Below are 246,318 nucleotides of genomic sequence, written 5' to 3'. Positions count from 1 at the left end.
GTTGCTGGTGTGATTGCTTTCACTGTCTCTTGCTCTTTAGTCTCTCTGTGCCCTAGTCGCCCATCCGAGGTGAGTCCGATGAACCCCGTGGAGGCAGAGAATTAGACGTAAGCAGATGCTGTTCAGTCAACCATGTCCATGCCTCTTTTGGTGACTTAAAAAATAAAGTAATGGATTGGTGGATCACTCTCAGTTTAGCATCGTACAGAGTTTAGCTTTGATCTGGGTGAAGGATTTACGCTGGGTCTGTATCATGTGAGTGTAGTCTGGAAAAAATCATTATACGCCCTGATTGAAATAGTAGTTCTTTGGCTAAACGTGCACTCCGTAGAGCTGAGTCCTGGTCTTTGTAGCTCTTGAAAATGGGCTATTAATGGCCTAGGAGGAGGCCGCTGAGGCCAGAGAACAATGCGCCTGCTCAAAAACTAAACAGGAGGGAAGGCTTGTGAGCTCCATCCAGGACTGGATCCACTGCTCCGGGAAGTCTTCAGGGGTCTGGCCTTCCGAGCCTTCGGGAAAGCCAATTAAGCATAGGTTATTGAATCAGGCCCAATTTTCGGCATCCTCTGTATATTCCTGAAGGAGCTTCATATTGCAGGATATTTGGGTCACCTCGGAGGAGAGATGTTTAATAGTATCCTCCAGAGTAGAAATCCTTGCTTCTGTCTGCAAGACTCTTTCGGCTGTCTGGCGTAAGTCCTGATGAAGTAGGGACACATCCGCACCCACCTCTCCAATATTTGTCTCCAGCAGTGTCTTAGAAATGTGGATAGCTTGGAGGATGATGGATGTATTGTTTTCAGGTGTAGGTGCCTCCTGACCCCCGCCCACAATGCCCCTTTTGCTCCTCTGATGGGGACCGTGCACTTGTCAATTTTTGCCTGGCTCGGTTGGTCCTTGATGCGCCCCATTATGCAATAAAGGTAATACTTTGGATATAGTGATAATATCAGCTGATTTGTAACAGAAAGGCAGCTCAGAAAGAAACTGAGAAAGTCCGTACAGGCACCCCATAGTGGGACGAGAGCAGGCAAAAGCTGATCTGCTTGCACCAGGTATACAGGTCCTAGGCAGCACAGCTACAGTCCCTTGAGCCAATGAGTGACATCACCCATCGAAGTCTAGGAAGGTGGAAGATTAGTCTTGTATCCTCGTAGATGTAAGCAGGATTACACAGACTGCCAACACTCACAAAGTGAGTAGGGGCCCAGGTAGGTGTTCAGTTACTTGGGGCCATTCAAGGCAGTAAGCAGGCCCCACAGCCAAGCATGGTGTTGTGGGGGACCCTGGAGGGAGGTGCAACAGGCATCCAGCACTCTCTCCCCCAATAATTGGGCACTGGTACTTCCCAGGCAGGCAGTGCCTGGACTGTCTGTCGCCAGTCTCAGTGAGACACGACGCTCACCTGCATGCACTGGGAGCCCACTCCAGCCCCTCAGGAGACAAAAGCTGAAGTTGGCAGGGCTTCACGCCTGCAGAGTTCAAGGTTGGCAGCCCAGCCTTGAACACACCACCACCTGGGCTGGAAGAACAGCGTGGTCCTGATCCTGGCCCCAAGTCCGCCATAGGCTCAAGTCACCTTCACAGTCAGCACACAGCGGCTCCAGCAGCTGCCCTGAGGCTGTATTACCTCAGGCGGGGCACAACTTGCAGCGGAGCGCAGGCTGGGGAAACGGCAATCAGCCCGATCTGCCATCTTAGAGGCAATGCACCTCAGATGATCCCCTGCCTTCCCAGACCCCAAAATCACTCCTCAAGCATGTCAGTGGGCCACTGCCCAGTAGGGAGCGTGATGGCCACTCCCGCAAATATGGGCATACTCTGACACTGCCTTCGAAAGGCAGTGTCAGAGTAGCCTTGGTGGGAGCTCAAGAACTTGCACCTGCCATGTTGGCTGCCCAGGCCACCCCCTCTCTCCCCTCCCTCCCTACCAAAGATCTGTTTTGAGGAATCTGCTGGTGTAAAAATCACATTTCTCATTTCCTTTGTTGGCGAAGAGGTCTAGATTTGGAGTATCCCATCTTGAAAGGATGGTTTTCAGTTGGTGATCACTTAATTCCTATACATGACATTCCTCAAGAATCTGCTGAGGACGTTGGCCCCTGACCCCTTCAAACATGCTCCACCTTCAGCGTGATGTTGTGATTGATTACCTGTTTTCAAATCCTTTGAGCTTCTCTGGACAATTGTTTGATTTGGCTCCTTGCTTTTGTTAATGTAATACACATTAGTTATGTTGTTCAAGCGTTCCTCTGACAAAAAGCTTGAAAACCTAAAGCTTTAGCTCGTAATTCCAAGAGATTGGTGTGTCTTGAAGGCTCTTGAATAGACCACTTTCCTTTGAACTTGAAGTCCATAAGATGAGCTCCCCAACATTCTTGGGAGGCATCTGGGGTCATTGTGTAAGCTGGGGGTGAATGAAGGAAGGGTAAACCTCCTGTCACCTTTTCCTTCTTTGTCAACCAGAGTATCAACTCCTTCACCTTCTTCGTGATCCTGACAGTGTAGTTGAAGGATCCCTTATCTAGAGTCCATTGTTTGTCTAGAATGGTCACATTCGCAGCTGTCAATATGGGAACAACAGGATACAGGATGACATAATCCCTAGAAAACACTAGTGTATATGGACCAAAGTAGTCTCTCTTTTCAGAACCTTGTAAGCAAGAGTTGAAATCTTTAGTTCTCCCGGAAAGGTAATTGTCTTTTTTTGAGTTAGGGAAGATTTTATTCTGTTGGGTGTTAATCCTAGCAAACTGAAGAGCTGAGAGATTCTTGTAGACTTCTCATGCACACTGAAGGGATTGGGCCTTTATCAGCCAATCGTCCAGGTAGGGAAAAATCTGATGGCCCGTTCTTCTGAGATAAGCGGCTATTAAAGCCATACATTTGGTGAAGATGCCTGGGACAGAATTTAAGCTGAATGGTAGGACTCTGAACTGATAATGGCAACCAGCCACTTTTAATCTTATGTATTTTCTTTGGGCTGGATGTACTGTATAGGTATGTGAAAATAGGCATACTGAAAGTCTAGGGATGTCATGTTCAACAGTTGGAGTATTTCCTAAGGAGTTAACATTCAAAATGATTTTTCCTTCAGGAACTTGTAAATTTGTCTTGCATCTAGTATAGGTCTCCAGTAGCCTCACATGTTTCATTTAAGGAACAAATTTTAATAGAAACCTATATTTCATTGGGGTAAAGGTCGAATTCTATTGCTTCCTTTTGGTGTCATTTGATCTCCAGTCGTAACTGAAGGAGGTGTTGGACTGATAGTCTTTGAGGCAGATTTGTAGGTGGGATGGTGAGTTATTCTATCATGTGCCTCTTCGGAATTCATTCAAGGACCCATTAGTCTATTGCGATAGACTTCTAATTTCTGTAGAGGTTGGATATTCTAACTCCTTCGAGTAGGGAAGTACTAGTGAATGGCGCCAGAGGAATGTCACTAACATCTGGAAGAGGCTTAAGACTGTTATTCTGTTATCTTTCTCTGTGGTGCTTGTCTGAAATAGGCAGATGATGGAGCCTGTATATATCGATGAGAGTGGCATAGTTAACCTTAGCCCTCTTGAAGTGGCTGGTAAGGCTGATAGTGATAGGGCTGATATCCCCCTCTATATGAGAATTAACACTCCATACAGCCCCAGAAAGGGCTAAGATCTTCCTTGCTGCATGATACCTAAAGACTGTGCTGTCTCTGTATCCATCTGATGGACTGTAAGTGCACTTGCTTACCAAATAACATCTCTCTATTGTAAGACATGGCTATAATCTTCATCGTGACCTCTGGCCAAAAGAATGTTGCCTTGAGCCATCCCTGGTGTCTGACAACAGCTGCTCCTGCTAGTTGGCAGAAGCCTGTGCCAGATGTATCCCTAACTGTGTCTTTTATTTCAGAAGATGCAATTTCCCCTTCTTATTATGATTATGGAGTTTGCTTCACCACTTTTTTCAACTGGCAGATGTTCTAGGATAGCATTTTAAGACTGACCAAATATGGTGATCATATTGTTCCATTATGGTGAGAGAATCTGAGGCTCTGATAATTGTAGCAGCCATCACTGAGAAGCATTTTCAAATATTATCTAGTTTCCATCCTTCCTTCCTTATCGGGAGGTGTGGACCAAGCAGATGGATTTTTGGATCTTCTTTGTGATGCCTGCATGACTACTGAGTCAAGGTTCAGGTAGCTTCTGAGACATGCCAGAAATAATTATTTGGGGACGTGTATTTTTTGTCAGTTCAAGGAATGAACACAGCATCTTTAGCAGGATTTTCCTAGCCTTTATTCCTTCCGACCATATGTAATCAATAACAAATTGATTTGACAAACTTTCTTGATGTATCCTTAAAGTTATGCAAGAAACATTCTGTAGGTTTGACAGGCAAGGGAAGGTCAAATCTTTTTCATGCATTTTGAAGCAATGTGTGGAATCCACCTAATTTGGAGGGAGGAGTTTGCCAGAAGCGGTGTAGTTGTCCCATTGGTTTGCTTTACCCATTGGAGGTTTGTTTGTTATTGCTTCTTCTTCATTACCATCATCATCATCATCATTCAAGTATAGGTCCTTATGTGTTGGTAGTACCATAGGTCTTGTGGGCTTCTTAATTGGAACTAGTTGTCTTGGACAGGTGGTCAGTGGAGGGGTCCTAGGAGCGTGAGGTGTTGAAGGGTGAGGTAGAGCTTGTGTCCTCAGGGAACTGCTTCTAATAATACGCTAACATTAGTCTGTAACATGTGCTCTTGGTACTTGCATCATTTCTTTGCCCTGATATTGATTTTCTTCTTCTATTGGATCGAATCCATATTGTTCTTGAAAAGATTCTACATCCCTGTTTGAGCTAATGGATGGTTGACCAGTAAATGAGTAGGAATTCTCCTTATACCAGTCCTCATCCTCCTCATCACCTTGAAATTTGATGAATAGCTGAGAATGGTTCAGTGTCATCTGATTCCTCAGTCTAGTAAGTGCCTAGGTGGAAATGGGGACACCTTATTAGGTGATGTTTGATTTGGTAAAAGTGGTACCGGAATGCCTTTTTCGGAAATAGAGGCAGCCTTTGAAAGTGCTGTTGACGGTGATCTTGTTGTTGCCGATCTGGTCCATCGATGGTCTGCCTGTCGTTGGTTTTGTTGTTGCCTCTGTCAGTATTGATATTGTTGCCATCATCAACAGTATGACTGTTGCTTTAATAATTTTTGAAGTCGACAACAAGTTTGTCTTTGATGTTTCCTTATGGTTTACATTGAAGTATGGTGTTGAAGGTTCTGAAGGAGTCTTGTGGTGACTGGACTCTTGGCTGATGTCACTTTAAACCTTCAGAAGTTAAAGATTGCAGTCTGGGAGATGACATTTCAGAACCTCTGACTTTTTCTCAACTCATCTTCAGAAGAGTCACCCTCTGAATGTCTTTTGTGAGCTTTTTTAGACTTCTTTGAAGTATCCTGCTCCTCTCATGAAGAAGGAATGTCCTTGGCTTTGGACTTCTGAATTCAAAGTCTAGATATCTTGTTCTTGAGGGTCTTGGTAGAGAAAATATGAAAGATCTTACACTCTTTGGGTTCATGGCCTGAATGTAGGCAGTAGATACACTCCTTGAGGGGATCTGTTGAGTATCGATCTATCCTCCCACCATGCTTACCCTTTTCTTTAAATATCTTGTACTGAAGTCTCCAAGTTGCGATGATTGGTCTTGACAGTGAACGGTTCGGGAAGCTTCAGTATTAGTCCCACTTGTAAGGGTACCTCCGGTCCTTGCTCATGCTGTATCTTCACCATAGTGAGAGGGTATTTCTTTTTGTCTCCATGGATGCACTGAATTTTAACAATACCCTCTACTTCTTGTATCCCTCCAGGAATGACTAGACGTTTTTTGACACTTTGATGACATCCAGTATCTAGTAGAGCTGCTACTGGGTTCCATTGACCTTCATGGTACAATGGTACTTAGGCCTGTTTCCTGTTTGGGTGTAACATGAAGAGTGAACCAACTGGACCTTCCATAGATTCCTATTTTTGGTGGCATACCCAAGATATATGACCAAATTCACTACAATGGAAACATTGTGGACCTGGTGGTCTAGGATTGTGTCGTACCATCACAAGGGTGATGTGTAGTTTCTCGATTCCTTTGGGTTTTGTGGATAGTACTCACCCGGACGTATTGCCTCTCCATCCACCCTCTTCCTTTCCTTTGATACAGTCCTGAGCGTGCCTGTAAGCACTGGCGATTTCTACGGCTGTCTCAAGGGTAACATTACTATGTTGCTGTACCCATTTCTGAATGAGAGGCTGTAACAACATGAGGAATTGCTCCAAGTATATTTGTTCCATAATCTCCTCTTTAGTGGCCATTTCCGGACTAAGCCATCTATCCGCTAAATCCCTTACTCAATAATACAAGGCTCAGTGGGTCATGAGGTCCCTCTTTAAGCTGCCTTACGCAAACTCTGTAAGTCTCACAATCAAGCCCAAGGATTCAAGGATACTTCTTTTTATGTCTCCGCAGGGAGTCATACCTCTTGGATTTACGGCTTGGTATGCCATCGGCAGTTCTGTCAGAAGAGGGCCTAAATACCGTCCCCATTTATCTGCTATCTGGGTGATTCTCTCGAAGCTGTTGGAAAAAAAATCAGGATCCCCCCTCTCCATGTTTTTTTGTAATACTACCAAGGGAAGTGTGGTGTGTCCCTGCTGTTGGCCAGGTACATCAGCCAATCTGCCAATTACCTCATCTTGAGACTGTGACACCTCGTCCATTTTTTCAACATGGCCTGTCAAGGCCGTCTGGAAGGTTTTGTGGTCCTCCTCAGCCACTGGTCAAAACCGTTCCATGATTTTCTCAAGTCTTTGATGTCCCTCTGCCATTTTAGACATCCAAGCCTCCCTTTCCTCTGATCCCACTTGTGATACTACTTGTTGGAGACCTGGATTGAAATATCACTTTGGAGGCTTATTAGATTGATAAAGGGTGTCTTTATTTATTTATTTTTCTTTGTAAGATAGATAAATATTATGCTTCTCAAGATGAGACAGGAATATTCAGAAACTTAGTTGTATGGTCTGCTTTGTTTCTGTCTGGTTTGCGTGTATGATGAGCTTATTCTAATCTGTTTCTTTCTCTCTCCTTTTTCCTGGTTCTCTAGTGCAGGATTGCAGCAAAAGCCCCCCCCCCCCCACCTAGGAACGGATGAAAAACAATGAATACTGTGGTGAGTATGCTAATTATTTTCTTTGTATATTTCCCATCACCAGATCCACCAAGTGCAGTGTGTTAGGGGTTTTGGCTTTCTTCTCCTTTACTTATTCTTTGTGCTTAATGGGGGTGGGGGTCAGTTTGTATGTTTTCGGATTGTCTGACATGATACCCATCAGAAAATAAACTCACCCAGAGGTAAAACAGAAGCTGTTGTAGAGTGGCACATGCAAATGCAGACCACAAATAGGCACACAATTTCTTTCTTGAGGAAAAAAAACTGAGCAGAGCTCAGAGAGAGTCCTTTCATACAGCATGCGGTAAGAAATGTAAAGTATGGTGGCCCTTTAGGGGAGAGGTGTTTTCTAAGGCTGTGAATAGGCTTCCAATGTGTCCTCTCCCAATTGCTTAAGCTTATCATCATACTGCTTCTCATTATAATACAATGAGGCTCCCACCTCAATTACGGCAATGATTCAAGCATGTGAATCTATAAAAGATCCAATAATGGAGAAATGTAATTTCAAGCCACTTCTCCACACTGTCCCTCTATCTTTCTTCTGATTGTCTGTAGGACCATATTTGATTGGATGATGCAAGATTATGCTGTCTGTCCCAGAGCTACACTAGTAAGCGAGCATCTTGGCTGACATTCGATCATGCCCCCGAAATGATGTCTATTTTGATCTTTTCTAGAAGGACATTAATCAAAGTTAATGGATAATGATCATCTTGCTTTACTGCTGATAGTCGACAGTGTCTAGCTCTATTACATTCTTTATTAAGATAAAAAAACAAAGGTACAATACATATATTTTTTGAAACCTGTATTTTTCCCACGACAACAATGGCCAGTAAGCAATGGAGGCCTCTTAAATGAAGTCTAGAAGATAACCTTACTGCTGTATGACCAATGGGGTGGCATGGAATCCGCTGAAAATGGTAGGTTTGATGAGTATAGGACAAAAGAACATAGGTTAAAAGGCTACAGAAGCGTGTTTTTTTTTTTTTTTTGCTTCTCGTGTACCAGATACCTTAAAACACAGAACACCAAGAGCAGTACTGGAGCAATAACACACAGTTGTGGCATTCCAGTCAATAGTGGGGTTGATTTTGAAGCCAAAGCATTTCCAGTATGACAGTGAAATGAAAAGCAGCGATACCATCAACGCAGATGCCACTACTTATGAGAGTAGGGCTCCCTCTATCAACCAAAAGATGGCCAGTAGCAATGCAGGATTACTACCATGCCCAAAGCAATCCCGCAGTGTTCAGAGAAGCGTGAGGAAGAGCCGAACCACAGTAAAGGATGCCATATTTCCTTTGATACTGGCTCCTCTGTGCCTTGAATGTGCCAATGGGGGCACTTGGCTCATAACTGCTTACCAAGGATGGTCACACATTTGTGGAGGTCACCTAAGGAAGAAAGCAATGGCAGTTCTGGCTGGTTTAGTCCATTTCAGCCTGGGAGCAGGATCACAGGAAGCTTGGGGATAGTCAGAGAAACCTAACTGGTTGGAGTGGCTGGGCACCAACAGCACAAGACAAAATGCCGGGTAATAAAAGTCAGGATTAGGTAAGAGTCCATAGAAGAGTGTCTTTTGACTAGAACTCTGCTGCAGCTTCTCCCTTGTTCTTTTGTTATAAGCTATCAACCTTTGCTGCCTGACAGTCTGGGGGGAGAGAAACAATGGGCAGAAGATGGCCCCCACCAATGATCGGGAGCCCCACGCTACAAAAGGGTGAACGGGTGACTAATATTCATTCTTCTCCTGCCTGCCTCCTAGAAGCGATAATAGTGGCTTAACTGAATGTGAAAGCCCATAAAGGACCCCAGCAGGATGCACAAACGCAGCCCCAGTGGAAGTGTCAGAAGCAAGAAAACCCAATCATTAATGTCAATTGACTGCACTTTTCTGAATAAACCAACTTCACCATGAAGAAACCACCTTATTATTTTCTCTTCTAGGCGCACACCTGTCATATCCACATACAATGGCATTCCATTAATATTTCCTGTTTTCACAGTCATTTTGCTAAGATATGCCTAGAAACATCGCTGCCTGAAATATTTCTTCCATACTAAATGTTTAAAATGTAATAACATTCGTGCAACTCTACTACATTTTCACAAATAGACAAGTTATATGTTGCTTACTGGAAAGAAATATTTATTAGCTTAAAAAAATAAAAACAAAATCTCAAAACAAATATGGCACATACATGACAAATGCTAAAAGGCTGAACTCATATGTAGATGTAACAAACAGCATCTTTATCTGTGCATATATTATTTAATCGTAATGTATATACAACGAGTTGCTTAGCTGGATTTATACTTTTACTTATAAATACATACATACACCATATCTCTTGGAACATACATATTGACACACAGACTTTCATGGCTAGTCCTTCGCGCACAGCTAACCTGATTGGTGCAAACCAACCTGGGGTAATTTGCTGACATTCTCTTACAAAAAACAGACAGTGTTCTGAGGGTCTGGGCAGTGAGGTCGAAATTTGTTGCTTAGTCGCGTGAAAGTTTTGGAAATAAAAACTATAACAATTTTGAGCCCACTGAGTAGCCTGTCCTTTCATGTGAGAACACCACCTACATTATCAAAGGCTGGTTCCCGCGCACCTTGCACCAGTAAGATTATCATATATACATATGCCGTTCAAACAAATGTAGCATATCTCTGCAGGTGCCACATTTAATACACGTTTATTTCCAGTGTTGAACGGGGAAACGGGGTAAAACTCAGGAGAGGCGAGTGCTCAAGTGGGTCAGGATGTCCATCGACAGCGGGAGTAAATACAGTAACTGCTTGGATCTGCATGCGTGGTTACTGACAAGCTGTTTATCATATGTACCAGGTGTAAGCAAAGGTTCAGTCAGGGCAGTGAGACAAATCTCAATAACTAGGTCTCAGTGGCAAAGGTGTGGAACAGTAAGCAATGCTTTTACTAATTAGTTGTAATGTACAGGGGAATAACTACGAGGAAGTTGATCTTTGCCCTGTAGTAAGAAATGTGGGGTTATTGAATAGTGTAATTGATTCCAAATCATGTTTACAGGGACACATTTATTTTCACTGGCAGACGTGGGAGACAGAAAGAGAAAAGACAGACTACCACAAATACAAGAATTGGTTCTTAGTGACATGTTCAATAGTTGGGAGACAACCTGTTCATATTTCTGGCATGATCATAGATGGAGTATTTTGGCAGGTGCCAGCGTACAGCTGGCATTACAGGCACACGATTCTGAAGATGCCAGCTGTGCATGCATGCCGGCTGCTGATAGGCTAGTCACACCTACAGAACGTAACTGATCTCATACAGTCAGCCAGGATATCCCGAGAGGGGGACAGCTTTGCAATGACAGGTCTTTCCCCGTACACCATCAGTCAGCTTTCCCTTGTGAAAGGACATACTGCTTCTGTTTTTCCAATCTGTGTGCTAAGCAAGTAAGTGACCTACACAAAAGCTAACCATGCTATTTGGAAAAATTATGCTTTAAAAAGCCAACCATGCTCAGTTGGGTGTTGGAATTTTGGTGACGTCTGCTGAGTAGCTGAACTCCTTTAAACCAGCAGCACAGTGCTGCTGAAAATGGTTCACACTTATACAGCTTCCATTTTCAGGGCCTTTGCTATTGAGAGTGCTCCGAGGTTTTCACTCTAGAGATTATCAAGCTGAGCCAGTGTATTATGTGTGCAATTTGAAAACACCGTTTTCGTGTGTATACTTCACTTCTGTAAGCGACAGAGAATGGCAAGTTGGTGTAGGCACCCACTGGTCCTTATGCACAAATATACCCCGAATATTGGGAACGGAATACAGACCCAGGCGTCATTAAATGAAGACTAGATGGACACAACAGTTTTGTTCCACGATCAAAGATAATCCTCGAACCTGGAAGTGTCATTACACAGGCGTCAGCAGCTCCGACAGTGTGCACAATCCTGTCTTTCTCATCAAAACCTATGACTGGTTGTGGCATTCCATAAGAAGTATTAGCAGCTGTGATAGGATGTGACATTGGGCAAGCGGCACCAACAGTTGTGAGCGGATGTGACATCCGACAGGAATCATTTGCAGCTGTGACAGGATGTGACACTGAGCAAGCGACATCAGCAGCTGTGGTCGCGACCCACAGAAACCCAAAAGCCGCTGTGACATACCACTGGAGACTGACTGAGAGAGACTTTCAGCGACACTACTTATAAAAAATATTCACAAAATGTAAACTAATTCTTACTCACATGGTCCCGAAAATTAATTTTAATTTACCACCATTAGTACATTAAAGCGAGGTGCACATTAAATCCACAGCTGGGACAGTATTCCTTCATAGGTTAGTTGCTGCTGAAATCTCACTTCTCTGATAAAGTTCCTAATGGTAAATTGTTATGAGCAGAGTTCGATGCAAATATAATAATTCATGGAGAACCTTTGCTGTCCTGGACCTATGGATGCAAGTGCTTGATGTAAACTCTGAAGGGACAGGAGTCACAATTCGCGAGGGAAAACAGAGATCCATTCTCCTTTTTCTGACGAAGTTTGAAAAGTTTTCTTTTTTTTTTTAACCAAGATCACCAAAACACCTCCATGCTTGTGTAAGAGTCGAACACCTCAAGGGGGCGTTTAACATCACAAAGCACACGTTTTTCTGAATTAGCGGTGGTTGCCAGGAGAGAGTCTTTGTTATCCTACATCAAAGAGGAAGCTTTATTATTTTTTAACAAATTTCCATTTTCCTGATTTATCAAACTCCAGACAATGTCAGAAGGCCACGGCCGATTAAGTTGCAGACAGTAGCCTGTTTTTGGCGATTAAGGTCTGACATGCAGTCAAGTCCACTCGAATACTGCTTTTTTCCAGAGGGTTTTTTGGTTACACTCTAAAGCACGATGGTTGGAACGTATATTTTAGAGAGATAGACATTTTTTTTTCTCCAGCACTTAGGTAAGCATTAATTTTTGTCAGAACTACAAACCGGCGTACTGTTTAACAAACACGCATAGACAATTTGCCCCTCAGGCTACAGAAGGCCTTGCAAGCAAGACAAAAGACTTGCTAGAGGTTACTTTGCATTGCATCGTTCTCGTGAGCAGGCTGTGCAAGTCTTTCCTCTGGTCAGGCAGGCGATGAACGTGATCAAAGCACATAATACAGGTCACTTGCGCGAGCGCCACAAGACGCGGCGTGTGGCGACCTCTGGAACGTGACTGGGAAAGACGAGACAAATAACAACATCACGACATTACACATTATACAGATTGACATTCTGCCCTCCCCTACAGCAACCTCCGGTCTCATGAAGGCGTGGGGGGTAGTGCTCTTTTCAATGTACAGACAGGAGTGGTTGCACGGCCACTATAGAAATACACTTGTTGAACAATTGTGTTTCCTCTGCTTGGGAATACAGCATGCTTGTGTCAAAGCTCAACGTATTCGAGTCGTCTGAGCCCTTTACTAAATGCCACCAGCAACAAAGGACTCCCTACGAACTGTGTGGGGCGTCTGTAGTGTAGGTTGTATAAGGTACTGTGCTGACTGCATTGCGCAAGAGATATCAGTTGGGTCCAATGATGCAGGGCGACCACCATAAGTCTAGGTAGTGCACCAGGGGGATTTGTCTATGTCCAAAGGGAACTTCTGTGATCTCAATGGGATTTTCAAACACCACCTACGAGGCGCACTCTACGCATGTCCCCATTTGGCAACTGTGGGTTGCTTATCCCAGATGAAGATGTAGAGCAAACTCTTCAACCGAGTTCATTTGTTAGAAGTGTGGATCGAACACACTGTTGTGTGGCATCCTAAAACATTTTAACAGCAAATGCTCTATTTTCTTAACTTAATGGCACACTTTTTTTTATATATTTAAAGGCTAAAAAAGAATGCCTTTAAAATGACACATAAGTGGAAGCATCTTTTGTAATTCTTTAAAATGAAACAAGAGAAAGAAAGTGGGCAGCACATGTTTACAGGGGAGAACTGTTCTGTGCTTTTAGGTCAGTTAAGCTGGTGCTTCAACTCCAAAGGACAGCAGTTCAAAGGCGGGGCCCTCTCATGGCTTCCCAGGCAGGCTGACAGGGTGTCATAAACGCAGGGAAGATTCCCATGATAAACGACTGGGGTAGCAAATAATTACTTCTTTCTTTTCCATCTCGGGATATTGACTCATTAATTCGCAGAACTACAAGACCCTCCCTACTGTCTCAAGCGGAAAAAACAAGGAAAGTGAGCAAGAGGTGGACAAGAGAAAAAACTTGATAACTAACCAAACAGGTTCTGTTTTCTCAGGGATGTGGCCTGAGCCAGTCTAGACATGTGTAAACCCATCGCCACCCAGAACCATTGAAAATATCAGCAATAATTCATACAGTCTTCTTTTAAAATTCTGGTTAGAACATGAACTTCTTCGTACTCCTGGTTGGCGGACTCCTGGGCTGGAAAAACTGCAAGCAATGAACCAATACCAGAATGAGCTTCTTTCTAGAGGGCCCTCAATTCTATTTCCCACTTTTTTCGCCAGCTATGTCCTGGCTGTCTTACCGTCCATTTGAATTAACTCATAGATGGCTTTCAGTGCTGGCCAAAAGGATTGCAAGGCAAGGTGAATCACTTTCAGCTCCAGTGTGTTCATGGGATACAAGGGCAGCTTTAAGGCGAACGTCCCTTGAATCTGACATTTTCAAAAGTGGGTTCCCCATCCTAGCAGGAAGCATCTTTTAATGAAGAGCGATTAGGGACTTTGATGTTCTATGCATCATAATCTCTTCTCTCTACTTTTGCTTTAAACTTTCGTGGGAAGGGCTCAGGAGGAATAACGAGCTCTCTTAGGCATTGGATAGAATAACAACCAGGTATGTGACATGTGTAGTGTTCTAAGATAGCGCAATGAGATCACAGAACACCTTCAACACTCGTGAATATTAATAAAGGTCCATGGTGGAGCAGTTACACCTTTTTAAAGGAGTTGGCTTATAATAGAGAGCTACAGCTATTCAAGGAAAGAACAGTTGTGCAATTCTGGGTTTGCTAAATCTCTCTAGAAAGAGAAAGAGAAAGAGACAAGACATTATCCTGATAGCCTAAAAGACACGAAAGGCACTATAATTGCAGATGCCTGTTCCAAGGAGAGGGCAAAACAAAGGCACCTTTGTTTAACTTCTCCGTTCTCATAAAATACCTAGAAAATAGCTACAATGTTTATCAGTGCTGGAACCTAGCTATCTGATTGCTAGGAGGTGGCTTTCTTAATGTTTGATGCCTATTGTCTCACACGGTGAACTGATCAACTCACCAGATGCATTTGTCCATCTCAAAGTTAGAAGCTGGCCATTTCAACAGTAGATGCTGGCATCTCAATTCTGGGGACTGGCCACTTCAACATTTGGGAGCTGTCCAGCTCAACAGGGGGAACTTGCCACTCCTGTACAAAGAGGTGACTAATGTTTGTTTCTAGCTGGCTCCAAATATCTCAGTTATTCTAAATGTATTAGTCTCTTTGGTCACAGATGTCTATATGCTTCATTGATAAAAGTATATTCCATGATTCAAGCTATAATTGCACACTATGGTCCATAAGTGTCACTATCAACTTAGCAGATTCCAGTAACTGGATGTCACCTATCTTCTGCTTTTGGCCTCCATACTGTTGGTAATACTCAAAAGAAACCCAGGTCCTGAAAGAGATCCTGTAGGTTAGATATCATCTGATCTGTGCAGTACCATGCCATCTATTCTTGAGCCACTGGAGCAGGCTCTTGCGTCTGCTTTCTTAAGTTTAGTCGAGCACACTTTGGACATGCAGTAGAATTGTCATAGTAGCAGTCTCTGCAAGATAAAATACGAGAAGAGAGAGAAAGGAATTGCTGTTGTTATAGAAAGTGATAAACTGCTGCAACTCAAAGTCATTGTTTGAAATGCACATTTAAACATCCACACCTTGTGCAATGCATTTACACAAATAATTTATTCTGCATGGAAGAAAACATTTTTTTTAAAGTTAAAAGAAAAGCATTTAGTAATACATCAAAATCCATATCAAAAGAAGATGAGTTGTTCACACAGCAGGTGTGTATCCATATTCAAACTATATGAAAATATCTTGAAAATCAAGAAAGGATAGCAACTGTAATCGACATAGAGCCTGATTTAGATATTGCCGGACGGGTTACTCCGTCACAACAGTGACGCATATCCTTTCTACTGAAATCTAAATCCCATAGGAAATAATGGGATTTAGATTTCGGCAGACGGGATAGCCATCACTGTTGTGACGGCATGCAATGTCCATTATAGTATCATATTACCCGAAGAACTGAACCCAATTGCTTAAAATTTCATATTATCAGTGCCTTCCATTGTAATATTTCAACACATATACTGTAGCTCTTAAAGAATGTGCATTTGACAAGAGTAGAATTAAATACTTTCCTCTCCCCAAAAATTAAAGTACTTGCAACATCTTCAACAAAAAGACAAAAGCAAATCCAGGATATTTGTGATCCTGTAGACCTACTGCTTATTTGAAAGTTTGATGTACATTTGTCTGTGCTGTGGAAGGTTGCAGATCCTAGTTTTTGGCATCTACATAATCTCTGGGTACAGCTAAGAACAATGAAAGGCTAAGTATAGCACAAAACATGCTGATTACACACTGCATGGATGGCCATATTTCAAACCCTGATGATAATGTAACTGACAATATATGAACTGAGTTACAACAGGTGTAAGGTACTATGAAATGCTACATCACCGAGGCGCAGAAAGCATATATGGGTACATTTATAAATGACTGGCTTTAAACTGGCGTTTGATTTGAAGATTGCACTTAATCCTTATTACTTTTTCAGAAGTAAGAGTACCGAACCGGAGTGGTTGACTAGACTCAGAAAGGGGTGCACTTTTTCTGCTGATGTCCTGAATGCAAGGCCAGCAAAGATCCTTTCCTTTTAATGACACATGAACTGCTGGCACATGGCCACATAAGCAAAATGGATCCATGAGAGAAGCCTTGTGTCTTCTTTCTGGTCTCTGCAGACAAGATCTTGTGAATACCTGCAAAAAAGGCTCCAACTATCCTGCTACTAAAGAAGTGTTATCATTTAGAGCAGCTACAGGATCAGAGGTGGTGTATTCTTAGCCCGCTTTTGAGTTTTAGAGTGTTCTTTTATAATTCAAGTAAGAACGGGTTACCCTGTCATTTTGGAAGAAAGAGAAAATGAAATGTATGTTAGGCTCTGACAGCTATTATGAATAGATGCGGTCTGTGGTAGATAGAGGGGGATTTTAAAATACCACCTGGACACAATCGGAAAAACACCTGTAGATCTTACAGCAAAGAGGATTTCTAATGTCTCTCTCTTCAACATTCTGGGGACTTTGGGGTAAGACTGAACACCTATCTAATACGGCTTGCTGTAGGCCAGGTCACTCACTCAACAGGCCAACACTGATGGAAAAGTACTGGAAAATGGTTCTGCCTAGAAAAAATAATAATCATGTTAAGGTGAGAGAGCGGAAGGATCCCTTCTATTTGTTCAGGATAAAAAACGTAGCCTCTGTGGAAAGGTACTGTGGGAAAACGTTCGACTGCTCTAAAGATTCAAATGCCACAGCTGTGTGCCCACAAAGGATAAACACAATAAGTGACAAATGTGTAACTTAACAATTTCTACTTGTAGTTTGTATTAGGGTTCATGAATGAAAAATGCACTAACAATTTCCAAAAGATAAATAGCCTATTCAAAGAGTTCTTCAATTTGGGAGAAATGGCTAATGCATAAATACAAAAAAGAGTATTACTGTTTTTGTACGTATCAGCAGGGTAGTGACCGGGCTATTTTGGTAGACTGTCAATTAACTACATATGCTTTTTAGTGACACATAGTTGAACATTCATACTCATTTCCCCGCAGGAGAAGGCTAATATTCACGCGCAGGATTTTTTAAATATAGTGCAATTTATGAAAGCAGGCTCTATTTTTATCACTGTAATGTTAAAAACTGTTGCTGACTTGGAGCTAAGCCCAATAACTCCTAGAACATCACCACTGAATGAAACATCCTCACATCACAAGAGTACTGTGGAGTACGCAAAATCCTGCACGAAATCCTGCAAAGTGAGAGCATGAATCCCCAGTGATCAAACAGTTCCTTTGCCTGAGTAAAACTGATCTACAGGCTAGGTGACATGAGGCAGTGTGGGGCGGGCTTATTCTTGGAGCCCTTAAATGACCCGTGTTTGAAGTCTTTCACATGAACTTACTTTAGCATTCCACAAATCAAACAAGATGGGAACAGAAAAAGTAGAAGTGTGACAATTACAGTAACCCTGTAAAAAACTAAGGGTCCCCTTTCAAGGCAGTTGTTTGCCTTTCTTTTTATATGTCCCTGATAGCATGTCCGTCTCTTTAAGCAGTTGCTAAAGTGCTGCCTTTTTAATAAAATAAATATTTTATAGTGATTTGCGGAGTGTCTGGTATGTTTTTCGCAAAACATTTTCAAATCATTTAATGTGTGAAACTTTCTTATAACAAAATACATTATTTTAATAGAACAGAAAATCAAAAACAGAAAATGAAAATCTTTATTAGCTTCAGTTAAGCTTTTTCTGTTGGATACCCTGTCTAACCACAGATTTCTCACCTAGTAACTCTCCCAATGTGTTACGCTGGATCTGGATTTTACCAAGTAATTGCTCCCATGTGCCAGTAATTTGCACCATACGACTTTATGGCATCCTTGCGCTGTAACCAGAAGCACAGCCACATAGAAGCACTGCCCCTGAACACTGACGTCAGTTTATCAGCAACTCTTCTATGGATTTGAGATGACAGTATGCCAAATCTTAATTCAATCCTTTTATAATCACAGGAATCCACTCCATAAAACAGAGAGGGAGGAAGGTGGTGGGGAATCTGCAGTTGAAGTATCCCCCAGAAGGAAAATGTTACTTACCTTGTAAGCATCTCTTCATGTCACATAGTGCTGTAGGTTCCCATGCTGTGCATTCTCCTGCCATCTAGTGTTGGGCCCAGATGTGTGCAAGTTTTTTTTCTTCGAAGAAGTTTTTTGAGCCATGAGGTAGAGTGACTCCTCCTCTTGGTAATAATGTGCATGAGCATCGACTCCATTCAGATTGTTTTTCTGCACGGCAGGCGAGGATGGAGTGTGAAACAAAGTGATAAATAAAGAGATATCCATGCAAAAGAGGAAAAAAAGAAAGCAGAAGATACTGCAATGGTCACAGTTGTCCGGGGAGGAGGGTGGGCTCATGTGAATCTACAAAACCTCATGCCACAAATAGATGCTTACAGTGTAAGTCACATTTGCAGTTCGAGGCACGTATGGCTGTAGATACACATGCTGTGCACAGACTGTAAAGCAGTCCTCCCTAAAAGCGGTGGCTAGCCTGTGGATGTTGTAGTGGTCTGGAAAAGTGTACGGAGAACTGCCAGACCAATATTAGCTTGTTGACATACTAGAACATCCATACAGTAATGTTTAGTGCAAGTGTGTGATGTGGACCAGGTAGCTGCCTTGCAAATGTCAACTATTGGGATGTTCCCCAGCAAGGCCACAGACGGTTCTTTCTTTTGAGTAGAGTGTACTCTAGGAGGAGCGCCTAGAACTCGTTTGGCTTTAGCATAACATGTAAATGCATTAACCCATCCATCTTGCAATGCCCGATTTGGATATAGCCTTTCCTTTACGAGGTTGGGAGAAAGTAACAAAAAGTTTTTGAGCCTTTTTAATTTTTTTTGTCCAATCAATGTAGTACATAAGGGCTCTCTTGACATCTAACATATGGACAGCCTGTTCTGCAACAGAGTCTGGTTGTGGGAAAAAGACAGGTAGGTTGACAGATTGATTGAGATGGAAATGAGACACTACCGTAGGGAGGGATCTGGGGTTGGTGCAGAGGAAAGCCCTGTCCCTAGAAATTTGAAAGAATGGTTCTTCCAGGGTTAATGCTTGAAGCTCACTGATACGCCGGAGTGAGGTAATAGCCACTAGACATTCCACCTTCCAAAAAGGAATTGAAGGGGGCAAGTTGAAGGGGCTCAAAAGGAGGACCCATAAGTTGTGTGAGTACAATGTTAAGATTCCACGAGTGTGCTGGTGGGACCCTGGTGGAATCACTCTTTTTAGACCTTCCATGAAAACTTTCATAACATTTATTTTGAAGAGAGAGATGTGTTGCCTGTTTTGAAGATAGGCAGCTACTGCGGCTACATGTAATCATATGGCAGTAAAGGCTAGCTCATAAGTTTGTAAGTGGAGCAAGTAACAAACAATGTTTTGTACTGTAGCACTAAGGGGTTCAATTAGTTTGGAATGACAGTACCAGACAAACCTCTTTCATTTGGCCGCATTGCAGACACAAGTGATACGTCTGCGGGCTTATCTGAGAATGCTCATGCACTCAGGGGGAAGATTAAGGTATCCAAATTCTGTGGCCCCAGAAGCCAGATTGCCCTGTTGAGTGAACTGGGATCCAGGTGCCCGATTTCTCCATGGTTCTGTGTGAGAAGGCCTGGCCTGTTGCAAAGCCTCTCATGCAGGACCATAGAGAGTTTGAATTAGGTCATGAACCATGGCAAGCGAGCCCAAGTAGGACCTACCAGGATGAGCATTAGAGATGTTTACCAAAGCCTCCAAACCAAAAATGGAAGGAGAGGGATAGGAGGAAGAGCGTAGGCAAAGATCCCTGACCAATTCATCCATTGTGCATTGCCACTTGACTGTGGGTGTGGGAACCTGGAGGTGAAGTTTGGTTATCTGGAGTTGTCTTCACTTGTGAACAGATCTAATTGAGGGAAACTCCATTTGCAAAAGTGAATGAGTAAGACTTACAGCTGGAATTCCCACTTGTGGACTTGTTGCCACATCCTGTCAACGAGGTCGGCAAAATCGTTGTCAATCCCCCAGAAAGTACTCCACTTTCAAGTGAATGTTGTGACAGAGACTCCAATGTCAAATGGTCTGGGAAAACACAGAGCTGTGGAGAGCATCTCCCCCTTGTTTTTGAAGGTAGTACATGGCTGGTATATTGTCTGCTCCTACAAGGGCACTCTTGCATATCAAGTGAGGCAGGAAGGCCTTCAGTGTTAGGTGAGCAGCTAAAAGATCCAGGTTTTTGATGTGGAGACTCTGGTTTTTGGTCTTCCACTGACCCTGTACAGTCATATTCTAAAAGTGTGTGCCCCAAGAAATGAGGGAGGCATCCGTTGTAACAACCGTCTGTGAAACAGGGTCAAGGAAAGGCCGCCCTTGCAAAAGGTTGTTGGTATTCTACCACTGCAGAGAATGATGAGTGCAGCAGCTGATCAACATGAGACCATCCCACTGACCCTCTGAAACATCTGTTGCACTAGACATTTCGACAACGGACGCATGTGAAACCTCGCATGAGGCACTATGGCTATGCAGGAGGCCATCATGCCTAAAAGACACAAGACCGTCCTGACTGTGAGTTGCTGATCTGGTTGGAAAAGGGTAATCAGTGCTTGAAAGGACTGTCTCCTTGTAAAATCGGGATAGGCTAAGCCTACTTCTGTGTTGAGAATAGCACTTTGGTAAATGCTGGAGATGTAGGGATTGGAGGTGGGATCTGGTGACGATGGTGAAACCTAAGCAATGAAGCAACTCCATTTCGAGTTGTGTGCGGTTTAGGCTCTGTTGACAGGTGGTAGCTTTGATAAGCCAATCATTAAGCTATGGGAACACAATGGTGCCCTGTCTGCAGAGGTGAGCGGATACCACCGCAATGGACTTGATGAATACCCAAGGTGCAGTAGTGGCTCCAGAGAGGAGGACTTTGAACTGATACAGGTTTGAACTGGTAGTGCCTTATGTGCCTACCAAACCAGAGATATCAGCAATGTGTCGGTGTGCAGGAATGTGGAAATAAGTGTCCTTTAGGCTAGCGGAGCCCTAAAGTCGCCTTGCTGGAGTAGCGGGATGGCATCCTGAAGGGTTACCGTAGGGAAGTTGTTAGATATACTTGTTTAGGGGTCTGATGTCCAGAATTAGCTTGAGAGATCTGTTTGTTTTTCAGTATGAGATATAGTGAGTACAATCCTGTACTTTGCTGATGGATGGGGGTGGGTTCTATAGCCCCTTTGAGGAGGAGGGCTTTGACCTCTTCTTTGGGTAATGTTTGATGTTCCACTGATAGTCTGTTTGCGAGGTGGAATAGTGAGAAGAGTGGAAGTGAGCTTCAGACAATAACCATGTTAGATAATATCCAACACCCTCTGGTCTAAAGGGACAGTTTGCCGCGTGGGACGAAGAGCAAGTCAGGGTTTGGTGGTGGGTGTAGTTCCTTTAGGGTAATTACTCTTGCCTCTGAGTTGTTGCCCCTGTAGGACCCTCTAAAATAACCCCTGGGAGAGGATTGCTGGCACTGGGTGCGCTGGTAAGAGGTGGGGGATCAGAGGAGGTGGTCTTTGAATCTTCACAGGTGGGAAGAGCAGCAAAAGGAGCTATAGGGAGCTGGTGTTTGCTGCACCTCCACTGCTTTTGTTGTCTCTGTGTCCTTCTTTATCTTTTCTAAAGTTTGATCCCCCTGGGGGACAAAAAGGTGGTCGCCATCAAAAGGCATGTTCAGCAGAATTTATTGAACCTCTGGCTTAAAGCCAAAGATATGGAGCCACGCATGTCTTCGGAGGAGAATGGCAGAGTTTACTACTCCTAGCAGCAGTGTCAGCTGAGTTTGAATTGAGCTTGCCGTTTGACACAATTTCCTTGCCCCGTTTTCTGTGCTCCTCAGGGAGGTAGAGGAGAAGGTAGTCCTTGAAGGTCCTCCTTTTTGACCCAGTGGCTACAGTCATTGCTTGCAAGGAGGCCCAGGGAATTTGCAATACGCCAATGGGTTTGCTCCCTTTATCTAATGGTGCAGCATCTCTGCTGGCCTGGGAGGTAGCTTGCTTATGGGCAGTGGTGATAACTAGTGAGCCTGATGGAAGCTGACCACAAATATAGATAGGGTCAGATGGAGAGGCCTTATATTTCTTATCCATCCTGGGTGTAACAACATAGCTCTGACAAGATTTTTAAAATGTCTAGGTGTGCCAAATCATGCCCTTTAGCATTCGGAGATATTGGGTGGAGTGGTGGGTAGAAGAAAGGGTTTCAAAAAGAAAGTCCTCCTCTAAGGGCTCCTTGTGAGGTCCCACCTGATGGAAGGAGGCAGCCTTACTGATCAGCTTTTGAAAATAATTAGAATCATGGGGGGGTGGGGGACAAGCAAGGTAAAGCAGAGGGTCTGTGTCCCCTGGTGGTTCTAAACCCTATGAGTCCCATGAACCACTCTGGAGGAATATCAAATGTGTTGTCCTCCCCAACGTGCCCACTGTGTCAGAATGTGGAGACCCCTGGGGTTTAACGTTGAGAGGGTCCCCAGAGAATGAGATGGGAGGGGAGAAGGCAAAAGTGGGGGGATGCGTGGTGGTGATGGTGGTGCAAGGGGTAAGGGGCTGGTAGCCCTATCTGTTTTCTAGCATATTTTTGCAGAGCCTTGAGTGCCCTAGGCTACCTGAATAACTGCCATTTGGAGGATGAAGCAGCAAAGGCCGAAGGGCTGGCAAGAATGCAACATTTCTGTGTCACAACTCACGTGCTGCTGGCGCCTGGAAACCGCAGATCTAGTGGCGTAGGTCTAGAGGGTTCGGCTTTGGCCCAGAAAAGGGCGACTCTTTCTAGTAGCCACGGTGCTGCAGGCAGTGGAAACGCCAAGAACAGACCGTGCCCTTTAGAATTAGTGCCAGAGGGAAAAAACCCCAATAAAGGGGAAAAAACCTCCAAAAAATGGATTCCTGAAACGAAAACAAAACCAGGAATCAAACAGGAACAAAATGCAGGTAAGTGCAAAATTGAAAAGATTCAGAACCGAAGGCTAAGAATCAGGAGCGAAGACACAATCTGAGCAGAAAGTGATGCAGCGCAAGGAAAGGGAGAAAACAGAGCCCTTATATACCAAGAAACAGGAAGTGACCAACAGGAAGTAAAAAGACACCATTTTAGATAGGGAAAAAGTACATAGGATAGAATAGAACAGGAACCATAGAAAATAGGGACCAAGGAATGCTGGGAAGAAAAAGGTAACATGGGAAGGGGGAAAGACATAAAGAAAGGACAGAAAAATGCCTCGAAAAAGTAAAGAAGAAAAAGAAGAAGAAGAAGAAAGAAAAAGAAACAGGTAAGGAGGGGTCAGGGGAGAACAGGGACACAACAGAAGGCAGAGCGAGGCCCAAAATAATATCTGGGGCCTCGCGCTGTACAAAGAAGACTCGGGGCGCGCCGCGTCTTGAGAACGCGCTGCGCGGCGCGAGCCGAATGCTCGGCTCGCGCCGCACCACGCGGCGCAACATTCTGAGGGTGGATGATCAGTTGTTTTTGCCTCAAATTGAGTTGTTCCTGGGGCTTATGGAGGATGGGTTCAACTGTTGTGCCGGTGTCAAACTTGGAGGTCAACGCCAAAATCTTCGGATCCAAAAAAGTCTTTTGTTTCAGTGCCAACGTGGTTAAAGTTGATGTCGAAGGTCAGCTTGACGTAGAGGGTTGGGTTGGTGCCGGTATGGAAGCAGCCAAATCTTTTGGCTTGGAAGGCTTGGAAGGCTTCTTCGGTCCTGAGCCGGAGGTGGGCGGAGCATCAGAAGCAGTTGTTCGGTGCAGACAATGGCCAGACGGCAGTGGTGGTCGGAAAGCCGCTCTTTGGTGTTCCAGAGGGGCTACATGCTTTTTAGAAGAAGGCTGTTCGGGATGTTGTCGAGAGGGAAAGAATGCCATACTCGTGGACTGTTCATTAGGTGGGAGGTTCTTGATCTCCAGGTCTATCTCAAGGTGAGAGTTAAAGCTGCCTTCAACGGAGAAAGCCTCTCCATCTGCAGCCGATGGCTGTGGGTGCTGTAACCCCTCGACGTCACCTTGACCGAAAAAGGTCTGGTGTTTATTCCATGTTCTTGTACAACACCTTGAACTGATAAGAATGATGGTCGCAAAGGGTTGTCTTGGAGTAGAAAGAGAGGCAGGCTTCCTAGTCAGCCTTGTTGTATTCTGGTGACAGACACAAATTACAGAACTGATGTAAAATCAGTCCGAGGGTATTTCACATGGTAGCAAGGACAACAGCAAAAGTGTGTCCGTTCCATCACGATCGAGGCATTGTGGAAAGACGCATTGTAGACGAAAGTAGACCGCAATAGGAGAGCCCAAGACAGGCTGTGGTCAAAGATTTAATGTCAATCTGCAAGGAAAGTAGAGTAACACGGACAAAGTATAATACAGATGGAAAGAAGGTACTGTGTGAACTAAAGGAAAGCACCACAATGGTGTTGAACCAGAGCACAGAAGCATACATCCGAACCAGAAGCCAAAAGGTAAACAATGGAGTAATGCCCATGCGCAATATCACCAAGAGGATGAGACACTCCTCCTTGTGACTCAAAAGACTTATTCGAAGAAAAACAACTTGCACATATTCGGGCCCAACACTAGATGGCGGGAGTGTATACAGCATATGTATCTACAGCCACAGATGTCTCAAACAAATGGTTTCTGATGGTAACTACCTTGCTCGTTGATGGGATACTTCTAACTGCAGGTTTCTCAACTTTTAAACAGATTCCCAAGCAGTGCATTTCAAAAGGCAAAGGGTCTGAGAAGTAGACTCAAAGAAAAGTGCTGTGGCCATCTCCGCAGATTTGACTGTTGAAGCATTAGAACAAGGTGAACAAATGCAAAAATTCCATGTAGGAGCAGGGAAGCTATCCAGTATTGGAATACTGCTCGCCAATGCCATTGAAGCAGTCTGGTGGAATGAGCTCCTATACCTTTCTTCTTCTTGGCCAGGGGATAGCATGTCTTTAGGGACATGACTATCCACGAGGATAGGATTAGTGTCTGCACCACCTTGCCCTTGCACCAGCAAACCCAACAAAAAGCTGAAAATCATCTCAGTACACTTGCAGAAGAAACAGAGCTCTAAATGGGTCTACCTATTAATCTCTCTTCCTTCTTAAATGAATTTGGCAGCGAGAGAAAGGGTAGGTAGGGAAATGGACTGATCCACATGAAAGGCCTATACAATCTTTAGCAGAAAACAAGCTGAACTCCACAGCACCAGTTTGTCAAGAAAGATGGTGGTGTATGGGGGATAAGTAGGCACCTGCAGTTCCTTGTCTGCACACAAAAATCTTTGCAGTAAGAAACAGTGTCGACGGTGAGCAATAACACAGAACAGCTGTGCATGGGCTTGAAGGCATGTATATTAGAAATGTAATGACAAACGTTAAGGTCCTATTGAAGCATAATGCAAGGCCTCAGTGTGAACATGTAATCAGTGCTTTCAGAAATCTCATCACAACTGGATACTTGAATAACAAAGTTTGATCTGGGAGATGTAAAAAGGGCAAAAGGGCCAACACATAACCTCTACCTGTGCCCACTTGCAAAGCCTTACTAGGACAAAGATAGGGTGACCAACAGAACATCAGATAACATGGTCCTTAGACGATCAAATGGACAGTCCTCACACCTGGCCACAAATTTCACTCAATGACCAGAATAGATGATTTGATAGAAGAACACCAAGCTGCAAGAATCATGTCCACTTCAGCATATAAAACAAAACTGATTAGCTGCTGCTGCTCATTCTCCATGCATGTAGGTGTAGGCTGTGGAGATTTGGGTGCAGGATCCTGCCCTGTAGCTGAGTTAGGATTACCTCCCAGATGCATCAGGAGACAAATGCTCAGGCTCAACAGATCAGGGTACCACACTCTCCTTGTCAAATCCGGAGCTATCAAGATCATCTGAGCCTTGTATGTCCTGATATTTTTCAAAGCTCTAGTCAGAATAGGAGAGATAGTAGTAAAATGGCAAATAGGATAACTGCACCTCACTACAGATACAATCCTCCATGTGGAAACTAGTGCACTGCAATTGTGACAAAGTGTGTTCTATGCAGTTGTGAAAAAATCAAATCATGACACATCACTGGCCTGATAGCCCTGACCTACCTCCAGAAGAAGTTGATATTCTGCCCAGCATTGGGCGGTTCTAGCAAATGGATGGGCACTAGGGAAATCCCCTGCCAATTCAGCCATGTCAAAAGGCATCGTGCATCCTAGTACAAGGTCCAAGAACTCACAACTCCCTGCTTGTTGCAATAACACATGGCTATAGTGTTGTCTGTTAGAACATAAACTGGCCTTACCTTCATGGATGGGATGAAGGCATTCAGAGCCAATCAAATGACACCAAGCTACTGAAGATTCAGGTGGAGTTTTCACTCCAATGGCAATCACAGTCCCCTGATTTCCACTTCTCCCAGATGACCACCTCAACCCAGAGACTATGCATCTGCCACTACTATAAGCACTGGTTGGGATAAAGAAAATGGCAGGGGTGTGGAATTCCTATATCCTGATGACCAGGACATATTGTTTGGGGTCAAGGGCAACACATTTTCATATTTAATATGACCTTGGCACAAGTAGGCCCAACCCCCTGCAGCACAAACCCTTTGGCTGCCAGTTCACTGTACCACATAATGGACCAGAGAAGGGCTCTGTCCCCAGTAAAGGTAACATTTGTGTCCTTATGTTAATACATAAATACTTGTACTTGTGTGCTAAGGATATTTAGTAAGGGCAGAGCACTGCTAATGACAGTTCCAGTATACAAATGTGTACATGCATTTGCAAAGTTGAACAATAATAGGCTACAGATAATGCTCCCAGAATTCTCTCTGATTAGATGCAAATATTTGCAGAAGCTTGAAAGCATAATTGATGATTCTTTGATTTCAAAATCAAAACGTTCATTAAGAAATGCAAAGAGGAAAAAAATGCTTTGCTAAGCTGCTGTGAAATTTTAGGTACCATTTGTTTGAAGCATCATTTAGTAACATGTGTTGATGCATGCTAGTATTTCTAAAAAATATATCCATAATGGAAATAAAATCAGTGTAACCAGTTTCAATAAGATAATGGGAAACATGAAAATAAACAAGCATTGTCCAAGTCAGTAGGTTCAACACTGGTCGTCAGCCTTTTGGTTTTGTCAATGCACACCTTCTTTTGACATTTGTTTTGTAAAACTTTATTGTTGTGAGAGCTGCCTGGCCCTCACAAAAATATTTTTTTGGTCTCAAAACGCACACACTGCCACAAAAGTTCCTGGTATTGAATAAATCTTCTCTGTGTGCCGACATGCTCCTTGTAAAAGAGCACAGTGCTGTCACTCAAAGTGAAGCCAGTCAATAGAGAGAGAGACAGAACTGTAATAAAAACAAAGGGTTTCGGTAAATACCACACCTAAATAGGAGCCCAATTCTTGAAGGAAGTCACAAAAGTACGCCCATGGTATATGTCCTTGCATCAGTGCAGATTTATAACTTGTGAATTATGAAGAATTTACAGAAGTAGGTCAGGAGGTAGAATTCCTAGAAAATATTTGCGAACTACATTTTAGCTTAAGCAAATATGTACGCCTAGAACTGCTCATGTGCAAATCTGTTGAGCATTTACAAGTTCACCTTCCCTCCAATTACTTTTTCCCCCCAACTGTCAGGAATAAATGTCCAGGCTTTCTCAGTATGGTAAATGATTAGAGAAGAGCTGGTAAAAACCCCTAAAACATGCAACTTCGTAGGTTTGCATAGACTCCAAACCTGGAACTATTACTTACTGCTACCTACCGCCTCAGTATATACATCAGTGGATAGGTGGCAAAATAAGGGATTTGCTTGTATTCAAACCCTACTATAGTTTGAGCCCTGGCATATAAAGAGGGGCTATTAGCAGAGCCCTTATATAATGAGATTGCCTCCATGATTTGTCACCACACTACATGTCGCTAAAGGGACAAGTGGAATTTGTTACAGGACAAGTAGATTTATGAAGCAACCTGTCCATGGACAAGTAGATATATTATTAAATTCCACACACCTGAAATAGCCTTCCACATGGCAGGGTGGTGTCCACCGACCACCAGTGAAGGTCCCAGTCTGGCTTTTTCATGATACGGATGCTATCTGGCAGGCAGTCCTGGTTTTGTGCCCAATGAAAGCAGAGGTTTCACTGCAAAGTCACATGAGTCCAAGGGCACAAGAAGGAAGTAATTCAAGAAGCTTCAGAATCGTTCACGCTGGAACCCAGGATTATTCTCTGACTTTTGTTCTGCTTGTGGAAGTGATGGTCAAGTGAGAGTAAGACTAAGGATCAGGCTGTAACGTGGCTGTAACCTGGCAGTCTATGAAACGCCCCACAGCAGAGCTGGCCTTTTCCAAAGGAGTCTGGGGCTACCACAGGGCATGTCTATATGAGTTGCCTTAATGTCACTGTAGAAGCCTTTTGCACACATCCAGGCATGCAGTCTGATTTGACACTCAAGCCTATGACACATTACTTTGTGTCAAGGCTGGCCTTCACCAAATATTTTTGTCTTGGATTGTTTGTGCAAAGAAGTTTCTGAATTTCTCAGGCATGGCCTTCAAGATTTCACTTGCCATGTTTAAAAGGGTGTTTGTGTATAGGCCCAGGAGACAGTCCACATTCCGGGATTTAAGGCCCAAGCTGGCCTAAAATGTATGCTTTTGCCAAAAGTGTCAATGCTTTTTCCCTCCCCCTAGCAACAGAGAAGGGAATTCAGTAGGGTTGACTTTATCTGTGGAAACTTGGACCAGCAAGCTCTCATGTATTGGCGGTGGAGTTAGAAAGGCTGGGTCTCCAGAGGCTGGCCTATGCCATCTAGCTACAAGGTGACTAACTACTGGAGCCTAGCAAAGCGTGGCCGTGAAGTCATAAGGGTGTCTGCCTCATTAAATGGTACCACGGACGTATCATACCTTAGCTGCAATCGCTCTGTTAAAAGGTAGTTTTACGTTTCTATGGTTGTACATATAGTAATACTGCTCTGTTGATAACAACTGCCAAAGGGGCACTTTCCTCAGAGGGGGTCCTTCTGGAGATTCTAATTCTGTTTCAGGCAAAGTAGCTAGCCCACTAGCATTTAGGGTAGTCTAGCATCAATATATTGAGAAGGGAGCAAGTAATCCCTCTCTTCATTGTCATCCTTATCGTGCAGAACATTTTGGAGCTCTTGAACAGTGTCTGAATCAGTGCAGAAAAGGTCCTTCAGCTTCCAGTAGTACTGATGTTGAGGAAAAGGCTGGGGATTATCCAAGGGTGGGAGCTGATCCTTGGTTATCTCAATGCGAGACAACAGCCTGAGTCGGCCCAACGTTGGCCCTGAATCGGAAATGAGTGTCAGAATTAGAGCAGGAGCGGGCCCTGCTGTGGATAGGGGTTGATGCTGGAGCAGCTGGTTATAGTTGAGGTATGAGTTGGTGCCAGCAGGGAACCGGAACAATGGTATCAGTTGGCACCGCGGAGGGGTCTACTGGTAAAGTGTGACTGGATGGTCCCCATGGCTCCATTTGGCCTGAAGGTGCCCAATAAAGCACTGCTCTGAAAAATGTCAGCATAGGCTCTTTGGAGGTCTCAGTCTGCTAACAGTTCAGTAAACTTAGTGCACAGCTGGACATGCCTCAGAATTTGGAGTTAGACAATGCCTGCTGAGTTTGATCTTTAAAGGTTTGACTGCACACCTTTTTCTCTGCGCAGGAGTGATGAGACAGAGAAAGCTCCTGCTTGGCCTTTTTGGGATTGGTGCAGCAGCAGCCCTGTGATTTTGAGCTGGAGCAGATCCATTTTTTAGCGTATGATCATTGCTCTTTATATGTACCACTCCCTGACCACCTTCAGAAGCAGGCTGCATTCGTCTCACAACTTCAAGTTAAAACCTCAACCTACACACCAGAAGTAAACGTTGTGTGGATCTGTGAATGACATCTACTTCTTTCAGTCTTGGCACAGCTTAAAGCCTGTGGTCCTTGGGGAGTAAGTTCCCTAGCACACTGTTATATTTCCGGAAATTACAGGATCAGTAAAAAGTGACAGAAGTTGAGAGCAGAGTTCTGGATCTATATTGACGGTCATGCAGAAAAAGAGACTAATGTCACTACGCAGGAGCGATGCCTTTACTGGCTCTGCACCATCACTTATGAAGGCAGCGTGATGTTGCTGCTGAGTCCAGTGGCACCACCTACCAGCATTCAGTGGCAATTGTTTGAAAGAATCCAGATATAGGTTGGTGCTTCATGACATTTAAACAGTTAAGTATCAGAAAAAATATACTACACCAAAGAGAAGTGGCTTTAAACTTTCCCCTTGTGGTGAGCTAAGGCACAGCAGAGGATAGCAGGTCTACACTCATCATTCCCATCTAGCCCAACCCGTGCAAAAAAAGTCTGGTTTTGAAATTGCTCCAAATGTTCTTTACGCCTTACCAATCTCAGGTTCTTGCCCGCAAACAATTCTTGTCCCTGGATCTAGAGCTCCATCTCTCGTGAGATATTAAAAGGAGAGTTACACAAGACTTTTCTTGTATTGAGTGATCCATAATACACAGTCCAATATTATTTTCCAAATCTCTCACTTTTTTCCCCATCTTTAAAGTGTGAATGTTAATGGAGGTAACCACCATCACTCTCCTTCCGTCATTGCTATTCTCTGACTGATTTCTAGTCAGTGGCATGGGTATTCTCAAAGTAACAAAGTATCATGTGCCTCTTTCAAAACCCAAATACTGCATTTGGAAGAACCTTTTCTTTAAGCAACCCTACACTGCTGATAGTCCAAGTAATCCTCCAAAAGCTAATAGAGGATGAATGGGTCCACATTCTATGTGCATACCCAAGCAAGGGCTTATAGAACAAAATGGCAATTTGAGGGTTCATTAGAAGTATCAAAATTGGCTGTACTTTACTGGATAGTCACAGCAGACTAAAAACTGGACTACAGAAAGAGTATTTACTCTTCTAAATAGAATGGGGCCTATTCATAAACTGCATTTTGTAGTACGTTTAGTAGTGCTATTCAGAAACCTACGTACGGAGGTCTTTGCCTTTCCTATCTTATGTGCAGAGATCTGTGTGTATATTTTCTTGTAGTAAATGTGGGGAGTGGCTGTAAAATGGGTACAATTTTGGATTAAATCGGTCAGGTTCAGGGAGAAGTAAGGTGGGGGTTTGGGAGGGCTAAGGAGGGGTTCAGGGATGGAAATGCACCACACACAAAAGAGTAGCCCCATTCCTATTCACAAACTGCAAGTCTAAAATTATTACAGCCAAAAATGCCCCAAAACAGTAGCAAATGTACTTTAGCTCAGACCTGAAGTAAATCCAGCATCGCATATGGCCAACCACTGCTACCGCAACAGCCTGCTGTAGAAAATAATGGAGACAGGGACTTAAGGAGTACCCCATCGAAAGTAATGTTAAAATGAATTAATTTATTTGGACTTTTCAAAAATATATATAAATGTAATGCTAAAAAAAAAAATATTAATACAAAATACATATTTTATTATAAAATACTTTTTAATTAAAAAAATATATATAACTAATCTGTTAAAAGTTATGAAATTTACTAAATTCTGTACGTAACTTTTATTAATTTTTACTACATAAAAAATAAATATAAACATTTTTCTTTGGGTTGGGGGTGTGGTCGGGCAGCCCACTATCTGAGACGCAGAACCTCAGAGCTCGGGGAACCGGCCCTCACACCCAAACCATCCAGCCGCAGTGCTGCCCTCCATGGGGAAAAATCAAGACGAAGCGGGCCACTGTGGGGTCCAGCAAGGCGGCAGGCAGTGGAGTCTGGATGTTGCGAGGGCCTACTAAATGGCAGCTGCCGTGGCCCGGCGGTGTCCGGAAGCAGCAGGGGGCTTGTAGAGCACACCAGTGGAGCTGGGGTCTGGAACCTGGACCAGAGGAGGGCGTGCCGTGCCGAGGACTCTGACCCCCGTGAGGAGGTGAGGAGCAGGCACTGCCATGGGGGTGGGGCCACGACGAAGGGGGTCAGAGAGCGGGCGCGAGGCAACTGAAAAGCGTGCCATTCCCCTCCAACCCCCCTCCCCTTGATTGCTAAGCACTGTCTTTGGGGGGCTACCTGCCCCCCCACGCGAGAACCACAGAGCCTGGAGGGGCGGCCTGGATGTGAAAGGAGCTGGGGGCCCTGCAGACGGAAGTGACATAGCAGGGGACTCCGCAGATCGGAGGGGGGATACCCAATGCTGCATGGGGAGTAGCCCTTCCTCTCCCTCCCACCACATACCCTCACTAGAAACGAAGCCTCAGACCCCACTGGGGGAGTGGAGTGACAGAAAAGGGACAAGGGGGCCCGGCCACCTGTTGGGCCCCGAAGATAGCTGAGGGCACGTACCACCACTGATGCCTTGCCTGGAGGTCACCCGGGAACCACCCTAAAGGCATAGGGGTACAACACGGCATAGGTGATGTGTCTGGCTGACGACGACCAGCACACGCTGGATCAAAGGTTGTCGGAAAAGGCAAGAACAGAAATGCATGAGTGGTTCACGACGACAGGGGAAAAAAACACTCAGCAAGTGAGGAGTGTTGGCCGCACAATAGCAGCAGGTTAATTGGGATCACCAGCTGGGTGCACCTGGTAAAAACAGTTGAGTACCACATTTTTCGCTCACCGGGCTTCACTGAACTATATGGGGAAGGCTAATAAAACACAGGACATGATTTGGATTGCTCAAGAGCTAGTCCCAGAAGGGCTTTCTCCATTTTTTGCCTTTGAAAGAGCACATCGGGTGCCGGCCAGCGCTCCCCTTCCGGGAGCACCGCCACGTAGAGTTGGGGCAAAACTGCTACACTTTCGAGATCGTGACCTTATACTGCGACGAGCTCCCCAAAACGACAACTTGGTGATTGAAAACCATGAAGTGTTAATATTCCCTGACTTTTCTAAGGAAGTACAGCGACAACGGGCAGCCGTCAGCACGGTGAAAAAGAAGTTACATGACTTAGCTGTGGAATATTCTATGCAGTTCCCAGCCCGGCTCAGAGTGATCACCCCAGTAGGAGTACAGTTCTTCCTCACTTCCCAGGAGGCTTGGTTATGGGTGGAATGCCAGCCTGGACCGGGCCCTAGAGGGGAACAGCAGGCTGGAAAGAGGTGGCGCCGTGCACGGTCCCGGAGGAGGGGAGGGCCGGTGAAGCGTGGCTCCTCACAGTGGAAGAGGTACAGCAAGGAAAACTGAGGGTGGTTGAAGAAGTGGCCTCTATAAGCAGGAAGGCACCTGGAGGACGTACACAGCCACCGCCAACACAAGCTCAGACTCAGACAAGGACTCGAACATATCGCTTCCCTCTAGCGAGGGCCTACCGTTAGTGGCCCCAGCTCAGCTGATGATCTGATCTGGCATGAAATATATTGACTATGAGAGCGCACTTGCAATACCTGATAGGGAGACATACAATCGGTGGGCGGTCGAGCACAGCTTTTTCTACTGTCTTACATATGTCCCCGTGATGGAGGGCTACAAGATGTTTTACGCAAGAAATGTTTGAAGCTGGGTGGGGGCTGGATTTCCTGGAGGTCCACGGCTTGCCTGGATACCCCCTGTAAAGTTTTATACTGAGACTGAACTGTTGTTGCATCTATCGTTTGGGTGGAGGGGGGAGAGGGGACTGTTTCTTCCTGTCCTGGGAGAGGGAGTTGGATTGTTACCTACTTAGATTTAGTTGGGGATTGTAGGGATTTACCGCTGGTGAGGAATCAGGCAACCACGCATGTTGGGCTGGGGGAAATGTCCACTTCCCAAACTTTCAAGCAAAGTGGGAAACATTCAAGGTGGTGACTAGAGGTCATTGTATTTCAGAGAGGGTTGGGGTTCGCTCCACCTTGCTAAAGGACATCAAAGATGCAGAAACTCAACTGCGCTCTTTAGATTCGGATAGACCGGGCCACACAGACCTAGAGTCACGACCTTAGGAGGTCAGAGCGCAAGTAGCGGAAAACACAGAGCGGCTCTGCTCGTTTGACTATAAGGCTTACATTGCACGACAACATAACGAAGGGGATCGGGGGTGGGAGGGGAGACTTTGGGCTTGGCTTGCGAACCCACCAATGAGGGGCTTTCCAACAGTGCAAATAAACTTGAACACCAGGACCCCGCTGGAAACACAAGAAGAAATAAATGCCTACTTTCCTGCCTTTTAACGCACCTTGTATAGTAGTAGACCCTTAGCTGACCTCACTCAACAAATTAGTTTTCTGCAAGACATCACAGTCCCACACCTGAGCCAGGACCGGGCAGTATCCCTAAGGGAGGAAATAACTGTGCCCAAAGTACTGGTGGCCATTAAAAGAATGGCCTGAGGTAAACTTCCAGGATCGGATGGCCTACCGATAAAATTTTATAGTACTTACTCAGTTGGCCCAGAGACTCGTGCTAATGTTTAACGAGGCATATGCACTAGGTCACCTGCCACCAATAACTAGAGAAGCAGTAATTATCCCGTTACTTAAACCAGGGAAAGTGCCATCAGAAGTGGGAGCGTATAGGCTGCTAGTCATGTTGAGTGTAGATTATAAGATCCTGAGTGGCATTTTAGCCTCCCGACTTCTCCCATGTATGCCCAAACTAATTCACCCCGATCAATCTAGGTTTATTGCCAAACGCAACGAGGCAGCTAATATCAGACATCTTATGGCCATATTAGGGGATACCTCATATGACTAAACCAGTGCTGCTATATTATCTGTAGATAGTGAAAAGACATTCGATAGACGAGGGGGCATACCTCTACGAAGCCATGACCCATATGAGACTTGGACAGAGATCTGTGGCTTGGACGAAGCGCCTATATACTAGCCCCACAGCCAGAGTGAAGACGGCGCAGACTATTTAAGAGGGCTTTGGGGTAGAGTGAGGAACGAGGCAGGGATGCCCATTATCCCCCTTGCTTTTTGCCATCTCCATGGAGCCCGGATGATAGCTCACTTTGAGGGACTCCTAGCAGCGGAAGACGTACAGCATACTGCATTGTACGCTTACGATCTGTTATTATTTTTACGAGATACTGGAAGCGATCAGCAGGGGGCGCAATCCCTGTTGAACCGCTTTCCAGCAGTTTCAGGACTTAAAGTGAATTGGTCCAAAACAAAATTGTTCCTTATTGAGGAAAATGAGACCCCAGTTAACTTGTCCAGGGATCTGGAGATGGAGTTCCGCTGCTTCGCACACCAGGGGGGGGGGGGGGTGGTCAAAGTGTACCGATCTCTCCAGGACACGTTTGAGGGTAACTACGGGCTAGGCATTCGCAACCTGAAGGCATCTATTGCCTTCTGGCAGACACTGCCCATATCAGTGATGGGCAGAACTGCCCTCCTGAAAATGGTGGCACTACCACAGTTATTGTACCTCTTCGGAACGCTCCCTCTGTGGGTGCCCCAATCCTTTTTCAAAGAACTAACCTCGCTTAGTACCGCATTTCTATGGGGTAGGGGGTGACAGCGAGTGGCATGGGCTACACTTCGACATCTGGTACGGCAGGGAGGTCTAGCAGCCCGGACTTCGAATTTTACTATTTGGCAGCGCAGCTGCAATGGTTCGTCAGATGGTTGACACACAGGCAGCAGCACAAGGGACAAATAGGTGGGTTTACACCCACATACCAGGCGCTGCTTGGAATGGTCCTGAGAGTTGAGACCCCTGCTGGAATGAGCGTGCAGTCCCTTACAACCACGCAGAAACGCTGGAGAGCAGCCATGAAAAAAAACGGATAATAAATGGCCATATTCCCCAGAACTCCCCCTTTTGGTCTTGCCGTTATTGAAGGAGGGACGGAACTGGTATGGCCTGGGGACATGGACTGCAGCAGGCGTAACTAAACTGGGTGACCTGTTCCGGGATGGAATCCTAACCCCCTTAGAGATGTTTAACGTTGAATTTAAACTACTGGGAGGACAATTCCTGAACCACAGGGCAGCACTGACAATCATACGAAGGCACTGGGGAATGGGAGATGCAGAACCGCAAACTCATGTGTGCTGTTCTTACATCCCCTCAGGCAGCCGGGACGGTGAAGGCAGTTACTTGTCTATATCGACATTTACAAACAGAGAACCTCAGGCCCATCGATGAACTACGGAACAAGTCAGAGGCAGACTTGGGCACCACTATATCAGAGGCAGAATGGGAGGGCATACTGGATAGAATGCCCAGAACCTCCAGAAATGCCAGGTTTTGGCTCAATAACTTCTATATCCTACACAGAGCATATTTACTTCCAGAAAGGATTCATAGATACTTCAACACACATGAAGCGGCTTGTTACCGCTGTAGAAAGGTGGGGGCATCCTTCATGCACATGCTGTGAACATGCCTGTTCTTAATTAATACTGGATAAAGGTTGTACAACAACTTGCCAATATTACTGAAAAACCTATTTCACTCGCACCTGCTCATTGCTTACTGCACTGGTATCCACACACTGCTGAGAACAAGATCTGGGTCTGTTATTAGCTATGATGGAAATCAGGAGAAAATGGAAAAACCCTACAGGCCCCTCCTTGCTGTCCTGCTTAAAGGAGTTGGAGAAATGGACAGAATGTGAAGGGACCATACTGCGAAGAGAGGCACATAAGGGGATAGGCATATTGGATAATGCGCTGGCTTGGGAATCACTAGTCCTGGCCCTGAAAACCTCCAGGAGGAATAAGAATGAGATGAAAGGCCTACGGGACATAACTAGGAGACCACAGAGAAAACAGAAAACAAAAAAAATGTTTTAAAAAGGAAACAAAAACAGTGGACACATGACAGCTACATTGCTCACCCACGTGGGCTCAAAAGACACCAAAGATGGCCTACTGTCGCAACATATCAGTGGGGCTGGGATGGGGGGAGAAAGGGTTAGTTGTTCTGCCCCAAGCAAAAGGCAGATATGCATGCAAAGCACTGGCGTTGATCACTGCTACAGATACTGCAAAATTGTGGGAAAACTGCTGAAGTAATGTGCTAAGCTAGACGGGTACAGATGTCAAATTATGTTATCAGGGATAAGGGGGAAGCTCGTTGTTAACTTGCATGATGTTGTGCAAAATCTAATAAAATATGTTTTATAAAAAAATATTTTTGGGTGGGCTTCTTGCTAAAAATGTTTTAAATAATTTTAATCAATACATTTAAATTAATCAAATACTTAATTCAAAATGGAGTTAGTAGTGCTGTAGCAGTTTTTTTCTGTCTACATTTATAAAATATAAAACTATTTTACAATAATATTTAACATAAAACTAATTGTACTTAAAAAAAAAAGTTTAATAAACTTTCAAAAATTTCAACTGGATGATTCAGGTTCCCTGTCGAAGACCTCTGTCTATGTGTGAAAAGTTAGGTGTAGTAAGTTTACACTGATTTATTTGGCTTCACCCCCTGTTTCAGGGAGTGGAGACACAAGTATACAGTTTGTAGTAAGCTTACACTTGAAAATGCTGAAAAGCCTATAGTTGTACACTTATTGCCATGTGTACAAGTACATTTTCATGTGTAGGTTCCTCACACATAAATTAACTTTTATGAATAGCTGAAATGTGTTTTCGGAAGGCTTGGGCACAAATACCAGCTGATCAACAAAGGAATCACTAGAACCTAAACAACAGAAATAAAATACCAGATGAAAAAAGAAGGAATAACCAGAGCCTAAAAGAAAGCCCATGAACAATGATAGCCTTGTGCCTGATCACAGCATAGATCACAAATCCAACTAGATATAAAAAACCACAAAAGCTTATGCATTTTACAAACGCAATAGTAGTTGCCTCCACTCACCTGTGGAAAACAGCCAAACATTCCTGGCAAACACATGTATGGCTATCAAATGGGAAGAGGACATCGCCTTCTTTACAGAGCTCACACACGAAGCCTTTGGCCTGGCATCGCTACAGGGGCAAACAAAAACAACAAACAAGGTGAAGCATGAGAGATTTTGGTGTTAGAGAGATAAGGTCTAGAAGATCATATTCACCTTAAAGCAAAACAGTAAAGCAAATACAAGGGAGTTAACTGGTTCAGTAATAAAACTGTAATCGAGAACCAAAAAAAGAAAAGCCTACATGGTACATCGCTCAGCTGGGATTACTTTGTTGTAAATACTTGATCATGCCGCAAAGAGCCCATGGGGGGCTCTTGGAAGGTGAGCAGCTTTTAAGATTGAAGAAATCAAAAAATGGATTTGTGGAATGCTTGCAAAAAACGTTTCATTTACCAGCAATCACTTGGGATGCATTGCAGTCCAATATTTTTTGCCCATTATGCTAGTTCAGGCAGAAACTAGGCATATTCAGATTAGCCTAGGCCCGGCCCTGAAAGACCAGTCCAAGGAAACAGAAAGGCCAGGTTTCCTCCTAAAAGGGACACAAGCAAACCCTAGACCAGTTTTGGGCTAGTTAGGCCTCATCAGTGAGGCACAAATTGAGGTATAAATTGAAACCTTTGGCACAACAGGCACACCTGGGGTCTCATATGGAGGAAAACAAAGGTGAGAGTTGCACAGTGGGCAGAAAACAATGGACCTGAATGGAGTCCAAGAGATGGCCAGTGGCTGAGATTAAGTTAAGCATTCCTTACACCATTTTAGTTGTTTGTTGCTATTGGACAGATTGCGCAATGCAGCAGTCCATTAAAACAAAGAATGGGAAATGTATTGACAAAAGCACTTCTCTGCACTGCTTACCAAAGTAGCAATCCTACAAAGAAGATAGGCAGCAAACACACAACAGTTAATATGCAGAAAGCAAACGTAGCCACAGCACAGTAAATATTTAAAACACAATCATAAGGGACAGCTGACAAACATGAACATTGTAACAGAGGCAGCTAATGCTTCACACGAAGGTTAAAGCACAGGAGAAAAGGAAAACACTACTTACTCAGCAACCATCTATTTCATAATCTTGACATCTAGTGTTGGGAGTGGATGTTTGCAAGGTGTTTTACTTCAATGAAGTCTTCAGTTAAGGTACCTTGTGACTCCTCCCTTAGCCAAACAATGCATCAGGAAAAATTACCCCACCTCACATTTCCCCCAGCAGGTGAGTATTTTGAGTGGCCTGAGGGGAAGTTAAACAGACACTGTGGGTACCAACAGTTAATGTGAAAAAAGTCTGAAGCATCTCTTGCCTTCGGGGAGGCCAGAAGGAGCATGTGATTCTGTAGCACTATACGCTACACATAGATGGTTATGGGTTAAGATACAGTATGTGCTTCTGTAGATATATATGTTTTGCATAGACTAAGGAGCAGTGCATCCTATAAGCTGTGGCAAGCGAGCAGATAATGATGCTTGAAACAGGGTTCATCAGATTGTTTGGCCAAACAAAGCCTGTTCACAGGCTTGAATATCCACAAAGTAATGGCTTAGTTAACATGTGATTTTGACCATATACCAGCTTGGCAGGTGTCTGCTACTGGAAAGTTACCCACAAAGGCCAAAGTAGCTCTCTTCTTAAGAGTGGAATGTGCCTTAGCACTGCATGCAGCGTACTCTCTGCTTTAGCATAGCACGTTTGACTTCACATGACAGGCAGCTGAAGTGTAATGCCAAACCTAAAAATGTAAGTCCTGTTGCTTTTGTCTGGTTTGCAGAAATAATGAAAGGGAACTGAGTCCAGGATGCTGACTACCTAGCCCCAACATTTCTGCAACTGAATTGAGCCACAGGCTTGAGCCATGGACAGAGAGTGGGGAGAACGAGCCCCAGAAGGCACCAAAGCTTAATGAGGTCGCCTTAACATGGAGAAGCAAGAGCAGTGCCAGAGAATACTTCACTGTTGATTACTTATTGTTTAGCTTGCCTCTATTGGCCAGTGAGTTATCTTGCGTTAAACGGGTTAGTGCTCCAATACATAAACTGAACCAAATAAAACATGGAGCATTATACATGTGGACAGGACCTGGATTTGGACTTTTGTTCTTATCTCACTAATTCAATTCTGGACAGCATGTCTAAAATGATAACACGTTTCCAAAAAAATGAGGGTAATGGGACTTAAATAATGAATCAAGGGGGAGGCACTGGAACACTGAGTATTGGAATAGTAATTTCAAGGGAGTTAATACTTACTCAAAACTTGTCACCCAAAGCTCAACGCAGAAAAACAATGAAACAATAAACTATCTCGGATTGCTTTGCTGCATTAAACTCTCTACCAAGACTGGGGACTGACTGTGACACTATCATTATAAATTCTAATTTCAACAACAAAATTATAATAGTTTCATAAATAAATAACACTTCTACACTTGTACAATGTATGATTGAACATGACATCAACTGATTTCGACTAAATCGATTTATGGAAGAGACTTAACACCAACTAATATATACAGCACTAGTCTCTCAGATTTAAATGACATACTCCACGTTCCTGGATTATTACAAAAACTAGCTACACTATTGACGGTGCAAGCAACATTGAAAACCCACATATACATCGATCATGACTATATACAGACTAATTATAAAAAACTAGGTAAAGATGACAATTACAAGGGTGATGACAATCCTCCATCCTATCCCATCTTAAAAGCAATGAGTGCGATCAGCACTACTATAACCCGAATGTCAGACACTCATTAAACAGTCAACACAATAGCAAGCTAAGTAATATTACTAAAGGATATTTCTCTAGAAATGAAAGCTATGCAGGAAGAATAATCAAAATAAAGTATTAGATAAACGTACAGAATATTTCACGGCTAAACTTCAGATTATTTTCAATTTATTTTATCTACCAGACTGAACTCCTCCCTTGTGGAAAAAAAAAAAAGCAACCCAGATAAATAACAACAAGGTTATTAGAAATTAAGCTATAAAATATCTTGGTATCAGGACACTGATCAATAAAGAGGAGTTTATAAAACTGCGACTATCGATGCAGAACAAAAAGAGGTAACACCTAAACAAACTCAAAAAGGAAAGGTCTACCAATGTGCACAAACTTATTGAACTGAAGACAAAGAGAACACAATTACAAATACACTGGCTGGCACTAACCACAAGTGGAACTGGAACGACTACATATACTCTATTTGGACACTGATAAAACTAGTGTAAGAATAATATTTCTAAGTCAGATTCCACCCCTGGAGATCTAGCCAGCAGTTTTCAACAGTATATCAGCAAACACAGACTAAAATAATTTATCAGATTAAACAAAAGGTTGGGTAATAGAAATGTTTAAAAAATAAAATTAGACACCCTTAAAGACCAGCTGATCCAGAAGAAACATTATTTCCAATCTTCAAAGGAAAGGATGTGGACAACTCAAAAACAGAATACTTGCAAAACAAGAATGCCAAAGACAAATTAACACGCATTGTAAAGAAACAAAACTGTCAGTACATTATCAGACGTTTTGAAAAAGTCACTGGATAACAATGATATCATAGTATGCTTAATAGTAACAAACCATCACAAGATGAAAAGGAGTCCTATTACTCATAATACAAAATAACAATAAAAGAGACTGATACAAATAACAGAGCAACTATTGTAAGGCAACAAATAAGGATAACAATATGAAATAAGAAACTGCAATGAACGACAATATGGGAAATTAATTCAGTAGTAATAAACTATTACCAGGAATAGCAAATGCTGCTGGAATGAAGATAAGGAAGGAAGATACACAATAAAATAAACAGAGGAAGCAAAAAAAAAAGGAAGTTAAAATAAGGAAGGATGAAAGCCCTGGAAAATCCATAATCTACATTAACAAAAACACCAATCACACAGCATAAGTCAACAGCAAGAAAATACAAACTGGAAAATATAAACAGTTGATTTTTTTCCCTAGTCACAGATCAGAAGGTCATAATAACATACAGTATTACCAGAACGTTCTGAAATATTTTTTTTTCGATGAGTTAGGCAACAGTAATTCCTATGGTCTAATAAGTGTCACATTCATTACTGATTACAATGTTGGTAAAGACATCACACGCACTACCTGGTTAACACAATTCTGGCCCACTAAAATATTGGAAAGTAAAGTTGATCTAAAAAACTGAGGTATAATATTAAAATTAAACAAACACAAATAATGGACGGAATGCGGAACCAATCAAACATTCAGCCCCAGTCACAGATCTGGGTTTAATCCATCAATTCTTTTGCTTACCATGCCACCCCAGTTTGAACCCAGCTATATGCAAATCAGTCTTGACCCTGTTCTCCATGGGAACAGTCCAGCCTGAACTGCCAAGCCAGGCCAGGTCCTCCCTGGATCGGAAACAAACATCCTGGGAAAAGAGATTTCTTTAGAGATTCAATGCCCATTGCAGATTGAGCCTTGAATTAGGTTACCCATCTTTGACAGCAATTGATAATAGCAACCTTAATAACTACGTTTTTGATTGTAGCATATCAGACATGAAGACATTAAAACCCTTGATTATAAAGAAATTGGACAATTAAAGTCCATAATTATCCAACAAGCAACCACCTTATAATGACCTATGAATTACCAATAAATATTGACCTTTCAAGTCACTCTGATTTGGAAAAATAGTCCAAATATTAAAACACTAAAATGTTTTCAATATATGTGTAGTATGAAATGTACAATTTATTTGGACTCTACAATGGAAGCACAGACAAAAAATAGTCTTAATGTTCAGACTTTTCTATATTTCTCTCTTTCAAGTTGAAGTTTATGGAACAATACTGACAAATATTACGCAGGCTATGTTGCTCTCACAAAAACAATTGAGACCATTTTATGTTAGCGTCTTAAATTACAAGACTTAATACCCAAGACCAATATATTGTAAGGGTGGCATCAAAACAGTGAAAGAGCCAAGCAAGCTAAGTTTTAAAGGATCCCCTCCCACATTTTTAGATGGAAAAAGACAACCTTAGGCACAGTAGAAAATTATTTTAAAAAACTAAAATGAATGTTAATTTTAATGAATGTACAATGTAAATAGGTATACCACAGGAACAATACCATTTTAACTTTGAAAATCATTGTTTTTATGTAAAAGATTTTTAAGAAAACTAATGTATTTAAAAATTACTCTACTCAACTTAAAAATACACTTCACAAGCCGCCTGCCTATACTCTTCTTAGAAATGGTGTTTGTAGGTGAGGCCTCACAAAAGCAATAAACGGTTGCTTAGTTTTGTGGATGGATTTTGTCCTATCGATGTAATACATTATTGCCCTTTTGACGTCACATGTGATGCTGTTTCTACCACATGCTCGCTGTGGGAAGAAAATAGGTAGCTCTTATATAGATACAAGGGGAAATCCACCTGTGGGAGAAACTTTGGTATGGCATGTAAAACAACTCAATGCTTTGTATTTGGATAAAAAATTCCTCCACTGCAAATACCTACAACTCATTAACACTTCTTAGTGAGGTAATGGCCACAAGGAAAGCTCCCTTCCAAGACAGGAATCGAATGTCACAAGAGAGTAGTGGCTCTCATGGAGGCCTGCACATGAGGGTGTACCTATTAAGGTTCAACAGCCTGAGGTCTACTATAGGCCATAGAGTTCCCTCTTTTTTGGAACTGAAAAATTACAGGAAGGGTAATTCTTTGGCCCTGCTGAGGGGAGTAGTAGCTAAATGGCACTCTTGGCGAGGAGTGTCTGTACTTCCTCCTGAAATAACCTTAGGTGTACCAGACTTTTAGCACAGCAAAGAGGTGATATTTTTAGTGGTGTGGAACTTCATATAGTACTTTCTGCAGTATCACTGAGAGGACCTATTTGTCAAAGGTTATTCCCTCCCACTGTGGAAAAATCAGCCTTATTCTCTCTTGTCAGGTGTCATGTAGGTTATGGGAGAGTCACTGACAGGAGGGAGCCGAGCTTCTCACCTTGCCTCTGCTGTTTCCATAGTAGCCAACTCTGCTGTAGGCTTTGGATACCTGGCTTTGCAGAAAAGACTGGTGTTATTGGGACCCCAACTTTAGAGTGGGACTGCAGCCTCCCGTCCTTGCTTGCTTAATGCTTGTTAAAGGCAGACATAGGTATTTGGCTTGTAGTGAGTACCAAGGGGTACTTGCACCTTGCACCAGGCCCAGTTATCCCTTATTAGTGTATAGGGTGTCTAGCAGCTTAGGCTGATACATAATGGTAGCTTAGCAGAGCAGCTTAGGCTGAACTAGGAGTCGTGTGAAGCTACTACAGTACCACCTAGTGTCATATGCACAATACACAGTTATACTAAAAATAAAGGTACTTTATTTTTATGACAATATGCCAAAGTATCTTAGAGTGTACCCTCAGTGAGAGGATAGGAAATATACACAAGATATATATACACAATAGCAAAAATATGCAGTATAGTCTTAGAAAACAGTGCAAACAATGTATAGTTACAATAGGATGCAATGGGGAAACATAGGGATAGGGGCAACACAAACCATATACTCCAAAAGTGGAATACGAACCACGAATGGACCCCAAACCTATGTGACCTTGTAGAGGGTCGCTGGGACTATTAGAAAATAGTGAGAGTTAGAAAAATAACCCTCCCCAAGACCCTGAAAAGTGAGTGCAAAGTGCACTAAAGTTCCCCTAAGGACAAAATAGTCGTGTTAGAGGAATAATGCAGGAAAGACACAAACCAGCAATGCAACAACTGTGGATTTCCAATCTAGGGTACCTGTGGAACAAGGGGACCAAGTCCAAAAGTCACAAGCAAGTCGGAGATGGGCAGATGCCCAGGAAATGCCAGCTGCGGGTGCAAAGAAGCTTCGACTGGACAGAAGAAGCTGAGGTTTCTGCAGGAACGAAAAGGGCTAGAGACTTCCCCTTTGGTGGACGGATCCCTCTCGCCTTGGAGAGTCGTGCAGAAGTGTTTTCCCGCCGAAAGGACGCCAACAAGCCTTGCTAGGCGCAAATCGTGCGTTTGGCGTTTTTGGACGCTGCTGGGGCCCAGGAGGGACCAGGAGGTCGCAAATTGGACCTGAAGAGAGAGGGGACGTCGAGCAAGACAAAGAGCCCTCACTGAAGCAGGTAGCACCCGGAGAAGTGCCAGAAACAGGCACTACGAGGATGCGTGAAACGGTGCTCGCCGAAGTTGCACAAAGGAGTCCCACGTCGCCGGAGACCAACTTAGAAAGTCGTGCAATGCAGGTTAGAGTGCCGTGGACCCAGGCTTGGCTGTGCACAAAGGATTTCCGCCGGAAGTGCACAGGGGCCGGAGTAGCTGCAAAGTCGCGGTTCCCAGCGATGCAGCCCAGCGAGGTGAGGCAAGGACTTACCTCCACCAAACTTGGGCTGAAGAGTCACTGGACTGTGGGGGTCACTTGGACAGAGTCGCTGGATTCGAGGGACCTCGCTCGTCGTGCTGAGAGGAGACCCAAGGGACCGGTAATGCAGCTTTTTGGTGCCTGCGGTTGCAGGGGGAAGATTCCGTCGACCCACGGGAGATTTCTTCGGAGCTTCTGGTGCAGAGAGGAGGCAGGCTACCCCCACAGCATGCACAAGCAGGAAAACAGTCGAGAAGGCGGCAGGATCAGCGTTACAGAGTTGCAGTAGTCGTCTTTGCTACTATGTTGCAGGTTTGCAGGCTTCCAGCGCGGTCAGCGGTCGTTTCCTTATCAGAAGGTGAAGAGGGAGATGCAGAGGAACTCGGATGAGCTCTTGCATTCGTTATCTAAAGTTTCCCCAGAGACAGAGACCCTAAATAGCCAGAAAAGAGGGTTTGGCTACCTAGGAGAGAGGATAGGCTACTAACACCTGAAGGAGCCTATCAGCAGGAGTCTCTGACGTCACCTGGTGGCACTGGCCACTCAGAGCAGTCCAGTGTGCCAGCAGCACCTCTGTTTCCAAGATGGCAGAGGTCTGGAGCACACTGGAGGAGCTCTGGACACCTCCCAGGGGAGGTGCAGGTCAGGGGAGTGGTCACTCCCCTTTCCTTTGTCCAGTTTCGCGCCAGAGCAGGGGCTAAGGGGTCCCTGAACCGGTGTAGACTGGCTTATGCAGAATTGGGCACATCTGTGCCCAAGAAAGCATTTCCAGAGGCTGGGGGAGGCTACTCCTCCCCTGCCTTCACACCATTTTCCAAAGGGAGAGGGTGTCACACCCTCTCTCAGAGGAAGTTCTTTGTTCTGCCATCCTGGGCCAGGCCTGGCTGGACCCCAGGAGGGCAGATGCCTGTCTGAGGGGTTGGCAGCAGCAGCAGCTGCAGTGAAACCCCAGGAAGGGCAGTTTGGCAGTACCAGGGTCTGTGCTACAGACCACTGGGATCATGGGATTGTGCCAACTATGCCAGGATGGCATAGAGGGGGCAATTCCATGATCATAGACATGTTACATGGCCATATTCGGAGTTACCATTGTGAAGCTACATATAGGTAGTGACCTATATGTAGTGCACGCGTGTAATGGTGTCCCCGCACTCACAAAGTTCAGGGAATTGGCTCTGAACAATGTGGGGGCACCTTGGCTAGTGCCAGGGTGCCCTCACACTAAGTAACTTTGCACCTAACCTTTACCAGGTAAAGGTTAGACATATAGGTGACTTATAAGTTACTTAAGTGCAGTGTAAAATGGCTGTGAAATAACGTGGACGTTATTTCACTCAGGCTGCAGTGGCAGGCCTGTGTAAGAATTGTCAGAGCTCCCTATGGGTGGCAAAAGAAATGCTGCAGCCCATAGGGATCTCCTGGAACCCCAATACCCTGGGTACCTCAGTACCATATACTAGGGAATTATAAGGGTGTTCCAGTAAGCCAATGTAAATTGGTAAAAATGGTCACTAGCCTGTTAGTGACAATTTGGAAAGAAATGAGAGAGCATAACCACTGAGGTTCTGGTTAGCAGAGCCTCAGTGAGACAGTTAGGCACCACACAGGGAACACATACATGCACACCTATGAGCACTGGGGCCCTGTGTGACAGGGTCCCAGTGACACATACATATAGGCCACAAACTTATGAGCACTGGGGTCCTGACTAGCAGGGTCCCAGTGACACATAACAAACATACTGAAAACATAGTGTTTTCACTATGAGCACTGGGGCCTAGCCATCAGGATCCCAGTGAGACAGTGAAAACAGTGACAAACATCCTGACATACACTCACAAACAGGCCAAAAGTGGGGGTAACAAGGCTAGAAAGAGGCTACTTTCTCACAATATGGCAACACTATTGTTCCAGCATCCAGGTACCATGAATCAAAATATATTTGATGTGTGCCACTAGCCAATGAGAAAGGCGTGTGTGGTTGAGGGTTGAGAGTAACAAGTTCTTCTCATTCCACCATTTTAGGGTCTGCTTTACACTGGGCTTTACAAACAGTAGATCTTACCACTGACATTCAGCTTGTGACCATTGCCTAGCTGAACACTCCTGTAATGGACACACCTGTAAAGTTCCATGAAGCACTATTGCTTTGCATGAAGCCATCATCCTTCATTCCCATCTTTGCTGTGATGGTACATGACGTCTGGAAAAAAGGCAGCAACCTCTGAAATACCATTACCCTCTTGCTGCCTTGGCAGGCTTTCTCTGACAAGTAATAGGCACAGCAGGTAAAAAAGGTTGGATTTAGAAAGGGTGGAGATGCTACTTATCGCACTGGCTGTGGAACACACTGTATTAAACATACACTGTGTGTTGAGAGTATGTTAGGCATTACTGATGGCTGCGGCACTTTATCTGCCAGTTGTCCAAGTTGTAAAAAAGGTGTGCTACAACTACTGCTGCACTCTTGGTGAATACTGTTGGAACTGTTTTGCCCCTGTATGGGAAAGGTTTAAATGGGGAGCATTACCCACTTACCCCAAAGAGCAGACAGAGGTGATGCTCAGATGGATCAGAATATGGAACAAGGCTTCTTTGAGGTCAAGGGGTGTAATGTGGGCTCATTGCAGAACAGCGGAATTACATCCTTCAGAATTCTCATTTTTAAGTGCTCGGAGAGGGTGTACCTATTAAGGTTCAACAGCATGAGGTCTACTATAGGCCATAGAGTTCCCTCTTTTTTGGAACTGAAAAATTACAGGAAGGGTAATTCTTTGGCCCTGCTGAGGGGAGTAGTAGCTAAATGGCACTCTTGGCGAGGAGTGTCTGTACTTCCTCCTGAAATAATCTTAGGTGTACCAGACTTTTAGCACAGCAAAGAGGTGATATTTTTAGTGGTGTGGAACTTCATACAGTACTTTCTGCAGTATCACTGAGAGGACCTATTTGTCAAAGGTTATTCCCTCCCACTGTGGAAAAATCAGCCTTATTCTCTCTTGTCAGGTGTCATGTAGGTTATGGGAGAGTCACTGACAGGAGGGAGCGGAGCTTCTCACCTTGCCTCTGCTGTTTCCATAGTAGCCAACTCTGCTGTAGGCTTTGGATACCTGGCTTTGCAGAAAAGACTGGTGTTATTGGAACTCCAACTTTAGAGTGGGACTGCAGCCTCCCGTCCTTGCTTGCTTAATGCTTGTTAAAGGCAGACATAGGTATTTGTATCTGCAGAGCATCCATGGTCTTAAGGGTATCTATATCTTCTTTACCTTTTCAAGCACACTGGCCACTTGAGGGCCAAACATGTGCTCCTCACTGAATGGATTGTTAATGAGGTGCTGTTGTACCCCTGGCTTGAACTTAAACACTTTAAGCCATGTTTATCGACAAAGTGTGATGGAGGTGTTTACCTCCCTGGAGACGTTATCAGCAGAATTCAGGACACATTTGGACCTTTGCATCTTCGCATTAGAGATTACTTTCCTCTATGCCACATGCTATTGCCCCCTTTTGGGAAACTACTCTGAGAGATACTGGACTAACTTCTTCATCTCTGCTCAATGATATCTGATATAGCAAAAAAGCACCTACCTCGCTTCCCTGCCACTTACTTACTTCCCTGTGGCATCAATCTTCTTGCTCTCCTTGTCTGGAAGGTCGCTTCAGGTTGCCTCAGTGCAAGCGCTTTTCCTGGATTTGTTTACAAACAATAAGTCTGGTGGGACATGTCTCTGATGAACACGGGGGCATCTGGGGTAGGATTTTATTTTATTTTGATCCTCAGAGTAATGTACCATTGCTGGGTACTTTACATTTTCAAAACTGCACTTGATCATACTTATAAGCATTGGGTAGATACTGAACAGATCTCTCGGTCTTGGAATGTCTTCCTCCTGGCCAATATGGAGATTCATTTTGTGGTGGTTTGCTACCCCTTGGATGACAGCATTATATGCTGTAGTGTCATCTGAGGGGAAGGGCTGGGATTGATCCTCGTGGGGGTATGGAGGAATAGTTGCCCTGTGAGTAATTTTTTTTGTTCTGGGTCCTATGTGTCCTGCAATGGGACTTCCACATCCTCGGCCTCTGATGCATCAGAGGAAAGGACCTTGGCCTTTGCTCCACCACCACCAGCAGGATACCTGGTGGGCTTCATTTCTCATCCTCCACACCAAAAAGACCCAGTAATTCGGATGGGTGTCAACGCTGCACTTTATGATGGCCTTCATAGCACTTGCTGCAATACTGGATAGTCTTTTTGTTTTCCAATGCCAACCAGGCTGATTAGGTTGTCTCCCCATGCTCTGGGGACAAGCAGAGTTTACATACCCAATCTTTATTGACCATAGGCATTTGCTATTAAAGTCTGGACAAAATAAGAAAGTTGTTTTCTCCATAACACACTTGTTTACAGTCATTCTTAATACCATGTGATTCCTGGAGATGAAACCAGTTTAGAGCCAAGGTGATGCAGTAATCGATGCGGTAGATAGTTCTTTCATTAGTGGGTCGGGATCCTCGACAACAGGCACTGGAAGGAGGAGAGAATTGGTTGATGGTCCCAGAGCTTGAGCTGAAACATCTTAAATAAATGGTAGAAAAAACAATCTGAGGTGGATTCATTGTCCTGGTACAGTGTGGGCTACGTGAAAAGTAATGAGATCCCTCAAGACTGAAGACTTCTTTGAAGAAAAAACTTGCAAACACCTGCTCACAACACCAGATCGCAGAAGCATGCAAAGCATGTCTTTCTACAGCAACACATGCCACAAATATAAACAATTACCCTACACAAGTACATAGCACATACATTAGATAACCAAGATTACATATAAATATATAAAAATATTTTAATCCAACACAAAATAAAACTGCACTTCTATCCAAGAACAAGATGTGCGATTTATTTAGGGCACATTACACAAACAAACCCCCACATTTCGACATACACAGTCTTTCTGCATGAGAAACGCAGCGGTTTCTTTGCTGTAATGTCCCCTAAATAAATCGCACATTGAGTTTTTTTATGAAAAAGTTCCAGGAGGCACGGTCAGCCTTCTACGTCTGTACCAGCAATCCAAGACGGCCGTAAAGGTATACATAATACCAGGGGGAGACATTTTAAGAATTTAGGTCCAGATGTAGGAAAGGATTTGCGAGTCGCAAATCGCATTTTCCTAAGCAGAAATGCATTCTGCGCGTCGGGACAGACTCGCAAAATGCATTTCAGAATCGCAAATAGGAAGGGGTGTTCCCTTCCTATTTGAGATTCCAAGTGGTATGCAATACCATTTGTGACCGCATATGCGGTCGCAAATGGTGTCGCAGTTACCATCCACTTCAAGTGGATGGTAACCCACTCGCAAATTGGAACTCTTTGTGAATGGACCCCAAATTATTTTTTCAGGGCAGGTAGTGGTCCAAGGGACCACTACCTACCCTGAAAAAATACCGAAACTAAAGGTTTCGGATTTTTTTTTAAGTGCAGCTCGTTTTCCTTTAAGGAAAACGGGCTACACTTAAAACAAAAAAAAACTGCTTTATTTAAAAGCAGTCACGAACATGGAGGTCTGCTGACTACAGCAGGCCTCCATGTCAGTGAGTGCCCATAATCGGTATGGGGCCGCAATTTGCGACCCACCTCATTAATATTAATGAGGTGGGTCATTGCGACCCCATACCGACTCGCAGACGGTGTCTGAGACACCGTTCTGCATAACATTTTGCGAGTTGCAAATAGCGAGTCGCTATGACTCGCTATTTGCAAGTCGCAAAATGTTTCTTTGCTACATCTGGCCCCAAGTAGCTAATGGTTAACAGGCAGGAGACAGTTCTCCAATACAAACTTAAAGAAGAGAAATGGATACCACATAAAGACAAAGAAGCCAGGCAGAAGAGTCCTGATTAAAATAAAATTGCCTAACCTCACAATCCAGTTTAATGTGTTTGGCAAAGGTGGTGTGGATTTCTGTCAGGGAGCAACTGAGACGGCCACTGTTGATATCAATTAAATCTTGCAGGGAATACATGTCATCGTTCTCCACAAAATGTTGGCGGTCCTGCAACTTGAAAATGAGAAAACAAATCAACTTATGGGCTACAAAAGGAAACACATGTCTGGACATGAAAGTAAACACATGTGGCGTTGTGAAGCTTCTTTCTAGTCAGAATCTGGCACCACCAATGCAGGTAAACATAAATGTTCTACTTGCATTTTTAATGTATGCCACTACTTGTGACTTCAAATGACAACCAGTTTACAATTCAAGTCAAGCAGAAACGCATACACAGCATGAAGCTTCCAACTGTGGGTTGTCTGAGTTTAGGTGATATTGTCAAATAAAAAAAATACAAATTTTAAAAATAAGCACCAACTTAATATTTCTCTATTGTTTTGGAATTGCTCATATTCATTTTTCTCTACCCTCATGCCTCAATTAAAAATAAAAATTCCCTATGCAAGTCACAATTCATGATTTTCTTTTTGAAAATAAAAGAAACCAGTTTAGTGCACAGCCCCATCTTGCTGACAGAGCCCTCCACCAAACTGTAAACAGCCTTGAAAGGATCAGTTACTGCCAACGCTTTATAAATGACCACCAGCTTGGTGGTCATTTATAAATCTAGCAGTCAGTCCCTTGCACCAGAGTGACAGAGTAACTTCCTCGGTCGCCCTGGCGTAACAAGGGGCCGTCACCCAGTATTTAAATCAGACCCTCAGTGTGGAGTAACGGAGAAAGCTTTCAACAAGCATCAAACATAAGCCAACCAATCACGGTCCAGCCAGTACTTTGGTTTTTACAAAAAAGATTAAATGTATTGCTATTCACACAACTAACAAAATACTGGAATAATTTTCCAAGGGAAATTCTTATTGGTACTAAGGAGAACAGTACCCGTGGTGTTCACTGGGATAGTCTGGCAGTAAAGGTACAATGGCCAGCTGCCCTGGTGGTGGGGAATCTCTTGGGCACAATGGGTATCTCCAGTAGCTCAATTTCGCTTTATTGTCATTTGCTAATCCCAATAGTTTCCTTTCAAACTCTCCCCTACTGTCTAGGTTCAATATCACAGTACTGGTCTTTCCAGCCAATGTTTACATGACTGGTAAGAGTAAGGGCGGCCTGCAGAGTCACTGTCGGAGAGCATGGCGTTCTGGGGCTATGCACTGAGCACAGCTCATCAAGCAGAGAGGATGGTTGGTTCTGCCCCAGCTCAGCCAATGTGTTTGTGCCTTTCCACCTGAGGCTCTGGCAGATCAGGTCAGTAAACAGCAGCACCGTAAAGATGGTAAAAAGGAGGATGCTTCAAGGATTATGGTCTTGCCTCTTGGGTTTCTTCTTTTGGCCAAGTCACAACCCAACAAGTTAGGTGTTCAATTAATGTCTCAGCACTGATGAACGAGTTACTTACCTTCGGTAACGACTTTTCTGGTGGATACATTAGCTACCTGTGGATTCCTCACCTCATGAATACTCCCATGGCGTCAGCATTCTACGGAAATCTTCTTACTAGTCTCTGCACGTCGACGAGGACGTCACTGTCTCGCACGCGATGCCGTCTGACGTCATACAGGCAATAAGAGGTCCTCGACGACGTGCGGACGTCAGTACCAATCATTTTTTACGTGCATGAGAACAACCAGGCAATGCAATGAAAGAACAAAGCAACATCCATTATATTGTAAAAATACACCACATTGTATGAATAACTGTAAATCTTTTTTATGTACATATATATATATATATATATATATATAAAACTCTTTCTTTTAAAAATATATACACACACCAAGTATATACATAAAGATATATACACATATACCCATATATATATATATAAATATATTATATATATACATCTATTGCACCCTCAAAGATCAAGAGGAGCGCACTCAAGGATTACTTGGCAAGACCATAAAGGCAACGGGGAGGCGGGTGGGACCGTGAGGAATCCACAGGTAGCTAATGTATCCACCAGAAAAGTCGTTACCGAAGGTAAGTAACTCGTTCTTCTGATGGATACAACTACCTGTGGATTCCTCACCTCATGAATAGAGTCCCAAAGCAGTACCACGCCCGGCGGTGGGTGCCTAAATGGTCAAACCAAGAAATCCTGCAGCACTGACCGTGCAAAATGGCCGTCCCTTCTAACCTCAGAATCTAAACAGTAATGTTTTGCAAAAGTGTGAAGGGACGACCAAGTTGCGGCCTTGCAGATGTCGACCACAGGAACACCTCTGGCTAAGGCCGAAGTGGCCGACTTAGCTCTGGTGGAATGAGCTCTAATGCCCTCAGGAGGATCCTTCTTTGCCAAAGAGTAACATATTTTAATGCAAAGAACAACCCACCTGGATAGTGTTCTCTTGTGGACTGCCTTTCCTCTCCTCTTGCCCACGTATCCAATAAACAGCTGATCCTCCAGCCTGAAATCCTTTGTTCTATTGATAAAGAAGCTCAACGCTCTCTTTGGATCCAGACGGTGCAGTCTTTCTTCCTCTTTGGAAGGATGAGGCGGAGGATAGAACGTGGACAAAGTAATTGCCTGAGCCAAATGGAAGGGTGAAACAACCTTCGGGAGGAAAGCAGCCTTGGTCCTCAACACCACCTTATCCCCATAAAAAGTTGTATAAGGGGGTTTTACTGATAAGGCCTGCAACTCACTCACTCTCCTTGCTGATGTTATAGCTATCAGGAAGACTGTTTTTAAAAACAAATACCTTAAGGGGCAAGAATGCATAGGTTCAAAAGGGGACCCCATAAGGAAAGTCAGGACTAAGGACAAATCCCATTGCAGCATAACGAATGGCTTTGGAGGATATTGATTTAGAAGACCTTTCAAGAATCTGATAACAATAGGGGATTTAAATAAAGATGGTTGGTCTGGAAGACATATGAAGGCTGACAAGGCCGATAAATAACCTTTAATGGTAGCCACTGCACAACCTTTCTGCGCCAGAGATAGAGCAAAAGACAAAACGTCCGATAGATGAGCTTGTAAAGGATCAATCTGCCTCTCTCCACACCACGCAACAAATTTAGACCACCTATTAGCGTAGATAGATTTAGTGGAGTGTCGCCTGGCCGCTAATATAACATCCACTACCTCAGGCGGGAGAGAGAAGGAACTCAGGTTGCCCCGTTCAATCTCCAGGCATGTAGGTGCAGACTCTGGAGGTTGGGGTGTAGAACCTGCCCCTGCGACTGCGAGAGGAGGTCTGCCCTGAAAGGGAGACGGAGCGGCGGGCACGTTGAGAGTTGGAGAAGGTCGGAGTACCACACCCTCCTTGGCCAATCCGGAGCTATTACGATTACTAGAGCCCGGTCTTGGCGAATCTTCCTCAATACTCGAGGAATCAAGGGTATGGGAGGAAACGCGTAAAGCAACTGGCCGCACCAGGTCATTTGAAACGCGTCCCCCAATGCTTCCTGCATCGGATACTGAAGGCTGCAGAACAACGGACAATGCGCATTCTCTCGAGTGGCGAACAGATCTACCCGAGGAAACCCCCACTTCTGGAAGATTAAACGGACTTGATCTGGATGGAGACGCCACTCGTGGTCTGCCGAGAAGTGGCGACTGAGACTGTCCGCACGCACGTTCAAGACTCCGGCCAGATGGTTTGCTATCAAGCAAATCCGATGGTCCTTTGCCCAGGACCATACTCGAAGAGCTTCTCTGCAGAGAAGGTACGACCCCACTCCTCCCTGCTTGTTTATGTACCACATCGTGGTAGTATTGTCCGTTAGGACCTGTACCGACTGACCACGAAGGGAAGGGAGGAAGGCCTTGAGAGCCAGACATACAGCCCGTAACTCTAACAGATTGATGTGAAAAATCTGTTCCTCTGGAGACCAAAGACCTTTGATCTCCAGATCCCCCAGATGAGCTCCCCACCCTAGAGTGGAAGCATCCGTTATGACTGTGGCCACTGGTGGCGACTGCTGGAACGGTTTTCCTTGTGAAAGATTGTTGCTTGCAATCCACCACTTCAAATCCACAGCAGCATCTCTGGAGATCTTGACAGTACCCTCTAGATCCCCTCTGTGTTGAGACCACTGCCTTCGGAGGCACCACTGAAGAGCCCTCATGTGCCAGCGAGCATGCGTGACCAACAGAATGCAGGAGGCAAAAAGACCGAGCAGACGAAGGACCTTGAGGACTGGAACTACCGCTCCGTTTCGAAACATTGGAACCAAATCCTGAATATCTTGAATCCGCTGAGGCGGAGGAAAGGCCCGACCCAATGTCGTATCCAGTACTGCCCCTATGAACAGGAGGCGCTGAGAGGGCTCCAGGTGAGATTTGGGCTCGTTCACCGAAAAGCCCAGGTCGAACAACAACTGGGTTGTTGACTGCAGATCACGCAACACAAGCTCCGGGGACTTGGCTTTGATCAACCAGTCGTCCAAGTAAGGGAATACTGCTATCCCCTTCCTTCTGAGCTCTGCCGCAACCACCGACATCACCTTCGTGAAGACTCGAGGTGCTGAAGTAAGACCAAACGGAAGGACCGCAAACTGGTAGTGTTGCGATCCCACCACAAACCGGAGATACTTCCTGTGTGACTTGAGTATCGGGATATGAAAGTAAGCATCCTGCAAGTCGACAGACACCATCCAGTCTTCCATGTTCAACGCCAAAAGCACCTGTGCTAGGGTCAGCATCTTGAACTTTTCCTGCTTGAGGAACCAATTCAAGATCCTCAGGTCCAGAATTGGTCTCAAACGACCATCCTTCTTGGGAATCAGGAAATACCTTGAGTAAACTCCTTGACCCCTTTCCTGCTCCGGGACCAACTCCACCGCGCCCTTTAAAAGGAGGACTTCCACCTCCTGTTCTAGCAACAGGAGTTGTTCTTGTGAACAATACGAAGGGCGGGGCGGGATGAGGGGCGGAAACTCCCGAAAGGGAAGGGTGTAGCCTTTTCCCACAACACTGAGAACCCAAGTGTCCGACGTAACAGTCTCCCATTTGGTGAGAAAATGCTGTAATCTTCCCCCTACAGGAGAGGAGTGAGTGGGAAATGGTGGAAGCCTAAGGCTGCTTCCCCTGCTGCACCCCGCCAGAGGATGAGGAAGAGGCAGAGTGCTGCTGAGAGGCTCCCCTGGTGCGGACCCTACCCCTCCCCCTAAAAGATCTATAGGGGTGGGAAGAGGCAGGTTGCTGATATCTTCCCCGAAAGGAAGAGGAGGAAGAGCCACGCCCAAATCCACGAAACCTCCTGAAGAATCTGGAAGAGGCCGTGGAAGAAGGAGCTTGGAGTCCCAACGACTTAGCCGTGGCCCTGCTCTCCTTAAAACGTTCCAAGGCCGAATCAGCCTTAGCCCCAAACAGTTTGTCCCCATCAAACGGGAGATCCAACAATGTGGACTGTACATCTGCCGAAAAGCCCGAGTTACGTAGCCAGGCCTGTCTCCTTTCCACCACAGTTGTGCCCATTGCTCTGGCTACCGAGTCGGTGGTATCCAGTCCCGTCTGGATAATTTGGGTCGCAGCAGCCTGGGCATCAGAGACAAGATCCAAAAGACCCTGGGGAAGCTCTGTAAACGAAGAGGAGATGTCATCCATCAGAGCATGAATATACCTCCCCAGGATACAGGTCGCATTAGTGGCTTTTAATGCCAGACTGCAGGACGAAAAAATCTTCTTCGACTGCGCCTCTAGCTTTTTTGAGTCTCTGTCCCCAGGCACCGTCGGGAAAGAACCAGGCGCTGATTTGGACGAACAGGAGGCCTGCACAACCAAGCTCTCCGGCGTAGGGTGCCTAGATAGGAAACCAGGATCAGTTGGAGCCGTCCGATACCTCCTGGCCACGGCTCTGTGAACTGCTGGGGAAGATGCCGGCTTCTTCCACACCTCTAAAACCGGATCCAGCAGAGCGTCATTAAAAGGTAATAGAGGCTCCGCCGCGGCTGAGGCCGGATGCAACACCTCTGTCAAAAGGTTTTGTTTCGCCTCCACCACCGGCAAAGGCAGGTCCAAAAAACTAGCTGCCTTCCGTACCACTGTATGAAAGGAAGCAGCTTCCTCGGTATATTCCCCCGGGGACGAAAGGTCCCACTCAGGGGAAGTGTCCAGCCCACTGGCCGACTCCAGTCCACGCAGCCCATCACCCGAGTCCTCTAGCTCTCCTTCCTCTAGGGCTCGTTGGTACTCCTGCTCCTCTAGTACCCGGAGAGCACGCCTCCTTGAATGCAGTCGTTGCTCAATCCGCGGAGTCGACAACACCTCCGCCGAAGTCAGAGATCGGCGCCGATCTTCCGAAGCCACCGACGCCGCATCCGGCGCCACAGGTAACTTCGGCGCCGACTGAAGAGCAGATGAAACGGATGGACCCACCGGAGTCACAGGCCGAAATCTCGACGTCGACGGGATGGAAATCCCTGGGGCCAATCCCTCCGAAGTCATCGGAGCGGCCACCGGCGCCGACACTGGCGCCGAGCCCACGTTCCCAAACGGGAGAAAGGGCATAAAGGGTGCCGGCCGAAGAGGCGCAGGATCACCCAAAGAAAAGGCCAAAGGCCCAGCCGGAGCACCCCCTGGAGCCATCTGTTGGAAGATGGCATACATCGCATTCAAGAATGCGGAACTATCGGCTCCAGGGGTGGGAAAAGCCGGATACTGGGGTGCCTGACTCGGAGGCGACCCCGACGCCGGCCTCGGCGTCTGCGCCGGAGAAAACACCTGAGGCTCCAATACCTCAATCATCGACGCCTGTCCAGGCGAAGTTGGAGACGTCGGAGAGAGCAACGGCGTCGAAGGATGCGGCGTCACCGTGGGGCTGACCTCCCATGTCCTCCGGCGCCGATCCGGAGACCTGGAACGAGCCTCCCTTGAATGACGCCGAGATTCTCTACGGCGCCGGGAGTCTCGATGACGCCGATGTCTTGGAGAAGACTTTTTCTTGTGATGCTTCTCCTTTGACTTGGCCATAAACAGCTTCGCCTCGCGTTCTTTAATGGCCTTCGGATTCATGTGCTGACACGAATCACAAGTCGAGACGTCGTGGTCGGAGCTCAAACACCAAAGGCAATCGGAATGAGGATCCGTCACCGACATCTTGCCTCCACACTCACGACAAGGCTTAAATCCAGACTTTCTCTGCGACATTATTTCCACAGAGAAAGAGTACGCAGCAAGATATACACTGTAACCGCAAGAGTAACAGTTGCTCCCTCGAAGATAACTGTTTCGAATGCACGGAAAAAAGGGAACTGACGTCCGCACGTCGTCGAGGACCTCTTATTGCCTGTATGACGTCAGACGGCGTCGCGTGCGAGACAGTGACGTCCTCGTCGACGTGCAGAGACTAGTAAGAAGATTTCCGTAGAATGCTGACGCCATGGGAGTATTCATGAGGTGAGGAATCCACAGGTAGTTGTATCCATCAGAAGCCCTCTCGCAGACGCAATCTCTTCATGGTGCTTGTAAGTCTTCTTTTGTATGTTCCTACTGCAATGGTGCTTGGCTCCTGCCAGCACCTCGATACTTTGCTAGAAGGATTCCTTCTGAACCCACTGTATTGAGTTACAATGACACTTCCAATTGAGGTACAGTCACTTGTGCAGGGGACACATCTGAGTCTCTGAGCCCTGCCCACGGGCCAGTGGTGCCGGTCTCACCCAATACTTCACAGTGGCGTCATCTAACTGGCCTCGTTCACAATCTCTCAACTTAATTTCAGCATTGTTTCTTTTGAAGGGCACCCCCACCAACAGTTGGAAAGCTCTGCCCTGGAAGCAGGGACCAGGCTGAATTGTCGGGTTTCTGCAGATTACTGGTCCCTAACCTGGCAAGCTGAGTTGGTAATCACTGCTCCAACCCAGAATCCTTCACTGGCGCAAGACCCTGTGCTATTGGTCAACATATCTATCAATGTGTCTAGGCCTCTATCGCCTCTCAAATGGCCAAGAAGCCTGTGGATCTACAAAGAGTAAGCTGAATATGTATCGCTGAACCAGCCTTCTGCCAGTCTACTGTGGTTGGATGGTATTTCTGTTACACTGAGAATTAGCCTAGGAATGCACCCCTGCAGCAGTTAGATTGAAATGTTCTTTTGAGAAGTTTAAACTGACCTGTCGGCCTTTGACAAGGTCAACTATAACCCTCTACTGAACACACTGAGAATACATGTGTGGTCCACAAGTGGTTTTCCTCATACCCAGAAAATCGATCCCTCCAAAAAAACGTAGCAATAATCCTTCTGGCTCTTCACCCCTAGGCCAGGGAGTTGCATAAGGCTTAGTTCTAGCTCCAATTCACTTTCATTTCTACTTGACACCAGGGCCACACTGCACAAATAGTCAAACATATATTATCCTTATGCTGATGATAATTATCTATGCATTAATGTCACTTCCCCGGAGGATATTTTCCTGTTATCTTTCCCGGGTATCTTTTCACCCTCTAAACTAAATCTTCTTGAGAGTGAATTGCTACTACTCTCCCCACCGTACAGTACACCCCTTATAACACATTAACAAACTGCTCAGTACCAGCTACAATTCTAAAATAGGGGCTAAAACTTTTAGAGTGGCATCAGACTTCAAAATGGTGATGCAAACATTGGTCTTGTGATGAGTTCCTTCCTGAACTACACTGGTCTCATTGTAAGCTACTATACATATGGCAGCGACCCAAGAAACAAGAGCTGCACTCCAGTTCTCGCTCCTTCCAAGGGGCTTCCCATTGAAGCAAGAAACATATTAAAAATTGGTTGCATCACACACAATGCTTGGCACCTCATTTCTTCACCATACCTGGCACAAAGACCCACCACCTTGGGGTAGTGGCTCCATTTGAAGTTCTGAATGCTTGTTCCTAGAACCATTTCTGGGTGGTTTCAAGTAAGTGCCACAAAAATACAGAATTCTATATCCTCTGCAATCCGCACAAACTCTTCTTTAGATGCTATGGGATTATTTCCAAGGATAACCTCAGATTCAATCAATATATATCTGTTTGTCCTCGACTTCAAATTCTTATATATGTCTATATATTGTTTTTCTTACCCTTTATTTTTATTACTATGTCTCGAAATACATAAATGAGAATTTTATCGTCCTTGTCAGATGCTATGGTCTTATGAGCATGCTCTCTATCAAACAATCCCACTTTGCTGTAGTTTCAAATTATGCATTACCAAAGTCGCACAAAAGGTAAACCCCTCTGCACACTGTTTAGCGATGGGCTTTTTCAGGCATGGTAAGACCTGCGATAGCATCATGTGACTTTCTGCAAATTGGAAACAGTGCCCTATACTAAAATCTCAGACAGACCTGCTGGTTCACAGTTTTGTAACCAAGTATTGCAACTTCTGCTGGCCCGTCATTAGCTGAAGCTCTACTAAACAGTTGATTAGTGCTAAAGCATGCTCAAGACGTCCAGGATATTATATAAAATCTCCAGCCCAAACTTCTGTTTCCAACGGAAACATGGCTAAAGGAAGATTCAGGCGTCAACCTCCCTTTAGCCATCCTTTAAGGTTAAAATATAGTTTGGAAAGACACCCCCACCACCCTAAGGGCGGCATCATTCTGATGTAATCCTGCAACAAGAAATAACAGACACTTTGTCTCTCAATTAAGCAAAAATCATTATGATTTTTTCAGATGAATATTGAAAAAAAGTTTGACTCCCTTCCCTTTAAAGATAATCTGGTGCATGTACTCCCCACCCTGTCTACTACTTGCATTTCCAGGACCTTTAGCAATTTTAAAACACAGACAGAAGTTCTAAGCAGAGCAATAATAGAGACTGTCTCCTATGGATCTCCACTTGACCCGTCCCATAAAAATAGTAAAAGATATTGGCCCAGTTCTCATTAAACCTCTAACCATTCTCTGAAATTGTTTCCTTAATTCAGTCCAGGTTTAACTCAACTGGAAATCGGCTATAGTAATTCCTTTACTAAACATGTCAACCACTGATCCTGCTACTTTGACCAATTGCAGGCCAATCTCCCTTATCTGGCTAAAATATTAGAATGTTGCCTTTCTTGAGGCATACAATATTCTCAATGTCTGTCAGACTGGCTTCCAAGACTTTTTGTACATAGAAACCATTTTAACTTCAGCCACCAACAACATTAGTAGAGTTATCAACGTTGGAAGAGATACTGCAATAATTCTTGTAGATCTCTCACGTGCTTTAGATACGATCTCTCGTTCCATCTTGGCCCACTAACTGATATCAGGCAATGTACAAAACTGACACTCCTCTTTCTTGTGAGGTAGATCTCAGGCAGGATTTATAGCTCCTTATAAATACTGCTTTAAACGTTTACCCTGTGGTGTGCTTCAGGGTTCAGCCCTTAGCCTATCGCTACTCTTGCCACTCTGATCTAAACTTTTAGTTTTACTCTCTGTGTTTATGTGAAGGACACAACATTGATTCTTAAACTTGAAAGATTTCAAATTTACTCAAACTCTTCCATGTCTCCATAGGTGCCCACCTTGTAGTGGATGAACTCCAACTCATCATGTTTGCACACCAACCAAACAGAATTGCTACTTTTTGGTAAATACTTGACTGGAACTTTACTTGTGGCCTCCTGAATTAGAATTCCCACTGACTCCTGATTTCTTTGCTTGGAATCTGAGCGTCTTGTTAGACAATCGGTTATCTTGTGCTACAACAAATTAAGACTGTTTCTGCCCTCTTCTTGCCACAGGGCGGTCTTTTATGCACTCATTTTCTCTGGGCTAGATTACTGTAACTCTTTATAGGTATGCCTTCTGGGCTACATCTGTCTTTAAACTCTACCACACTGAAAATGCTGCACCTAGATTACTGCTCAGTCTGAACCAAAAATCACAAACATCTACTCATCTTATATTATTACACTGGCAATTGGTTAATACATGATGCATTTTCAATATTCCTTGACTTTGCCATAAATCACTTTAGGGACAAGCTCTGGCCTATTTGTAAAGCTTCTTTATCACTTAAAACCCTTCTCACCTGCACTCCTTGAAGGTCAATTTGCTGGTCATTCCAAAAATCAAACATGCCCAACCACGAGAATACACTTTTGAAGTGGTCATTGCCAATTCAAGGAATATGTTACTCTTATCACTGAGATCTCTAAATCCCATCTCTGTTACTACTACTTTGGTTGTTGTCACTTCTTTCCCCTGACTTTTTCCTACAAGCACCGGATCATCCTGTTCATGAACAGCCATGTGCTTTATAAATCTTCTAGCCATTCATTCACATCATCTAAAGCATGGTCAACCTAAGGTCTGATACTCGCAATTAAAATCTTTATAAATAAAGACTGTGGGCCAGATGTATAAAAATGCTATTTTGCATTTCTCAAATACCAAATTCATAGAAATCGCTATTTAAGAAATTAAAATGCTATGTACAAAGATACCGATTAGGAAATCCCATTGCATTTGAGTCAACGGGTCGGTTTTGCATTTCCTAAATAGCAATTTCTTAGTAAGAAATCGCTATTAAGGAAATGCAAAACTAGGGATGGCAATGGGAAAAAGGGCCACCTTGGTGCACCCCAAAAATGGGGGTGTACCTTTAGAGCACACATATGCCTAAGAGGCATGTGTGTGCTCTATTGCAATTTTTTAAAAATCACCTTGGGGTGCTTTTTTTTTTTTTTTTTAAATTGCACCTAGCTACCACCGACTTGAAGTTGGTGGCAATTGCATTTCCAAAATGCCCAAATCGCATTTTGGAAACGCATGGTACTTCAGGATATGAAATGCAAATATTAAATACCTATTTACATTTCCTATTATGGGAATCGCAAATTGCGACTTCTACAGGGTAGAAATCGCAATTTGCGATTCCTTAAAGGGCTTTGTACATTAGAAAAGCCAAGTTTGCATTTCTTAACGGCCCGAAATACCGATTCGGACTGTTAAGAAATGCAAACAGGCTTCGTACATCTGGCCCTGTATTCCTTGTAGCCAAGCAGATGCACAGTGCATAACTTCTTTTTTTTTTTCCTTCCTGGTTTCAGGATTTTCTATTGGTGTTGTTTCTTGTTCTAGAATTTGCTGAAGGGTATCAATGTGTGAGTTCTGTGATTTGGTTTGTTACAGGCAATTCCTTGTTGCTTGTGCTCAAACAGATAGATTCGGGTTTTCAAGAACTTCTCTTACCCATTCCTGTTAGTGTGGTACAGCTAGGTGTCCTTTGAGCTCAACATCATCCTTTTATTAAAGTAAATAGAATCCCTGATTATCAGTGCGATCAGCACACATTATTTAATGTTACAAAATAGTACCTAGCACATTATTAATGTTCTCAACAGAAGAGGACGCTAGAAGACAGGATGCTGCATTCAGGTAAGCAGGTTTCTTATGGGTAATCCAGGATCTGTCTCACTGAATTTGCTTGCTAAAAGGTTTTGCTTACATGTGTAATTTAAAAATATCCTTTTTAAGAATGTAAGGCATTAGCTTATCTTGCTTTAGTTTCTTTTTTTGAATAACCAATTGTAAACAGAAATATATCTGAAAGCACTGCTGTCTGACTTACTTAATTTCTTCATGGTAACACAAAACACAAACAAGATATCAAATCAACAGGTGGGAAGTTAATACTAATAAAAATAAGTTGTAAATCTCACTTGAAAGGCAGTTAGTATTACTTGGATACCATAATACACTGGTTTGGTAGTAAACACCGCAGTTTTGTTTGACAGATAATCAGAGTTGGGGTTTGGCTTTTATCAACAACTTATATTAATAAAGAATAAACATAACATTGCAATGTGGTCAACATACAAAAGGTATATATCACAAGCATGGTAATACAGATAATTTAGCTGAAACATGTCCACAAACATTCTCTATAATGAAACTTCTCATGGTTAGGGGACCCTGGATTCAGCAGCCATGGCAACCGAACAAGAATCCCTAAATTGGCCTGAATTTTGGACAAAGATGGGGTGGCCAGAAACCAGGAGCCAATCAAAGCAGAGCATCTGTGAAAAAAAGAAAAACTTGTCATCAAAGATGACATCGCTCCTGAAGCAATGCCCACAAGACCAACAGACACAGATTTCAGGCCACCACTAATATTTATGGGAAAATTTCTAAGTAATACCGCAGAAGCATCTTCTTTACTCTTTTATGTATTTTATCGAACATGGTCAGCTACTGGTGGTCGAGCAAAGAGACGCACTTTCACCCCAAGCAGGTTTTCTTGCAAAATGTGGTACCTGATTTTACCCCTCACCAAGGATAACCATGATTTAGATACCCTGGATGGTGTCTTATAAGTAGCTCTTCCATTATTGGATCTTCAATGACGTTAATGTATCGAATAGAATGGCAAGCTCATCCCCAAAGAAGGGGTGCGGCAAAGCCAGGAAAAAGAAGGCTTGGAAAAAAACAATGAGTAATTTTACTAAGCAAAGGTATTTTGAAGAGAAGCTCGATTTCTAGCTTCACTGGCAAGCAGTCTAGGGGAAGACTCAGTTAGCTATGCTGCTGGTAGTTAGGAGGCAAGCTTTAAACTTCACCAATGGTAGGATGCAATGGTGTACACCGGAGATGACAGTCAATCTTCATAGCAGTCCACTTTGAGGTACATCTTGTTTGGAAATGAGGGCCCAGAAACACAACTCGTAAGCCTCTATCAGGTCTATGAAGATCCACTCTGGCTCTAGGTCCCTTCAGTCTAACCTGGGATTTTAGCATTGGAACAAAGCTACACCTAGCCGAATGATCAAAAGACATTGACGTCTGTCTCTTCACATTTGGGCAGAAAGAATCTTTATTTTGTCATTCACTAGATCAAAGGTCGAGTTGTGGAGTTCTCCTCTACCCAAACATTTATCAATAACACAATCATGATATTCTAAAACCAACCCGCTAAAGGCACCTGCTTTCTCATTTTACACATCTAATGACACCCAGTCATTGACCAGTGCCCGAGTGAGTCTCCTTTGAGCAAGTCCCTGATTTCATTCATCCTTGTTTCTTGAGTTAATACATAGTAGTGGGTTAGTCCATGTAAATGAGTGCAAAATTCATCTTATTGGTGGGCAAAAATAACTTGGAGTCTGGAAACCTGCCTTCATTTACTTTTTTTTTTTAAATATATTTATTGGTTTTATATTTCGAAATATGATACAAATTGTTCAGTTTGCAACCACAGGATAAACCAAAACGATGATTAATTATCTAAGTCTTGAAACAAATACACACAACCCCTCTATGCGCTTCACGGAACGCTTCTGGTCTTGCAATATCATTCCTGGCTGCACCCTCCCTAGATTTATCCTTCACTGTTTATTTTATATAGGCATTCGTTGGAGACCAGTGTGGACCTTGCTTTACGTGCATGGGTTCCCTGAGTGTCTGAGGGAAGGGGCATCAACTAGGTTAGTGTATGCGAGTGGCTCCCCTGGTTTTCTGCTCCCCGCGCCGCGCCACCACTGTGGTGACATAGTCTTAGTGGGCATTTATTGCTAGAGAGATGGGCGGGTGTGATGCATGTGCACTGTGTTGTCTGGGTGTCTTATGAATTCTGTTCCCGTGATGAGGGGTGCAGGTGAATTTATGCTGTGGTTGTTGCGAATACGCGCGCCCCAATTTAAGGAGGCTTTTCATCGTTTTTGGCCTCCAGCTTTGTTACCATATCCTCCCATGTAGAGCAACCTGTGTGTTGCCGCCCTTCACGCACCATTCTTTTTAGTACCTGATATTCAGTACGCGCCCAGCGTGTTATTAGAGAGTGCCAGGATTTCAGATCGGGAGCCATAGAGGCTTTCCAATGCATTGCTATTAACCTTTTATACATTAAAAAGGCCAGGTCTATAAATTTATGTAAATGTCTTTGTTTTTTGGGTCTCTTCCTAAGTCCCAACAGGCAGGACCCGGGGTCTGCTACCAGTGCCAGTCCCGTAAGCCCAGATACCTCCTCTACCACCTCCGCCCAGGCCGTTTGTATATTCGGGCAATCCCATACCATGTGGAAAAAGGATGCTGACGGCAATCTGCATCTGGGGCACATTGATGCTGCATCAGGGAACATGCGCTTTATTCTGGCTGGGGAAAGATATGTTTGATGCGTGTAATTGAATTGGGTATATCTAAATCTGGGATTCCTTGACACACCTCTGATGTGGGATAGGGCCTTAGGCCAGTCTTCCAGTGGGATCGGGGTGGGGAGTACTGCGTTCCATCTATCCCATGTTTTCCCTGTCTGTGTAACAGGGGTCTTGTTGAGGATTCTGTATAGATTGGATATTGTTTTAGTTTGATCGCTGTGTTGTAGAAGCTGGTGAAGCACAGGGGAGATCTCTGGTTCCGAGGTGCCCATTCCCCAAATTTTCCTGATTTCGTGACATATGGCATGATATGTCAGGAACTGTCCCGGATTTATCTCCGTGAGGGCCTGAAGGGCCTCGAACGTCATTAGTTTACCGTCTTCGTATCAATCCCCTACGGTCAGTATTCCTGCTTCGTTCCACTGCTTTGCAGCTTGCATTCTGGCTGCGTTCCCCACTAACAGGTAATTCAGCGGTACGTGTGGAGAGTATGGGAGCTTATCCGCTCTTTTTTGCACGTATCTAGCCCAGCACGCGTACGCAGCTGCAAGCAGTGGGTTGACCAGTGCCACTTTGGGGGGCTTCGTCGACAGCCAATTTAAAAGGGGGGTCCCGTTCCGCCGAGGCTCTAGGCTCATAGGTTCCGCTTGCTCTGGTCTGTGGATCCAATATTGGACCCATTGAAGTTGTGCGGCTGCATAGTATTTTTCAAAATTCGGGGTTCCTAGGCCACCATTGTCCAGCGGACATTGTAGTGTGGGTAGCGCCACTCGCGCTCTGCTACCTCCCCAAATGAGCTGCAGCAATGCTGTGTTTAGATTGCTGAAGAATCTTTTGGGAATAATTATCGGTAGGGCCGCAAAGTAATATAAAAGCCTAGGTAGAATCAACATATTAGCAATCGCCACCTTGCCGGGTGGCGAGAGAGGGAGCTTGTTCCAGAATTGTAGGGAGCCTTTTATAGATGTTAGCGCCTTCCCCAGGTTCCCATCTCTTAAGTCTTCCGTGGCATGATATATGTTTATCCCTAAGTATTTGAATGTTGTAGGGCACCACTTAAGATGTCCTGTCTCTGGGGGATCATGATTATTAGGAGCCCTTTTTACCAGGGGAAAGACACACGACTTCTCCCAGTTTACCACAAGGCCAGATAGGCCTCCGAATTCAGCCAGTAAAGATATTACAGATGGGATAACTGCACAGCCGTTCCTGATATATATCAACGCATCATCTGCATATAGTGAAATCGTGTGATGTACCCCGTTCCTAATAATTCCCCATTCATGCTCCATGAGGCGAACTTTTGCCGCTAATGGTTCCATTGCTATGGCAAACAGTAGCGGGGATAAGGGGCATCCCTGCCGTGTCCCCCTAGAGATCGGGAAACTATCAGAAATCACCCCGCCTGATTTCACCCTCGCGTTCGGGCTAGAGTACAATGTCCGAACCCAGCGGATATAGTTAGGGCCTATTCCCATACGGGCCATCGTGGCCAACAGAAAGTCCCACTCGAGCGTATCAAAGGCCTTTTCTATGTCTAATGAGAGCACCATTTCCTCCTGTGCATTCTTGGGGGTGTCTCCTATTATGCCCAGCAATCTTCGAATATTCAGGAAGGTGTTACGTTTGGGAATGAAGCCACTCTGATCTGCATGTATCAGTAAGTGCATGAGGGGGGCCAACCTGTTGGCCAATATTTTGCCTAATATTTTGCAGTCTGTGTTCAGCAGCGATAGTGGTCTATAAGATTTCACATCTGTGTGGTCTCGACCCTGTTTAGGGAGTACTACTATCAGAGCCTCCCTTTGAGATGTGGGCAAGCTTTCTGTAGTCCACGCCTCTTGGAACACTCCTAGCAGATGAGATTTCAAACTGGGTAAATAGGCTTTATAATACTCCGAAGGGAGACCGTCAGTGCCAGGCGCTTTGTTCCTGGGTAGCTGTGCAAGGGCTAGTTCTATTTCTGCTATTGTTATAGGGGTTTCAATTCCATCTCTATCTGGTTGTGGTAGCTGGGGTAGGAAGGAGTCCGCCAGAAAGGCCTCTAGTTGTGTAGCCGTGCACGCAGTACGTTTAGTGTATAGGTTAGAGTAATAATTCCTAAACACCTCGTTTATTTCTGCTTGTGTAGTAGCCATTTCTTGCGCGCCCGCCCGGATGGCCCCTATCGGGGCCTGCTGTCTATCCTCACGTAGTAGCCACGCTAGCATTCTGCTTGATCTATCTCCTTCCGTTTGCAACCTGGTTAAGTAATATTTATAGTCGTGGCAGCGGAGCCTGCTATCTGCCTCATTATATTTTAAGCGCTTTTCTTTCAGGGCAATACTGGTAATTTCCCCCCGTGCTACCGCTTTTTCCACATCCCGCAGCTCCTTCTCAAGTTTGCTAATTTCCGCCTGTAAGGAGCGTCTCACTCCCCACGTAGTGGACATACATACTCCGCGGGCCACTACTTTGTGGGCATCCCATTCTATCGCCCGGGTTGTTGCAGACATAGCGTTTATTTCCCAATATTGGCCTATAGTTTCCCCCAGTGATGTAGCGAATGCTTGGTCCTGTAGAGCTTCCGCCTGGAATCTCCAAGTGGGTATTACCTGACGTGCCCTGCCCCAATTCAGGGTTACCCGCAGTGGCGCATGGTCCGAGACTGTCTTTGCCAAATATTCGGATTCAGTTATCAGCGCCCCTATTTCGCGAGTGCCCCATATTATGTCAATTCTAGTGTGGGTATTGTGTGGGACCGAATAAAATGAATATTCTTTTTGCTCTGGATGGCCTAACCGCCATACATCATATAGGCCCATAACATTTGCCCATTCTTGCAGGGGACTTACGAGCTTCCTATTAGGTGATGCGCTCTGGTGGGCGCTAGTTCTATCTAATGCTGCCACTGGGGTACTGTTAAAATCCCCACCCCAGATGGCAAGGGGTATGGGGTTGGTCAGCAACGTTGGGGTGAGAGTGGTGAGAAAGCCTATGGTGCCGCTGTTTGGGGCGTATACCCCGACCACAGCCATTTGTCTACCATCTAATCTGCCCTCCATTACTACGTACCTCCCTCCCTGGTCTATCTTATGTGTTGACAAGAGGAATGGAACTCCCGCTGCTATCCAGATCAGCACCCCTCTCGCGAAGGTCGAATATGTTGTGCCAATCAGCTGGCCCCCCCACTTCACTCGCATGTCTCGTAGATCCCCCTCCAGCATATGTGTCTCTTGCAGAATAGCAATATGCACTCCTAGTCTCTTAAGTCGAGCATGCACTCTAGCCCGTTTGTTCGGGGTCCCTAGGCCCCTGACATTCCATGTTAGTATAATATACTGGTTCCCCATGTTGCTTCTAGAAGACATCTTATAGGGTGCAGGGGATATGTTGCTGTGACATGAGCCTGGGTTTTAATGTTGGCCCATCTGGTCTCTGCCTTTCTGCTGCTAACATTTAGATATAACGGGTGCAGGTCCATCTTTAGTGCATTAAGTGATTCCGATCGCTGCATTTCTACTAAACTACTAACCCCCACCCCCCTGGTTAAACCCCCTATGCTACTTACAACTACTATGAAACTACAAAACTTAAAAATGCGTAACATAACTTTTATCCAGTTGGATTTACTTAGTGGGATTCTCATATCTTACAGATGCGGCTCTTGTAAGGGGCTCACATCATGCCGCAGACTAAGGGCCCGACCACAACCCCGGAGGACGGCGCCAAACCGCCCCAAAAGTGACGGACACACCACCCACCGCACCACGAGTTCCACAGGATATAATGGACCCGCAACACGGCAGGCGGCACACCCACCACCCCCGGGACGGTCCAACACCACCCCCCAACGCCGCAACCAGGCCCCAAATCTGCCAATATACTCAGGCGCCCCCCCTTGGCATGTTTCCGTTCCTTCTGGCCCCACCCGCCCGCCTCTTGCCACCTGTTAGTGCCCCAAGTCACTTAGCTTAGTGTTTATATCAAAGATGTATATTGTTGGAAGCGTTCTGTCCCCGCAACTCGGCAGTGTCGTGGAGTCTCTGCAGGTTTTCCTGGTACGAGCGCCATCCCTAGTGTTCACTCTGGATCTGAGCGACTAGTTTATAGATCGTCCGCAGATCTCGGAGTGACCTTCGGCCCACCTGGTTCTCCAGTTACTGTGGATACGGAGCTGGCTGTGTCTGAATCCAGTTCCAGCTCCACAAGCCCACCGGGAGTTATATTGCTGCTTTGCATGTGTAGTGGCGTCTCTTTAAGCACTTTTGCTCTTTCCTCTGCTGCTTGCCGGACATTGGGCTGGCCTCTGGTACGCCGTTTGGATCTCGTCCCTGCAGTGGATCTCCCCCATTTCTCGTCCTCATCTGCGTCTTCTCGGGGGTGTGCAAGGCCCTTGGCATGGAGCCATGTCCAGGCGTCCTCGGTACTGGTGAATATATGGGTACGGTCCTCCATCACTACTCTCAACTTGGCTGGGAAGAGCAGGGCATATTTTATGTTCTGTTCTCGTAAGCGTTGCTTGATTTTAACAAAAGAATTACGCCGATTCTGCACCTCTTGCGTGAAGTCAGGGTAAGCATTGATGTTCGAGTCTTCATACTTGAACGGGCCCTTATTGCGGAATTGTTGCAATATTGCATCTCGATCTCTGTAGTTTAAGAACCTGGCAATCAATGGTCTGGGGGGCTGGCCAGGGGCCGGAGACCTGCCCGGAACTCTGTAAGCCCTTTCAACTGAGAAAAACTTGGATGGAGCCCCACTTAACACCTCTTTAATTAGCCACTGCTCTAGGGAAATTGCTGATTCCGGTTGACGCATACTTTCCGGGAATCCCAGAAATCTCACGTTATTTCGGCGCGCCCTGCTCTCCATTTCCTCGGATCTTCTCCAGAGTATCTTCAGCTCTTCATCCATGCGCTGACTTTGTTTTTGATTCCCTTGCACTATTGGGGTTAGTTCAGCTATCTCAGCTTCAGTTGTTTTTGCTTTTTCGGCTAGGCTGCGATGATCCACTCGCAGGAGGTTCAGGTCTTGCACGACTGCGTCAATTCTGCCCTCCAGTGATGACTTAGTGTCCAGTATTGCCTGCAATACTTTCTCGAACTGGGCTGAATGCGCTAGAAGTGTGTTTTCCAGAGATTGTAAGGATGGGCCAAGTTGTTGATCTGTTGGCGTTATCGCTTGGGTTGTTCGATCTGGGTTCTTGATTGACTTGGCTCTCCCGGCCATTTTGGCTGTCAGGGGGGTGCCTCCCAATCCGCAGGGGTTTCGCACTGATGTGCTTGCGATTAGACAGTAGAGCAAAGAAGCATCCAGTCCTGATTCGGCTAATTTTGGCCTGTGTGTTCAGTGACAAATACTGCAGTCATTGATAAGTTCAAAGGTCTAACTCAGCGTTCCCATGGGGCTGTCCGCCAGGCGTGTCGGAATGTGTAGGGGATACTGTCCTTGGGGAAGAGCGCTTGTTTCTTCTTGTGTGGCGGCGGGGCTTGGTGTCAGAGGTTTCCCTCAGATAGAGGGGAGAATTGCTGGACGGCTGGGTGAGGTGCCGAGGCACGGGAAAGGTCCCAGGTTGGGGCGCTCGCGGGGTGCTGCGAATATGCCTTGTGCAGCTAGGAACCCTTGTGGCAGGGACCCACTGCTAGAAAGTCCAGAACAGTCCACGCATCTACAGTCCAGCCCAGCCGTCCATTCTGCCTGTGGTGGATAAGCTGTGCTCCCAGGAGCACGCAGTGCGCTTCTGTCTTGCCCAGTTGCGTGGGTGGAGCGGTGGAGTGAGGGGGGGGGGCCGCTCCCTAGGTTTACCCCCTCCGCGAAGTTTGGTGTTCCCCTACTCGTGGGCGCCCTCCTCGCCTTATTAATATTTTAATTCTTTTTTTTTTTTTTTTTTTTATTCAGATACACCAAGTTTCTGGTCCTGGACTCCCCGCTGCCTGCTGAGCCGCCGCCGCTCCGCGTCTGCCCCGCCGGGCCTCCTCACTGCTCCTCTGCCGCCCTTCTCCGCGCCGGACGCCGAGATCAAAGATGGCGCCCAAGCTCCTGAAGACGGAGTCCCAGGGCGCCCGGCAGTGCAAGACTGCACAATCCTCCGCCGGACGCGCCTCCCCTGCTCTCCCAGTCTCAAGCAGGCGGGGAGGCAGGCAGCGGCCGCGCCCGGTGAAATCGCGACCGGGCCCGCAGCCGCAGCTCCCCCCGCCTCTCACCTCTCTCGGCGCGGGCCGACGAGTCCCAGACTCGCCCCGCGGGGTCCGGAGCGCGCTCGCAGCGCGAGCTGAATGCCCCGGTCTCCCCCAGCCGCGCCGCCGTCCCGGCCGTCCCTGTCAGGCCGCTGGGGGGGCGCCTGCCAGGATATCCCGAAGTGGCCGGGAACGGAGCGCTCGGATCAAGCGACCGTCCCGGCCGCCATCTTGGCTCCTCCCTAACCTGCCTTCATTTACAACATGTTGATATGGTAAGTCTTCTCATTCTCTGATCAAGCATCTTAGATTGTCAAGTGTCCATGTGTGCTCTCCACCTTGTCATTGTATCATCTGTTGCTTGTTCTGAAAAGGCCCCCAATCATGTTGCTCTTTCTGCACCATAAGTGAAATATATTGTAGAGTTGGTAGAGATAGCACTGCCTTGCCTTCCGGGGGTTATGTTATTTGGAATTACAGGGCTTCCAGATATTTTTGAAGAGGACACATGTGCAGTTGTGCATGAGGGACGATGAAAATGTTGGGTACAGGGGAGGGATAAAGTTTGCCTCACTGCTCTTGACGAACGGGATGAATCCAGAAGCATTTCTAATGGATAAAAGAACCTCTCTCCTAGTAGGATGCACATCTTGACTTTGTTTTGTACAACAAGGCTCCTAGATATTGTGTCCTCCACACTCAGAAATTTGTTGACTTGTCACTATTCATGTGCAGCCTAGGTTCTGAATGAATTGTAGGACTCTGGGAAAACTTTGAAGAACCTGATCTGAATTGAAAATCAAGACTTCCAGGAAAGAGACAATATATTTTCCTTTAGGAGAGCAACTTCTACTGCTCTGCACTCAGAGGCAGCTCCTAGAACATGCTTTGTGTCAAAGCAAAGAATCTTATATTGGAAGAGTTGGTTGTTTTCCACAAAGCACAAAGAAAACTTCCAGTGTTTCTTGGTTATAAGCAATAAAGAAGCATGTGTCCTACTGTCTATGAAGCACACCCAGCTTCCTCTGATATCCAAAAAGGAATGTTTGAGGGAGCGCTTTTATTTTTAAATCTTTTTGTTAATTTCAAACCAACCAAGGCAGGTAGTAAAAACAACCAGCACAACATTGCCTGCAAGAAAATACAAGAAAAACGCAACACTGTTTAAAATTTGCTTCACAACACTAAATCTATATCTCAAGAAAACTGCCTCCCTGAATAAAGGATCTGAATGAAGTAGTATAGGGAGCTGTCTCCGCATTCCGACCCCGTAGTTTAGATGTGGTGCCAAACATCGTACACCCTGCCAACCACTATCCTGTTTTCAATGCAGCACAATGTACTCTGCAGGATTGCTAATACTTGCATAATCGGAGTCTTGAACTTGTAAGAGACAGGTCCTCAATTTTCTACAGCCATCAGGATTTTCTACTTGGGAACCTAATAATGGCTGGCTGTATGAAACAAAGAGCTCCTCTTTGCTGGTAGCTGCTTGGTGTCATTGAGAGGGGCATCTCTGCCTCACCCATTGTGTCCACGGGATGCCTCATGTGGGATGGCCTGAAAGATGCTTACTATAATAGAGGGTAGGCATGACCAGTTCACTGAAAGGAGCCTCTTCAATCCTCCCCAAATGGCTGCCTCTCCAACAATTGTGGTCACCATCTTATTGTCTTTGGGAGGACATCCCTGGAATTCTGTACAACCATGAGGCTTATGAACGCCTTGTGATTCATACTGAATCTGCCACTAACGTTATGCACAACTGTAGCCTTCTTTACCCGAGTCATTCAAGTGGAAGCCACCAACTTGTCCATTACAGTGGCTCCAGCCCTCAGTGCAGATGTTGGCCTTCAGTGGAACCTGGGGCATGGAGGAATCCTAGTAGGGTACCACTGCCTCAGCACACACTAAGCTGCTAGTGAAGAATTCCATCTCAACTTGCCAATTGAATGTCAGACTTGAAATCAAGACTGCGCAAGAGCTCCTAATTAACACTGTTGCCCTGAAGCCTGGGCAAGCCCTACCCAAAGGTGCAGTCTGAACGTAAGTGCATAACATTTTGGTGCAATAATGAACTCCAGGCTGTCTTTTAATGATCCGCCATAACTAAAGTGGTTGGGATGCTTAGTAACGGCCAGCTGAACATATGATGGGGATGAGGCTACAATTCTGGAAAAAGCTAGTGTTTTGTATTGCAACACTTGCATAATGCTTTATGCCCTGGAAAAGGCTGTGACGCTTTACGAATTTCAATGGCTACAGGTGCAGTCAATCTTATCATATTTGAATAAACGTTCGTAGACACCAAATAGGGTCTCCGTACTGGATACCAGTCACTTAAATATGACTGCATACCAGAGCCAGTACCAATCCAACTTCTAGCACTACCTATTCCACACACATGAATGTTCAAATAATCAGTTTACCATTGATTGTGCTCTTAAATTTTATTCAAATGAAGGTTGGTTGGGTTGCAGCAAATGATGAACATGAAAACAATGACATGACTGCCCTGAAAAAGATCCACTTTGGGAGCAAAACATATTGGCCGGGCTGATTTTGTTTTAATGAAGACAACTGTGAAATAAACTCAAGTATGGAAATAAAAAGAAGCATTTCAATATGAAGAACTGAAGCTTAAGACTAATATATTTTATAAGGCGTGTATCACTTACTTGTGTATTATGAATAGAGTGCAAACCCGGTTTCAGTACAAATCAGGCAAGGCTATTGTGGTATTGAAGTAGGTCGAAACGTTTAGTTGAGTTTCATGGATTTTCAACCATATTGATATTTGATCAATTTGGGAGTGAGCTTGGTGTGCAGGGGTACTTGCCACAGCTGTCTGTTTGTATACCGAGTACGGACTTTTCAAGGTCCTCAACATTACAGGTAGCCCATCTCCACCAGACTTACAGGCTTTACTCATTTCCGTACAACGCATTTCCAAACACTCCACAACAACTGTAATATAGGAATTGGACCTACTTTTGAACAACACATTTGAAGAAGCTCTTTGCCTTGAGGTCACATCACTTCTTCAGTCTCAGCCCTCTGCTGACAAATAATGTGGACTTCAAATCAATTCTGCTGTTGATAAGTTATGTTTCACATGTCACACCTTGCTGTATGCGAATGCAGGGACCTATTAACATCTTTTTTTCACTCCTTACTACTACACCGCTTACTAGCACACAAACAAAGCTAAATATGTTCGGTCAACCTCCTTTCGCTACCTCCTCCCGAAGGTTTGTGTATTTTCAGTCCATACCTGCAGCAGCAGACGTGCTTCCATGGCCTCTTTGCAGGTGATGAAATATGGCTTCATCAGCAGAATATCCTGTCGCAGTTTCTGGAGAAAAAAAACAACACTACCCAATATTTGATCATAAATAAGACTACAGGCACCAATAAATACTGAGGTGCAGGTTGCATTCAACTTTTACAGGTGCACAAACTTATACTGAGCACCTGCACTGGACAGAAAGGAAGTGACACGCACTGGTCCAGTCACTAGAAATACAAATTTAGAGTTTCATTATTTAAAGCAAAGTGAATCAAATCTTATTACGTTTCTTTCCTAGAGCATTTTTAGCTTTGCCTTTTGGGGAGGCAGAACCCTGGGGGAAGAGGGGGAAGATAAAAAAGCTTGAGCCTACATAAGAGTTAACAGGCCAGGCAGATATGGTGCTTACGATGGATTCCAGGTGAAGATTTAGTCCTTCAGTGGGCAGTCTAGCGGTGAAGGGAATGCTCAGGATTAATCACTGAGACCATGGACACATTCAGATCCTGAAGTTACTACCTAACCATTGTGGACTCGCTTGTGACATTGAGGTGTTGTCTGATGGGCAACTGACGGTGCTGTGACCAGAGTCAAGGTGCCCATTAACAACTGATGGACTACATCAGCCAAAGTGTGGTCGTAAACATAGAAAAGGCTGCCTTACCGAGGGTCTAAAGGCAGGGAACCCCAAAGTGCAGCAATGCAGAAGCTCTTCACCCCCATTGCCTCTGTAGGTCTATACAAGATGCAGACGGTTTGAGAACCAAAGAAATGACTTTATCTGAGCCCTATTCCACACTAAGAAATAGAGGAAAGCTCATCCAAAAACTGCCCCAACATAATGCAAACATGTTGAAGTGAGGTAACGCGGCTGCATAAGATGTTTAAACAAATCTAATTCTAAGCCCCTGAACACGAGGAAGACTTTATCAGACTTTCAAGAAATCCAGTCAAGAACTTAATGGCTTCAGAGGAACTCGGAAAGAGCCCCGATCTGACCACTAACGAATGCCCAGCTCCACAGTGATACTGTCCTCAATACAAGAGGTGTATGAAGCATCTTGGCCATTCTGAAGCTTTGTTGTGTTACGGATCACTGCACAATAGTACCTTTATGATTTTTTCATTATGATCAAACATTCATGATAACATTTCTAGTTCTTAACTGTTTGGTATAAATGTAGCATCCAGATACTTTATAAGGAAACTTCAGATCTAATATAAGGAGCAGCTGAACCTTAAAGATTCTTGAATGGGGACTATTTTATTTACAGATTTTCTGATATTCTGCATTGCTAGTTCGTTCATAGTATATATTAAAAAAGCACTTTTGGCTAGCATTGATCCACTGTGGCAGAGTGGCTACCTTTGCGACTGGCCACTGAGCTCTTCAACTATCCCAATAACTCTTCAAGTGATGTGACCAAAAAAAAAAAAAGCTTGGCCCTTCAAGTGTGACAGCGGCTATCTGAGTGGTATACCAGGGTTCCAGGGTTAGGCATTTAAGAAATTAAGGCATCCACCGATTTATGTTTACAAGAGGTGATGCTTTAGGTTTCCAGTCTTCACTGCCTGGCAGTGCAACCAATGGCTTTAAAACTGCTTCATGGCTCCCAGTAGGCTCTCTCCATTTTGTGACGGTGGGAAATTATTACGTATATTTGTATTCGGCTGTGCTAGCTGGTTACACATAATGATATGTACCTAGTAAGTCGTGTCCCTGACAAGCTGCAAACTATGAAAAAACACCTGAATTAATAAACAGCACCTATGCTTCACTGCACTGTGGGATGAATACATAACAGACCAAACATGGCGTCCAGCAGATAAAAGGTGCAATTTGCCTCGGCAGTATTTCAAGAGAGCAGACGCAGGTTGGTAACAGGAATACCCTCTCACCCTTCCCTTCTACTGGAGTGAGCTCCAAGCCTGCCTGACACTGTGGATGTCTAAACATTAAGATGGTCCATGCTTGTTCAATCACCTGTAGTGCTGAGAGGATACTGAGAGCTGAAATATGAGAATGCAGTGTGCAGCATTGACTTGTAGACTCACCCACCTTCTGTTGTTACCTGGAACAGAGGTATGGTGTGCCTCCTGCTCACCAGTGAACAAGACCACGCGAACATCAGAGATACGTGAGGAATTTTATCAAAAGGTGGCAAATGAGAGCTGAGCGGGGCCTACGGGTCCTTGAGAAATCTGCGCAGTAAGATTTTAGAACTGAAAATGCGACGACTCCAAGTTGCTTCCTACCATTACAGCAGAGATGTGCAACATAAGTCCAGAAAGGCTGGATGCACGCCTAATTTTCTCTATTTCCAAATAAAATATATTTAATTACAAATAATGAAATTAATTTTCCGGTTATCCCTCAAATATGTCATGGACCTAGATTGGGCAGCCCTCGCTTAGGCTATATTACTATATTACTCCCAGAAAGTATATTTGGGGAAATCTAACTCTAAAGCTTGAAAACGTATGTGCTTGGGAGGAAAGAAGCCTTTCAGTTATTTATGGCTGAACGAGCTTTCGGGCAAAGTCTGTCAGCAGAGTGTAAATGTGGAGTGAGGATGTCTTGAAAAAGACCAAGGAGAAGAGGGAACGGGAGACTGGTCCCCTGTTTCCTTTTGGCCAATATTTAATTGAGATACTCTCGATAACCAGTTTCATGCATCCTCCCTTCTCTCATAACTTTACTTCATCGTTCATTTCATACCCACCCCATATTTCCAGGTGCGCCCATCCCAACTGATGGGAATCAATTATTTTTCATAAATAATTAAGTGTTCTGCATGGTAAGTCCGAGTACTCACCCGGATCTCCACCAGCTCTTCTACGTGGTTAAAAAGGAGGGGGTTTGTTTCCCGGAGCTTTAAGACTGGCCTCGCCACCATCAGTGAGAGATACCGCATACTGCAGCGAGATACCTGGTACCAGGCGGTGGGATGGAGACAAAAAATATAAACTGATAAAACAGACAGACCAGAGGAAACAGAACATTTGTGCATGAAGCACTAAAGAGTAGAAAAACAAGACACATCTAAAAAACAATGTAATAAAACCAGGGCACTGAGAGCAAGTACAAACACAGATACATGCTGTTGCAACAGATGGGTGTCAAGGATGGAAATAAAAAGGTATTTACCTGTAATAACACTTATTTAGACCGCGTAGTACCACCCCACGTGGTCACATGATGCTACAATATATTCCACCGCTGAAACGAGCAGATCAGGTTTGGCCCATAGATTTTCATTTAGGTATTTTAGGAATATTTAAACTTGAGTCACTTGAAGGCAAATTATGCAAAATGTCCAAGTACCCTGTCGGCCAGGTGATGTTTTTCTTGATTACCCGGAAATGCAATCCTGTATTTTCACCAGGACAAAGGGAGGGCTGCCTGCAATTCTATACAGGATACAAACACTACTTCCACAAACACATTGTTACTGACCAGGTCTTGGTATAATGTTCCTTCCTGCTACAATAGAGTATCAAGCTGTGAGCCATTTGTAAGAGCAGAGTTGTGCATACCTGAATCTATTTCAGTTAAAAGGTGGCAAAATAAGTTTTATATCTGTAATCATTCTATTCTTCATGACTTCGGTGACGCAATCAGCTTATTCCTCTAAGTTATATATTTTACAACAGTTTTTGTATACAATTCTGGGCCTAAATATTATTTTATACATCATCTCGTTGCCTTGAACAAGAGGATATCGTTACAGCGTAATGCGTAATTCCGAACGTAAGGGTTTTAGTTTATAATAACTCTTATTCACGCTGAAATGTGTAGATGGCTGTATTCTGTTATTAACACGCACTGGCTAGTCTTTGATGTCTCCAACACCAAAATCTAGGTTGGCATGATGGCTTTGCCAGGTACAGGATTGCTAGCTTGAGTTTAGCATGTGATGAACTGTTTTATAGGTTTCCACCATCTCTTGACCAGGCCTTGCTGTAGTCTTCATGCAGTGTGTGCAGTACTATGGCCTAGCTTTTTCCACCTAATCTCTCAGCTGTTCGTGGGCAAACAAATCATCTGTCTCTTAAGTCATGACAACAGTCCACCTACAAAAAACCTCCACTCCTTACAAAAGCTTCAAAAACTTCTGCAGCTGAGGTGCTGTCTCTGTCCAGCTTATCAACGAAATGTTTCCCACTGTTCTGGCAGTCTCCAGTATCTCCAGCTTATCCTCAGGGCTGGTTACAGAGGTGACCATACATCTCTAAAAATCTTGAAGCAGTCTCCTGATGTGTGGTTAACTGTGCCTGCAATGTATACATTTACTTCCCCAATGTCTGACTTACTTCACACCAGTAAACATTGAACACATTCCCTCAGGTGAACTGAAAGTCATGGACATTCTGATTTCCTTTGCATCTATTTTTTGATGGAAGCTTTCGCGGGACCTATCAATGTCATTTCCCTCCTCAAGAGATTCAGCATGTCATCCCTAGTTGCACCATCTGACAATAATGGCTCATACACACACCCTCCCCAGAATGCGGTCTCATGGTAAAGTACAACTCCAAGATAATCTTGAAACAGGGTCTAATAACTCCTCACACTATTTAGCCCTTTTGTCCTCAACACAACTCAGTACCGTCCAGGGCTGTCAGTACTAGACAAGGATAGGATCGAAACCCCTTTGAATAAGCTATGGGTGAATGACAACATCCCCAGTCACAGATGCTTCCAACCCAGCTTCCATGATCAATAGAGATTGTGATCACACCGTACATGCATAGCCTCTTCCAAAGTCCCACTTCTCCTCTCTTCCCCAATCGATCTACTTGCACTAACAGCCTCTCACCACAGCTGGGACCCAGGCTCAAACATCAGATGCCGGACTCTGCCATCTTAAATCTCCATGATTAATGGGAGGAAAGTGAACCGTTGCTGATGATCCCTGCCCACGTCACACTTAGATGGACTCTTCACTTTAGAGAAGTAGCTTTGGTTCCTTTTACATCTGAACATCATCAGATTCAGTGACTCTTGCCTGAGCCAAAGGAAATGTTTGGCAACAGGCATATCTTGCCAGCAGCTCGCCTCACCATACCTCGAGTCACTGCATTTTATTTTACAAACAGAATCGCATTGTTGTGTTTATAGGATTGCTTTAACTTATCTGCTCAACTTAGCTAAAGCTCAAACAAATTGACTCAATTGAAAATATATTTTAACTTCAGAGGAAACCAATAGGCGATCCGAGCACCAACTCAAGCCTGAAAAAACAGAGTTCCTTACATACATGTTGAAACCATGTTTTGGGAAGAAAAAAAAATGAATTTAAAACAGAATAAATTGTCTATTTATGTACATATAGGTATTAATATTAGAAAACATTATTTTAGATGCACTTAGAGTTATTGAGTCGGCAACAGCTTATTTGGTCATCTCATTAGAATTATAAATTGAGGTGTAAATTCATTTAGCATTGTAGGAAGGGTGTTATTAATTGTTTATTGTTAAATCACGCTTGCAACATTTATTCCTTTGCAACATTCCCATAAAAGGCAAACGTTTTTAAGCGGATCTGAAATCTTTTCTCTTATAGAGACAGCATGAGTCTTCTTTTGCATTTATCAAATTTACAAATCTGCATAAATCAGGTCAACACGTGTGTGTTTTCTTTTTTTTTGTATTTGAGTGCCAGGCATAAATAAAAGATTTTGGGCCAGATGTATCAAAAAAACAAATTGCATTTCTTAAATAGCGAATTTTAAGAAATTGCTATTTAAGAAATGCAAAATGGTATGCATGATTTTTGCGATTCGGTAATAGCGATTTCTTAAAATTCGCAAATGCTATTACCGAATCGCAAATAGAGAATCCAACTCCATTTGCACCTATGGGCCTGCTGCAAATGGTTTTGCATTTCCTAAATTGCGAATTCCAGTTAGGAATTTGCAATTTAGGAAATGCAAATCCCAGGGTGCTGGGGGCCTAAGGCCCCCTCTGCTGCACCCCAAAAATATTTTTACGGACATGTGAAGCACACACATGCCATAGGGGCATGTGTGCGCTACATGTCAATTTTAAAAATGCATTTAAAATGCATTTTTAAAATTTGCACATGGTTACCACCAAACTTCTGTTGGTGGTAATTGCATTTCCTAAATGCCCAATTCGCATTTAGGAAATGCTTGATACATGTGCTTAAGAAATGGCAAATAAGGATTCCTTATTTGCAATTTCCTATTTAGAGAATTTCTCTAAATGGGGTTGCAATTTTAAGGAATCGCTATTTTAGCGATTCCTTAAAATTGCACTGCGACTGCCTTTCATACATTCTGAAAGGCATTTTTGCATTTGCAAAAGGCCGAATTTTGCGATTCACACCGTTTGCAAATGAAAAAAATCGCTTGATACATCTGGCCCTTTGTGCGTACTGGGCTATAAGCATCACACCCACTTTCAGTCTCCTGAGCTTGCTAATAACCTTGCAGTTAGAATGTAGAGGGGAAACGGCAAGATCTAATATACCGGAAGAGCAGTTCTTAAGGCTCCCTCTTCTGGGAACCTGTACACAAAATCTTAGGGCCTCATTACAATTGGCACACTAAATTGCCATCCCTGGGCTAACACATGTTTGCACAGAGATTTCAGTGATAGGTGGTGGGAGGTTTATCGCATACAGGAATTATCAGGTGCGATAAAAATCACACCTTTTCGTAGTAAACTCGCTGGACACAGTTGAGTTAGTAACAGGGTCCTTTATTCCGTCAGGAGAACACCCCTTTCACACCATTTCCAGCCAGACACAGCCAACAACTGCCTGGGCACATTCCAAACCCCCAAGAGCGCATGATGTAATAAAGCCTCCCAAAAGTCTACTAGTCAGAGGGCTGAGCTGCACAGAGCTCTGCACATAATATGAGCTCTATAATGCTCCACATTTTATACCACCTTTGCTAAATTTCGACAGGTTAAACCTGCCGAAATATACTAAGGAGATAAAGTGTGTTATTTACTAGGACATGCAGGTTTTGGTGCAGTGACACTTTTCAAACACGTTGAATATGCAATAATAAGGGCTTCCACCAGGGCCTACTCATAATTAGGCCCTCAGTGCTCCTTTGCTGAGAGAAAGGTGCTGTTGGATAACACTGTTGATGGCTCCTATGACATCTTTCTTAATAACAATTTGGAAATCAATGTGTACACAATACTTTCAAATTTTTCTGGTCATAATAATTTAACGTGAACAGTAAGTATTCAATGGTGTTGACTTTCTGTAGGCTCATTGTGGACAGAACCTATCGTAGGTACAAGATGCACAAAATTATGGTGACAGCAAATTATCCTACTAGACATTCGAAAATGCGTACTGCACCATATACACCAGCGAAACTAGGTGAATATACAAATATAAAGCTCTTTACCTGACATATCATGCTGGTTCTCTGATTGAGTGAGTCAGTCTCTACTGCAGCAGGAAACACAACAAATCCACCGGGACTGAACACACCCTTTTGCCTGCCTCACAGAATAAAATTAACTAGTTGTCCTATCAGTTTATAAAAATAAAGGTGGGTCTTGCAAAGTTGTCCATTACAGGTTGCCTGCCTCAAAGTCAAACAGACAAAGTCTACCATTCCCTGCAAGAAGTCTCAATAGCAAGAAGTTAGAACCAAGGGAAAGATATTGATCAGTGCATTCACACCTTCCTTTATCCACAGACACTTCTAGGAGAATGTGGAAGGCTCTTACTTCATCTGGTGAATTCCTCTCCTCTTTCAGAGGATACCACAGTCTTTCTTCCGAGGTTCAAGTCCTAAGTTAGCAACACAACTGTTTCTTAAAACTGGTGTTGCTGCACCAAGTACTTGGAAAAACCCATCCTACTTCCAGTACACAAAAGGCTTTAAAAATCCAAGTGACACCCAAGCTGGTACCAACTGTTTGGTAAACCATAGAAACTCTCAAGAACAGGTAAAATGGCATTTATAAATAAAGGGGATTTTAAAGGCGTTTATTATCAATCATATTTCCCATAGTAACATAGTGACTAGAATCCCATAGCCCTCTCTCTCTTTTTTGGCTGACAGCTGGATCTTAATGACAATTGTGGATCAAGTTAGATTTAGGGAAATCTATTGGGACAACGAGAAAAAAACATTTTGACTGAAACTGCAAACAATATGAGAAACTACTGCCCAGATACTAAAGGACAAATCCTTTGCATATAGATATAGGAGTCCTCAGGACCATAAGTGAAAAACCTTTCTGGTTCTACTGGATGGTTGTTACAGTACTCTCATGGCATTTTATCCTCACTTTGCCTGAGCTTCGTCTCAGGGTGGCACTCGATAAGACTAAAGCGGGAATTACAGGCAAGCATCATTTCAGACTTTGAGCTCAGGTACCACCTTGTATTAATTGGTTTGCGGTTCCCAAATTAGTGGTAAAAACATCAGGGATTAATGTCCTAATCTCTCTCACTGGAGTGCCAAATAACGGATGAGATGGAATAGGAAAAGAAAAAGTATGTCTAAAATTTGTCTACGCAAACAAAATGTTTAAGGACTCAACAGAAGACACTGATGCTTGGGTAACAAGATTCAGTACTAGGAAAGGAGGAACTGGTTGTTCAATACCTACAACAGTGGTTTAAAAAATGTACAGTTTAAATGATTAGAATAAAAAGAGTAGACTCAGAAGAATGCTTTGATACCAAGTTGGATGTCACTTTGATGTTGAAAATATTTTGTATACCGTAGGTGGGAGAGGACTGTTTCAAGTACACAGTGGTATTGATAGTTTAAGACTGGCACCCCTGATGATTGGTTCACCCTATGAATAGCTTGAGTTTTACTGCCTAACTGAGAGGAATTCACCAGATGAAGTCCCAACAAAACAGGAAGAACAAGGTTTGCAAGTGTCAGCAGCTGAGAACTGCTTGCCATATATTTTGCAGGGAAGCCAGGAAAAAAAACATGCACAGCACAGGGAGTCAAGTTCTTTTCTTAGCAAGCCAAATTACAAAATGCCTTCCCTCTTAACACACATAATCATGAACATCATCCACTCAGGCTCTCCATCTGCCCCCTGCCCTCACCACATCCTCAACAAAGCAAGCTCCGTCAATGCACCCCAACTACGGAAGATCATCAACGGCTCCTTCGAGTCTACCACCTTTCCGGAGAGCTGGAAGCACGCCAAGATCAATGGCCTCCTCAAAAATCCCAAGGCGGACCGAAAGGACCTCAAGAACTTCCGGCCTATCTCCCTTCTCCCCTTCCCAGCAAAATTAATCGAGAAGGCTGTCAACAGACAACTAACCCACTTCCTCAAAGAGAACTGCACCCTGGACCCTTCCCAATCCAGATTCCGCAGCAACCACAGTACCGAAACCGCCATCATCGCCACCACTGATGACATCAGAACCATACTGGACAACGGCAAAACCACGGTCCTCATACTCCTGGGCCTCTCGGCCGCTTTTGACACCGTCTGCCACCACACCCTACGCTCACCCCTCAGCAATGCAGGAATCAGTGACAGAACCCTGGACTGGGTCACCTCCTTTCTCACCAGCAGAACCCAGAGAGTCCGCCTCCCCCATTCTGCTCGGAGGCCACCAAAATCATCTGCCGCGTACCCCCGGGTTCGTCCCACAGCCTGACCCTCTTCAACGTCTACATTGCCCCGCTCGCTAACATCGCCTGATCCCACAACCTCAACATCATCTCATATGCCAAATACACCCAGCTGCTCCTCTCCCTCACCAAGGACTCCGCCAAGACCAACATCCACGAAGGAATGAAGGGCATCGCCGAATGGATGAAGAACAGCTGCCTCAAACTCAATTCCAACAAGACGGAAGTCCTCATCTTTGACTCCACCACCTCCACATGGGATGACTCCTGGTGGCCTGCCACTCTCAGAGCCACTCCAACTCCCACCCACCACGCACCCAACCTCGGATTCATCTTGGACTCCTCTTTATCCATGACCCAGCAAGTCAACGTCATCTCCTCCTCCTGCTTCAACACCCTCTGCATGCTCCGAAAGATCTACAAATGGATCCCAACCAAACCGAGAAGAACAGTCACCCAAGCCATCGTAAGAAGCAAACTGGACTACGGCAATGCTCTCTACGCAGTTACCACGGCCAAACTCCAGAAGAGGCTGCAACCCATCCAGAACGCCTCCGCACGCCTCATCCTGGACATCCCCTGCCACATCACAGACCACCTGAGAAACCTGCACTGGCTTCCAGTCAACAAGAGAATCACCTTCAAACTCCTCACCCATGCTCACAAAGCACTGCACAACACCGGACCATAATACCTCCACAGACTCTTCTTCTACACCCCGACCCAGCATCTCCACTCTGACGACTTCACAACCGTCCCACGCGTGCCCAGAACTACAACTGGCAGTAGATCGTTCTCGCACCTCGCCGCCAAAACGTGGAACACTTTTCCCACCCACCTGTGCCAGACCAAAGGCCTCCTTACCTTCAGGACTCTTCTAAAGACCTGGCTGTTCAAACAGTAGCATCACCTCCTCCCTCTTTCCCCCCGTTCCTCAGCGCCTTGAGACCCTCAAGGGTGAGTAGTGTGCTTTACAAATTCCTGATTGATTGATTGATTGATTGACATAATAGGACAATAAAGAAATGGCACCACACAAACCTTGGAAAGCACCAGAGAAGTGAAACCATGAATCTTGTCTGATATGTTGAAAAATAAGGAACTTGGGGCCAGATGTAGCAAAGGTTTTTACCCATTCTGTGTCTATGGGAAAAAGTGTTCGTACATATGGCCCTTGGTGTGTATTATATACGAACGAGCGGAACAAAGACTCATGCATACCCAGGAACTTTTGTGCAGAAGGACCGCCAACAAAACATTTAAAACAAACAGTAAAAATAGTGTTCATTCTGAGAAACCCTTACATTCTTGATGTGGCCAGTTCAATTCAGAACAGCAGGAAGAGAGGGACAAGCAGGGTGACAGACTAACTGAACTTAGTAGGTTTGATCATTGGCATTTAAGCTGCCGACTCAGAATGTGTATTGCATTTCATCAAGAGAGAGAACTGTGCTTGGAACTAAAGAATGATTGGGTCTCTTTGCAGGAAATATCCACGGTAGAGGCCTCCTTTCCTCTTTCAAACTTATTTCTCTTGGTCTGAAGCATCAGAAGGACCTTGAGATATTTGAACCCTTGCAAACAAAATGCCATACATGAGGAGAATTATACTACTGGTGGATGCCTGATGGAAGTCTCAGTTCTAGCAGCAACATATGGAGGCCTGAATTGTGTGTTTCATTAATGGGATATCTGGAGACCACATGACGGAGTCAGAAAAAAGCAGGACCATGTGCACAGTTCTACATGAAGTTGAGGAAAGTGGTATTTGGGAGACCAGTAGTTGCAATTAGCCTTGGCCGTGGGCGGAAGTCTTGGCAGCTGCGTTACTGGGGGAGTCCCCGGATGAGGTAAGGGACCCCCGAGTATGATCTAGCAGCGGGAGACGGCGGAGGCTCAGCAGGGGGCTGGGGTCCTCCTTGTCTTCTGCGAGCAGCCGCACGAGTGGAGACGCAAGGCTGCACTTCCACTGAGGGCGTTTTGGGCGGCCCCAGCGCAGCGCATCAGCCGGGGGCCACAAAGAGGCCCCCCTTTTTAAATCTTTCTTTTCTGGGCTGGCTGAGCAACCCCCATTATGGACACTCGGGGGGAGGCGGTAGGCCCCCTGCAGCTCATTTTTTGGGCTAACTGGTTGCCTCTTTGGGGCCTGCCTGACCTGGATGCCAGACTCTAAGATGGCGCCCGCTGCCAATCTGCATGGAACTTTCTTGAAGCAGGCCAGCCGTGAGCATGTGTAGGAGGTCTGATTCACCTGTCTCTGCATAGGGATTTGGTTTTTGTTTTGTTTGTCCACCAGCTTTTTTTATGGTGAGAGAAATGTTATAGCGAGTAGTAGGTGGGGGCTAACAGAAGGAGCGACGCTTCTTGTGGACGCAATGAGCACCACAGTGAGTGGGATCTGTAGGGCGCCTATGCCTCCGAAGAAACTACAATCTACTAGGGTCTCTGATTATTTCACGCCTGCCCCAGCGAAGACTCCTGTGACGCAGAGACCCGGCAGCATGGCCCTCACTAAGGACGATCTTTTGGCCTCCCTCTGAACCTTTAAGGCGGAACTACGAGAGGAGCTCACGGCGGATTTGAAGTCACCGCTGGAGGCGCCTCGAATCCGACATAACTAGTTGCATGACCTCTCTACAAGCAGATGTGGACTCGGTGGGGACCCGCACGTTAGACCTTGAAATCCAGATCCAAGAGATAAAACAACAAGTAAGCCCTTTGGAGAAGGATGTATCACAGCTTAAATCGCAACTCCAGCTATCGATTCTCAAATGCGAGGACTTGGAAAATCACTCTTGACGAGACAACATTAGAATGCAGGGGCTGGAGGAGGGCAGTGAGGGCCCGGATTTGGAGGCGTTTGTGGTGGGTCTCTTCTCACAGCTTTTGAGCACTGATCATCTCGAAGTTCAGATCGAAAGGGTGCATAGGGTGGGGAATCATCCCACCATTGAGAATAAGAGACCCCGGGATATCTTGGTGAAATTGAGCTCCTTTAAGGTTAAAGAGCGCATACTACAGAAGGCGAGGCATCAAGACGTGGTGTCTTTTCAAGGTGCTCAATGTAGGTTGTTTCAGGACATTGCCCCAGCTACACTGATCCGACGACAGCCCTTCCATTTGATTACGGATGAGTTGAATGCGCGGAACATTCGTTACAGATGGACATTTCCATTTGGCATTGCTTTTGAACTTAACAACAAGCCGTACCATTTTGTGGACAGTGGAGGGCGGTGGCCGTGTTGGGTCTCCAGGAGAAAGGTGGAGAAAATGGTGTTGCACAGCAGGAGAAGTTGCGACGTCGGGAAGAATCCGTCATGTCTCTGGGAGGAGACGGTTGGAGATTGCCGCAGAGGAGGATTTCTAAGGAATAGTTTGTGCACCGCTCAACCCTTGGTGGGGGCTCTGGGAGTAGACATTGTCTGCTATTTGCAATGGGCTATGTTGGATTATTCTGCCAAGGGAGAGCGTGGTGGCTCTAGATAGGCTGGTGATCTGCTTGTGGCATGAACACTTTTGAGATCGTTCTCTTATCGCTTGTTTTAGGACAATGAAGGGAATCTTTGTACCAGACACTATGTGAGCTTCTTTTAGGGTCTGTAGGGGGGTGGAGACGGACGGACACCCCCTTCAGCTCATGAGGACTATGCAGAGTATTCTGTTGCCATATGGGAGACTTGTAGCCGTTCTGATGTTATGTTTTGGGTTCTTCAGTTTGTTGTTTGATTATTGTTTTTTGTCCCTATTCTTTTTGGTTGAACAGTTGGGGGAGGGGAGGAGGAGAGGTAAGGGCAAGGGAGGGAGAGGGGGTAGTTGGGGCTCAGGAAGACGTGATCAGTCAGAAGTACACATAGGCAAGCTTCTCCTAGCTACTTTTTCATAATGGTACACTTTTTAACCAGGAATGTTAAGGGGTTGAACCCACCCACTAAGCGATCCAATTACGGAAATTCTTTGATGATCACCAATATGACATAGTGGCATTGAGGGAAACACATCTCAAGAAAGGTGACGGCTATAGGCTGCAGCATAAACACTACCCGCAGATTTTTACAGCGTCCACAACAACAAAGAACTGGGGTAGCCTTGCTGTTCCATAGATCCATGCATTTTCAGCTCTTGGGGTTGCACCTAGATAAAGAGGGCAGGTTTTTGTTGGTCAAGGGGTCCTTGGGCGGCCGGATTTGTACGATAGCCACACTTTATGCACCTAATAGTGGCCAATCACAGTTTCTTTTACACTTTCTAGATGTGCTGGGGGGCTTTGCAGAGGGCGAGATAGTGCTCATGGGAGACTTCAATCTGATTTGGGATACCACTCAGGACACAACACACCCTCAGAGACCGCCTGCTAGTGGCTTTACCAAATCCGTTAAAATGGCATTTCATAGACTGGGGCTTCTTGACGCTTGACGTGCGTATCACCCCAACGCAAAAGATTATACTTTTTTCTCCCACTCTCATAGGGCCTACTCTCGGATCGATTATGTTTTCATATGTATAAATCTGCGGCAGCTCCTTCGGCCACTACTCACCCGATAGTCATCTTTGACCATGCGCCGGTGGAGGTGAGCTTCCTCTACATAAGGCCCCGGGTCCAGGTGGTTTAACTGCGCATTTCTACAGGACCATTGGGGCTGAGCTTGTACCACACTTAACTGCGTTGTTTAATTTCATACGATCTGAGCATACACTCTCCCCTACTTTTGGGGAAGCCCTGATCTCACTTAATCCCAAAGAGGGGAACAATCCTCAGCTTTGTGCATCCTATCGGCCCACTGCCCTACTTAATCTTGACGCTAAGCTGTACACCAAAATACTGGCACGGCGACTGAAGGAGGTGTTAACTGATTTGGTTCATCCGAATCAGTCTGGTTTTATCAAAAGTAGGCAAGCCCATGATAATGTTAGAAGGGTTATCCATCTGATGGAAAAGGTGGGGAAGAAGCGGGTCCCAGCTATGTTATTAGCACTAGATGCGGAGAAAGCTTTCGACCACGTGGAATGGTCCTTTTTAGTGGCAACCCTTCGATGGTTTGGAGACCCGTTCATAGCTATGGTGATGAGCAACTATTCAGGCCCCCAGTCACCGAAATGTGTTAATGGAGGTATAACAGATTTTTTTTTATTTGTTCAGGGGAACCAGGCAGGGATGCCCACTCTCTCCGTTGCTTTTTGCGCTCAGCAAGGAACCCTTGGCGGCCCGGATAAGGGTAGATCCGAATGTTCAGGGCATTCAATTTGGCTCCGATCACCACAAGATTGCTTTGTTTGCCAATGATATTTTGCTTTTTATCACTAACTGCGCCAAAATCTTTGGGCTGTGTTGGAGGAGTTGAGTCTCTTTGAACAGGCGGCTGGCTTCAAAGTGAATAAAGGGAAATCATATATTCTCAATCTAACGGTTCCTTCTGCAGAAATGAGTGTGGTGGCCTCCGCTTCTCCATTTGCCCTGGCTAAAAAAGAAATCTTATACCTGGGAGTTCGGCTCACACCAAGGGTGACTGACCTATTTAAGGCAAATTTTCCGCCCCGCCTTCAGAGGTTGCGAACTGATTTTAAGAGATGGTTCCTTCTTTGGCACTCTTGGCTAGGCCGCATTAATACTATTAAGATGACGGACCTCCTGTGGTTGTTATATTTGTTCCAAAGTCCACCCATTAACATTCCCCAAAGATTTTTTTGCTGAGCTGCGCAGGTTGTGTACTCAGTTTATTTGGCAGAACACAAGAGCTCGGCTCTGTAACAAATTGCTTACACGCCCCAGAGGTAAGGGCAGGTTCGCTCTCCCGGACTTCCTTTTATATTATAGAGCGGCACAGCTCCGGGTTATTGCGGAGTGGGCTCTCTGAGAATCAGATAAGTTGTGGCTGCCTATGGATAGAGCAGTGACGGGGCGGACATTGTGGGATGTGTTGTGGAAACCCAGGGGTGACCGCCCGAATAATGCGTATCTTAGCACCCCCATGGCTACTACTCTTAAGGTGTGGGATACAGTAACAGGTGCCCTCCGGCTCACGACCTTTCCCTCACCACATACCCCATTTCATTATAACGCGGACTTCCCTCCAGAAGTGACACCTGGACATTTCGATAAGTGGAGGGAGGGGGAATGTCTAACGATTGCAGATCTTTCCCATGGAGATCAGGTGTGCATCTTTGAAAATTGCTGTAGGGATTTCCATCTCCCCAACTCTGTACACTTCCATTATAATCAGTTACTCCATTAGGTTACTCAACCTAAAATGAGAGTGGCGGCCGTCAGGGAGCTTCTTCCTATCGAGAGATTTGTTCAGCACGGGGGACTGGCGCGGGGCAGCATTTCCACACTATACAGGTTATTGCCATCAGCTCAACGTCCGTATACTCCTTGTCATTTGGAGTTTTGGGAAAGGACGTTGGATGGCCCAGTAGAGGAGGGACTTTGGTCCCGACTATTGCAGGATATAATCAAATACAACCATTCCATGGGGACTAGGGCAGCTCATTATAAACTTCTTTATAACTGTTATCTTTACTCGGAGAAGCTCAAAAAACTCTTTCCTCAGGCATCTGATAGATGCTGGCGTGGATGTTGGGAGATTTTAGGCATATCTGGTGGGACTGCCCGTTATTCGGCCCTACTGGAATGAAATTATGTCACATTTGAAAGAGATTCTGGGCTACCCTCTTTCGACATCACAGGCACATGTCCTATTGGGTCTGCGCGCTCCTAAACTGCAACATCAAACACAGGGAGATCGCTTTATCCTTTAGTTGGCATTGGGGGCAGCCAAGACTGTTCTGGCTTCATGCTGGAAGAAAAAAGATCCACCCCCAATGACGCTGTGGTATGCCAGACTCTGGCATGGGCTTGATATGGAGCGTTTAGCTGACAAACTGGATAACTCTAGAAGGAGCTTTGACTATATTTGGGATCCCCGGGTGAGGGTGCCGCTAGCTGTCTGTAGTCTACATCTTAGGGTGCTGCACCTTTTCCATGTATAAGGCTCAGTCTGGGTGGGTGAATCCAGGGAAGGAGAGGGGGAGATGTGTCCTGGGTAGCTGAAACCTTTGTCTTCTGGTACCCCAACCCCCGCTTGCATAACATACATGGTAGTAATATGGGACATAGAGTTCTGTTGTTAGTTTTATGTTATTCTCGTTTCTGTTTTTTTGGTTTGGGTTAATCTGTATCCTCTTTTTCTGACGGGTACCTTCAGCAGTTAGTGATGGGGTGTGTACTCTGGGGGGGTTTGGAAGCTTTACTTGCATTGTAATTTAGATCCCCATAAAAAGGGAGAAGCTTCCCTCTTTCACGAGGGGGGTCTGAACACATTTGGCATCCTGTCGGAAAATCTGTGTGATCTGATTTACTACTTTCAGTGCTTCTTAAATGATAAATGTCAATAAAAACAGTTTCACAAAAAAACTAAAAGAAGATGGGACCCTGAGAAGGTCTGCTGAGTGCCCTTCTTGACTGAGGGAATGCCAACTCTCTCAACAGTCACAGTGCCACTCTGCACAGATAATTAATTATACATGAAAGATGTCAAGTGTCTCCTTAAGAATGTTCTCATTTAAGACGAAAAATTAAAAAGGGTACAAAATAATCTCCTAGTTAATCTTCAGAGTGAAGATAAAGATTAGTACTGAACAGAGTAGCAGGGCACCAAATTCTCCTTTGGAAAGGAGTCAGGCAAAGGTGTCCAGTAGAAAGGTCCAAATGCAAGGAACAAAAAACATTAGTAACATAAAATCAGGCACAAAAATGGTAATAAAGAAGAGGAACATGCGACAAAGATAAGGGAATGAATGCATTGTGACACACCCTTCACCCTGAAATTCCTACTTATATATAGTACTAGCAGGAACTGACATCACAGGAAAAAATCTGCCTCATCTTGGATTGGGAACCTGTTAACATCCAATGGGCAAACCAGCATCTTGGAGAGGGTAGGATATAAGTTTTGTCCATTAACCATTTCTGAGCTACATAGTAACTTAGGTTTGACATGCTTTGACTAGTGTTGCCTTCCAAATGTTCACTGCTGCCATCCACACCCGCTACTTCAAGCAGCTCATGGAGCCTTTCGCTCCACCTCCCATCTTACACCCTACCCCTGTGGCTATAAGCACTCAGTGCATGGCTCAGTGAGGTGCCTCAGAACATGCCACTGCTTCCTCAGCGGAGTTCTTGATACAGATATACCATTAAGACAAATACAACGTGAATGGGGGCAGGTGAGCAGAAACAGACTGAAAATGAGGTGGATGTTATAACTGATGTTTTGAAAACAAGCTAGAATTCAAGCAAAATATATTCGCTGCCTCTGGCTTTGCATCAAAGATGAGGATCTTAGGCAGGACGAAGTGAGAGAGGACATACTATTGCAGACTGGCTAACTCTCCAGATTTGTTTTTTTTAGACTACACTTTTTCTCCAATTTTGAAAGCAGTCTTGAAACATTTTACACTGTTGCAGCTTAGATTCAAGTAAAGACAGACTTTCCTGTTTGCCTTTCCTGATTGCCTCCATTTCTTAAAAAAAAAAAAAATCACAACTTAGACTGGTATCCGGCTGAGAATTTCACCCCACTCTCCCATTCCTATTATTTGTAATGTGAACCACCCTTTTCGTTTCTGCTCTCCTTAGAGCTTCTACCCATTTGTTTTTCCACCCTACCCACCTGTTTTTCTTTTACCTCTTGCTATACGATGATAAAAAGCAGCTGAAAGTACTAAGGTTAATATAGCAAATAAAGACCACCAATGAATGATGCAGAGACATCACTAACCAGCAAGTAAATGACAGCTCATAAATGATGCTGCAAGACAATTAACCCCTGGCAAAAGACACAAATAAACTAACAAATGCTACATCAATCTTATGTGTGCAGAGGGCAATCACAAAATCATGAGTGTAATACACTAAAGCCAAGACAATCCACTTAAGTACTGCAAAGAGCAGATCTCTATACCCATATACATACCTATCAATGGATACAGCACAGGATAACATTATAGTGCAAACAAGTACACAACCCTAGTGCCACTGACTTACCTTGCGTGTCTCAAAGTCCCAGTTATGGATGGCCCGGGCAGGAATTACAGCAAGGTCATTCCAGTGACAATTACTGCAGTAATACTGGCCAGTGTAATCACATTGCCTCGCCTCACTAGGGATTGCACCTGCAGTAGGTTAAAGGCAGGAAGAGGACAACAGCAAGATTTACATTGGTAACCGGAAGTCTGCACCAAAGAAATCTTGTAGACAGTATGCACATAACAAGGTTTAACTAGCAGCCAGCACACACACACACACAAGTCCATCTGAAGGCAGGGTTGCACACACATAGGAGATGATTCAGAAATAGGCACACAAGAGGATAACATTAGAGTAGTTACCTCAAATGCCACAGAACAGTGTGCACTTAACAACAGAGAGCAAGAAGGAGTCTGCAGACATCCACATACTCAGGGGAATGCAGGTAATCACAGACTGTCCAAGCTCTGAGTAGTTTGGATATGTAGAGGCTCAGAATGTTCAGTCGGCCTCTTCCTTTGATGTAGGTGTAGGTGCGCCATCCCTGAGCTAGTATTCACAATGAGGCTAAAGCAAGAGGGTGTTAAAACTTGAAGACATTTTCATTTGGTGGAGAAAAGAATGCTTAGATTGCAGCAGTACATTGCAGACTGTGAATTGAAGTGAAATGTGCCACTGGCATTCTAGGGTTCAGCATACACACGTTTGAGCAGATCACCCAAGACATGCAGGGACATCTTAAGCTTGATTCACAAAGCATATAATTGCAAAGCTGCGATGGACAGATGCACACTGCAACACAGAAATTCGAACTGCACAATGTTGTAAGCTCCCGTTTACAAACGTGACAGGTTTGTTGTGGCTGCAGCCCCTATAACTGTCACGTCTGTGTCTGACATTACATTATTTACTAGTTCCCATCTCACATGTTGGAGGAAAAAAAGCCTGCTTTTGGTAGGCAACATTTAAGGCATTGCAATAAAGACCAAGACTGGCATTTGTCCTATAGCTATACCCATTTTTTTGGAATAACAAGGGAGCATTCACCACTCCCAAAATATAGGCCCTCATTCTGACTTTGGCGGTCTTTTTACAAAAAAAAAAAAATGAAAGAAAGAAAGAAAGAGAGAGAGAGAGAAAGAGTGTAATTTGGTGAATGAAGACGGATGGGTTGAGTGCGGTGTTGAGGGAGTGAATAGGTCTATGTGGTGCATAGGGGGCTGTGTGAATGGATGCATGCGGGTGAGGGGGGCGTGAATGTGGGTATGCGCTGGAGGGGGAAGGGGGAAAGTGAATGCATGCGTGTCAGCAGTGTTTGTGTATATATGTCAGTGTGAATGGGTGTGTATGTCACGTTTGGGTGTGTTTGTTTATGTGTTGAAGTGTGGGAGTGCATGCGTGGAGATATGTGGAAGTGTGTGCGAGTGTATCCTGGCATCAGGAATGCTTAGTCTTGCCAGCAGGATGCAAGATTACTAGCTTTTTCTGGCGGTCTCCTGCGGTATTACGAAGTCCACCGTGCTGGAAGTGCTCACCTCTAGCCCCGTGGAAAAGCAGGGGGATGGGCGGAGTATCAGTGGTTTGGCTTCAGTCAAACCATCAAACTCGTAACTTGGTGGTCTTCGCGGTGAGACCGCCACCGCAGCCCTGGTGGTCTTCGGACCGCCAGTGTCGTAATGAGGGCCATAGTCTCTTTTCCCAAAAACTGAGGGACGAAAGGCAAAATTATATTTAAAAAAATCTTGAGTTTTTTGTGTTTCTTTGGCGTGTTGACGTTTTCCTCAAAAGAACGTTTTCCTCAAGCTGCTCTTGATTAAAGATTTGTACCCTACTAAGGTTAAAGCCAAAAGAAATAGCCTCTACTGGTGGCAAGCGGCAGGAATATAATGTAGTGAAGGACAGCAGCAAGCACCTAACTCATTTTTCAGTAATAACTTAAGCATTCATTTTAAAACAGTACGTGTTATAATTGCAAGCTGAGATATTCTCAGATGACATACACCATGCTACACAAAATTCAATGAGAACTCTTTGTCCTACAGTCTGCAGAGGGCACAACGTGATGATCATTGCTTTCTTTCTAAAGGGACCATGCTTGGAAATCTCAACCGCATAGGGGGAATTCCTTCTCACTTCTTCTCTGCTCCCTGATCTCTGTTTCCTTTCTATAACCTGGGGTTCCAAACTATGCATCTGAAGATGATTACTTAAAGCAGCCAAAACATCAGACCAAGCTCAAAACGCACCTTCTTGGCGACATTACAGAAGTATCCAAACACTGGGCTAACCACAGGTGAACCTGGTACAGATTTAGTTTTTATTGAAAACTGCTGGACCTGGTCCTTTTTGCAGGGTCATCCCTAAACTTTTGCTTCCTTCCTGCTATTTGTAATGACTTGTTTTTGTTGGCTTTAGGGCTCTGGGCACTTTACCACTGCTAACCAGTGGTCAAGTGCATATGCTTTCTCTCTAAATTGAATTGCATTTTATTTGCGATTGGTTTATCCATGATTGGCATATTTGATTTGCTAGTACGTCCCAAGTAAAGTACGCTATGTGTGCCCAGGGCCCGTAAATCAAATGCTACTAGTGGGCCCGCAGCACTGATTGTGCCACCCACATGGGTAGCCCTGTAAACAAGTCTCAGACCTGCCACTGCAGTGTCTGTGTGCAGTTTTGCACTGCCAATTCGACCTGGCAAGTACACCCACTTGCCAGGCACAAACCTTCCCTTTTACTATATGTAAATCACCCCTAAGGTAGGCCCAAGGCAGCCCTATGGGTGGGGTGCAGTGTATTTAACCCCTTCTATGTCATGGACGTAACTGTTACTTCCTGGTGCCAAGGGCACGCACGCCGAGGTAATCAGAGGTCGCCCTGTCCTGAGGAGAAACTGATTAGTTTCTCCTCAGGAAGGGGGAGGTCAGAGAGGCATCAGAGGAAATTAAAGGCTTTTCCTTTCCTCCGATGTCTCTTTGAGCATTCCTGCTGCACAATACATAGCGATTGTGCAGCAGGAATGCCCACTAGACACCAGGGAGTTTTTTTATTGTTTGGTTATTTGGGCAGTGACCCCTTGGGCAAGGCTCGCTCCCCTTTGGGGAGAATTATGTTGTCCGTTTATCGGCCCTTTTTTTATTTTATGCCGGTCTGCCCCCAAGGGAGCAGAAACCCACTAGACACCAGGGATGTATTTGTAAATTTATTTTGGTGATTGGGGCGGCCCCTTGGGCAAGGGTCGCTCTCCCTTGGGGGGCAATATGTGTAGGCTGTTTCAGCCCCCCCTCGGGGGCAGATCAGCCATATTTATGGCCTATTTTTATTAGGCCCACCTGCCCCCAGGAATTTTTATGATTATTATTGTTATTTTATATACAGGAGCAGCCCTTTAGGCAAGGGTCACTCCCCATGGGGGCATCATTCATTGGGGGGCAGAAACCACTAGGCACCAGGAACTGTTGTGTGTGTATGTGTTTTTTTAGGGGGCGGCCCCTTGGGCAAGGGTCACTGCCCATGGTTGCACATTACTGTTGGCCATTTCTGCCCCCCTTGGGGGCAGATAGACATATTTTTATTAGGTCCATCTGTCCCCAAGAGGAGAAGATACCACTTAAGCACCAGAGATTACTGTGTGTGTTTGTGTGTGTGTGTGTTTTGTTTGGTGGGGTGGCCTCTTGGGCTAGGGCTGCTCCCCTTTGGGGGGGCATTCATTTTGGCCATTTGTGCTCCACTTGGGATCACATCGGCCTATTTTTGCAAGGCCCATCTGCCCCCAGGCGGCGGAAAGCTCACTACACACCAGGGAAGATTTGTTTTTTAACAAAAGAGGGTAGGGGTATGGCCATAACCCTATCCCATATAAATAGGGACAAAGATGTTCTGCCTACCGGGAGGCAGAAGGGGTAATTATCCCTGATCTGCCTCCCCAAGCCCACTGGTGGGCAGAAAGCCCACTAGATGCCAGAGAATAAAAAGAAGAAAAAAAAAAAGAACGGTAAGTGCTGTCAACCACCATGGACATAATTATGCCCACCACACCAACTGAAGGGGGCAACAGTCTTTCAGCCCCCACTCCTTCCCCCTCCAAACTAAAGCATCTCAACCCAATGGCAATCAAGATGACATTTGACTCTTGTGGGTTTTGATTTTACATATGGGCCAAGAGAGCTTGGCTAATTTCTAATATCGTCCCACTTGGAATGGCGAGCAGCTGTACTTTTTGGACTTCGGCTCACTGCTACCTAGAAAAACCTACCAGACCTAGACTCATCTGAAAACTAAACATCTGGGTGAGTCCAGGGTGGTGTGCTTCACATGCACACCACACCATTTTCTTATCCACAATGCCCTGCAAACCTCCAACTTTGCTTGAAATCATGCATTTTTGCCTAACGTTTTGTGATGGAACCTTCTGGAATTCGATGGAATCCACAAAATTCCTACCACCCAGTATTGTTGCATCTATACTGATAGAAATTCCGCCTCACTTGTCAGCCTGAAAACGTTTGGAAAAAAACTGCCCTTTTGGACCCACTTTGGTTCCCCCTCAATTTCTACATGTTTTTGTTCCTTCCCTGTCACAGGCACTTGGCCCACCTACACAAGTGAGGTATCATTTTTATTGGGAGACAAAGGGGAATGCTGAGTGGTAGGAAATTTGTGCCAGTGCGGTGATCCCACACAGAAATGTGAGGAAATTTTGTTTTTTTAGCTAAATTTGAGGTCTGCTGGGGATTCTGAGTAAGAAAACGCTGGGGGATCCACACAAGTCACACCTCCATGAACTTCCTCGAGTGTCTGGGTTTGGTAGATTTTCCTTGCCGAGCCCAAGACTAAAAACACAGATGCCCCACTTGCAAAAACAGATTTTGTAATAGATAATTTTGATCTGTCCACGTTGTGTTTTGTGTCATTTCCTGTTGTGGGCACTAGGCCTACCCACACAAGTGAGGTACCATTTTTATCGGGAGACTTGGGGGAATGCTGGGTGGAAGGAAGTTTGTGCCTTCTCTCATATTCCAGAATTTTGTAGCACAGAAATGTGAGGAAAATGTGTTTTTTAGCCAAATTGTGAGGTTTGCCAAGGATTCTGGGTAACATAACCCAGTGAGAGCCCCACAAATCACCCCATCATGTATTCCTCTAGGTGTTCAGTTTCCAAAAATGTATAGATTTGCTAGGTTTCCCTAGGTGCCAGCTGAGCTAGAGGCCAAAATCCATAGCTAGGCACTTTGCAAAAAACATGCCCGTTTTCATCGGTAAAATGTGATGTGTCCAAGTTGTGTTTTGGGGTGTTTCCTGTTGTGGGCACTGGGCCTACCCACACAAGTGAGGTACCATTGTTATTGGGAGATTTGGAGAAATGCTGTGTGGAAGGAGGTTTATGGCTCCCCTCAAACTGCAGAATGTTGCATTGTTAAACTGTGAGGAAAATGTGTTTATTAGGTAGATTTTGAGGTTTGCAACGGATTCTGGGTGACAGAACCTGGCGAGAGCCCCCAAGTTACCCCATTCCAGACTCTTCTAGGTGTCTAGTTTTCAAAAATGTATAGGTTTGTTAGGTTTCCATAGGTGCTTGCTGAGCTAGAGGTCAAAATCCACAGCTAGGCACTTTGTAAAAAATGTGTCTGTTTTCATTAGAAAAATGTGATGTGTCCACATTATGTTTTGGGGCATTTCCTGTCGCAGGCACTAGGCCTACCCACACAAGTGAGGTACCATTGTTATCAAAAGACTTGGGAAAATGCTGGGTGGAAGGAAGTTTGTGGCTCCCCTGAGATTCCAGAACTTTCCATCACCGAAATGTGAGGAAAACGTGTTTTTTTGGTTAAATTTTGAGGGTTGCAAAGGATTCTGGGTAACAGAACACGGTGAGAGACCCACAAGTCACTCATCATGGATTTCCCTAGGTGTCTAATTTTCAAAAAAAGTACAGGTTTGGTAGGTTTACTTAAATGATGGCTGAACAACCGGCCAAAATTCACAGCTAGCAAAAACACATCAGTTTTCAATGGAAAAATATGATGTGTACATGTTGCGATTTGGTTCTTGTGCCTGTCACGGGCACTAAGCCTACCCACACAAGTGAGGTACCATTTTTATCAGGAGACTTGGGGGAACACAGAATAGAAGAACAAGTGTTATTGCCAATTGTCTTTCTCTATATTTTTGCCTTCCAAATATAAGGCAGTGTGTAAGAAAGAAGTGATTTTGAGAAATATCCTGTAATTCACATGCTGGTATGGGGACCGCCAAATTCAAAGATGTGCAAATAACCACTGCTTCTAATCTCCTAATCTTGTGCCAGTTTCCTTGATACCTATTTTTCACTCTTTATATTTTACCTAATGAATTGCTGTATACAATGGAAACCCATTGCAAAGTGCAGCTCATTTCTTGGGTACCTTGGGTTCTTGATGAACCTACAAGCTCTATATATCTTTGCAACCAGAAGGGTCCAGCAGACGTAACGGTATATTGCTTTAAAAAATGTGCCATAGCTGGAAAAAGTTACAGAAGAAAACGTAGAATAAAATGGCTGTTTTTTTTAACTCAATTTCAATAGTTTTTTTAATTCAATTGTTACTTTCTATAGAAAAACCTTGAAGGATCTACACAAATGTACCCTGGCTGAATTCAGAATTTTGTCTACTTTTCAGAAAGGTTTCGCTGTCCAGGATCCAGTGTTGGTTTCACACCTATTTCTGTCACTAACTGCAAGGAGGCTGAAAGCACACAAAAAATAGTAAAAATGGGGTATGTCCCAGTAAAATGACAAAACCGTGTTGAAAAATGTGGTCTTCTGTTCCTGAAAGCTGGGAAGATGGTCATTTTAGCATTTGCAGGGAAAAAACTGGATGCTTTATTCTGCAGCACTTTTTTCCCATGTTTCCCAAAAAAACAAATTTTAGCTGTATTTTGGCTAATTTCTTGGTGTCCTCCAAGAGAACCCACAAATACTCTGGGTACCTTTAGAATCCCCAGAATGTTGGAAAAAAAGATGCAAATTTGGCGTGTATAGCTTCTGTGGTCAAAAGGTTCCGAGGGCCTAAGCGCGAACTATCCCAAATAGCCAAAAAAATACCACAGGTGGGGGAAAAGGCCTGGCAGCGAAAGGGTTAAAAGGTAGGACATTAACTGTTAGTGAAATACTGCCAAATTCGGCTTTCACTATTGCACGGCCTATCCCTCCCATAGGTTAATATGGTGATTCCCTTTAAATGTCTTTTAAGTGTAGTTTCCCATTAGGGGACAGAGTGAGATGTGGAGTTTGGGGTCTCTGAACTCACAATTTAAAAATACATCTTTGGGTGAAGTTGTTTTTTAGATTGGCTGTTGGAAAATGCCACTTTTAGAAAGTGGGCATTTTCTTGCTTAATCATTCTGTGCATCTGCATGGCTGCTAAATACACGTCTGGGTCAGATTGACAGTTGGGCTTTTTGTGAATTTACTCCAGGCAGTGACACAAAGGGAGCCGAGGTGTGTCCTGCGTATACTGAGGAATCTTCCGGAGCTAGAGTGGGAGGGAGGAGCTGACACCTGCCCTTAAAACCGCTGTGCCTGCCCTCACACAATATCTCTATTCCCCTAGTGTGTGTCTGGGGCAAGGAATGGAAGAGGCAGGGTCTTGTGCACCACAAAAACTTCCTTTGAAGTTTGCCTACTTCAAAGGCAGAAATGAGTATACGTAGTGACCCATAAACACAGTTTTTCAGATTTCTTCTGGATCAAGAGAAACCTCTGCCAAGGAGAAGAGCTTGATGCTTGAGGAGGACCTGCCATTCTGCCTGTTGCTTTGCTGTGCTGGCCTGCTGTATCTGCCTTAAAAGGGAAAGTACTGCACTTTGATTTCTGAAATCCTGGTTGTGAAGCTTCTCCAAGGGCTTGGACTGAGCTTGTCTCCTGTTAACAAGTCTCAGAGACATCAAAGATTTCACCTACCAGCATGTGGGTACTCCTGCTGAGGACCTTGACTTGCCAAGTGGTGCCAATCCAGTTTATGGGCCCTTTGAAGTGAGTTCGGGTGAGAAACAAGAAGATCCAGGCACACCGACTCTGGACGACTCCAGAACCGGCGCCACTGCCTGCAACATGAAGCTGTGGTCCCCGCTGGAGTGCGGCGACCCTGACCGACACTGCAGGCCCGATGTAGCCCTGCTGAAGTCCAGCGACTGTCTGAGTCCCTAGTGCCGTGTCACCGACATCCGTGACACCCGACACCGTTGCGGCACCTTGAGCACTGTGGTGTGACCGTGACCCCGAGAGCTTGCCCATCGTGTCTTGACCCACTGTATTAATCAACCCTGCCGGATCATCAGGAACCGACGTCTTACACCGACATTGCATCACTTCCCCTGCTCTGCAATAAGGAACCAATGCTGCACCGGACCCAGCGATCGCCTCAACTCCCCGACTCTGTGCACCGGCTTGTTTTCCTCATTACCAAAGGTACTGTATCTGGGGGTCCGTGTGACTCTGTGACCGGCGCCGCGCTCCCCATAAGTGGCACCGGACTGTTGGGAACAACTCCGTCAATAACGTTGTGATAGCCCCAGTTGGAGCTATGGTGTTTTTAAGTGTTTTTATTGGGATTTGATCTTAAAAAATTCATAGCTTTACTTGTGTATGTTGGAGTTTTGTCATTTTGGTCTTGTTTGATTTAGATACATATTGGCTATTTCTCTAAACTGGTGTAGAGTCCTTTTGTGGTGTTTTCACTGTGTTACTTTGTGTTTTTGTACAAATACTTTACACAGTCTCTGAGATAAGCCTGACTGTTGTGCCAAGCTACCAAGGGGGTAAGCAGGGGGTTATATGAGCTTGTGTATCTCTCTTACCCTGACTAGAGTGAGGGTCCCTGCTCGGACAGAATGCAACCTGCCACCCAGAGACCCCATTTCTAACAAAAATAATGGTTCACCTGGATAGATCTGCTAAAGAAATTCCAAAAGGAGGCTTAAGATAGCTGACCAAGATATGGCTGCTTGAATCCCGTTCCTTGATCAGCCCCTGATTGAAATTGCGCCCATAAGCACCTGGAACCGAAAACTTGAGCAAAGAATGGAATGGAGCCCACAGGCTTTTTATTGTGTGAAAGTATGGCGCTCGGACAAGCAGAGAGTGCAGCACAGACAGGTGATGCCGCTGCCAGCGTAAGGCCAGATGGCAAAATCTAATTGAACACCACTGTGGATGCACATCTGACTATAGCAAAGAGGGTGACTCCAATGTATAAGCTGGGCGCTCTGCTGACAATGATGGAAACATGGATAATCACCTAAATAGGCCACTGCAGCTTCAGGAAACACAGCACACTGGCCGAAGGAAGCACTGGAGGCCACATACAATGCAAAGCGAGAAGGCAGTGCCGAACTGAATACCACAGAAACTGCACGCCAGGTGAGAAGGCAACTTTAGTGTACAAGTAGGGCACTCGTCAGGCATAGAAGGAGAGCCACCCAATGCATCAGCTCATGATGGCTGCAAAAAGTTCAGCGCATGCGCTGACCTAGGTGCAGGAACTCTAACACAAGCCAGGACTCTGCAACAGAGCTGAAGGTAGTCAGAATAAAAGGCACAGGTAACTGGGGTATAGGATGGAGAAGACATAAAGCTACCAAAAGGAAACTTGTTATCAATACTATCCAAAAACACATAGATGACATCTGAATTAATGAAATTGAAGGCTGCACCTAATAACATTAAGGGCCTAAACAACCCTTAAAAGAGGAAAGGCACCCTTGAGCTGAAACACAGAGGCAGAAGTTTGCATTCTGCAGGAGATGCACCTGCATACATTATATTAATGGAGACTGATATCCATACACTTCTCAAAGCAATAACACTTAGCAGCTCTGAATAAAAAGGTGTGTCTGGCAACCTTAGTGCGCACTTAGCATACAATTGTGGAAAACTACACTACATCAGTTAAAATGAGATTATAGGTGGCAGTAGTGGGGCCCAGGAAGGGGCAATCCATCACTATTGTTGGGCTGCATGCCCCTAACACAGGACAGGAGGAAGTCCAGAGACAAGCACTTCAAGAACAAATTGGATTTTCTACAAGCTTGTTAATAACTGTGGGGACCTCAACCTTGTGATGAATTCTATCAAAGCAGATCAAAGAGAAGGATAGGGGATACACACAATCTATGAATGGGAAAGAATGCTAGCTGTCCTAGGTCTTGTAGAAGTGTAGAGCTGCTGCCATTAGTCAACTGTGGACTTCTCCCACTATTCCGCTGCTCACCAAAGGTATACCTATGAATGTCTCTTAGTGCCTTTGGACAATGGTCCACTGACCCTGACCTTAAAATCGTAGGCAAGCACTGGGGAATACCTAAATGGTGACAGTGATGTACAGGTTACTTACCTTTGGTAACAATATATCTGGTAGAGACATATTCTAGATGCACATTCCTTACCTTTTGAATTCCCCCAGGTGTCAGACTGGATCCGGAGACTTTTTCTTCGAGCAGTACCTCTGTGCGCCGTGAGGTGGCATCGGGCGACTTCGCGGGCGTCGTGTTCGCAGTGATGACGTCACAGTCATATATAGGCGCTACCCCGGCGCGCTGACGTCAGTTTCTTTTCGCAACTTTCCACGACAGAAGCGTAGAGCCATGAAGAACTCTGATAGTGGTGCACCAAAGGTAGGGCCCTTTAAAGAAAGTTCCTGCCCCTAGAAATCAGTTTGCAGAGTGGGGAGGATGGGTGGGTCAGTAAGGAATCTGCAACTAGAATATGTCTCTACCAGATATATCGTTACTGAAGGTAAGTAACTTGTACATCTGATAGAGACTTCAAGTTGCAGATTCCTTACTTTTTTAATAGATACCAGCGCAATACCATCCCCGGAGGTGGGCTGCAAACCAAGATCACACCAGGAAGTCCTGTAGGACCGAACGAACAAAGTAGCCATACCTATGGACCTGATTGTCCAGACAGTAGTGCTTGGTGAGCGTGTGCAGAGATGCCCACATGGCAGCCTGACAGATATCCAGGACTGGAACGCCTCGTGCTAACGCTGTGGTAGCTCCAGTTGCTCTAGTTGAGTGAGCTTGCAAACCTTCAGGGGGTTGCTTCTTTGCCAAAGTGTAGCACATTTTGATGCATAGGAGGACCCATCGCGAAATGGTTCTCTTTTGCACCACCTTCCCTTTCTTCACTCCCACATATCCCAAAAAGTTGATCGTCCACCCTGAAGTCTTTAGTACGATCAAGGTAGAACGCCAACGCTCTCTTTGGGTCCAGACGGTGGAGTCTCTCCTCCTCATGTGAGGGATGTGGGGATGGGTAAAAAGTAGGCAAGGTGATGGATTGACCTACATGGAAGGGTGTTACCACTTTAGGGAGAAAAGAAGCCCTAGTGCGGAGTACCACTTTGCCAGGATGCACTGCCAGAAAAGGTGGTTTAGATGACAGAGCTTGGAGCTCACTTACCCTGCGAGCAGAGGTTATGGCAGCCAAGAAGGTAGTCTTGATGGTTAGGAGCCGTAAGGGGCAGCTATGTAGCAACTTGAATGGAATGCACATCAGGTATGTGAGGATTAAATTTAAATCCCACTGGGGCATGATAAATGGGTTAGGTGGGAAGAGATGTGTGAGGCCTTTGAGAAACCTGCTACAATGGGAGATATGAATAAAGAAGGTTGGTCTGGTAGTTTCAGGATGGCAGAGATAGCAGAAAGATAGGCATTGAGGGTGCCCTAGGCAGAGCCCTGTTGGGAAAGAGAGAACAAAGAGCAGAAATTCAGAAAGAGGTGCAGAGAGAGGATCAACAGATTTGTCAATACACCATGCCACACTTTTTTCCAACGACAGGCATATCATCTTGGCACCCAGGCGTCCCTCCACCAAAACGGTATGTTACAGACTTCGGGTGGAAGGTCAAAAGTTGTCAACTGTCGCCGCTCAATCTCCAAGCAAGGAGGCAGAGGGGGGACAGGTTCAGGTGGATGACCCTCCCATGCTGCTGCGATAGAAGATCCTCCCGAATGTGCAGTCTGATTTGAGGAGCTATGGCCATGCTCAAGAGCTCGGGATACCAGAAACTTCGTGCCCAGTCCGGAGCCACCAGAATAACTTGGGCCCGGTCCTGCCTGATCTTCTTCAGAACTCTGAGCAGAAGTGATACCGGCGGAAAGGCATGACTCAAGACTCTGTGTCCAGAATAGCTCCTATGGAAGGGAGTGTCTGAGAAGGAGTCAGGTGTGACTTCAGCATGATTACAGTGAACCCCAGCGAATGAAAGAGGTTCGCTGTAGTCTGGAGGTGGGAAAAGAGTTTCTGGGGAGTATCTGCCTTCAACAGCCAATCATGGAGGTAGGGGAAGACTGGGACCCCCAACCTGCACAGATGAGCTGCAACCACTACAATCAACTTCGGGAGCACCCAAGGGGTGCTGGTAAGGCCAAAGGGGAGCACTGTGAACTGAAAGTGCTCATGGCCTAGCCACAAATCTTAGGTAATGTCTGTGGGCCGGCAAAACGGGGATATAGAAGTATGTGTCCTGAAAGTCCAGCGATACCTTCCAGTCTCCCCGGTCCATGGCAGACAAGAGCTGAGCCAATGTCAGCATCTTGAATTTCTCCTTTTTGAGGAAAAGATTGAGGGATCTAAGATAGGACGAAGGCCCTTGTCCTTCTTTGGCACCAGAAAGTAGCGGGAATAACAACCGCAATCTACTTCTGACGCAGGAACCCTCTCTATAGCTCTTTTGGCCAAAAGAGCTTTGACTTCCTTGCGGAGAAGTGCCATGTGAGCCTCTGATATGTGGTTGAATGAAGGTGGCATGGCTAGAGGAGAAGACTCGAAAGGGAGGGAGTAGCCCTTCCAAACAATCTAGAGGGCCCACCTGTCCATGGTAATCGATTTCCAGTGGGGCAGATGATGGCGAATCCTGCCTCCAACTGGTTCCAGGTGTTCCAACAGACTAGGAAGGTTTGGAGACTGAGAAGGAGAGGGTGGGAGTGGACTGGGCGGCCCAATGGCTACCTGATCCCAGAGATCGTGGGTTCCCATGTCCGCGCAGGGGCTGTACAGCATGCACGGGTCGATGGCTCGGTGGAAAAGGATGTGGTTGGGTGCCCCTTCCAAAGCTACAAAAGGGGCGATAGGCAGACTGGTGGGGTCTAGAGGGAGGTGTGAGGCCAACGGACCGGGCCGTGGCTCGGGAATCCTTAAAGCGCTCGAGCGCCGAGTCCGTCTTGTCTCCGAAAAGACGGGTGCCATCAAAGGGCATGTCCATCAACGTTTGCTGGACATCCCCGAGAAGCCAGATGTTTTCAGCCAGGCATGATGTCTTAGTGCCACCGTCGATGTAACCAATCTGCCTAGAGAGTCATTCGTATCCAGTCCACAGCAGATGATGAACTTGGCTGCATCTCTCCCATCTGTGAGAGGGAGATGACAGTCCGGGTCTCCTCCACAGCTGTAGGCAGCACCTGCGTGACCGTATCCCAGAGAGTATGGGAATAGCGTCCCAAAAGGCATGTGGTGTTCACCGACCACAGCACTAGACTGGCAGAAGAAAACATTTTCTTCCCCAAGTTATCCAGTCTTTTTGATTCCCTATCCGGGGGTCGGCAGGAAATGCGCCAGAGGAAGAAGAAAAGGAAGCCTGGATCACAAGGCTGTTAGGCGTGGGGTTTTGGGTAAGGAAATTAGGGTCTGTTGGCGCAGGCCGATGGCAGTGGGCAATCGTCCTATTTACAGGAGCCCGTGTGCTGGCTCTGGACCAAGTACCCAAAAGGACGTCCGTCAATGCCTCATTAAAGGGGAGAAGGTGTTCTGATGTGGAAGACCCCGGCTGAAGCACATCGGTTAGGATGTTAGGCCTAACCTCCACAGAAGGTAGCTCAAGGTCCAAGACTTCAGCCGCCCTTCTCACCACCATGGGATATGTGGAGCCCTCCTCTGTAGCCATGGTAGGGGGAGAGAGCATACCAGTGTCAGGGGAGGTATCTAAACCACTGGCATCACCCAAATCCTGCACCCAGTCTATTTGGGAGTTAAGCTGGTATTCTAAAGGGTCCAGTGGCCCCTCTAAACTCTCCCCGTATCCATACCTGTAAGTATAAGGGTCTTAATCAACCCTGGGCCCCGGAAAGCCCATAGAGAACAGAATCTGCATCGAGCGACGTTGTTCTGGCTCAGGGTCACCGGGTATGAGAATAGGATCGACGTCGATTTTGGGCCCAACTGACGTCGGGAACATCGACGTCTGACCCGATGCTGGGGAAGGTCACTGTGGCACGACCGGCGTCAGGCAGATCCAAGATCTTTGGAGCCTTGGCTGAAGCTGACGACTTCGAACCTGAGGGGCCCCCACCGACTCACCTGAGAAGAGGGCTCCAAAGGTGGGTCAGTGTACCCAAAAATGAGGCGCATTGCCTCATAAAACTCTTTTAGCTGGGCAAGGGTGGCTCCAGCTCCCAGGAAGTCGGAGATGCGTGGGGCGGACCCAGATGGAGGCTCCGTTGACAGAGGCCTCCCTCACCGCATCGTCCGAACGATGAGGTGAAGTCAAAGAACGTTTGTTCTTCTTCGACTTCTTTTTCTTATGACCTGAATGTCCCTATGACTTCGAGGACAAAGAGTGGTGGTGACTCCGCGGCCGGTCTCGAGACCTTCCTCTCAAACGAGACCATGAGTGCCGCGGAGTCGAGTGTCGGAGCACGACTTCGGGTTGTGATCACGCTCCAGGCACCAAGGACACACAAAGTGAAGATCTGTCACCAACATCATTCAGTGACAGGAGTCGCAGGGCTTAAAACCGGTCTTGCAGGACATCCCTCGACGCATCCACGACCTCGTCAAAATTGTTCGACAAAAATGTTGTTGTAGTAAAAACAAAAAAACAAAATGACTGAGGTAGCTCCTCTTCGGATCTGCACGTAGGCTGGCACGGAAAGAAAAGAACTGACGTCAGAGCACCGAGGTGGCGCCTATATACAACCACAATGTCATCATGGCGGAGTTGACTGACGCCACCTGACAGCGCACAGAGGTACTGCTCGAAGAAAAAGTCTCCGGATCCAGTCTGACCCCTGGGGGAATTCAAAAGATAAGGAATCTGCAACTAGAAGTCTCTATCAGATTAAATGACTTCTTAATGAAGGACCAAGTAGTTGTACACAAAGTTAAAACTGAGAACAACCAACACTGAATGGCACGTGAAAGCTTGGGAACAGAATTACATGTGATTCATTAAAACAATAATTAGAGGCACACCCATAAAAGAGGCAGCAAAGCTTAAGACCTTGAGAGCAATTTGTCTCAAGAAGCTAACAGGAATTGATAGAATTGGACAGTCAACACAAATCAAACCCCTCCATGAAGATCCAAGGGAAGATGAGAGAAGTAAGAGGGCAGCTACAGATGCTTGAGCTAGGTAGGGCAAACTTTGCGCTCGCAAAAGTAGATATATTTTATCATGGAGGGGGTGGGACACGAGGCTGGTGCCCTCCTGGCGAACAAGGTCCAAGAACACTAAACGCAGAAATATATAAAAGTCGTCTAGCATGAGAAACGGGCGACTCGAACATTGGGTGAGGGAAAAATTAGAGAGTTCTACCAGAGGCTATTTACAGCTGAGGTATCAGAACCATGAAAGTGAAGTCACTATCTTGACTAAATGTCCCTCCCCAATCTAACTGAACTTGACAGAGAACATTTCAAGGATGTCATGACAAAACTAGAGGCAATAAGTAAGTGTAATGAAATGCTTGAAACTAACCAAAGTACTGGGCCCAGAGAGATTCACTGCCATTTTTAATAAAAAGTTCACCCCCAACTATTGACTATCCTGACACAGGCCTATAACTTCTTTAAATGGATGGAGTCAGAGAAATACCTACACAATGGCTGAGGTTACAATCTTGCCGATTAGGAAACCAGGAAAAGACCCCACCCTCTGCACATCTTACTGGCCCACTTCATTCCTAAACACAGATGTAAAAAATACATCTTAGCCAAAACAGGCTAGACAGAGTACTGTCCAATCCAGTCAGTGGATCAGACAGTCTTTTGAATTGTACCACATGTGATAATACAAAATAGCCCTCCATTTAAGTAATTTTATGAGTAAATAAGGGTGAGAACCAGTGAGAGGCAGTAGCCCTGTCCTGGATGCAGATTCAGCATTTAAAAGGGTGGACTGGGCATGATGCAAAACATACAAGGCAAATTTGGATTTGGCAGCAGATTTAGGGGATGGATAGTAGCACTGCACATTGCACCTGCACTAAATTCTGACTAAATAGGAGAGTTTCAAACCAAATCCATGTAGGCTGGGCTACACAGCAGTGCTGCCACTTACACCCCAGTTTCTTCTATCCCATAAGCCTCTTTCTCAACTATCAGAGACCATCAAGGAATAAAATGCATCACGTTCCACCAGGACACCTTCAAACTGACAGTCTTTGCAGATTATTATTTGCTATCAAAAACAGACCTGATATGCTCACTAAAGGAATTGCTATCAAGTCTAGATAGATATAAGAGAATGGCTGGGCAACAGATTAACCTTAGCAAGTCTGAAGGATTAGTCTTGGTGAGCGGATCCGAGATGCAATGAGTCCTGATGGATAATTGGACTAAGGGCCATGGAGAAGGGTATGAATCAGGTCAGTGAATTACATCATTTTTCTATGAAGAAACTAAGTATATTATTATTAATTGTGATCCTGACTCATATATGATTATGTTAACCACCTGAATATGGGTGAAGTTTGTGTATATTCATATTCTGAACAAAGGAGTTCTACATGTCATTTGAATGTATAATCATCATTTATTGGCTACTGAAAGAGGCCTTGTTATTTATACTTGGGTTATGTATGTGTATTTACATTTATCAATATCGACATAAAAATTGTATTCCCTATATGATTTGTTAGATGTCATGGTACACATAATGATCATGTAGGTGCATCAGGGCATGTGTAAACGTTTAACTCCAACTCTGTCTTCTCCTTTTTTGATACCATGATACGCAGCCATTTCCTTACATCAATCCCCACATATGGCTATAACATAAGTAGGGCAGCGTCAATTCTTCTTTTTTATTTTTACTCTTTGGCTCCTCTCATTCCTTTTTCTTTTTTCTAGCTCCATCAATGGCGTTTGTTTTTGTTAACATTTCGCCTTGATGTAATGCAAGTTGACTTATTCAGTTAAAAGGCTTTTTAAACCTTTAATTCAAAATGGGTTGTCTTTTTGCGATTGTAGGAAGATCAATGGTCCATTAGCTGCAACAACACCACTCTAGAATTCCCTAAGGTTCAGGACGTGGGTAGATAAATACAGGCATTTCTTTCTTTGTTGGTGGCCAGGAATGTGGTAATATTTTATCCATTTCTATTCTTGACCTGCCTTTGTGTCAGCATTACGCAAGCACGCAGACATAATGCTAAATAGGGACGGGTCTGCTTCACTGTTCAGTCTTCCAAGATGGTTGCTTGGTCGCATGGCACGCCAGTTTCGTAAAGATAAGTTAATATGCTCTTTCACTGTAACTGATGGCTGACTTTTTTTTTTGCAGGAGAGACAATCGTTGTTCGGATGATTTTCTGGGCGACAACTGCTTCATTACAATTGGTAATCTAAAGATATACAATATGTGAGAAAACTGGATGTTGTGGCCAAATGAAAACATTTGTGATTTGCTTTCTTTCATTCTTGTGAGAGTAATGATTGTGTGCTATGATGGGCAGCCTGTCAGTGGGATGTATGGTTGTTCAGGATCTCAGGGGGAGTTTTAAAAACAATTTCAACAGTTGTTAAAATTATGGTGAGATGCACTCTGGATGTTTCCAAAGGACAGCTGTGGCTCATGCTTAGGTATTCATTGTCTTGTATTGGTTATGTTTTATTGATTATGTTCCAAATTAGACAATTTTTCTAGTGATGGGTGGCATTTTTGCCAAATCTTCTGGGTACTGTCACTTTCTCATGAGAAACTATATCAGTTTCAATATTTAAATTTCTGAAGACTTTATTGGGCTCAGTTTCTTTTTGAAAAATATGAATATTTCAAATAAGTTCTCGTTAGCCTTATGTCAGTGACGGCCTGCAGGTCTTGGATATGGTCGGGCACGATGTGCCAAACTCACCATATATATGGCTCTCCCGGCGTCCATGAGCAGAAATGGAAGGACTTCTTTTCTGGTCAATGGAATGGGATGCCAACCAATACTGGAGCTGCTCTTGTGCTGTTTTCAGCAGGAGAGCACCTCCAGGATTGGTGGGGGCAGGCTAACTCAGTGCTAATTTTGAGACTGGTGGCCTGTGCCAGCAATCCCCCAGCTGTTTGACAGCCCTGGGATTGCTTGTTCTACAGTGGAAGGCTAAAACAAATCTACTCGACCACTCTCTATGGCGAGTAATGTTTTACCAGGTTGAGCTATCTTTCGGACCTACTCGCCCCTTCTGGTGAGTTGATAAAGAACAGATGTTCTGTTCAGTCAGAAAGTGAAAAAGATGCCTTTAAATCATGTTCTTGTTATTTGCTCTGTGTTCAGAGACAGAGGTCAAAAGTCACTTTGTCTTTTTCCGTTCTGACCTCAGAGTTCCAGGATTGTCTAAGGTGATCTTTCTGATCTGCTGTAAAAACTGTGAAGTTAAAGGCTAGGTGGGTTTTTCCTAAAACACAACATTTAAATAACTATCAACTGCACAAACATTTCAAAATACAGGTCAGTAGCTATGAAAGACCATTTTTTGTTCTTTAGTGTTATGAAAAAAATATTTTAATAGGATGAAAACAAATAAGAACACTTTACTTGGTGATGTGCAAATGATAAATATGGTTCCTGAAACCCAGTTTTCACAGATTTTTAATACACTACATAGTTTTATCAGTAAAGTTGCAAGTTAGGGGGAAGGTTATTATACATTTCTTGGAAATTTACTGTCTGTAAATGACAGTGTGCTACCATATTATGCTTTAGTAAAATATTTATTGAAAGTGAGTGTTTCAACATAAACTAGGAAATACTTCTGCCCCGAAGGCAATGCTATTAGTACCCAAGGCAAGCCAAGAATCATGTATACCCTATATGTAGGTTAGATTCTTATTATACACAGAGAAAACATTTAGGGCCTGATTTACAATGTTTTAGCGCAGGGCACCGCCACAGGTCTTCTTGCGATGCTGCGTCAAAACAAAAGGCCAGGAATGCACCGTATCTACGAGATGTGGCGCATTCCTGTTCTTTTCCCCTACGCTGGTGCAGAAATTGCTGGCACCATGGTGCAAGGGTGCCTGCGTTGCGAAAATTATTGTTATTGTGCAGGAAGGGGCACCTTCTAGCAGAAAAACAGTCCCAAGAGGAGTTTTCCTGTTTATTTGTGTACTGCAAAATGTAGCATACAGACGAAAAAACGGGGAGCAACAAAGATATTTTTCCCCTTTGTGTCGCTTCTATGCCACACCTGGAGTGGCGCAGGGTTTTGACACATTCCTAGGTTTACAAAACCTTGTAAATCTGGGAATGCGTCAAAATCCATGGGTGTTGCTTGGGAACATCTACACAACATCCATGGAAACGCCTCCCTGACGCAAAGTAAGGCAACGCAGCTTGTAAATCTGGGCCTTAGTCCGTTTAACCAAACAAAAGAGGTTTTTTTGTACATCAGAAATGCTGAACTCACCTATGTGAAGGTGCACTCATATGTGAGAAAGAAGGAAAAGGCGAATCTGTCAAATAAAATATTTGCCTAGGATCACACAATTTCATTGCCGTTTACGGGTCAAGTACATTACAGTTAAGTTGAGTAGATTATTCAAGTTACTTGACCTGCAAGTCTAGTAACAATTTTATGATTTTTTTAGGCCTGCAGTGCGTATGTCGGGCAAGCTGCAGCTAGACAGCCTGCCAACCCGACATGCACAATGCAAGGGGCAGCAGTCATCCAGCAAATGCAGGATGCAGCACCGCCCCCTGCCCTCACGCTGTACACAGTACAAGCATGAGGGCAAAATAAAACAGCATTATTATACCATTTTATTTATTTGTTTGCCTGTTCTGCTTGCAGCAGACAGGGCGACGCTCCTCCGCTCCTTAGGAGGAACCGCTCCTGCCTTATGCACATTTCTTTCAGAAGTCTTCTAATGCACACTAGTGTCACAATGATTTTCATATTTTAATATTATACCATTATTCATTAATCTGGATGCTTTTTGGTTCCTCCGGTCTTTCTCCCCCTTTTTCTATATGCCCACTGTTTATATATTAGACGATCTGGCAACAATAAACACATGGTACCCAACGTGTTTCTATCATGAAGTATGTGTTTCTTTAGTCTCACTGGTCATATGGTTATATTTAATTAATAGTTAACACACTAATTGCAATAAAAGGTTGCTAATATACACATGATTTACTGTTGTGTTTACAAATACTTTACATGGTTTTATCAAGCCGATATCCTTCAACAGACTGTAACTTTACTGCTGTATAAAGTTCACTTTTTGGCAGACATAATTTTCTTGCAACCGGACACCGTATGTTTTGCGATACTGGATTCACCTCTTGAATGGAGTATAGATCCACCTTTGAGGTCACTATTGCAGGTCTTCTAACAGGATAAACAGATTCTGGACCAAGAAAGTTTGTTGAGTGGAGAGAGGCCATTCTTTCTGGCTACTGTTTGATAAGAGTTGGATCTAATCTTTGGATGATTTATGCTAACTATGTATGATATGCATTGTTCTTTCACATTCTTTGTTTTGACATTGGCTTCAGGCTTTACTTGGCTTTTTTTTAAATTGCATTTATTAGTAGATACAACCGAACAGATCATTCACCGACATGACAGTCACAAGACATAATTGACACATAAGAATTAATGAGCCACATAACAATGCGATACCAATAGTTTTTGTCCAAACCCCACCCCCCTTCCTCCTTCCTGGCAGGCCGCGCCTACGAGGAGAGGTCCTATGGGCAAGTCTACAAACAATGGGATAACATGTCTCAGTCTTGTGCGATGCCGTCTATGGCGGTAAACATCTAAATACTAAGAACAAAACAGAAGGAGAGGGAAGTACAGGGAAGAGAGGGAAAGAGGGAAGGGGGCATGCGGTTGAACGGATTGAACGCATACTTCATTTCATTCTTTACTTTCTTATTTTAAAGTCTGTGGAGTCACCTATAAAATGGTCTTTTCAAAACTTTACACACTTTGGGCCATATGTACACTTTTTCCCATAGACACAGAATGGGTAAAAACCTTTGCTACATCTGGCCCTTTGTTTCCAAGTCCAGGTGGTTGTCACATAAGCTTTCTTTATCATGCACATGGGAATCTTTTTATCCAAGCGTTATATGTCTTTTTACTTCCATCAATCCTTGGGTCTTTCACATTCCTGGGAATGATCAACACAAAGGTGTACCTGTATTTTGCTATGATAGTAGTCAGAACACTTGAGCGTGGGATATTAAGATGTTTTGTTTAGTTAATAAAGATATTTTTTTAATGTTTATGATTCTAATACGGCAAGTTGTCTATTCATGGTTCAATCGTTTGCTATTATCAGCCTTGAAAAAGTCCCCGGAGGAATGTTGTACTCAAAATGATGCTCCTCCTCGAGATTCTATTTGTCTTCTAGGCACTACCCCAACCAATTAAGACAGTGGATATAATCCAAGATCTACAATGCGGGACAGCACGCCAGGGTAGGTTACCCCGTGGATTGCTGGCACATATGAATAGTGACCGCTTTCGGCATGCTACTTCCCAAGGGGCTCCCCACATAACAAGGGATGGGCGACCGTAAAAAAATTGTTTTTTGACAAACAGTGAACTTCAATGTAAGTGACTGCATGTACTCATTTGACTAATTAAATTACGCAAACTTTTTGTAACATATAGACAGGAGAAGTTTTGTTATTAATTGGTCCTGAAGAAGCGTAATAGGATCTTGTTAGACCACTGTACGCGAAACATGTTGACCAAGTTTTAGGAGACCTGCAATAATTTTCTCAGCTCCAGCACTAGGTAGAAAGTGGTTGAGCATTATTTCTCACATTACACTTTCCTTATGTTTTTTAATCTTGGTTCCAGTCTTATCTTTCGATTTATTAAATGTATTTACTCTATTAGGACTGGGAACTAATTTTATGAGTCACACTCCTGCTAGGAATAGTGCCTGACCGTGATACTAGTGTCCTCCACTACGGCAGCCACCTATAAAGATCTCCGGCAAAGAGCCCCCTTTATGGGGAGCCCGTCAGACATTGCAGCGCCGGTCTGACGAGGAGCTACCCAATGATGAAGCATGACATCCCCTTGGATGTGTGAGGGCTCTTGCTCCTGAACATTAGTGTCCCCCTAGTTTCCATCATCTTTAGAACAGTGTACACTTGTTTTTGCATAATCCAAGACCACCTGGGCCAGGGAAAAGGCTAGACTTAAATGGAAAAATATCACAACGCCTCCTGTAGAGGGTGGTTTTAAGTGTGTAATTTACACCACTATTACTACACGACCCAGCTTCAATACATTACAGACTGGCTTAGAGGTGAGAAAGAAGGAGGGGAAAAACAAAGCAGTAATGAAGGGAAAAGCAGTTACGGGGAGAGGGTGATCTGTGGATGGGGCAAGCAATGGGGTCAGTGATGGGAGGGAGGAGGTGGCGTGAACAGGGCAAGAAAGAACAAATGCGTGCAGTTGAGAGAGCCTGCAAAACGATGCGCTCTGATGCAGTGCTACAGTTCGAAATCCCTATTTGAAAGTATTAAGAGGGAATATGGTATCATACAGCTTGGGTGTTTCCATTATATGGAGCTTATGCATTGGGCCACCTACACTCTAATAATGAAAGGGCCACGGAGAACATATCCCTTTGGAAACAAATGCTATAGAATTTCACCTAAACTATGTATTTGGTGCCCTGTACCTATGCAATATAAATACACAACACTCAGACAAGACTGCTTACCAAGAAAAGTGGGAAAGTGATCTAGGCATAAATGTGGACCATGGGAGGGGGATCTTCACTTGAGTTAACAATTGTGTCCAGCATACAGACTACACACCAGACTACATACATTTGATAAACCTAGGTCTTATGCCTGCCAGAGACACTGGAGGGATGGGCACTTCTGACCCAATTTGGGGGAATTCTACTGATAGCCATTCCACAACAGGTAACACAGGCTTCAAAGAAATCAAGATACTATAATATTTAGGGTGTACTCACCGCACTCCACAAGAAACAAAGTGATCTCCCAGTTAATCCTGGCAGTCATTTTAGCAAAGTGAGGTTTAGATATCATACTAACCTATGATCAGTGGCTCCAGAGACTGTGGTCACTACTAGGGACTAGAAACTGGTTTATGAGATAGCAGAGAGAAACGTGTATGTATATGGTATTTCTATACCACAAATTCAGCCAAAAGGCAATAGAGTGCTGTATGTTGTCAAAGATAAGCATGACGTTAATGAGTAAGAAGAGATGAAGCTGGATTGTGGATGGTTAAAGCATTTCGATGTATTATTCTTTAAAGAGGTGAGTCAGTGGGTCATCAACTCTTTCCTAAATTGGAGCAGCACTGGGACACTCCTGAGGGATATGGGATTGTTGCTCAAAATCCTGGGGGCATAGATGGAAAAGGACTGCTGTGTTGGTTTTTTCTTGTTTTCACTTCGTAGTCTGCAGACTGGTGATGTCCAAGATGCAAATAAGCCAACATCCACCAGAGATGGTGAATTTGGGTGCTGGTCTTTACAGCTCTGTAAATTATGCAGGCCAGCAAGGGGAGCCAAAGGAGTTCCACCTGGATGGGGTGATGTGATCATACTTCTGTCCTGGATGAGACCTGCTGCGGCATGTAGGGTGCTCAAAGGGGGTGCCAAATTGGACTCTGGGAGGCAAAGGAGTATGATATTACCACCACTGAGATGTAAGAATACAAGTGTTTAAACAGTAACTCTGAAATCACTTTCAGGAAGAACTGGTTAGATTTTCTTTAGAGGATAGAGCTCATAATGAGCTGTCTTTGTGTTTTTGTCAGTGTGTTCCTTAAGGGAGAGACTGGTGTCTAGGGTGAGACTAAGTGACTTGTCAATCTGTAAAAGTTGGGGTTCAAGGCTGTGAAGGTTCATGTCACTTAGCAAGATTTGAACTCTATCTTGTTTACTATTCTTGGCAAATAACGGGACTTCTGCCTTGATTGGGTTGAACTTCAGGCAGTCAGCGGCCATCCAGGTCTGGATGATGTCCAAGTAGTGTTTGAGGGATTGGATGTCTGCAGCAGAGGAGACATTCGAGTAGAGTTGTGTATCATCAGCATATTGGTGAATCTTGACGCTATTATCTGGCATAAGAGCATCTAGTGATTCCATGTAAAGGCTTAAGATAGAGTTATTTTGTGACCTGAAAGTGCAAATGTGAAAAAAACTGGTGTCTGTTGGAAAGAGGGAAGGAGAAACGGTCAAAGATAATGCCAGAGAGTCACTTTCCAGACTCCAGATTACATATAAGGGCGAGATGGGCAGCTTTGTTGAAGGCAGCTGAGAGGTCAGCAATATTAAGAGGCAGGGGGCATTTTCATCTGTGGTCAAGTGGGTATTGTCTATAATGTGCAAGTCTGCAGCCTCCTTGCTATAGCGAGACCTGAAGCTAGATTGGCAGTTATGCAGGAGATAGTTAGCATTGAACTGATCTTGGATTTGGGCACAGATGATTTTTCAATGATTTTGCTGATGAAAGATAGGTGAGTGATAGGCTGCTAGGTGGCAATGTTATCAGGGTCTAGTGTAGGTTTATTTAGGAGTGGGAGGATCTGGCCTGTCTTGAGGGCTTCTTGAAAGATGGCTTGAGTGGTGGAGGCATTGACAAAGATCTGTATAGGTAAGAGAGCATCCCCAGAGAGAGCTCTGATGAAGGACGATAGTAAGACATCTTCACAAAAGTGTCTGTAAGGGAATGGAGTATATCAGTGAGATCTGGGAGAGACAGGGCTTTGAAGGCTGATCATTGCAGGATTCTACAGGAAGGAGGTGCTGTATGAATTTAAGCAGGCTTGATGTTGTTGGTGTGCTGTTGGATCTTCTGTCCTTTTTCAGTGGAGAGGTTGATAGCATTGCACTTTTCAATGGACTGAGGAATGTTTGCTACATTTGAGTATTAAACTGATACTAATGAGGTGCAACCAATACCCTGACAGTGTTAACAAGTGTAAAAATGACAAAATAATACTATCACAAAATGTGCCACCTTATGCCGCACAATTAGCTTTGTCTTGCTGCATCAGTTTCTCAACCATGCTGGATAATTAGGCCCTCCCCTCCTACATAATTCCAGTGGCCCTGGTTTTATTATGTTTTCATTCAGGATAAGACAGACACCTAAAGAGACTTCACTGTGCTGCGCATTTTGAAAGTATGACATTATTCTCCATAAAGAACAGCTCCATCAAAGTTAAATGGCCGAATCATGTCACAATTTTGAATCAAAACAAACAAACTTGTCATGTTTGTCTGCTTTGTTTTTAAGATAAGATAACAGAGTTCAGAAGAAGTACAGTCTCAAAATGTACAGTCTGTACACTTCTTTTTACTAACTCATCCTCTTCCTCAAGACAGGCTCTGCTACAGCTCTCTGTAGCCAACAACTGGTGGGGGGAATAATTAAGAGTTCAACATTCGTTAAAGTTGTCTCTGAAACTTAAGGTTGTCTGCCTCTTTGGTTGTGGTTTTTCCCAAAAACAGCTCTTGCCTGCACGGTGGGAGATGCTTCTGTGGTAGGTAAGGAAACATGGTGGCAGATCATGGGCACAGCAGCCCTGGCCTCACGTTATCTATTCAAAACACGGGTCAGTCTTGTGAAATAAGATATTTAGTGTATCCTCACAAACAATGTGTTTCCCCACAGAAAGAGGGGGACGATTACCATATTTTCCTTTACAGGTCTGTATATGGCAGACACAGATATAAATGACACCAGAGGGAATGGTCTCTTGGAGGCACCACTTCTTCTAGTGTACAGTCTCCCAAAAGTCGGTGAACAATGGCAAAGCTCTACCATTGGGAATTATGTCCATCCACACTCTCTAAATGAGGCAGCAAAGAAGAGGATGGAGAACACAGATTTCCCATTGCTTTCCTGCTCAAACTGACATCCTAGGTCTACTGAAAGGGTTTGTTCTGAGTGGACTGAACAGGTGCTTGCATGTGAGCTCAGGTACAAATGTACTCTAGACTGAATGGACAAGTGTACATGAAATTCATCAGATTCAAGGAACACACTTTACATTCTTAATATAGCCAACCATTCTTTTGTACGATTAACAGGAAGGAGCCAGTAGCAGGATATCAGCTCCTGTACTTACGCAGGGAAATTTGTGCACGGCACTCAGCACAGCGGTAATCCTGGCTGTCCAATCCAATCTCCGGGCATATATTCAGCTCGTACTCAGACTGGTGGCTGACCTTCGACTTCACACAGGGTTTAGTAATCAAGTTCAGACACTTGCTGTGGCAGCGGTAGTAGCACCCTGATAAAGGTGAATTTAAAGTAAAGTTGAGAAGAAGCAAACTTTCTTTTTATGCACGGCTTCAAAGACTCTTTCCATATTTCTCAATACCTGGAATGAAACCAACTGTTCAGCTCATACCCTCCTCCCTTGCCCAGCAAAACCCACGAGCAGCCCCTTCTTACTCTGGCTATCACTCTGGAACAAGTTCCCCTATGTACCACAAGGGGAGAGATGGAGGTATGCCACCACACAACCTCCACAATCTACAAAATAACCACATGAAAGCGCAATGGCCAATTTTGGTCCATACCAAATGGATTATGAAAAATAGATCCTGAAAGAGTCCCAATTAGGGTCGCAAGGTAATACTGTATTCTTATCCAAAAGTGGCAATTAGATTGGATGAGGAGACCTCACCCACTAGTTGCGGCCACAGTTAGTGGGTGGGGCTTCCTCATCCAATCTAATTGGCATTTGTGGATTAGGATATGTATATTCCCTTACGACCCTAATTGGGACTCTTTCAGGATCTATTATTCATAATCTATTTGGTATGGACCAAAATTAGCCTTATACTGCTGGTCATCACATTCTGGTGTAGTTACGAGTTCCCCATGTTCCTCTCATGCTCTTGAGATACCTAAATCATGGCCAGTTTACCCACTGGTGTCCTTTCACCAGTAGCATGTTTAGCTCCTGACATCAATACTGTGTTCATCACACTGGCATTTATTCTTCCCTTACTTTGCTTACCCCTTTGTTTTCATAGTTTTGCTGCTGCGTCAGGACTCCTATTTTAATTAGCTGGCCAATTGTCATCCATCCATTGGGGCTGTTATTTGAAGTCTCTAAGGCCCTAGGAAGTTATAGCTTGCACATAATCAGCTTGAGCGACTACCAAAGAAATGCATTTTCTAATCACACCTAATAAAGCATGGTAATCTGAGCAATACACCAACACCAGAGAAGGAGGGTGGCTATGATATTCCCCTTTCCTTCAGTCACTGGTACAATTTCGCAGTACCATTTGGTGCTGAATATTTTTCACTCATGCAGGTGTGTGAGGTATGTCCACTCCTTTATTTGTGCAGCTTTATGGGGACCTTCTTTGCATGGACAAGTGTGTGAAACCTTTCTTTCACTTGTGCAGGCATTTTAGGCATTTTCTTTGCGTCTAAAAGTGTAAGAAGGCCTTCCTTTACTTGTGCAAGTGTGTGAACCTAGCTTTTGCATGTTTGTTGAGGCCCTTCTTTAATTTGAGAAGTTAAATGAAGACCTTCTTAGCCAGTGTTGGTGTGCAACAACATTCGTCTTCTGGTGTAAGTCTGCAGACTTTTTACTTTTGGAGCTCTGACCTTCCCTTAGATGTCGAGTCTATGATATCATTTGTGAATGCATGTAATGTCTCTTTTGCTTTTAATGATTTTTTGCTGTACACATACACACATTCTGTCAGTGCTGTTGCAAGGATCAAGAAAGAAACATGCTTTCTCTGTACCTGTGCACGTGTACCAAGTTTGGATCAAACCCCAGATAATGGCGTTGCATTTGTCACAGGTTTGTTTGACACTTTTGCTCTTTTCTTTGTAGAATCGATGCTCCAGGAGAATCCGGATATTTGGTTCCTCTTCACTCGGATCCTTGAACAAGAAATGCACAGAATGAATACCAAGGAAACAAGAAAAGTGTGAGTTGATCAGTAGGGTATTATGATAGTAACTGGAGAAAAAAAAAAGTCACAGAACAGTGAAACATATAACCACATTAAATAAGAGAGATGAAATAAAAGGCTAAAGAAATAAAAAAGGATAGAGCTGGAGAAAGAAGTGAAGGGATGAGAATAAGAGGAAAAACAGAGGAAAGAAGCAAATAAAGTAAATAAAACCAAGGGAAGAAAATGCTAAAAACTAGACAGTGACAATAAAAAGGTAAATAGCAAACAAGCAGAAGAAAACATGCGGGGAGAGACAGTGAAAAAGGAGACAGAAAAAAGAAGGCAGAGAACAAAAGTAGAACAGCAATACAAAAGAGGAAAGAGGAGGAAGATAACAAGAGAAGAAAAGACAGTGGGAACAGAAATAAAATAAAGAGACTAAGAGGAGAAAAGAGAACATGAAAATAAAATGGACAGAACAAAAAGGAAAGACATGGAGAATAAATTACCAGAAGACAATGAAATATCGGACAAGAAAAAGAGTAGAGAAAAGTGGGATAAAATAAGATGAGATGAGAATGAGAGAGACAAATAAAGAATGAGTAGAAAAGCAATGGGTGATAATAGAAGACTGAGTAATAAGCGTTTGAAGTGCACAGGGAACACAGAAAGAGTAAGAAGATGAACAAAAGTAGGAAAAAATGGTTGTGAGAAGAAAGAGTAGTAAGAGGGAGAAACAAGAGAAAAAAGAAAAAATATGAGAGTGGGAGAAAAGGAAAGAGGAAGAAAGAAAAGGAAAGAGGATGGGAGCAAATAAGAGAAGAGACTTGAGGTTGGAGAAAAAGAAGAAAATAAGCAAGAAATACCAGGTAGGCTGGAACATTACAGGAATGTCCAGACCATCCGCTTCCTTCGTTAGAGTACGGCTTGCTATTCTATTCTAATAATTATTGCGGTGAGAATCCCCGACCAGAGGTGATTCTCTTGTCTGTAATTGGTTTTCTATATCAATATCCTTAAACCTCTTCCAGAGTATGTAGAATGGCCTAAGCACCACTTAAAGCCTTGTGCCAGTAGCCGTAGCTGTAACTACACAGACAGATTCCAGAGGGGAGACAGGAAGTAACACAAACAGTTGATAACTTGAAACCACTTTTGCTTTCAATCCTTCATAGTGTTTCTCAGCGATGTGATGTGTTATTTTTCTCCTACAATATTCATATAACTCTGTAAATCACAAACTTGCCCTCCATTTATTAGGATAGGTACTGGTTCATCTTTTAGTTATTGGAGGAGGGAAGCAAATAGTGGGCCTCCTTAAAAGCTTGTTTCCCTCATCCTTGTAAAGAACAGACAGACTGGTAATTAAGGTATGACCTGTAGACACAAACTGCAGGCACATGAACAGAAAACTGCCTCAATCACAGGAAGAAGAAATGGAGAATATATTTTAGCCTAAATTAAATAATTTAAACATAGTTTTTGCCACACAGGAAAGGTGCACTCTATGATGCAAGGGGCTCACATGCTTATTTCCAATCATCTATCAACAAATTAGACGTAGAATCTAAATTTATCAACAATTTAGAGAGTGGCCCCTTTTACAAAGGCACGGAAAAAGGGTTCAGCAAAACCAATACCAACGTTTTTCCCTTGAACTTGTTAAAATCCAATCTTTTGCTATGTGGATGCCTAATTATCAACCTAAGAACAACAGATATAACTTCAATATCAAACATAACCGATTATTCTCCAACCACAATATTTAGAATCTCATACATATTTAATAAAATACACATACAATACAATTGACATGTTCTAATATAATCCATCATTCCTTGAACTAGATACATCATCCAAAATGTCCAAAAATAACATAAAAAACAACTGTGTACAATCAATGTACTAAAAAAGGTTATTGTGTTGACGCAGCATGTCAGTATCTTCTTGACCTTAATCCCACCTTTTTCAGGACCAATAACCAAAATAAAACCATTAATACTTTCCAGGATTTTATATAATATATATTAATGGTGCTGTTCTTTTATTGTCCTTCACCCATAATAATATGAACAATCTGTTTCCCAACACGATAAAAACTAATATTTAAGAAATTATTTTAAAACACGCAGCTCAAATGTCTCATGGGTAAAACAACTTCAGCTAGTCTACTGTTCCTTAGGTTGATAATTAAGCATCCACTAAGTGAAAGACTGGATTTAAAGATAAGTCCAGGAGAAAAACGTTTGTATTTAATCAAAATTTATCACATGCGTTTTACAGAAAGAATACACACAGATATAACAATTACTATACTGTCAACACTGTGCATGCTAATGAAACCACAACGATCTATACAAAATAAGTAAAACCAACAAAACATTATTCTCTCACATTTGGACTGTAGGAAAAAAATATCTAATATATATTTTACATACATATATATATATATATATATGCACACACGTATATACATACCCACACACACATATATATATATATACACACACACACAAACATACATACATATGTAAATCAGTCATTCCTTATGTCAAATAAAAAAGACAGAATGGGATGGCACTTGTCTCACAGGCAGCTGTCATCAGTGTGCATAAGGTTATTTTTCCTAAAAGCAAAAAGGTGTTAACAGTGCTGCTGCAAACCCAACAAATTGTGTGCGCTTTCTTCAGAACAATTCAGACTTTCTAGTGCAACATCATTACAAACAAACTACTACTTATGTGAAACCATAGTAAGTAGACCTTGCTACCTTGGCAGTGGCACTAATCGTTTGCAGAAGCAAATCCAACTCAAGGGTCCAAAAAAGAATGGAAGTCTTTTTTCAGCTTAAAGGAATACTCTTGGGATAATAGTGAACGTTAACAACTGCTCCTTGGTCAGCAATTCACCTCAAATCTTCAAAGCACAGATTTCAAAACAAATGAGCTCAACAGGATATGAGCGGCAGTGCAAAGGCTTGTGATCTGTGTTCTTCAACAGTAGATGCAAAGAATCCATAATATAAAGGAATCTTAGATTTATAAATGAGAAGATTCATCTAACCGAATGTAATTTAGTTAAATGTTGTGTACGTTGTTTTTGCTTTTGTACACACATGTAATTTCATTATGATGTACACATGTATGCATTATGCAATACAGTACTAAGATAAATTGTTTTCCCCTCAATGAGATACCTGCCGAATATCAAAACATATTTTATGAAGTGGTATGATTTACAATGTTTAATTGACTGGTGATAGGCCTGATGTAAGGGAGCACCTCAGACCCCTTATAACCCTTCCAATCCACTTACTTAAAATTATATTTCCATTTTTTAACAGAGGAGATATCTTCCCAATCTTCCTCTTGCACTTGAGACAATTGTTTTAATATGAGCAAGCAGACTGGTAACAGCAAAGCAGCAGCTGCTAACTTATTCATGTCTAAATAAACATGAGCTTCTAAAATGATTTGTACAAAGATACTGGCTATATTAATTTCCTCTGGTAGGGCCCTGTTCTGTTACTTTTTGTTGCAACAGTGGCATTTGTCACAAGAGCATCACCATGTCAGTCTTCTAATGCCCAAGAAGCTCTTAAGTGAATGGCAACAGGGCACCTTCAGTTCCTGGAGCTTGAGCCGCAGGTGGATAAGCCTCACCACAGCGTCCTTCTGCCTCTCCGAGTGCTCCGGTAGGTCCAGGATGGCCTGCTTGCACTCCTCGATGGCCTGCCGCAGCTGGTGCACATCTGAGGTCAGGAACAGACCCTGCAACAAAAGAGCATGAACAGTGAAATGGACAGACAGAGCAGAATTTTAGTGCACTTGCACACATGGAATGAATGCTCAGCTATCTATTCCTTTTCTCTTTAACAGCTCATCAAACAGGGATTCTGTAACACATTGTTGCACAAGGATGTCCACAATAAACAGACTAGAGCAGTGCCACAGCAACCACCTTGGACAGATTGGTACAATTATGTAAACATACAGCTCCCAATGGGCATAGAGGCTGCAACAGGTGCCATGAAACAAATGGCAGAGGATGCCCAGTATGGGGAAGGTGGTTGTGGAAGGCCTGGACAGACTAGTGGCAACACAGGTTATGGACCGATAGGTGGCTACGGGTGTTAGGACAGATGTGTGAAGATGAATGGTCTGGACAGACGGATGACAACAGATACTGGAAACAAAAACCCTGGACAGGCAGTTGGCAAGAGATGCCTTGACTAGACAGTGGTAATGCATGCAATGGACAGATGCGTGGTAATACATGCCAATTACAGACGAGTGGTACCAGATGCCTGAGTGGCAACAGATGCCTTGGACAGACTGGTGGCAATGAATGTTGTGGAGAGACGACGAAAGGTGCCATTGTCAGACGGGGACAGTGGTTACTTGGGTTTGACAGGTGGAAGTTGATACCCTAGATAAAAACATGTAATTGGATGTTCTGTGTTCCCTTGACACACAGGTGGCAAAAGACTCAGAACATACAAGAGAAGGTGTCCACTGTAGATGAAAAAGTACAAAGAGATATTGCAGACAAACGGCATACAACGAATGTATATTGTAGGCTCACCTCGGGCCGTGAGAAGTGATCTTCTGCTAGCCCCAGATCCATCACTCGTTCTGTGCAGTGAAACTCTGGTTCACATTGAGAGGAAGCCATCTCTAGAACAGGCAAAAACACAATAAGAGAGTGGAGGTTAGACACAAAGATCAGGAAAGCAGCACCTATCATATGCAGACATCACAGCACTGTACATTCAAGAAATACATCAAAGTGACTTCTATCACCACGTGCACATTATACAGGGCAGTCTACCTTCAGATCGCACCATACTTTACACTGGTTACTCATAATACCACACACACTGTCAGTTTACATGTAGTTTACGCCCTGTACATCACTTTAGCACCACACTACACTTTACAGGAGGTTACATTGTTCAGCACCATCTGTAGGTCCTACACAGCTTTACAAACAAGTTAGAGATCACCCAGTGTCTTTTATACATAGTATCCACAGCACTGACAGGAAGGTATCACATAACACAAAGTACTGTGAATTGCACATCACACACCACCTTCTATCGTCAGACCTCACAGCACTAAGAGGAAGGTCACACACCATGTACCTCACAACACTACAGACAGACTGCACATAACACATCAGCTGCAATCCTCGAATCTCACAACATCTGCAAGCAGGGTACACATACACAAGTACACATGCACAGATACACACCATACCAGCTTCATTCTTAGACCACACAGCACTTACAGGCAGGTAACTAATCTTGTTTCTTTTATCACAAAACTTTCTACATAACGGAAGCTTCAGCCACACAACACTTCTGTGTTCAGGCTGCCATGACTTACACACATTTTACTCATTTGCCTGGGGCTTCTGATGGTCTAAACTTGGAGAGTATTGGTTGACCACCTTAGTGCACGTCAGCACTTTTAAACAGAATACACGCTGGTTTCACAAAGACTATGCGAGTGGCTTCTTCTCTTCCTGCTTTCACTTCCTACTGCCCAAACCCTGCACTTCTATTCTCCAGCTCGAATTTCTCAATTGCTCAATTAATATTGTTTTTATTCTCTGAACAATCTGTAAAAAGACTCGCGTAGGAGTACAAAGGAAGTACAAACATGAAAGAGAATCTGTAGTGTTAAACCACGCTGACGCTTTACAGTTCAAGAGTCTTGAGACTGAAGCAGGTGACCCCGGCTCTGTGAGAGTACGAATGGTTCCGATGCTTGTGCTTCCCCAGGCAGGAACACCCAGATGAGTGCTGAAGGAGGACTGAGGGAGCTCACCTAGATGGGCTGACACACCAGTATTATAGCAATAAGGTTGCTCAACATTTCTAGGCATCACAAAAGCAAGAAGAGCAAAAGAAAGCATAATCATTTGGCACACAAACATTTGTAAAAAAAAAATCATTAAGAGTACTTTCCAAAATGCTTGATTTGCTTTTATTATATAAAGCAATGTCCTACCCGTTTCCCATCCCAAAGAGAGGGGTCCCAGAGGTAGGTGGCATCAGTCTTGCACTCGCCTTGAGTGAGGATACCCATGAGGGCACACTAGCAGGTGTCAGAAGGTAGACCCGTGGCAGGGAGAGGAATTATTCGAAGAGTCACATCTTCAGCTTCTTGCAGAATTCAAGAAGAAAGGAGCAGGTTCTGATGAGGTGCATGAGGTCATTCCATGATTTAGGGTGATATAAGAAAAGGCTAGAGCTCCACTTCTGCTTCTGTGAGTACTTGGGATGTGTGCTGGTAAGAGTTTGGCTGAGGGGAGGTGCCTGGATGGTTGGTGGAATTGTATGCAGCTGTTAATGTAGGCTGGGTCCATTTTGTGTAGTGCGTTATATGAGTGGGTAAGGAGCTTGAACTGTGCATGTTTGTTTATCAGGAGCCAGTGCAGCTGCCTGAGATGTGGTGTGATGTGGGCTCTGCATGGGAGGTTGAGGGTGAGTCTGGCTGCTGCATTCTGGACGATTTGAGACTTCTCGTGAAATGTTTGGTGATTCATGTGTAAAGGGATTTGCCATAGTCCAGTCTGCTAGGGATAAGTGCTTCGTTAACATTCTTTCTAGTGTTGTTCGGTAGTCAGTTGCAGATTTTTCTAAGCTCCCTAAGATTGTGGAAGCAGTATGTGGTGACGGTGCTCACCTGGGTCCCATGGTTTCTGGCATGTGAGTAATGGGTGGGAGTGGGTCCTAGGTATGTTGGCCACCAGGTTGAGTCTTGTTGGTGATCAGGTTGGAATAGTTTGACTTCATCCAGGGAGCCACTTCAGACATACAGGTGCTGAATTTATTGCTTGTGATGAGGGGTTTATCCGAGAGGGACAGGATGAGTTGCGTGTTGTCGGTGTATGAGAGAATGTAAATCTCATGGGTATGGATGACGCCAGAGAGTGGGACAATATAGGCGCTGAAAAGGGTGTGTAAGGCACCATGATGACTGTCTGAGATCTTTCGGTCATAAATGAACAGATCCAGTGAAGGGGAGGTTTCTGTATGCCAGCCTTGAGTAATGGTCTGATGAGGATGGGTGGGAGACTGCGTCAAACGCAGTCCTGTAGGATGAGGGCTTCAGTTTCTCCTCTGTGTTGGATCATACAGATATCATCTGTTGCTGTGATCGAAGTGTCTATGTTGTGGTTCGGACTGAATCCTGACTGAATCATGTTGAGGATCTTGTAGTGGATGAGGTGATCTGTGAGGCGTCTGTTGATTACCTTTTCCAGGATCTTAGCTGGGCACAGTTGGAGGGAAATTGGCTGGTAGTTTGTGAGTTTGGCTGGGTCTGTTGAGGGTTCTTCATTACAGGATTGAGAGCTGCATACTTTCAGGCATCAGGGAAACTGGCCATGTCGATGGAAGCATTGAGGATGGGTGTGAGGCCTCTGCTGAGAGTTGATGGACTTCATGGTTATGGCAGTCTCGTCTTTGGTGATAGTGTTACATGCGGTCAAGGTGCATTCTTTGGTGGAGATTGGTAGACTGGCTGCAAGACCCATGGGTCAAGCTGGGGGTTGACGTTATATATATATATATATTTGTATTTCTGTTGCTGAAGAAGTCTGAGGGTCATTGCATAGTTCCCCATATGGGGTGATGCTGCTGGAGGTGGCTGCAGATGTATTGAAATCTTTGATGATGGAGAAAAAATGTCTTTGGTGTTGTTAGTGCTGTCATTGATGCGGTTTGCTAGGGCTGTCCATTTAACATTCCAAATTTGCTGGTGCTCGTGCCTTAAGGTGGCGTTGAAGACGTCCTTGTCCGAGTTTTAATGGCTCACTCTCCACCTGCATTCCGATTGTCTGCAGTGCTGCTAAGTTATTCTGAATTCTTCCTTGTATCAGCTGGCCTAAACCCATGTTTTTATAGTTTTGTTTGCAGTGGGGTAGGGTGATGACGCAGATGGTGATCCAGCTATTGAAGTTCCTGGAGTATTCTGTGTGGCTTGGTCTAGATACGTGTTGTGTTAGTCCATGTTTTCCCAGGCTTTCAAAGGAGGCGATTGGTGTAGTCATCTAAGGGAAATATTAGGACTCCCAATAGGATGAACAAACTGGAGACGATGAAAAGTGGATTGACAAAGTCCAAGATTTTACTGTTGATGGGGGCACAGAATCCTGGGTGTTTATAGACCATGATCTTGTCCCATTCATGGCAATGTCTGGTATTGATGCTGGGGTTAGCCATGTTTTCTTAAAGAAGATGATTCCTAGGTGTGGTCACCCAGCACCGCACCCCAGGCATTTTCTTTTGATTGGCTGACTTCTATGCTTCTGATACTTGCTTTTCAAGCACTACTTTATCCTTTTGGGTTAATCACTCCATGGCAGTGCATGTGTTTTCAAGCTATCACCCTTGTGTACTTCTCTCCCCCTGCATTCTGAGTTGTTATCACTTGCTGCATTGTTTTCTCACCCATGTGCTTCTCCCTCGCCCGTTCCACCTTGCCCTCACTGATTGAATCTTGTCCCCATCCTCGCCCTGTGTTGCTGTCCCTCAACCCACACCCTGCATCTCTCTGCTATTGCATCTTCTCCCCATCCCTGCCCTTCATGTTGCTTATGCCCCCGCTTTGCTCCCCAACATCCTCCATGTTGCTTCCCCATCCTAGCCCTCCATGTTGCCCCCATGCATGCTTCAAAAAACACATCTTGCCACTTAAATGTTTTAAATTTACCAATTCAACTTGATACATCAATAAATTGCTTGTGTCACTTTGTAGGTGCGCACATGCATGGTACACGTGCTCACAAAAAACTAAGGCTAAAAACCACTGGCAAAGCCAACAGGTCTCAAAGACCAGACCGTTTCTTGTTATCTTCTTGAAGTCAAAACTCAGCAGTGTCCACTCATCAGACGTCTTCAATAGACTGCATCACGCTCCTTCCGAACTTCACTTGCTCTATCAACACTTTCTGCTTGCTTCCACCTCACTGCATTGCCATTGAACACCATCTTAGTGTTAGTCCCTAAGCCTCAAACATTTGTTCTCTAACCATCATCTATATCACAATTCACTCTTCTTCAGTATGGCCTCCTCGCTACTGCACAACCCCTACGAGCCACCAAACTCCTCCTTTTTTCCTTCCTTAATCATGGGTACAGGAAGCAATTCCTCTGGACTTCTCAGTCTCTCTTCTGCATTAACCTTAAATGCGAACTTACCGCTTCCTTTTCCTGGACTACAAAAATAGAAATACATGTTAAGATAATGCTCAGGATTAAAGCATGAAAACAAAGTAAGACAATGAATGCCTCCGATATGATCTTCCCTGCAGGGATCTCCTTCCGTTTTTTTGTAGGCAGATCTGAGTGACCGACAATTAGTTTTAGTCAGACTCCCTTACAATGTAGTGGCAAAAATACCCAAGTATTGGGCAAATACTAGCCATTTTGAGTGGGTGACATCCACTTTCAAAATGCGGCACACACCTAATTGAAACCAACTTATGAGTAAGTGGAGCTATTTTCTTGGGTATATCGCTGCACAGTAAGGTCAGTTCGCTGTAGGACTGGGCATCTATTGAGATGTGGAACCTAGAGGATTTCATCACTTGATGAACTAAAGGCAGGTGAAGTAACTATTCCAGCCCAATGAAGGGGGTAACTGACCAAACCATTCAAAATAGTTGTAGTTGACTCTGTCTCTCCACCAATCAGGTACCTTAATACAATTTGCTCTTTCGAATATATTACTTATGTCCTGTTCTTTAATGCGGCAGAGCTGAGAGGCGCCTTGTACATGCATGGCCCATATAGCTGTTGAGGCGAACTAGCATTTAGTTTTCCCTGAGCTTTAAATGACAAGTAAACTAATTCGGAAAAACATCTATGTGTATCATCTGAAAGTGGCAGATAAACTATCACAGAAGCCAATGGCTAGCATGGCAAAACTTGAAGGCCCCGTAATTTTATTCACCTATTATTTTTAAGACTTACAAGTTTAAATGAGTGCACATTTAAGAAGTACATGAACACAAGCAGAATAAGTTATATAACAGAAAACAGAAACAGCCGTGCCACGGAGCCTGTCGCTGCCTCAGCCTGGGTTTTAGCACTTCCTTGCAAGCTACATTTTTTCAAGTTTAAATAACTTATTTTTTTGCAGAAAGACATGGTAACCAGGACTTCCTCCTTTTGTGATTAACCCAAAGTTTTATTCCCAGTGTGAGAGCAAAATATACAGAGAGTTAACATGATCTGAGAATTATATACAATGTTATTGCTAAATGACATTGATATTTAAGAATGTTGAAATGTTACTTAAGTATTCTTTAATACTTTCCATGTTATACAAGGAGAACAAATAAGGAAACTAACAAACTATTATCTATTCATGAGTCACACTGATTTCTCTGCCAATTATCATTCAGCAATTCAGAGAAAATAGTTTATTGCCTTCTAGCTTTGGTAGGCCAAACAAAAATAAATAATTAAAAAATAAATATGCATCATGGCAAGGGGAGCAAATGTTTCTTAGAAAACTTATTATTACTAACATGGAATAACACAGTACAAGTCAAGGTGTTTATTTTAGGTTGCAACCTACCAGACAGCCAGTTGTCTGGTTAGCTAGATATCTAGGGGGCATTCAAACAGTTGACCTAGGAATGCATTCTGCCCTTTGCTTGCCATTGGATTTGTATCTCACTTTTTCTTGCTTTCCCTTTGCTAACTTTATTTGTTTTAGGCAGCCGAGGTCAAGTTTGTACCTTTGCCAACCAAAATCTTAATTACAATATCCTTACGATTCTTCCCTTTCTGTAAACAGGGCTGTACATCTTGTTCTTATCTCGTCTCATTTGTTGTGCATTCAAAGACAAAGGTTAAATGTCAGAGGCTGTTTTCCGAGGGCACCTGTTTACTTTCATTTCTCTGACTTGAAGTGAAAGGATTTATGTGACAATCTTGCTGGGAGGGGGTAAGATCATTTTTTTCTAGCACGACAACATTTAAATGAACTGTGTAAGTATTTCAGAATTAGTAACACAAACCCAGCACATTTTGTTTTATTTCTGAAGTGTGTTGGGAACAAATACTTTAATATGATCAAATAAATCATTGCGCTAGATGATGCAGTTTCCATACATTTTCATCTGTGCACTGTATTGTCTTATTAGTAAACCTGTGTGTCTGTTCAAATGTAATGGTCATTTCAATTGAAAATGTGTTGTCTATAATGGCAGTGAGCTACCACACCATGAATACTTCACTCTACATCACTTCACTTTACTCTACACCACTGCACTCTACTCTGACCTACTCAACACTACGCCACTTCATGCTACGCCTCTCTACTCTACCCTATACCATCCTACTCCATGTCATTGCAGTCTTTGCCACTGCACTTTACACCACTTCAGTATAAGCCAAACCAATCTACTCTGAACAACTACACTCTACGCTACTCTGCAACACTACATTCTACGTCACTGCACTCTATGCCAATACACTCTACACCAGTGCACTTTAATTTGTAACACTCAACTCTATGTCTCTGCACTCTATGCCAATCTACTGTATGCATTCTAACCTACTCTGCACCACTGCGCTCTACACTACTTTACTCTATGCCATTACACTCTATGCCACTCTGCGCAACTGCACTCTACTCTACAGCACCCCACTTTACACCACTCCCCTCTACTCTGAAACAATCAACTCTGTGTCACTCTACTCTGCGCCAATTCACACTATGCCACTGCACTCTACACCCCTCTATTCTTAACCACTGCATTCTATGCCAATGTACTCTACACAACTGCACTCTACGCCACTGCACTCTATGCCATTCTACTCCACTCTACACCTGAGGTCAGCCAATGAGGGAAGGCAGCAGTCCCAGCCTCGTCACAGAGTGGGATGGGGTCAGTGAGACTGCTGACCCCACCCCACTCTGTGACGAAGTGTCACTGATTGACACTCGCCCTGGGCACTTCAGGGCTTAAACCTGAAGCGCCCAGGGAGAGTGTCAATGGGTGACGCTTTCCTCGTCACCCAGGGGAGGGCCTCGAGGCACCTTTGCTGGACCGAGGAGGTCACGCCCATAAGGGTCGTGATCACCTCAGCCCAGCAAAGTTCAGCTCAGGCAGCCAGGAGTCTGCGCAAATCGCGCATGTCTGCTCCTGGCTACCTGACCTGAACATGAAGAGTGTCTGTCAGGCTGACCTTTGCTCAGCCTGACAGATACTCTTCATGGGGTGGGGGGGCGTGGCCCCTCCGCCCTAAAGGACGGGCCGCCACTGCCGAGGGGAATCAATGAAACCATTTCTAGGACACCACAGACATGTGACGTTAGAGCAGCAGAGAGGCTGTGTCAGACTCTCAAAAGAGAAGAGCAATGGTGACAGCTTTACTGGCACAGAACAAGACATCATTACTCTTAGTGCCTCCTCTCACGTGTCCTCCTTTCACATCCCCACTTCAGTCCCTACTTTGGGTCCCATCCATGCTGTCTCGGTCCCCATAACACTTTCTCGCCTGGGATAATTGTGATCATCAGATCACTCCCTTGACAGCCAGAAGAAGCAGATCCCACCTCTTCTTCAATTGAGAACGGAATTAGACTATTTCTTTGCAGCTGTAGCTCAGATTCAAGTCCATGAAGAGTCATAACCCCCTTGAATAGTTGTTCCTTGCCCACACTTAGCATTCCCAAGGTCTCTCCTCAGTAGCTCCAAAAAAACATGCCCTGTAAGACGTTCCCCATTTAACAGCTTTTCAGAAATCTGCAGCAACGAAGTGAATGGGCCTTGGTGCTGTATATTGTCACCTACATAGCCAGCACTCATGTAACACCCTCTGTCATACATAGGGGCCTATTCACAAATCCATTTTGGAGAACATAAAGTAGTACTCCTCTACTACTCTTTTACTTACTCCACGTGTCTGTTTATTTGCTCAAAACATCTAAAATAGGAATAGTCAGGGAACATTCATATACAATTAGTACAAACAGAAAGGACTGCCTCTTCTTTGAACTTTTGCTATTATTGACACTAGAGGACAATTTCGACTGATTCCTAACAATATGTAATAGTCCGTTAAAGAGTCCCCATGCAGGCCACCGTTTTCACTCTGAAACCAAGCTAGTCACTAAGACACGCAATCATTAGGACATACATTGAGCACTAGATGAAGAGAGTTATGAAATACAGGTGGCCAACAAGCATGAAGAACAGCAATAGACATGCACAGGAAAGAAGCTGCTTAGTGCCCAACACCCATCAGCCAGCGGGATCAGGTTGCATATTTTCATAGGAGCACATTTATTCCCAAATAAGGATACGCTTACATTTACGTACCTGCTGCACACAGAAAGTATGCGCCTGTATGCCAGTTGCATAAAAATGCTCAGACATCAGTAGGCTTCTTAGGCTAGGCAAAATAGCCACTACAACAACACAGATCATTGTTCTTGGTCAAACAGCCAAGCTTTTAGATGTCAGTGGAGAATTAGACAGTCCTGCGTGGCCGTAAAACAAGCAGGTAAGTGGTCCATAACAAGGAGACTTGAACCAAAAAAGTGAGACCACCTTTTCTGATTGTTAAAGTGAAACACTATTAGTTCACAGTGATTGCTGTCAGCAGTTAACTTGGTGCACCAGGCATGGAAGCTTTTTAAATAACTTAACACTACTCCACCCACCACCGAGGGTGACTGGTATTCATGGGCAAAGGGGTCACTGTCCTGCCACCCTCCAGGGAGAGGAAAGAACAGGGAAAAAACACTGAGCAGATGAAAAGAAATTACTGCTCCGAGGCTGTGTGCTGAATCTCCTGGGTGAACTCCAGTGAACTTCACAGATGTCCTACTGCGCAAGCGCCAGCCGGGCGAGGTTTTCTTTGACCTGCAGCCACAAGCTACAGCAGTAACATCATCAGAGAGGGAGTGCTGGATTAGAAAGCCAGTGATCAGGTTGCTTTTGGGACGCATAAACAATGGCCCTGGGAGGAGGTGGCAAAGCTCCATTCACTTCAATGGCTGGGGGTGGGGTAGGCAGATGAGGACAAGGAGGGAGTGGGTGGCAACAATCATCACAGAGAGGCAGACTGTAGGAGGGGTGCAGAGGGCCACTGTCCTGAAAGTAACACAGATTTAGTACTGCTTTTGGTTTCACTTTGGAAAAACGCTATGGAGCTGAGCGCCGAGCACAACAGAGTGCTCGTCATCGTGACCTTAGAGGCCTAAGAGAACCAGCTGGAACCTGCTACGGACAACAATTGCACTAGTCGCGGACTAAGAGGTAAGTATGCAGTTAATCTTTTGCCTGCATCGGGGCATCGTCAACCCTCTTCTCTCCCCCAACTTCTACCAGCTACAGTGGGGTAGGGTTCTACTCTGTCTGCAGCTCCTCAGACAAAGGCTCATAATTAACTTGGGAGGGTGAGTGAGTGAAATGAAGGATGGGTGGATGGATGAAATGATGGATGGGTAGATGCATGGATGAATGAGTGAAAGGATGGACGTAAGAATACAAGAATGAATGGCAGGGAGGCTGTATGACTGAAAGGGGGGATGGATGGATTGAAAGGATGGGTTGATAGGTGATGAGAGAAAGGATGGACGGATGGTAGAATGAGTGAAAGGATAGCTCAATGAGCGGAAAGGTAAATGGAGGAGGAGTGGATGGATGATGGATATAGAGAAAGTATGGATGAGTGAAAGGATGAATGTAAAGATAGAGGAGTACAACAATAGATGAATGAGTGAAAGGCAGGTCAGATGGATGTCTGGATGAAAGGATGGATGGATGAGTGAGTGAATGTGAATGGATGGATGGATACGCAAGTGAAATGATGGATGGTTGAGTGAAAGGGTAAATAGAGGGATCTATGAATGGATGGGACAAAGGATAGATGGATGGATGTAATGATGTATGGCTGAGTGAACGAGTGGATAGATGGATGAGCCAAAGGGAGGATGATAGATGGAGGGAAAGGAGGGCTAGATGGAGCTAAAGGGTGGGTTGGTGAGCGAAAGTGTGGAAGGATGATTGAATATGAATGGATCGATAAAAGGGGAGATGGATAAGTGAAAGAATGGATGATTGAGTGGATGGACAGGTGCCCCTGGACCAGTGGCGGGTCTCCTTAAGGGCTCCACAGCTACACTACACCGTCCATGTTTTGTGGTCCATTTTTATTGTATCAAGAGTGAACAAATATTCACCCTTGATATAATAATAATAAAAGTCAGACCCCCTTCAGGTCCAGCAACAAACTGAGGCAGCTAGTGAGATTGTTTGATTGCTGTCTCAGGTGCATGAAGGTGCCTGTGCCAGCCATCGGAGATACTGTTCAGAGCTGCTGAAATCCCAGCACTGTGAGCATGTCTGTGTGACTATGTGTGTGAGTTAAAGTGAGAGAGAGTCAGCGAAGGAATGAGTCGGAATTAGTGAGAATGACTGACAGTATGGACAAGTATATGTGAGAATGGATGTGAGTGAGTGAGGGAGAATGACAGTGAGTAACTGAATGTTACTGTGTGTTAGACAGTATTTCAGAGTGAGTGGGAAGAAGTGAGACAAAGTGGGCCAGATTAGAATGAGTGAGACTGTGTGAATTAGTGAGACTGACTGAGTCAGAGTGAGACAGTAAACCTAGTGCAAGAAAGTATAAGAGTACCCTTCAAGAAAAAGCTCTTTGGAATTCAAGCCAAAGTTTACGCCCCACCACCACCCATAAACATGATCTTTATTTTATCAGTGTTTTACTGGTGCCAATACTCACATATTCATTCAAATGAAGCCACCATAAACGGATGACGTTTATGGGCAGTGACCACCGGATGCCCAGGATTTAGGGGTCATCAGCGTATATGTGAAAGTGACACCGCTAGGATACCAGGGCAAATGTCTGACATAAACAGAAGTGTCACAGATATTGCCCGCCAATATTTAACCATGAAGTAATAAAGCCAAGCCACAGCTGGCTGCAATCCCGATATCCTGAAGGTGAACTGCCAAGAGGTTGCGCTATATGGTGTCTAAAGTGGCTGAAAACCCTAACACCAAGATGGTTATGATACTGTCAACATAATCTGCACCCAGAGATCATAAAAAACAGCGATACAAACAGTCGAGGCTAATCAACAGCCGATAAACTGTTGTGACAGATTGATGTCTGAAAGTCTTAAAAGCTTGCCTTGACAATAGTTTCCAAAATGTTGGTCGCTGAAATGAAATAGGAGGAAAATGCGTTTGAGGGTATAGGCGGTATCTAATTTGTGCCAGCGGGGCTTTTTAAATAAATACTCACTGTGATCTTTTGTAAAGCAGTCCCCACAGCCCTGAGATAAAAGATCTTTTAAGAATCAACAGAGTTTAGGGAACAGAAAATTGTGATATAAGCAGGCACTGGCAAAGCCCTTAGACCTTGCCTGTAAGACCTTTTGGCTTTTCCAACATTTAGCCATCTTGTACAGCACCACAGCTGCCGTGCAGCATAGCTTAAAAAAAAAAAAAAAACTGACTCAGTGATGCAACTGCTTCATTTCATAGGCACCAACACGTGTGCGCCTGGAAAATAGCACAAGTTTCTTTCTTTTTTTATTTACCGATCGCACAATGGATTGGTAAATAAAAATAACAAGCAGTGGCAATGCCAATAGTTCTGGCTTTAAATGATTGTTATATGGTAATGTAAAGCATTACAAGTAAATAGCACGGGAGTGGATATGTATTTGTGTGGAAGCAAAGAACTGTAGAACAATAATGACTGCCCTCCTTCCCATCTGTGCTGCTTCCAGAGAAAAACACCATAAATTACCTTATTATCTAAGACACTTTAATAGAATTACGACAAGTGTGTGCACCTGAAGGTCAAACTCAGGCAGCTTGATAAACAAAATGATCACAGCTGTGTGGAAGGCAAGTACTTTTTTTGTGGAAGCACAAAATGTCTGCCCAATCAAAACTTGTACTCCTGGCTCCCAAACTGGGGGTGGAACCAAAGCCCCTCTCTAGTGATTCTCATTTGTCTGGCAACAGCTGCAATGTCAAGTTACACCATAAATAAAAAAATAATAATAATAAAATAAAATGAAAATAAAAACTATCGCACAAAGTGCTGGTTTAAAATGTAGTGTGAAAACATTGTTTAAGAAATTAATGGGTGAATGGGTTGTGGGTTGTAAGGGGTGTTCTTTAGGGGCATTAAGCCAAATGGCCAGTGGGGGATGAAGCAACATGAGAGTGAGAACATAGGCAAAAGATAGAACGTGGAGCATGGGAGCAGATGTCCAGGTGTAAGAGAGAGCAATACAAGTGCAGGTGGGAAGAGAAGCACATGGGCAACAGCAGTGGAGCACACAAGGGAGACCGCTGGAAAACACATGCACTCTCATGGAGTACTTAAACAGAAAGAACATACTATGTCCCTGAAAGCAAGCTAAGAAAACATAGAAGACAGCCAATCAAAGAGATGGTAAAGAGAATATGCTCCATTAGAGGGAAAAGCACAAGATGGGCATGCTGAAACAAGGGAAGCCATCCAAAGGTAAGCAGGCAAATAAAAGTGATAGTAAAGCCAACCAATGGTAAGCAAATGTAAATGTTAGAAATTGGGTCTCTAGTTGGCAGATGTATGCATCCTGTCCAACTAGGGACCACAGTCCTGGTCAAGTAAGTCAAAACACGACCAAAATTGTCCTGTGCTCACCCGGCGGTAGTTTGGCACAGAGCAGGTAGGCTTATCTTAGAAGGCAATGTGTAAAGTATTTGAGCAATATCTCATACAGTAACAGTGAAAACACCACAAAAAGTACTCCACACCAGTTTAGGAAAATAGATAATATTTATCTGAATGAAATAAGACCACAACCGCAAGAATCCAATATACACAAGTCAAGATATCACTTTTTAGAAGTTTAGGTAATTCATAATCCATAGGAATCAATTATTGTATCTTTTTAGCACAGAGTACCTGGCATGCGTAAAAAATACCGATGCAGAGAAGGTGATGCGTTGGAAAGTAAAACGATGCGGTGGAGGTGATGCATTGATTTTTTTCCTCACTGGCAAGGTGATGCATCGATTACTGCGGTGCAGGGATATTTTGATGCCCAGGGAGGATGTGTGGAAAATCCAAAACAAGCTGGGAGGATGAAGCAGGCGCTGCGTCAATCCGGTGGGCAATGCGTTGCTTTTTCAGCCACAACACAGGCACTGCGTCAATTCTTGCTGGCATTGCATTGATTTTCTGACGTGGTGGATTCTCTCTCCCTGGTGAAGTCTTTGATGGCCCTAAGACTTCTTTAACAGGAGGCAAGCTCAGTCCTAGCCCTTGGAGATCACTTGAAGGCAAAGTCCTTCAAGCAGAGTCAGGGAGCAGCAGGCAGCAGGACAACAAACAGCAGTGCAGTCCTTCCAGAAAAGCAGTCCAGATGAGTCCTTTAGGCAGCGCAGCAGTCCCTATAACAGAGACCAGTTGTAGGTCCAGAAGTGTCTGTTTCGAGGGGGTCACAGACCCAATATATAAACACCCAAATTGCCATTCACTTCACTAATTAGTGGGAATTCAGCACTCTTGGCAGATAAACCATCACTCTAGTAATTAATTCATTACCCCACTGCTGGCGCCTCCTTGATTTTCTAATACACATACTTATGAAGCACATTCTGCAAGAGCTCAGTCTTTGTTACCTGGTATCCTATTCTACATTACAAGAAAAGGAACACACCTTGGAGACAAATGAAAAAATAGTGTGAACTGCCCACAACATGATTAGATTTTCATAATGTTTAGGTAAATTTAGTAAGACTTCCTGGACTGATCTGTACCTACAGGTCAGAACCTACAAGAACAAGATATGCACTATAAATATTTACCTAGGCACCTGTCTGTTCATGGCAATTAGAGATTGTACTGCAGATAATGACATATGAGTACAAGAAGAACTGGACTACTGATAATAAATATAGGTATGTTGCCAACAAATTTTGTATGGGATACTTTTCAGGCCTTACTGAGAAAGGTATTAACGGAAATCTCCAAGAGGCTTGGGAAAACAGCAAAGGAATAATGGAGGAGACTTGAAGCTCTGGTTAGGATAGAAGCGCACTAATCGAAGTCATACTGTTGGGAGGTAATAATGCACCTTTTCAGACTAGACTACTTGATTTCTGTGCAAAGTATAACACAAGATTTAGAGATGAAACAACTAGGAAGTGGTAGGCCGCTGCCATGGCAGAATTTGATCATGGGATAAAAAGCAGACATGTCACAACAGAAATATTATTGACCAGACACTCCTTTCAGTTCATTCAGAAAGATTATTCTTTGGGTCAGAGATAAGGAAAACCTATCAAAGCAGCAAATCGAAGTGGCCACCAGCTTATCTGAATACATTTCGGCATCGGTCACAGCACAGTTCATTTTTTAAGTTCTATTTTTCAAGGTGAACTCAAACTTGTGATTTAGGGTGCTGCCACTATATTAACAGTCTATAAAACCCAACAGAAGCACACACAGATTGAAAATCTCTATCCCTAATATCAATACTAAACTATTCTCAAACATTCTTAATAGATTAATGAAAATACTACCATACCGATCTTGAGCCACATTGATCAGAAAAGTTTCATCGCAAAGGGGCACACAGTAGTACTGACAAGAGATCTTATAGAAGCAACAGACCTAAGTCAAGTCCATCACTTACCATTGGCTGTCATCCCAATTGACAACTTTAGAGATTCTGACAGTGTTAGCTGGCAGTATCTTTGGTATACTATGAGTTTGTTTTTGTTTTTTACCGGTCATACCTTTGTCCAGGTAAACAACTATATTCTAGCCCTTAATATAATAGTTAACGGTTTATTAACAGTCTATACAGAAAGAGGACTACCCCTTGTCCCCCTGACCTTGTTTCAAGCTGGCAGCTAACAATTTTTGTTGTAGTAAGTGGCAGTGAAAGACAGCCCATGTTTGCAAGGACATTTTTAACACCTCCACTCCCACTCCTTCGTTTTAAGCACTTGCTAAATTAATTCAGGACTTCAGTAGTTTGTCTTGATAGAAGGTGACTGGGGCAGGGGTCTGAGCTACTCTGCTTCTTTACTGACTATCAACATCATTTGGCTACACCGATCTTCAGATACCCGAGTATACACAATATACCAACTCATAAGAATTTGGTGAACTTAAATCTAGAGAATGTTTTGAAAGATATTAAAGTTAAAACAGTATCCAGGTATAGGCTGCCTATGACCATGATAGATGTAACACTTTTAAAATTATAGTCGTTACAACAAATTTTAACTTTTGTTTTTACTCAATTCCCTTGTACTTTGAATAGACAGTATTACATACACTTCAATCTATACTAATTCAATGTTTAAGTGCACACATAGAGACTGTAATGGCCTGAAAGAAGATTAGAAGGTGTTAGCTTTTGGGTGGATTGGCTTTTCCAGATGTGCAGCTGTACTGTTGGTAGTCATATCATGCCAGGTCTTGTTCTTGTAAGGGTCATATGCAACTATCAAGCTATAGGATTTATTTTTTGCCTATAATCTCATCTACGAGCAGGTTGTTTTTTATGTTTTGTTTTTATTTGACCGATTTACATCCTCAAGCAAGACAAAAAGGTACATTATTTGACTTTGCTCTGCCACCTGTGCACACGAATGACAAGCATAGGAGCTGTTCAACGCTATGAGCTTCTCCAGGGGCTCTAGCTAGTTTAAAGAATCCTTATGTTCCCTGCTTGTGCTAGCTGGTTTATGTATGAACAGAAATCTGGTAGATGAGCATGGAACAACCTTACTTGGTCAACAACATTTGCTGCCCAAGACTCAGAATGGTCTTCTGTGGTGCAAATATTAGCCAGTTTGCAGCTACAAAGATTAAGACAGAATCTGAATCTCTTGTGGAGATTTTCTTTCAGTATATTGTTGGGGAAAATGGAGAACTAGCGATGCTTTACAGATGTTTGTTGGAAAGCGAAGGGCATTTAATGCTGCCTCCTTGGATGGCATGGTGGAACTGACCAATTAGCAAACATTTGGCATCTATTTATTTACTAAAATCAATTTTCTATGTTTAAGAGAAATCACTCGTACACCGTTAATAGGATACGCTGGACTTCAGCAGAGCGGTACAAGGTGAACCTTGGGGTCCGTCCAAAGATTTCATAATGAAAAGCTGCTTTCACTGATGGCCTGCATTTAGTTTTTTGAGTGCTCTGCTTTAAAGTGTTTTTGGGTGGCGGTGAAAAAGGTTATTAATGAAGTGAATGATCATGAATTGCATTTAAATACGGTCATTTGTGGTAATCTGTCAGACCATCCCAGAAGTAGCAAGCCTGCACTAAATTTATTTTGTACATGGCATTATTAGCTCGAGTCCAGATTAGTGCTAATGTATTCAGTAGATCTCAGCCACGTTTGAGGACTGGATTTGGCATATTAAGGGCACTGCAGGGATAGAGACTGGTGGTGGTAATAACACTTGTGCAGCAGTTTGGCTCATTTAAACGAGTGGTTACAGAAATAACTATACTGTCTTTTATTGTGCCTGGGTTGGGGATGACCAAATTATACCTGGCCCCCTCCTACGAGATGACATGTTACCCCATACTGCAGTGCTTTCTTCAGAATAAGTTTAAAAGGACAACAACATACGTTCTAAAAGAAGGTTCTAAATGACTGTGCACCACCAAATGCTTCTACTGGATTATAAGTGGCAGAGGTACATTCAGATGATATTATTTTGGTGGCATTATGAGAATCTGACAATGTAATATTAGGCTATATTGGGGGGGTGTACCGATGAAGCAATGGGCTGCAAGAGGCATACTGGATATTCTTGTGGCATCAGAGATACCAGTCAGCAAACTGAAATTGGTAAACCGGGTGGTATAGAGTCAGGCTGATATTGCCTCTCTGGGGGAGGAAACTATACCTCAAAGGAATAATTATGGGATTAAATCAACCCAAGTGGCACATGCAAAGACGATGGACAATTCCTGGGCCTTTAACCATCATTCAGTTCAACCGACGTCAAATGACAAGTCATCTTAGAAGTATGTATGCCATAAATTCATTTGACAAGTTAATGGAGGAGCAAAATGATCCAGTGGGGTACTCCCATATGTAAGATGATGGAGTGTAAGAATTACTGAAGCTACAAATGGCCACTTCCAGGTCCACCCAGGAGTGAGATGACAAGGTAGTGGAGAACTACTCAGACCTTGATTACCAATAACAGGTTCAAAGGGGAGTGTGACACCTCAACCAGGCACACCTGGATGCAAAATGCTGATGTGGCCTATGGCTCCAATACCCCTGTCAGTCTCTGTTGACAATAGGGTAAGAGGATTTACTTCTAGGTGCCAATGGGTACTGCAGAGTGACCCTTCTGGCCCAAAAGATGGTGCAATTGTCTTCATCTGACTTATCAGTGAGTGCTCGAACTAGACATCCTGTGAGAAGTGAAGAGGAGGGGGCAACAAGGTCTTGTGATTATCTCAGATGATAAAAGCACTCTGCCAGATCCTATGAGCTTACAGAGGTAATCAATAATTCAAAATCTAAAAATAAGAGACCATTAGAAGTTCACTTGAACAAGAAAAAGTAACTCTTGAATTAATTTCTCAAAAGATGGGCTATGAAGTGCTGAGTGGGGTGGGTGAAGAGGCAGGAAGAGGAGGGGCATAGGAGAAAAGAGGGAGGATTAAATGTAGAACCAGTATGGAGGGAAAATAGGAAAGGGGCAAATGAAAATCAAGAACAAGGGGGAAAAGGATGGAGAGGGTGAAGAAAGGACTGGACAGAGGATCAGAAAAGGGGAGCAAGAGATAGGGGGCAGAAGAAGTGGACTGGGACATGTCAGGTGAATGAGAAAGAAAATAAACAGGGGTAGGTTGTGTATGTTTAAGATTGATATGTCAGGGTCACCCTGTACATTACATGGATATGCCCCTTCTGTATGTCTTTGAGTCATGTGTGTGTGCTGAGGCTGGGGCTGAGGTGTACTGGTTCCGCCAAATTTAAAACAGTGCATCTGGTGGTAGTGCAGATTGGTGCTGTCGGGAGCCCACTATTTTGTCTACAGTTCACAGATGCAACAGCTCGACAAATTACCATGTACAGACCTGCAGCATATGATTTTTCACCAACAGTAGGCAATATACTCAACTAAACTTTTTTGTAGGACACTACAACTCAGTCTGTAGGTCAGGGCTGCAATTGCCACTCCCCGGCCAAGCCGGATTCCAAGTAATATCTATGACATCACCAACGGACTAAGCATGCCCTGCCACATGGACACTAGACAAATGACATAGCAAATGAACTGCAACTGTCAGTGAAGTTTCAGGTACTATTAACTGGAAAGTGCCTGCACTTCACTTTGGGTCTGCTGTATGGGAAACTGAGTGACCAGCATAGGCACTTCTAGGTGTGGTCTCAAATACCTTTAAAGGAAGAGCACTAATCCTTCTCCTGATTGCTGCACTTTCAAATGGAAGTGTAGCAGCACTTCATGTTAGGGCTAATGTGCGTTTAATGGGATACCACCAGCACTTGTTAGCGAGACTGCCATTATTTTAAACAAAAAGACTAGGCAGGATTTGGCTCACCCTGGATAAACTGGTGCTGTGTAGTGGGATCACTATCTAGACAGAGCACCCCTCCTGGAAAAGGACCCGCTGGACATAGCTGCATGTGTACCTGAACTAATCTTTGTGGTAATTCACATATGTTTTTACCACTACACTCAAATGCAAACCTCCTAATATTTAGCTTGTGCTTGTTTTTGTGTCACGCAGCTTTACCAAAGCCAGATATTTGTCCTCTCCAACAGTCCCACCACAGATAACAAAGGAAATTTTATTTACTTCCAGAATCTGCCTTTCCCACAAATTCCAATCTTGCAGCACAAAAGAGAAAAAACCCTAATAAAGTAGGTAAGCCTGGTCTTTTATTTATGTACTGGCTGTGGTGCTAGCATTACCATGAATCGAGAGGAGTATGTGCTTTTATTATAGTGGCAATAGTACTTACCGACAGGGGGTATGATGTTGATGGCTCCCGGGGAGCTCTGCTCATCCTGATCACTGACTTCCTGCTTGTTAAAAGGGTTGAGGTGGGCCTGACGAAAGCGAACCAGTTTCTCATCATATTCCATATCAGGGCAACCTGTAAAGTAACAGATACATGTGAGAGACGAAAGAGTGCAACTGACACCAATCACAGGAAGTAGAAGTATCAAGCTACTAAAGCTTATATTGAAAGGACGCTTACTGCATGGATGAGGCCAACATATACTCAATGGAACCACCTGAAACAGGCAGAGCAACAGTACTGATAGGAGAGGAACACACATAGTATAAGGACACAACATCATGTTAATTCTGGAAGATGCACCAAATGCATGAAAAATACTACACCTACAGAAAGTTTATGGGGCCTGTAAATGTTCAAGGCTTACATAAAAAGGGTCCTAAAATGCATTCCTATGAGCAACTGAGGCATGCAAGAAACTCCTTTTCTGCAAGGGGACTAGATATCCTGCTTATGTAAGTAATCATTGTAGTTCAGACAGTAAAGGGACAGTGAGGCATCCCAGGATTCAGGGCAGACACATGGCATTTCTCTATTTCCTAAGGCATGCATGAATGATTTGTGCATAGCAAAGAATTCCAAGCTTAAAGCTTAAGTCAGACGCAAATAGCTTGTCCAGTCCTGTTCTTGTCTAGTTCTTGTGGTTTCACGTTTGTCTTATTTTATTATAAACTCCAAGCATGAGCCTGCATAGAAAAAACAGATCTGGTAACCAACTAACGTCAACATGGGCCATTTTGCAAATTCTGTGCCATCAAGACCTGTAATGAGGTAATCATATTTAAAAGCAGGGCCTTTTCAGGATCAAACTCAATGGGGTTTCCACATGTAAAGTTAATCTAATCTGTGTAAATATGCATGAAGGCAGAGGGATGCATTTTGGGAGGTATAATCAAGCACAAGACAGTGAGCGGTGTTCATGAAAGTAAGTGCTTGGGTCCACTCTAAAGCAGGCAGTAGCCTGAAGGCTTTTAAGTTCTCTCCTTAGCCACCCCAGACATTTCAGATGAAGCATTTCTTTTCACATAAAACAAATCATGGTCTGGAGAACAATTGCATACCAAAGAAATTTTAGGGATATAAACCAAGGGAGAATGATGTGGTCCAGTGCATCAATCTCCCTACATGGACCTCTAACTGAATTAACATAACAGAACAATTAGGGTAGGGGTCTTTTCAGTCACCACATGCATTAGTCTTACAGGAACAGTAACCCTCACTCACCATTGGTTGACATGCTTCATCATCGGGCCATGCTCCTCGTCAGGCCGGCACTGCAATGCCTGACGGGCCCTACTAGAGGGCTCTTTGCCAGAGATCTTTTTTAAAAAGGATGCCAGTAGTGAGTGGAATCTGAGAGGTGCTGGAAGAACTGCTAAAAGTGGCTAAAGGTGCCCAAGAAAACTATCTGTAATGCAACCTGGCACCCCTGCCAAGGTCAAAAAAAAAAAAAGGGGAAGTACAGAAAACAATGATCTGGTTCCCTACCAACAACTAAATTTATGACTGCCATTTTAATAGAGATTTAGATATTATGGGACTGTGTGAGGTATTCCCTACACTCCAGAACTACTAGTCATGGTCAACATGTTTCTCACCTAATGCAGTCACACGGATCAGGTGGCAATTCTCCGGGACCTGTTATTGTGCCTAACACTCACTAAGAGAGTAAAAAACTCTATTCCTATTGCCTATGTAAGAAATCACTGAACTCTTACATTGGAATCATAAACTTCTGAATGTGGAGACCCTTCTAGGTCCGGTACATGGTCACCTTGGGGAATCGCATGGATGCTGGCCACTCTTCTATCAAGACAATTTAACTGAAGAGTGCTGTGGTCAGTCTGACCTACCCAGAGCTTTTGCACCAGTAAGATGTGCATGCTAAGGGGTTGGGAGGTTTGTGTGATGGTATAAAATAATGCGAAGGGGTGTGGCTGCCTACAACAAGAGGTGCCCTTCTGCAGCTGTGGCCATTCGGAGTGTTCCTTAATCTGCTGCTGGGAAGGGTGGAGAACTTATTTTAGATGTTCATGTTCTGAGTATATTTCCATTTCTAGCTATATGAAAAACAAAATGTGAGAAGTACATTTAAATTGACTGCCTTGCTGACTATAGAGGTAAGCAAGCAATGCAAGTTTGCTTCTGGCTCAAGCTAAATGCCTGCCAGAGCTTTGGCAAAGCAAACTGACTGGCCTGGCTATGGCTGAAGGCAAATGTTTGGCTCACCAGTTGTATGGAAGAAAAACCATGGGTGAGTCTGAGTTTTCTTTTAACCGTGAACAAATCAGTCTTCTTGTACTGTTCATTTAATGTTAGGGTCCTTACAAATCTTATATTTTTTTAGGTTTACATCTTCTTTATTGAGTTTCAAAAGATACAAACAATCTCCTTACCTACAGCCACAGGCCGGTGAGGTGCAACAAAGGGCATGGGAAGGTAACTGGTGGAGAGAGAAAACTAGGCGGGTAGGTTAGCAAGAAGGGCCAGAAGGTATGGTAGAAAGGGATGGCAAGGGGAGAGGGTAGGGATCCACTTGACAACTCCCATTAGTAGGACATGCAGGATGTTCAGGCTGAGGGGTGGGGAGTACAGGATAAGTCATCACTCCTACATCTCAGTCAGTACTAAGTTCTTTGTGCGTGAGGCTGAGCACCCTTAGATAGGCTGGACAAGTTCCCTGAATTTGTGGGTTAGAAAGCGTATACAGAGCCTCCAGACTTTGTCAAAATGTGGCAGTTTACGGTCCACTACCTCTGGCAACTTTTCCATGCCAAGGAGTTCCCATAGTTTATGCTGCCAGACCAGCCGTTTCGGTGTCCTGTCTGTACCCAATCTGGATAGTATGACTTTTATTGGCTGCACAGAGAGGAAGAGTAATAGCCCTTCCCTTTGCTGACCATAGGGGTATGTCAGTGTGTTGGGAAGACCCAGTAAAATGTAACTGGGGAGGTCAGTGTTGTACATCTCGTCAATGTCTGTCAGGACATCAGTCCAGTATTGTTGTAATTTGGGGGGGTCCCAGCGAAGGTGTGTCAATGTGCCTAAATGTCCACATTGCCTCCAGCAGTTATTGTTCCAGCCCTGCTTCCATTTAACTATTCTAGCCGGGGTGTAGAACCAGTAGTCCATGATTTGAAGTAAAGTTTCCTTACCAGATGCACTACAAGTGGATGTGCGGGCTCTTTGTAAATATGTCAGATCACTCCTTAGGGGTAAAGGGGCGCTCACGTTCTAATTCCCATCCCCGCTCCGCTGATGGTTTGGTAGGTGCCATCGGAGCATTGGAAGGCGTAGATGTAAGAGAGGAGGCTTTTGTCAATGGCAACATACTGCCAATATGTGCTGGGAGGGAGGCCACAGTTAGATTGAATCTGTGCAAAGTGCAAAGTCCATAAGGCCATATTGGTCAAATAGGTCTCCCAGCCTCTTACAATTGGCTTTTTGCCACTGTGAAAATGTGGTCTCCTGGACAGCCGGAGGGAAGTCAGGATTCCCAGTGATCGGTGAGATGCAGGTGGATAGCTTCCAGGTCAACTGCGCCTTGACCCAGGTCCCCATCATCACCCTAACTACTGGAAAGATATAAATCCCCAGCAGCCGATGCGGCCTGGGTAGCCAAGGCACCTTCCAGATGTGGATACCAGCTATTACCTGGTCTATAAAGCACCAGTGCTTCTCAGTGCAAGGCCTAGACCACTCCACTAAGTATCTGAGTTGCGCCGCCTGACAGTACCGCACCAAGTGGAGAATGCCTAGGCCACCCTCCGTCAGCATAAGGTATGCCTGTTTCTTTGCCATGCGTGTCTTTTTACAAGCCCAAATGCAGTCTTCAACTAGATGTTGCAGCTTAAAAATTACTTGGGGGGGGGGGGGGGAGGGAAATGCAGAGCATAGAGTATTTTAGTTAGTAGTGTCTTTTAACCGCCGTAAGCCTTCCCAACCAAGAGAGGGAACTTCCTTTCCATGACTGTAAATCTGATTGTGTAGTGGAAAGCAGTGCAGCGGATGGGTTCCGCTGTATACTTTGGTGTGGGGTATATTTGCAGGCCCAGGTATACAACCCCGTAGGTGGCCCAAGGAAAGGGAAAGATGCACTCAAGCTGGAGTTAATCAGCTCTTGGGATGGTAGGGTTAAGAGCCTGTGATTTTTGGAGGTTTACCTTAAAGCCGTAGGCTCTTCCAAATGCCTCCAACTCCTGCATCAGTGGGGGGAGGGATGTGAATAGTTGTGTAAGAGCTATTTTAATTTCATCTGCGTCCAAGGCAAGTTTATGTTCTTGCCCCCCCATGGTGATGCCACTTATGTGTGGATGTCTGCGTACTCATTTGGCGAATGGCTCCATACAGAAGGCAAAAAGGAGTGGTAACAAGGGGCATCCCTGACTAGTGACACAGGCTACATCGAAGGATTGCAACACTAGCCCATTGACTCAGACCGCAGCCATACAGCCAGTGTAGCTGCACCAAATCCAGTGTCAGAATGTAGCGTCAAACCCTATCTTGGCCAGAACCAACTGGAGACATGGCCATTGCATGGGGTCAAACACCATTTTTAGCATCAACTGAGAGTAGGAGCGCTGGCACAAGAAAGTGCTGAATTTTATCAATAAGGTGGCAGAGACATATGGTATCGTCGCTGCAGCGCTTTTGGGAATAAACCCAGACTGGTCAGTGGTCTACCAGGCCTTGCATATAAGGGGCAAGGCGGGCCACCAATATACTGGTGAAGATCTTAGCATTGACATTTAACAGACAGATACAGCAATATGAACGGCAATATGAAGAACAGAGGTGGTCTTGGCCAGGTTTAGAGAGCTCTGTAATGGTAGCTGCTTTCATAGTTGCTGTGAGGGAACTGGCTGTGCTAAAGGTGTTATAAAGGCAGGCCAGGATGGGGGCCAGGAATGCTTTATCAAAATCAGACGTGTAGCCATCTTGGCCAGGCGCGCTACCTGGCTGCAGGAGTATTATGGCTATGAGCACCTCATTTGGACGAATGTCCCTAACTGTAAAGCATCATCTCCAGGGATGCCTTCTGTAGGGACCTGTGCTAAGTAGGTTTCGGCGTCCCTAAGCACAAGTGCTTCCTCAAAGTATAGTGTAGAGTAGAATTGTTCAAATTCCTGGGTAATTTGCTCATCCTGGTATAACATGACGCCCCATGACCCCTCAATTTCTGCTATTCTTTGTTTGTTTGAATAGTTGAGCACGTAGGTGATGTGCCAGAAGGCGCTCTGCCTGTTTGCCCCAGCATAATATTTTTGTTTAGTATGGAGGAAAGCATATTCTGCCTTATCTATGTCTAGGGCCTTAAACTGTGGGCTGTCATAAGCTGGCGCCATACTTTATGGGAGCGGGATTTCTTATGGGACTCCTCCAATTCTCTCACTTATCCTTCCAAGCGAGATCACTTATCTTTTCTATCCCTATTAAGCCAGACTGCAATGGCTATGAAATTGCCATGTACTACTGCTTTCAGGTTGTCCCACAGTAATGCAATGGGAGTTTTAGGCATGCCATTGGTGCTGAGAAAGGTGCGGATGGTGTCATTAATTTTAGATACGATGAAGTCATGTTAGAGGCTTATGACTGAGATGCAAGATGCGAGATTGTGGTGTGGAGTCTGGAATATGTAATGTGATGGAAATAGGTGAATGGTCAGAAAGGACAGCCACGCCAATGTCCAACTATGTGGTAGCTTAAGTAAGGCACGACGAGGTATGAAACATCTATCCTGGCATATGTTTGGTGGGCTGGTGAGAAATAGGTATAATCTTTTACAGCTGGGTGACGCAATCGCCACATGTCTACCAGCATAGCCAATGGAGGCTCGTATGCATGAGTGCCGCGTCTGCCTCGTCCTCTGAATCGATCTGTCCAGGAGTGCGTCTGGGACGAGATTACAGTTGCACCCTATAAGAATATCTGTGTCAGGGGAGGCCATAACCCGGCCCACCAAATCCAGGAGGAAGGCCTCTTGATGGTCATTTAGACCACAGATGTTTGCAAATTTGAATATGTACTCCTTCACTCAGATGCACAAGGATACTAGTCTGCCTGGTAGCTTCACCTGTATCTGCACAACTCGACCCAATAGGAGGGTGACCAGCAGAATCAGCACCACTGCCGGATTCCCTGGGCTAGAAGATAAGTATTGGCAGTCAAACCAGCAGGACCACAAGCATTTCCAGTCTACTTTGGGAAGGTGGGTTTCTTGGATAAGGCAGATGTCGCATCTAGAATCTAAGCATGGAAAGAAGCGGCAAGTAGTTTACGGGAACACTGAGGCCTCTAACACTAAAGCTAAGTTAGAGTGTAGAGGATAGCTAAGCTATCAAGGTCTGGCCGAGCAGCACTGCGGCCTTCCCATTGGGCCTGTCTATCCATCATCACCTGAGGTGAAAGTATCAGTACGTGAGTTGTCGAGCCAGGAGAGAGAGGGGATAACACAAAACAGTACTACTGAAGCGTTTCCTTCCTGGGAATACAATGAACAGGATAGAAGGGGTCCATGTTGTTGGCGGCTGGCTATATCCACACAAGATTTGAAGTATTGGTGGAACTCCCCTGCTTGAAAGAAAAAGCATTAACAAAGAGGGGGCGTGGCTGCCAGGGCTTTCTGGGTCTGAACTGGGGGAGCACCAAAGGCTGCACTAATTGAGCCAGGTGGCCGGTAAGTTAGGAGGAGGCAGTCCATTCTTTCATTAGTCGTAGTCAGGGTCTGATATGCTGTCTTGGCAATGAAACTGGTGCAGCAAAGCTGTTCTCTCCTTGTGGCTCTCTGTTTCTGTGGGTTTGCCAAGATGCTTTTTTTCCTGAGTGGAAGGGAAGGTGTGTCCTGGTGGACAAATGCAGTGGGCCAACAAAATGTCCTTTTACGCAAAGTCTGGTGCCACATGGCGGAACAGATGACACAGTCTTCCAGTTTTCCAGAGTCCACCTGAAGGGAAACCCCTTTAATTCTTATAAAGGAGCGCTGAGATCTATTTTCGAGGTCTTGCAGTTCTTATTGTAGTTCTTCATTTTTGTCACGCTGTTCTAGTAATTCACGTCGGTGATCGTTGAGTTCCTCTTCACGTGAATGACTGCCCTGTTCCAAGGTGGTCACCCTTTGGCCCAGCTCTTCCAGGTCTTTCTTGATGTCCTTGACATTTGTTGCCATGTCTTGTTTGAGGGCAGCAATGTCCACTCTCAAGGTGCTAAAAATGTTTTCCAAAAAGGCTTGCATGAGCAGTGCATCCTACTTCCAGCGGTCTGTGTATATTGCATTTGCAGCAGAGGGCCCTGTAGATAAGGAATCCCAATGCTGTTCAGCTTTTTTTGGGTGGACGCCTTAGAGAGCACGTCATGTAGGGTTCCTGTTTTTGTTACTGTGGTGGGTGGCCATTTTAACCCCGGGACAATGGCACTAAAATGGATGGTGAGATAGCCCAAAGTTGATGGTCACCGGCCACTGCCAGCCTGGACAGTAATTTTATATTTTTTAACAATTCTGTTACACGTTTTAACCTGCAAAGTGGCCACTACATATGCATGGGCTCTTGGAGCAGAAACAGAACACCTCTCTTGCTTCTACTGTCGCGTAGGTTCTCATTATCCTAATGAGACTACTGGATTTGGATGGCAGAATCACTTGTACTGCAGGGAGTGAGGCTGAACCCGCACCACGTGACGCCTGTCGGCCTAATCCAGGTTTGTTCTGGCTAACTAGCAGTGCCTCATCTCCACCCAAGAGCAGGGATGATTGGGGCAACCGGGCGCATTACATACATGACTCCTCAGCGGAATCGTGGTCACTCAGATCTCATCCATTTCTCTCAATTACGTTAATCTCACGTATGCAAGGACAATCAGAGTAAAGTTCAAGAAGGTTTTATTGAACTAACTGCATCTTAGATAATAAAGCATGTTTTGCAATAACTAGGACGATGAAGCACAATACGATTAAAATTGTGACAAGAAGAATAAAACACAAGAATAATGCTACCATACAGTCACTAAGGTTTCTAGGGATAGTTCCTACCTAAGCTATATTAGAGCACAGCATGTTAAGCTCTAATTCTGCCTGTCAGGTTCCCCCTGGGGATACATTATCCCTCATACCTGAGCAAGAGCCCTGCAGTCTACAAAAGTAGCTGTAACAAAGCAATCAGCATACAGTTGTGGTCATCTGGATGGAATCTCCCTCTAACGTACATGGGTCAAAGTAGGGTTTTAATATGAAAACATCTGATGTTCCAAGAAAGGATCCCCATGTAGGAGTGTTTATGTTTCTGTGAACATTGAAGACAAAGCATACCACTTTTGTCGGCAACCCATCTTACTGCAGCCTTGAGAAAAGCACAGAGCTTGATTAAGAACGCAGTGCTGACCTATGTGAAGAACAGCTAGATAGAGAAAATAAAACAAGACCGCAAATGTGGCTAATGTTAAAATAATAAAACAAAGCTGAATAAAATATATCTAGGTTAAAGTGCACAGCGGCATGCCTAGTTTGCTAAAATAACGCGTATAAAACTATAGCTAAAAATGGCTACACAACACTACTACTCTTTTAGTAATTGCCCAACAATATATAAATGTGCCTTGGTGCTATTTTGAGGGCTAGGTTGTGTGCATCTAAACCTACAGATAACCTTGATCCAGCACTTATTCACAGGTAAAAATGCTACCTTCACTAAATTAACTTTAACACCTATATATTGTCTGAAACATTGTCCCTTGCATACTCAAGAGACTTCAAGCCACACACTTACTGTGATGATGGGTTGGGGATTGTTTTTGGACTCAGTTATATTTGGTCCACTATGGTATGCATAGACCTCTTGTTAGTTGTTCTGAGGTCTACAACAATATCCAGTGATGTTAAGTAGCTGTGTAATTGTTGATGGCAGTGAATAGACAATGTGAAGACAGCCTTCCATTTGGATAGAAAGGTAAACAACTAATTTTCATACGCTCCATTCAGATGTTGAAAAGGAGCTCTGTGTGTTGTTTCTCTGGACCTAGGTGGAGCAATTACCAAGAAGGAATTATTTCTAAAGGTGGCTGTGATAACAGTGGGGGGGTGTGACTATCTGTTTTGTTTGGGGGTTTTGGCAAGACTGTTCCAACAGCTTTTGGTAAGTACTCTATTCGGGTATTAAGGGATAATTAGGGATCTGTGACTTTTAAGAGGCAGGAGGACTCAGAGTAGAAGTGAGCCTTGGCTTGCAGAGCCACTGGGGGCAAGGTCTGGAAGGATGGAGTCCTGGCTCCCAAGCACACCAAATGGCTGGGGGTGGTGGGTGATGGATTCACTTTCCCAGCTCCAAAGCGTCTGATAATAGTGTCCAAAAAGAAGTGTGCTGCCAGAGTTTCAAGAGTCCCTGGAACAGTATGTGAAACATTTATCCATTCCAAATTTCATTGAACATAGTGCCTGCCTACATTCACGTCGTACAGCTGCTGAACCAAACTAGTAGAAGAGGGCATGCAAAGTGGAAGACAGGATCTTTGCCACAGGAAAGATGCACTTGTGGTGAAAGCAGGACAACAACAACAACAACAACAAAAGTTATTCTCAGGCCAAGCAAAAGTAGTCTCAGACTAAACTGCTTGAATTTCTGAAATTCAGCCTGCAAGGGAATATAGTACATAAAGCTGAAGTTTTCCTTTTCGAGAACGGTCTATTGTTTTATCCTGGCAGATGTAGTGTGAGATGGCACCTAAGGTATATGAACTCAGCAATATCCTTGCTAGGTGTAAGTTGTACCTGGACAGGTAACATAGCTGCTAATGAACTATCAAAAACATCTGCCAAGTTATCACAAATAAAGAAATCAAAGTGACTCCTTAAACCAGCATTGGAATGAATTACAGACCTCGTAGTTTTCTCTTCAAGAAGTGTAGCCACTGGCTGAGTCCAGTGTTCACACAACTGATGAAAAGGTACACTCCAAGAGGAAGAAAACAAACCCATCATAAGCAGTACAACAAGATGTGAAGAATTACAAACTGTAGTACACAAGAGTTAAGCCATAGTGATTGTAAAAGTGAAACCCGAGTCTGAATTTATTTTCACAGTTAAACTGAGATACTGGTGACAGCCTATTTTAAAGAAAATAGCATCTATGTGGTTTTGAACTCAAATAAACTAGTTAAAACATTGCCCTGCTCTAATCCTTAGACCCATTTCATTCTATGGAACTTGAACTTCATACGGCTGCCGTCCAACAAGAAACCCAGAATCTGCCGTCTTCTACCTCCCAATCTCACTTCATGACAACAATAGGCATATTAGGACTGAAAAAACCTTTGATATGGTTTAAATTCAGTGGGTTGGAGAGCGATCATAAAAACTGTATTTGCCACACCACCCAAAGGACTCACCACCAGTCATTCACTAAAAGGGGTCAACTCACAGTCAGTCAGTCAAGTGTCTGGTCCTTATGGGCTTCCTGTCACCTGCTTTCAACAACAGTCCAGATGATTGCACACTATTTCACCATGTACCCTATGGCTTACAAGTGCAGTTCTACTTGCCTGGATGCCGGTTCCTTAACACCGGGTTCACTGAATTACAGGTTTTAGTTCAACAGCTTTTTTGAGCTTGGTACCACTGCATCAATGAAGAAGTCAGATTATCCGAATGATGTGTAGAGACCTCAAAGCTGTTGGAAGTATAGATCAGAATGCTTTCCAGACAACCAACATGTAACAAGAATTGTTGCAAAGATCCTGTGGGAGAACCGTTGTGTCTAGAACCCTAGTTTTGGAATTGTATGCGGCAGTCTACTTAACCGTCTGTGATCTATTAGGAAGAAAGGAATAATCAACTTCAGGAGTTGGCCTGAGATGAGACAATAAGCCAGGATCTGCCGGCAGACTGTATCCAGTGTTCAAAAAATCCTCTTGCATGGTAAAATTTCAAGCTTATTTTTTAATGAACCAATCATTTTTAAAGTTTCTCCCTCTGCTTACTGTGTGCCTTCTACATGTTTTTCTACTTTCCATCTGTCATGCTGTCCAAGCAGAAGAGCTCACAGGTAACCTTGGTCACTGCTCCCTTCTCTCACCTCGTGAGATTGAAGCACTGTGAGTAACAAGAGGAGCTATAACATTTGGTAAGGCACACAATACATTTTGTGCTTGGGCATCTTCCATTTCACTAAAAATCAAAAAGACATTGAATATTATTAAGTCTATACTACCTTCAACCCCTCCTCTTGGGCATTAGAATCTAATCCAGAGATCTCTTTTGAAAAGAAACCTGCAAAAAAGATGGTGTGTTACCGCTTAACCCTTGAAAGACCTAGCTCCCAAGCAAAAAAGTGACTTGTACTGAAACATAATTATGTCTATCATACTTTTAAAACTGGGCGACAACTTTCTTTTATTTGAAAAGCATTGAAGTCTTGTCACAGTTATGGTACTATCATCAGCTGAGCTTGCAGCTGGCAGGCAGACTGTAAAAGTAATTCAAGTGAAATAGCCACAGAATGTTCACATTACTTACTGTCGGATAACATGCTAGCAAATATAGACAAATGTAGGAAGAAAGTTGAGGACTGCGAGCAACCAACAGCATTACAACTCCTGACCAATAAATATCTGCATCTTTATACATAAGGGGAGGAAGTATCAGTGACTATGCACTAAGAACATTTGGAGGACATGTTTTCATTACGTAGGGTGACACAACTGTACCCTGATGAGTTAAATAATGCACCCTAAGGAAGAGGTGAAATAAATTAAATATTGTGCACCCACAAGAACTGTCTGAGGTGGAATGTTGTGCTTAAATATGATGGTCCGAGATGCAGCCCTACATAATTTTCAGTGCCTGAGATTAATTAAAGGATTCCACCTATCATTTGTGTATTTTCTTCAGTGCAACAGGTTTGCCCAGACATGAGTCCTGCACTCACTCTGGCATAATACTCAAGCTACACCCAACTGAAGAGACCCAAATAAGCCAAAACCAGACTGGCATTGCTTGTTTCCCCATCGAATGGAGACCAGACCTAACAGTTCGGGCTGGACTGCTCCTATTGAAACAGGACCAAAACGTATGGCTGCTTCCTGCCATAGCATGCACTGTGGGCAAAAAGACAACACGGACTGTGATGCAGTTGTGAGTAATTACCAGGGGCTGAGATTAATTCAAGCAATCTGCCCATCACATCTTTATTCACATGTGAGCAGTGCACTGCTCTACAGTCACTTATATGTAATCCCACATTTCAGTCAGGTCTGGCGGAGTTCCACATTTAACTTGCTAAGAGTGGGTTCGACTTTGTCAGGCCCTGTGGCCACTGTATTGTTGAGAGATCACTGACCCAGGAATCTTCACTTTTCTATGTTTTCTTCTCCAATAGGCTAAAGTCTTTCTGAGTTAACTAAAAACATATGACGCCGGTTCTGTCTGATAATTATAAAGTAGTTCAATTTAAATATGGTGTAGTTCATTGAAATGCCTGGTGTTTATTCGATGCCACCTTTAAAGAAAACAACAAGTATATCAAGTAATGTTTACATTTCTTCAATTGAAAAAACACTACTGTTCAACTCAAGGGTTGAGGGTATTTGATTAAGGACAAGCAAATAAGTTAAGTTACTAGACCTGCAGGTCTGGAAAGATTTTTCATAATTTTTCAAGTCCTGGTACCAACTGTCACTGAGAGAGTTAGCAAAATAAGGACATTGCTTCTACCAGCTATGATCCAAATATCCATCAAGCAGACAACCACATTTCATTAGCTAGCCGTGACTGGAATTAGGTTGGCAGGGGGCTGCTTACCATTAACTTGCAGTTTAGATGTAGGGTGAGAGGGCCAGTGGGTTGTGTCTCTCAACTGCCCTGTCTAAACCTACTTTCATCACTACTGATTTAAAGCTATTTCAGGTCCATCTTGCTTGGTCCATCAGGCACACCTACCCACAAAAATACAAATAGGATTGGGACCCGATCCCTAAAAGTGCGTAAAATCTATATGCATTGCTGTTGAAGGCCTCAGACTGGCCTTTTATGAGGTTGCCCCTTAGGAAGAAAAGTTAAAACTCCAGTGTGTGAAAATGTGTTTGAGGTGTGGTGGGGAAAAGGTTTACTGCTAATGCACCAATGTCCATAAGAAACATTTGTCACTACAGGTGCCAGCAACGTGGTACTGGCAGCAGTACTGTCACAGATGATAGATGGTCAGTAAATGGTCACCGGGCATGCCCCAAGACAATTGCAAGGTGCAGAAGGATCATTGAGCTACAGAGAAAGGGGCCCTGGCCTGCTGTTGGTGAACGATCATTTTAGTTATTTCTGGGTACTGGCTTATCACAAAACTCAGCTGCATATATTCAAATAAGGAGGAGGTCTAGAAGGAAGTATAACATCCAGAAAATCACAGTGGGTGTTGACTGCGATGGAATACAACTTTGAATCGGAATATGTAAAGATGGTGAGTAATTTCGTAGCTGATTGTTAGTCAAGGCTGACAGTTGAGGATATGTTGCATGCAGAAAAGGAGAAATTGAGTATCTGTGGGAAAATGTTTCTGCAATGTGATTGGATTAACCCACCAAGGAACATGAGAGATAGGCTGGTTAGGATTGCACATGAGGGACACCTGGGAAGAAAGTAGATTGACATAATTTTTTCTGGTGACCAAACATGGGCTGTGAAGTTGAGGACAGTGTGAGGATTTGCTATGCATATTACAACAGTGACAGTGACAAAACAAAAGTAGACAGACAACACCACTAAAATTCAACAAGTTACCAAGAATGTCAAGGGAGAGATTGGTCATAGACTTTACTGGAGCAGTAAAGAAACTGGGAGCAAGGGATCAGTCCCTGTTGATTTTCGTAGATGACCACAGTAAGTAGTTTGTGATAAAAGACAATGGATCAGGTGAACACAAGCAAAATGATAGTTTTTTAAAGAAAATGTTTTATGTAGGTAGAAATACCCAAGGTGCTAGTGGCAGATATTGGGGTACAATTAATCTCCAGAGCCATGATAAAATTCCTTGAGAAATTTGGGATAACACATGAAAGAGTACCATTGTTTAGGCCGCAAGCTAATGGTCAAGTGGAAAGGGTGACTCAGATGGTGATGGACAACATACAGTTATATCCTTAGCCTAAGGATTATCATGGTAGAATAAGTTAGGCTAAGTGATTTGGGCATAATTATTTAATCCCCATTCTATGACAAGGTTTCCCCTTTTACAGGCTCCAAGGAGGAGAATCAGCCACAAAGGGAAGCCCATCTGTGGTTACGCCAAAAGGAAAAGGTCAGGGTGGACAGAAAGAGTATGAGGAAGAGTATAGCAGGTATGCAAAGAGTGTGTAAATGAATTTACAATACAGGGAAAGGCGTGAAAATCAGGCATTTGGAATGTGGAGATTGGGTAGATGTGAAAAAGACACAGGTGTAAGGAAGGGAGAAAGTAAATATTCCCAGCCTCAGAGAGAGATGAACATAGAAAATGATGTTCTGACATTGGAAATAACAAACAATGGAGTTTTATTAGCATTTGCAAGGTTCCAGGACAATGAAGGTAGTCAAGGATCTTAAACTTTCACTAACCCGGTAGTGTACTCAATTAATTGTGCTACTTTTAAGGGAAACATGTGTTTGTGTTTTAGCTGTCAATTTTGAGTGTTTTTCTTCTATAGATAGATGTGTCGAGTTTATACCAACTGTACACACAAAAAAAGGGAGCACACTGCCTCACACTCCAGCATAAAATAGCCACAATGCATCATGGTAAATGCAGTCATTAGATTTAAAGATAGAGACATTTTTCAAAAAGTCTTTCACCTTAAGTAGGTGCAGCAAGTGCTGTATCTCTGGACATGTGTTTCTGGCTTTCAGCAGTCATCAGAAGAGAGAAAATATATCTGAAGGGGTTGCTTGAAATGCTGCTGAACGTCTTCACAGGTTTTTGTACCACTCAGTAGGCATACAGGTGCCTCACCAGAGCTCGTCAGCTCGTAGGCTCATGGGAGCCGTCAATTAGACACACAAAAAAAGGGAGCACACTGCCTCACACTCGAGCTTTGGTGATGCACCTGTGTGCCTGTGAGTGGTACTTGACCTGAGAGGATTTTGGCAGCATTTTCAGCAACCCCAGATGAATTGTCTTTGTTCTCTACTCTCTACTGATGAAGAACTAAACCCAGAAACACGTATCTAGAGATCTACAGCAAAGTCTGCACCAACTTTGGTGAAAAACTTCAGATAATTTTCAAGTAAGCGCTAACTGTGAACTGCATTTACCAGGATGCAAAGGGGCAAACTGTGCTGGGATGTAAGGCAGTGTGCTCCCAACCCCCCTTCCTGTTTAGAAGGCTCCCTTGAGCCAGTGAGCTGATGAGCTTTGGTGATGCACCTGTGTGCCTGTGAGTGGTACTTGACCTGAGAGGATTTTGGCAGCATTTCCAGCAACCCCAGATGAATTTTCTTTGTTCTCTACTCTCTATTGATGAAGAGCTAAACACAGAAACACATGTCTAGAGATCTACAGCAAAGTCTGCACCAACTTTGGTGAAAAACTACAGATAATTTTCAAGTAAGCACTAATTGTGAACTGCATTTACCAGGATGCAAAGGAGTTAACTGTGCTGGGATGTGAGGCAGTGTGCTCCCAACCCCCCTTCCTTTATACCATATGTGTTCTAGTCTTCATATAAATGTAGAATGCTGAAATGATCTGCCAATGTGGCACTTGACGATGCATGTAGATTACTATGAAGACTCTAGCTCTGTGCTGCCCCAGTCATTGATTGACTTCTTATGTGCCCTCCATACAGATGCTAATGCTTCTCTTAGATATGCTTTAGGAGGGGAATGCACAGAGTCTGTTGGCCTACCTCGGGGGTTAGGCAAGGATATGTTTTAGCACCTATCCTATTCTTACTATATATTAATGGCCTAAATTATTTTTTTGGTATCGAATAGGAAGGACATGCCCAAGGTAAAACCAATTCCTTTGCCCCCTCTTTTATACACCGACGATACAGTTCTCCTTTTTCATACTCTGAATGGGTTAAGTGCCTGGTAGACTTACTTGTCAAGTTCATGGATGACTTGGAACTGGACAAAAACGTCACTAAAACACACCATATGGCCTGTGGTAAGCAAATTAGTAAACCCAGACCCATCACTATCAAGGAGATAGCAATTTCGAGGGTAGCCACCTTCCTGTATTTAGAGGTCACCTTTGACCAGCATAATACCTGGATCCCCTGTCTTGTGAATCGTTGTTCGAGTTTTAACCAAGCCTGTGGATCCCTTTTCAGGTTTGTATCTACAGTGTGCAGTAAGACGCTCTGGATTTTGTTGAAAACCTATAGAATTAAATGCCGCCCTGTGTTGCTATTTAGTGCTGCTATTTGTGGGTATTGCAACTGAGAATTCAGCGTGAGGAGAACCGCTTTTGCAGGAGACTTTTAGGTCTGGGACCCACAAGCTTGAGTCTCTTCTTTCATGAAGAGCTGGATCTAGACCATGTAGAGGATCTTGCTAAAAATCATCCCATTGGTTTTGCGGATTGCAGTGTGGAGTGGAAAGCACATTGTCTTAAATAGAGATGTGAATGAGGTTTGTTTTGGGTGGGAGCATGGCCATAAAATTCAGTGGCTTAGCCACATCAAGTGTGTTGCCAAGTCTTTGGGTAACCCTGAATTGTTTTCTGCTCCAAGAAGGCAAAAGGAAGATGATTAAGGATCTGTACTTAAATTGTGCTAGGGAAAACAGAGTGAATGTAGTTATGGGGAAATCAGCTTTGAGAACCCCGTTGTTATTGAAAACTATGACTAGCCCAGAATCATATCTCTCCTTGGTTAGGAATGCCTGGGAGAGATCTCTTCCTACTATGTTTCGGCTGGGTACGATTTGATCGCATATTTGTTTTCCACCAGGATTATATGATCCGAATTCCATTGAGCTCTCCCTTGTGATGGTAGTTATTTTCAGTCCTTGGAACATTTGGTTCTATTTTGCAGGTTTTATGATCCCCCACGCTGAAGGGTCCTTCTGCCTATACTCAAGTCTAGGGGCTTCCGCAAATATAGAGCTGCCTTTCTTTATTTACAATTGCAATGCGATCATGTAATGTCCTATGTGGTCTGTTCCTTTTTGAAAAGCGCTTTGTATTAGAACAAAGTTATGAACTCTTAAAATGTTTAATTATTTTTTTAGTACGCGGTTTTAACATGATGTATAATTATTGCATGATATCTTTCAATTTTTATTGAGTATGCTATTTTATGATTTTTTTTTAACTCTTTTATGATTATATTTATTATCGAAATGAAGATTTATTCACCAAGGTTCTAGTTGTATGTCAGTCGAAACTGTGAGGCCGAAGGTCATGTTTGGACAATACATTATTTAAGTACGGCCTTATCCTATGTGAGTCTCAACACAACCCTCGAGGGAGAGACGGAAAGAGAAAGAAAGAAAATGCGTGTGCTACGTAGATGCCGTGTAAGGGAGCTGAGTCCGGGTTTCTTACGCCACACCCAGCTTATTTATGTAGAACTGAATCGTGTTGCATATGGGCGAAGGGCCGACCATTTCTCCTTCACGTATGCCCAGGTGTGGGGGAGCTACTAATATTAAGGTGTGGATATCTGCTGATATAGAAAGCAACTATGTGTTGTGAGAGCTAAAGATTGTTGTGAGCTAAGACGTATAAATACATTTACAATTCACACTAGCTGTAGCACAAAGACTGTGTACAACCTTTGTGTTAGCCAGCTGTAGCTGGTGGAAGCTGCGTCAAGCTATTGTTTGAAAAGTCAGTTACAAGCCGCTGCGAGGGGTCAGTAACCAGGCAGCTCCCCACCCCTTCTTCCCCAGGCTACGGTCACCTGTACATCGCCGACTGTCTCCGCTAGGCAGGGCCTGAGCCCCTCCTCGCTATGACACTTTTAAGCTCCGGAGGCATAACAGCTGTTGTGTTCTAGACGGAACACCGGCTCAGGAAGGGCAATCTCCGTACACATCATGTTGCCAGGTAGCTGTCATTTTCTGCAGAGGCTTACCCCTGCACCAACCAATAACCGAACGCCGCCATGCTGGATCGGGAACTGGTGTAATCTATTTCTCACCAGAGTGTTATCATCGAGCACTGTTTCTGCAGCCATGATGGATTGGGAGATGTGGGATATTGTTTTTGCGGCACTGCGGTCGGGGCGACAAAGTGCGACAGCAAAACAAACAACGGACAATATAGCAATGCTCAAAATGCTGCACAGTAGAAAGGAGGAACACAAGTAACGTACGTTTGAAGCACTTTAACTTGTTTTCTTTTAATATAAGGGCAATTCTCTATTAAATTCTATACGAAGTATGCACTTAACACTTACCACAATTGAAACGCTTTAGTGTAGCAGAGTACGCGATAGCTTATTACTTTTATTTGAAAATTCGGAATCGACTCTGAAACTTTTCAGTAAAGAGAAGCTTATAAGATATGACCGCCGAATGAGTAAGTCGGGGGCTCTTCCAGCTAGGGAACTCTTGGCCCGTGTAGTACTGGGGGCCCTCATGCTACTGAAATTATGTCACACAGACACAGTGGTATGGTTCAGGTAACTGACCTAGGGCACCTGCGCCCCAGGGTCACCTGACTGGTGACGCCTGTGTTGGATGGGTGTGGGGTGTGTGTGTAAGGCCAGTCCTCAGCCGAGTGGCTGGTGGAACACTAGAACGTGTCCAGCAGGACACTACATACCTCCCAATCTTTATTGAGGAACAAAACAACAAAGTCCAAACTGTGGGAGAGAAACAAAGACACAAAAAATATACAGAGTCTCTTCAGGCGGTCCGCCTGACCTGCGGCATGGAACAGGTGCAGCTGGGCACTCGGCATCACAGCATGTCTCCGTTGTTCAACCAGACTGTGCTGGACACGAACAGCAGTGCAGATGACATCCAGATGCTTCAGGCGCTTGTCTACGGACCTCACAGTTTGCTGGGGACTGTCGGTCCGGTCCCGCCTGGGCTCAGATCAAAGCCTATGTATAACTTCTGATGCAGGTGCATCTGGAGCAGTGGGGAGTCCACTGTACACAGTTCTGGAAGGCATTCTGACTCTGGGGATAGCACACCTCCTAAGACTGCAGATGACGTGACGGCCTGGTGCACCTGGGTGTTCAGCGGCAGGCTTCCCTCTCATGCCAGAACTCCATCGAACAGGAGTCTCCTCAAGGCCCTTTGGCAGGCTGCCACATGACTGTGTGGATTGTGCCGGCCTATCGCAGGCCAAGCAAAGGCGTCATCAGAGGAACCGCTTACAGGACCACATCCTAATCTCACATGGAGCCCCAAGGGTGGTTGACGCAGGGTCAGCTTGCTCTGGCCGTCAGGATTCAGGTGCTCTGGCCATAGGGTGGCCAGTCTCTGTATGTGACCTCCGTGCTTCCCGATGCCTGTCGTGGAGCTGTCTTAGACAAATCTCTCGCAGCAGGATTCCTCTCTCACCGGAATTCCCTGGAGGCCCTTGACCCTGGATTGCCACAGGACTGCGTGGGCTGTGCGGGCCAACGTAGGCCGGGCCAAAGGTGTTGCACTGAACTCCCAATAGGGCCGCGTCCAAGTCTTGTGCAACCCCAAGGGTGGATGGTCCAAATGGTCTGGTCTGCTCTCACAGGCAGGTGTCTGGTTCACGGGGCTCATGGCAGGTGTTCATGTGTTTAGTTTCCACTTTGCCGGAGATGCCTGGTCAGCGTCGGTTCTTGTTGCTGACTCTAGATCCACTCGGGTGGTGCTGTGCTCATTCGGTGGTTGGGCGATGCACCTCATCAAGGTGATGATCTTTTTCATCTTTCTGCAGATCAAACAGGTGGCGGTGTCATTCATCGGCAGAAGGATCACTTGAGGGACTTCGTGGCCACTGGCTGGTCTTGCCTAGCTGGTGCAGTTGGCGACAGGAATGCCATCGCAGCCCAGCAGCCGGTGACAAGTGGCAGGACTGCTCACCCCGGTGGCTGTCATGGGCTGATGGATACCTTCTTATCTGCTTGCGTGAGTCCTCAGTTGTGTCGCTCTTCTTCCTTCCGCTTGCGCACCTGTGATGGAGTCGATCCGTGGTGTGACTGGTCTATCACACTCCTCTCTTTTTCTCGTTGTGGCATCATGCCACGCTCTCTTTTACTCTTTCCTCCTTGGTGTGGCGTCGGGCCACAGGTCGCATGCTGCATCACATGGACCTTTCAAAGCACCTCTGCTGTTACATCTTGCTCTTCGCCCTGGATATGGCGTCATGCCACAGGTCGCATGCTGTGCCACATGGACCTTTCTTTGCACCTCTGCAGGTGCATCTTGCTCTGTTACAGCTTCTCGCAGGCTGAGTGCTGCGGGTAGGACTTGATCCACTCACCCATCTGACCTCTTGCAGGTCTGGTCTGTTCCCAGATCTTCTTGGTGGACCACTTCCTGACTGGTGGGTCACCATCCTCTTCCTATGAGTCTTCTCTTGAGGGCACCACTCTTGCCCCTCGAGACAGCGCTGTCGCTTCGCCCGCCCCGGCCTCCATCTGCTTGGCAGGGTTGGTCAGTTCGGCTGACCTAGTCAACGATGGGCCAAAGGTGGCCATCTTCTGTTGCTGTGTGGCTGGCTGGCACGGCCTCTTGTCCCGGGCGTTACGTCACACTCTCGGGTGCTCTGTCCATGTTTCTCGGGCTCCTGCCCGTGTTGTCAGCTTCGGTGGCGCAGCTCTCTGTGTACCTCTGATATTTTCTCTTTTCCTTCTCGGGCGTCCTTTGTTGACGCCTGGCATGTCCCTCTCCTATCTTGCGGTGATGTCCATCACTGCTGGGGCCTGTGGCTTTGTTTTGGCGGTGGCGGCGGACGGCCACCAGGAGCTGCGCAGTCCATGCACGCTTTCCTCGTGCCTCATGTGGCACTTGCATCCATTCCTTACTGTTGCAGCTTGGCTGGGACAGTTGCAGTCTTCTCCGCTGTGCAGTGGTTGCACACGTCACTCTCCGTCTTCTGCGCGTTTCTGTCCATGGGCGCGCTGCTGGGCTTGCGCAGTCACTCTCTGGGGTGTTGCTGTAAACTTGCCTTCAACAATGCTTGCTTTCCCTTTAAAATAGAAACAGGGTGCAGTACCTTTCTTTGGCCACTAGATGTCACTGTGGCGCTTCTTTCCAGCTTGAGAGACAGTCTTTCCTGCTACTAGGCCTCGTTTGCCCAAACAGATGAGGAGCCATGCTGCCAGGGAGGAGTTTGTCATACTGGTGGGAGCTGCAGGTAAGTGCAGTTTTCTTTATTCTCTTTGTTTCTTCTGCTCTTCTTTTTTTTCTTCCAAAAAAACAGACAGCCTCTTGGGAAGAGGCCGGCAAACTGCACAATGCTCGGTGAGGGGTAGCCCTTAGGCACTTCCTTGGTTCTTTTGGTGTGTGGCAGCACCTTTGCGCCTTTCATCCATGTTGCAGGCTGTGTCGCGGCCTTCCCAGGCCTGTCTCGGGTCACTGCAGGGAATCGGGGGTGTGGCCATGGGCACTTTATTCTTCTCTCCGTGCGCAACAGCACCTGTGCCCTCCTCACACGCAGCAGCCTTTCTTCACGCTGTGGGCTGCGCTTCTAGCATTTTATTTGGAAGGGGGGGGGCGGCCCTGGGCATTTTCTGTATTCCGGTGTGAGGCAGCACTGTTAGGCCACCCACCTCATGCCCGCAGCAGTCCTGGCAGTTCTCCTTGTCGGATATGACCGGCGGCCGGGGTGGTGGTAATGCCACATTTGCGCAGCTGCAGCCTCCCTAGCGCTGCATGCCATTTTCTTTCGCTGCTAGGCAGCAACAGTCTGTTGGAAGAGGGGGGCGGGCACTTTGCTTCTCATGGCAGCACCGTTGCGTCTTCTTCTTTGTGAAGGCGGCAGCCGTCTTGGCAGTGCTGCCGGCCGCCGTGTGGCATGGTGTTGTGGGGGTTGTCTACCTTATGCTCCCACTTCACCTTACTTTTGCCATACTCATGTTTTATTTTCAACGTGTCCTCCAGCCGGCTCACTGCAGGCGGGTTGCCGGGGTATCTTCGGGCGTTATTCTCCGGATAGGGTGGCTGTCGTGTTTCGTCACAGTGCAAGTGGGTGCCGGGGGTGCCTGTCTGCGCAGGCATCATTTCCCACATGCACAACGTTAAAGTTGCTACTTGCCGCCACGTGGGATAAGACCCACTCGTCGCCATTGTAGAGTTGGGGTCCCTAGGCCCTCATGCTACTGAAATAATGTGACGCAGACACAGTGGCATGATTCGGGTAACTGGCCTCGGGCACGTGGCCTGGCCCTTTTTATTGGCAGGGTCACCTGACTGGTGACTCCTGTGTTGGATGGGTGTGGGGTGTGTGTGTAAGGCCAGCCCTCAGCCGAGTGGCTGGTGGAACACTATAACGTGTCCAGCAGGACACTACATCCCGTAGAGCAACTTGGCACGTCTTCGTACGCCGCCTGTTCGACTTCTCTGACTGTCAAATAACTTCTGACAGTGTGTGTGGTGTTTGGGATACTGAGGCTGTAGCCTCATTACTCCATATCCATTTTGAATTTTTATGTCACCGTTTTGTTCTCTTATTGATCTGTAACATTGTCACAGGTAAAGCTGGTTCACATGGTCAGCGCTGTAACGGGCCGCTGATCAGTGGCATAACAAAATTTAAAGAGACCCCCTGCAAAGTACCTGTATGGGGCCCCCTTTTCCCTGGAAACAGTCAGGGGTCTGTCGCATATGCACAGTGTACTGTGCTGAGCGGGAAACCCCTGGAACTTGTGGGTCCCCCCTGCACCACGGGGCCAGTGGGGGCCTTTGCTACGCCCCTGCCGCAGATAGCAGTCTAAAAGGAAATACAACATTTTCTAGCATTTGCGTCAATACATTTTCTACTAAGGAAACAGAGGCAAGGATTATGCTTCTCTTTGTATGCTTTATTTTTCCAGCAGCTAATCAAGCCCAAGTTGAAAGCACTACACTTCTCATAAACACAATAACGTCACATAACAAATCATAGAGCCACCAGCCCAATATAACCATTATGAGACATATAAGCCTCCTCTTTCTTTGTGTAAATCTAAAACACTTAAACAGCCTCAAATCCTGAAACGAGAGGCTCAAACCAGAAATCAGGAACTCAAACTCCAAGGAAAAACTCTGGAACGGAGCAGGACCATGGACCTGGAGACTTTAGATTGCCGCTCCTGAATGGACCAACTCCAAGACTGGAGGAAGGAGAAAACGAAACACATCTGGCAACACCCAGGAAGAATAGCCAAGATCACTTATCCTCATTACCTGGGACAGAAATAATGCCAAAGCAGTAAACACTGATCTGATAGAACCTTCAATACCCCAATCAAATATCAGCAGGGAGGGGAAGAAGGAAACACTCAAAGAATATCATAGAAAATACATTTCAATCAATAAAAAATCATGTATTAGAAAACAACAATGCAATAATAAAAAAACAAAATGGGTGGCATAATCCTTGCCTCCATGTTCTTAGTAGAATTGATAAATTCTTGACGCGAATGCTAGAATTAATTTTATTCTATGTGAGGACCGGAGGCTCTGATTATGCTAGCTTAAAGCTGAGCTACTGCTTTGCTTCACTAATGACCGAGCTGAAACACTCATGCACTGAAAAAAATCTCTGGAATGTGCTTCTTAGTATAAAGAAGACATTTATTAATTCAATTCGCAAGGTTCGCAAAAGGAGATTAGCATGCTGAAAGTACACGTTTAAAAATGGTCACAGCAATGAAATGAAAACATGTACAAATGATTCTCCACTGCAGTATACACAGCAAATATATGTATCTATATTACAATGCAAAGCAAATAATGAATTAAACTATGCATCACCATGAGGCAAGGGCACTTCTGCTTCATCTCCCTCCTATCAGCATCAGATCGCCAGATCCCAGAATCAATCGGTGAGAGAGGGAGATCAATTATCCTCACATGAAGGATGACACCCCAGAGTCCTGGGCATGTCTGAGATCTGAATCACTCTCGGTCCCCGTTCCATCTGGTCTCGGCCTCTTATACTTTGAACAAACAAGAGAGGTAAATTCTAGAGCCTCACTCTCACTGCAGCAGTTTATTATTCAAAAAATGCTGATTACTTTAGGCCAGCTTTGAAAAGAACACACCAGGATTTGGCCACAACCCAAAGGTGCCCCTTCAAAACAAGACCGTTCCCTGCCATCTTAGCACATTCTTATCAGCGTAAGCCCTTGGTGGGAAAAGAACACGCAAAATAAAAACACGAGCACATTGTATAACGTGAAAAACTACTTGCAGCTTTTAATATGGCAGTGGCTAATGCTAAAATAAAGTCAATAGGCAAAATGAAGTTGGGGGTCACTAATGTGACAGTGTGCTGCTAAGCTAAGTGCAACATGGAGTCAGTGGTCAAAACATAAATATCATTACACTCCACCCTTTTGACCAATGACTGGTATACCCTATAGTCCTAAAATCAACTTCTCTTTTTTTTGTACTTAAAACATTACAAGCAAATTAGATATGCATTGTACACAACAACATAATGAATTGACAAGAGCAATTACTATAAAGCAATGGAAGTGGGAATAACTTATTAATCATTCATGTATTATAAACATCTGAACCAGGCACACCTACAATAGAAAGACTTAAGCTTATATATTCTTATTGGGATAGTAATTGAATCACAGTCTTCACTTAATTGAATAGTGTCTCTAGGATAACGAGTTGGTGTAGAGTTAGATGGAAACTCATGAGTCCTAGTCATGTAAAAGTACATGCTCCACCTATAATGTTTGCTAGAATGTAGGTAAAAGTGAGGTTTCCATATGAGAATAGTCAGCCAACTGGCAACAAAAATGTTTAATGTGACTGGCTACAGTCACCAGGTGATAACAAGTCATGTTGCTGGTTCCATTAGAATTGCAATCAAACAGGTTGATAGAACATCCATGGTACTCTGCATTATTCCCATGCAGAACTTTGATCTGTGAAGCACAATTAGTGCCAAATGGATCCATAGGTATTGCCTTTCAAAAGCAGCAAGAGTGTTGCCCAATGTGATTGATCAATCAGGTTCAGGTTGGGGTGCTGTTCCACCTGACCACACACGCCCGAAGGGAGACCACAAAGCACACTCATGGTCAGAGGCAAGTTGTAGTATGATCTGTAAAAGAAACAAGTATGATCTTTCTTGCAAATAACATTTGTCATTTGAAATGTTCTCCCCTTTTCCTTTCCTTGTTGTATGAGCAGCAGAACATTGTTAGGGCCCTTTGCTATAATATCTGCAGATTCTGGAGGGCCATTTGGGGATTCCATCCACACCTTAGCACCAGGGCTTTTGTCAGTTGAACCAACACCTCCCTTTCCTTGTACTGTCGGGAGGGGTGGGGCAGTCCCCTTCCTCACCAATCCTCCATACGCTGGACTTATGACAAGTTGGGCAATTCCGTAATCATGTAGGTCAAGACCTGCAGATTCTGGTGTGGCTCTGTAAGGAGCTGAAGCTCCAGGTTTTATTTCCCAGTACACAATGGTATTGGTGGCCACATGTGGTTGTATCAGGAGACTTTCAGCATTTTGTAATGGTCTGTTATTCAGAATATCGAGACCTTCAGTTAAATGCTCTCTCCAGTTTTTCAGAGTCCTATCAGATAATATTTTTAGTCCAGAACCCCAGGAACACTCCTGTTCTTCTCTGCTTTTGCCACCTGCTCCAATCTACATATTGTCCTGGATAGTTACATGCAACACAATGTCTTCTTCCTGTAGTGTCCACAAGTCTAAAACCAGTTGAATTATTTCTTTTGCCAAATCAAAAGCACACTGCTGTTCTTCACCCCATTCAAACTCATGCTTTTGTCTTGTCACTTTGTACCAAAAGGTTAAGATTTTACTCAGAGGAGGGTCATGCTGTTTCCAAAAATCAAATAATCCCATGAATAGTAGTGTCTCTTGCTAAGTGCGAGGAGAAGCAAACTCCTAAATCTTTGGTTTTACCTGTAGCAACATCTCTCTGTGTCCTGGCCACATTTTACTCTGCAAAAGCTCAGTGAATATATCACTAACATCCTAAACTTCTTGCTGGGTGTAATCTTTTAAAGAATGCATTTCAACTCCTGCCAAAATCTGTGGGCTACTCTGTATTGTTCGTCTAAATATTGGCTGAGCACGAACTACGTTCTACTCATGTAGCTCACACTAGCCCCCACCTTTTTTAATCTCCTCATTACTGGAATGTGAAAAATCAGCTTTCCCTGCAACCGCTTAGTAGATATCAGCCTTTTCTTGTAATAACTTATTCTGACAAGACAGCATAGTTACAGTATTTTTTGTGTCAACAAGCTGTTTCTCTAATTTCTGACTTTCATATTCTAACTGCTTACATCTCATGCATTTTTCTGTAAGCAGACAAAAGTATCCAAACCCTCCTGTCAAGAACAAAAGGGACTTCATTCTGTTCAAAAAGCACCTTTTTAAAACATATAAGTACAGTTATTAATTCTGTTTTATCCACGCACCCATCCCAAAACTTACAAAGTCCTGAGAAACAAGACAACACATTTGCCAAGACATCATAAGGCATTTTAAATTCACATGCATTTTCAGAAAAGGTTTGCGGTGCTTCCTTTAACTCTCTGAATAAAAACATATTTTCACTTTTAAATCCTACACTTTCAACTCCCATCCTCCCTTTAGACTGTCCGACTACACCAAAATGTTTTGCTTTGTTAATGACCGAGCTGAAACACTCATGCACTGAAAATAAAACTAGAATGCACTTCTTAGTCTAAAGAAGACATTTATTAATTCTCTTTGCAAGGTTCGTAAAAGGATATTAGCATGCTGAAAGTACACGTTTAAAAATGGTCACAGCAATGAAATGAAAACATGTACAAATGATTCTCCACAGCAATATACACAGCAAATATATGTATCTATATTACAATGCAGAGCAAATAATGAATTCAAAAATATACATCACCATGAGGCAAGGGCACATATGCTTCATCTTCCTCCCATCAGCATCAGATCGCCAGATCCCAGAATCGATCGAGGAGAGAGAGAGAGATCAATTATCCTCACGGGAAGCATGACACACCCCAGCGTCCTGGGCATGTCTGAGATCTGAATCACTCTCGGTCCCCAGTCCATATGGTCTCAGCCTCTTATACTTTGAACAAACAAGAGAGGAAAATTCTAGAACCCCCTCTCACTCCAGAAGTTCATTATTAAAAAAATGCTGATTACTTTAGGCCAGCTTTGAAAAGAACACGTCGGGACTTGGCCACAATCCCAAGGTGCCCCTTCAAAACAAGACTGTTCCCTGCCGTCTTTGTACATTCTTATCAGCCTAAGCCCTTGGTGGGAAAAGAACACGCAAAATAAAACATGAGCACATTGTAAAACGTGGAAAACTACTTGCAGCTTTTAACATGGCTGTGGCTAATGCTAAAATAAAGTCAATAGGCAAAATGAAGTTGGTGGTCACTAATGTGAGGGAGTGCTGCTAGGCTAAGTGCAACATGGAGTCAGTGGTAAAAACATAAATATCATTACAGCTACCACCACTGAAACGACATCAACAATATATTTGTAGTAAAATGACTTAAACGTGGACTCAGATAACCAATCAGCCGCTTTGAAAATGTCCTTAAGGCGTGATCAAAATGAAAAGGACTTAGAAGCCATGGCACCCCTAGCAGAATGAGCACCAAATCTGTAGTTGTCAATACCTGCTTCAGACAAAAGTCATCACATCCACCTAGCCAAAGTAGCTGAGGAGACCGGGCAAAAAGGTTTCTGTAACAAAATCAGCAATTGGCACCCCATGTCAGTACAAAATTCAGCAGTTCTCACCCTGTACTCCTTTAAACACTGCACCACACATAACTTAGAATTACCAGGGAAACTAGAGTAAGAAACAGTCCTAGTATTACACATGAGCACAACCCGTAATGGTAAAAGTGACTCCTTCAGGAGAAAATACTCTACCCCCTAAATCCAAGGCCCTTACATCAGAAACCTGTTTACAAGAAACCAAGCACAAGAGCAGGGTAAGCTTAGCAGAAAGTTGCTTTCTGGAAAGATATTGATTAGCAGACCACGAGTCTAAAAAGCACAATACGATGTTCACATCCCGTAAAAAGGAATATCTCGATTGAGGAGGACGACTCAACCGAATGCCCGCAAGAGTTTGCATACAATCGGTAGCTCACCCGCAGGCTTACTTTTAATAGGTAAATGACCTGCAGAAATGGCCAACCTCTAGTTGTTCACTGATCTATAGGCCATACCAGAGGTAGCTAATGAAGACAAAACATTTAAAATCAAAGAGCAATCTGCTGAATAGGGAACAACACCCCTTTTCATGCACCAGTTACACAAGCGCTTCCAAGCTGAGTTGTAGAGTTTGTGAGTACCCGAGGACCAGGCCTGAGAGATGAACTCAGTAGATTCCTTTGAAAGTCCTGGGAGACTCCATCTCTCCCTGAAACTGTCCACGCCACCTGAGGGAGGCATACCGACTGAATCAGAGGATGATGAAGGCTCAAGGGATCTAGAAGCAGATTTAATCTCGATGGCAGAAGGACTGGAGGAGAACAAATTAGTTCCAGAACCACAGGAAACCAAGCCTGTGCTTTCCACAGGGGAGTCACCAGAATCAGATGCTCCCTCTGACGACGCGTCTGATCCAATACCCTGGGGATCATCATGAACGGAGGGAATGCATACCCCAGGAATGGAGTCCAATCCTGCAGAAATGCATCAGTCGCTAGAGCCTCAGGATCCAGACGCCAGCAGAAAAACTGAGTCAGTTGACGGTTGAGCTGCGATGCAAAGAGGTAGATCGAGAAAGGGCCCAAATGGCGATGGAGAAACCGAAAGACTTTCGGATGAAGTCTCCAATCACTTAAGTCTCGAAGGTGATGAGACTGCCAATCCGCTACCAAATTGTTGTGACCTGGGAGATATTCTGCTATTACCGATATCCCGTGTTGAAGGGAAAAATGCCAGAAATCCTTGGCAATCTCCACCAGGATGCAAGACTTCGTCCTGCCTAACCAATTGGCATACCTCACTGTGGAGATGTTGTCCATCTGAAGGAGGATGCAACAGTCCACCTTTTCCAGGGAGGGGCTGTGGATCGCGAAGGAGCCTGCCAACAGTTCCAAGCAATTGATATGTAGGTCCAGCTCTGCTCTGGACCAGCAACCTCCTGTGGAAATCGGACCACAGCAGGTGCTTCAACCCAAACGACTGGCATCGGACTCTCTCCAGAGATGATCCAAAGGTCGCTCTGCTATTCCAGCATCTATTTACTCAGCCACCAAAGAATCTGCGTCCTGGCTTCCGGGAATAGGGGAATCATGTCTGAGTAACTGAGGCCCTTCTTGAGGTGAGATATTTTGAGGCGCTAAAGGGTCCGATAATGAAGGGGACCGGGAAAGCTAGCCTGTATCGAATAGAACAGAAGACCCACCATCTGAGCTATGCATCTCAAAGATACTATCTGCTTGCTCAACAAGGATCTCAGTTCCTTCTTGATGTTGCAGATCTTGAGAGGAGGAAGAATTAATTGCTTCAGAACAGAGTCCACCTGAAACCCCAGGAATTCCATCCGTTGTGAAGGGGTCAGGATGGACTTCTGCCAGTTGAGAATCAACCCAAAGTCTTGGAGGAGAGATATAGCCCACTCCAGGTGAGTGAGCAGCAGAATAGGACACTGAGCCATGATGATGATATCGTCCAGATAAATGATCAAACTCCACTGGCTTGAAGAGATTCCGCAATCGGTTGCATCACCTTTGTGAAACACCACGGGACCGAGGACAGACCGAAGTGAAGAACATTGTACTCAAAGCAATGCCCCATCCATGGAAACTGTAGGAACCGTTGGTGGGGTGGAAAAATAGGAATAGTCAAACAAGCATCCTTTAAATATATTCTGACCATCCAATCCCCTTCTTGTAGGATCTCTCTCAACAAGTGGATAATCTCCATCTTAAAGTGGTGATAAAGAATCCACCCATTCAAGTCTTTCAAATTTAGGACCAGGTGGGCTCCCCCACCCTTCTTTTCCACTAGGAAAATTGGTCTGAGGAAACCATGCGGGTGAGGAGGCACCTCCACCATGGCTCCTTTGTCCATGAGGTTTGAAACCTCTTAGGAGATGAACTCCTGATCTAGTGGGAAAAATACATCTTGAGAAGAGGGAACTGTTGAATTAGGGAGTCGTAAAATTCCAAAATGTAACACTGTATCACTTCCAGAACCCAGGTGTCCTGCATAATTTTTTGCCACTTGTGAAGGAAAAATGTCGTTCTGCTCCCCCAAAATGACATCTGACATTGAAATTAGGCTCACCTCTAGAACCGGATTCCTGGTAAGAGGCTTGGGAGCCTCTGGATTTTTCCATTCGGAAGCAGTTGCGACCCGCTCGAGGTTGGGATGGATAGAAGGTGGAGGAGGAGTAGGAATCCTGATAACCACCTCTGTATTCTTGGTAATATCCTTGCTGAGGACCTTGGTAGGAATTGCGGCTGAAGGCTCACCTCTAAACTGTCCGGCCCTGGTAAACAGTGGATGAAGGACCTTCTTGATGGACCCAAGCGCTTTGTCTAAGTTGACATATGTCACTGCAAATTTAGATAGTTCCTTAAGGAAAGAGGCTCCAAAAAGAACTCCCTGCATCTAATGACGTGCCTCAAATGTGGTAATGTCAGCTAACTTCGGGTCCATCTTAATAAGAATACAACGCTGCCATTCTCTAGAAATGGCGCAGTTGGCGTTTCCCAAAAAACGCATGGCCCTAGAGGCCCAGCCCACAAGTACTTCGGGATCAATGGGAATCCCAGATTCCTGGGCAAGGAAACCCGTCTCAAGAATCTTTGTTAAAGGCCCAGCGATGTCGAGAAGCTTGTCCTGACAGCTGCGCCATGCAGGATCAATGCCCTTCTTAGGGTCTTTTGAAAACTTTTTAGATAGGTTACCAGAGTAGGATCTATCGCCGGTGTTTTGGTAAACGTGGAAGGAAGGTCGAGTCCAGGGCACTTGGACCGCAACCGAGATCTGACCTCTTTATCAAAACCATGGCGTATGTGGGCCTGAATGTATTCTGCCACCTTGGATGGAGGGATCCAGGAGCACGATCGAGACAAATAATATCCTCTGGTTCAAACTTGAGGACCTTAGGAGCATTCAAGGCCATCTGAGAGTGGACAGACTTCTTTGTGCATTTGCAGGGAGGGAAAGTATCCCCGTGATCAGGGCTTTGGGATGAAGAGGAAGATCCTGAATCGTCTTGAGTACTTGCTTTGGGGGCAGAAGTGGAGGAACCATAGTCATGACCCATGGCTAGGGATCTAACAAATTGTTCACTCAGCCACATGAGAATTATCAGATGTCGTGCCTGCAGAGCCCTGCAAGACTGAGGGATCGTCGCTGCCATTAGCAAGATTGCCAGGGATCCATCCCTTCTGTTCGGCAAAATCAAACAAGTGCTGCTTAATGGGCTGAATGTCCAAGGCTACATTATCAGTATGGCGTACACCAGAGTCAAGTGCATAGACCAAGTCTTGTTTAAAGACCCCACAGAGTCATCATAGTAGAGACCTTCCCCTGATTCTTCATCATATGTGGCCATGGTAAATGACACAATGGCGTAATTTACCAAAATCAGGAAAAACCTGATTGTAATTAAAGCTTCAGGGCAGAAGCAGGGAGGTAACCACACACAAAAGATCTCAAGGCAGGTAAATGCAAATAAGCATATAAAACGTGAAGGGAGACCTGTCAAATACTAGGAAATGCCCAGTAGAAATATTTCAGCCCAGAGAGGAATTCCCAGCTGGGCATAAGCTGTAAGGATAGAGACCGTAGCATGCATCTCCCAGTGTTTAGCTGCAAAGTAGAAGAAGGGCCAGTAAAAAACCGGCAAGGCACACATGCCCGCAAGGTCCCGAGCAGGAAACAGCAAAAGAGGACAGCGTGAAGAGAGACATGCGTCCTCTATCCCCTATGCTCCCACTCTACTAAGGAAAACAGCGAGGCGGTGCGCACCTCGCCGAGAAGATAAACGCTACCATGTAATCAGCGCGTCGTGGCTGGTAAATATTAACTAAAAAGGGACAGAAGCAAGTGCGCAGGAGAAATACAACACAGTGCAACAATTTTCAATAAACAAGATACACATTGGCAACAGTAAAGGGATTGAGAGTACTTAACTGGCTGTGGAGCAGCAAAGAAAGAGGAGGCTTATATGTCTCAGTATGGTTACATAGGTCTGTTGACTCTATGATTGGCCATGTGATGTTATGATGTTTATGGAAAGTGTAGTGTTTTCAATTTTGGTTTTGATCGGCTGCTGTAAAAATAAAGCATAGAAAGAGAAGCATAATCGGAGCCTCCGATCCTGACATAGAATTGGATATGTTTAAATCCAATAAGGGGCATAGTCACTGCACAAATGAGACGGTGATAAAGGTGAGTCTCAAAATCACAGGGTTTGGGACCAGAAAATAGATTTTCTTTATGTACAAATTTATTTTTGTGAGTCAAAAAATTCTTGGCAATTTGTAAAGCTACTTTTCCCAATCTTCACAATGAATCGCAAATAAGAAAGGCAGTGAAAGTGGTGTTCAGATTTCAATTCAGTTAAAAGTGCATCCATCGTTTATAATTGCCATTGTGATTGCAAACCATTGATGAGTTACCAGCTGTAGGTTTCGTTGTGATTCATTTGCAAAGAGGAAGCGGTCCTCTTAGGAGCCCCTCTTCAAATAACAGGAATCATGTTGCCAGCATTGGCTGGTTTGGTGGGGGACTAGACATTGATATGCACCCCCTTCAATTTTATATATTGGCAATCTTTTAAAAAAAATTAATCAACACTTGTTCCACTAAGAAATTCCATACTTCAAAAAAATAAAAAGTATTCTGTTTTGAAAGGCAATCAGATGGATGGTGGTCTACTGTTTCTTTAAGACCACCATCCCTGTGACTGCAGCAAATCTGAGGTGGTCTCCAAATTGCAATCAACCTAATTAGGGAGATTGTTCTATGGCTGCCTGCGATTTGATATTTTGCGCACAGGTCGATTCCTAAAATACTATTCCATTCACAAAATGTCAGTGCTTAAATTTCAACCACTTTTTGCAAATGGAATAAGAATACATCGGGCCTTAAATATATTTTTAGGATTTGGTAAAGATGAGTAACCACCAATTTCATAGGGAAATGTCAGGCTAGGTGTGTGTCCTGACCCGACCAGCCAACTCTTCAGCTGAGCTGAACAATTAAAAAGGCCCACCACTCAGATGATTCACTTGTTCAGGTTCAAAATGTTTGCAGTTAAAGGCACCGAAGTACAGTGGCCAATAGTTATTTGTCTGGGATCTCACAATTTGGCTTAATAATGGAGACGAGATATCAGTTCAGTTTCAATACTGAATATAGATGTATAGGATAGAGGAAACATTTGTCTTTCAAGAGCTAAAATTCTAAACTGCATGCAGTATGTTCAATGAAACTGACTTGCAAAGTACAAAAGCTGCATTTTCAATATGCATGGCACTAACTTAGAATATTTCTAAAAAGGAATCAAGGAAAGTCCTCTCAGTTTGCAGGATGGCACGGGCTGCAGTCTACTAGTGATGTTTTCAGCTTCTTGTTCTGCATTAAATTGAAACTGGGAAGTCAGTGCAATTAGAAAATGTCGATTTTGTGTACAATATGCAAGCTTGTACTGTGTTGCAGCACTTCTCCTCCAGCTTGAAGTATGTTTCTTATTATTTTTCTTTTACAAAACTGTATAGGGGATGGAAGAAGTCAGTGGCCTGGCTTGTTTGAGCTTATCCTTCAGTTGAAATCTCAGGTTGACAAGAACCAGACCTTTAGTCCGCAAAAGCCTCTAGCCTGGCTTTGTTTGCCCACTGATAACTGAGTGAGAGGCAAAACATATGGGTTGCAGACAAAGATTGGACTCACCAATTGTCACCAATATATGAGCACTTTTATATACATACAATTCCTTTGGAATGAGTTAAATTTTGTAGACTGTTGAAATAATTTCCCATTGTTGAATTTACCGTTGGATGTACATTCTAGTATTTCAGTACTTTCTAGCACAGGGGTACTCGCTAAAGGTCTGATTTAATGGTCCACTTTCCTATCTTGGATTATGTCATCACTGAAGACCTGAAATTCCAAAAGACTTTCACTCAGGTAGTTATCACATGTGCTGAACATAGCACCTACACTTCTGGCCCAAACTCACACACCCCCACTAGTATTCCACCAGCGTTGTTACAAACTGGATTCTTCTTACATTATGTATATGAATTATGGAAATAATTTAGTGTCACCTTGTATATATCGGTTGCTTTTTTATTCTGACTCACTGACCAATCTATATAAAATTTTCCTTGCAGTTGGGAGTTATGTCATCGAATCATTTGTACTTTTCTCTGCGTTTAAATAACCTTTGTCCTACCTTGCCTTGAGTAGCCTCTTTCTTACATAGAAGATGATTTTACCTCTAGCAAAAGATAAATTAGATTTCTATAGTTACAATGTGTAGTGTGGTGTGGCTAGCAATGCTTCTGGACCAAATATACCACTTGCAATGGCATTTGGATATATTTATTTGTGTGGTTGATTCTCTTAGCCAGACTGATATTTAAAAAAATGTGCTTTTTCTCAAACCCTCTCACTGCTTGGTAATGAGCATATCAACAAAGTGCAGCCCAAACCATTTAGCAAAGTAATCACTAACAGCTATGATGTATTTTGATTGGATAGTTTAGGGATTGACCATCATTTGTGTTGTGTACCGCTGTGATGTATTTTTGATTGGTCAGTGTGTCAATTGACCATCATTTGTGTTGTAAACCCCCAGATTTTTGCCTTGACTGCTTTTGCTGGCTGTAGAACACTGTGTACTTTACCCCTCTTAACCAGTGGTAAAGTGTCTGTGCTCCGCCTTTCTGCTCCCTCTTTAATGAAACTCGTATACACCTGATTGTCATATTTAATTACCTGTAATTCCCTAGTATATGGTACAAAGGGTACTGTGACGTGGCGGCTTCCTCTGAGGCCGCCCCTCGGTACCCCAGGGGCACACCTTTTGAGGGTGGAAGGCCCTGGGGAACCTTCCGCTGACGTCTTGCCTGACCCGGAAGTGCCTCTCGGGAACGCCGGTGGACCACGAGAGGAAGGAGCCGCAGGGTTTTTTAAGGAGCTCAGCCCCGTCTGGGGCGGGACCCATGGGCCACTAAGAGGCAGGTATCAAGGCTAATCCGGATAAATGTAAACTGGGATTTGATTCCATTAAATACTTAGGCTACATTATCGGTCAGGGTACAGTAAAACCCCAACTGGAAAAAAAGTTCAGGCCATCACACAGATACCTCTTTGGGAATGGTTGGATACTACAGGAGATTCAGCCCTCACTTTTCTGAAATAGCAGCCCCTCGCACTGCTCTCTTGTCCAAGTCCCATCCCAACCAGATTTCTCACTTGTCAGATTTGGAGATAAGTCGCTTTGAGCTCCTGAAACATCTCCTCACTGTGGAGCCTGTGGTGCGCTGCCCTGATTTCCAACAGCCATTTCAAGTCCAAACCGATGCCTCGGATCAGGGCCCCGGCGCCATCCTCTCGCAAGCTGACGATCAGGGCCTCTACCACCCGTGGTTTTCCTGAGCCGCAAGCTGTTTCCCCGAGAGCGACATTATTCTACCTTGGAGAAACAGTGCTTGGCGATCAAGTGGGCTGTGGAATCACTCTGCTATTACTTGGGCCGTACCTTTACTTTGTGTACCGACCATGCCCCCTTGGCGTGGTTGGCGCAGCATAAGGACTCCAATGCGCGTGTTCTCCGTTGGTTCTTATCCCTCCAATCATTTTCTTTTCAGGTCTATCATTCGCCTGGCTGCTTCCTTGTCAACGCAGATTTCTTATCACGTTACCCAGGTGGCCTGTGGCCCGAACGGCCACTGTCCGGGGGGAGTGACTGTGATGGGGCGGCTTTCCCTGAGGCCACCCCTCGGTACCCCGGGGGCACACCTTCGAGGTCGGAACGCCCTGGGGAACTTTCTGCTGATGTCTTGCCCGACCCTGAAGTTCCTCTCGGGAACACCGGTGGACCACGAGAGGAAGGAGCCGTGTTTTTTTTTAAGAAGCCCAGCCCGCGTCTGGGGCAGGACCCATCGACCACGGAAGAGGACGTCGGGAGACCTGCTGAGGACCGCTACCAACGGAAGCCCAGAGACGCCGGGCACCAGGAGGAAGCATGTGTTAACTCCGGCCATGCTCTGGAGAGTGTGGTCACACCAGGTACGGGAAGGAGAGGACCATAAAAAGGGGCGGCGGAGAGGTCAAGAACGGTGTGTTGGGTTTTTCTGTTTGTTTTGTTTTGTTGTGTTTTTCCCAGTTGCATAGCGTGTGGGATAATTTAAGAAGCGAAAGAAGAGACAATTTGGGGGGGGAAAGGAGTAAACATAAGAACACCTCACCCACTACCTGTATTTTTTTTTATTTTCATGCTCCTCCTGAGTTGACCCTGGGGAGCAAACAGCGAAAGACAAGAGGAAGAATCATGAAGACCCAGACAAGAGGCTAGAAAGAAGGACAAGAACAAGCCAACATCAAAGCTTTGGTTACTTTATACTTAATCAATAAACCTCTTTCGAACAATACATTTGCGTCCCTCCATTTTCTGACACCTCTCACAGGTACCCAGGACCCATAAGTTAAATGTCATTAGTGGTTGCAGCATCCATTGTGCCATCCACTACAGTGACAGTGCAAACATGGCGGCTGGTCTACCATCTGAAGCTTGGCTGTTGCAGTTTTAAACTGCAAATGTGACCTGTCAAAAGAACCTGGGCAGGGCTATTCCTTTGTCCCACAAGCTGGGCAGCCTCCAAACACAATAGGCCTCTTTTTGATATTACAGTGTTAAATACTGCTACAGTATCAAATCCTCCTTGACAGGTCTGCTGTCAGTTTACATACAACACTTCAAGCATCAAAGACAGGATGCAGAAACTATTGTTGTGTACTTAAGGTCTCGAAAACCCTGCTTGGTTTTACCAGACCTCTGTCTTTGGGTTTATTTGGGCTACAGTGATGGCTTCAAACTGGATTTTAGTGCTGGGCGTGAGAGGACACTAGGATTACCATAGTACACTCTCCACACTCACTCCCAACCCCCAGAGCCCAAATTTAGTATTGCAGAAGACTCACCATTTTGAAAATGCCCTAAGTAGATAGGGTTGGCCCTGGGAACTTTTGCCCAATTAGTTGAGTGTGCCCAGGAATCATTCCCGTCCACTAGCTAATTTCAGGCATGAGAGTGACACCTCCAGGTGGCCACTTCAGAATACTTATGGATTTGAGGAAGATCAGTTGATGACTGAACCTGCTGTCTGCGACCTGAGAAGAGCCCTGGAGGACTGGACCTCCTCTGTCTTGCATTCAAGACAAAGGTGTGTACTCCAAGGATCATACAGCCGACCTTCTGATAAAGTTATAGTGATACTGCAAGCTACAAGTGGCCTTTTCCCTGCATCCCACTGACCAGTGACAACTGGACCTAGACTGGACTCTACTGTTGGCCTGTTCCTGACACCTTGTGACTTTCTAAGTGCCTCCTGTAAGGTCCTGAGGGGGCTTTAGAAGGGTACTCCTGTGGTGGCTTGGGCCCTAAAGAACTAAAGGCAGAAGGTGAAATCTTTGACTAGGAAGAACCTGGATAGTGTATCAAACTTGCACTTCATTGTGGTCAGAGTCAAACTGTGGCCCCAGACTACCACTACCATTGACTATCTTGGCACTTTCTGTTTCTTGCCCTATTCCTACTTAAAACTTTGAAAAATCATATCTCTGGTTTCCCGTATTGAATTTTCATCATGTTTCTGTAATTTTGCTTATCAAATGTTACACTATTTGTAGTGCAGTCTGGGACTTTTGTGATGTATTTCAACTTTATTATTGATTTTGTACTGAATAAATACTTTACACATTACCCCAAGCTAAGCTGGTCTGCACTGTGTCATAGCTACTGTGAATTTGAGTGGTGGCTAATATAGTGGGGTTAAGGGTTCACCCTGACAAAGGCAGTTATTGTTCCTTGAGGTAGGTAAACCCCGAACCCCAAATAATTATCCAATTTCTTATAGACAGTAATCTAATGAATCATCCCATAAAGTCCGTGCAAACATCTGTCATGGCTGTGTTGGAAAAGATATTGGTTCTAGATGAGACTCATGTGCCTGCATTGGCTTATCGGTTACATTACATGCATACACCCTTTAATCAAAACGTCCACTGCTTGTTTAATCTTGGCCACCAGACGATTTGTTCACTTAGTCATTGTGTGACCGCAGTGTCCAGAGTGTGCCATGCTCATTAACCTGTGTCTAAAGTTTTCTGGTGGAGCTTACTTGTAGCCTTTGCACATCAAATTGCCCTCTATCGAAAGGTCATCCTTAACTTTACAATAAATTGTAGATTATTGGGTACATTTTTGGGCCACTCACCTCCGCAAATTGTATGGTCCTATCTAGATTTTTCCACATTAACCTCTTTGGCCCGTTCTTCTTAAATGCACTTGCTATAATCCTGCTCCACATCACTTCCTGCTATCCTACAGTCTTCGTGTTCCTCCTTGCTAGATGCAGATTTATTGTCTTGCACAGCCAATCCATTTTCTTTAACGTCTTCTGTAACAGATGTCATTTGTCCATAATTTAGGCGATGCTGTATGACTGTGCCAATGGTGTGGCTGGATTTCATCCACCAGTGGCCATCCTGGACTGTGGCTACCTACTCTGGGACCTGACCCCAACTGAACTGCACAGCACCTACCCCTATCAAATCACTGAGTCGGCGACAAGACATGACCCGACCTTTCCTGCTTTCAACAGATTCTTCTACACCCCAACAATCTAAACGTCTGAAAGAGTAAGTTAAAATCACTCAGGGCAGTTACTGGCCGACCACCATTTTGACCCCTGACAGATGTTTACACTTTTTGCACTTCTAAATATAAAATTAGTTGTCCAGGAAAAGTTTGTTTTTCTTTCCTCTTTGACCTCATACAGTCTTTTATTCTCCTTGGTACACTTATTAATTCTCTCTATTTCTGTCCCTCGCAATCACGCTAGCTCTACTGCCTCCCTGAGGCTCTCTCCCATCCTCATGCTGCCCTTCACACTATACCTCGGTCAGAAAATAAAGTTGCTCCTTCTGCAACAAGAGTCTAGCCCACATTTAAGGTACACATAAGAACTGATTAGTTCACACATAGAATAGTCATCATGGTTGGTGTGTAGTTACGTTTCTAATGTCATGTTTAAAACATTTCTTACATGTTTAAAATCACTTTTAACAAGGGCCTCTAAATGTAGTGAGTTAGACCTTAAACTTCCCTGTATAATTTGCATGCAAAGTTGCATCAAAAGGATGCTGCAATTTGTGAAGGGAATATATTGTACAATCACAAAGTTATTGACATTTTTCCAGACAAATGTAAAAATAATTGTATTTTTCATCTTATATGTATTGCATACAGTTTTGTCAAACATTTGGCATTGTATGAAATCACAAATGTTTCATTTTTTTCCAGTTCTGTCTAAATTAGTATTTTCAAAATATAATCTGTCAATGGACAGCTAACACTCGTTTTGCGACGAAGAGCCCACTGCCTGTTCAGGACTAATTGTAATCCAAGAAAGTTTACTGTGATTAACACAACTTTATAATTGGTTTTACCATTCTCAAACCAAAGTTGTAATGTCTTCATATACATTCAGTTTCAAAGTTCTTGGTAATTTAACTACTAAGTGAACATTAGGGACAGAGGTCAGATTAAGGTCCAGCATACACACCCACAATAAGACTATGTAAATAGAAAGGGTATGCAGTCCCTAAGAGAGAAGAAAAAGCAAAGGAAGGTCAGAGATAACCTGAGCCACCGGATCAGAAGATCTGATTGGTCAAGGGTAAGGGCCCTCACACACCCAAATGGGTGTCATATTTCATCATATTTACATATATTCATTTAATTGAACTACTAGTCAGAAAAGCAGATATAAGCCGTTTCCAAAGAACCAGTCAAAAGGTACCCATGATAAAGGGAAAACTTTGCAAACAGCACCCTTCAGTTTCCTTCAAACGAACATCATTGTAGAGTTGAAAAGGTGGATTTGTGCATCTGGGGGGTCACAGGGCACACATAACAATGTATACCTTTACTGCTAAGATTGATATATAAGGGAAGTACACTATATTGCGTTGGGACATTCCATGCCACGAAAGGTGGAGGTGGCAGTTGTGGTTTCATTTTGTACAGGAATATACAAAAATAAATCTGAGTGAAATTTTTGGTAAACCATGGATGGACATAAAAACCTTACTGGAAACTCTCCACTTCAGAGTCATATTGAAAAGTAAAAAAGCTGGCATGCATAGTATTCAGGTAGTGGTATACTGAGTTTGGCAGTCTTTCTGGACTAGCCTCAACATGACATTGCACAGGTGTAAAGGAACAGAGAACCGGGTGCCAGATACATGTGCTGATGCATGTGCAGTGTGGGATTTACATGACCAGTGCCCCTTAGTCTACTGACAGGTCATAATACCTGGAGCTCTGTTAATGTGTTCAAAACTATTTAATATGTTTCCCAGTTTATTTAGCATTTTGACTGTGTTGATCTGGAGTAAGTTGCTCATTTTTCTTTATCTATAGAGGTTTGAAAAGTGTTGTTTACACTCATTTCTATCTGTGATGCCTAGCTCATGTCTCCCATCATCCTTGGTGTCCATAATCCTCCACACCGGAGAGAGCTATTCCTGTTCCACTATTTACTGTTGCTGCGAACAAAGGAGTTTGGAATGTTGACTCTCCTGGCTTTTACCGGCCAGTGAAAGCCCAGTGCACTCCATTGTCTCCAATGGAGAGCCCAACATTCCAATGTTCTAATATAGTCTTAGAGCCCTCTTTAGCAGGCTCTAAGGCTACTAGAACATTCTACCACTAGAGGGCAGAATGTTCTAATAAATAAAACAAGGTCCTCACGGAGCCCGATTAAAATCCCCTTGGGCTCCATGAGGCCTTTGTTCACAGCTGTTGCTGTGAACATTGCAATGTTGACGATCCGGGCTTTTACCAGCCAGTAAAAGACCAGAGCACTCCATTGTCTGCAATGGAGCTCCCAACATTCCAATGTTCTAATATGGCCTTAGAACCCGCCGTAGCAGTCTCTACTGGCCATTAAAGGTCCGCTCCTGCTTTAACAAAGGGCCTTTCTAGGTTCTAGGGGTATAAAACATTCTGCCACTAGAGGACAGAATGTTCTGCCAAATAAAAACAAATTCCCTCACAACGCCTGAGGGGATTAGAATCTCCTCAGGCTCGTGAGGCTTTGTTCACAGCTGTTGCTGTGAACAACGAACTTGGAATGTTGACGCTCTGGGCTTTTACAAGCGAGTAAAAGCCCGGAGCACTCCATGGATCCCCCAACATTCCAATGTTCGAATCATCATTACAGCCACACATAGACCAGTTGATAAAATGAGGTCATTTAACACATTTGACAGTGCACAACAGGTCTCCCTGAAACTTTCCAGATGTAGCTGAACACGCCTGATGAAATGAATTGCTTCACTGAGTCATGTGAGTGTGCAACCAAGCACTTCAAAATGTCATTGGGCCCTATACACCAAAAAATAGTAAACTGATACGCCTAGGTAGGGTTGCAGATTTACTATTTTTTGGATTCAAAGATATTCCCAGAAGTACACCTAGTAGGCTGCTTAAGGGCCAGGTTTCCAGACATGTCTTTGGGAATGTGATGTGACTTTTTCTAAAAGCTCCTATTCCAACTGTGCAAAGATCTCCATAGTGGATAACCTTGCACAGGGGAAAAGGAACCACTGGTGTAAAAGTGCATTTTTCCCCTGGAGACTTATTTTCCTTCCCTATGACCGCTGCACGTCTGGGAATGATCTGTTCCCCTTTCGTTGCTGGAAGGGGAGTTACTCTGACCCTTGGCTCAAGTTAATCTACAATCACTTCCAGGTCAGAAAGTGTTCGGCAAGAGTTTGGGTCAGAGAGCTTATTTGAGAATAAATACAAATGTCAAATATTTTACAGAAAAAGAGTGTCTGATTTTGAGTCAGGCGAAGGTGCAGTAAAAGCTTTATTCACAACGGATTTTGAGGCAGTCAATGACTTGGATGTAATTTCTACCTTGAAGGGAGACTCCATTTCAGAGGGGAAAAAGAATAAAGGAAGAAGCATTTTATCAATTACAGACTGGAATGGGAGCCTAAACACATCAACACAATGAAGTATTCAGAAGACGTTTACAAGGCAAAGTACAGTATTTGTAATAAAGACTTTTCCATTGCCTATGGATCAGAGCTGGATATAAAAACTTATGAAGCAGGATAGCAGCATAGGGAAAATGCTTTCAGCATGGCTAAGATGGCAACAATTGCACCGTATCTGCACTCGAGCTCCCAGCCAGAAGTAGCCAAAGTAATTTCTTGCTTCGTGTTAAAGAGTTTTGAATTGGAGTAGTACCACCATATCTACTTCTTTTTAACAACTTTTTATAAAAAAAATTCATAGCAGCAGTACAGGCAGAATTTATACAAGCAATATTAGTATATTAGGATGACAAAAGGAAAGTATACTGTTGTTCTGTAACATTGTAATCATTCTTATGATAGACATAGGGAGGTTTGTATAGAAGTTCTCCCCTGGTGTCCCTGTAGTCACAGTACCTTGCCATTCTGAAGCATAGGGGGTTCGGCATCCCCGCACTTTTGCAATATTACTCCTTGCCACAGTGGCCCCCAACCGTAATTAAATATATTTCGGCCACATCCTCTCATCCTTCACATTCAAGAAAAGCCACCTGGCGTCCATTGGGATCTGTAGTGCAGTGACTCTCACCATTAGGTGTGTGATCTTTTTCCCAATACCACTGAATCATTGGACAGGTCCACAATATGTGTATGAACGTACCTTCCTGTCCACAACCATGTTTACACTCCTGTGCTGGTGCCCTCCCAAGCTTGTATAGTAGTGTTGTTGCACAGTACGACCTTTGTAAGATTCGTAATTGGACCAGGCAAGACCCAGCTGGTATTGCCATGACTTTCTGCTTTGTAAGGTTTCGCCCCCACTTGTCCATGCTTTGTACCTCCACCTCCCGCCTGTTTCTCATGGGACCTAAAGCATCTGGGACATTCTTCATCATTTTCCTATATGTTAGGAAGATGGTTTTCTATTGCATTGGGTCTAATAATAATCTGTCTTCGAGTTGGGAGGATTCTTCTATCTGTAGTCCCTGGGACATGTGACTTGAGAACATGTGTCACTTGTTGATAGTGGTAGTGCTCAGTGATAGTCAATTGAAACTCCTCCTGTAATTCTTCAACGGTCCAGGGCCCCCCATCTTTCCAGATATCTCCCAGCCTCTCTATGCCAATGACTACCCATGTGGATGGACCCTTCACACCACTCACCTCTCACTGGAGGTCGCTGTCCCATAGGGGAGTTTATTATGTTACCATCCCCTCCCATCTCAAGAATCTCATGGCGGATCCCCATGTCCCCACTACTGTCCAAGTGTGTGTCGGCAAAGTCTGTTTACATTGGCTTCTATACAATACTGAAGGGTAACCTCTGGTCCCCATTACCTCTCTATCTACTCAGAGCACCGGCTCTTGACTGACCGCATACTCCCAGTCATTAATAACCACTACTTGGGAGGTCCAGTCTGGAATCACACGCCGCCATCATACACCCCCTCTGGAGCTTCTGAAATGCTCTTCTAGCTGGCCCTCCATCCCAAAGCAGGGGACAGACCTCCTGTTCCACTCTCCGAAAGAAGGACCTTGGAATTGGGAATAGTGTATTTTGCAGGGTGTATAATAGGGGGGGTGAAGCCATCATTTTATTAAAGCAACCCTGCCCATCAGGGAAAGCGGCAATGTTCGCCAGTGCCCCACATCTTGCCAAAGTTTGTCTAATATTCCATATAGGTTAATCCTCAGGAAGCCTGTCACATCCGTTGTAATGTATATGCCCAGATAGGGGAACCCCTCCAACTCTACCGGCAGGCTCGCTCCACGTGGCAAACGTGGCACATCTCCCACCGGCGGGAACAGGCATGATTTGTCCCAATTAATCTGATTGCCACAGTGTTACCTGAATATGTGGAAAACTTGCAGTACTCTATCTGTAGACAAGGTAGGATTACTGGAGTAGAGCAAAACATTGTCTGCATAGAAGGAAATTTCCTCCCAGTCACTTGAGCCTCCAATTCCCAGAATGAACAAGTCGACCCATACCCAAGCTGCTAATGGCTCAAGTGCAAGAGCAAAAATCATGTGCAATAATGCGCATCCTTGTAGGATGCCTTTACTTGGACTGAACTGTCTGGACATAACACCATTAACTTTGACCCATGCCACTGGCTTTGTATAGACGAGATGGACCCCAGCACCAAAAACAGGCCCAAACCGTAAATGCTGGAGTTCGGCTGTTAGACCTGGCATCCTTAGGGTGGTCTTGTCTTACCACATTCTGCCTTTTCCCACCTGTTTTTTTAGCTGTATCTTTTTTTTTGGCCTTAGGACCCTGAGCTCTTTACCACAGCTAACCAGTGCTAAAGTGCATGTGCTTCTCCCCTAAACATGGTAACATTGGTGTATCCACAACTGGCATATTTATCTTATACATAAGTCCCTTTTAAAGTGGTATACCATATAGTATAGTACCAAAAGGTGCTGAGGGCCTGGGCAGAAGCCCGCTCACAAGAGCATGTTGAGTGGGTAGAGCAAGAGGATGGCTCTTCAGAGGATTCACCAGCCGTAGTGGGAAGTGACACCCCTGATTTTGTTCCTCCTGTGAGACCTGGAAGCAGTGTCTCCCATCAAGGCCCAACCACAGAGGAAAGGAGGGAGGAAAGCGAATTTCAACTACAATTGGTAAGGTTAAAAATAGAGGCAGAGGAGAGGAGAGCGGAGGCTGAGAGAGCCTTGGGAGAGAAGAAATTGAGCTTGGCTCACAAACTAAGTCTGAAAGAGCTGGAGCTCAAGTCTAGGCAGTCTGAGTCCAGCAGTGATGGTGGCAGCATACATACTAGACCTGCTGGAGACAAAAAGGTTTGTATACCCAAGAATGTGGTAGCAAGTTATGTGGTGGGAGATGACATTGATAAATGGTTTATTGCATATGAAGTTGCACTAAGGGCTCATGGGGTTCCTGAGGAGCAACAGGGGGGCGGGCTTGTGGAAACACATGCCAATACGTGGGAGGGACACACAAGTATGCCCCTATGAAAGCCGTTTTGAGTGCCAAATTTGGACTGCCCCCTGAAAAGTATTGCCAAAGGTTAAGGGACAGTACCGAAATCCCCAACCAAACCTGGGTAGATTTTTTTGACTTCTCTAGTAAGGCTCTGAATGGTTGGGTGGGGGCAGTTAAGTAAATGGTTACATGGGTTTGTACAGTATGATCCTAAGAGAGCATATGCTCAGTATTTGCTTTACAGAGTTGCACCAGCACTTAATTGAAAGTAAGCTGGCTAATCCCAGGAAGCTTGCTGAGGACGCAGATCTTTGGGCTAGCACAGTAGTGTCCAAAAAGGTATCTGGGGGGCACCCACAAAGGTGATCAGGGTCCTCAAAAGAAGAAAGAGGGGGAGAAAAACTTAAAAATGAGTCCTCAAAAGGCCCCCAAAATAATTCTCAAAGGAATAGTGGTAACCAGTCTCAGTCTGAGTCTAAAAGGAAAGGGTTCTTTAACAGTAAGACATGGAGGTTTGTACCCCAATGTATATAGTGCACTAAGTATGGTCACTTTAAGGGTGACTCCAAATGTCCAAAGAGGGCACAGCCCCCCACTGGAGGGCAGACACCTGGGTTGGCTAGTGTAGCGCTTGGGGAGGAGGTAGTCCCAGTTAGTTTTGGGGAACAGACAGATGTAACCCTAGTGTCCCTGGGTGATGCAGGAATGGTGCCAAAAGCCCACATGCCTGCTAATACTTCCAAGTTTAGGCAGTGGGTCACCATTAATTGGCAATGGGCGGAGGCTCTGCGCGACACAAGAGCCAGCATGACTACTGTTAGAGGTCAGCTGGTGTCAGCAGTGGAGGTCCTACTGAACACATTCCACCAAGTCATAGTCACTGACAATTGTGAGAGCCACCAACCGGTAGCTCTGGTTCCCTTTGAGTGGAGGGACCTTGAGCACATTACCTGGAGGGAGGTAGAGCTAAGGTATCACTTGGAGATGTTGGGATTGTCTGAGTGGGTCTGCATGACCACAAGGTCCATGGCTGCCCGGGAGGGGAGTCAATGGCGTCTGGAGTCTAAAAGTATGGCCCAGACAGCTTTCAAGGAGAGGTGCAAGGGGCGCAGGAAACCGGTCCCAGTAGTTCCCGCAGTGGTTGACGGGGCCTCTGAGGGGGAGGCCACTGAGCCAGCCGGGGAGGACATTGCTGCCCTGGGTGATCTACCTGAGCTTGGTGGCTGGCAAGTTGAGGGTGGGCCAGCCGGGGAAGAATTTTGCAAGGTGCAGAAAGAGTGTCCCACTCTTGAGGGCTTGAGGCAACAGGCCTCAGCCCAAGCAGCAGGTAAAGCCTATGGTGATCACCTTATCTATTGGGAGAATTATCTCCTTTACAGTGAGCCTAAGGTACCAGAGGCTGGGGCAGCACATATGCTGGTGGTCCCACTGTGTTACCAGTTCCTCCTACTGGGCCTGGCTCACGACATTTCCCTGTCAGGACATTTAGTGCAAGACAAGACCTTTGCTTGTCACCCACTCTTATTGGCCCTGAATGAGGACTACTTCAGATACATTCTGTAGGTCTTGTCCTACCTGATAGGCCAGTGGGAAGATAGAGAAAAGGCTCTGTGCCCCCCTGATCCCACTCCCCATCATTGGCACCCATTTGAAAGGGTGGGCATCAACGTTATTGGTCCACTGGACCCCAAAACTGCACTAGGCAACAGGTTTATCCTGACTTGGGGGACCATGCCACCCGCAACCCAGAGGCAATCCCTCTGAGGAAGGTGACTGGACCGGTGGTGACCAGAACTTTGATGGGGATCTTTAGCTGTGTGGGATTCCCAAAGGAGATTATGTCTGACAGAGGCACAAACTTCATGTCTGCATACATGAAGTCCATATGGGATGTGTGTGAGGTGACATACAAGTTCACCACACTCTATCATCCTCAATCCAATGGTCTTGTGGAGAGATTCAACAAGACCTTGAAAGGCATGATCACAGGTATCCCTGAGGCCATGAGGCGTAAGTGGGATATCCTATTTTTAAAAAAAATATATTTATTGGTATTTGATCAACAAGCATACAATAAATCAACTTCTCATTAAACTACCCCACCCTAAACCCCTTCCCCCCTGTCAACTCAGTTTCCAGTATTTAGTTGGTATTCGGCTATTGCTTCTCCAAGACATTAAATACCAGATGAAGGTGAAGCCAGTGTATCACTATGTATAAAGGACTGAGGTCCGCCTCAGTGCCCAAGTCCTCCGAAGATGTATTTTGGTCCTGGGTTCCCATTTGTGGGTTTTTGAGACAGTCTAGGAGATGGTCCCATTGCTGCGCTATGTCTGCGGTCCCATCCCCCCTGGCTGCCTATCGGTGTAGAGCACTCCCCTCTGCCTCAGCCCATTTAATTAGCGTGTCTCGCCATCTTGCTATCTGCGGGCCCCTAGGATCTTTCCAGTGCATCGTTATCTCCCTTTTGGCTAGTATTAATGCTAGGTCAATGTATTTAGCTGTGATTCTCTGTTTGTGTCGTCGCGGGAAGCCTCCCAATAGAGCCACTAATGGTGAGGAGCAAAGCCTCCTGTCTGTTAATGCGTTTAGGTTATGTATTATTCTCGCCCAGTATTGCTCCAGTGTCACGCAGCTCGACAGCATATGCTTCAGATCTGCTTTGGGTTTTGAACATCTGGGGCATGTACTGTTGCCCTTATTGTACATTGATGCTATCTTGGTAGGGCTTAGATACGCCCTGTGAAAGATATACAGGTTAATTAGTTTAAAACAGGCGTTTCTAGAGACCGTGTAGATATGTGCTGTGATTGTCCCCCACTGTGTGTCATCGATGGGTTTCTCAACATCTTCCTGCCAAAGGGCCCGCAGCCTATCAAGAGGGGGTAAAGTGTCCCTATGTAATATTTTGTAGAGTGTGGACACGACCTTCCCCTCCCCCCTATTGTGTAGAGGGCATGGCATCCCGGGTGAGTGGGAGGTTCACTTAGACCCTGTTTCCAGTGTCTCTGTATGAGGGCTGAGATAAATCTATGTAAGAGGAATAGGCCCGGGGGGGTTCCAAATTGTTCCATCAGTGTTTCGAATGACTGCAGTTCCCCATTGCAAAACAGGTCCCCGATCGTGTTGATGCTGTATGTCGCGAATCTGGTCGCGCCCACTGGTGCCTCTCCCCCTTGGAGCGCATGAAGGCAGGCCAGCGGCATAGCCGGTAAGTAGGGTGACGTGGTTCTAGTGCGCTGTAGGTCTGGTGTCTCGTGTAGGGGCTTGTCAGTGTGTTCAGCTTGCTGTCTCCTGGTTATGTCTAATGGCACTAAATATACTGCCTTTGCTAGCCACTGTAATTGGCATGCTAGATAGTATATCTCAACGTCTGGTGCTGCCATTCCCCCCTCATTAGTTGGCCGTTGGAGTTTATGTAGAGCCAGTCTGTGTTGCCCCGGTCCCCTGATAAAGCTAGTCAGGATGGAGTCTATCTCCCTGAATATTGAGCGGGGAACTAGTAGGGGCAGCATCGAAAAGTAATACATTAACCTGGGCAAAGCTGTCATTTTTATCAGCGCCAAGCGTCCCACCACCAATAGGGGTAATGTCGCCCAGAACTGGGTATCTGCCCTCATCTTCTTTATCACTCTATCCACATTTCCCTCTAATAGATCTGCAGGTTTGTGGTAGATGTTCATACCTAGATAACGAAATGTTGAGGGAGCCCATTCTAAACCGCGAGAGTCCACCACTGGGGGTGCCCCCTTGTGTAATGGAAAGATAAGAGATTTCTGCCAGTTTATACGCAAACCCAACACGTCCCCAAATTTTTCTAAGAGTGCCATGGCGCCCGACAACTCCCTGTCTGGGTCTTCAAGAAACATTATCATTTTGTCTGCATATAGTGCTATTTGGTGAGTTTGGTCCTCGATAGTTAGTCCCTTATAGTATCTTCCCGTTCTTGCCATCTGTGCTAGGGGTTCCATCGCAATGGCGAACAGCAATAGCAACAGCGAGCATCCTTGTCTGGTGCCCCTTCCAATATTGTACGATCTCGAGATTGTGCGACCTGTGCAAACATGGGCAGTGGGGGTTGCGTATAACAGCTTCATCCACTTTAGGTATTCCTGGCCCAGGCCCATCTGTTGCATTACGATCTCCAGGTAGTCCCATCTAAGACTATCAAACGCTTTTTCAATGTCCACTGCTATAATTGGAGCGGTGCGCAGGTTTGGAGACTGAGATTGCATTATATTGGTTAGCCTCCATATATTAAGGGCCGTACTACGGTGTGGGATCGATCCCGCCTGGTTTGAATGTATTAATTTTTGCATATGGATCAGTAATCTCGTGGCCAGGATTCGACTAAGTATTTTATAGTCCATGTTAAGCATGGATAGAGGGCGGTATGAACGCACATCGTTGGCCGGTCGACCTTGTTTTGGCAGTGGTATCACTATTGCTTCATTTGTAGATGGAGGAAGCGCTCCAGTCTGCAGCACCTCTGAGTAGAGGTCACTCAATTGTGGGGCCATCAGGTCTATATAGGCAGTATAAAACTCTGCTGGTAAACCATCTTCCCCCGGCACCTTTCCTGTAGCCATCACTCCCACTGCTATGGTTACTTCTGATGGGGTGATCATCTCTCCTAATACCTGATGGTCTTCCTCTTCTAACATAGGAAACCCTAGATCTTCCAGGCTTTGCAATTGGACTGAGTCCAGGGTTCTCACGGGGGGCGTACAATAGGGAGTAGTAATCGGTGAAGGTGTCATTAATTTTGCCCTGTCCATACAGTCTCTTCCCTTCCGAGTCCGCAATCTCCAACACCATGGAGTGTTGTCTCTGCGGGGCAGAGAGCCAAGCCAGCAGCGCTCCCGCTTTATCTCCCTCCGCGTGCTGTCTAGCGATATATTTTTTTGTAATCAAAGCATCTCAGTTTTTCAGTAGTCTGTGCTATTTTGCCCCTTGTTTCAGAGATAACAGATGCTAGTTCCGGGTCTTCGGGTCTCCTGCATTCTAGCCCCCTTAGGTCTTCCTCGTATCTGTCTATCTCCCCTTCCAGGGACTTCCTTACCCCCACCACCCCGGCCTTGCAACGACCCCTGATGGTTACTTTGGAAGCCTCCCATTCGTGTGCCCGGGATGTGGCAGTGCCCAGGTTGTGTGTGAAGTAGTCATTAATCGCGACACTAAGGGAGTTATTCTAACTTTGGAGGAGGTGTTAATCTGTCCCAAAAGTGACGGATTTACCACCAGCCGTATTAAGAGTCCATTATATCCTATGGAACTCGTAATACGGCTGGTGGTATATCCGTCACTTTACCATCACTTTTGGGACGGATTAACACTCCTCCAAAGTTAGAATAACCCCCTAAGTGCTTCCACTCTGAGTCGCCAGTCTGGTATGCGGGGGCAGTCCCTTTTCCAGTCCAGAGTGACCAACAAAGGATTGTGATCAGATACTGTTCGGCAGAGATATTCGGCGGTAGTTACTATGCTGTTTATGTCAGGGAATATCAGGACGACGTCCAATCGTACATGTAAGTCATATAGCGGCGAGTAGAAGGAGTAATCGCACTCTTGTGGGTGAAGATGTCTCTAGGTGTCTATGAGACCCCAGTGTCGCTTCCAATCTGCAAACCCTCTGGCCAACTTATGTGTAGTGGAATGTCTCACTGGGGTGGGATCTGTCCATTTCTGTCTCTGCAATACAGTTAAAGTCACCCCCCATGATTGTTGTCTGGGTGAGATGTGGCCCTAGCGTATGTGATATCGAGTTTAGAAAGGTGACTTGGTCTTGGTTAGGGGCGTATAGCCCTCTCAATGTAATGTCCCTACCTTCTAGTCGACCAGCCACCAGGACATATAGTGGGTGATTCTAACTTTCGCCCGCCAAAGTTCCCCCAACAGAATACCGCTACACGGTCAGAAGACCGCCGCGGTTATTCTGTGTTTCCAGCTGGGCTGGCGGGCGACCGCCAGAAGGCCGCCCGCCAGCCCAGAGGGAATCCCCTTCCCACGAGGAAGCCGGCTCCGAATGGAGCCGGCGGAGTGGGAAGGGTGCGACGGGTGCAGTAGCACCCGTCGCGATTTTCAGTGTCTGCATGGCAGACACTGAAAATCTTTTAGGGGCCCTCTTACGGGGGCCCCTGCAGTGCCCATGCCATTGGCATGGGCACTGCAGGGGCCCCCAGGGGCCCCACGATACCCCTCACCGCCATCCTGTTCCTGGCAGTCAAAACCGCCAGGAACAGGATGGCGGTGAGGGGGTCGGAATCCCCATGGCGGCGCAGCAAGTTGCGCCGCCATGGAGGATTCCTCAGGGCAGCGGAAAACCGGCGGGAGACCGCCGGTTTTCCGTTTCTGACCGCGGCCATACCGCCGCGGTCAGAATGCCCTTGGGAGCACCGCCAGCCTGTTGGCGGTGCTCCCGCGGTCGTTGACCCTGGCGGTCAATGACCACCAGGGTCAGAATGACCCCCATAGTCCTTCCTTATCCATGCGTACCACTGTTTTTTGGAACGGTACCCCTGGTTGTATCCATATCAGGACCCCTCATGTGTATGCTGAGTGTGTCGTGGCGTAGATCTGGCCCCTCCAACGCTTAGTTATAGCCTTAACCTCCAAGTCTGTGGGGCGTGTTTCTTGGATGGTTGCTATATGCACTCCTCTTCATTTAAGCTGACTTTACACTTTATATAGTTTACTCATGCTGTTTAGTCCCCTAACATTCCAGGTGAGGAATTTATAAGCTGAAGATCTATCCATAGTCCGTAAATCTAAGTAATTGAATTGTTCTGTCAACCCTGAGTGTCTCCATCTTGTATGGCAATAGCATTAGCCCTAGCAGTGTCAGAAGGTGGGACAGAGTTGACTTCCCCATTAGAAACCTAATAACATTAAATAAAACAATTTCCTTAAACTCACAACTCCCTCTCCCCGGGACCGGTAACAAAACTATCCCCGTCCAAACATTTACGAACTGCTTAAACATTATATGTGGAGGCGGGAGCGAGGACCAAGGGCAGCACCAGCAGCACTCCTCCCATCGTTCGGTTCTTCATCTTTGGAAAGTTCTTCCCGGCCTTGGTGAGGTAAGCTCGTTTGTTCTGCTGGTGTTACGCGCTTATACGTTTCAGCTAACTGAGTCGTGGAGCCTCAATGCTCCCGTCTTACACGCCGGTTTTCTCAGTGAGTCAACAGTGCTAGTGGGTGCCAGTCAGCTGTCCGGCACAGCCCACCTTCCAAGGAGGACTCATCTTTTGGGCAGGGGTCAGGGCCCCTCAAAGAATTTCATCCAATGTCCCCGTGGTGATCTTCGGCAGAGATTCAGTGGCGTCATGGGACGAGCAGTAGGCGCTGCCCGACATGGATTCCTGGTCTGAGTAAGTCTCAGAGTGGTGTGGCGATCCCGATCCCCCTCCTCTTAGGGATGCAGCTGCATGTACTGCCTCTCGCATTTCTTGCAATGCCTGGCTGTGCGGCCGTGCCGTATTCGGCCGTCGTTTCCCCATTCTCATGCAAGTTCCTGCTTGGGCCTGCGTTGTCCCCTTCGGTCCACTAGTCTCTTTCGTTCCAGGCGTGTTCAGCCATTCCTGTCCTTGCTGTGGTGTGGTAAAGAAGAGCATATCATTGTTTGTGATGAATTTCAGTCTGGCCGGAAATAACATGGCGTATTGTATGCCTCTTTCTCTTAGTCGTTGTTTGATCTCAACAAAGGTGGCCCTCTGCTTCTGAGTGTCTCATGTGAAATCCGGAAATATCATTATACAGTGGTCTCCAAGTGTAATGTCCCCTTTTGTTCGCGCCTGAGTCAGGATAAAGTCTCTATCTTTAAAGTGCAACAGTTTGGCTATGATCAGGCGTGGTATGGCACCCGGTGGAGGGGGCTTTGCCGGAATCCTGTGAGCTCGCTCTATTGCAAAATATTGCGACAGGCCCTCAGGGGCCACTTCTTCACGTATCCATTGCTCCAGGTAGGATTCTATATTAGGTGCGCCGTACTCTGCTTTTTCAGGGAAGCCAAACAGGCGTAGGTTGCTTCTCTGCGCTCTGTTCTCAGCATCCTCTGCTCAGGTTTCGAGTACTTTAACCCGCGATGACAGTGCAGCCACCGTTTTGGTTAGTGTCTGGCATTCCCGGGCAAGTTGTTCCAGGGATTTTTCATTAGTGATTACTCTGTCGGTCAGTCGCCTATGGTCATCCCTGAGAAGTGTTAGATCCACCGATAGTGTGTCAATCTTTAGTTCTAGTGCATCCCGAGAGGCCTGTATGTCCTGTAATATAGTGTCCAGGGTGGTCTCTTGCTGTGAGGTCCTGTCAGGTTCGTCCATGTCTTCGTCCCTCTGGGGGCCTCTTGCCACCTCTTCACCAGGGCCGTCCCATTTTCTTGGTTTGCCCATGTATTCAACTGGCCTTGTACCTGCGTAGGATTTATGTTGCATGTGGCGGTGGCTCGGACACCCCTTACGCCTCCCCTCTCCGCCACCCCAGGTCGCAGGGTCTATTGCTGCCGGAATCTTCTGTCTTCTTTGCATCGGACACAATCAGCAGGGCATCCCCTGTTGCTTATATTGCCGGGTAGGATATTGTTACCACTGATTTCTTTGGGGGGGCACCCAGGATCTGTCCTGCTTGCAAAGGTCGCTCCTGCTCCCCCGCCCCAGGATCCAAATTCTTGGCCTGCCGCTGTCTCTTTTTCCCTAGCCTGACATCTGCGCCCAATGCTCAAGGCGCCCGGGCATTGTCTAGGCCCTTCCTTCGCCCTTTCTCCGTATGACTGCTCTTCATGCCGAGCTCCCTTTCATCTCTTCAGGGGTGGGGACCCCGCTGTCCCTATCTTGCCGTGTACTGGTGAGAGTCAGGGGTCTCTTGCTATCTTGCGCCGCAGGCCCCTTCCGTTAGATCCACATCTGCGCCCCTCGTGCAGCTCCTCAGGGGACTCCGGGCCTCTCCCTCCGCGCCTCCGATCCAGGACGTTACAGCAGAAATACCAGCCGGCTCTTCCACTCCAGGGCCTCGCCGCGCCGCTCCCTTCTGAGCCGCATCAACCTTCCCGCGGGCCCCGCTAGGCAGTTGCAGTCTTCGGCCTCCTCGCGCCACTCACTGGTCGGCTCTCTCTCCACTCCGGGGCCCGGCGTCTTCCTCCATGTTCGCACCTTTTGTCCCTGCGGCGCCGCCATCTTGTTTCTGTTCGGCCTTTTCGTGTGGGGCCGCCGTGTGTCTCGACTCCTCACAGGATCTTTTAAGGCTTTTGCATTTGGATTGCCTACAGTTCCAACATGTTTTCCCCCCAGACTGGGTCAATTCTGTCGGCCCGGGGGGACAGGATATGTGCCGGATGATCGGAGGGTGCCAGGAGCTCCGTGTTACGCGTACTGCTCCATTGGCCTCAAGCCACGCCCCCCAAGTGGGATGTCCTCTTGTCATGCCTTCTCTTGCTTATAGAGAGGTACCCCAGAAAGGGGTAGGGTTCAGTCCCTTTGACCTTCTATGAGGGTACCCTGTCAGGAGACCCCTAAGCATTGTAAAGCAGGGGTATGAGAAAGCTCCCAAGAAACTCCCACAGGATGTGGTCAGCTACATGTTGGCCATCCACAACCAGATGCACCGCTTTTGGAAGAGGGCCAAGAGCAACCTCGAGGCCAGTCAATAGGTTATGAAACGCTGGTATGACCAGAAGACCACCCTGGTGGAGTTTCAGCCTGGAGACAATGTTTGGATAATGGAGCCAGTAGAGCCTAGAGCTCTCCAGGACCGCTGGACTGGCCCATTTGAGATTGAGGAGTGTAAAGGGGAGGCAACTTACCTAGTGGACCTCCAGTCCCCTAGGAATACCCTAAGGGTGCTCCATGTGAATAGACTGAAGCCTCATTTTGAGAGGACTGAGGTCAACATGCTTCTGGTGACAGATGAGGGTGTGGAGGAGGAGAGTGAACCTCTCCCCGAACTCCCCTTTGCAAAAGAAGGTGATGGGTCAGTGGTGGGTGTTAGTTCTTCTGATTCCCTGACCCTGGACCAGAGAGGGGAATGCTACCAGCTACTGGAGCAGTACTCCTCACTGTTTTAACTCACCCCTGGAGTCACACACTTGTGTGTTCATGACATTGGCCTGGGGGACAGTCCATTTGTAAAGAATAAAATTTACAGTTTGTCAGACAGGGTGAAGGCCAGCATCAAAGATGAAGTTGTCAAGATGTCTGTGGGTAATTGAGAAATCTAGCAGTCCCTGGTCTAGCCCTGTGGTACTGGTACCCAAGGCTGCCACACCCGGTGCCAAGCCAGAACTTAGGCTAATGCATGGACTAATAGAGTCTCAATTATGTCACTAAAACTGGCGCTCACCCCATCTCCCGAGCTGATGAGATCGTGGACAGGCTAGGTGCTGCCAAATTCCTAAGTACTTTTGATTTGACATCAGGGTACTGGCAGATCGCCTTGACTGAGGGGACCAAAGAGAGATCCGCTTTTTCAACTCCTGAGCGACATCACCTTAAGAAAAATAAATAAAAATGAATACAATAAAGTCTATTAATAAAATTTAAATGATAAATAATTAAATTAAATAAAAAATTAATTAAATAAATAATTAAACACATTTTATGTATATATATATATAATAAATAAAAAATAATATACATTTACTCTCTTGTAAGCTTTACTCTGTCTCCCCATTACCCTATGTCTCTGTCAATCTATCCTCTATCCCCACTCTAACTCATCCATAACCCATTCTACTACTTTCCTCTCCAAAATAACCCTGCCTAAGCTCTTCCCCCCCCTCTACTGCTCCTAGCTCACCCTAAACCTCTGTTTACTACCATGATCTCCCAAACAACCCTACTAAATTCTCCCTCATTTATCTCACCTTTGACTCATCCATAACCTCTCCTCCTACTATGATCTCCCTAACCCTTTCCACAGACTCTTCCCTCCTCCATCTCTCCTTTACTCATCGCAAGCCTTGTCCTATTACTATAAAGTCCCAATTAACCCTTCTGGATTCTTCCCTCTTCTATCCTTCCATTACTCTAGTCAATCCAACTAACAAACACACATATCCACATATCCTCTGCTCAACTTAACTCATAATAATACTAATACTGTATTCATATTTCCCTATACTAATTCCTCTTGGGTTCTAGAGTAGCGTGCTACTCACCGAAAAGCTGTTTGATGCCTCATCAGGGGTAGTAAGCGCTATATAAATACAATTACAGTTACAATATACCCAGGGCCTGTGAATGAAATGCCGCCAGTAGGCCTGCAGCACTGATTGTGCCACCCACTTAAGTAGCTCTGTAAACATGTCTCAGGCCTGCCACTGCAGAGCCTGTGTGTGCAATCTCACTGCCACCCCGACTTGCCATCTAGAACATATTGACAAGCCCTATACCTACCTTTTCTTACACATAAGTCACCCCTAAGGTTGGCTCTAGGTAGCCCATAGTGCAGGGTGCCAGGTAAGCAAAAGGCAGGACATGTACTTTTAAGTTTTTCATGTCCTGGTAATGAAAAATTCCCAAAGCCATTTTTCATTACTGTGAGGCTGCCCCTTTCATAGGCCAGCATTGGGAATTCCTTAAAATACTTTTAAGCTATAATTCCTGATCTGAGAGGAGTAGCTACATCACGTTTAGTATCAATGAAATGATCATGATAAATCCTCTTCACTGGTAAAGTCAGATTTATTATTAGACTTATTATTACTATTTTAGAAATGCCACTTTTAGAAAGTGGGTATTTCTCTGGCCTAACTGCCTTGTGTGTCTACAGCCTGCCTCCAGTACATGTCTGTCTTGGGCTAGGTGGCAACTACACTTGTACATTCGCTCCAGCCACCCACAACACCGGATACTCAACTGCATCAAAATGCATCTCCATACTGATAGGTCTTCCCAGGGAGGAGATTGAGAAGGGCTTTACAGCTCGAAGGGTAGTGACCAGAGACCACACAAAGGTGCTGATAACCCCCTACCGATAGTCTGGACCAGAGGCTGAGCTGAAAGGAAGACCTGTGCACTTCACAGAAATCCTTTGTAGTCATCTCCCACACCAAAGGCACTTTCTAGTATAAGTACTGTGTCTCCGACCCACTCAAGACAGTACAGTTCTGGACTCAAGGAAATTCTGCTGGAGTAAAGACTGCTGTGTGCCAGGATCGCCACTCTGACAGACCTGACTGTTCCCAGGAACTCTTGCCCTGCCCTGTTGTGCTGCCTGCTGACCTATGCCCTGCACCCCAAGAACTAATAACCAGTTCCAGAGTGCCTCCAAGGGGTGGCTGACTTGCCTCCGGATTAAGTGTCTCTTGGATATCAAAGACCCTGTCGCCAAGTAGAAAGACCATCTGGACCTACCATCACAGAAAGGTTGAGCACAGCGTTCTCTGTGTGACCGCTGTGACTGAGTGCTGATCCTCGCTGGAAATTAAGGCTGCACGAGGGCCACCCTCATCTCTTTCTTCCCACTCTATACCCCTACAAACCCAGCAAGCCGCACTTAAAATTTAAGTGCAGTATATGGTTATTACACAATGTACATGATTAATAATCAATTCAATAATTCATAAATTGAACATTATTTAGTATTACCTAATTAACCTAGTGTAATGATATTTGTGTTTTGACTACTGACTCTACGTTGCACTTAGCCTAGCAGCACACCGTCACATTAGTGACCACCAGTTTCCTTTTGCCTATTGACTTTATTTTAGCATTAGCCACCGCTACGTTAAAAGTTGCGAGTATTTTTCCATGCCCACGTTATACAATGTGCTTTTTGCTCATGTTTTTGTTCTGTATGTCTGCGTGTTCTTTCTCCCCAAGGGCTTAGGGTGATAAAAATGTACTAGGATGATGTTTATTTTTACGGCAGAAAACGGTTTTGTTTTGAGAGAGGGCACCTTGGGATCTTGGCCAATTCAGATGTGTTCTTTTCAAAACTAACCTAAAGTAGCCAGCATTTCTGAATAACAAGGAGAGGCCGGGTGGTTCTGGAAATCTCCTCTCTGGTTTGTTTAAGGTATATAGGAGACCCAGGATTGACGGTGGGGACATTCAGAGACTTTGGTCAGGATTGAGATGTTAAATGCCTGACATCTCATGAGCGTAGATCTCTCTTTCTCTTCCTCGATCGATCTTAGAGTCTACGGCTTGAAGCTACTGAGAGAAAGATGAAGAAGCAGCTGTGCCCCATGGTGATTCATTTTTACTAATTTTCTGCTTTGCATTGTGTATGAATATATATATATATATATATATATATATATATATATATATATATCAACACTCCGGTCAGCGTTACTCTCTGCACCTAATCGTCAATGGTGCTGGAGTGGGACGCACGCCACCTCGTCTTTCTAATATACAGAATTCCTTAACCAATCATTAAGGCTCCAGCACTCCACGAAGGTTTCAAGGATTTATTATAAACAAAACAGGAACGCGTTTCGGCGTAACCGCCTTCTTCAACCTGCGGGCCGCCATTTTGGCACCCTTTATATATCCCTTGTGTTACCATGCATTTAAAGTAATACACTGCCTTTTCAAACATACTGACTTCTGTAATGTCATACATGTGAAAAAATATATATGATACATTTAGCAAAATAAATTAATATAACGAAATAAGCCAGTGTATAGTGCTAAAACACAAAATGTTATTTACCAATCTAACTAAATCTTTATAAATCTGAGTAAATTAGAATTGATGACAAGGAAACTAATTACGTATAAATCTTAAAATAAATCTCCTTGGAGAGGCCAACCAGGTCCAATCAATAAGCATAGATGTTACATTAGACATTATTGCTATGAACAATCATGAATAAGTTAAATCTCATATATACTAGCAAAATCGTACAATGACTGTATCTATGTAATGTGTATGTTTTAGTTGCTGTATTACTATACATTAATCAACCACATCAGCCTAAATGAATATATAACTCTTCACTGGAGTTCAATCCTCCTGGCTCTCTAGTATCTAATGCCAATATATATCTGGACTCTAATTTCCTCAGATGTTTTTCCCTATCTCCTCCACGGATGTCCTTTCTGATGCCATCTATTACACTATACTTGACATCTTCTACACGACCTCCATGAAACTCATGCATATGTCTGGCAACCGGATAAGTATCATCTCTATTAACTATAGCCCTTAGGTGTTGTAAAATTCGTTTATGTACCTGAAGTTTTGTACTACCTACATATAGCTTAGGGCATGTGCATTTGAGAATATAGATTACGTAATCACTTTTGCAGTCATATCTGCCTTTGATGGTATGTATTCTTTTGTATGGGTATTCAATCGTTTTAATATTTTCCCCATTCTTACATGCTTTGCATTTAGTACATTTATAGAATCCATCCTGTGTCTTTAGCCAACTCATTTTCAAAGATTTCTCTAGTCTCACATCATTTTTGACCAAAATATCCCTCATCGATGTTGCTTTTCTATAGGTTATCATGGGTCTGTTACTTATTAGTGTGCCTATGACTGGATCACTCTTGAGCATATGCCAATGCTGTTGTAGTAACTTTCTTACAGAGTCGTGGGCACTGTTGAATGTAGTAATAAATCTCACAATCCCTGTGTCTTTTCGTTTGTTCTTTTTCTTAGACTCTGACAAATTCATGGTCTTTGCGGTGGTGAACAATAACTGTTCCCTCATACGGGATTTCACTCTTGTACTAGTGTTCTCTAAGATCTCATTGGTATAACCCCTCTGTTGCAATCTTTCTATCATTTCACTCTCTACATTTGCATAATGCAGTTCTGTACTACATATCCGTTTTGCTCTCAATAACTCTCCATATGGGATGTTATTTTTCAATGCTTGTGGATGATGACTTTTAGCATGCAATATGCTGTTACCAGCTGTGGCTTTCCTATATAGTGTTGTCTCTATTCTGTTATCTGTGATGATCACTTTTATGTCTAAAAATTCAATTGTTTCTGCATCAACTTTGCCTGTGAATCTCAAATTACACATATTATTATTGATTTCTTTGATAAATTTGTCAGCGGCGGTTGAATCACCCTTCCAAATTACAAAAATATCGTCGATGTATCTAAGCCACATGACAATATTATCATTCCATTTCTCTAGGGGGGAGTTATTCAAAATCTGTTCTTCCCACCAACCCATATAGAGATTAGCGTAACTGGGAGCAAAGCATGTTCCCATCGCTGTACCGCATGCCTGCTCAAATATCTCATTGTTAAAATAAAACATATTATGTTGCAAACACCATGAGATCATTTTAAGTAGCATTTTACTATGTTGGTAAAAGTTGATCGATCTCTGTTTCAAAAAATACTCAACTGCCTGTATTCCCAAATTATGCGGGATACTGGTGTATAGTGCTGTCACATCCAGAGTCATCAGAAGGAAATCTTTTTCCCAACTAATATCAAAGATCCGTCTTAAAAAGTCACTACTATCCTGTAAGTAAGACGATAAATTTCTGACTAGAGGCTGTAAATATGCATCTAAATACTGAGATACAAATTCAAACAGGCTCCCTTTAATAGAGACTATGGGCCTTCCAGGTGGATTGTGTGCGTTTTTGTGAATCTTTGGTATTAGGTAAAATACAGGCAATTTTGGGAAATCTACTTTGAGCAGTTTATACTCTTGTTCACTTATGAGACCCCTGTCTTTCCATTGTATCAGTTCTAAATCAAATCTTATTTTCACATTATCCACATATTCTAAATCAATCCTTTTGTAGCATTTAAGATCATTCAACTGAGTATAAGCCTCCTCCATGTATTGTTGTCTAGGCCAAATTACAATATTTCCTCCTTTGTCAGAACTTCGCACTACAATTTCTGGATTCTTAGATAGTTTAGTCAATGTTTTATAGTATCCACTAGTCTGTGTATTGTTTTGCTTAACTGTCTTAGCCCTCAAGATCTTAAAACCTTTGATTAAAGTATCAGAAAATTGATCAATTATGTCTCCACTGTATGCTGGAATAGTTCTAGATTTAGGCTTCAGCCCCGATGCTCCTTCTCGATCTAAACATATGCCCTCTGCTTCCAGCCTTGCAATTAATTGTTCTTCATTAAGTTCACCTACAGTACTATCTCCCAGTTCCCACAGATCCTTCATTAACGTCACATCTTCAATAAGTAAGTTCTGACTACAGTGGCTATCACTCTGTGAACCTGACTCTTCCATATCCGCTCCCTGTAGTGATGTCATCTTGTTTTTGTTGGCATGAATTTTAAATAATTTTAATTTCCTTATAAATAGAAACAGATCTATGCGACTTTGTACATAGTCAAACTCCTGAGGCAGGCATGCAGTACAGCGATGGGAACATGCTTTGCTCCCAGTTACGCTAATCTCTATATGGGTTGGTGGGAAGAACAGATTTTGAATAACTCCCCCCTAGAGAAATGGAATGATAATATTGTCATGTGGCTTAGATACATCGACGATATTTTTGTAATTTGGAAGGGTGATTCAACCGCCGCTGACAAATTTATCAAAGAAATCAATAATAATATGTGTAATTTGAGATTCACAGGCCAAGTTGATGCAGAAACAATTGAATTTTTAGACATAAAAGTGATCATCACAGATAACAGAATAGAGACAACACTATATAGGAAAGCCACAGCTGGTAACAGCATATTGCATGCTAAAAGTCATCATCCACAAGCATTGAAAAATAACATCCCATATGGAGAGTTATTGAGAGCAAAACGGATATGTAGTACAGAACTGCATTATGCAAATGTAGAGAGTGAAATGATAGAAAGATTGCAACAGAGGGGTTATACCAATGAGATCTTAGAGAACACTAGTACAAGAGTGAAATCCCGTATGAGGGAACAGTTATTGTTCACCACCGCAAAGACCATGAATTTGTCAGAGTCTAAGAAAAAGAACAAACGAAAAGACACAGGGATTGTGAGATTTATTACTACATTCAACAGTGCCCACGACTCTGTAAGAAAGTTACTACAACAGCATTGGCATATGCTCAAGAGTGATCCAGTCATAGGCACACTAATAAGTAACAGACCCATGATAACCTATAGAAAAGCAACATCGATGAGGGATATTTTGGTCAAAAATGATGTGAGACTAGAGAAATCTTTGAAAATGAGTTGGCTAAAGACACAGGATGGATTCTATAAATGTACTAAATGCAAAGCATGTAAGAATGGGGAAAATATTAAAACGATTGAATACCCATACAAAAGAATACATACCATCAAAGGCAGATATGACTGCAAAAGTGATTACGTAATCTATATTCTCAAATGCACATGCCCTAAGCTATATGTAGGTAGTACAAAACTTCAGGTACATAAACGAATTTTACAACACCTAAGGGCTATAGTTAATAGAGATGATACTTATCCGGTTGCCAGACATATGCATGAGTTTCATGGAGGTCGTGTAGAAGATGTCAAGTATAGTGTAATAGATGGCATCAGAAAGGACATCCGTGGAGGAGATAGGGAAAAACATCTGAGGAAATTAGAGTCCAGATATATATTGGCATTAGATACTAGAGAGCCAGGAGGATTGAACTCCAGTGAAGAGTTATATATTCATTTAGGCTGATGTGGTTGATTAATGTATAGTAATACAGCAACTAAAACATACACATTACATAGATACAGTCATTGTACGATTTTGCTAGTATATATGAGATTTAACTTATTCATGATTGTTCATAGCAATAATGTCTAATGTAACATCTATGCTTATTGATTGGACCTGGTTGGCCTCTCCAAGGAGATTTATTTTAAGATTTATACGTAATTAGTTTCCTTGTCATCAACTCAGATTTATAAAGATTTAGTTAGATTGGTAAATAACATTTTGTGTTTTAGCACTATACACTGGCTTATTTCGTTATATTAATTTATTTTGCTAAATGTATCATATATATTTTTTCACATGTATGACATTACAGAAGTCAGTATGTTTGAAAAGGCAGTGTATTACTTTAAATGCATGGTAACACAAGGGATATATAAAGGGTGCCAAAATGGCGGCCCGCAGGTTGAAGAAGGCGGTTACGCCGAAACGCGTTCCTGTTTTGTTTATAATAAATCCTTGAAACCTTCGTGGAGTGCTGGAGCCTTAATGATTGGTTAAGGAATTCTGTATATATATATATATATATATATATAGGCATCTGTACCTTTGCATGTATATATTTGCTGTTTATAGATTGAAGATTCTTTCTACATGTTTTCATTTTATTGTTGAGCACAGTTTAAACATGCACTTTCAATTCCTTTACGAGCCTTGCAGAGTGATTTAATAAATGTTTATATTAAGAGGTGCAGTCCAGAGATTCTTTTCAGTGGGTATATTTTTGCTCGGTCAGAAGTAAAGCAAAACATGTCCCACCCTATACCCCTACAAACATAGGAACCCACACCTAAAATATAATTAATTAAATGAGTATTATATACTATACATAATTAATATCATTCACATACTTAAAAATTATTACTTAATAAATAATTATTGCTTATTATTAACTTCCCATCCTTTCACCCTACAACCCCAACAACCCACTACAACACTATAAATTACTAGTAACAATTACATAAAAAATTCTTAATCACTTAAAATTACAAACTATACTTAAAGAAATTAATAACAATTATACAAACAATAATAACACATACAATTAGTATATATACTAAAACGCATTAAAATAATTAAAAAATGATATTCTTTACAACCGTATTATTGAAAACGATATTAACAACAATTCTATTCAACAGTTTTGTAAAGGATATGGCTACCTGACATTGGGCTTCCCAGCGCTATCAGTCTGGTAGGAGTGAGGGAACTAAAAGACTGAAATAACTAAGATGAATTACAGGAAAAGAAAATTCTTCAGCTTCTCTCTGAAACTCATAAAATTGTCATCCACTCTTAGGCTAATAGGCAAGGAGTTCCAAAGCTTAAGTGCAAGGTATGTAAAAGACCCACTTCCACTCCTCACTCTCTTGATTCTAAGGACAACAAGAAGCTCAAGACTATTCGAGGTAAGGTTGCTATTGGTATGATAATGGGTGGCCAGTTGATGAAGAACATGTAGACCTTTATTGTACTTTGCCCGATGTATGATGCATAAGGGCTTAAATTAGACTTTGCAGCTTAGGGGCAGCCAGAGAAGGGTTTTGAGTGCTGCACCTGCTGACTGTGTTTTTGAGCTGCCTAACAGTATTCCAGCGGCAGTGTTCTGAATGATTTGAAGTTTTTACCACAGACATTGGACTTTCCAGGTAAAGTGAGTTGCCATAACCAAGGCGAGAAAGAATCAATCCTCGAATCACGATTCTTCGTGACTCTAACGGGAGCCAATTCGGAATCTTTTTCAGGGCTCTCAGAAGACCAAAGCAACTGCCACCCACCTTCTTTACCTGAGAGGGCATGGTTAGCTGTTTATCCAGGATAATCCCTAGGCACTTTACTTCCAATTTGGAGGATAGACGTCCTCCTAGGGGAGGGGTCAGATAATCTGATCCCAATGCATAGGGTTAAAACCTAGAACCAAGACCTCAGTTTTCCTGCCAGTTAGCTACAGCCAACTAGCTGTCATCCATTCAGCCACCTTCTCAAGGCAGCTACTAAGTCTCAGAGAAGTAGAGTCCTTATCTGATGACAACGTGACAATCAGCTGAGTATCGTCCGCATGAGATACCATCTTAAAACCAAAAGAGCATATGATATCTGATAAGGGGCAGACATATATGTTAAAGAGTGTAGGGCTCAGGGAAGAGCCCTGCAGTACTCCAGAAACCAGCTGATGGTTAGTTGAAAAGAAAGGTCCCTCAGTAACCTGAAAGCTGTGTTTCTCCAGGAATGAAGCAAGCTCCCTTAAGGACTTCCCTGTGATACCTACTTCTTCCAACTGATGAAGTAGGATAGGATAGGACAGGAAACTGTATCAAAAGCAGCACTCAGGTCCAGGAGGATCAGTGCCACTGAACCACCCTTGTCCATGATCATTTTAAGATACTCTGTGGCCCTTCAAAGAGCTGTTTCTGTGCTGCAAACCATACAGAAACCCATATGCGTAATAACGATACTACTTACTAAAAAAATATATTCTTGTTAATAATATTGCTGTATCACAATATTTTTGTGTCATATTTCTTCCTATATTTCTGTATCCCAATATTATAAACTCCATATTTTGTCCAAACACCTATGTATATAGTGACCTGGGCGCATCAGCTGAACATTCTGTGGCTCTGTGCATGTTTGTCACTGGCTCCACAAAAGCTTAAACCTATAGATGTCTTTAGAAATGGTTGCAGGTTATTCTATAAGGCATATAGAGTTGCAAATGAAATCCATTCACTAAGAAGTGAATATTAAAAGGTTATCATCACTCCCTTCTCCGTGATTTAAAAAGGTGGGTTGACTTCATCCTGGTGTGAAGTTTTCTCAACATGTATTTTGCTTTTTGAAGACTAGAATAGATTGTGTGGGGTCACTCATGTACCTCTGCAAAAGAAGTGTTGTCTGATTTGGAAAGAGAAATGGCCTAGTAGATTCAGATATGGACTTCCCCTCCAATACATTTTGTGATCCTGCCAAGTTGGCTATCTCTAGGTACCTCAAGTTTCTTGCTCTGGCAAAATATTGGTTGCCTCCAGGTGATTCAATGTGCATGAGAGGCTGTTAGGACATGAACACCACCCCCACATTGCAGTCAGTATGCGTTAAAGATTCTTTATAGGAGGTGGAGAGTGGAAACTCCAACGCCCAAGAAAATTAGGAGAGAAATGGGCATAAATGTTGCTATTTAAAAACTCAATTTTCCAAATGTACAGTCAGTAATAGTTTGGTTTTGTGTGTTTCTGAAGGGGAACTCCTAGAACACTGGAGCAGTTAAGAGTCCTCCACAGTACTGCCATAGGTTAACTTTACCTTACATATGTTTCAGGTTCAAGCAATGGTTTTATTCCTCCAGTTAAGGCTCATGCTATGTGGGAGAAAATGGGTTGTTGGTCAACTGGGGTGTGTGCTCTGGTGAAGCAACAGCTACCTTCCATGGCAGGGCGAACTGCAAAAAGTCACTAAATTAACCTGTGCTTAACCCTGAGTAGCGTGGCCCAAAAAACAGTCAGGCTTCACTTAGAATCAATGCATAAAATATTTATGCAGCACACAAACAGTAATAAAGTGAAAACACAACACAAGAAGAACCCCAACCAATTTAGAAATATTGACCTAATTGTTTTAAATTATTTGATACAAAAACGACAACAATCCAATCAGTAGAAGTGGTTCAAATTAGTGGCTGAAAGATCAAAGCTCCAACCGCAGAAATATAGTCACATGAGACCAGGATAAAGTCAAAAGTTAAGGCTGACTGCAATAGAGCGCGATTCAAATACAAGGAGTGGATTGGGCCCGGTCAGCACTTACCTTTGGACTTAGATAAAGTTATGCAGAAAAGTGACTGAGAATGTAAAGTTCAGCGGGGCAAGGCTACAGGAGATGTCTGAGGAGGAAGAGGAATTGCATTGGGTGGAAATTGTGGTGAAGATTTTTATGTTTGGACTTAGTTGCTGAAATGGAAGTCGAAAAACTCCAGCGAGATGAGGCAGAAGACTGTAGCTGAAGACAGATCCACGAGCTTGGATAACCCTCTGACGAAGGGCTGCTGAAACAAATTTGCTGCTGTGGAAAAGAACATAGCGGGAGAAGCCGCAAAACTATTCCGACCGGCGATGCACATCGGGCAAATAGGCGAGCAAGTTGGTCCTGGTCTCCTCCTGTTTCGCAGAGACCTTTTTGGCCAAATTGGGATAAGTCCTCACTTTTGGAAAATGCCCATCTGGGCACCTTAGGACCGCAACCAAGGGTCCAAGACTGGTGGGGAACCTCTTGAGGGTTCAGGACTGACTCAGACTGGGTACAGGTGCGTCTGCTGAAACGGAGGCCAGCAAACTAGCCCTTGGAGTCACTTCTGGTAGTCCTGGGAGCAGATGTAAATGCAGGGCTCAACAGCAGGGCTGGCCTCTGAGGGCTCAAGGCAGGCTCCAGCCAGCAAATCAGTCCTTCCAGGTACAGCAGCTGTCTGCCAGAGTGCACAGTAGGTTGCAGCAGTAGGAAGGTCTCTGAGAGGCCTTCCAGAGGATCAGTAGTGAACGGAAGAGTGGGTCTGAAGGTCCTATTTTTATACCCTTGTCTACTTCTTCTGGAAGGTGGGAGCAGCTTCTGGAAAGGTTCTTTTAAGAGCATGGGCTTCCCTTCCTCTCCTGCCCTGGCTACAATCTGGCGACTGTGACAATACAGGATTGTTAGGCCTTTGTGAGAAGGCTGAGGAAAGGCTATTCAGGTGTATGTTGGTCTGTGCTCAGCTGCAACTCCCCCCGCACAATCCTGCCTGCAGATGACCCATTCAGGTACACCTAATCCCTCTATTATGTGACTGTCGGGGAGGAATTCACAAAGTCTTACTGTCATCTACACCCCGTCATGTAACCAAAGACACCCTGCAGGCGGAAAGGGTTAAGGGCATGAAAATGCCAACTTTCCAAAAGTGGCATTTTCAAAACTGTAATGAAAAATCTGACTATCATTAGAGAGTATTTATTATTACAATTTCATAGGTACCAACCATGACCTATCTACCACCTCTCAATTAGGAATTACATCTTATTAAATGTAATAAGGAATCCCCAATGTTATCCCATGGGAGGGGTAGGCGTCACAGCAGTGACAAACAAATTTGAGAGTTTTTCACTACTTATGTAACACTTTAAAGTACATGCCCAACCTTTTAATTATACAGCACCCTGCCCTTTGGGCTACCTAAGGCTTTCCTTAGGGGTGTTGTTTTGCTTTCCTTATCTTATGACCGAGCTGACAAAACGTCTCTGGAATGCACTTCTTAGTTTAAAGAAGACATTTATTATTATTACTTCACCACGAGGTTCCTGAAAGATGAGATTAGTAGGTTGGAAGCACACGTTTAAAAGTAGTCACAGCAATGAAAGCAAAATATATCAAAGTACTTCTCAATTGCAATGTTCACAGCAAATACATGTTATTATATTATAGCATAACTTCAAAGCAAAGAATAAAAGTCAAAATTCATCACCGTAGGGCTTATCACTGCTCATCATCCTTCTCATGCCTGCAAGTTGATGACTCCTGTTCAACTGCGAGAAAGAGATTTTCCACCCAAACGGGAGGTCAGGCAGCTGACGTCTGCTCCTGACTGAAGTCCTGGAAACTTCCCCCTTGCTGCTGCCCAGGGCCACCGTAAAAAGCCTGCTAACAGGCCCCGTAGTCAAAACATGCTGGCTCAGTGGTGGAACCGAACAAGAGTCTGGAGAGTGGCCAAGTCTCCAAACTTCGCTCATTCCCAGGCTGGAGAGAGAAGTAAACACAAAATATACACTCTCTTATCACGAAAAACACAGCTCGGTCTATCATGTGGAAAAACACAGCCCATCTGCAATGTCTCAACTGCAATGTCGAACTCCACGTTAAAGCCAATAGGCAGCTAAACTGACTACAAAATGTAATGTCTAATGCCATGTTAAAGCCAATAGGCAGCTAACCTAAATACCAAATGTAATGTCTAATGCCACGTTAAAGCCGATAGGCTTCTAAACTGAATACAGAATGTAATGTCCTACTGATGAACATTGAACAATTAATATGCGCAGTGGTGAAACACAAAGTCATTGGTCAAACACAATTAATGGCATAACAGGTGTTCTAAATGTAATGAAAGGGGAGCTTAAGGAATGGCAAGTGGGTTTGATTGCCGAGTCGATGTGTCAGGTTACCACTACATTCAGGCTGCAATCACAGGCCTGGGACATGTTTTATAGTGCTACTCAAGTGGGTGGCACAGTAAATGCTGCAAGCCCATTGGTAGCTTTTAAATTACAGGGCATGGGTATATGATATACCACTCTACAAGGGACGTTTAAGTAAATTAAATATGCCAATTAGGTAAATACCAGTCAAATTATGTTTAGGGGAGTGAGCACAAGCACTAGAGCACTGGTTAGCAGAAGTAAGTGCATAGAGTCCAAATGCCAACAAAGCACAGCAAAAAGTGGAGGATAACAGGCAAAAGGTTTGAGGGTGACCCTGCAGGGAAGGCCAGATCTAACACCACAATAAACCCTACTAATGCACACACTGTCATTAAAAGTTAATTCACGTTGCCACAGTCCCACAACCTGCATTTGACATGGATTAACACAAAAACCGAGGGCTATACTTGGATTGATTAATACATGAGATCCTACACGGGGCATGAGAGGTGGATGAGGGAGTTTGAGTTACTTTAGGGCACGAGTTATAATTACCTGATATAACTATAACTGCTGAATTTCCGTGTTTTTTTTTTATCTTAGAACACTATGGCCCTTATAATGAGTCTGATGGTCCTAGGACCACCAGACTTGTGGTGGTGGTTGGACTGCCGCCAAAGCGGAGGTCCGACAGCCACATTACGACCGTGGCTAAAGCTCCACGGTCCGACCGCCAGCACTGCCACTTTTTTGCCAGCCGATGGCCTGGCGGTGCCAGCGGTCTTAATCCAATAGGGGGATTACGACTCCTGTGTATGCCAACTTTTGCATGGCGGTTCCACTTCCATGCAAAGGCTGGCGGGGCGGGTGCCAGGGGTCCCATGCACTTGGCATGGGCAGTGCAGGAGCCCCAATAGACAGTCCTGTTGCGCTTTTCACTGCCTGAATTACCTGACACAACCCAACATTGCCACCACCTCTTTTACGAGCAGGCGTCAATGTTGTGGGTAGCTTCTCGCTGGGCCAGCAGGCGGAAATGATGTTTCATCCCACTGGCCCAGCAGGAAACTCATAATAGGGCCAGCGGGCGGAAGAGCGGAGTGGTGGTCTTCCGACCCAAAGAGTTTGGTGGGCGGCCTCCACCGCCCGTCAAACTTGGAATGAGGCCCTACGTTTTATCTGACATCAGTGTGTGTGTGTGTGTGTGTGTTTGTGTGTAGATATATATATATATGTGTATATATATATATATATATATATATATACACCCTAGTAGGGGTCACCAATAGGTAGTTATAATTAGGACCTGGTTTCTATAGAAAAAGTGTTTTTTATTTTGCGTTTCATGAATCTTAAAAACAAATTCCTATAAACCAGTGCTCCCTTCAGCTGCTGTCTGGAAAGTTTCGGGGTGATCCATCAAGCGGGGGCCGAGAAAAAGAGGAGGGTCCCAAAATGTATTTTCCCCATTAATTTTTCCATAGGGATTTTGAACAGCAATAGCGCCTGAACTGCTGGACCGAATTACACCAGATTTGGCAGAAAGGTAGCTCGGGTCCAGAAAAAAGACCTTTTGTTATTTGGTGTAAATACGTTCAGTCGTTTTTGAAAAAAATCCAAATTTGTATATATAGGGACGCAAAGGCTTTGCAGACTCTCCTGATCCAGTGCTGAGATCTGATTGACTGCCAACTTTTCAACAAGAAAGTGTTGGCAGCCATGTTGGGACTTGGCTTAAGCTGAGGCCCAGAAAAAAAGATGTAAAAAACACCGAAAGGAGCCAGGGTAGGTATACCCTGACCCCTTGCCACTGGGGTCCCAGAGGGATCCCCCACAGACTTAAAAAACATTTTTTGGAGGGGATTTTTTGTTGCGAGTCACGGTGGATCCAGCGAAAATGGTAAGGAGTGGGTAATTTTAATGCAGGGGAGCGTCCGGTCTACCCGCTGCCCCGGGGACTGCCACCTTCCTGGGGCTACAAATATTATGTGTGTGGGGGGCCACCGGCACCTCCCTTGGCCACATTTCTGTATCTAATGCTGGTGGGTCACTGTCCCTTGCACCCTCGGGGACTTCCACCTCCCTGGGGCGAAATCTTAAATGGATGCAAGGGGGCCACACGACCCCCTCTGCCCCCCTAGCAGCCCCGCGGACCATCACCTCACAGGGGCTACAACAAAAGAGTGAAGGGGTCCAAAGACCACCACCTTCCTGGGTCAATAGTTGTTGGGGGGGGGGGGGTGAATTGTAGTTACCATTATGGCACGAGTTATAGTTACTTGAGATAACTCTAACTATAACTGCTATATTTCTATGGTTTGGTACATTTAAAATGTGAACCTAATTATAACGTCCCTGTAACCTTTGTTTTTTTGAGTGGATATATATAAATACACGTTTCTTCCTTCTTTTATATCTTCATTCTCTTTCACCCTCTTATTTTGTTCCCTTTTCCACGCTGTCCTCTTTATTTATCAATTCCCCCAAGGCTATTTTCTTGTATCTATTTTATTTCTATTTTCTATCCTATCTCCTTTTTGTTCCATCTCCCACTGTCTTACTATTTTTCTCCTGGTTGATATCCTCTCGATTTTTCTCTCTTCCCCTCTTCTTCCCCCTTCATCTTCTCATTCATCTCACTTTCTCACTCCCTTCATTTTCCTATTCAGTACATTGTTTACCTTGTTTTCTATTATTCCTCATTAGTCTCCCTTATTGTATATTATGCTTATGTATTCTTCCTCTTTTCACTGTCTTACTATGTCAACATTTTCAGAGATTTTTCTCCCTTGACCATTCAACCTTGTTTGGCTAGTTTCACCCCAAGGTTATTTAGGATCTCCTGCCTGACTGCTGTGGTCACAGGTGTATGTATGTCTGAGGAGGAGGGAGGGTAGGTATCACAGTGATCCCTTCAGTAACTGCAACGTCAACAAGCATTGGCAATGTCAACAGGTTTCACCTATGCAAGAGCTATTGGCATTGCCAATGCCTTTTAGCCACGTTTTAGAGCAGCAAGGCTTCTGTGCAATATGGCTAAAAATTAGAATAAAAGCACTATCTCAAGGGTGTCAGCATGTCTGTGAGAGCAGGACATACAGGTGTGCTCTGACTAAACTCCCCAGATTTTACTGCTTGGAAAGAAGACCAGCCATGTGAGTGTCATTAATTATCCTGTCTGATTGGTCGAGAAGAGTTTTTTAAAGGCAGTACATTCAGGAATGCCAGGGATGATGGTCACACACACAGGCTCATCTATGGGACGGGTTAAACAGCAATGGGGGTGAGACAATAGGATTGCAATTGCTGGACATGAAGTGGGGGTGCCTGAATTAGAGAAGTGCCACATTTTTCACACGTAGATCATTCCATAACTGATATTGCAGGCAAGGTTGTTTTGAAAGGGAGAGTGCAGCCACAACACCCTTGCTTTGCACTTTAGTATTTTTGGGTAAAATACACGTACTGACATGGTAAGCTGTGGGTGGGCTGTAAGCCCACTGTATGTACACAAAATGCCTCGCATACACAGCGCATGAGCTTTCTAGCCGAAACCGAAACATTGTATTTTACCTATTGATGTACAGCTCACTGAGATAAATTGCTCACGACCCGCCAGACATACGTTTTCTCTCAGCCTCACCGCCTGCAAGTTAATTTAAACAATCTTCAGGCAGTGCTTGTTGACAAGAATATACAATACATCTGTAGTGCACATCACTCGATCACACTGCAGCGACCCGCACAACGCATGTGTGCAGGGCTCGTCAAGCTACAGTTCGCTAGAAAGGTGTGCAGATAAATACAGTGGTGCAACTGAGATAGCCTTTGCTAGTGTTCTTTAAGTGTGGCCGTGATATGCATCATAGGCACGAGAACTGTCAATGCGTGCAGGAATGCACATTTGTGCACTGAGTCTAGCCAGTGAGTGTAGCACTGTCAGTCCATGCATACAGCGACATAAACCAGTTGTATTGAGAGTTACACCCACTGACAGTACTACGCCGTGATAAAATTTGGCGCAGTGGAGGGAAGGGTATTTTGCTGGTAGTATATGCAGTGACATGTACCAGAGTGTGAGTGACGCTGGGAGGGGATGTGGGTCCGTGCTCCATGGGAGGACCAGATACATAAAGGGGGCAAGACGCCTGCATGCCGTGACAAACAGGAAGGAAGCAAACGAGAGTGACATTGGACCTAACCACTGTTAAGCGATTGGCGGGCTGTAAGTGCACTGTATGTAAACAAAATGTCTCAGGGAGACAGTGCATGCAGACAAAACCTAAAAGAGCAACAACAGAGAAAGCATCCCTCTCAGGTAATAGTTACAGTACAGGCAGCAGTAGTGCAAGTTTCGCTTACACAAGCAACAAAAGATACTCCACATGTAGCAGCACGGACAGCTTCATTTACTCACAGAACCAGGTACAGCACAAGCAGGAGTACAGGATTCCAACATGCACAAAACCAGAGCATAAGTACAGCACAGGGACCAACAGCCAAATAGTCCCTCATACTGCATATGTTCAGTGCCAGCAGCAATGCAAGCTTCCTTAACATAAAATATGCACAACACATGAAACAGCAAAGCAAGCATCCCTTACAAAACAAAAAAACATATATAGCACAGGACATAGCAGTTGAAGCCTCTCTTACAAAGCACTTGAAGTATTTGTCCAAACAACCCTCAAATCCAGGTACTGAAAGTGCTGTTTAAGCATGGCGTACACAAAACATGAAAAGCAGGCATAGTAGCTTTCTTAACCAGAGCACAAGTCGGGGGTACATGTAGGTAGAAGGCGTCCACTCACTATTTTTACAGGTGGGACCACATCCACTCTGTCAGAAAGTTGGGCCCTGCTAAAATATGCTGCACTCGTCCCGGTGCACTTTTTAGGCACTGGGACACATTCAGTCGCCTGCAGGTTGTGTGCTTTTGTTCCGGGCAGCAACATGCAGGCAGCCTGGGGGCTTTGCTGTTTTGAATTCTGGCTGGGCACAAAACAAAGGCCAAAGTTATGGGGCCATCAGGCCTCCTTTTGTTCGAGTATCCTGATTGGGAGCTATCTGGAGCCCACACCTAAATGCAAACAATGTAGTGGAAACAAAGGCACACAGCTTGTTATTTAAAAAGTACTTAGGAGAGGCATGCTTTTGACTTTATTCACATGTCCTTCACAGCTCACTGTGCTCTATTATAAAGATTACAATTTATGAACTGCAAGTAAGAAAAGGATCTCTGTGTTAATAGCAGTATCCCACGTACCTTGCTACATTAAATTAAATCTGTCATTTACATATTACATGGTGTGCTTTGCAGGAGATACCTTAACCCTCAATGCTACTTTGATTCAAAACTGGTTCTAGACAAAACACAGATCACTTCAGCAAATGTGTTCCCTCCAGAGTTATCTAACCATTATTATTATTCACTGAGGTTTACTGGGGACACAAAGATCTTTGCAACAAGTGCCTTAACCCTAAGAGATCTTTTGAAATGCACACTTTGCAACCAATTAAGCAGAATAGATTTACTGCCACGTTGCTCCTTGTTGCCAATTTCTTTGCGGCCAAGTTTGAAAAAAAAATAAACCTAGAAGTTATGGCCCAGATTTTCTGTCAGGGTTGCATCACTTTTTTGGCACAATCCTGATGCAAAATCTAATTTGTTAAATCTCGTAATGTGGTCAAATGTACTCATGATAGACCTGCTAAACATATGTGTGCGGTGTTAGGATCTGATGTCACTTCCTGGGATGTCACTTCCTGTGAGGTCATGGGTTGTGGTGCCACTTCCTGTGATGCCACATGCAACGTTGTGCCATGATGTCACATGCTGTAATGTCACACACCATGATGTCACTTGCATACTGCCTGTCTTGGTTAGTCGCTCACTTAGTTTTTTTAGGACTCGTGCCCAGAATCTAACCTTCCCTCACACATAACAGGCCCAGTAAACGTGACTGCATAGCAAGCCTCAAAGTACAGATACATGATGAGCAGTAGCAAAAGAGAAACTCAGTGAAAACATTTGTGTGCTAAACTGAGAAGCAGCCACATGCCATATCTGGCATCTTTAGCCAGTCCTGGCGTTTTACCCAACAGCACTTTGCAAACTTGAAATGTCAAACCTATGTTCATAACAGTAACATTTGAACTCCCAGCCCCTCAATTCAAAATGATGTGGTCTAAAATGCTAGGAAAGGCTGAAGATAACATATTGTTATTGGTACAAAACATGAAAAGCATGAATAGTAGCAGTCTTAACCAGGACACAAGTCATGTGTACACGGGGGTAGTTGGCATCCACCCTCTATTTTCAGAGGTAGGACCCTGTCCATCCTACAAGGAAGTTGGGCCTCACTAAAATATGCTGCACTCATCCTGGTGCACTTTTTAGACACAGGGACACTTTCAGCACCGCCTGCACATTGTGTGCTTTGCTTTTGTTCCGAACAGCAACATGCAGGCAGCCAGGGGGCTTTGTTGTTTTGAATTTTGGCCTGGCACAAAACAAAGGCCAAGGTAAAGGGCCATCAGGCCTCCTTTTGTTTGAGTATCCTAATTGGGAGCTAACTGGAGCCCACACCTAAATGCGAACACAATGTAGGGGAAATAAAGGCACACAGCTTGTTACTTAACAAGTACTTAGAAGAGGCATGCTTTTGACTTTATTCAGTCCCCAGACATGAGATATGTATGCACTGTAAGGATGTCAGATGTGTTGGTTTGTCCCAGTATTTACACAAATAACAATTTAAATACCAAATTTTGTTTTATTTCTGTTATAGTGTTACTTATCCCAATGCTGCGTGTCAGGGCGCTTTACGTCACATGTACACATTATATATTGACAATAAATCATATAAGTGTGTAAATAAGTGTACAGGAAGTGTTACATAAGACAGTAAGGGTTACAGGGTGCAGGAGACACATGTCCTTCACAGCTCACTATGCTATATTAGAAAGATTACAATTAATGAACTGCAAGTAAGAAAGGGATCTCTGTGAAAAAAGCAGTAATACACTTACCTTGCTACATAAATTGAAAAATTGTCCTTTACATATTATATGGTGTGCTTTGCAGGAGACAAATGAACTCTCAATTCTACTTTGCTTCAAAACTGGTATTAGACAAAATACGGGTATCTCCAACAAATGCATTACCTCCAGAATTCAAAGTTCAAATTTGTTTATCGTTCAAGTTAATTAAAACCATAACAATTACAGAAACCTCGTTTCACAAATCCTTTCCCCCAATAACTCATACACTAATTACGGTTAGAGTATTACATTACACTTACCCTAGTGGGCTAACATGCATGAGGCAAGTTCTGAGTCTTACCTGTGTACAACCCTAGTGGTAACCCAGGGTGTTTATCTATTATTGTTCCATTCCCTGTTTGTTCACGCTAGGTTGTCACCCTTCTATATCCTGTTCCTGAGCTTTAATCTGTATCTGTGTCCTGGTGTATGTCTTTATCAGCTCCTCCGCTTCGATACACTACATCCGTAAGGAGAAATTCTGTGACCTTGAGGAGTGCTCCACACAGAGTTCCTGACACGCATATGAAATATGCATTGAACACCTCTGTAAACCATGCCAGGTTGCCATCCTTAAAGGTGATAAAGTGTAACACGGAGCACATGTTTATTTAGGCATCATGTGCTATTCAGTTTGATAATAATCTACAACAAGCCCTGGCAAAGTCAATAGGTCTCGCCTATGCAAGAGCTATCGACTTTGCCAATGTGTTTTAGACATGTTGTACACCAGCGTGGCTGCTGTATAGCATGGCTAAAAGTGGCATCGAGGGGGGTGATGTGGAGTGTCATAGAGAGGAATGGCGAAGAGTGAAGTAGAGTGTTGTAGAGTGGCGTGGCAGAGAGTGTAGTGTAATGAAGTGGCATAGTGTGGAGTCCCGTAGAGTGGCATACACTGGAGATGTGTAGAGTAGACTGATGTAGGTTGCATTGGTATAGAGTGTTGCAGAGTATAGATGCTTAGAGTGCAGTGGCATTGAATTCAGTGGCATACAAGGCAGTGCTGTATAATGCAGTGGCATAGATTACAGTGGTACATAGTAGAGTGGAGTAGCACAGAATAGAGTGCCACAGAGTGGCGTAGAGTGGTGCAGAGTGGAGTGCCGTAGACTTGAGTGAAGCAGAAGGCAGTGGCGCAGAGTAGAGGAGTGGCATATAGAGTGCAGTGGAGTAGAGTGCAGAGTAGAGTCTAGTGGCATAGCGTGGTGTGGAACAGAGTAGCGTAGAGGGCAGTGGCATGGAGTGCTGTAGTGTAGAATGTAGTACAATAGCGCAGAGCGGATTAGTGCAGGGTACAGTGTCAGAGTGTGGTGGTGCAGAGTGGAGTAGAGTGGCATAGAGAGCAGTGGTGTAAAGTACAGTGATGCAAAGTAGAGTGCAGTTGTATACAGTGCATTGGCATAAAGAGCAATGGTTAAGAGTAGAGTGGCATAGAGTGTAGTGGCATAGAGTGAAGTGGCGTGGAGTAGAGTGGCGTAGAGTAGATAATTTCAGAGTAGAGTGAAGTGGAGTGGTGCAGGGTAGAGTGCAGTTGCGTACAGTGGCTTAAAATGTAACTTCATAGAGTAATGTGTTGTAGAGTGCAGTGGCATAGAGTACAATGGTGCAGAGTCGATTAGAGAGGCATACAGTGGATAGGCATAGAGCACAGGAGCATAGCGTTGAGTGTTACAGAGTAAAGTGCAATGGCGTAGAGTGTACTGGCATAGAGTGCAATGGTGTAGAGTGCAGTGTGGCGTAGAGTGGAGTTGTACAGAGTAGATTGGTGTGGCCTAGATCTAGAGTACTGTAGAGTGGAGTGGCACAGAGTGCAATGGTGTAGAGTAGAGTGGCGAAGAGTGCACTGGCACAGACTAGAGTGGTACAAAGTAGAGTAGAGAGTGGTGGAGTGCAGTTGAGTAGAGTAGTGCAGAGTACAGTGGAGTGGTGTAAAGTGGAGTGGTGCAGAGTAGAATGCAGGGGTATGCAGAAGAGTGGAGTATTCATGGTGTGGTAGCACACTGCATTACAAACAACACATTTTCAATGGAAATGACAATTACATTTGCACAGGCATACAGTTTTACTAATCTATACAGTGCACAGATGAAAATGTGTGGCTATTGCATAACGTAGTGAGATGATTCGTTTTGATCATTTTCAAGTATTTGTTTCCAGCACACTTCAGAAATAACAAAAATGTGCTTATTTGTCTTCCTAATTCTGATATATTCTGAAATACTTAGACTGTTCAATTAAATGTTGTTGTGTGCTAGAGTTTGTTTTTTCTACCCCCAGTATCCAGCACGATTGTTACATAAATCCTCTCACCTTGATGTCAGAGAAAGAAAAGTAAATAAGTGCCCTCAGAAGACAGCACCTTGCATTTGACCTTGGTCCTTGAATGCACAGTAAATGTGATGAGATGATAACACGATTTACAGGGCTGTTTACAGAAAGGAAGCACTTGGAAGGATACTACAAATAAGGTTTGGCAAGGGAAGGTACGAACTCAAGCTGGACAGCCTAAAACAAATAAACAAAGCCAGCAAATGGAAAACAAGAAAATATGAGTCACAACCCACAATGCCAATGGCAAGCAACGGACAGAATTCATTCCTAGGTCAGCTTTCTGAATGTCCCCAAGATGTCTTTGGCAAACCAAAAGCACATTTATTAGCCTAGCAACAAACTTGGTTTTGGCATACCTATCTTCCTTTCTGGCAGTTGTAGTTGTACTTTCACTGTATCTATTGGAAACCCTAAAAATTACACAATGTGGGATGGCTGTAGATCCGATTTCTCTTGGTTGACCAAAAAACCCTATTCCTCCAGCAAATCTTTTACCATAGAAAAACAAACTTGCAACATTTCCAAACTTTGATTCATGCTAAGAATGTCATCTAAGTATATAATCATTCTAAAACCCTGTTCTCATAAAAAATACCCACTACAAGTTTTTGAATATTTGTGAAAAACCACAGAGCTGCTAATAGACCAAACAGAAGACATGTGAACTGGCATAACTGACCTTCCCATCTGAACTGTAGAACACGCTGACTCCGTGTCCATCTTAATCGTAAAGTAGGCATCCCTTAGATCCAGTTTTACCATCCAATCCAACTGTTGTGAAATATCCCTCCACATATGTGCTCCCGCCATTTTGAAATATCTGTCCATTACATAGCAATTTTATTCTCTTAAATTTATTACTGGTCTCTTGTCCTTTTTTTCTTCCAAGAAAAGGGTACTGACAAACCTTTTTTCCTTTTCTCCAATTTTTACGACTGCTTCTTTGTCTAATAGAAGATCTATCTCTTTTGCAACAATCTGTTCTTGTATTTGACTAAATGCCAACTCCCTTGACTTTCTTACCTGAAATGGTTCTTTGTTGAACTCTATTATATATACTTACACTGCAGAAATCACCCAAGGTTCATGTGTTATTAAGTTTCACTCATCCACAAAATGTTTTAACCATTCTCCCACCTTTTCCTGAGTAAAACCAGTAATAATCTTCATACTCACCTTGCAAATTTGTATTTTGCTGTCCTCTACCTCTTGAGGCTCTCACTCTTTCTCCTCCATCTTTTTGGGGTTAGAAACCTCCTCCAGACTGGTTCCATCTGTATATTCTTCTACCTTGATAATATTGGGATCTGTAATTAGTCCAGCCGAACGTTTGCCCTCTCCTTTTAGCCCTACCATATACATTGCCTCAATTAAAAAGCTTCCTCAAAGAAGTTTGCCCTTTATCCAAAGCTGTAAATATGGAGACATATTTGCCTAGGTATTCCACCATCCCTTCACCAAACAATAATTCTCTAGCCTCTCGAGAGGATTTCTTCTGTGTTAACTCTCCTTATTTGGGTCTTAGGCACAATATTACCCCTTTCCTTCTCTCTGCAATGAGGCCTGTGCTTGCATTTCATAGAAAACAAATTGCCCTTTCACTCCAACCTCTCAGGAGTTCGACATTTATGTCACTGCTGTTAACATAGGCTTCTTCAACCAAATCAAATATTTGTGCTAAAGGCCCCAATATATATCCCAAAACCTATCCTTGCACTGCTTTAAAGCCCATTCCAAACACTTTCTTGGATCTCTTCCAAGTTTGAATAAATATGTAATTAATTATAGGTCCAAATAAATTTGGAGTTAAGGTCTCTTCCTCACCAATTACAGGGCATAAACATTTAGCCGTCATCACTGAAGGATCCTTTACTGACTTTCCTAAGTATGCTTCCAAATCATCCAAATCAGCAAATTCATTTCCCAATATATTATAGGCATCTAAATCAAAAACATATTCATCCATATCCCTGTTGGGTATATCTGAATTGGTATGTCTTAATACCGTCCATAGCGGGGATATACTGCCTTTTTGTTGTGCCACTAAGGATACCCTTTCTTTGCAAGGTGCTTAGGACTCCTATTTCAAATCTTAAAGTCTCTTTCTTCACTGATACGTGTCTCTTTTTCTTGAAGTGCTTGCATCTTGGCCCTTTGCTTTGCTAAAGCCTCCTCTTCTGAGAGAGACCAGAATTCTGTTTCTTCATTAACTACATTTCTCCTTTTGCTACTCTTGAATATGTTTTTATTGTTTCTTCCACAGACTCTTTAACCTTTTGTCTTACTATATGCCTTATTCTACCTTCCTCTTTTACTTCTGCTCCTCAGACATTCTGTTTATATTGTATTTCTGTATAATAGTTTGCTTTCACTTTATCTTCAATTAAAAATTGTTTTTAGTTTCCAAAACACTCTCTTAAGTTTGAACACTGCCAACTGGTGTTTTCTTCACTGTACCACCAAAAAAACTGACTTTAGCTCTCGTTGGAAGTGTTAAAGCAATGATACGATCATAATCATGCAACTTTAGGGTCTTGCCTCTAATGTCGGCCCTGTTTACCCTAGAAACATGACCGAATGCAGTGCATGCCCATTTCAAATATGGCTGCCCGCTTTAAAAACCTGAAATAAAGTCATTTCCTTTGCCTTTGTTTCTCGTATTCTCACAGTCAGCGAAAGATGCACTTCCAACTGCCAGCTCAAAAAACTGATTCACTTCACTTTAGTGACTGAGAAAAAATGCACAATTCATTAAAGAAATACTAATGGCCAAAGGCTGTGCACAGCGGGGGGTGCGCCACAGGGCCTAGCTTGTGGCCAGGCCCTCCATTCAATCTCCTGTGGGCAGCCAGCTGCCTCCGTGCACGGCCTATGGCCTACAGCCAGGCCCGCACCCAGCATCCATGGTAGTCCAGTTCCCTGCAGGCACCCAACCTCCATTGTGTGGCAGGACCTATGAGCAGACAGCCCTTAGCTACGCACAGCCTTCTGCAACACCAAAATATGAAAAGCGAGCCTAATGGCTTTATCAAGGAGTGAGCATGTCAATATGTATAAAGCCAAGCTATGATCTTTCTCCAAAACCTCACCAATAATATAAAGCCAAGCTATGATCTTTCTCCAAAAACTCACCAATAATTGTAATCAAATGTATTTTTCAATAATTCACACAATGCAATACTTATCAATAGTGATTACGAAAAAATGTTTAATAAAGTTTTATTAAGAACATGTCTCTTTCTTTTTACATTTTTTGTTATATAATATTATATTTTGTAGGTGAAAAACTCCTGCCTCTTATTTAATATTCACTTTGGTGTCAAAGTGCCTACCCAGGACACCCTTCTTAAAAACAAGTACAGGGGAAGGGGGTGCACAGCCCCCCTTCCTTAACTTTTAAGGCCCCAAATACCCCATGCCCTCCAGGCCCTTCTTTTTATTTAAGGGGAGGGGGCACACAGCCCCCCTTCTCGAGCCTCTTTTGGCCCCAGGGACCCCATCCCCCAGTGTCTCTTTTATTAATTAAGGGGAGTGGAGCACATGCCCCCCACCCTGAGTTACTTTGGGCTCCATGGACCCCATTCAATGGGGCATTTATCTTTAAATAAGGAGAGAGGGCGCACAGCCACCCTCCCTATGGCTTCTTGGCACTGGAGACCCCATCCTCTGGGGCATTTCTTTTTCTAGGGGGCATGCAGCCCCCTGCTTGACCCTTTGTGGCCCCAGACCCCCATCTCCCTGGGCCTCTAGTGGGTGCTCCAGTGACCACCTAGGCCACCCAAAACCCACTACATTGGGGACCCCATGGGAAGCGCCAGGGCCCCACTGTCCCAGCCATCTTCCCGCATGCTGTGGGAGCTGGCATTGCTCCTGCCCAGAAGGAGCAACTGTTTCCACTTGCTTCCTTTGGGTGGGAGCAATATGTGTTTCCCTGCACAGATGTCTGCTCTCACCAAGCAGGATTATTTTTAAAGCTGTCACCAGATGGGAGCAGACTTCTGGTTCTTCCGTTTCCCTGCCCATGCTCTCACTGGCAGGGAAAACTCTGTGTCCCATAGGTGGCTCCCCAGGACACAGACTAACAATCCAACCTGTCCTTCTAAATGGTCAGAAGCTTTATGAGACTGTTGGAGGATTGAAAAGCTCTGAGTAGCATACAAAATTTGATCTGCTTTTTCAAAAGAGGTAATTTTGTGACAGGCACAATGGCAGATGCACAAAGATTTGAAAATCGAGTGTTTGGCTCTGGTAGCAAGTCAGTGCTACCAGACAGTCAGCTACCAGAAGCAATGAGTATGCCCACTAGTAATATGGCAGCAAATTATTGGATTAGCTGTAGCCCCAGTATCAAGTGTTTAGGAAGATCTACGTAAAGAACACTACCATAGCCAGTCCTATATAGACATTGGCTTGCACCACAGTTTCCCATGTTTCAAAGGGAGGAAAATAATAAAGTTGTGCAGTATCCCTGTATGAAACTAACTGGAAGAGAAGAACAATTGAATGTAACTCATAGATGTCTGCTGTTGTCAACCAAGGTACAAACTATGTTTATCTATGAAGACCACCAAATGGGGGTCCAGAAAGTACATGGCCCCCCAGATACTATTATACCTCTCTTTTTGCTGTTGAGTTAAGAGGGTTTTCTTTAATCTAACATGCAACACTCAACAACCAGGTATTGAAGTTGTCCTGGAGACAACCCAGATCACTATAAAGGAGGTAAGGACCTGGATGTCATTGGTAAATAACATAAGGGAAACTCTGTAGCTGAGAATCAGTGCACAAGCGCAGAGTAAATTATAGATGAGAAAATATAGGACCCTAAAGATCGAAGTTTTTGGAAAAGAGTGGAATTGGGGCACACTGGCAGACTAGTTTCTGATTTACAGAATTGAGGAAATCCTACTGAGTGCTTTGTCGCTAATACCTAGAGAGGATAGATGATAGATCAGAGTGGGATGAGCAACAGTATCAAATGTGTCACTGAGATCCACTAAAATAGGAGAGCTCTGCCACATTGATCTACAATCAGTCTGGAATCTTCTGATACCCTCAAAATAGCTTCTTCCATCGTGTGCCGCATGCAGAAAACTCACAGGTTATGTTTGTTGTATGTTTTTAACACTGAGATGACAAAAGCTTCTTTCCATCAAAGGCTGTCATAGTTGGGCTCTGCTATAATGAATGCCCTGGTACCTTCTACATATGGTTGCCATGCAGGTGCTGAGGCTATGCTTTGCTTAATAGGATGAAAAGTGATTTGATTTGACATTGGTTGAACCAAACAAACTCATTGTTCTTCTTAAGTGAACTTCTAAAAAACCAGAACTGCATTATGCTCAAATTCTGTTTTTGTGTAGATCAAAATTTTAACTTGAAAGGTGACAACATCTTTGAAATTAGCAGACATATGCTTCTGACAATATAAGGTCTCAAGGCTAGACTAAATGGCATGCAATAGATCTGAAATGTACCATCAGGTGTAACAAAGGATGTAATGTAATGTTGAGAATCCATATTCAGCTCTAACTGATGGTACGCTGCATGAAAATCCCATTTAGTGAACCACTTGGGCTGACCAATGGTGGTAACAAGTCCTCAATATGTAGGGGTTGAAAGCTTTCTACCTGAATGACATTGTTTAGACATCGCAAATCAATGCAGAGACATAATTTGCCTGAATACTTTTTGGCCAAAATTATTGGTGAAAGCCAAAATGTGGTGTCTACTGTTCAATAATAGTCCTGGCCCCCCTCATATACCTCCATAAAAAAAATAATGTCCAGAAATTTTCATTTTTAATTTGTGTTTTTGTTTCATTAGAGAAGTAATTTAGTTTGGGTTGCTTGGATGATATAATATTTCATGAACCATGAGACCTATATACTTCGTTTTGGTGTCAAAACATAGGTTTTGGGGTCAAGTAGTCTTACAGAGACAGAAAATAATGCCCCAAAATGGCAACTCTCTACTGATGGTTTTTAGCCATTATATTGGTAACTTATTTTTATATTGTTTTTTTCAGGTTTTCTGTTGATTCAAATTCATAAACATGAGCAAAGCAGGTGGTGGCAGAGGATCTTTACCTTCTGACAGAGTGTTGCTAACTACAAAATCTGAAGACTCCTTCAACAAAGAAAAGTGTGTCATATCCCAAACTAATCCAAAAGAAAAGCTAACATCACCTGTGGCTGGCAGAAGAGAGTTTAAAATGCTGCTGAAATACGGCAAGACGAAGTTCCAAAAAGATTGAAACTCATGGGGAAAGAGGATCAAACATTTTATCATTGTAACAAGTGCTACAAGTGGCGAAAAGTCTGGAAGAAAAGTTGTCAAAAAATAGTATAAACCGGTGAATCACAACAAGAATGTGAGTCTACTCAGAAAGTGACAACAACCAACCCCAATGCCCATCTACTTAGAAGATCTATGGCTACCCCTCATCCGCCTCCAACAACTGATCAGAAAACAGAGGATCTTCAATATGTTATCTTTATTTAAGCCAGAACAAGGGCCAAAGGGACTGACGAAAGAACAAAGTACAGAGTATGTGAGTCTCAAATGGCAAACAAGTTTTTATCTGCAGCTAGTTTCTTCCAAGATGACATTTCGGTTGAGTAGCTGATCTAAACAGTAAGGTGAATGTATTTGCAGCGGATTTGTATGCCCACCCAAACTGCAAGTGTGCATACATTCCAAAAAAATTTGGTCAACCAAGAAAAATCGGATCTAAGTCCAATGAGCTCCCAGTAGCAACGTAACCGCCAGCCTTCAGTTAAGTTTGCACTCTTTGAAAAAGCAAATGAAGTTTTAAAGCCACTCTTTAGTGCTGGCTACGGGTTCACACTCAGTGAGATCAGAGAAATAATGGTCAACATTTATGAAACTGTATTAATCCATAATAATGAAATTAAGATTTTTCTGGTGAGAATGACAATGACAGAATTCGTTTTTGTCAGTCTAACAAAAAGTATGAGCTACTTATGGTGTTCTCAGCTAATTTAACTCCCTACGTTCTTGCTGCCAAAATAAGATCACACGATAGAGTAAAATCAGCAGGAACCATTTTAAGAAATGTCCTGAAAGATTTAGATTTTAGACTTATTGACAAATTCTGGGATGCCCCAGAGCTCTGCAAATCATGGGAATCAACAAGAATGCCTGAAGTTGTCTTAACATTTTAACATCATTGTTTAATATCAGCAAAGCAAAACTGTTACAAACTAAAGTTCTTGAGTTCAGAACAGAAGCCGACAACATTGGGGATGGCTTTGACGACTTAAGCGAAGAAGTGGAAGACAATCCCATGAACCGACAGGGTTATGCTGTGCAAATGTACTGTCTTTTCCAAATCATGTTTTATGAATTACATCATGGCAATAAGAAAACTCTGCTACACACGGTGAAGGCCCACAGAATCTACGACAAGTGCAGAAGTAGAGAGCTAATCACTACAATGGATAGGACTGGTGTATCAACAAATTATAATGACATAGTACAAGGCAGGAACTAGTTAGCAGATCATGCTGTAAAATCTTTTGAATATGACAGCAAACTACTTCCAAGTCACTTTACCCGGAAAGGATTTACAATTGCTGCTCTTGATAATTTTGATTTTGAAGACAGCTTTTCTTTGTCTGGAACATCCAGCACACATGATACTGCCATGGTGCTTTTTCAAGACTGTACCACTGAAGTAGCTGCTGGAAAACAAGCTATGTCAGCTGTAGGCATAAACAAATGAAGCTGCAAATGATTAACCCAAGGTGTGCAAAATCACTCAAAGCCATCAACATGTCCCAGTCTACCAGAAAGTTTCAAAGCGGGTGAGGACATGGATCTTCTTCTACCTGATGATACTGTCTGCAAGGCTGATTTAACTGAATTTATCATATTGCTTATTCAGTGCGGACTGAAGGATAAACAAAAGCCAGTTCCTCCGTGGGCTGGAAATGATGCTCTGATCACCCAGAATACCGAGCCACTGAAGAGGGTTGAGTTTTGTAACAGAAATACCATCTCCAGTCACAAGCTATGCAACAGTATACATAGCTTTAAGAAATGTTTCAAAATGTGCATGCTCAGCTTGAAGACCAGCCTCTTCTGCTACTTTTCTCTGATGAAGGTGTTGATCATATTGTAGCTGACATTTTTATGAGCCTTCCAGTAGAATTTGATTATCTATATCAAATGATGGACGCTTTCCACATGAAAAAAGTTGTGTTGCTGTGTGCAGGAAGTTATCTCAGTAGATGTGGCATAGACGCAGCACTTATTGATGCTGAAATCTTTGGAAGCAAAACTGTCCAGTCAGTATTGAGCGTAACTTATTATGTTTTGTTTGTTACAAGGAATGCTCATCATATCTGAGACTACAGAAACAGTAAGTTGAAATGCTTTCTGGAACAAGAATGACAAATTAGGTTTTGCATCTCACAAATGAACAAGGCAGAGGGAGCACTTCATTCAAAAGACATAATGCAAAGCCAGGCAATGCTCAATACATTCAGTTCAAAATCTGAAAGCCAAGTTCATAAAGTCTGTCAAAGAATGTGAAGAAAAATCAGAACTTTGCAAGTAAATGTTTTACCCATGATAGCTTTAGTGAAAAACGTGGTATATGATGATCGGGAAGATGATTGAGAGCTGCATGTGAAGAATGTGGAGTCACTAATTACTGTGTTTCATGAATTCCATTGCATAGTATTTGGGAAGAGTGAAGAAACTAATGGTGGAAAAACCATACCTCTACAGAAAATTAATCCAAAGACATTTTGTGGTGAAAGACAGAGAGAGAAGGTTCAATGCCCGTGGATCCAGATATGAAACTGGAAGAGACAATCCAGAGATCACAGAAAAGCTCCAATGGAATTGTTGGTCAGACATGTAAAAGTGAATATGTTGCTCAATGCCAGCTAGTTCACCATGAAGTCCTTTCATTTTGCAATGTTTTCAGAGAGATGACAAATTCAAAATTAATGGACCATCGTGAAACTGTTCCTCACCACAAACTTGTGTGAAAGAGAGGGGAAAGTTTTAATAAACATGTAAACAGCCTTTTCATTTCCTGCAGCAGCTAGGAAACCCCTTTGAAATGACTAAGCCTGTTCGACTACACAACTTCGCGACCAAACAATAAGTCGATAACAATATAAAGACACATCTACTAGATGTCTGGGACATGGATCGAAACTATGCAGAACTGATGCAGGAGAGATTTGTACTGAAAGAGAAAAGCCGTTTTACATAATCACTAAAGCTAAACTTCCACGCTTTAATTGCCATAGTCAGAGTTTCATCCAACCAGCCACTACAAAACAGGATACAAAAAAACAACTTCCGCAAGCACATAGAGAGTTGAATGTAGCAAAAGAAAGAGGTGAATTTATCAAGGACATTGTCGCATGATCTTCTTTGGACAAACGCATTATTTGATGGAGATGCTGCAACGAAACCAGTGAAGCACAAACTTGTACAAGAGGTCTGAAAAAAACTTTCACCTGAAGAATTTCAGTTCGAAAAGGTGTCCTCATTGAAAACTGCTTTGTTGTAGACTATGGGGGTGATTCTAATCCTGGCGGGCGGCGGAGGCCGCCCGCCAGAATTCCGCCCCCATAATACCGCTCCGCGGTCAGAAGACCGCGGAGGGTATTATGAGTTTTTCCCTGGGCTGGCGGGCGGTCTCCAAAAGACCGCCCGCCAGCCCAGGGAAAAACTCCCTTCCCACGAGGATGCCGGCTCGTAATCGAGCCGGCGGAGTGGAAAGGTGCGACGGGTGCAGTAGCACCCGTCGCGTATTTCAGTGTCTGCAAGGCAGACACTGAAATACCTTGCGGGGCCCTCTTACGGGGGCCCCTGCCGTGCCCATGCCATTGGCATGGGCACGGCAGGGGCCCCCAGGGGCCCCGCGACCCCCCCCTACCGCCATCCTGTTCATGGCGGCTTTCCCGCCATGAACAGGATGGCGGTAGGGGGGGTCAGAATCCCCCATGGCGGCGCAGCAAGCTGCGCCGCCATGGGGGATTCTGAGGGCAGCGGTAAACCGGCGGGAGACCGCCGGTTTACCCTTTCTGACCGCGGCCAAAGCGCCGCAGTCAGAATGCCCTGCGGGGCACCGCCGGCCTGTCGGCGGTGCTCCTGCCGACCCTCGCCCCGGCGGTCGAAGACCGCCGGGGTTAGAATCAGGGCCTATATGTCACAATGGCGAATGGTCAAGATTTCATCCATGCAAAACTTCGGAGAGGTCATTCAGACTGTTTTACAGATACTAAATTCAGTGTGCACCATTCAAGAACTGCACATTGTCTTTGATAGTTATCTTGAACTATCTGTCAGAGAATGTAAGAAAATCAGACGAATGTCTGCAAGTGGAACAACTGACCTTGCCTGCCTCAAAAATGCAATACCTATACCTGTGCAACTTAATAAATTCTGGTCATCAACATCGAACAAGATGAACTCAAAGATTTTAACTCTCCAAAGCATTGCTGATGCTTCAGTGAACACTGAATTTCCAATTATTGCAAGTAGAATGATTGTCAATTAGGAGCTGGTGCCTGCAGCGATATATTCAAAAGTTATGGGCCATATTGTTCAAGAATTAACAGCAAATTGGAGGAAGGGAAGCGGACCTTCGTTTTGTGCCCATGATGAGTGGCCTGTTTGAAATGGTGTCAATTGAGTCATTGTACTCTCAAATTACACAGTTGTTATTAGTGTGCTACTTAGATTTGATGCAAAGTTCATAAATCAAGGATTGTCAGAGTTATGGAACAGGCGAGAAAAGGCACTTAATCCCGCTTCATATTCTGTACAAGGAACTTGACCCAGAGATGCCCAATGTTCTTATCAAGGCACATATTCTTACAGGTGATGACACTATGAGCAAAATTGGAACAAAACGTGGAGGTTTAACTGCTGAACCTGTGACACTTGTCTCAAAGGATTTGCTCAGACAGAAGAAGAATGTGACTTTAAAGACGTAGTGAAATACCTTGTGCGTGTGTGGAAAATTAGTTCTGGGTGTCACACATTTGATGATCTTTGGTACAGTGAGTTCAAGAGATCAGTCCCGCTAAGTGACCTTTCACTGATGTCATATTCTGTGCATGGACACATTAAAAGAACGTTCTACTTGATCAGAAGATGTGTAAATACTTTGGACCATGCATGTGAATTTGGTTGGAAAGATATTGATGGTGTGCTAAAACCTAAGCAATTTCTAAGGTCTCTGCCCACAGAACTTACACGTACATGTACTTGCAAAAAGTGTGCTACAAAAAGATGTCCCTGTCGATATGCTCTTCCTAAATGTTCAACATTCTGCAAATGTACCACAAGCGATTGCCAAACAAATAAAGTGAACTATGTAAATGTGTCTAAAACGGGAGTGATAAACATTTTTTTTCATATTCAGATCATAAACATTGTTTGGTGTATACATAAAATCATTAATATTTGTTTCATTTCTACATATGTTTCTTCTTCCTCTACTATTGCCGCCATTTAGATGGTGGAAGGGCTGCTCTGAGGAGTTATTTTCTGTCTCTATCAGACTACTTGACCCCCAAAACCTATTTTATGTCACCAAAATAAAGTATATAAGTCCCATGCTTCCTGCAATATTACATCATCACTGCAACACATCTGCCATTTTTAAAATTGTTGTCCAGAAAAATTTGACCTGGATCAGCAATGTCGACCCAAGCTGAATTGCTTCTCTAATGTTTCAAAACACAAAACAAAAATGAAAATCTCTGGACAACAATTTTTTACGGAGGTATATCCGGCGGCCAGGATTATGAGGCCTTCCTCATGCATGTGCTGAAAATGTTTAGAAAGTTCACCCCATACACTGTGTGTTACACTCCTTAATTTATTCCTGATTAATATACAATCTTTCTTCATTTTGATTTTTCCAGTTTCTCTTAAAACACCTTGCTGTATTTATAAATAATCACTCACCTTTAGGATCAAACCCAACTAATGAAATGGGGCACTTGATGCACCACATAAGCACATTTATTTATTTTGCTTTGGAACATATACTTTCCCTTGTACCATTTTGTCTTTGGAGCTTATGTTAGACCAAAAATCACATAACAAGGCAAACTTATTTCCTTTAAAAACTATTCTGGTAACATCCAGGGGTAATAGAACTCTCTTTTGCCAATGTGTTTTGTACATGTCCACTGAAATGAATGGTAATCCTGGCTCTAGAATCAGCATGTAGATCTTTAGAGGTACCATCTATGCTAATCAGAATGGGAGAATCAGAGAACCTTCTTTCAGCTTCCTAAGCACTTCCCACTTTGCAGTGTACAGAACGCATCAACTCATTTAACTTGTCACCAATATCTTCACTATTACTCTGATAAGAAACAGTTCTGATGCTCACACACTTACCACCCCTACACATTTTCCCAAAATGACATATTTTGTTGCACTTCCAGCACTCCTGACCAATGGCTTGAACAGTTTTAACAGTGGGGATATGCAACAGGGAATCACATCTGTAGCACATGCCCTCGGAGAACTGACTGCTTGTTTGTTTACTTTTGTTAGACTCTGAAGAAGTGTTATGAACTATGTGAAAGGATGATACTTTAGCTATTGATGTCAAAGCTTCTAACTGTGTTGCATCCTGCTGTGAATTTTCTATGCTTTTTCCTATATCAACAGTTTTGTCCAAACCTGAGTTCATACAGGCTAGTAAACAGCTGGCAACGAGTTGGTCACCTATAGGTTGGGAAGTAAGCATTCAAATTTGCTGTAAGGTACCAACACTTTATTGCTGTGACATATGAATCTACAGACTCATGACTCATTAAGGTTTTGAACTCAGGTGAAAATGTAAGATGATGAACAATTAGATGTACTTTTCCCTCAAAATACAGTCCAAGTTGTTTAGCAGCAATTTAATATTTATCAAGTACTTCATGTTGGGCAGGTGTGTAATCATGTATATGTCAAATACTTTTTGACCTTTAACACTTAGGTAGTAGTGTAATAGATTTCTTTTCATATCCAATCAGAATCTTTGATCACTGTTGCACCTGACTACACATTGAAGGATCTGATCCAGAGATGCAACTTCAAAGGGCACTCACTGGGTTCCTGCAGGAATGGAGTAGGAGATGCAACTCGTTGCATGTTAACGTCACACAGGGTTTACTCATGGAGTAACACACTAAGGAAGTAGCAGACAGATAGAAATAAATGGGACATTTGTATGAGCAGGGCTAATCTGTACAATACCGCAAAACCCTGAGTCATTAAGGTTCTGATATAACAGCATACACTGAAATGGAAACTGGCGCGTACAGTAAATCAGTGGTGGCTCGTTAATATTGGGCAAAAGTGCTGTCGCCCCCATTAATGAACAGAGCAGCACAGAGTAAACAAAAAATCATCCAGCTGCTACTTAAGCAAAGAGCGCAATGTTACTCTCTTTTCTTAACTCTGTTACACTCTAAGTAAGTGTACTTTCACTAACAGTTTTACCTGCACATTTCAGGGCACTGTCTTCATCCCTTAATCACCTGGAAGACATGTTAAGCCCAGTGGGAAATTAGGGAAACATCACAGCATAACAGAGGCTCCATGGGCGCTTGGCTTAACAGTTCGTCCTCACCTATTCCACATCTAACGCATCCAAACCTCAGTTTACTACCATGATCTCCGAAACAACCCAACTAAATTCTCCCTCATTTATCTCACCTTTAACTAATCCAAAACCCCTCCTGCTACTATGATCTCCCTAACCCTTTCCACAGACTGTTCCCTCCTCCATCCTCCTTTACTCATCCCACGCCTAAATCCTATTACTATAAACTCCCAATTAACACTGTTGGATTCTTCCCTCCTCTAGCCCTCCATTACTCGAGTCAATCCAACTAACAAACGCACATACTCGCGATTCAAAATTAACTCATAATAATACTGAAACTGTACACATATTTCCCTATATTGATCCACCACTAATTCCTTTTGGGTTCCGGAGTAGCGTGCTACTCGACAAAAAGCGTTTTGACGCCTCATCAGGGGTAGTAAGCGCTATATAAATATTATTGCAATACAATACAATACAGATAGGGATGGCGCCAGACGTTTCCCATCCATCATCAGATTAAATAAACCCTTGATTCCCCTTTATTTAAGCAGGCCCCAGCTCAGATTTGTATTTGTGGATGCATGTGTTTCAAGGCTGCTGCCTGAGGCAAACATGCAGGTAAGGAGTTAGCATCTAGGCAGACACCCACTCCTTAGCAAGGGCGCACATGCTCTGCATTGAACAGATGTTACTGCTCCTGCTAAATTCATTCACTTCAAAAAAGAGAAAGTCCCAGACCGAGACACTGAGCTCTATCTGTCTTGCTTTGTGCTTAATAATCGGTTAACACCCCTCTTTGCTGAGTGTCTCATTCTTTCTTTCACTACAGAGGATTTTGCTATTTACAGTGATACCAGAGCCTTTCAGGAAACAAAACGAAATGTAGACTTGTTTTTAAATTGAATCAACGTGCAAGGAAACTTTCCACTCTGGAAGGAAACAGTGTGTGGGGCTTCTGCGTCCTGCCCATGCTCTCACCCATGTCCCAAAATTAAAGATAGAGCATTGACCTTTTATGAAAAATGGGAGAGAAAGAGATAACAGTCTATTGGCAGAATTGCACAGTGTGAAACCTGAAACACTGTTATCAATCCCGGCTTCACTCTTGAGCAAAATGTGTGATCCTAGAGAATTATTTTATTTCACCATGCCTCCATTTTCACCCCTGTCACATAGGAGGGCATCTTCAAATACATAAGTTCAGGTAGTGCGCTGTCTCTTTGTTCACCATCTTTGTTCACTATTGGCATCATCGTCGATAGGTAGAAAAGGAGCAGGATTAATTCTAGTACATTTTTAAAAACAATCACTTCTAATAACTGCCTCTAAATGTACAAGTATAAAATAATGTACTAAGGTGAAACGCTTCCATGTGTTAAAGAAAATGTATAACTTTTTTTTTTACTTTAGAGAGACTTTGTGAGCATTGGCTCAGCTCTTTCTCGGCTCACCCTTTTAATTTATTGACTCGCCCACTGTTACTTAGTAGTAAGAAATCAGTGTTCTCGTTTGATCATCTTTGCAGCATTGCAAGATAGGTCATGATCAAAGTTGGTAGTGACACCTGAATAAGCTTAAAAAATCTAATACAGAGGGAGATTGTGCTGAAAACACGTTGCTTTGCCATTATTTTTAGAAAGTTTTTTGGGGATGGTGAAACACAAACAGTTTTAAGGAGGGTAGGGTTTTCACCATGAAAGTAGGGTTTTTCAAAGTTCATCAGCCACCAATGCAATACACGTTGCAGGATATACACATTAAGATCTGTAAAGGTGTGCAAATTGCCATTGCATGTTGAAATTACTAATTTAACAGAAATATGTTCAAGACCAGGCTTGCAATGGTGTGCGTATCACTATGCTTGAAATAGATGAGCACAGTTCATCTATTACATGTTAGTAGCTTGGTAGCTGAACTTTAAAGATTGCTTCATTTTCCGGGATTTGCAGACATGCGAATCGCCATATTTTATAGCAGAGTAAACAGAGTCAGTGCTACGGTGCTTCCTGACTCCATTAAGTGGAGTAACAGCAGCAAAGAAAGCTTTGGCAAAGCTAATAGGTCTCCCCTTGAGATGTATTGACATTTTCAAAGTTTTTTTGCCATGCTGTACAGTGTCCCCACTGCTGTACAACATGGCTGAATTGTAGAAAAAGCCTAGAAGTGGTTGGCAATGTCATTTTGTAGGTACAAACTTCTGAGGAGTTCTAATCTTCCACACTGTGATGCTTCTTACTATGTAATAGAGTTGAGACTGTCTAGGAATATTTGCATTAGTGAAACACTTTTGTAGCACTGCAGTTCCATAACGTAAGTATTAAACCAATGTATGGGCAAGCGTGTGGAAGCCATGCAGTTTACTTCATAAACAAGCAAGTAATTAGGAGCTTGAGAACTAAACTATGAATGTAAAAAAAATGTTTTTGTTGTTAGAAAGAAACCTTACAAAGTAAAGTGTGTGTAGCTTGTAAACATTTTAAAAATTAACCAATGAATAATTTTAATTGTTTAAAATATATTAAACTATGGGGCTCATTATGAACCCGGCGGTTCAGACCACCATGCCGGCGGCGGTGGTAAAGACTGCCACGGGCATGGCGGTCTGAACCGCCATATTTTGTACACAGGGTGCCACCGCCAGGCTACTGCCGCCAGGCAGCCTGACGATGGCGGATATAATTATCCGACAGGGCAGCGCTGCAAGCCGCGCCACCCTCCGGATAATGAACCCTGTTTCCCCCAGCCTTTCCCTGGCGGGTTCCCCCCCGCCAGGGAAAGGCTGGTGGAAGGGGTGCTCTGGGGCCCCCCTGGGGGACCCTGAACTGCCCAGGCATTTGGCATGGGCAGTGAAGGGGCCCCCGCGCAGTGCCCCGTCGCCCACGTCACTGCCCGATTTACGGTCAGTGATATGCACGATGGGTTCTGCTGCACCCGCCACACTGAGGAATTGACAACGGCTCCATGTGGAGCTGTTGGCAGTGTCCCGGCCCTGCATTCTGCTGGGCTGGCAGATGGAAACACTGTTTCTGCCCGCCGGCCCAGCAGAATGTTTGTAATTCGGCCAGTGGGGTCTCAAGGGGGCTGGCGGTATACGAAAAGACTGCCAGCATGAACGCGGCTGGGTTTCCAGCCGTGTTCATAATGAGGCCCTATATTTTTTAACTTGTATTGAGCACTTGTGCAAGTGGTACGTGAAAAAAATAAAGCCAACCTCAGCTATCAAAGCCATTAAAAATTCACGTTACAACATGAATACAGCTCTTGGGGTGTTGCTAGGATAAGGCAAGTTCAGGTCGCTGCTGTCTCCCAAAAGAAGATACGTGATTGCAATCAATGGCTAGGAGAGTTGATGCCCCAAAGCGGCAAAATGTATTTTTACATGGGTCTTTGAATGCAGTCACTCCATAAGAATGCCCCTTGTGCCTGCCGTGGCATACATGCCCACCCTCCCTATTCAGACGGGATACAACTGATTTCAAGGTAGGTCTCCCATCTCCTGATTCCTGCATGCAGAAACCCGATTTGGATTTTTGCAAAGCTGCCAAAAATAAAACGTTGATGCCTGTCACGCACGCTTTAATCTCCGGGTCCAAGAATCACTTCTAACATCAATGGTTAAAACTTTGGGCTTGATTTAGAGTTTGGTGGCGTGGGTTTATATCATCGCAAACGTGATGGATATCCCGTCCACCGTATTGCGATCCCATTGTAGCGTAGGTACAGACAGGATATCCGTCACACTTGTGATGGACTAACCCGTCCGTCAACCTCTAAATCAGGCCCGTTGTCTTAATTCTTGGAGGGGGAGATTAGAACATATGTCTGTCTTAGACATTTTATTTTTGGCAGTTTTACACAGTGCAAACAAAAACAGAGTTTAGAATTCTGTTTTGTTTGTGCTGTTATTAAACTGACAAAAATGAAATGATGATTTTCTGTCACTTCACGATTGAGGCAGATTGCCACTGTTTCAATATGTCACTGGGAAAAATACATTCTCCCGGCTATTTTTTTTAAATCTCCCACTTGCCTGCTGTAAAATGTTGGCATGTATGCATGGGGTATGTGAGACCTCGTGGGTAAACGCCCTTTTGATGTCCGCAAATTTGGCAGGCTTCAGTTTTCTTTTCTGGGTTTTATTTGATCACGCGATACAATCATTTGATTGTCAGGCTTCTACTAATATAACTAGTATCCAGCAGGTGGCGCACGAAGACTATGCTATGTGGCATCCCACTGTGATCTGACTAATGGAAGGCAGCAAGAGGAAGTTACTGAATTCTAGCAATTGTATTTATAGCTTTATATTTTGTATAGCATGCATTCCATGGTGAAAAATCTAGTTAACCAATTACATCTTGTTAACGGGTCTTGCTGGAGCTAGTAACTGGGAAGACACCAGGGTCAGAGGGACCCCTCACGGCTTGAGTTCTACACTAGATAGACAGATCTGCTTGTCTTGAATGTAGCTTGTCTCCAAGTGGCTGAGTTTGAGGCTGGTTACTACCCCCACCGCTGGCGAAGACTACGGGAGAAGAACAGAAAACAAGCATTTGCAATGGAATATGTCTCACATTTTCTTGAGTTAAAGCTATTAGCACTGTAAATTCATAACTGAACATTTCTTGCCACAAATTGGTCAACCCTGCCTCATGATCCCATCTTTTCCTGCCATATAATTCCAGTGGCCAAGCATTTCACTAAGGCACTTCCATTTACCTTCTTCCTCTATCTTAAAACATATACAATTATCATATAAACCTTTATCAGAAATAAACTTTTGGCATTAGAGTGTAATGTTCAAAACACCATAACAAAAATATAATTTGGGACGGATTGGCGGGTGAAAGGAAAGAGAGAGTCGGGAGTAAAGATGGAGAGGACAAGTCGGGTAGTAACGGTGTCATGGGCCCTGGAGTAAGAAAGGAAAATGGTTGACTGCAATTTTGGTAGGAAAAGACAGCAGTAATTAGAGTTGAGTGAGGTCCATATGTGTCTCGGCCTTGGTGCCACTGCACCTGTTGCTCCATTGATAATTAGGCCTCAGGAGAGAAAGTGGATGGGGCAGCAAAAGAGAAGCAAAAATAATACAACAGACAAAAGGAAAAAATGAAAGGGTTGCAAAGAAATAAAAGAAAGAAGGGAAAGAAAGAACGAGAAAATGAAAACACAACTAATAGAAGAAAAAGAGCAAACGTGTGAGACCAAAGAAAAAAGGGAAGAAAGCTAGCGAACTAAAGAAAAAGAGGGAAAAATAATGAAAGAAGTGTGAAAAGAAAGAGAAAAATTAACATTAGAGAAAAAAGAGAGGTGGTGAGAGAAACAGTCAGCGAAAGAACCAGGGCAAGTGTGTACTGACACATTTCCCACACACAGAATGGGAAAACCACTTTGACATTTCGGGTCCCGACAAGTAACTTGTGGCTTCCACATACCGATGGAAAAATGAGGGATTTATAGTAAAAATTTTAATGACAGATAAAAAAAACACCAGAGAAAGGAAGGAAGAAAGATCTAATAAAAAAAAGTGAAAGGATGCATACTGAGTCAAAGGAAAGAGCAAATAAAAAAGACAAAGAATGAAGGGAAAACAGTGAAAGAATAAATGCCTGTTGAAGAAAAAAGAGAGGAACAAAACAAGGAAAGAAATATCCAAGTTTTTGTGAGTATGAAAGAGGAGGTAGCAAGAGGAAGAGGGACATTTTAAAAAAGGGAGAGGAGTAGAAATAAATAGTTGAAAGAAAGAGCAAAACTGTTAACGTGTGGATTTTAAGAGCTGGAAAGAGAAAAGCGGGGGGAAAGAAAACATTGAGAGTAAACAGAGTAAAGAACGGAGTGAGATAGGTGAAAAAGACCCTCCCAACTAAAGATGACAGCTAAGAATAGATTTAATTGGCTCCACCACATCCTCAAACAGAAGTCAGAGTGTGGAACATCAGGGGCCACTGCAGAACAGCAGGAGGTGCATTAGCAGAGTTGTATGTAAACCCCAATAAAGCAATAATTGGGTTGCTTTAGGCCAGGATTGGGGGTATAGACAGAGCTGTGTTCCAGCCCAGTGCTGGAATAACAGAAAGGCAGTGGGTGAGGAATGAGAAACTTAGCACTGTGTAATTCCTAGTATTAAAATAGTGCTGCAGGTTAGGGCTGAGGGGCACTGACAGAGTTGTATGTGGGCTGCAGTACTGGAATAGTAAGGGACACACAAGGTCAGTAGTGAGGTATGTTATTGGAGCTATATGTGGAACCAGTACTGGAACAGCACTGTGTACTGACTGTAAGAACTGAGGTGCTCTGGCAGATAGTGTGTGTGGGGTTCTGGCATGGCAACGGTTGAGGGGCTTGGAGTGTGTGAACTGAGGTGCATTGATGGAGAGGCACCTGAGGTCCCAGTACTGGAACAGCAGAGTGTACTGACTGCAAGAACTGAGGCACTTGGCAGACAGCGTGTGTGGTTCATGACACTGGCATGGCTGAGGGCTTGGAGTGTGTGAACTGCAGTGCACTGATGGAGCTGCGCCCGAGGTCTCAGTACTGGAGCAGCAGAGGGTACTGACTGCAGTAAATTAGGTGCTCTGGCAGACAGCATGTGTGGGGTTCCTGGCACAGCTGAGAGTTTGGAGTGCGTGAACCAAGGTGCAATGAAGGAGCGGGAGTGGAATACCAGTGTGGAGCAGAAGTGGACACTGTCTCTAAGGACTGGTAGGGCTGGGTACCTAGGCTATAAGCAATTACAAGTGATCCTCCACCCTTGCTTTCGGCACACTTGGTAAAGTAAATCCAAGCCAAGGAAGGGCAGGAGCCAGGCAGCTGAGAGAGGGTGCAGAGAGCCCACAAAGACCAAATGTGATCAAGATAACAGCCTGATTTATAGCCTTGTTTACAGCTAAGCTCAGAGGAAGAGTGCTCTGCAAATGAAAAGGGAAACTTCCCTGGACAGGAGCAGGAAACAAAGTAAACCTACGTCCCCTACAGACCAGATAAACAGGACAAAGCATAATTATACAGTAGTTGGTCCCTGCTCCCCCACTGAAGAAGGAGGGACAAAGAGGCATGACTGATCACTAGCAAGCAAGGATTTTTAAATGACACTGAAACTAACAAATAAAATAGCAGGAAGCCCACAGAAGAAGTATACTTAAAATTATACAAGTGGTTGTACACTTACTCTCAATGTAAAAAGTACCTCAATTTGAGTGTGAGCAGAGGAAGGACCCTAATAAAGGCATTAATTAATACTTGGTCCATACTTCATCGATGTAACTCACACACACAGACGAAGTGATGCCTTTATGCGCTGACCAGTGAGGATCAAGGAAATGAGTGACAAAGTAGCCAAACAATGGTTAGTAATGGTTGGGCTAAAAGCCACCTTTTAGATTTTTTTTTAGGAATAATAGATCATAGTGAGAGACAGCATGCATACGCTGCCCGCAGGCTTGACCTAAACAAAGCGACATTTCCTTTATATGATTAGCAA

General features: G+C 44.2%; 1 protein-coding gene and 1 long non-coding RNA gene across 3 annotated transcripts; one reads left to right on the top strand and one right to left on the bottom strand.

The window, feature by feature from the left end:
* Nucleotides 1-7,148: 7,148 nt before the first annotated feature.
* On the top strand, nucleotides 7,149-234,780 carry LOC138268595 (uncharacterized). The gene is made up of 5 exons (XR_011200031.1): nucleotides 7,149-7,213; nucleotides 112,035-112,090; nucleotides 122,570-122,666; nucleotides 185,497-185,706; nucleotides 231,252-234,780. It is a non-coding gene; the product is annotated as an uncharacterized lncRNA (long non-coding RNA).
* DEF8 (differentially expressed in FDCP 8 homolog) lies at nucleotides 9,521-164,833 on the bottom strand. 2 transcript variants are annotated; one of them, XM_069218409.1, is made up of 12 exons: nucleotides 164,604-164,833; nucleotides 146,685-146,819; nucleotides 127,218-127,309; nucleotides 126,254-126,403; nucleotides 122,478-122,619; nucleotides 120,833-120,997; nucleotides 94,507-94,634; nucleotides 78,668-78,781; nucleotides 75,837-75,917; nucleotides 51,301-51,441; nucleotides 37,945-38,054; nucleotides 9,521-15,051 (listed from the first exon to the last, which is right to left on the bottom strand). In XM_069218409.1, the coding sequence occupies exons 2-12, from the start codon at nucleotides 146,806-146,808 to the stop codon at nucleotides 14,955-14,957; spliced, it is 1,344 nt and encodes a 447-aa protein (XP_069074510.1). In that variant the 5' UTR covers nucleotides 146,809-146,819; nucleotides 164,604-164,833; the 3' UTR covers nucleotides 9,521-14,954. The 2 variants fall into 2 exon arrangements, with proteins under 2 accessions (XP_069074510.1, XP_069074511.1); XM_069218410.1 differs by lacking the exons at nucleotides 9,521-15,051; nucleotides 37,945-38,054; nucleotides 51,301-51,441 and adding an exon at nucleotides 63,893-64,331.
* Nucleotides 234,781-246,318: the final 11,538 nt, after the last annotated feature.

This window comes from Pleurodeles waltl, chromosome 12 (genome assembly GCF_031143425.1).
Source record: "Pleurodeles waltl isolate 20211129_DDA chromosome 12, aPleWal1.hap1.20221129, whole genome shotgun sequence".
Lineage (NCBI taxonomy): Eukaryota > Metazoa > Chordata > Amphibia > Caudata > Salamandridae > Pleurodeles > Pleurodeles waltl.
Note: the sequence above shows the minus strand (reverse complement) of the source record. Positions and strands in the feature narration are given on the sequence as shown.

What these genes read in the sequence shown, in the direction of transcription:
- DEF8 (XM_069218409.1), bottom strand. Translation starts at nt 146,808, where the DNA reads ATGGAATATGATGAGAAACTGGTTCGCTTTCGTCAGGCCCACCTCAAC. An exon ending in ATCACTTCTCACGGCCCGAG is followed by an intron (nt 126,404 to 127,217) that starts GTGAGCCTACAA and finishes CTTTTGTTGCAG; the next exon opens with GGTCTGTTCCTGACCTCAGA. An exon ending in AAGAGCTGGTGGAGATCCGG is followed by an intron (nt 75,918 to 78,667) that starts GTGAGTACTCGG and finishes TTTTTTCTCCAG; the next exon opens with AAACTGCGACAGGATATTCT.